Raw genomic sequence first — 238400 nt, 5'->3', positions numbered from 1 at the left:
GTCTTTTTACCAATCTAGTCTTTGTATGAAGGAAATGTACTTTTATGTTTATGACTTTGTCACCTTAAGTGACACAAACAGCCTAATAATCCCATAAAATATATTAAATAGATATTATTGGTGTATGATATATGGCTTTCCTACTTTTCATATGAAGGTAGACCATAAGATGTTTATTCACAGAAATAGTAAAATTATTTTCAAAATAAGTGCTACTTTTCACTATTTTGGGTTTAATATATGAATAAATATTGGTAACCCAAGATCTTAAAATTTCTCAACAGTGAAGTGAGTGAGTAAGAAATGGCTGGATGTGAGGGTTTCCAGGCAGAGTGCTGATTGCTCTACCTGCAGAGTCTTCACCCGGCTGTGCTTCTTCTGAGGAAACTGAGGACCTGAAGGGAGCCCTGTCCTACTCTTCTCTGTCTTTCCTGAACTCTGGAAGCTCACCTCAGAGCCCTGGGAAGCAAACCCCCCAAAAACTGAAGCTACCCAGCAACTCTCCTCAGAGTCTTGGGAAGCGACCCCAAAAATACAGCATTCTGAAGCTGCCAAGCAAGCGAGTGAAAACTACGCCTGTCCAGTGGGGCCCGACTGTGAAAAACTGTGAGTGCTGCCTGTGTGTGTCTCTCTACTATCCTGCTGCATGAACCTCTTGAGAGTGGGCTGAAAAGAGGCTCCAGAAGGCACTTAGCTCCACTTCGCTACGTAGCCGTGCACTCTTTCTAAAAAAATAACACCATCACAAGAAGAAAAAAAAAACACACTAAGAACTGTGTTGGATCACAGAAGCAAGAACTTCTCTCCAGACTGTCTTCTCTGCTGCGTGCTCGGGCCTAAGATTTGATCCTGTGTGAGGCTTCATCCACGGAGGACTCCCCTATCTTGGAGGCTAGCAGGCCCATCCAGAAAGGGCGGAGCCAGAGAAGTGTGCTGCCTGCATCATATAACCAATGAATACCACCACAACACGTAGAAAAACCCACAATACAAGTGTGACAATGTGGAAACAACGCAGGCCAGCATCAGACATAGAGAATGAAGATGACAATTCTGATGACCAGTTAATGACCAACCAACTAATCAACCTCTCAGATAAGGACTTTAGAGTAGCAATATGGAAGATGCTCAAAGACCTCAAAAAAAACCATGGATAGAGTGGAACAGAACACTAATAATAATCAAGAAAATATGAAGACAGAAATCACAAAACTCCAAACTGAAATAACATGTCAACTAACAGGCCTGAAAAAATCAGTAAACGAAGTGAATGACAAAATGGATAAGCTCTGGGACAGGGTATCAGAAGCTGAGAACAGGGGCCGGGAAGGTGGCGCTGGAGATAAGGTGTCTGCCTTGTAAGCGCTACCAAGGAACGGACCGCGGTTCGATCCCCCGGCGTCCCATATGGTCCCCCCAAGCCAGGGGCAATTTCTGAGCACATAGCCAGGAGTAACCCCTGAGCATCAAACGGGTGTGGCCCAAAAACCAAAAAAAAAAAAAAAAAGAAGCTGAGAACAGACTTGGTGCTGTGGAAGATGAGATACATAACAATTCCATACAGCAGGAGAGATTGGAAAAAAAACTTAAAGCAAATGAACAGACAATGGAAAAATTAGTCAAAGAATGGGAACAGATGAAAATAGAAGTCTATGATAAGATCAACAGAAACAACTTAAGAATCATTGGAGTCCCAGAGACCCAGGAAGAAAATTTCCAGGAAGAATCAATGGTCAAGAACATCATTAAAGAGAAACTTCCAGAGCTAAAGAATATATGTGATCAAATCCTGCATGCTCGAAGAGTACCAACCAAAAGAGACCCAAGAAAAACCACCCCAAGACACATCCTAGTCACAATGACAAAACCCACAGATAGAGACAGAATTCTGAAAACAGCAAGATCAAAAGGGGAAATTACATTCAGGCAAGCATCCTTGATATTTACAGCAGACCTCTCACCAGAAACACTCAAGGCCAGAAAGCAGTGGTGGGATATTGTGACAAGACTGAATGAAATGAATGCTTCACCTAGAATACTGTACCCAGCAAAACTCACTTTCCGGTTTGACGGAAGAATACATGGTTTCACAGACAAAAAACAGCTCAGAAACTTTATAGACTCAAAACCAGTCTTAAGAGAAAAACTGAAAGACCTAATTTAAAACAAGACTAACCAAAAGACACACCAAATTTCGATATAAAGATGGCATTAAATCCCAAGACAATTCTTTCTCTCAATGTCAATGGACTAAATGCACCAGTTAAGAGACACAGAGTGGCTAAATGGATCAAAAAACTCAATCCAACCTTCTGCTGCCTACAAGAAATGCACCTGAATAGTCAGAACAAATATAGACTCAAAATAAAAGGCTGGAGAAAAATTATCCAAGCAAACAACACCCATAAAAAAGCTGGAGTAGCCATACTAATATCAGATAATGCAAACTTTATACTCAGGAAGGTTGTAAGGGACAAAGATGGACATTTTATATTAATCAAGGGGTATGTAGAGCAGGAAGAAATAACTCTCCTAAACATATATGCACCAAATGAGGGGCCAGCAAAATATTTAAAACAACTGTTGACAAATCTGAAAAACAATATCAATAACAACACAATAATTGTGGGGGACCTCAACACTGCTTTGTCAACATTGGATAGGTCAACCAGACTGAAACCCAACAAGAATATACTAGACCTGAGGAGAGAAATGGAAGAAAGAGGCCTAGTGGATATATATATAGGACACTCCATCCCCAGAAACCTGGATACACATTCTTCTCCAATGTACATGGGACATTCTCCAGGATAGACTACATGCTGGCACATAAAACATACCTCCATAAGATCAAGAGGATAGAAATTTTGCAGACTACCTTCGCTGACCACAAGGCTCTGAAATTATTTGTGAATTCCAAAGGGACTCAGAAGAAAAACTTTAACACCTGGAAGTTAAACAACCTCATACTCAATAACCAGTGGGTCCGAGATGAAATAAAGGAGGAAATCAAAAGGTTCCTGGAAACAAATGACAATAAAGACACAAACTATCAGAACTTATGGGACACAGCAAAAGCAGTACTGAGAGGAAAATTTATAGCTTTGCAAGCACACATCAGGAAGGAAGAGGGAGCTTACCTGAGTAGCTTAATGACACAGCTAACAGAACTAGAAAGTACTCAACAAAAGGACCAAAAATAGGAAGACAGAAGGAAATAACAAAGCTGAGAGCAGAAATCAACGAAGTGAAAACCCAAAAAACAGTCCAAAAGATCAACGAAAGCAGAAGTTGGTTCTTTGAAAAAATAAACAAGATTGATAGACCACTGGCAAACCTAACAAAGAAAGAGAAAGAGAGAAACTTGATAACTCGTATTAGGAATGAAAAAGGAGAGATCACTACTGATATGACAGAGATTCAAAGGGTAATCAGAAACTACTTTGAAAAACTCTATGCCACTAAAAATGAGAACCTGGAAGAAATGGATAAATTCTTGGACTCTTATAATCTTCCACGGTTGAAAGAAGAGGATGTAGCATATCTAAACACCCCCATCACCATTGATGAAATAAAAATGGTAATCAAAAGTCTGCCCAAAAACAAAAGCCCAGGCCCAGATGGATTCACTAATGAATTCTTTCAAACTTTCCAAGAGGAACTACTACCAATCCTGGCAAGACTCTTTCATGAAATTGAACAAGTGGAAACACTCCCAAATAGCTTTTATGAAGCCAACATCACCTTGATACCTAAACCAGACAGAGATGATACGAAAAAAGAAAATTACAGACCAATATCGCTGATGAATGCAGATGCAAAGATCCTCAACAAAATCCTGGCAAATAGGATTCAATACCTCATTAAGAAGATCATCCACTACGATCAAGTAGGTTTCATCCCAGGAATGCAAGGATAGTTTAACATCCGTAAGTCTATCAACATAATACACAACATCAACAACAAGAAAAATAAAAACCACATGATCATATCAATAGATGCAGGGAAAGCATTTGATAAGGTCCAACACCCATTCTTGATCAAAACTCTAAGCAAGATGGGAATGGAAGGAACCTTTCTCAATATAGTTAAGGCCATCTACCACAAGCCAGTGGCAAATATTATCCTCAATGGAGAAAAAGTAAAAGCCTTCCCTCTAAATTCTGGCACAAGACAAGGCATTCCTCTCTCACCACTCCTATTCAACATAGCACTGGAAGTACTTGCTATAGTGATTAGGCAAGAAAAAGATATCAAGGGAATCCAGATAGGAAAGGAAGAAGTCAAGCTCTCACTGTTTGCAGATGACATGATGCTCTACTTAGAAAGACTCTACCAAAAAGCTTCTAGAAACAATAGACTCATATAGCAAGGTGGCAGGCTACAAAATCAACACACAAAAATTAATGGCCTTTCTATACACCAATAGTAATAAGGAAGAAATGGACATTAAGAAAACAACCCCATTCACAATAGTGCCACACAAACTCAAATATCTTGGAATCAACTTGACTAAAAATGTGAAGGACCTATACAAAGAAAACTATAAAACTCTGCTCCAAGAAATAAGAGAGGACACGCAGAAATGGAAACACATACCCTGCTCATGGATTGGCAGGATTAACATCATCAAAATGGCAATACTCCCCAAGGCATTATACAGATTCAACGCTATCCCTCTAAAGATACCCATGACACTCTTCAAAGAAGTGGATCAGGCACTTTTGAAATTTGTTTGGAACAATAAACACCCTAGAATAGCTAAAGCAGTCATTGGGAAAAAGAATATGGGAGGAATTACTTTCCCCAACTTTAAACTTTACTACAAAGCAATAGTATCAAAACAGCATGGTATTGGAATAAGGACAGACCCTCAGATCAGTGGAATAGGCTTGAATACTCAGAAAATGTTCCCCAGACATACAATCACCTAATTTTTGATAAAGGAGCAGGAAATCCTAAATGGAGCAAAGAAAGCCTCTTCAACAAGTGGTGTTGGCACAACTGGCTAGCCACTTGCAAAAAATTAAACTTAGACCCCCAGCTAACATCATGTACGAAGGTAAAATCCAAATGGATTAAAGACCTCGATATCAGACCCCAAACCATAAGATATATAGAACAACACATAGGCAAAACTCTCCAGGACATTGAGACTACAGGCATCTTCAAGGAGGAAACTGCACTCTCCAAGCAAGTGAAAGCAGAGATTAACAGATGGGAATATATTAAGTTGAGAAGCTTCTGCACCTCAAAGGAAATAGTGCCCAGGATACAAGAGCCACCCACTGAGTGGGAGAAACTATTCACCCAATACCCATCAGATAAGGGGCTAATCTCTAAAATATACAAGGCACTGACAGAAATTTACAAGAAAAAAACATCTAATCCCATCAAAAAATGGGGAGAAGAAATGAACAGACACTTTGACAAAGAAGAAATACAAATGGCCAAAAGACACATGAAGAAATGCTCCACATCACTAATCATCAGGGAGATGCAAATCAAAACAACAATGAGATACCACCTCACACCACAGAGAATGGCACACATCACAAAGAATGAGAACTAACAGTGCTGGCGGGGATGTGGAGAGAAAGGAACCCTTATCCACTGCTGGTGGGAATGCCGTCTAGTTCAACCTTTATGGAAAGCAATATGGAGATTCCTCCAAAAACTGGAAATCGAGCTCCCATACGATCCAGCTATATAACTCCTAGAAATATACCCTAAGAACACAAAAATACAATACAAAAATCCCTTCCTTACACCTATATTCATTGCAGCACTATTTACCATAGCAAGACTCTGGAAACAACCAAGATGCCCTTCAACAGACGAATGGCTAAAGAAACTGTGGTACATATACACAATGGAATATTATGCAGCTGTCAGGAGAGATGAAGTCATGAAATTTTCCTATACATGGATGTACAGAGAATCTATTATGCTGAGTGAAATAAGTCAGAGAGAGAGAGAAAAACACAGAATGGTCTCACTCATCTATGGGTTTTAAGAAAAATGAAAGACATTCTTGCAATAATAAATTTCAGACACAAAAGAGAAAAGAGCTGGAAGTTCCAGCTCACCTCAGGAAGCTCACCACAAAGAGTGATGAGTTTAGTTTGAGAAATAACTGAATTTTGAACTGTCCTAATATTGAGAATGTATGAGGGAAATGCAGAGCCTGTTTAGAGTACAGGCAGGGGTCGGGTGGGGAGGAGGGAGATTTGGGACATGGGTGATGGGAATGTTGCACTGGTGATGGGTGGTGTTCCTTTTATGACTGAAACCCAAACACAATCATGTATCTAATCAAGGTGTTTAAATAAAAAAAAGTGTTCATAAAAAATAAAATACATATATCTCAAATAAAAAAAATTTCTCAACAGTTAAATTATTTAGCATAATAAATAATCAAAAAAATTGCTTCTTTTTTTTGCTTTTATTTTGCGTATATAAAAGGACACTAACTGAGGGCACAGCTGTCTATAAACGTATGTGTGCCTCATATTAACTTGTCAGGTAAACAGATCTATTGATTTTAATAAAGAATTTTTTAGGCCAAATAAGTTACCCCTGCCATCAAGGACTGAAGAAGAATGGGGAATCTGTTTGGCAATGCCTGGAAAGTGTTGACAGAAATCAATGCCTCCAAAAGGACAAATATTATTATATAAAACAAATTTTAACAAAAGAGAGGAAGATATATATAGGTTGTAAATTCTAATAGGTGGAGAGTCCTCATATTCCTCCTATCCAATGAATGCCAGCATGGGCTGTAGAAAACACCACACTGCAACCGTGACAATGCAGAGGAAACGCAGGCCTCCATCTATTTAGACTCTCTGATAAGAACTTTGAAGAAGAAATATGGAGGGTGTTCAGTGAACTTAGAGAAAACATGAAAAGAAATTAAGAAACCACAAATAAAAATCAAGAGATTTCCCGGAGGCCGCGAAGATAGCGGACATCCAGACCGAGCGATCCTACCAGAAGCAGCCGACCATCTTCCAAAATAAAAAGAGGGTCCTGCTTGGAGAAACCGGCAAGGAGAAACTCCCAAGATACTACAAGAACAGCGGTCTCGGATTCAAGACGCCAAAGGAGGCCATTGAGGGCACTTACATTGACAAGAAATTTAGGTACTAAATTGTTCATATTGAAGAGTAGTCTTGTGCATGTAAGGAGTGTGGAAAGGCCTTTGCATCCCCCTCATACCAGAGGAATGATAGCAGAATTCAATCTGGAGAGAAACCTGAGGTACCTTTGTAGTGTGTGAAGATCTTTACTTTCTCCTCAGATCTTTACATACATATGAAAATTACACCTGGTGGAACATAACATAGTTAAATATGGACCAGAGAGATAGCACAGCAGTATCACATTTGCCGTGCATTCAGCTGACCCAAGGTGGACCTGGGTTCAATTCCCAGCATTCCATATCATCCCCCGCGCCTGCCAGGAGTATTTTCCAAGTGCAGAGGCAGGAAAACCCCTGAGTGCTGCTGGGTGTGACTCAACAACCAAAAACAAACATATTAAATAGGTATGGTGTTTGCTTTGCACACCCCTGCACGAGTTCGATCACTGGCATTCTTTAGGTTTCCATCAAGCCTGCCAACCTAAACTAACTATACAGTGCCCCAGAGTGTGGCTCAAACAAAAATAAATTAAACTGAGAGAATCTTTACATATGTTAGGAATAAGGAGGGGCAAGATTTTGTTTATTTCTGCATGTTTTCTCTACAGAAGTGTCTGCATTCTGGAGAAAAATCAGTATGTAGAATGTATATGGGAAGATGTTCGTTGATCTTCAAACTCTGCTTTAAATAGGATGGTTCAAAATGCAGAAAAGCTTTTCAAATGTAAAGAATTTAGAAAAACTAATTGAATCCTCAGTGCTTTATAATACAGAGTCCATGGAATAGTATATTTGCCCTGATTCAGCCAACATGGCTTTGATCCTCAACATCCTGCAGGTTGTCCCATGCTGTACCAAAAGTGATTTCTAAGTGCAGAGCCAGTGTAACTCCTGAGCATTGACAGGTGTGGTCCAAAAATAAATTCCAAAATTAATATGGGACAGAAACCTTAATAAGCATGTAAGGAATGTGGAGAGGCTTTTGCTCAGCATTCAGACTTTAGTAGTCAGGGGAGAATTCACACTGGTGTGAGGCCCCACTCATGTTCTGAATTAGGGAAACCCTTTGTCACTTGCTCAGCACTTGTCCAGAAGGATTTAAAAGCCCTAAGGTGGCATAAGTATGGCAAGCTTTCACTCAGCCTCACAGCTAATTGTATTTTTCATATCAACTTTATTTTCCACATTAGAGATTATACAAAAGCACCCTTGGATCTGGTGCTGGCTCTGTCAAAGTTCCATGTCCTCAGCACCCTGCAGGAAAGGGGCCTTCACCAGGATTGTCCCCTGCTACAATCAGATCTGTCTTAAACTTTTCATTTCCCCTGTGTGCTAATAAGTAGAAGAAGTCTGAGAGGTGAAGCTGGTAGGATGGAGATTGGAAAGCATATAAAGAAGCAGAAACAGAATTTAAAAAGACAGTCCAAGTCATCAGGATCTCCCTCCCAGCCAGATGTCATAGAGTTGTCACTGTCTATGGTCAGAGGAGTCTTAGGGTGCTGTCTCCCATGAGGTCCTGAGGTGGAAAATTTTCTAAGCTGAGAGCAACCCCTGACTGTCCCGAGGCCTGTACTTCATTGGACATTGTCCATGGCCACTGGGAGCCTCTGGGCTGGGCCACTGGGTCCCTCTGGGACCAAAGTTAGGCATGATTGAATTGCCTGGCTCGAAGAACTCAAGGTGAAAATGCAACCATTGGTTGTGGGTTGTAGAGCGGGCACAGGTGGTGGGGGAGAGGTCACAAGTGAGTGGAGAGTTGCCAGGTGGTCTGTACCAAGGGCTGGACTTCGAATCATTCCAATTATAAGAGTCAGCATTTCCCTCCCAGCCAGCCAGTAGTGTTGTCACAGTCTAAGGCCACTAGTGTCTTTGGCCTTGGTGTCCCATGAGGTCCCAGAGTGGAAAGTTTTCTGGGCCCCTGACTGTCTCAAGGCCTGGACTATGCTGGACATTGTCCATGCCACTGGGAGCCTCTGAATAGGGCCACTAGGGCCCTCTGTATTGTATTGTATTGTATTTTGTTGTGTTGTGTTGTGTTTTGTTGTATTGTATTGTATTGTATTGTGTTCTGTTCTGTTGTATTGTATTGTATTGTATTGTATTGTATTGTATTGTATTGTATTGCCTGGCTTGCAGAACTCGAGGGAAAATACAACCATTGGTTGTGGGACAGAGGTCTCATGGGTGCAGGTGGGGGGAAGAGTCCGAAATGGGTGGGGGGGATTTTGATGGAGGGCTGGGCAAGTGGCTGAAGAGAAGGGGGGGTTTGGTGAGGGGGGAGAGCCACAGTGGCAGGTGATCTAGAGGGACATGGTGGTGGTGTCCTAGAGGGGCCCCACAGGTTAGGAGAAAGAAGGTTAGCAGCCTTGGCCTGTGGGTGTGGCTCGGCTGTTTGGAACAAATGGTTAATATTCAGGAACTGTGGGTGGCGACAGCCTCTGGTAGCTGTGGCCTGCTCAAGTCTCTGCAGAGGACACAGAGTACTAGGATGTACAGGAGGGGATTGGGGTCCCAGAAATCCTGCTCCCCTCCCCCTCCCAGCCTCAGGTCCTTAATGTCACAGTACCCCCAAAAGCCCCAGTCCCCCACACCTACACTTTGTCTTCATGGCTCCCCACCCAGTGCAGGACAGGCAGCCCCCTATCCTGAAATGATGCAGAAGAATAGTTGCCCAGGCATGAAGCACCTCCATATGTTCTTCTCCTTTCCTCCTCTGAATAAAATGGTCCTCTCTGCAGGGAGGAAGGGGCACAATGGGGAGCAATAGAACTTCTCCTCAGAAGTCCAGAGTGACCCTGACCAGCTTCGTCTGAACCCTAGTGTCCCCCAATCAACACAATCACCCACAGAAATGCTTCTGGCAAAGGCCTGTCCAACCATCCTCAGGGTTCCCAAACCCACCCAGGAAGTCTCAAGGACACAGTTTCCTCAGTGTACCATCATCCATTCTCAGAGAATGTCGCAAAGTCTGAGGCATAAGTTACCTGTCCCACCCCCATGCGTCACTGAAAGGCACTCCCCACTGCCAGTCCACCTTTCATGGCTAGGGATGGGATAGTGGGACTCCCCAAAGTCTCTCAGGATATCCCTCCCACTGGCCACTCCTTTCCAGGCCCTGGGTTCTCTGCAGGACGATGTCTACAGTGACATCCTCCGAGTTCATGGCTTCAGATTTGATGGCAGGAGAGGAGGTTACCCCTTGGAGGGGCCAGGAAAGCAGCTTTTTATCCCCTCCGTTTGCAACCTCTTCTCCTGGCTTCCCTGAGAAGAAAAGGGAGAGTGAAATGGGGACTCTGGGCTACTCAGAGTGCTACTTCGGAGCAGCACAGGACGACTTCAGTGAACTCAGGGTCAGGTTTCTTCCTTGATTATTTACAGATATAAAACCTTTTGATTTTCTTCAGAGTGAAGCCCAGACTCTTGATACCAGGAGAGCTCTGACAAGGAAACTCCTAGAATAAAGTCCTGATCCATGTACTTCCTCAGGGAGAACCCTGATCCTCTCAGCTGAGAGATTCTCAGACTCATTTCCACTGTCCTAGAAGCTTAACACACCATCACACCACCTGGGTCTGTGACTTGTAATGTACAGACCTGAAACTCCAAAGAAACAGCCAGTTCTCCAACAGCACTGCATGTGGAGATTTTATCTCGGACCCAGCCACAACACCCAAATAGTCTCTACACTTAAGGTGAAATTGGCTCTGCCTTAATTCCTTATCCCTGTCCCTTAGTCTGCGAGAGAAGTAATATTCTACCCTGCTTTCAACTTCCAATCTTTGTGTTTCTCTGATGTCTCTGTCTTAGACACTGGCCTGTTACTAAATCCCTAGGAACTTTCCCTGTGTCCTTACCTGGTATTTAATGGTATTATAAACTAGAAAAAAATAAAATAAAATAAAACAATGCAGGTTATAAGGGTTCACATTATTGTGGTCAATAGGAGTAGGAAAATATTGTCCACATATCATTGGAAAATTCACTAATTTTGCCTAAGGCAAATGAGTCTAGAACCCAAAGGCCCTGTTTATATAGACTCCATGACTTCATTGGTCACAACGTCACAATAGGTCACGGTGGTGAGGGGTAGGGGAACTGAATGGTCATGAAACCATAGGTCCTACCCACCTTACTATTATTACTACTTAGGGGCCTGGGTGGTCTCATTCTGTCTGAGCTCTAATCTCCCTGTGTCATACCTGTCTTCCTATTTTTGCCTTTTCTTCCAGTACCAGGGCTCCAAGCCTTTTTTGTTTGTTTGTTTTTGGCCTTGAAGGTTTCTTGTGACATGTCTGCTTTAAATCTTAAGGATTCTTCTTTGAATGCAATTTCCCTTTTTGTATTCTATTCTATTCCCTTCTGTATTCTATCCCTATCTGTAGGATTCATCATTGTGACTAGGATGTGTCTTGGGGTGCATTTCTTTGGGTCTCTTTTAGCTGGTATTCTTTGGGCATGCAGAATTTTGGTTGCATGCATTTTTAAGCTCTGGGTATTTCTCTGTAATGTTGTTCTGGGGATTTCTTCCTGGGTCTCTGGGACTCCAATGATTCTTATGTTGTTTCTGTTGAGATCATCAAAGATTTCTATTTTCATCTCTTCACATTCTTTGAGGATTTTTTTCCATTGTCTTATCATTTCCTTTACCATTTTTTCTGCTGTATGGAGTTTTTCTGCATCTTCTCGTCTAGCTCACTGATTCTGTCCTCAGCTGCTTCCACTCTGTTGGAGAGGCTTTCTATTGAGGCCTTCAATTCATCTACTGAGCTTTTCAGTCCTGTTACTTCAGCTTGGAGTTTCTGATTTCCATCTTTGTGGTCTGTTGTTACACCCCACTCAGGAAGGGCACACATCAGAAGTGTTTTTTAACCTTCTTAGGTGTAGTGCACTCCTGAAAAAGAATTATTTGCCAAAAAGGCCCGCTTAGAGTAGTCAAATCAGTTGACCCTTTGCGTGGATTGTTTGGCTATAATTCTAAACGTGGCTGTAACAATCTCTCTCTTTATTTTTGACCATTATTAGAAATCAGGCCTCAGTATTTCTAACAAAGAAAATACAGTTGCCAAAAGCCCGCCAAAAGTCTCCTGCCGAGCTCTCTTTGTGATCTCTGTCTCCCCCCACTTCCTTAAAGGTATCTGGTTTCCTTTTACCTGTCTCTTCATATGCTAATTCTAGCTCTGATCTCATTAGTTCATCCCCTTTTCCTTTTTCCCTGGCTACGTCCCAAATATCCGTCTATTTAAGGCCCAATAAAGCCTCTGGCCTCTCTCTGGCCTCACCTCTTGTTTTCACCATGTAATTCTGTGTGGTCTCATTTATTTCATAATTCATATTTCATATTTGCCACTTCGTGCTCCCGCTTGATTCCCAGTGGGAAAAAAGAACCCACTTAGTTTTGCTTAGGCACTTTTTATCACATCAGGATAAAAGGTCCGCAGCAGTCTGTTAAGCTCAATCTTGCTTTCCTTGAGTTCTCTAAACATCCTCCGTATTTCTACTCTAAACTCCCTATCTGAAGGGCTAACCAGGTGGTTGGTATTTTTGGGGTCATCAGAGCTGCCATCTTCATTCTTTATGCATGATGTTTATTCTATAGTCTTAATATGAGTTAAGCCAAGCAGAGATTAATTGTTCAAAAGAAAGAATGAAAGGAATAATAGAGTTCTTCTATAATGTATTTAGAAACTATAGTTCTTAAAACTCTAATTTATATCCAATAGCTGAAAATAAATCTACTTAGTGAGATCTGACCATAATATTAAAATGATAGTCAAAATTTATTTTATTTGTTAGAAAAATAAAAGCTGTGTCATAAATTTTAAAGAAAATATTTGTGGAGGGGGCTGAGAGGTTGGCATCTGCCTTGCAAGAGCTAGCCTAGGATGGACCGTGGTTTGATCCCCCTGGGTCCCAAATGGTCCCCCCAAGCCAGGGGCAATTTCTAAGCACATAGCCAAAAGTAACCCCTGAGTATCAAATGGATGTGGCCTAAAAAAAATCAAACAAAAAAAAAAGATGATATTTTGGTATTGGAGAAATAGTAAGTAGAGCACTTGCATTGTACATGGCCACCCAGCTTCAAGTCCTAGCACCTTGGATCAAATGGCATCCCTGACCACTGCCATAAATAATTTTTGATAATCCTTGAACATTGCCAATTGGCATATTAAAAAAATATTTTTATATATAAATAAATAAAGATAATAATTTAGTAACCAAAAAGTTTGAGAGTCACATGAGATATATGTTCCCTGATTCCCCTAAACAGTGGTCTTTCTTCTATAATGTAATCATCCATCCAAATTGTTCAATTAAAATTAATTTTAAATTATAATTTCATTTCTGTCAGAGAAATTACTTTTGACCTCAAAATTAATTTCATAGAATGTTCTTTAGGTAAATTACACCAGTTGTTCCTGGATACTGGTGATCTGCCCAGATTCCTCAACCAAACATGGACACTCTTTAGTCATTGTTGAGTTACTTATTCTTCTGAGAAACTCTCTATGTCTTTCTGAGCTACTTCCAGGCCACCTTAGGTGTGTCTAAAAATTTATTCCTCTACCTATTTAAGAAGTTGGTCCTGGTCATATTGGGTATATGCAAAAACTATAAAAATTTAGTCATTTTTCGTACTATTTGAACATTATGTGGTACTCTGAGAACCTCTGCTAGCTATCCCATAGCACAGAGCAAGGAGTAGTAACAGAATATCACTGAAATTGGTTCCTCCTCTCACTACAAATTCAGGTTTGTTTTGTTTTGTTTTTCTTAGTGTCCAGTTTTATTGGTAAATCAAAGAGCACCAAATGTACAACAAATTCAGTTTTTAAAAGCTCTTATTTGTATTATTAAAATGACCATATTATCCAAAGCAATCTACAGACAATAACAATTTTTATTAAAATTCTTATGGTTTTTAGGGGTTTTTTTGGTTTTTTTTTTTTTTTTTTTTTTTTTTTTGGTTTTTGGGCCACACCCGGCGGTGCTCAGGGGTTACTCCTGGCTGTCTGCTCAGAAATATCTCCTGGCAGGCACGGGGGACTATATGGAACACCGGGATTCGAACCAACCACCTTTGGTTCTGGATCGGCTGCTTGCAAGGCAAACACCGTTGTGCTATCTCTCCAGGCCCAATTCTTATGTTTTTTATCCAAATAGTGAAACAATCCTAAGATTATTGTGCAGCCACTAGAAAACCCAGATAATTAAATAAATTTTGAGAAAGATGAACATATCTGAACCCAGAGGAACATTGTACTGATTTAGAAAACTTCCATGCAAACCTATGATCAGCAATTTACATTTTCTGTGTCAGACACACACTGAAATTATCTTAGCCACTCTACTGCTTGAAATTAATATATTTCTTAAACTCATTTGTTTTCTTTTTCAGTCAGAACATTCAGGAACTAAGTAAATACAAAGAAAAAGATTATAAATAGCTCTATTGCTAAAGTGCCATAAATATTCATAATATAGAAAATGTAGTGGCAACATTTTTTTTTGGATTTTGCTTTTGGGGTCACACCCAGCAGCACTCAGGGGTTACTCCTGGCTCTATGCTCAGAAATCGCTCCTGGCAGACTCGGGGAACCATATGGGATGCCGGGAATTGAACCACTGTTCTTCTGCATGCAAGACGAATGCCTTACCTCCATGCTATCTCTCCAGTGCCTGGGGCAACATTTATATAATATTTTTCTAATACTTAATAATTGTATTCAGTGGTGGTAAGTATAATATTTAGATAAATAGCAAATAAAGTAAAAACTTCTTAAATTAATCGTGGAACTGGCCACTAATAGTAATTCATAAATTTGAGTGCCGCTCAATTTGCATTGGATAAAACAGGTTTGTTGAGTTATTAATCTGGTGTTTTATGAATGATTTTTTTTTTTAGCTGAATGATGATTTTAAATTGAGGTATTTACTTAGTCCCTAAATATTCTGACCGAAAAAGAAAATAAATGAGTTTAAGAAATAAATTAATTTTAAAGAAAAACTGATTTGTAAACAGATCAAAATTTTTTAAATATTTTTTTATTTTTCTTGCATGCTTTATTAAAAGACTCAATTTATTTTAGAAAATTTTCACAGAAAAGTAATGTGAATAATGCCTTTGGTCCTTCTCAGAAAAATATTGTGCAAACCAAACCATCTGGTGAGATACTTCTGTTACATGTGACCCTCAGAATTTGTTTGTCATGATCTCTTTCAGCACTCTGTTAGATTATAAGACCACAAAACAAGTTCACCTTGATCTTTTACATTAAAGTAGCTCAAGGGCAAATTTAACGTAATCCTAAACCTGTGATGTCCCCACCTAAAAGAGGTAGGAATAAAACAGGGCTCCATTACAACAAATTCTCAGAAGAAGCAGAAACACAAATCTTGATGCTGTCTAATTAGGAAACGATGGCAAACGTTGCTTCTCCTGAACAGAATCAAAACCACTGCTCAGAGGAGGCCAATAGCACCATCCCGCTGACTCAAGGCAGCCTCCCCACTCTGACCTTGTCTGGAAAAATTCGAGTCACCGTAACTTTTTTCCTTTTTCTACTCTCTACAATATTTAACGCTTCTTTCTTGTTGAAACTTCAGAAATGGACTCAGAAGAAAGTGAAAGAGAAAAAGCTCTCAAGAATGAAGGTGCTTTTAAAACACCTGACCTTAGCCAACCTGTTTGAGACTTTAATTGTTATGCCACTGGATGGGATGTGGAATATTACAGTACAATGGTATGCTGGAGAACTCCTTTGCAAAGTCCTCAGTTATCTCAAACTTTTTTCTATGTATGTCCCAGCCTTCATGATGGTAGTGATCAGTCTGGACCGCTCCTTGGCCATCACCAAGCCCTTAGCCACGAAAACCAACAGCAAATTTGTACAGTTCATGATAGGCTTGGCCTGGCTTCTCAGTAGTGTCTTTGCTGGACCACAGGTAAACCAGTATTTTATGAATTGATTTTAGAATTTGGAGATAAAGCTATCTAAATTAAATAAAGGGTCTTGTTAAAATCTGTATTATATTTTGAATTTGAGCTTTGAAAGTCACAAAGTAGAGTTTAATTAATCTCTGTTTTGGCTCTGTAACCTGGAACAATATCTTAAGTTTCCTGGGTTTTGGAATTTTTTATTTAAAAAAATGTTTTAATATTTTGCAAGCATAAGTAGATGAAATGATGAAAGAGTTGAAATGGTGAAGATTTGCCTGAGCACATTTTTAAAGATAACTGAACACAAAAAAAATAAGTTCAAAATTATGGCTGAAAGTGTGATTAATATCTGAAACAAATAAACTTATCTGAAGTGAATGATTGAGAAGATTAGAAAAAGTAAATTTGGTAGTTGTACTCTTTCCTTTAGCCTCATAGTATGCTATTTATTTGTCATAAAATACTTTGATTAAACATTTAACTTTTTTTTTTTTTTGGTTTTTGGGGCCACACCCATTTGATGCTCAGGGGTTACTCCTGGCTAAGCACTCAGAAATTGCCCCTGGCTTGGGGGGAACCATATGGGACGCCAGGAGATCCAACCACGGTCCTTCCTCAGCTAGCGCTTGCAAGGTAGACACTTTACCTCTAGCGCCACCTCACCGGCCCATTTAACTGTATTTAATCAAGTAAACACTCTTACATAGTATACACAGATATTTTCAGATTAATAACCATAGTAACTAAAAAGATATCTATGCAAAAAATAGTCTTTAAATATTATAATACCTTAGTTTCTCTCATGCCAAATACATTAACTTTTATACTAAAAATATTATTTTTAATTTTAGATAGTTGTATGAGTGAATGAGAGATACATTCTATTAATTTATATTATAAAAGACATTAAATTGAGAAAATCAGAAATGAATGAGATGTCTATAATCTTGTGAGTCTTGTGCAAACAGTAAAATGAATTCACATCAAAAACATTTTAAAGATATTTACAATGAATTAAATAAAGTAAAAGACAAAAAAGCATTTGCAGATCATCTGACATTAGGTAATTAAGCTGGTGTCCAAAGGAAAGGACAGTAAAAAGAACATTTCAGACAAAACAAAGCATGACAACAAGTCAGGTTTAGGATGCTAGTAACAGAGCAGAGAAAAAATCTTTTATCAATGGGTTTAGACAAGAGACATTTAAAAAGTTTTAAAAAGTAAAACATTGAAAAAGTTGGAGTGTTTCCCTGTTTGTTTAACAAGGAAAAGGATGGCAAACTATATAAAGAGCCAAAAAGATAAGATAGCAAGCGCATAAGGCTGCCTTGCATGCAGTTGGCCAGGGTTCCATCCCCAGCGTCTCATATAATTCCTCAAACCTGCCAGGGGTAATTCCTGGATTCTCCCAGATGTTACAAAGAAAATAATGATCTTTAAATTATTTTCGACCAAAGGGACCACAGTAACACTAGAAATTTAATATAAATGATCATCTCATTCAGTATAAAAGAGAAAATACAAAATAAAATTTAAATTATTTTGGACTTTTATATACTAGCCTAACACAAACATAATTTGACTTTGGACCACAGAAAGCTTTAATTATTTTTTTTTGGTAAAACGAAAATTCTTCTTTCATCAACATGCTAACCTCAGCACTTTCCTGAAGTTTTCTGAAAAACCTCACATATGTAATCTTACTTTATATTTATATTAACTATATGAGGTATTAATTCTGTTATCCCATTTTGCATATTAAAAAAAAAACAGAAAAAAGAAATTTCTAAAGCAATGGGCATTTAAGCCTTTAGGATAATATTTCAAAAATGAAATAGGTATTACAAGAACATTGTTTCTTTCTTTTAGACACCTATAATTGAGTAAAGGTTTTCATGAGATAAACATTTTGTTATGTCCCATTTCATTTTTTAATGTTGATTGCAACTAACAGATGGCCTAACAGATGGGCTTAAAATATTACTCATTTCCCAATGTCACTTGGTCTATTAGACTCAAGTCTTAATTAAATTCATTTTTTCCTTATATCTCTCCTTTCTCACTGAATTAAAAAAAAATGTTCAAGCTCTTGATTAATGATTCATGTATTTGATAGGAAAACAGAAGCTAGAAAGAGTTTTTCATTTCTAGATTAGTACACAAGTTGAGGCTTCTCTCATGCTTCAGCACACTCTATGGAGACACAAAGGTATAGCCTGTCATAGCTAATTTATACTGAAAATAAGCAAGATAATGTTTGATCCTCACTCTTTAGTGCATGCAATTGTAATGTAATTTTCTATTACTTGAGAAATGTAAGAATGGCTATAAAAATAAAGACTAACAAGCTGGTTGTCACAATGCATGCCAGAAAAATTATATTTTACAGAACTTATGACATTTTACTAGTATGCACAATGACAAAATTTCAAATTGACTACCTTGGTTTTCTATCATCCTAATTATTAGCCTCTGATACTAAACTATTTGTTGGCTTGATATGCTTATCAGAAATTCAGCAAAGTACATAACTTTTAAACATTTTGCTAATAATGAAATTATCAAAAAAAATTTTAAACATCATAGTATGGAACCAGTAAAAGTAGAAACACTAGAAAATAGGAATAAGGGAAGTTCAATTTTCTATGGCATTCACTAATACCAGCCATCATTTCAGAACCTAAGATCTTCCTGAAATAAAAATATAGAGGCAATGAGATAGGAGAAGTAGCATGCGTGTTAAATTGTTTAGTCAGGGGCCCGGAGAGATAGCACAGCAGCGTTTTGCCTTGCAAGCGGCCGATCCAGACCAAAGGTGATTGGTTCGAATCTCGGTGTCCCCACATGGTCCTCCGTGCCTGTCAGGAGCTATTTCTGAGCAAATTGTTTAGTTAGTTTCAAGTATCAGTGCTGTCTCCTATCACTCTGTGATTCTGAATAAATTATTTAATTCAATCTAAAAGGATCATTTCAAATGATAACTTATAAAGAATAAAAAACTTGGATTTAAACATCAGTTAATTTTTTTCTTTTTCTCTTCCTATTTTCATTCATGCCTCATAATATTTCTTTTTTAAGTTAGGAGAGAAAATATAATTAAAATGAATAGCACTTTTATAAAAAATGATCAAAGTTTAGCATTTTAAATTTGTCCAAATAAAACCATTTTGCATTCATTTTTTTACTGGTAAATAAATAGGGAGTACCTATCCTCTATTAATTCTACTCACCCTGAGAGTTACAAATGCCAGAGAACCATAATTTAACTCTAAGAAGCAAATCACTTCTTAAAGTAAAATTAAAAAGGAAGGAGGGAGTAAAGGAAGAAAGGAAGAAGGGAGAAAAGAAGAAAAGGAGTAAGAGTGGGAGGGAAAGAATAAAAAGAAGTAAAAGAAAAGTACAACAAATCCTGAGTGTAGATGTGATTTTTATCTAATTGCAATTAGACTTGAAATGCATGTTGACAAGAAGGCATTTTTTAATTAGGTGTGCCCATATGTAGTTAAAAAAAACCATGTGATATCCATAACAGCAGTGATCCAAAACCGCAAGAATTTCATGGTATCAGATTACTTGCAATGAGTTCATGTTACAGATTTATCTGTGTTAATTTTGAACTCTGCATTGACAGCCTTAAAACTGTATGGTTAACCCAAGCCTTCAGGCAAAATATATGAGACATCCTTCAGTCTTTGGTGTAAAGATGTGTGGTCTAAAGATGTGTGGAGGCTTGTCCTAACACAGAGAATTTTGAAGGACTTCAAATACCTGACAAGCAGCTTAAATTGAGTAAGTACTCATCACATATGCACAAAATGCCAAGAGCAATACAGGAACATAGTAATAACAGAAATGAAAACAATAATGATGTTCATAATCATAATACATATTAATTATTGAAGACTTAAGCATATGTCAGACCTATGCAAAATGCTTTTCTGTGTATTATTTTATAAAGGTCTCCCAACAACCCTATAAACTATATGTTTACTATTTTACTTTATTCAGAAAGAGACTATGATTATGAATTCTATTAATAGTCTGGGAGAGATAGTACAAAAGGTAAAGATACTACAAAAGGTAAATAGCCTCACCTTTGGCTGACCTGGGTTCAGTCCCCAACACCAAATTTGGTCCCCAAACCCTGTTTGGTGTGATCGCTGTAAACCATAAGCACAGTTGGGTGTAACCCCAGAAACAAACAAAAAAATGTTACTAATATGAACAAGATTATGATATTAGACATAGAGATGCCATTACATCATTAACTCCATACCTGGAAATTTGGAGGTGTACATAGTGGTATTGAGGCTATACCTGGTGATGTTTGGAAAGTATTCTTGGCTCTATGCTCAGGGGTAACTCCTAGCAGTGCTCAAAATTTTATGTTTAGTTCCAGGGGTTGAACTGGGGCTGGCCACATTCAAGACAATAACCTTCACCCTCATAGTATCTCTCTGACGATCACACCAAGAACTTTAACTACTACACATTACAATTGATATTGTCTCTTTTTTTCTTGGGTGGTTGGAGATAGAAAATCTTAAGTTTAGATCAAATGGTTAACATAAAGCAAGAAAATTATGGCATAAATTTTGTAAATATATATGGATACATATCTAAAAGTTTTGTACCTCAATTTTATTATATGGTTATAATATAATAATCATTATAATTTATTGTAATAATGGTGATAACTAATAATAGGTAGTTTGCAATATTAATTTTTTGCCCATAATGAAGCTCCTCAAGATAGATACTATCAATATCTCTCTATTTTATAAATAAAGAAACCAGGGCTGTGCATAGTGGTAGGGCATTTGCCTTGCACATGGCCAACCTAAGAATAATGAAGGTTCAAATCCCAGCATCCCATATGGTCCCCTGAGCCTGCCAGGAAGATTTCTGAGCACAGATCCAGGAGTAATCCCTGGCCCAAAAAATAAAGAAATAAAAGAGAAACTGAAGCACATCATCTAATTAACTTTGATGAAGAACAGGTTATGCTGGAATTGAAGTGGTAGGATTAAATTGAAGGATTAAACAATCTCTGAAAGGTCTTAAATGATCTTTATGTTGTTCAAAGTAGATTATTAAAATGGTCTCTTGTTATTTTGTTATTTATTTATTTATTTATCCCCTTAGATCTGTTAGCATTTATTTTTTTAATTTGACACCATGTGTACATATATGTAAATGTATTTATAGTAGTTATAGCCATTTGGTAAATGACTCCATGATTATATAGTGGTATTCTTTCTGAACAAAGCATAAATGAATAAAATAGATCGTAAGAAATAATAAAATAATCTAAAGTAAGGTGGTTAATTTCTGCTAAAGAAGAAAAACAGATTGTGAATGGCAAAATAAAACAAATACAAATGAGAAACAGGACAAGGAATGAGATAGGAGAATCATAAAGGAATTAAATAAATATAATTCAAGGACAAAACATTAAGTAAACTAGAAATTTCAATTTATCAGTCAAATGAACATATATATTTAGAAATAGAGAGCTCTAGTCCCATCTACAAAAGACTTGAAAGTGTCATGACTTTACTTTTGGAAACAGGTGCTATTTTATCCTAGTTTGATGTCACCTTTATTGAAAGTTTTATATTATAACTGAAAAACAGGAAATATTAAAGTGACAATGTGGTCCAGTGCAGAGCAGAAAGCCAAACTCAGGTCCTTAGTTCCAAATTAATTGGGAAGACAGAAAAGTAGCTAGAGATGATTTTTTTATTTTTATTTTTTTTTTGGTTTTTGGGCCACACCCGATAACGCTCAGGGGTTACTCCTGGCTATGCGCTCAGAAGTCACTCCTGGCTTGGGGGACCATATGGGACGCCAGGGGATCGAACCGCGGTCCGTCTAAGGCTAGCGCAGGCAAGGCAGGCACCTTACCTCTAGCACCACCGCCCGGCCCTAGAGATGATTTTAAAGAAATTTTAAGGAAATACATGACTCCCTGTTTATGGGCAACACTAATATTTCAAAAGACTCAATTCGTATTTAGAGTCAAATGCAAAATTAAAATTTAAACTGTGTCTCAAAGAAGTACAGAAACCTAAAAGATTGACTTTGGAATGTAGAAAAGGTAGTTCAGATAAGGATCTGGGTGAACTGGATCAAAGAAAGCAAATTTCTGTATTTAATACTTGTGCGCCCTCTAGTGGACTTATTTTTAAAAATTACCGTATTTTAGCCTTTGCTAAAAAAAGAGGCCTAATAAAACGAATGTTTTAAATATTTTATTTAGTTTCCATGTCCATTCATAGACACAGAATAGTCTCACTCACTTATGTGTTTCTAAAAAACAAACAAACAAAAGATGGGCTGGAGCGGTGGCGCAAGCGGTAAGGCTTGCCCCCGCTAGCCTAGGACAGACCACGGTTCGATCCCCTGGTGTCCCATATGATCCCCCAAGCTAGGGGTGATTTCTGATCGCATAGCCAGGAGGAACCCCTGAGTGTCACCGAGTGTGCCCCCCCAAGACAATATTGTAATAATGCCCATAAATGAGGGCCAGTTAGAGAAATAACTATACTAACAACTACCATGACAATGTTAATGAGTTAAAGAAGTAGAATGCCTGTCTCTAATACAGGCAGGGGATGTGGGAGGAGGGAGATGGGGGGGGGGGGGCATTGGTTGTGGGAATGTTGCACTGATGAAGAAGATTGTTCTTTTTATGACTGAAACCCAACTACAATCATGTTTGTAATCAAGGTGTTTATTATTTTTTAAAATATTTTTTAAAAAACATTACTCTGGAGCCAGAGGTATAGTACAGTGGGTAGTGCCTTACACACAGCCAGCCCAGGTTCTATCCTGGTATTCCATATGATCCTCTTAGCCTGCCAGGAGTAATTTTGAAGCACAGAGCCAGAAGTAACCGAGTGCCATTGGGTGTCCTCCAACAAAAACAAAACAAAACAAAAAGACATTACTCTGTAGTGCAATAAAAGTGATGCGGAATATTCCTTTAAAAAAGTTTTATCTAGTTCTTTAAATATACTAATATGACTAAGTTCTATAGAATATTTAATTATTTTAATTAAATGTTATTGTTCACTTCATTTATATATTTGACTCTACAAGGAGTCTTTCATAGACATATTTCACTCCCACTCCATAATTCCAAACAGAAAAAACAATTCCAGTCATATAAAGTAAATTTAAATGTTTTAATTTTAAAGATAACATATGTTATATATAATAATTCATTTATTTAAAATTCACTGGTAAATTAATGCATTATGAATTTATTTGCTATCATTTTAAGTACTTGGCATAAAAGACTGGCTACAACTCAATGTGACCACACCATGTCAATCTCCTGAGTTCAATATTTCTCTACTGTTGACCATTGGACATCTTCTAGCCTACCACACTCTCACCCCTGGGTTTGTTCTCATTGTTTTATTGATTTTTTTCTATCCCCTTATTTTGATTCCTATATCCCACATATGACTAAGATCATCCAGTAGTTATCTTAATCCTGCTAACTTAGTTTGTTGGCATGATCTTTCTAGATCTATTTATATTGTTGTAAATGTCAGGATTTCACCCACTTCTTTTGTTGTTGTTGTTTTGTTTTGGTTTTGGTTTGGTTTTGGGTCTCACCCAGCAGTGCTCAGGGGTCACTCCTGGCTCGACCGTCAGAAATTGATCCTGGCATGCACAGGGGACCAAATGGGATGCCGGGATTCGACCACCACCGTCCTTCAGCATGAAAGGCAAATGCCTTACCTCCATGCTATCTCTCCAGCCCCAATTTCACTGTTTCTTATACCTGAGTAGTGTTCCATTGTTTCTTTTTTTGATATACTATATTATTTTATTTTCCAATATTTAAAAACATGCATAATAATGTTCACATAATAGACACTTAACATTTGTTAAAAAACAATAAAATAAAAAAGTGAATGGTCAAGGGCATAAAATAATACTTTGCCATTGGACACAGAAAGTAATTGAAGAAAGCACTGAATGTTTATTGTTCCAAGTAAATTCCAAGAGTGTATAATTCGCTTTTTTGAAAAATTTCTTGTGTATTCTCATAGGGATTGCATTAAGTCTATATAATGCTTTGGGAGATATTGCCATTAATGATGTTAGTATTCTGATCCATGAACATGGTGTATGTCTCCATTTCCTTGCATCCTCTTATTTCTTGAAGCAGTGCTTTGTAGTTTACCTTCATCTCTTTATTTAAGTTCACTCTGATGCCATTGATTTTTCTGGGGACACAATTATGAATGGGATTTTTTAATGTCTCTTTCTTCTCATTCATTATTTGTACACAGAAAAGCTATTATTTTTGTGTATTAATTTTGTAGCCTGCCACTTTATTATACTGATCTAGAAGCTTTCTAGAAACTTTTCAATAGTTTTTAGGACTTTTTAAATATAGTATCATGTCATCTACAAACATTGTGCGTTTGAACCCAGGATCAATCCCTAGCATCCCATATAATCCTCTACACCCACCATGAGTAATTTTGAGCACAAATCCAGGAGTAACCCCTGAGCACAACTGGGTGTGGCCAAAAGAAAGGAAAATAAAGAATACACTAGTGAATCCATCTGGGCTTGGACTTTTGTTTTGGGAAAGATTTTTTTTTCCATTTCAGTTTCTATAATAGTGATATGTCTGTTCAGATATTTCAGATCATCTTTGTTCAAATTTGGGAGATTGTGGAAATCCAAGAATTTATTCATTTCTTATAGGTTCTCATGTCTTGTGACATAAAGATTCTCAGAGTAATCTCTGACTACTGTTTGAATATATGTAATATCTGGAGTGACTTCTCCCTTTTCATTTCTGATTCTTTTTTTTAAGTTTACACTTTTTCTTTGTTAGTCTTACTAATAATTGATCAATCTAGTTTATTTTTTCAAAGAACCAACTCTTGTTTTTATTGAACTTTTTGGTTTTATGTACTTAATTATGTAGACCCTTTCTTCCTTCTTCTTTCTTTGCATCTTTGATCTCATAATAAAATAAATAAAATAAAATAAAAATTAAAAAAAAATTGTGGGTTGGCAGTTTAATAAAGTTACGTCATGGGGCTGGGCCATTTCTGGACTGTTGGAGGGATCCCGTAGAAAGAGGAATTTGCCCCTACCTGTTCTGAGAATTCTACAGAGCTATCAGCTGGGACCACACTAGCTGGAAAGTATTAGCCATTTTGTTTTTGGACTTTGATGTAAAAGCTGGGTATGCTTTCTACAGGGAAGATGGTGGTGTATGCAGTGAGTGGTTGTTGAGTTTTTTTAGTGAATGTGAGGGACACTCTGCCCAACCCTATTTCAATCCAATAATCAGAATATTTAGTTGCTCATATTATTTGAGTTCAATTGTGGATCTGGATTATTTCTGTTGGAGGATGTAGGCTGTGGCTCTGAGCTGCTGAGGTTCATGCAAAAATGAGAATTTGACTTCACTAATGCAATTCTTAAGTGGCATTGTTTTCTTAAATTATTTCTCTTCTACATAATGTTTACTTTTCAACAAACTTCTTTCAATTTAATCTCTGAATTACAGAGCTCTTCACAATCGGGTTTTTGGCACATAATGTTGCAACACTAATTCCTTCAACAATGTCCACTTCCCTACACCAATGCCAAGTTTCTCCCCACCTCCAAGTTTGCCTTTGTAACAGGAACTTTTTTTCTGTTTTAGGTACTGTGGCTTACAGTACTGTGATTGGGTTGGGTCTCATGAAATGAAATAATTTTAAATATTAATTTTGTAGCCTCCTACTGTGAGGTTACCCCTCCCTCAATGCCCTATGTTAATATCCCCTGTGTGGTCAGACCCACCCACGCCAGGGAGGGGTCTGCAGTTTGAAATAAAGAATAAATGGTGTTGCCTGGGGGAAGGGAGAAAGAAAAGCAAGGAAGTAAGGAGAGCAGCTAAAAAAGGGAGACAGAGATAGAGAGAGACAAAGTAGCAGAGAAGTGGCTGCTTGGAAAAAAGCTTAGCATAGAAGACATGTGAAGAAATGCACATGGCGATTAGCGCCGTGAAATAAAATTGGCTGACTCCTATGAAACATAAACTGACTGCTGTAGAGCATTTCTCCGCCATTACCCTGCAATCTTCAGCCAAAGGGGCTACAGATCCTTGCTGAGTAAGGCCTCACTCATACTCGTGGACATAGGCTTTATATTTTATATTAAATCAACATCCTACTATTGAGTTGCTGTTTCTAATATTTTCTTGTAGACTTCTTATAAATTGTATGCAATTATTGTGTCATCTGCAAATAGGGATAGTTTTACTTCTTTTTTCATTTGAATGTCCTTCATTTCTTTTTATTGTCAAATTGCTATAGCTGGGATTTCCAGTCTGATATTTGTTGAATAATATTGATGAGAGAATACATCCTTACCTTGTGCCAAGTTATAAAGGAAGTTTTTCACCTTTCTGCATTGAATACCTTAGCCCATGGTGTGACATACGACCTTAGGGATATTCTCTTGTCATGAGTAAGTTTGATTATCTCTTCTTGTGCTTACTCAACACTAAACTAAAACTTGTCAGATCTTTTCAGGACTTTCATGGGGCTTTCTATTTACATATATACTCTAAATGTTTTTAAGAATACATTGTAAATTTCAGATAAAGGAACATTGCCATAGAGAAAATAATGAGCAATATTAGTTGGAAAAGCTTAAGCATTGATGCATTTGAAGTTAATATATGAACAAAGTGATCAGGAAACTGTATAACAGAATGCATGGCTAACATACACCAATACTGTAGGTCCAGTTACCAATACAACACAGTCCTGGAGCATTGCTAATTGAAGCCCTGGAGGCCATCACTCTGCAGAGTTGGCTGGAGGATACCAGAGCAACACCACATCCTCCATGCCCAGCACTAAACTACTATCAGTCCAGTTGACCAAGCATCTCTCATAGGTTGCCTAGTGCACATCAGCATGCTTTGAAAACCTTCAAAATAAAGTAAAATAAAATATGAATAAAGATTAAATCTTTGATGTTTGATCTGCAAAGCTGAAACAATTTCCAAAAAACTGAAAATTTTATAGATTCATTCACATTTACCAATTTATAAATATTTATATATATATATATATAGATATAGATATAGATATATTTGTTGTTATTTTGGTAGTTTTTGGTGTGGAGAGACATCCAGAATTGCTCAGAACTTACTCCTGGCTCTGCACTCAAGTATCACTCCTGACAACAGTTGGGGGATCATATCTGATACTGGATCAAATCTGGGTTTGCTGCATGCAAGGCATATGTCCTAACTAACAATATGTATATATTGCTCTGGCCCTGCCGAATATCAATTTTAAGTTATATGACTTATAACTGCCCATAAAAAATGCTAAAAGAATACTAATAAAAGGCTTGGCAACTATTCTGGACAATAATTTAAATAAAGGGCACAAAATGTAGAAAAGAAAACATACAAATACTGGTTTTAAATGTGTAACAATAACTTTTTAATTTTTTATTTTCCCAAACAGCTTTACATCTTTCGGATGATTCATTTAGCAGATAACTCTGGACTAACAGATGGTTTTTCTCAATGTGTAACACACTGCAGTTTCCCACAATGGTGGCATCAAGCCTTTTATAACTTATTTACCTTCAGCTGCCTCTTCATCATCCCTCTTCTCATCATGGTGATCTGTAATGCAAAAATCATCTTTACCCTGACACAGGTTCTTCATCAGGATCCCCACAGTATGTATTTCTTAGATTCAGTATTAGTTTTTTAAGTTAATGGTTTTGAAACATTAAAATTCAAAGCAACAATGTTTACCTTGTGCCAGATATTAATATTAATATTAATTTAAGAAGGTAGATAACATATGAAGTTTTTACCAATCAAAATCACCCTAATAGGTAGTATTGTATTATTTATTAGTACTTTGTGAATTTACAAATTTTACAAATTTAAAAATTAATTAATTTTAGAAATAAGTTGTCTTCTAAATTTGTGCTATGGAATCAAAGCATAATCCCAATGGTAGCAATAGCAAATTGTACCTGTTGGAATATCATCAAATACCTGATTTCTAGAATATAGTAAAATGCAAGTCATTTATGAGTAACCAAGAATCTGGTTAAATTTAAGCTTTTCCATTTATATTCAAAAATTCCTATATTTACATAACAAAATGATCAACAATTATATGTGTATATGTATCTTTTTTTTTCATATTTTTTTAATTTTAATTATGACAACAAAGATGTAAAGAAGAGGACAGGGTAAAGTTACAGTGGAAGCCCAATCACCCATAAACAGCATTCTTGGTAGTCCCATCGATGATGTCCCAGCCTTGAACTTTCAGCCAAAGAGCATTTAGAAAAACAAAACTGAACCCATGTACAGTACAATTACTTGTCCCTCAGATCCCCAGTTGTAGTACATACTATTTCTTAGCAGCACACAATATAATCTATAGACATTATACTTATGTAGCTCCTTAAACATTGAGGGCAAAGTACATTTCTCTAGTTCCATGTACATACTACCTAGTTTAAGTTAACCTCAAAAGTTTTAGTGGCTTGTTTTTCTTAAGGGTTGGAGTCAAGGGAACATAGTAAAAAATGGTATTCAAGTGGCATTTGTTTGCATAGGCCCACCAAAACATAAGGGACATGGAAAGACAAATTATGGTCTAAATACAAGGAGACCCTAACCCTGAAGTTTCCTGGCACAGGATTGACTCTAGGCTCCAGGCAAATTAGTTTGTTCAATTCAAGTCATCCTCTGTAGTGGCAATACACCTCCATTCCTCACATAGTCTCTGTTGTTGGTATCATGCTTCTGTATTAAAGATCCTGGAGTCTGCATGTCCCATATTGCAGTCAGGATGGTGCATAGCATCCTCTCGTTTCACCTCCCACTCAAGGGGCACTAGAGAGAACCATGTCCTGTAGAGCAGGTCATTGTTGCTATCAAGTCTTCTCGGTGGAAACCGAAGTCTCTTTATAAGAGGTCGATGTCAGACCCTTGGTAGTGTCTTTCCTGGTAGAGGACTGCTTCCCGCTGTTGTTCTAAAAGACCTTGGATGTTTCGTAGATAGCTTGCCTGGTTCCGGCGTGTATGGAGGATGCCCATTCTTCTGAAGCCTGTGCCAGTTCATTATATCAATGTTCAGGGTGTAAGGTACATTGTACTGAGATTTATTAGATAAGAACTTATCTGTATGTATTTTTTTTTCCCATTTTAATGTGTCTATGCAAACAAGGATCAATGCCATGGGGCATTATTGGTGCATCTAAAGGCAATAGGGACAAGACCAGAAATTTCCATGACATAGTTCAATCATAGGCATCAAACTGAGGGACAGTTCCACCAACAATCCTTACTTAACAGCTTACAAAGAAAAGATAAGATGAAAAGTGAATAGAAACATCATGGTAGAAGAATATATACAGAGTTACATCAGTTAAAGAAAATACCCATAAAATATTCAAAAGATATGTGTTCAATTTGTGTCCTTCTAAATAGTTCTGGGATTTGTTAGATATACTGTATGTCTTAGATTAGAGATAAGAACTATGTGTTACTGAAGTTAAAGAAGGGTAAATCGGGGGTACTGAAGGTTGGAAGGAGCAAATGTTTGCAAAATGTAGAAGGTTTGCAAAATGTAGACTGGTATGAGATTACCAGTGACAAACTGATATAGCTGAGCCCCTCTCTGCCACCCACCAGATCCAGCTCCACCCCCTAAGCCCAACCCTAGGCCAGTGTCCGGGTCCGGCCTGGGGGTGGGGAAAAACCCAGAGTGCCCCGTCAGCTCCTCCCAGAAACCCACCTGGAGATCCGGAGGAATGGGGGAGAGGGAGGTCGTGTGACCCAATTGCGGACCCCCCTGACCCTGGGCTGGACTTAAAGGCCGCTGGCCCATGAGGGGTCTGCCAGCTGGCCGTCCACGCCGGCTAAAATCTTCGTGTATATGTATCTTAAAGTAAGGCTTAAAGTTATGACTGCCTAAGAGATTGCATTAGTAAATATGGGCCTATGAAAACTTTGACAACAATAATGTTTCTGAATGGGCAACAATTAAAAATTGATTCAAAATCTGCTGCCTTAGGGCAGAGTAATAAGCACAGCAGGTAGCTGTGATCCATTGGGATTTTATCTCCTGAATTCCATAGGGTCTCCAGAACCTGACAGGAGTGAATTCTGAGCAGGGAGCTAGAAACAATCTCAGAGAAGCACCGGGTGTGGCCCAAAAACAGACAAACAAAAATCTGCTGCCTAATAAAAAGTATTTGGGCAACACTTCTTTATCTTGCATTTCTGGGTATTTCAGGGTCACAAGTGGAAAATGTTCAAGAATTTATTTTTTGTTGTTGTTTTGGGGTTTGTTTGGTTTTTTGTTTTGTTTTGTTTTGTTTTTTGGCTACACCCAAAAGCATTTAGGGGTTATTCCTAGCTCTGTCCTCAGAAATTACTCCTGGCTCAGGGGACCAAATGGGATGCTGGGAATCAAACCTGGGTAAGTGTACTCTACCTGCTGTTATTACTCCATTCTTACATGTTCAAGAATTTAATTACATTTAAGACCTTATTGAGTCAACACATACATGTTTAGTGTATGAAATAATCTTTACTAAATAATTGACTCATCTGAAACATCACAAATCTGATTGTGCCTGTTTAACTTTAATAATCAGATGAAAATACTGAATTTATTTTAAAAATCATGAATATATTGGCATAACATACAAAAGTCAGGTTATCAACAGCAAAGCCCATAAATTATAGTTGGTACAACTTAATAAAAAGATTTCTCACTTTGGGCCAGAGAGATAGCATGGAAGTAGGGCATTTGCCTTGCATGCAGAAGGACAGTGGTTCAAATTCTGGCATCCCATATGGTACCCCAAGCCTGCCAAGAGCAATTTCTGAGCATAGAGCCAGGAGTAACCCCTGAGCACTGCCAGGTGTGACCCAACCCCCCCCCAAAAAAAAGATATCTCATTTATTATGCAGAGTTACTTTCAGCCCATAGCTCTCAATAAAATAAAATTCTTTTGTTGTTGTTTCATGGTTTTGTTTTGTTTTGGGCCACACCCAACTATCTTCAGGTATTTCTCCAAAATCTGTACTTTGGAATTATCTGGCATACTCTGGGAACCATATGGGATGCTAGGTATTGAACCCAGGTAGGCCACATGCAAGGCAAGTGACATACCTACTGTACTATCACTCAGACCCAAAAAAATAAAAAAATTTTGAGACTATTTTGTATTCCAAAATAGCACTTCTAGTGCATTAAATATTTTGAGTTTATTAAAAACTGGAGAGTTCTTTTCCTAAATTTAGTGAGCAACCTGTTCAATTATATTTAATTTAATGGGGTCTTAATTATATGAGTCTTGATATAAAAAATGAAGATGTTTTCAATAAAACAAAAGAAGCAAATAGTTGAGAGTGATCTTTTGGGGCAATATTCTTATTTAACTTCATTTTCTCATTCACTTTATTGTCAGTATATTCAGATAGGAAAGAAGTTGTGTTTAAAGTCAGACTTCATCTTAGTATACCTTCAATCTATTCTCTTAAATGTATATTTTGTGTTTTAATAGTCCATTTCAAAATTCCAGAGACTTAATTTTTTATAATATCTTTATTTAAGCACTATGGTTACAAACATATTTGTAGTTGGATTTCAGTCATAAAAAATATATACCCTTCACCAATGCAACCTTCCTGCCACCAATGCCCCAGATACTTAATTTTAATAGCATTATTTTCTTTAATATTTTCTTATATGACATAGTAAAACTTAGAATATAAACATGTTTTTCCATTAATTATCATTATTAGTGCTGGTAAGATATATTAAAAATCTGGAGATCAGACCTTGCGTGTACAAGATTAATTCTTGGAAATAGGTGGCCCAGTGAAACCTCAGAGTATATTCCTGTTGGCTGACCAGGGCCTACATTAATGAGCAGAGCACTAAACTATCAGACCCAGAAGATAGGGCCAAGTATGATAGGATGTGATCCCAGATCAACCCTGCTTAGAAAGCTCCCCCCAAAAGTAGAATTTGTTCTTTCTATATTAATCTATTTAATTTTCTGATTCTCTTCCTTTTAACTCATTTTCATTATAGTCAAATCAGTGTTTTAACACCTACTCTTTCTCTAATAGAACTATACCTGAACCAATCCAAGAACAACATACCAAGAGCTCGACTGAGGACCTTGAAGATGACAGTTGCATTTGCCACTTCCTTCACTGTCTGCTGGACTCCTTACTATGTCCTAGGAATTTGGTATTGGTTTGATCCTGAAATGGTAAACAAAGTGTCAGACCCAGTAAATCACTTCTTCTTTCTCTTTGCTTTTTTAAATCCATGCTTTGATCCACTTATATATGGTTATTTCTCTCTGTAATTGATAGAATACATAGGAAATTACATAAGGAATTTCCCTGTTGGAAATGATAAACAAAATTTGCTGCACAGTTACATTTACAAGTAAAGTTTAATTTTAATCTTCTTTCTTTTGCAATTTTATTTAATTTTAATTTTATTTTATGGAAACCATTGTATTTTACAAAATCCTTCATAGTTGAGTTGAGTTTTAGACATACAATGAATAAGAGTCAATCCCACCACCAGTTCCCACCTCCTTCCACCAAGGCTCCCTGACCGCATCCTATACCAAACCCTTGCCTCCAGCCTGCCAGTAAACAGGTCCATTTTAAATTTTGATTGTTAAAGTTTGGGTCAAGAGGTCTCAGGTACATTGATGGTGTTAAAAAAAAAAAAGGATAAAACTAATGTTACCTTCTTTAAATATCATTTGCCTCTAGAGACTCAATTATAAGAGGAAAGGAACCAGGAAAAAATAATAAAACATTTCCCCTTATTCTTATGAATTAATTTTACCTTTCTGATTCATATTATATGGGCTTCTAATTACTTTCTCCTTATATAAATGTACAAACATTTAAACAGACTTTGGGGGGCCAAAGAGATAGAACAGCAGTAGAGAGTTTGCCTTGCATGTGGCGGCTGACCCAGGAAGGACCCAGGTTTGATTCCCAGCATCCCATATGGTCCCCCTATCCTACCAGGAGCGATTTCTGAGTGCAGAGCCAGGAGTAACTCCTGAGCACCACCGGGTATGGCCCCTAAATCCCCCAAAATAATAAAATAATTAAAATATAAAAATAAATATATAAATAAAAAGACTTTGGTCTGATACAGAGAAGCCTCAAAGAGCAAGGCTAAGAAACCTTAGTAATATAACCTTTACCTCAAATGCTTTAGAGTTTCATTTTATTTTGTATTTTTGAAAAGGGCTTATCAGCAATTATTATTTTGGGCTACATAATACACAGATTAAACATACAGTATTTTCCTATGTCTATAAAATTTGTTCTTTTCTTTATGGTTAAAAGAATCAATGAATTCATTTTTTCCTTTGCCTTCAAAGCACTGATAATTAGAGTATTTAGCAACTTACCCATCATCCACTGTACCAGCTTTCCAAGACTAATAGTGTTCCTCATCTTATAATTTACTTGTTACAGATTATGAAATGCCTCTATATAAGAGGAGTTGTAAAAGGGTTAGAAAATTTCTCTATATTATACAATTTATAAAATTTGTAGCAATTAACTGTAGTAATGGTATAAACAGTAATTCTGAAAACCAGAGAGGACATAGTTTTTTCCTAAGGAAAATAAGCATTCTGTAAACGTACAATTAGCATATATTTATACTCAAACTATGTGATATATCCATACAATATCATATTAATTCGCCCTAATCTATGAAAAACAAATAAAAGGAAAAATGGATTTAATAATACTTATTGAAGTGGCAAGTGTGATAGTAAAACAGTAAGGTGCTTGTCTTGCATGCAGCTGACAGTTCAATCGTCCGCATATCATATAGTCCCCTGAGTGTGCCAGGAGTGATCTCTGAGTGCAGAGCCCCAGGTAAGCACCGAGCACCACCACCACTGAGCCCCCAAATTAAAAAATAACAATAATATTAAGGATTATAATAATAATAATGTCAAATGAATACAAAATGCACATAGAGGACCAGTGAAAATTCACCATAATTTAACAGCATTTTAAAAATAGGTTAAATACAATTATATTTAAACTGGTGGTGTGGCTTAAAATGATATAAATATGAGGATAGTGAAAGAGAGCATACACATGCAGTTTTCAAAGATTCTGAAAAGTTGTTGTTGTTGTTGTTTTCGTGTGTGGGGGGGGGGGAGTTTGGGGAGGCAACCCCAGCAGTGCTTAAAGGTCTAGTAAACTCAGGGCACTATCAGAGCCATGAGATATCATGGATCAAATTTGGATCTCAAGAATCAAGAAGACTATTCCAGCATTCGAACAATATCTCTGGCCCATATTTGAAGTTTTTTAGTACATTTAGTAGTTTGTGTGATTTTTTTTCTCCCATACCCAACATTGTTTAAAAGTCTTTCTCCACTGGTCCTATTTTTGTCACCATTGAGCTCTTCTCTTCTACTCTCATTTTGTTTTTGTTTTTGTTTTTGGGTCACACCCGGCAGCGCTCAGGGGCTACTCCTGGCTCTATGCTCAGAAATCGCTCCTGGCAGGCTCGGGGGACCATATGGGATGCCGGGATTCGAACCACCGACCTTCTGCATGCAAAGCAAATGCTTTACCTCCATGCTATCTCTCCTGCCCCCCCCTCTCATATTTTTAACTAAATTATATGTATAATCAATTATATCCCAACATTGAAGTTGAAATGGGAAAATTTTATTTTATTTTATTTTATTTTTTTGGGGGGGCCACACCGGTGATGCTCAGGGGTTACTCCTGGCGGTCTGCTCAGAAATAGCTCCTGGCAGGCACGGGGGACCATATGGGACACCAGGATTTGAACCAACCACCTTAGGTCCTGGATTGGCTGCTTGCAAGGCAAACACCGCTGTGCTATCTCTCCGGGCCCGAAATGGGAAAATTTTAAAGTCTTCAATTCTCAAAGTCAATTTTAAAGTATTACACACTAGTACAGATTTGTTAGTTCCCTTAGATCCCACATAGTGGTTGGCAACCTGCGGCTCATGAGCCACATGTGGCTCTTTCCACTTTTAATTTAGCTCTTCCGTGTGCCGGGAGGCCGCTCCAGGAGTTAGAACTCTGCTCCTAGCCTCTGTCAGTGCGCGCCCTGTGTGGCTCTCAAAATAAATTCCAATCGTGGTTTTGGCGAGATTTGGCTCCGTTGAAAAAAAAAGGTTGCCGACCACTGTCAGGAATAAATATATCATAAACAAAAGCTAGTATTTATGTCTCTTAATCATATACTTATTTCTAAAATGTTAACAATTCTTCCTTGCAGTCTTAAAGCAAATGTAACACACTCTTTAGCTCAGTAGGACTTGATATACTGAATAAAAATTATGTAGGTAATTGAGGCCAGAAAGATAGTACAGAAGAGTTCTTACCTTGAATATAGCTGATCTAGGTTTCATTCCTGGCATGCATATGATCCTCTAAGCTCACCAGAAGTGAGCCTTGAGCTAAGAGCCAGAAGTAAGTTCTAAGCATAACCAGGTATAATTAACCCACTACCAGCACCACCGCCAAAAAAGAAGAAAAAAAATCCAGGTTATACCCTCAGGTTATTGTGAGTAATGCACAGTAAGTGTTGGGGTACATACTTGTTTTCAAAGTAGTGTTTAGGTCAAAGATCACTAATTTTGTTCTTGCTTTTCTGTCACACTCAGAAATGTTCAAGAGTCACTCCTGGCTTTACATTCAAGAATTAATCCTAGAAATGCTCAGGGGACCATAAGAAATGCAGGGGATTCAATGGCAAGTTGGCAGCTTGCAAGGCCAGTGCTTTACCTACTATACTATCTCATCAGCACCAAGGCAACTAATTTTTGAGGGTAAAATTGTAAATAATGATTTTTAAAGGTACCTTGAGAAAGACAAGTGGGAACTTCTTGCATACAAAACTTAATTTCTTAAATTTTCAGATGTGCTTCACATATGAGTAGCATTTTCATACTGTAAAACATCTAGTAAAACTCATAAAAACAAGTTTGTTTTGCTCAAATTTTATTTTTTTCAAAAATTGTTTTTATCAGATATGTATAATATCATCTAAGGGCTATATTAAATGTTTCATAAATTTATACCAGCATGGATCAGATACATGTTTATATGTTCAAGCAACTGCTGTGATTATGATCTCAGGATTTTTTGATAAATTAACTAAGGACTATTTAGAATCTTAATGTTAAAATTTTTGGTCAATGAACAAAGCTAAATTTCTATTTCTATGCAGTTGATTTTTTTCTTCTAATTAAAACATAAGAGAGGCTTACAATCCAAACCAGACTACCAAAATATATAGTTAATAAGTCATGATTAATTTTGTATGTTTATAAGGAAGTTTATTATATCAAATACATACTCATCTTGTAAACACATAAAAATGATAATACCGAAATCGGATTGTTGAAATTTACTTCGATGCCTTTTTAATTCAGAAATGTTCTTAAGCCTCAATATGTAATTTAAAAAACTTTTTTCAGAAATAAGAATATATATATGAATGGTCTCACTCATCTATGGGTTTTAAGAAAAATGAAAGACACCCTTGTAATAATAATTTTCAGACACAAAAGAGAAAAGAGCTGGAAGTTCCAGCTCACCTCAGGAAGCTCACCACAAAGAGTGATGAGTTTAGTTAGAGAAATAACTACATTTTGAACTGTCCTAATATTGAGAATGTATGAGGGAAATGTAGAGCCTGTTTAGGGTACAGGCGAGGGTTGGGTGGGGAGGAGGGAGATTTGGGACTTGGGTGATGGGAATGTTGCACTGGTGATGGGTGGTGTTCCTTTTATGACTGAAACCCAAACACAATCATGTATGTAATCAAGGTGTTTAAATAAAAAAAAAATTAAAAAAAAAAAAAAAAAAAAAAGAATATATATATGTACCTCTACACATATAGTGGTCTATAACTTATAATGCAAAAAACATTTAAAGTTGTGAACTTCGTTGGTTATTTAGGCTTTTTTGTTTGTTTTGTGACCACACTTGGTGATGCTCAGGGATTACTCCTGGCTTTGCCCTCAGGAATTACTTCCAGAGACTGGTTTTTTTTGGGGGGGGGGTGGGGGGTGGGGGGGAAGGGTGTCCATATAGGATACCAGGGATCGAACCTGGGTCAGCCACATGCAAGGCAAATAACCTAACTACTGTATTCTCTCTCCAGCCCCCAATTTTTAGAGTTGTTTTTTTTTTTGTAGTGCCAGGCATATAAGGAAAATCTTTCTACTGATGAATTTCATCACTAGAAGGACATATTGGGAGTTCCGCTAAAATTCATAGCAAAAAGAGTAAATGTGGCATTAAATTAAAAGCATGCCATTTAACAGAGTATTAATATTTGATATTATAGTCATTTACAAAATTCCTAATCATAAAGAAGATGAAGACTTTCTATTTAAGAAAGAATAAGAGCTGAAGATTTAATTTAATTTTGTCAAGTAATTCTGTTTTAGTAGTCTCCTTTATTTAATATATGAAACTAGTTATAGTATCAGGAGAAAACTCAATGGACTGAATCACATATATCTACATATGGAGGCCTATTAAATGTCTACCACAAGCTCTTCCAGGTATGGTACTGGTAGCCCTCCTCGTAGATATCAGTACTGATGAGACAAACACCTAATCCGTGTTACCAGGAGTAGTCTTATGGTTCCCACACATCACTGGAAAGAACCCTCTCCCACCAAAAAAGAAAATTGCTTTTACCTGCATAAAAATTGGAATTTTCTCTCAAAATTTAGTTTACTAGATAAGTTACATGAGTAAATGGTATTTTCTTATAGGGTGTATAAACCTGTAAGAAATATACAAGAAATTTTCTAACAGTGATTTTATCTTAAAACTTACTTGGTAATCAGAAACTAATATATTCAGGCACTTAAGATATTTTTAGAATTTCATCTATTTTTCCATTAACCTAATTTCAAATGTAGAGTCAATTCTTTGAACTTCTCTTGCTACTAAATTGTACAGAAGACTAAATAAACAAAAAAGTTCAGGGCCGGAGAGATAGCATGGAGGTAGGGCATTTGCCTTGCATGCAGAAGGATGGTGGTTTGAATCCTGGCATCCCATATGGTCCCCCATGCCTGCCAGGGGTGATTTCTGAGTGCAGTCAAGAGTAACCCCTGAGTAACTAACTGCTGGGTGTGACCCTAAAACCAAAAAAATAAAAATAAAAAAGTTCAGCTTACTCAATATCTAATTATAATCAATAGACTTCAATCTCCAGTTTACAAGGAAATGTTTCCAAAAGCTGGAGTACATGCTTTGCATGCAATAATTCTGGATTCCATCTCCCATCACAGTATGGACACCACGCAATTCTGAGAGTTATCCCTTAGTATCATCGTTTGGTGTAACACTAAACAAACAAATAAATACAAAAACCATGAAATTTAGTCCTTATGGTTTAATTTTTAAAAAATCAAGTTTAAGGGCCCGGAGAGATAGTACAGCGGCGTTTGCCTTGCAAGCAGCCGATCCAGGACCAAAGCTGGTTGGTTCGAATCCCGGTGTCCCATATGGTCCCCCGTGCCTGCCAGGAGCTATTTCTGAGCAGACAGCCAGGAGTTACCCCTGAGCAACGCCGGGTGTGGCCCAAAAATCAAAAAAACAAAACAAAACAAAAAAACAAAAACAAAAAAAAATCAAGTTTAAAATAATTAGTTCAATTTTATAACATTTAAGTGCATTTATATGAACAAATGAATATGTGTAAAAAGCATTGATCATTATTTCTGAGTCATAACTTTCTTGTAGAGTACTATAATTCCAAATTTTCAAAGTTAGCATGTATTGTTTTTGTAAATATAAAAAACAATAAATTTTAAAAGTTGTGTGTGTTTGTTGGACTTATTATATGCATCCTTGTTTCTGTTACAATGTTTTTTGTTGTTAGTAGTAAAAATATAAAATTTTTCATTTCATGTTATGGAAAGCCAGAAGTAAACATCCAGAGCTGGTAAATTCAAGAGCTTTGAGCACTTTTCTCTGCTTCCTCTAGGCTGTACATTCATGACCAGGAAATAGTTGTATTCATTCTAACTATTAAAGAAAGGTAAAAAGGATGGCTTGCATTGTACCTCCTTACAAGAATCTTAAGATCTTCCTCTTAAATTGGCTATATTTGGAATATATGATTTATCCTAATCACAAGAAAAGAGAAAAATATAAGTACACATTCATCCATGCATACATAGGAATGTAAATGAAGTGGAGAAAAGAGGATGGAGAAAAGAGGATGGAGGAAAGTGTCTAGATCAAAATACTAAGCAAAGGACAGCCAAGAAATCATATTAAATATACCACCATTTTTTAGAAAATATACAAAAGCAAGTGAAAAGGAGTAATTTTAGAGTAACTATTACTTCCCCCACTTTTAGTGAGGAACTATAATTCACAACATTGAGAGTTTCATTCATACATCATTCCAACATCATATCTGCCACCCCGGCTTTCTCCAGCAAAGTCCAAAAAACCCCTTCCATCACACTTTTTGCCACCATTTAGGCTCTGTCCTATAGATAAACTCTCCACAATGAATCTGTTTTATCCTTTGATTGTTTTATCCTTTGATAGCTTCTCTTGAATTTGGAACTTTCCCTGAAAAGAGCCAGAAATCTGTTTTCTGGAGTATAATTTTTTAAAATTGAATTTACTTTATTTAAAGAGCATGTATCACATACTTGACATAATTGATTATAAAACATTTGTTTCCAGTAAGTGGAAGCAAAATTAGGAAAAAATAAAAACGAAGAAAAGGGAGAAAAAATAAAAACAGCAGCAAGAAAATTTGTGAAAATTATGGTATCTCTATAATGAGGCCATTAAGTCATTGTCCAATTTACTAAGCTTTATTTGCTAGTTGACCATTGTTATTTCATTTGTTTCTAAACATTATGTGATTTCAGATACACATTGAAGTCTAAATTGGCGTGTTCTACGGGTAAAAGAATTTTAAATAAAAATGGCGTTGTTCCCAGTACTATTGCTGTTACTGCAGTTTTTGTCAGCGTATTTTCAGTTGCAAGATCTTTGGGAAGTAAGGGAAGGTGGGGGAGGGTACCCACACTCATCCCTAAAATAAGTCCTGGTTATATCAGCCCAAACACCTGCATACTTGGGAGTTTGGGGCCAGATTAATATCTTTGCAAAGAGCTTTTGAGGAGCGAGGGATGAAGCAGGGCCATTGGTGAAAATGGCAACAGTGTGTGGTTGCTGCAAGAGGCTTCTGTCTTGCAGCGCCAGTGGGATTTCGGTGAATTCACTTCAGAGTGCGTTGCCTGGGCAGCGTATAGAAAAATATGAAATATGAAATAAATGAAACCACACGCAGAGTATGTGAGGTCAACACGTCTTCTGGCAGGAGTATGACAAGTTTGTTTTCCAAACAGAGGTTTTCATAGGGGGAAGCCAGCCACAGGTGCTGAAAAGGATGCTTACAATAACAAGGCAAGGTTAATTGCAAGAGAAAAGGCAGCTTTTAACAACCAACCGTAATTGCAAAACAAGGGTTAGGAGGAGTTAAGAAATATCTAGAAACTTGATCTTCCTGAGCTGGTCTCCATGTTTTTGGGGTCAAGCACAGGAAGAAACCAAATCTCCTAAAATGTGTTTTCCTATTTTCTGAGCAGAGACAATTTCGCCCTTGTTTACCAGAAACTTCAGCTGCAAGGACATATTTGAAAAACAGTGGCGCTAGAGGTAAGGTATCTTGCCTTGCAAGCGCTAGCCAAGGAAGGACCGCCGTTCGATCCCCAGGCGTCCCATATGGTCCCCCCAAGCCGGGGCAATTTTTGAGCGCTTAGCCAGGAGGAACCCCTGAGCATCAAACGGGTGTGGCCCGAGAAACCAAAAAAAAAGAAAGAAAGAAAGAAAGAAAGAAAGAAAGAAAGAAAGAAAGAAAGAAAGAAAGAAAGAGAGTAAAACATTCTCTGAACTTTTAGGGTTATATATATCCATAAAAGGGGTTCTCTTAGTAATCTTTGGTGCTGTAATTTCTGAGCCAAATTATTTGATAGAGGCCACAATTTTGCCTGAGATAATGCCAAGCATCTCTTTGGAAAGTCCTCAACCATCCACGCAGGGGGAAAAATGGCGTCCATCTCTATTGGGGTCAACAGGCTTTCCCCCTATCTCTACCTACACTAATGGGAATGCACTCTGGGAGGAGGGCAGGCTGTTCTAGCACTGGTTTATATTGGGACAGTCAGTGGAAATTTTTTCTTTTTTTTTCATATTGATATTATTGTGTGCATATATTCTATATATCCATAATATCCATCTTGTATTGGGACCTTGATACTGCCCTACAAAGCTCATTTCTAATATTTTACTGCCTCAGTCCCAACCCTTACTTCCCCCCATCCTCCCATGTAGGTGCAGCTAATGACATGAAGCTCACCACATAGAATGGTAAGTGCAGTTAGAGAAATAACTACATTGAAAACTATCATAACAATGTGAATGAATGAGGGAAAAAGAAAGCCTATCTGGAGTACAGGTGTGGGTGGGGTGGGGAGTGGGTAGATCTGGGAAATTGGTGGTGGGAATCCTGCACTGGTGAAGGGGGGTATTCTTTATATGACTGTAATCATACAAGTACAATTATATTTGTAATCACGGTGTTTAAATAAAGATAATAAAAAAAGAAAAAGAAAAAAAAAGGTGTCCACAGCGGGCCTTTTGAGGAACCCCATGGGGGATATTGCAGTTCTCCCCACCAGGAAAATCTAAGGATACCTCTGGTGGGCTGAATTCCTCTAAAGGTGTATGATGCCTTGGCAGATGATGGGTCCAGCAGGCCTGACTTCAGCAAGGCAAGACCAGCAAGATTTGGACAGCCCTTTCCTCCTGAGATGGCCAGTTTTCAGCCTTGCAGCTGAATGTACCCATAAATTTTCATGGCTTGGTTTATATCTCTTCCAAGAACAGAGTGAGTCTTTGAAGATGGCCAAGTGCAGCCATGGTGACTACATAGTGGGCATGTTTGGACTTCCTGGATATGTTATTCCTTTTGGATCTAGATTTAGTGGACTATGAAATCTGACTCTACTCAGTTCAAGAACATGAATTTAGCACAACATTTGAGAAACAAGGGAAGGAATGCATGCCTCAGGCCTGGGTTCAATTTGCAGCATTACATGGTTTATTGGTGCTGCTGGGGGCAGTCCTGGAGTAACTGCCCTGGAGGCCCCAAGTATCACAAGTGTGCTCCAGGTATCCCCAACACTATAGGACCTAAGCAGTATAATATTCTCTAGCCACTGTGCAGACTCAATGCTCACTGGCTGAGATTCAATACTGTGAAACTGAGCACCTCTTCTGAGACCATCAAAATGAGCAACAACAAAAAAAATTAGGTTTGAGTTCTACAATTAGAAGATAAATAGTAGCCAATCATTGCGGATTATAAAAGCATTCTCGAAAAAATGTCACAAAATATGATTGACTTAATGGATGGCTAGAGAGGAATCTTTTCACACTGCATGCATATATCTAATCACATTTCACACTTTAAAATCTTATTATTTTATTATTTTTATTTTTTATTACCATCATTGCAATAGTGCTAAGTTTCAGGGTTTTGATGAACAGTTACTGCACTTTCACAATCACAAAAGTACCCAAAACCATTACTACTCTCTGTGCCTGCCCTCCTCTACTCCTCTCCTCAAATTGCTTAACCTCAATTTTGCATTCAAAGGTCAAGTAAGTTGTCCTCAGTAGAGTTCTCATTACTCTTTGTTTAAATTAAGCAATAAGGTCATTCCATTTGTCTTCATCCTGTCCTTTTACTTCACATGTCCTAAGCTTCCATTCAAATTGCAACAATTTGCAAGATTTCGTTTTTTATTGCTGCATAGTATTCCACTATATTTATATATCATAACTTCTTTATCCAGTCATCTTTTGGTGGAAATTTGCTTACATATCCTATTGTATTCATCACTACAGTGAACATAGGTTTACCTATCTTCAAATTAATATAGATTCCCAGGTTGAAAATTTTGAGGCTAAAAATGTAACTAGCAGTTCATCCAAGACACAGATATTTGGAGAGACAGGAGAGATGCCTTCCGCTTGCTAATAAAAAATCACTGGTGATTTGGTGACGCCATACCATCATTTTGCTAGCTACGGGGACCCTTTGAGCTTGGCCTAACCCCCCAAAATAACTGAGTCACTAGACAGTCTGGTTACCACTGTATATCACCTGGGCCCAGCTAAACTCTCAAACTAAAACCTGCTCAGCAGCCACCAGAGGCCACACCCACACCGGAAGCCACGACAGCCCGGGGGGTTGATGGGAAACACGGCCTTTAAGGAGCTCCTTAGGGCCCGCCCCTCGAGCGACGTCACCGTCCACCTTTGACCCGCGCCGGGCCACGCCCCTTGCCTAGTTCCCTCGAGCGGGCGGCGACGGCGCACGCGCAGTCTGTGGCTGCGATGGAGGGAGCCGGGCGGGCAACCGCCACTCCGGGGCTGGAGGCGTCTTGCTCTGCTTGGGGCTCCGGCAGGTAAGGAGCGGGAGATGGGGGCGAGGAAGCGAGGAGAAGCTGGTGAGGAGAAGCCCCGGGGCGGGGGGGGGGGGGGAAGGACGTCTTGGAATTGAGCCTTTCGGGCGGGACGCGGGGAGAGCGCGGCAGGCCGCAGGGCCGGGCGGAGCGGCGCGGGGAAGCGCGGGGAGCGCGCGGGGCGGGGTGGTGGGTGTGGCGGTCGCCGGGGCGCGGGGCTCGGGGGAGCCCGAAAGTCGCCCCGGGCCGCGCTCCGAGCTTCCGGCGGGGCTGCCCGGCCCGAGTGGAGGTCGGAGCTGCAGCCCGGCGGAGGGTGGTTCTGTCGCCCAGGCCCGAGGCCACACATCCAGCCGCTTCGTTCTCTCTCCCGCAGGACAGGCTCCTTCCCGGGTCCCTGCGTGTTTCTCTCCACTGACTTACTCTTTGCCAAAGTAGGAGCAGACGGAACTCGGGGACCATGCATCGACTATCAGGACAGGCCCTTCATGCCCATATATATATATATATATTTTTTTTTTCTTTCTTTCTTGGCTTTTGGGGGTCCCGCCCAATCCTGCTCCTGGCTCTACGCTCCTGGCAGGCTTGGGATACTGGGATTCAAACCACTGTCCTGCGTGCAAGGCAAACGCCTACTTCCATGCTGTATCTCTCAGGCCCCTTATCTTTTTTTTTATAAGAAAAAATGCAGGCATACGAATTTTTTATTTTTAGCAAAAAGCAGTTAACTTACTGCTTATCTTCCCCTTGGTATTAAGATTCTGGACGAAAAGATGTTTGCACTTGTGAAAAATGGTGTGCAGAAGCGGGCAGGTGACGCTTTTATCTTTGGAGCAGAGAATTATATATATGTGTGTGTGTACATATATATATATATATATACACACATTTATATATACACATATAGCCAGCTCACAAATAGAATAAATTTTCAATACTTGATGTGATGGATGTGTAATTTTGAGTATGAGTATCCATGTGAAAGTACCTATGAACCAACCTATGATTCCCCCCCCCCTACGGCCCCATTCAGCCCTTTATCCCAGTGTAATAGGTACTGTAGATTTCTTAGACTGAATTAGATACCCATGGTGGTGAATATCTGAATAGACACTCATGCATGCCTTTGCTTAACACCCTCACGTTATCTTGGAGCTAACTGCAAACTGCTGGCCCCTTTAAGGAAAGGTTTTTATTTGTCCTAGATACCTAGCTACAGAAAGGACGGCAGAAACATTAGGAGTAAGCTAGAGTTTTCTGAAAAGTAATAGTAATATAATTAATATTGTTCCTTTTCATGTTCCCCTAAGTACCCTGTCCACTGATGCCCTCCCTCCCGCCAGCAAGAAAGCAAGAAATCGTACTAGGTATAAGAAAACCTACATAAAAATGTTTTACACATTTTGTTACAATAAAACGGGGTACATTTGTATTGTACACTTTACACACTAATCAACCTAACAATCTTAAAAGTTCGGGGGGGGGGCATGTTTTCTTCCATCCTATGTTTTTGATGTAATTGTTTTGGTTGTGGTCTGGCTTCTACTAGAAAAATGTTAGAAAATTTTAAAACTCCCCAGATAATGGCCAGAGAGACGTACAGTGGGCTGTGTGCTTGCCTAACATTCAGCTAATCCAGAATCCATCCCCAGTACCCCATATGGTCTTTAGAGTCCCCCAAGAGTGATCCCTGAGTGCAGCCAAGAGTCAGCCCTGAGCACAAAATTATGTGACCCCAAAAGAAAAAAAAAACACAAAATTCTCCAAATGATTCAAGTTTAAGGACCTTGGACTTAATACAGTTGTCCTCTGATTCTTTTGATTTGCTTTCATAGTTGTAACAAGGATTTTTTTTTTTTTTGGTCTATGCCTATTTAGTGAGAAATACAACATTTAATAATGTGTTTGGTAAAAATAAATGGTAATAATTTTATAACTCGTATTATTCTTTAACTTAGTTAGCCTTAGTAAATTTGGTTCTAAAGCTGAATTTCTTGTAACGATATTATAATTTTTTTAGAGCCATGTAATTGATAATTAGTACTTGTCAGAATCTGGAATGAATCAGCCAAGAGGATACTGAATTTAGCTGACAAGTGGCTCAAGTGTGATTCCCCATGTCCAGCAACCATTTCTTTCTTTTTTTTTTTTTTTTTTTTTGCAACCATTTCTTTATCCACATATTCAACCTGTTAGTTTTCTGTGTTCTGTGCTGTGAAAAAAAAAACATGAATTTCAGTAAGTTACCTGTCAGAAAAAATGTTTTTCTTGCTAGTTTAACTTAATTTTAAAATTTTACTTAATATTTAAATTGTATTTAATATTTTTGAGTATTTTATCCCCTCTACAAAAGGCAGAAGGTTGTGTTGTATTAAGAATGAGGAGCTAGACTGCGGTTATGGCTTGACCACTTACCTACCCTGAACTTAATCTCTTTGACCTCTTCGGCCCCAATCTTTTATTAATGTTCAGTGAAGGTATTAAAATATCCTTTTCTCATAAAGTTGTCAGGATTGAGTTATCCCAACTAAGCACTTAATGTGTCATAAAGTGTTACTTTTTACTGTGTTTATTGCCATAATTTTATTATTAAATGTCAGGTACTATTTTAACAGTTTCGAACAAAGTAGTGAATTCTTTGGGAGAATGAACCCAGGTAACAGTATGCAAGCAAGTACCCTACCTGCAGTATATTATCTTCCTAGAGTAGTGCATTATTTATTTATTTATTTATATATTTATTTATTTTGGTTTTTGGTTTTTGGGCCACACCTGGCTGTGCTCAGGGGTTACTCCTGGCTATCTGCTCAGAAATAGCTCCTGGCACCCACGGGGGACCATATGGGACGTCCGGATTCGAACCAACCACCTAAGGTCCTGGATTGGCTGCTTGCAAGGCAAACATTTCTCCGGCCTGAGTAGTGAATTCTTAATGTATCTTGCATTCTAAATCTAGGGGCAGATATATTAAATATAGCTTGGCAGGGAGTAGGTAATCTCTAAGTAGAAATGAAGGAACCATTTCATATCTAGAGTAAGCATGCTTGCATATGGTTACCTGGGTTTGATCCCCCACATCCCATAAGGTCCCTCAAATACTGCCAGGATCCCCGAGTGCAGAGCCAACAGTCAACTCTGAGCGTTACTAGGCATAGCCCCTCAAACCAAAGAATTCTTAGCACTAGCACATAGCCAGGAGTAACTCCTGAACATCACTGGGTGTGCCCCCAAAACCAAAATAAATAAAATAAGAATGATAAATCAATACCATGATCTCAAATTTCTTTTAATTTTTATTGTCAAAGTGAATTACAAATTTTTCACAGTAATATTTAAGGCACGTAGTGATAATGAATGAGGGGCATTCCCACCACCAGTGTTATCTCTCCCCCCCTGTTCCCAGCATGCATGCCCCTTCTTCCTCCTTCCTTGAACTCAATTTTAAGTCTAAAGTAATAAACAATAGAACATACTTTGAGAAATATTTAATAACTAGTGAACTGATCCTTTGTTTAATTGGGGATTATATAATAGAATGTAAACATGGGAAAACCTTACTTGCCCTTCTAAGTTACGTGTTTGTTTGTTTTTTTAGTACTAATACAAATTTGCCAGTCATGTCAACAGAATCTGTGGAGATTGATGATGCATTATACAGGTAAGAATTTGAAAGAAACAATGATGTAAATATATTCTAAGAATTTATCCAAAATTGGGGTGAGAGGTCTACTTACATCTTTAAATCTTAGTTGCTTTAGGTTTAGGAACTCTGATAATTACTGGTAACCATACAAAGTATACCTGTAATTTTGAAAAAAAAATTTATGGCCATTCATTTAAATTCATTCACTTTAGTTATATAGTAATATTTTATTTTTGGACAAGAATACTATTCTTTTGAAAATATAAGTATCTATTTTTCTTGAATGCTTTAAAATTTGCATGTCATCTTTGCACAGGGGGCATGCTAATCTCTGTATTATTCTAATATCAGTATATGTGCTGCTGAAGCAAGCATGACAATTTAAGTATCTCTTTTGTTTTTTGGGGGTCACACCTCGCAGTACTCGGGTTACTCCTGGCTCTGCTAAGAAATCCCCCCTGGCTGTTTTGGGGAATCATATGGGGTGCCCGGACGGGAATTGAACCACCATCTCCTGGATGTGTGCAAGGAAAATGCCCTACCGCTGCCCATGGTCTCAATGAAAAACCGTTTCACTTCAGTTTTTCAGACATTGGTTTTGTTCCCCTGCATCCCATATGGTCCCCTGAGTCTGCCAAGAGCGATTTCTGAGCAGAGCCAGGAACAACAGCCCCTGAGCATCACCAGTGTAGCCCCAAAACACACAAAAAGCCAATATCTACTTTTAATTTTCTATTTAGATTCTGTGTTTTGATTAAGTCTCATAATGACTAAAATTACTTAGTGAATGACTTAACGTCTTTTGTATTTTAACTTTTTGTTTGATATTTTTATTAACTTTTAAAATAATGTTCAAGTCAGATGGAAACAGACAAATACTATATGATCTACTCAAGTGAGATGTATTAAGACACAAATAGAGGAGAGTTTCCAATGAAAACAAACTCTTCAAGCTGAGCACAGACTTGAAGATACAAAGGAGTGGATGGGAGTGAGTTGAAAAGATCCAATCGTAGTGATGGAGAGATATTGATACTTGATGGAGATGTGTTAATATTGTGACTCGATAGCCACATAAAAAGTCACACATTTTATCTCAGTAAAGATTACATCTTATATAAATGTAAAACATTTACACTTATTTGTAATAATGCAGGGATGTATGCCCATGGTTTTAAATCTTTTTTCTTTTTTTATTTGTTTGTTTTGGGGCTACATCCGGCAGTACTCAGGGGTTACTCCTGGCAGGCTCGGGAACCATATGGGATGCCAGAAATTGAACCCGGGTCTGTCCTGGGTCTGCTGCATGCAAGACAAACGTCTTCTGTGCTCTCTCTCTGGCCCTCAAATCTTGTTTGTTTTTCAAAATATTGAATATGTTTAGAAATTATTTCATAAATTTTAAATGCTATGAAGTAATGTAAAATGAGTTTGTGATCAGGTGCCAGCCATGAAACTAATAGTTTGCAGATAACAGGGTTTTAATTTTGATTTTAAAATAATAATTTTTTTCATGTTTACTTACAGTCGACAGAGGTATGTCCTTGGAGACACAGCAATGCAGAAGATGGCCAAGTCCCGTGTTTTCTTAAGTGGTATGGGTGGCCTTGGTTTGGAAATTGGTAAGCAAAATTTTAATCATAATTTTATATGATACAAGTTGTACATAGTGAGACATTTTACTGTCTTGTTTTGCTTTCTTGTTTTGGATACAAACTCTTCATCAGATTTAGTTTAATTTTTTATCAAGACTAATTCTTCCCTTTTGTGATGGTAATAACCATTGATAATCATTTTGTTGACCAGATAGAGAATGCAGTAAGTAACATGCTTACCTTGGAATGTGGCTGTCCCAGATTCAACCCTAAGAGCACTGTAAGGGGTGATCCCTGACACCAGAGCCAGGATTCAGTGCTAAGTAATGCAAGATGTTGTTCAAAGAAATTAGATAATAATAGTATTTGATGTTCTTTTTATCCATTATTATGATAGAATGTACGTATATTTATAATATTTTGAAAAATATAAAGCAGGAGCCAGAGAGACAGCACAGCGATAGGCATTTGCCTTGCATGCAGCAGACCCAGGACAGACAGTGGTTTGAATCCCATTATGCCATATGGTCCCCAGAGCTTGCCAGGAGTGATTTCTGAGTGCAGAGCCAGGAGTAACCCTGAGCACCACAGGGTATGATCCAAAAACAAAAAAAAGGCAAAATACAAAGCAATTTTAAATATAATTTTCTGAATGTAGTGTGTATAATTAAATTTATTTTTCTATTTTATGTATTTGGTAAGAAATACACTTTTTGAGTTCTGAAAATTTTTCAGAAATGTATCTTAAGTTTTTGGAATATAAATCTAATATGGCTTTCTTAAATTATTTCTTTTTTCGTTATAGCAAAGAATCTTATTCTTGCTGGAATTAAAGTAAGTAATAATTAATAAAAATTAATAAAATTTAATAATAAATTTAAATAGTTTAAAAATAAAATAAAATTTAATTAATAAAAATTGTTAAGACTAATTTTTTATTAGTATATAATATTCATGCTTTGAGCTACTTAATCTTCATCTAGTATCAGAATTATGTCTATGCCTTATTGCTTTATTTTTATATTTTCCTTTTTTTGGTTTTTGGGCCACACCTGACAGCAGGTTACTTCTGACTCTGCCCTCAGAAATCACTCCTGGCAGGCTCGGGACCATATGGGATGCTGGGAATCAAATCCAGGTTTGTCCTGGATCTGCCGCATCCAAGGCGAATACCCTACTGTTCTATCTCTCTGGCCCCTCCATTTAACTTTTTTTAATTTTTATTTTGACCAAAGTGGATTACAAATCTTTCACAGTAATATTTTAGGTATATAATGACATTGAATCGGGCATTCCCACCACCAGTGTTGTCCTCCCTCCACCCCTTTTCCCAGCATGCATCCCCTCTACCCCTTCTTTGCCCCCTGGGCTGCTAGTATAAGTGGTCCCCTCTGTCTCTAGCTTGTTGTAGATTGGGCATTGATTCTGTTGTCATTTGCTTTGGATTTGGTGTTTAAGTCTGATCATTTTATATTTCTATTCAAATGTTCATATGACTGTTTGATCTTGGTACTCTCCATTATTTCCCCCTCAATTTGTGAGATGGAACAAGATGGGTCAAGTTATGTGCTTTTGTTTGAAGGAAACAAAAAATGGGGAAAGGGGGAAAAAGCAAACAGGCAAAAAACGGGAGTTCTTTAGAAGCTATAAATATCGATTAAAGAGAAGAAAGGGAAAAAGGAAGAAAAACATAACAATACAAAAAACATCAAACAAAACAAAAAGCACCACAGCAATAAAGACAACCCAACAATAACCACGGTCCCGAAATAAAAACAGATCAGCGCACAAAAACAATAACAACTAAAAAAAAATAATTTGTGCCTTTCTTTTTTTTTTTTGCATAAATATTGGAAATATTAGAAAGGTAATTCCCTTGGCCTAAGATGCAGGGTTTCTCTGCCCTTGAAGTATGCTGTCATGGGAATAACTCCAGCTCCGTACATGCTCTTTTACTCTCTCCAAGGTCCTTTTGTGCTATCTGGAAACTTTCTGCTCAGTCATAGATGATAAAATCAGGCCTCTGTAACTAGAGATCTTGGTATTTGCACAGTGATAGGATGGAGTCTTTATGTTTCTAGAAGTTCAGTTCCATCACTGTTGTTTTTTGTCTTGTTTTGTTTTTTTTGGGTCACACCCGGCGGTGCTCGGGTTACTCCTGGCTGTCTGCTCAGAAATAGCTACTGGCAGGCACGGGGGACCATATGGAACACCGGGATTCGAACCAACCACCTTTGGTCCTGGATTGGCTGCTTGCAAGGCAAACGCCGCTGTGCTCTCTCTCCAGGCCCCCATCACTGTTGTTTTAATCAGTACACCTGGATTCGAACCAATCACCTTTGGTCCTGGATTGGCTGCTTGCAAGGCAAACGCCGCTGTGCTCTCTCTCCAGGCCCCCATCACTGTTGTTTTAATCAGTACACCTGGATTCGAACCAATCACCTTTGGTCCTGGATTGGCTGCTTGCAAGGCAAACGCCGCTGTGCTCTCTCTCCAGGCCCCCATCACTGTTGTTTTAATCAGTCTTCTATAGTTGGTCTTGGGTTTTGCACCTGTCCTAGGACAAAGCCTAACATAAAGTCATTGTGTTTTCAGAAGTTCTGCTCAGTTGAAGTTGTCTCAGTGAGACCTCTGGAATTAGGGATCTTGTTTGTTGTCCAGATCGTAGGCCGAAGCCTAGACTAGGGTCTTTTTTATTGGTCCCAGGATAAATTCTGCCCAGTCATGGTTGTCATATACTCAGTCCTCTACAGATAGCGATCTTGGCTTTTGCACAGATCAAAGGATGACATGTCTTCTGAATTCATCTTATTGTTAGGTGTTGAGATAAGACAAACCTGCTCTTAAATCAAGTTACTGCCATTTTCTCATTGTCAGGATGTAATATCAAAACTGGCTCATGTTGGTGTCAGAGCAGAATTAAGAATGTCCCAGAGAGAGTTTGGTACCTGGAGATACTGCAGAGAACTGTGTCAGTTTTATGTCTGAGATCTAGGGTTCGGGGTTGGACAGTCGCTGTCTAATCACATGGAGTCTAAGTTGGGAACACATGACATATATTCAAGGTCGGAAGTGCCCTGTATTGTAAAATGTATGAGTTCTTATCCCTAGTAGATAAGAGCTTGTTTCTTCAAGTAAAATTTCCTCCTTTTTAATACGCCTTTGCAAAAAGAAATGGTGATATATTATATTGCTGATGCATTTGGGGGTGATAGTATCAGGTTCCACATCCCTATGCCCTGGTTTTGACCTGAGCTCCATTTAAGTTTTAACAGTTTTTTTTAAAGGAGTGCCATTTATATTTAGACCAACTCACTTCTGGTAGGCCTTATAGACAGTTATGTGCTTTGGCACTGCACTGAGATGCTAGAGGCCATGTAATGGAGCTTGGGCCACACCCCGTTAGACCTGTGTAGAGAGGCACCTGGGATCAAACTAAGGGCCTGAACATTCCAGACAGGTATCCCACCTTTTTGAGCTAAGTCCTTAACCCTTTACTTTCTTTTTCTTTTTTGATTTTTGGGCCAGACCCAGCAGTGTTCACAGAGCTTAATATCTAGCTCTGCTTTCAGGGATCATTTCTGGCAGGCCCAGGAAACCACATGGGGGGGAGCCTTACCTCCCTTACCTCTTTGGGGAGCCTTACCTCCCTTACCTCTTTCCAGCTTGGCAGCTTGGTATTTTATTTTTTTCCTTGTTATTTTTGGGCCACACTTAGAGAGAAGCTCAGGACATAGACCTTGCTCTGAGCTCAGTCCTAGCAGTGCTCAAAGTTGACAGTGATTGAACCTGCTGTACTCCCTCTAAGGATTTTTAAATCCTTAATATATATCCCATTTAGCTTTGGTGGACAATTATGCTATTGTAATATGTGTAATCCTTATTCCTGTTCATCTTTATTAAAGTGTCATTTTTTTAACCTTGCTTTTTATTGTTTAACAACCTATTAAACTGGAGTTCTGAATATTACTGGATTACTCTATAGTGATATATATTCATTTTTCCTATTTTTCAAAAATAACTTTAGGTAAACATTGTATAGAGGAATCATATTTTTATATACATTTTCCCATTGATAAACTTAAGGGTTTTTTTTTTTTTTCAGTCTTTTGCAATTATAATGATACAGTTGAATCTCTTGTCTTAATTTTTCCAAGTGTGCCTTTGGGGTTGATCCTAATACTGGTATAAATGCATGTTTAAAGGTTGCTAAATTACTTTGTGTTGAAGCTGTGATATTTTACATTTTCACCAATAATGTCTCTGAGATTGCTTGATTCATCCCATTTCTCCTGACGGTATAATCGGACTTTTGTATTTTTCCATTCTGACAAATGAAAAAACATATTTCTCAAATGTATTTTTATATAAAATCCATTTCTTCTGCAATATGTACCTTATTTATATATCTTGTCCAAGATATTGATATATTTTGTCCTATTTTCTATATTAAGATTTTCCAATTAGTCAATTATCTATATTTTTTTAAATGTGGAACATATGATAATGTTCATTATGTGAATTTTTGTTTTTGTTTTTTGTTTTTTCCTTTTTGGGCCATACCGGGAAGTGCTCAGGAATTACTCCTGGCTTTGCACTCAGTAATTGCTCCCAGCAGGCTCAGGGGACCATATGGGATGCCGAGGATTGAACCGGAGTTAGTCCGGGTTGGCAACATGTAAGTCAAACATCGTACCTCCGGCCATAATTATGTGAATTCTTATGATACGCTACTTTCCTTTTTTTTGGTAGTTTTGAAAGGATTTCAGATGTTTATAATCATCATCCTCAAATGGTTCTAGCTTTATAGCCTTTAATTCATATGCCTTTAATTCTTTTATATAATTACACAAGATAATATTTCCTATTATGTAACGAGTATGATAGATAATAAATATTATTGTATAATTCCTAACTTGAACAGATACATTCCTTATTTCCTTGTTTGAAGGAACTTACAGTTCACGATACAGGAAATTGCCAACCGTGGGATCTAGGAACCAATTTCTTTATCTGTGAAGATGATGTTGTTAATAAGAGAAACAGGTAATATTTTGATTATCATATTTTATCTTTCATAGTCTTAAAATTGGATTATAGTATCCCAAACACCATTTCTGGTTAAGGTTCCCATCTGTAAAGCTGCCAACCTTGGATCATTCCCAGTACCACACTGATTCCCTATTGCCAGATGCATCCCAGGAGAACCCAAAACAGCAGTTGGGTGATGAGTTTAATCCCTTGTACTATGAGCACAAGAGCTACCACATCCTCACATTGAACTACCAGCACCCACATAGCCAAGTGAACTACCAGCACCCACATAGCCAAGAATAGCCCAAAATAACCCAAGAATATGCCCTGAACACCATTTGAGAGGCTCCATTTTATCCCCCACATCTGTTTAGTCAAAATTGTTTTGTCAATATTTTCTTAATAAAAATAGTATGACATTTTAATTTTGTAAAAATAAGATTTTGAGGGAGGGCATTTGGACTACACCTAGCAGCATTCAGGGGTTACTTCTAGCTCTGCACTCAGATATCACTGTTGGCAGGCTTGGGAGACTATATGGGATATCAGGGATTGAACCTGGTCTGGTCTGTCCCGGGTTGGCCACATGTAAGTCAAATGCCCTGTCCACTGTGTTTATTGCTCCAGCCCCCAAAATAAGTTTTTTTTTTTTTTTAATATGGAACGCTTAACGAATTTGCTTGTCATCCTTGCGCAGGGGCCATGCTAATCTTCTCTGTATCGTTCCAATTTTAGTATATGAGCTGCCAAAGCGAGCACAAAATAAGATTTTTTTTTGGTCAAAATTTTTATATAGTCATTTTGCGAAATAGAAATGAACTTTGTAAGATAAGATAGTTAAGATAGTTAAAGGAGGTCTTTTATTTTTGAATCATGAAATGATATGAGCTAGGAATTTTATATTAGTAAGGATATATCTAGAAATCGGTGGTATTCTACATTTCAAGGATTATATAGTTGGGGCCGGAGTAATAGTGCAGTGGTATGGTATTTGCCTTGCACGTGCCTGACCCATGAAAGATGTCAGAGTCCTCGGTTTGATCCCCGGCATACCATATGGTCCCCAAAACCGGAGCGATTTCTGAGTGCATAGCCAGGACTAACCTTTGAGCATCACTGGGTGTGGCCTAAAAACAAAGAAGAAAGAAAGAGAATAGTTAAAAGATAATTTTTGCCTCTTTTCCTTTCTTACAGTTTAAGTTCCCGCTGAAATTTAGTTCTCTCTGATGTCATTAATCTCATCTGAAAAGCATGAGTGTATTGACAATAACAAAGATCTTTTATTTTTAGGGCAGAAGCTGTACTTCAACAAATTGCAGAACTAAATCCATATGTTCATGTCACATCATCTTCTTTTCCTTTAAATGATTCAACAGATCTCTCCTTCTTACATAAATACCAGGTTAGTACTTCATTTTAGATTTATGTTGACACATTACTGACAAATCATAAGTATAAATATGTGATAACTAATTGAGCCTAGTGTATTGAGCAAAACAAAACAATTCAGGTTAAATGCCTTACATCAGAACAATACCTCTTATTTGTTTATATATATATTTTTGGTTTTTGGGCCACACCCAGTGACGTCCAGGACTTAGTCCTGACTCGCTCCAGGCCTGGGGGACCGAACTATGGTCCTTCCTAGGCTAAAGCGGGCAAGGCAGACTCCTTATCACTTACGCCACCACTTCGGCCTCCAGAATATTCCCTCCTAAATGTTCTGCTCAGCAAGTTGGCCCAAGAACCATTCAATGTGCAATTATTAGTCTGACATTTTTACATTTATAAAAACTACATTCAGGAGCAAAAGCAGAAAAGGTTCTTTTTCTAGTGGTTAGGGTGCATACATTGTATGCTAATTAGTTCCAAGCCTGACCAAGAATGAGCCCTGAGCACACAGCCAGAAGTAAGCCCTTAACACTACTACCAGTTGTACCACCCTTCCCTCACTCAAAAAATACATTCAACCTAGTAATTAGAATAACTTTGTTTCTCATTATCATTAGCTTTTGTACTGTGAACTTGAACTCTGATCTCTGGATTCTCTTCCATGTGCCTTTCTCCTGAGATCAAAAGATAGTTTCATTGCAGTAAAAAGAAATGCAAAGGGGGCAGTTCAATCATTCAAGTACATTTCAAGCCTCTATTCATCTTACTTCCACTTATATCCCAATGGCCAATGAAGTCATTATATTTACCCTTAATCAAGAAAACAGGAAAATGCAGTTTTTCTAAAGCTTTAGATAGAGGGTGATAGTCTGATTACAGGGGAATCAAAAGTATGGGTCAGTAATTTAATCTATCTTAATAGCAAAACATACCCAGACCTTCCTTTAATATTCTAAAAGTGATCAGATTTTTTCCTGTATTGACTCATGAAGTCATTCATTTGGAAGAAAACTAAGAATGTTTCTCTACTCAATATTTCTGGCCCTCTTATGACCATGTGTTTATATGAATTTTCTTTACACAAAGCAGTTTTCCAACCCCAGTTATACTTGACTGGGTTATAATTTAATTCACTTCTATAAATTATTACTCTGTTCAGTTATATCTGCCTAAAAGTAGTATTGGTTTCCACAATTTCAGTTCCAAAGACTTCTTCCCCTTCAGATATCAGTGAAAAGTCTAGCAATCCTGGTAAATGAGTGAAGGGGAGTAGGAAAGACAGATAATATAGAGGCATAGGACAAGGTAATGGGCTCAGAGTTTCCAAACTCTCTACACCAGGGGTCTCAAACTCGTGGCCCGCGGGCCATTTGCTGCCCTCCGTACATTTTGTGGCCTGCGGCCGGCCTTCAAATATCGCAGTATTCGCGAATAATCGCAATAAAAATTGCATTAGAAAAAAATCACATTAAACATTCGCATACCCCTAGCAGTTCCATTCGGGGTATGCAAATGTTTAATGCGATTTTCTGCGGGTTTTTTTTTCGTACTAATGCGATTTATTGCGAATGTTCGGTAAGTGAAATTCCTTATACAGGCCCTGCCTCACCCCAACTTTGCCTCCTGCGGCCCCCAGGTAAATTGAGTTCGAGATCCCTGCTCTACACTCAACTTACACTCATTACCCACCATATGCATAGGCCCAGAAACTCTAAATCCCCTTTCAGGACTTTTTAACCAGTTTCCTTATGCAAGCATGGGTGATTAAATTGTTGTCTATTGATAACTTAAATATCTCCAGCCTCAAAACACCTCTGCACAAAATAAAGGGAAGTTACTGTTTTAATCCAAAATGAAACCAAAAATAAAGTTATCTAAAAGATGATGGTTGTGGTTATTTTCAAGAACAGAGTTTCTTGTTTTAGTGACCAAGTTAAGCAGTGTATTAGTTAATGATTAAATCTTGGAATTAAAGCCCCACTAGTACAGGCAAAAGACATGCATGAAACAGTAATGGAATTCACACACACAGGTATACATGGAACAGTAATAGAATTCACACACACACAGTAATAGAATTCCCTCCCTCCAAGCTGCTTCTGTCTTGCAGCGCCAGTGGAGTGGAGTGGGATTTCGGTGAATTCACTTCAGGGAGAGTGGGTTCCCCGGGTTGGCATCTGGAAAAATATGAAATATTAAATAAAAGAAACCACACAGTATGTGGGGTCAACACATCTTCTGGCAGGAGTGCTACAAGTTTGTTTTCCAAACGGGTTTTTATAGGGGTAAGCCAGTCACAGGTGCGGAGAAGGATATTTACAATAACAAGGCAAGGTTAATTGCAAGAGAAAAGGTAACACTCAGTGCAGCTTTTAACAACCAACCTTAATTGCAAAACAAAGTTAGGAGGAGGTTAAGAAATATCAAGAAACTTGATCTTCCTGAGCTGGGTTCCATTGTGTTTTCCTATTTTCTGAGCAGAGTCAGTTTCACCCTTGTTTACCAGAAACTTCAGCTGCAAGGACAAACTTGAAAAAGAGAAAAATATTGTCTGAACTTTTAAGGTTATATATATTTCTTTGTTTTGTTTTGTTTTGGTTTTTGGGCCACACCTGGAGGTGCTCAGGGGTTACTCCTGGCTGTCTGCTCAGAAATAGCTACTGGCAGGCACAGGGGACCATATGGGACACTGGGATTCGAACCAACTACCCCTGGTCCTGGAATGGCTGCTTGCAAGGCAAACACCGCTGTGCTATCTCTCCGGGCCCAGGTTATATATATTTCTTAGTCATCTTTGGTGCTGTAATTTCTTTTTTTCCTTTTTTTTTTTTTTTTTTTTTTTTTTGTCTTTTTTTAACCACACCCGGCTATGCTCAGGGGCTCTTCCTAGCTTTGCTCAGGACGCCTTCCTGGCATGCACGGGGGGCCATGTGGGATGCCGGTGACCGAACTCAGGTCGAGCGCGTGCAAGGCAAGCGCCCTACCCGCTGTTCTATCGCTCCGGCCCCTGTAATTTCTGAACCAAATTATTTGATAGAGGCCACAATTTTTGCCAGAGATAATGTATCTCTTTGGAAATTCCTCAACCATCCACGCAGAGGAAAAAAGGTGTCCACAGCGGGCCTTTTGAGGAACCCCATGTGGGATATTGCAGTTCTCCCCACCAGGAAAATCTAAGGATACCTCTGGTGGGCTGAATTCCCCTAAAGGTTTATGATGCCGTGGCACACACACCTTTTGTAAAGCTGTGCTCAGAGTAGTACTCTCAAGTGATAGGGTATAGACTTTTTTACCTACTAGATAAAGAAGCTTTTCTGTTTGTTTTTTTTTTCTGCTCTAAATTAACTATTTTCCCTAGGAATCCATAGATATTGGCTTCACGTCAAGAAAATTTTATGGTCTGTTTTATGTACCCCTCTCATTTACTCAGGATCACATAAAAATTTCTCAGGTGAAAAGGAGTCATGAATAGAAAAAGTTAAGCACTGAACTAGACCAAGCTTAGTGTAATTTATATAGCCTTAAAGATAAGGTTGTACAATACAATAACAAGATAAGAGTACTTTATCAAGAATTCGTAAATCTATACTAAATTAGTAAATCTGTAGCCTCCAAAAATCACAAATAATACAGCTATTGCCTAAGATAAAATACAGATATTCAAGATGACTACACAGTATGAAAATAAGACAAATTAAAAATGTCAGGTAGATGTGATAAGGAAGCAAATTTTATGGAAATGGGCTGAAAAATTTAAACATATAAAAGTATTAAATAATGCATAGATATATAAAATGAAAAATAATAATTTATCCCAGATCTGAAAGAGAAGTTGCAGGTGATAGGGTGGGAGGGAATCTGGGTTATTGATGGTGGGAAAAATGCACTAGTGAAGGGGGTGGTATACATTCTGTGACAGAATTTTTTTTTTGGGGGGGCCACACCCATTTGATGCTCAGGGGTTACTCCTGGCTATGCGCTCAAAAGTCGCTCCTGGCTTGGGGGGAACCATACGGGACTCCATGGGATCGAACCGCGGTCTGTCCTACTCTAATGCTTGCAAGGCAGACACCTTACCTCTGGCGCCACCTTCTCGGCCCCTGTGACAGAATTTTTTTTAACAAAGGTACTAAAATAAAATAATTGTAGTAATATGGGGCCGGAGAGATAGCATGGAGGTAAGGCATTTGCCCTTCATGCAGGAGGTCATCGGTTCGAATTCCGGCGCCCCATATGGTCCCCCGTGCCTGCCAGGAGCAATTTCTGAGCCTGGAGCCAGGAATAACCCCTGAGCTGAGCACTGCCGGGTGTGACCCAAAAACCACAAAAAAAATAAAAATTATGCGAGTTCCTGGGATTGACATTCTTTAAAGACACATTAGGAAAAATAATTTATGACTGAAATTTTTCTAGCAATGATGAAGCACAAATAAGGTTCAAGATCTATGATTTGATTTTACCCTGTTCTAAGTTAGCTTGTTACTGTTTCTTCTAAGCTGTCAGAAAACATAAGATCTTTGGTCAGAGTAAGACTTCATTACTCACACCATCGTAAAAAGTGGTGCCTTTTTCATTGCCTTTTTTTTTTTTTATATCAAATACTACTATTGCAACACAAAGGACTCTCTGAATGCATGTGCATATAATGGGCAGAGGAGAGGAACATTGAGTTTAAGAAACTTTTTGGTGGTTTTGTTTTGGGGTCACATCTGACAGTGCTCAAGGGTTACTTCTGGCTCTGCACTCAGAAATCGCTCCTGGCATGATGGCCAGACTGGTGGTGCTAGAGTCTGCCTTGCAAGCGCCAGCCTAGGACAGACCGTGGTTCATTCCCCCCCCCCCCCGCATCCCATATGGTCCCAAGCCAAGAGCGATTTCTGAGCACATAACCAGGAATAACCCCTGAGCATCACTGGGTATGGCCCAAACAAACAAATTGCTCCTTTTAGGCATGGGGGAAACATGGGATTCGAACCACCATCCATAATGCCCCCACTCTTTGCTATCTCTCCAGCCCAAAGTTTCAGAGAGAGACATTACTCATCTTAATGTTTGCACAAGACAAGCATATGAGAAATGACCCCAGTGCCACTTAACATTCATTCCATAAATTATGAGTCATACTTAAAGAATAAATGAAAATACTACAAAAAAGAATGTATACATAGGAAGTGTACTACATTATAACTAAATTAAGAAAAATTAAATCCCACACAGGGATAGTTGTCAAAAACTTTTATTTACCAACTAATAGAGACCAGAAGTAAATTTTGGACTCAAGGTGATCCCAGTACCTCATAGTCCTCTGCTTTTGCTTTCTTGTCTTGATAAACAAATAATTACTGTATTTATCTGTATGAATCTGAGTAACTTAAGATAAAGTCTAATTGTGGAGCCTCTTTTACTTAGATCATGGATGACCATAAAAATTAATAGGACTAGAGAGGTAGCATAGCAGTTGGACATTTGCCTTGCATTCTGCTGATCCAGGACGAACCTTGATTCGATCCCCAGCATCCCATATGGTCCTTCATTATTGCTAGAAAAATTTCAGTCATAAATTATTACTTTTTCCTAATGTTCTGTTTAAGCCAGGAACGATTTCTAAGTGCATAAACAGGAGTAACCCTTGAGCGTCACCTAGTGTGACAAAAAAAAAAAAAAAACTATTACAGGGGTTAATGCATGTGCCTTGTATGCAACCACCTCATTATGAAATCCAGTGGTCATAGCACCACCAACAGTAATACCTGTGCATAAAACCAATAGTAAACCCTGAACTGGAGTGACCCAAAACCTCTCACCTCAAATTAAACAGTGAAAATTATAATTTTTTAAATAGTAATACTGGTTTGTTTCACTAATGCCTACAGAAAGCAGAGATTTGTATTGATAGATCTATTGTAGCCACAGAAAAATATTTGTATATCTTTAAAAATATAACCACTGCTCATTCAAGCTAACATTAAAGTACATACAACCAGTATGGCTTATGCCATGCATGAGACCAATCTGTGTTTAATCCCTAGTACCACTATGGTCCTCTAATTACTGCCAAGAGTGACTTGATTCCAGGTCCAGAAGTAAGCCCTCAACATTGCTGGGTATGATCCAAAAAACAAACCAAAAAAAAAAGTATTTTTTTTTGGTGACTAGTTTAGTATTTCCAATGCAGTGATACATAAAACAATTTTATGATTTGCCTCTAGCAGTGAATCCTCTGCTGACAATTTAATATGTGCAGGATTTTCTGTATATTTAATGTATTTTTTATTTTGCTACTTACACTTCTGAAGATATTATGTTGGAATGGGGTACAACAGGACAGCACTTTTTATAAAAGGAAACTGGATTTTTTTTTTTTTTTTTTTTTTGGTTTTTGGTTTTTGGGCCACACCGGGCAGTGCTCAGAAGGTCACTCCTGGCTGTCTGTTCAGAAATAGCTCCTGGCAGGCACGGGGAACCATATGGGACACCGGGATTCGAACCAACCACCTTTGGTCCTAGATCGGCTGCTTGCAAGGCAAACGCCATCTCTCCGGGCCCGAAACAATGGAATTTTAACACTGAACTGATACCTCTCTGGTTTCAAGTTATATATTATTAAAGTAATTGTAGATTTTATGTTACTAAAAAAAAATTGTGAGTTTTCCTGTCTTTAATTTACTGTATTTTTCTCAACAGTGTGTAGTAGTAACTGAGATTAAACTGCCGTTGCAGAAGAAAATCAATGATTTCTGTCGTTCTCAGCACCCTCCAATTAAGGTGAAGTATCATTTTGTAATGCTTTATAGTTTAACCAAGGAATAGCATTTTATTAGATTTTACAGTTTGAATTTTCTGAAAAACATTTTGTTTTGGGGCTACACCCGGTGACACTCAGGAGTTACTCCTGGCTGTGCACTCAGAAATAGTTCCTGGCTTGGGGGACCATATGGGTCTCTGGGGGATCGAACCACAGTCTGTCCTAGGCAGCCACTTGCAAGGGAAACACCCTACTACGCCACCGCTTCGGCCCCCCCCCAAATTTTTTATATGAAAATTGTTATGATACTTTTTTCTTAAAATTTTTGTTATTTCCTATTTTTAAACTAAGTTGTAAATTGTTTCATATGCACTTCCAAAACTAAGGAAGAATTTAAGAATTAATTTAGGAATTAAGAAATAAGAGGTGGGAAAAATAGCTCAAAGGACTGGAGGACAGAGCTTGGTATTGATCCCAGCACCTCATAGTTCCTGAGTTTGTTATACTGGAAGCAACCTCTCAACACTATCCCAGGAATAACATCCAAAACTGCTAGTCATTCAAAGAGAAAAAATTAGAAAATGAAAGGATAAATAAATACTGAGCTAATAAATAACTAACTATAGAACCTGGTAGAATCAAGAGGTTCTTGATTGTTTCAACAAATACTCAATTCTACTTTGTATATGATAGAAGTTCTAGAAATCCATTAGTGATTAGAACATGAAAGTTTTCTACTCAAGAAAAATCACCTGCTTGTGATGGAGATATATGACAAGTAAATTAAAATATATTTGTGGGGTACAATGGAACTGGTGCTTGCTTTGCACTCAGCCAAACTAGGTTTAATCCCTATCATCCCTTAGGGTCCATAATAAAGTACTGTCAGGAGTGATTCCTGACTGTAGAGCCAGGGGTAACCTTAGGCATCACTTGGTGTGTCCCCAAAACAAAACAAAAAGTATGTTTTATGTTAGTTTCAAATTCTGTGGGGAAATCTAGGATAAGAGTATATAATGGGTCCAATCTGTTTTGTTTCTTCATTGCAAAATAAGATATATGCAGTGTGCATAAGAATTCGTTCATAAGTTTTGTTTTTACTATAGTCAGACCCTCCAATGGTCTGAGGGACAGTGAACTGGCCCCCTGTTTAAAAAGTTTGAGGACCCCTGGCATAGAGGATAGGATGTTTGTTTTGCATGTAGCTGACCCAGGTTTGATCCCCAGCATCCCATATGGTCCCGTGAGCAAAGGTTAGCTGCATTCAGTGCAAGCACTGTACCCTACCCTCTGTACTAGTGCTTTCCTCCCTTTCTATATATATATATATCTATATATATATCTATATATATATATAAAATATAGAAATTTTTGGGCCCAGCGAGGTGGTGCTATAGAGGTAAGGTGTCTGTTTTGCAAGCGCTAGCTAAGGGAGGACAGCGATCCCCCAGCGTCCCATATGGTTCCCCCAAGCCAGGGGCAATTTCTGAGCACTTAGCCAGGAGTAACCCCTGAGCATCAAATAGGTGTGGCCCAAAAATTAAAAAAAAATTTTATGTAAGTAAAATTTAAAAAGTTATATAAATAAATATCTTTCTGTATAGACACAATTTTTTAAAATGAAAGATTTATTAGAAAATAGAAGGCAAAGGAAAATACTAAAGGAGGACTTCTTTTTTTACGGACTAGAGCACAGGCTCTGTATGCAAAAGCCTCAGGTTCAATTAATAAGCAGGACAGTTTCCATTTCCTTATATTTTATTTCCTTAGTTAATAGTGATTTATAGTTTTATTTGCATAAGCTTTTATATCTTTTGTTAAGCTGATTCCCAAATACTTGGTTTTATCAGGCACAATTTGCGAATGGGAGTTTCTAAAAATTTTTCTTCTGTTTCATTGTTGGCATATGAGAGTGCCAAGGATTTCTAATAATTTTGTAACTCGTGTAACTATGCTAATTTATTGGTTTTAGAAATTTATTTAGCTGCATTTATAGGATTTTCTAAGTTAGTACCCTGTAATCTGCAAGTAGTGATAATTTTATCTTGTTTTTTAATCCTCATATTCTTACTATCGTTTACAGTTCATCAGTGCAGATGTATTTGGAATTTGGTCACGGTTGTTTTGTGATTTTGGAGATGAATTTGAAGTTTTAGATACAACAGGAGAAGAACCAAAAGAAATTTTCATTTCAAACATAACACAAGTATGATTATATATGTATATTGTATGTATTTGTTTTTTTAAGTTGATGTGATAGTATTTTTTAAAGGTCATATCAGCATTATACATGTATAATGTGTAGTATCTTTCATTTGTTTTAGAATACTTTATAGTAATTCTTAAGAGAATATTTTGTTAGATTGCATTAATTATACATAAAAAGACCAGAATATCAAAGCATTCTGGATGTCTTTCTAAATCTGAGAGGTTTAGTAATTGATAGATCAATATTTATGTCATAAGTTTAAATTTTTTATCTATGGGGACTGGAGAAATAAAACAGAAGATAAGAATGCCTTGCACACAGCTGACCAATGTTCAGTCCTTGGCATCACATATATCACATACTGCCTGACCTCTGTCAGGAGTGATCTCAGGAGCAAAACGTAAGAGTAAAATCAGAGTAAAAATAAGCCCTGAGCATAGCCAATTGTGGCTGTGACCCCAAAATGAAAAATCAATGTTAATTTATGTTTTGATCTGTTAATCCATTTATTCTTTACTTTGTTCTTTGTCAGATATAGGTGTACAAATTATGTCACAAATCATGTAGCTCACTATTCTTGTCCAGGAAATATACCCTTAAGTCATCAAAGACAAAAAATTTATTTTCTTTTTGGGTTATACCTACTGGTATTCAGAATTTACTCCCATAATATTTTGGGATCACTCATGCAGTGCACAACAGTACTGGGTATTCAACCCAGGATGGCTTTATGCAAAGCAAGTTTACCTTCTGTACTATCTCTCCAGCTTCAGAGAAAAATTTTAATCTGCTTTATTGCAGAAACATTTGGAGGAAAAGGAATGTTTAAGAATTAATTGGCCTCCCAATCTACATAAATTTTTAATCCTATTCTTTTGAATTATGTAAGCTTGATATTTTTTATTCCCTAAAAATGATAGGGAATCATTATGGTTCATTTATGCTGCATTTTGAAAATTGATTTATTCATTTTGAAAATTGATTCATTCATTTCATTTGAATCATATGTATAGATATATTGATATATAGGTACATATATATTAATATATATTATATATCAATCTATACATAACTATATATTGACATATCATTGCATGTTATATATTATATCTAGTGTAGCTACTATACATATATACGTATATGATATATTACTATATTACTATGTATCTATACATATATATGTGTCAGTAACGACTATTATAGTCATTTTACATTTAAACTCAAAAGAAGCCTAATAGGGAATGCAATAAAGGTTAAGAATAGTATTTGTTCATCTGTCTTTTTTGCTTTTTACTTTTGTGGGGAGGGCACACTCGCTAGTGCTCAGGGTTACTCCTGGCTCAGCACTTAGGAATTATCTTGGCTGGTTCCAGGACCATATGGATGCTACAGATTGAACCAAGTTGTCTGCATGCAAGGTGTCACCTTGCCTGCTTGTTAACACTTTAACCCCTATTCATCTTTCTTTTTTGTTAATCTGTCTTTTCACTTGACTTTTAAACCCAAACCTTTGTTTCCCTTTTTTAAGAAATTTTCATTGGGGCTAGAGAGATAGCACAGAGGTAGGCCGTTTGCCTTGCATGTGGTCAACCCAGGACTAACTGGTTCGATTTCCAGCATCCTAGATGGTCCCCCAATCCTGCGAGGAGCATTTTCTGAGTTTAGAGCCAGGAGTAACCCCGAGTGCCAAAACCAAAAAAAAAAAAAAAAAACCAAGAAATTTTCACTGAAAAATAGTTTTTGCTGCATACAGATTGGTTTATTCAGCCTTTCTTAACCTTTCCATATTATTTTGTTTCTTCCCAAAAATACCACACTATCAAAATAAGTTTTAAAGATAGCATGATATTTAATGCATGCTTTTTTTATTAAATAATGAAGGAAATATGGGAATTATTGATAAAAATCAGAAAATAACATTAATATTTTTATTAACTTACCTGAAAGTTATTTCCCCCTGTTAAAGATTTTTTATATGAAATATAAACCTCTATTAATGAAATATAAGCATCTTCTTTAATTTTATTTATATGCTTATAATAATTTCATTATCCTAATCAAGAAAGAATTTAGAGGTTTATATAGATTAAATTAATCACCTTTTCTATATTTTGTATAAATTAAATGTAGTGAGGACATTTCTATATATATATATATATATACTTTTTTTTTTTTTGGTCTTATTTCATCTGTACTCCAGTGATGAGTCTTTTTTTTCCCAGTTTTTTTCTTGATAAGTAGGCAGGACTAGACAGTATGTAACATGTTCAGCAAGCATTAAACTTGAGACTTTCTAGTTTTTATTTTTTAAACTTTATTGATTGATTAATTGGTTGGTTTCTGGGCCATGCCCACCAGCAACTCTTGGCTCAGCATTCAGAAATCTAACTGATCCCTCCCATGTTGGCCACATGCAAGGTAAATGGCCTACCTCTGTGCTCTCTCTCAGGCCCCGAGACTTCCTACTTGCAAATTTCTATCCTCATTCTGACATTTCTTTGATTTCTAGTTGCCTTTTTTTTTTTTGGTTTTTGGTTTTTGGGTCACACCCGGCAGTACTCGGGTTACTCCTGACTATCTGCTTAGAAATAGCTCCTGGCAGGCACGGGGGACCATATGGGACACCAGGATTCGAACTAACCACCTTTGGTCCTGGATCAGCTGCTTGCAAGGCAAACACCGCTGTGCTATCTCTCCGGGCCCTTCTAGTTGCTTTTTTAAAATCTTTATAACATGACTTTAAAAGTTGAATGTGATAACTTTGAATGTTTTATAAGCCACAGGAAAATTACATGTTTTTAGCATAAAAAGTAAATTGATTACGTAAATAAGAAAATATTTTTAAAGACATGCTTTTTTTTACTAAGGAAAGAGAAAAAATTGGAATTTGATTGTTTTGAAAATGACCATGATAGCATGCTAATGTAGGTTTAAGATTTGGGATTTGAATGAAAAGAATTTGTTTGTAGTGGATTATTCTTATTTTTAGGCTAATCCTGGCATTGTCACTTGTCTTGAAAATCATCCTCACAAACTTCAGACAGGACAGTTTCTAACCTTTCGAGAAATTAATGGAATGACAGGCTTAAATGGATCAGTACAACAAATAACTGGTAAATTGATAGTTGTTTTATTAATTCATGTGTACACAGTCATTGTTCATCATATTTATAACTTAGATACAAAGTGTTGAGAATTCAGTCTTGGCCTCAAAACATTTAATCCAAGTAAGATGTTATTGTTAGCAATATTTTATGGAGAATAAAAGTTATTCCTTTTTTTTTTAATTTTTATTTTGATCATAATGACTTACTTATCTTTCACAGTAGTATTTTAGGTACATATCAACATTGAATCGGGAATATCCATCACCAAATTTGTCCTCCCTCCATCCCAGTTCCCCTTCTGCAGCCCATAAACCCCACCATCACCCCCTGACTGCTAGAGTAGGTGGTACCCTCCCCTGTCTCCCCCTCTATTTAAGAAGCGGAGCTAGATAAATTGAGTTATATGGCTTTGTTTGAAGGAAAGAAAAGCAATAGATTGGGGTACAAAATAAGAGGAAAAAAAGTCAAATATGCCGAAAATAGGCAGAGTCTTTCCAGAGGATTTCAACCTCTGAGAGAAGATGTGAAAAAGGCAATTGAAACACCATCACAATACAGAAAGAAATATCAAATTAAATATTCAGTGAGCACCACACAATAGTCTCGGTTCTGAAATCAACTCATGCCGGAGTGCAAAAAGAGAGAGAAGATAAAAATAAAATAATATTGGAGACATCAACTTCAATCTTTACACTAATATAAAGACGTCAAAAAAATCGATCAATCAATAAATAAATATGTGGAAAAATTATTTTTGTGCTTTTTTTTTTTTTTTTCTTTTCCCCCTGCATAGGCATAGTAACTATTGGGGATATTACAGAGGGAATTCCCTTGGCCTAGGAGATACAGGGTTTCTCTCCCCCTGAAGTGTACTGTCATGGGATTAACTATAGACTACTTGCATGATCATTTACTCTCCCCTCGGTGTTTTCGTGGTGTATGGAAGACTTATATTTCATCATGGATGGTAAAATCATGCCTCTGTATCTAGAGATCTTGGTGACTGTGCAGCTTCAAGGAATGGAGCTTATGATGAAGTCTTTCTTTGTGGTTCTAGCAGTTCTGCTTCTTCAGTGTCGTTTTAATCCATCTTCTGTAGTTGGTGGTCTTGGTCATTATGTTGCTCCTAGGATGGTGCCTGGGATAAAGTCTTTCGTTATGTTTCCAGAAGACCCGTTCAGTTGCGGTTGTCTCAGTCAGGCCTCTGGAATTGGAGCTCTTGTTTGTTGAACAGATTGACGTAGACCAAAAGCTAGGGTAGAGCTTTTTGCTGCTGCTGTTGTTGGTCCCTGGATATGTACTCTCCCTTCCCGGTTGTAACATCCAGTCATCTATATATAGCAGTCTTGGCTTTTGCACAGATCAAAGGGTGATGGTGACATGTTTTCTGATTTTGTCTTACCTTTGGCTGATGAGGAAGGACAACTTTTGCTCTTAGATCAAGTTGTTCCCATTTCCTCAGTGTCAGGTTATCAATTTAGCACTGGCACATGTTGATGTCAGAGCAGCATTATACATGCCCTGGAGGGGATTGGGCTCCTGGAGCTGTTGTGGAAGTCTGTCGTTTCTATATCTGGGGTCCAGGAGTCAAGGCTGGATGGTCGGTGTCTAGTTCTCTGGAGTCTAAGTTGTTTCCACATGACATACGTTCAGGGTGGGAGATGTCCCTGTGTTGTAAACAAGTATGAGTTCTTATCCCTAGTAGATAAGAGTTAGTTTTTACACATAAAATTTCCCGTTTGTTTAATATGTCTTTGCAGGAAGAAGTGGTGCTACATTATATTGCTGGTGGATTTGGGGGTGGAGAGAGAAGAAAACAGACACCTGACAAAAACTAGGAATATACATGTTCACACATATCTATAGAAAAAAAGAGTTTCTTTTAAAAAAATTAAATAAAAGATGTAATTAAAGGAGTAAAGTGGGGCCAGGAGAGAGAACATGGAGACAAGGTGTCTGTCCTTCCTGCAGAAGGATGATGGCTCAAATCCCAGCATCCCATATGGTCCCCCGTGCCAACAGGGCCGAGAATAAAAGTTATTCTAAGAACTCATAAATTTATCATGCCGCATTACAAGTTTTAGGATAGTAACAGTGGAGACAAACCTTGATTATGATTTAAGTATTCTTTGGTTTAGGAAGATGGTAAGAATATCTAACGTAAATAGACTTTATGTATAAAGGCAAAACAGTTGATAACGAGATTCATAGAAATTTTGTGCCAAAAATTTGTTGAACTTTAAGTGACTTTAAATTGCATTAGATTTTATGAGATTTTTAAGAATATTAATTGATACTATATTGGTTAATTTTATGTCATTCGAAAAGTATTTTTAAGAGCTAAAACAATATACTTACTTGAGATAGAAACAAGTGCTCCTCTAGATTTGTTCTACTCTGATGTTTTATCTGTTCATCTTTACCTAATTAAAAAGTTTGTTGAGAAAGGATTATTGTTGAATTTTTGAGTAAGCAAATGGTTCACATAAAAATGAAAAAGTTTACTGCCCACCCATAACTTTACTTCAGTTTTTTACCCACTGCCCTTGCATTACTGATTGTTAGTGTTTTCTTAAACTTTATTACATATAGAAAGGAAGTTCATTGTACATAGCCTTGCCCTTTGCCTTTTTATTAAAACAAAATATTAAAGTGATATTTTTCACATCAGTGATTACTGGAAACAATTTTCAGCTATGTGTAAATATGTAATTCTCAAATTTTTGTATATTAAAAATGAAGTAAAGTACTATTTTTAGGAACTTGATATAATATTATTCTACCTATGAAATATACGATGCATATCTAGACAGACACATACACATAAACATTGCAGTTTCAGTTTAGAGAATCCCATAGCTATGAATTTAGAGAATCTCTGGAGAAGCCCATGTTCTCTCTTAAGCACATATCTCTCTAACCCTCATTTCTCCGAATTTCTTTAAAGAACATTATTTTACTTCATGAAGGAAGGAAGGGAAGAAATTTAGTATCTAAAATTTCAGACATACTTTTTCCTTTACTATAACTTCTAATTTTTGCCATGTTCCCATTGATTTGACAAATTTTAAGTGAGTTACCAAAACTATACTCCCTTCTTCCCCACTCTACTCCTGTCTCAGTTATCTTGATAGCTTACTGTTTTAGACTAGGGGTAAAATAGCATTTTGTTGATAAATGTTCTTACCTAAATACCTTTATCAATTTATAATTGTATTTCTTTTTATTTTATAGTGATATCACCATTTTCCTTTAGCATTGGTGATACTACAGAAATGGAGCCTTATTTACATGGAGGCATAGCTATACAAGTTAAGACTCCTAAAATGGTTTACTTTGTAAGTATTTTTTCTGCTTTAAAAATATTTAAGGACCAGAATGGTAGCGCGCGCGCGCACACACACACACACACACAGCAGGATACCACTATAAAATGAAATCTCGTCAATAGCAGCAAAATAAGTGGGTTTGGGAGATGTGGTACTATAACAAGTAAAATAAGTTAGAAAAAAGTCAAGTAGCATGATAGCATTCATATGTGGGATATAAAGAGAGCAAAGTAAGGACAAATAAAACTAATCCAAAGCTAACCTTTGAATCTAGATTGCCAGAGAGCCAGAGTGCATAGAGGCAAATGGGTTAAAGGTTTCTAATAGCACTTTGATGGTGGTTTTAATATAATAGTTTTGTAGAGGTCTGAAAAAGAAGGTACTCCTACAGCTGAATAATGAAACTCAGTATTACCTTGATTGGGGCTTGGGGCGCTAAGCCAAACATTTTATCTTAAAGGCCTGACAGATTTTTACCAAAAATTCATACCTACTTTAAGGATGGTGGTGTCCTTTGAAAAATGCTATCACCAAAAATAGTTTTGATTAGAGTATCAAATGTATAGCCTTTGTGTTGCCTCAAATGAGTTGTACCTTCCTGAGTCATCAGTTAAATTTCTTTTAATTATTTCTTAAGGCCAAAGATAAAGCCAGTCATATATTTTGGACATTTAATAAACAGGCATTGGAAAATGTTTTATTATTTCCTTTCTAAAATAAGATATTTTTATTTATCATAGTTGATTTAAGATTTCTTCATTTTAAGTTGTACATATGGTGGCAAAATGCTGTAAGTTGGTATTAAAAGGAAATAGGTGTTTATGTAGAGAACATTTATCAGGGAACTAAGTAATTTAATACCTTAGACTACTTATTGTATGCTATCTAATACCTCTATGTTTTTCTTGTAAGTTCTCAAGACTTTTTCCCAGAGCTATTATTAAATATAATCCTCTACAACACTGTGTCCAAACCAAAATTATAACAAAATAAAAGGTGAAACACCATAAAGTGTCAGGTTGTTGTGTGTATAACTTCCTTTTGTCATTATGGGTAATTTTGGTCTCTTCTTTTTTTGCTTTTTTTTCTACATATGGTAAATTTTGGATTTTTTAATTGATGCTCAGAATTGAATCCAGGGCCTCACATAAGTAAAACGAGTGCTCCTAACACCAAGTCACATCTCTAGCCCTACATATAAATTTATTTCAGTTCTTGTCAAGTATAACAAATGTTTTGGGTTTGTTTGGTTTTTTTGTTTGTTTGCTTTTGGGCCACACCCAGCAGTGCTCAGGGGTTAATCCTGCATCTGTACTCAGAAATCACTCCTGGCAGAGTTGTGGGAGCATATGGGATGCCAGGGGGGATCAAATCTGGGTCCGTCCTGGGTCAGCAGCATGCAAGACAAACACCCAACTGCTGTACCATGCTCCAGATAAATGTTGATCTTATTTTTTTGTTTTTGGGTCAAACCCAGCAGCACTCGGGGGTTACTCCTGGCTATACGCTCAGAAATCACCCCCAGCAGGCTTGGGGGACCATATGGGATGTCAGGATTCAAACCACTGTCCTTCTGCATGCAAGGCAAATGCCTTACCACTGTGCTATCTCTCCTGCCCCAAGTGTTGATCATTTTGTTTTAGAAAAATATAGTAGCTTGGGGCTGGAGAGATAGCATGGAGGTAAGGCGTTTGCCTTTCATGCAGGAGGTCATCGGTTTGAATCCCAGCGTCCCATATGGTCCCCCGTGCCTGCCAGGAGCAATTTCTGAGCCTGGAGCCAGGAATAACCCCTGAGCACTGCCGGGTGTGACCCAAAAACCACAAAAAAAAAAAAAAAATATATAGTAGCTTTTCTCTTTAAAAAATAGATTTGTAAAAAAAAAAAAAAAGATTTGTGAAGTATACACAGTTTATTTCTTATTTCTAAATTTACTATGTAGACAACTTATCTTCACTTAATGTTAAATTTAACATTAACTAAAGGAAATGTGAGATCAGGATATAATATACATAGGGGTCTGATTGGGTACATGTTTTACTTGATAATAGCCCTATTTGATGCCTGTTACCTGTTTCTCCCCATTCCTCTCCCCCCCCCCCCCCCAGCACCACCATGTGTAGTCCTAGTGCCCTCTCAGCCCTACTAGTGTGTAATCCAAGTAGTTTCTGGGTTCCTGGCATTTAGGGTCCTAACCAGCTCTACATCTCTGGCCACTGGTATTCAGCCATAACAAACTAATGTGTTCAATTATCACCACTAATTGACTCTGAGTTCCCTTAATACTACTTGAGATTCCACAGAGTAGAATGGGATGGGGATATGTGCTATTCAAACAGTGAATGGTATCAGTTTTTATATTTCACTTCAAATATAGTATTTAATTTTATTTCAGACCTTTGGAAGAAAAACTCATTGTTGGGCTTAAGAGATAGTATAAAGGTTCTAGGTGGGATTTTATGTTATAAGAAGCCCAACAGCACACCAGGTGTGACTCCTAGTGGTTCTCAAACTATGGCCCACTTTTTGTTTCTTTACTTCAAAATAAAACATATGCAGTGTGCATGGGAATTTGTTCATAGTTTTTGTTTTTATTATAGTCCGGCCCTCCCAGCAGTCTGAGGAACAGTGAAATGTTTAAAAAGATTGAGAACCACTGCAACCCACCCCATCCCCCAAAAAAGAGATAGCTATTAGTGTTCTGACATCCCTCAGCATGTTTTGTGAAGTAATTATTTGCTCTTTCCCCACCCCTCTATCCTTTTGCTCTCCCCCCCTCTTATCTTTGCTCCCTTTTCTCCCTTTCCATACTCCCCCCCCCCCTTCTTCTATCTTTCTCTCCTCCCTCTCTAGGAATCACTGGAGAAGCAGATCAAAGATCCAAAGTGCCTCATTGCAGATTTCGGAAAACCTGAGGTAAATGAAAGTCCGAAAAGGGAAACAGATTTGAGGATAGTCTTTGATAAATTACAGAGTTAAAATAGATTAATTATATGTACTTTTAGACTAAATTATTTTAATAAAGATGATAATCATACATCTAAAATTGACTCCCTAGGATTACAAACAAGAATTTATATTATAGACAAATAGAAGAAAGTTTTAGTTTTTTATGATTTGCTATTATGGTTATATAGAAATAAAATTATTATAATTTGTACAAATATGAGCTTACTAATAGTTTTTTTTTAGGCCCTTAGAGTACAGGACTCTAGGCGAATTGCTTGTTTTCATCCTCTGGTCCTACATTGAATTAAAAACTTGACGTGAAGCTGCCAGGATCAACCCCCACACCCTCAGAACACTTCTTTGGAGGTCTCCCTTCCTCCTTCCTCCCATTCCCCAGCATGGTTTTTAAAAGATTTATTTTAATCCTATGTAGTTTTATTTAATACAAGCATGCACGCCCCGCAAATTTTACAATGCAAATTGCTGGATACACTTTTGTAACAGTGAAAGTGTTTGTGATAAGGAGAGAATTTATATTACTAGTGTCTAAATTTGTAAATGTTAATAGAACAAAAAGTCTGAATGAACTAAGAGAGAGGTTTTGTTGCTCTTACTCATTTGATTTCATTGTAAGTTCTGATTGGATGCCTAATAAAAATAAATTAGACCACCTGAAATTGTATAACCTCTATGTATTACTAAAACATGGATCATAGTTTTGATATGTTGTCTTGTATCTTCTACAAGTCTTTTATCTCCTTATCTGCTTGAGGCATAACACATTTACTGTAGGGAGGAAGATAATATTTCAAAGCATGAACACTGTGCCTAGATTATATTATATTAACTACTCAGCAAATATTAACAGCATTTTTATTTCTCATAGGCATCTTTGCAGATTCATATGGCTATGATTGCCTTGGACCAGTTTCAGGAGAAATATAATCGCAAGCCAAATATTGGGTAATTGGAAATTATTTTCCCTCATTATAAATACAATATTTTATAGTAAATCTTTTACTATAAATTAAATTTTATAGAAATTACAAATTAAAAATATTAAGTTTTAGTTTGGTTTGTTTTGGTTTGGGGCCACACATGGCACTGCTCGAGGGCCCAAGTTATTTTGAGGTTTTTTAAAACTACAACTTTTTAAAATAAAAAATTATTACGAACATGTTTGTAGTTGGGTTTCAGTTATGAAAAAAGAACATTCCCCCTTCACAAATGTAACATTCCCACCACCAGTGCCCCCCCATCCCACTCCCTGCCTGTATTCGAGACAGGCATTCTATTTCTCACTCATTACCATTGTCATGATAGTTGTTGGTGTAGTTATTTCTCTAACTGCACTCACCACTTTTTATGGTAAGCTCATTTTGTGGCCTTCCAGCCTTCATCTCTATTGTCTCTGGGTATTATTATAATGTCTTTTATTTTTCTTAAACTCCATAGATGAGTGAGATTATTCTGTGTCTCTCTCTCTCCTTCTGACTTAATTTCACTCAGCATAATAGTTTCTGTTTCTCCATGTATAGGAAAATTTCATGACTTTATTAGGAGTTGACAGGACATGGGACTCTTGGCCATACTTGCTCTCCCTAGGCTCAGGCCCTTTCTCTAGTTTCCTTTCAGAGCAGTATATTCACCCCTTCTCTCCAGTAAACCCAGTCCACTGGAAAAAATAAATAATTAAAATACTGAATTTTTATTCTTTGTATGGAATATTTTAATGTTCTGTGAAAGTATTTAATCAGTGATCTTCAAGTCAGTAAAATGCTTTGTACTGCCTCTTGTCAAAATTCCTGTGTTTTCTAAAATATATTCTTATGTTTTAGTTTTGACAATGACCTATGTATAGCTACTGGAAAAACTGAAGTCGGTACTTTGTTTTAATCTTAGATGCCAACAAGATTCAGAAGAACTATTGAAACTAACTGCATCTATAAGTGAAACTTTGGAAGAGAAGGTGAATGTTTAAAGTTAACCACCAAAAATAATTTTGCTTGTTAATATATAAACGAATGTTCTATTTATTAATACTGACTGCCTTGTTCTTCAAAACTCAGCTTTAATACTGACTTTGTAGCACTATAAAGTGATTAGAGTAGTACATGTATATGTAATACAAATAAATTATGACTTATTATTTTACCTAGTATTATCTAAGATTTTGTAATGGCCCCAGAGGCCTTGTTTTCACCAGGGAAAGTGGATTTAGAGCAAGTGTAAGTGTCTCAAACAAAGTTGAGAATGAAATACCTGTGGCTGAGTAGTAGTCTCCTTTATCAAAGTGAGAGAGCTGCCTGCAACTGCAGTTTTTTTTTAAGTACAGTGACTAGAGACTAGGGGTTATGGAAAGAAGGCCTATCCTGAACCAGTCCCACCCTGGTTGCTTGATGACGTGCCAAGTCAGGAAAATCTCTGTTGGGGTAAAAACCATGTTGTAAACAGATACAAAGAAACCAGGGGTGATTTTGGGATGAACCAGGTTATAAGTTGTAAACCAATAGATTTAATTATTGAACTTAATAAACTGTAAAAGTCCTGAGTCTTCTGTTACATATTCAGTTTCTTAATTTCATTTTGTACATTTTTAAATAGAGAATTGTTTTTTCACTTTATAGTACCAGTGCCTGCTAGCCAGCTTCATTTTGACAAATATCAGACTAGCACTGCTTGTTCATTTATTTGAAAGTTTATTTTGTTCTTTATACATAGGGAAAAATTAAAACATTTAATTTTGATAGTAGTAATAATGATAAATATTTTATGCTATTGAAACAGATTTCAAATTTATAGAAAACAGTGAAGCACCATTATTTGTGTAGTAAGGGAAAGTTGTAGAAAGATGGAAATAAAATGCTGTCTGTGGCTAAAATAACAATTGTTATTGAGATGAAACTTAGAAAAAATAAATTAAAACATCACTCCATTCTGGAGATTCACCCAAGTTTTCTACTTGTCAGGCCTTCTGAGCTTAAATCTTACCTTCCCCCTTTATTTTTGATGAAGCAAGATAGTTTTTATTGAAACTGAATTAGGAAATTTGATGCAAGAGAGAAGCAGTTGTTCAGGAGAACACAGCTATGCTTTAGAATTGAAATAAGCAAGCAAAGTAACAAAGGCAAGCAAGATATGTATGTGTGTCTGTGAGAGAGAGAGGCTGTGCTCAGGGCATACTCCTGAGTTCTGTAGTTTGTATGTATAGCTAATACAATCAAGATACAAACATTTTTAAAAATAAAGATACTTCATGCCTCTTTATTTCCTCTCTTCAAACTAACCTTTTGCAATAACTGTAGTTCTACCTTTTTTTAGAACATGAATAAGATCACATGGCATTATATATAGCCTTTTGAGTGATTAAAGTTAACTTAAGTTTTGTTTATAATTTGTTTTTTTTTGGGGGGGGGGGGTTTCGGACACACCCAGCGGTGCTCAGGGGTTACTCCTGGCTGTCTGCTCAGAAATAGCTCCTGGCAGGCACGGGGGACCATATGGGACACCGGGATTCGAACCAACCACCTTTGGTCCTGGATTGGCTGCTTGCAAGGCAAGCGCCGCTGTGCTATCTCTCCGGGCCCTATAATTTGTTTTATTCATGTTGTATATTCCATTTTATTGCCAAGTAATATTCTACTGTATAGATGTATTTGCAGTTTATCCCAGCTTCAGTTGATGAGCATTTGAAATTTACAAATATTTATTTACAAAAACATCAGAACTATCTTAGAATTTAACTAGTTGAAATATTATAATGAGGAGCCGGAGAGATAGCATAGAAGGTAAGCCGTTTGTTTGCCTTGCATGCAGAAGAATGGTGGTTCGAATCCTGGCATCCCATACAGTCCCCAACCCTGGCAGGAGCGATTTCTGAGTGTAATCCTGAACTCTGCCGGGTGTGACCCAAAAACAAACAAACAAAAGAAATATTATAATGATAAGTTACAATTTTATAAATGTTTTCAAAGTATAAGAACTATGTAGTGTAAATTCATCAAGAGGGAATAAAAATCCTTATTTATTACTAATAAATTATTTGTAGAGATTATCAAAGGACAGTTTCATCTCCTTTTGAAACTCTTGTTTTAAATACCTTTTTTACAACTTGAACACTTATAAATAAAACTGACAGGCATGCATACAGAGGTTTTGGTGTCAGCCTGTTATACTTTCTCTTGCATAGGCACCTAGTAGTTTATTACCTTCTTATGGCAGTGTACATTTAATTTTATAGGGAATTGCCATATATTCAGTTCATTAATACTGATGAATTTTAGTATCATTTCTTAAGTTTATTGATATTTAGATATCTTTGATACTTGTAATTAGGTTATTCATTATATTCTGTTAATAGAATTCTTCTTTAGGGGAGCACAGAACACCTTAGCAGTCAGTATTCTGAGGTCGCCTGGGCCACTGCCAACCATACTGTCTATCTGGTTTCTGGTTCAACTCATTGGCAAGAGAATGTGCTGCAGCTCAGACCATGTAGTATAAGTGAAAATGAGAGCCACATTCACAATGCTGGAGGCTTCCAGAGTTGTACCTGATAATGCTTGCTCAGGAAGCATATAGTCTTATCAGTCAGACTCAGGAAATGAATCTTTGCATATACCCTAACCTATCTATTATCTCCCTGTGTCTGATTGAGAGAAGTATTTATATATTTTGTATATTGGTTCTTTTATTTCATAACTATTTTATCAATCAGGTTGTCCTTTCATGTTTTAGTTCTGTTTGGGGGCCACAACCAGAAATAATCAAGGCCTAATCCTGGCTCTGCTCCTGGATCACTCCTGATGGGTTTCTGGGTCCCATATGGAGTGCTGAAGATTGAACCTAAATTGACCCATGCAAGGCAAGCAGCCTGCCCGCTGTACTAGCTTTCTTCTCTGGCCTCCATTATATCTTTTGAAGAACAGATCTTTTGATAAAACATCTTTTTCCTCTTTTGATTTATGCCTTTTTGTTTTAGGAATTTTGTAGTTTAATGAATTTAGTTTGTATTCTGTATAAAGTATACATCTAATTTTCTTTTTTTTTTTTTTTGGTTTTTGGGCCACACCCGTTTGACACTCAGGGGTTACTCCTGGCTATGTGCTCAGAAATCGCCCCTGGCTTGGGGGGACCATATGGGACGCCGGGGGATCGAACCGCGGTCCTTCCTTGGCTAGCGCTTGTAAGGCAGACACCTTACCTCCAGCGCCACCTACCCGGCCCCTCATCTAATTTTCTATTATCACTATTTTTTCTTTAAATTTTTTTATTGAAATTTTGACTTGCACAGCTCTTCATAGTTGAGTTTCATATCGTGAACCAGCCCTTCCAGCCCTCACCTCATCTCTATTGTCTCTGGGTATTATTACAATAATGTATTTTTATAGATGATTGAGACTATTCTGTTTCTGTCTCTCTCCCTTGGACTTACTTTATTCAGCGTAATAGTTTCCATGTATTGACTGATTTTTTTTAATTCTGTATAGTTTCGTACTTTTCTGAGTTCATGTTTTTATGCCTTTACAATATATATCAAGGTAAAAAAAAAAAGTATATGTGAATATTCAGTCTTTTTAACCCATTTCTTGACATAATAATTATAAAATAGGTTGTTCAAGAAGTTAAAGTGATCAAATTATCATTGAAATTTTGAATGTACTTTGTGAATATTATTGATGCTGTCTTTTGGCTTGTGTTTCAGCCAGAAGTAAATGCCAGCATTGTGCAATGGCTCTCTTGGACTGCTCGAGGCTTTCTACCTCCACTTGCTGCAGCAGTAGGAGGTATTGCTAGCCAAGAAGTATTGAAAGCTGTGACAGGGAAATTTTCTCCTTTGAGCCAATGGGTTAGTTTTGTATTTTAATCTTTTTTTTAATGGAATTACCCTTACAGTGAATGCCAGTTACAATTATAAATGTAGTTGTAATTAATGTAAGAACCTCAAATATTTTCTCTCACATAAGAGATGTCATTTGTCAAAAGAACTTCATTACGTAAATGCAACTGACAATTTAAGTTGAAATTACAGACTGTATGTAACCTAAAGTTGCATTCTGAAATTATCTTCTGTGAAAATGAGAGAATTAATTCCTTTTCTTTATACTTAGTCTTTTATACTATTAGTTTATTATTCCTCAGATGTCAATACTCTTGAACTTGTTCCATCGAATCTTAGAACCTTTCCTTTTCTAGTTACAAATCTCTAAATCTTAAGAACTATGTAGTGTACATTCATCAGAAGACACAATAGAAATTCTTATTTTTACTAAGAAGGAATAATTGGCAGAGGTTATCAAAGGACAGTTTTTATCCTTTCTGAAACTTGAAACAATTTGTGTATAGCATTTATCTTTATTAAACAATATAAGTTCAGATGTGAAAATCTAAATTCAACTCTTAATAGGTTGGGAAATATAATTTACAGTATTTGGGGGGAAGAGTTATATCAGAGTGTTCTGGGGCTTACTCTTCTGTTCTCATGGATCACTCCTGGCAGGACTTGGGGAAACACAGGGTGCTGGATCAATTGTGGGTTCATAGCTTGCAAAACAAATGCCTAGCCATCTATACTATTTCTCCAGCTCCTAAATTTTATTCTTAATAAAGGCTTTTGTGTTATTATAGTCAAATAGACAGTTGCTTATATTCATATTAAGCCATATAAATAACTTAAATGATGACAAATGAGATTTGATTTTGTTCTGTTTATTTTTAGAAGTGCTGAAATTGTGACTTTCTATGTCAATTCCTATGCAGTGTACTACTAATAATTGGTATATAAGTAGCTCAAGTTAGAAAATAGACTATTAATTATCAATTGTTCAAGCAAAGCTGAAATTATCAGAGATATGGGTTAATGGTAGATAATTAGCACATTCAATGTTCTAAAGTTAACTCCCAGTGTTTGGCCCTTATTAAAAAACAAGTTTTTAATTAAAAGAGGCAAATTTAGCTGAAATTAAATAGGACTTTTTGATTTTATCTAATTGTATTTTTCATTGGAATTTAATCATTGAATACCTTAATGTAAGTTTAAACTAAGTATAAAACTATGTAGTAAGTTTTATTTTTCTCTTCTACTTCAAGTTATATATTGAAGCCGCAGATGTTGTTAAATCCCTTCGTAGACCTGACCGTGAAGAGTTTTTACCACGGTAAATCAGCTACTTTTTTCTTAGTTATGTGTTTGTTAGAGGAAACTAGATCAATAGATTTTGTCTAAGTACTCACTTGTTTTAGATACTACTTCTCCTAACTTACTTAACTTCTGTAGTAATTTTCTCTATCGAAAGAGACAAAATAACACAATTTCTTTGCCAGTATATAAATAATATAAAGTTTTATTTCAATTATATTATCAGACTATAAGTGCAAACAGTTAAGTGTCCGTTTCAATCATGCTTGTTATTTTCAAATTTATTTGATTTTTTATTTTATTACAGCTTAGTTAAGATGGTCATATTTTAGTACATAAATAAAGGATTTTGTTCAAAGTTACTGTATACTGCCAAACTTCTTAAAACCCTTCCCCACTGTCCCTCTAGATCATCATTCCCTTTCTCTTCTCCAATGCTTGGTAATCAATTTTGTCAGATCAGCAGTGGGAAAATTTTCATCCAGTCTGAAGGATGACTTTATTCTGGTTATCATTTCTTTTGTAGTACAGAAGCATCTTACTTTGCTATAATTCCATTTGTTTACTTTGTTTGACCAGTGGCATTGATTTTGTTGATAAACCTCTAAACTCAGTGTCATGAAGTGTTCTGCCTATTTTTTAATATATTTATTTTTTCAATTATGTCTTTCATATCCTTAAGTGATTCCTATTATTTTATATTTATATTGTATATAGAAATGCAGCACATTTTTCTGTTGATGTATAAGCTATTATTCTACATTGGTTTGTTTTAGAAGACTCCATGATTTTCTATTTATATTATCATGGCAGTTGGATTTAATGATATTTTTATTTATTTTCCAATGTGGCTTGATTAGATTGGAGATGAGACTTTCAATTTTTTCCCCATTCAGTATGATGTTGGCTGTGGGTTTGTTGTTACATTTGAGTTACATCTCTTTTTTTTTTTTTTTTGAGTTACATATCTTAACATCCCTATTTACATCCCATTTTCATTGAGGATTTATTACCGTGAATGAATATTGACTATTCAAAAGCTTACATTCTATTCAGCTGATATGATCATATGATTATTAATAATTCTTTTTGTTCATATAGTGCCTTGCACTAATTAATTTGTGTATATTGAACCACTTCCATCCCTTGAATGAAACTTGATCATGTGTAGTTCTTTTGATAAATACATTATTTGATTAGGTTTGATAAAAAATTTGTTGAGGGGGGAGGGCGGGAGGGCCTTTAGGGATATTGATATGTATTCTCTTTTTTTAGTTATCCTTCTGCTCTTGGTGTTAGGGTAATGTGTTGACTTCATGAAAGCTATTAAGGAAGGAGTATTGTTTTTTAGGGGTGGGGAATTAGGAACTTGTGATGGGCATACTCAGCAGTGCACCGAGCTCAGGGATCCATCCTGGAAGTCTCAGGACATAAGTGTACTATATGGGAAGCCAGGGATTGAACCAGAGTCAGGCCTCTTGCAAGGCAAGTACCCTAACTGGTTATCATCTCTAGCCCAAGGAAGTATTCATGAGGATCTTGTTAAATTTGGAAGAGCTTGAGGAGTTTGCACACTAGGTCTTCTTTGAAGTTTTGTTAGAACTCTCTTGTGAATCCATCTGAACCAGAGTTTTTTTACATCTTGAAAAAATTGTTAATAACTTTTAATTTCCTTGCATATGATTGCCCTATTAGGTTTTCTACTTCCTTTTGATTCAATTTTAGGAGGTTGTATGGTTTTAAGAATATATTCCCTTTTGTTTTGTTTTCAGTTCTCTAACTTGGTGGCATAGTTGTTCATGGTTACCTCTTAGAATCTTTTTGTTTTCTGAGGTTTCTATTATAATTTCTTTCCTTTCATCTCTGATTTACTTATTTTCTGTCCTGTTATTCTTTCAAAAGGCCAGCTCCTGGTTACATTGGCCCTTTGTAATGCTATATTGATTTCTATATCATTGATTTCTGTTATAATCATTATTTCTGCATGATTTATTATTTCCTTCTTTCAGCTTTAGGATTCATTTGTGGATTTGTTTCTAGCTTCCTAAGCTGTGGGGTTAACATTTGTATTGCCTGATGGAAACCTGTATTACTTCTTTCTTCACTCTTTTAGGTTCAAATCTCTGAGAATGGTTTTATTGTCAACTTAATTTATTGACTTCCAAAGTTTTGGAAATAGTGTCTTTCTACTTAAAGTCACCTTCACTTAAGACTTTTGGACATAATACATTAAATGGAAAAAAATGTTGATTTTCTTATTTCTTTTTTCCTTTCAAATAAGATAGTTTGTTTTAGTTTGGGGAAAACTCTTAACACTGTATTCTAAGTACAGCATTAAATCAGTTTGAACAGTAATTAAACTAATCTTGCTTATTTAATCCTTTTGTTTACTTATTTTTTAGTGGAGATAGATATGATTCCTTACGAGCTTGTATTGGAGACACTTTGTGTCGGAAGCTGCAGAATTTGAATATCTTCTTAGTAAGTATTAATTTTGCTGGAGTTGAATAGTATAATTCAAAACCTTTGTATAACATTGAGTTAAACAAGATTTTGTAGTCTGTGATCCACAGACGAAATCCATCCTGGTAGCTTTTTGAATTTTCTTAATTCTTTCAAGCTAAAATGGTAGAATTAAGTACTTGTAATAGTGACATATCCCTAAGCTAAAATATTTACTGTTTTTTAGTTTACCAACCCTGACTCTAAAGAAATAGTGCATTAAAATTGATTATGGAATGCTATTCTTTTTTTTATGGGTTTTGTTTTTGTTTTATAATCAAATACAATTTATTAGTGGGGGTTTTGTTTTGTTGTTCTGTTTGGATCATTTTTGTCTTTGTCCCAGATTTCTCTCCTATTGGATCCTACCCTTTGAATTTTTTTTTTAATTTTTTGTTTCCGTTTTTGGGCCACACCCAGTGACGCTCAGGGTTACTCCTGGCTATGTGCTCAGAAATTGCCCTGAATTGGGGAGACCACATGGGATGCCAAGGTCCTTTCTAGGTCAGTCGTGTGCAAGGCGAATGCCCTCCCGCTGTGCTATTGCTCTGGCCTCACCATTTGATTTTTTTTTTATTATGATGAGTCCTGAAAATACTGCTTATGTGTAGTAATTAATCATTTTCTCAAATGTGGTGAAAACCAGCTATTACCAAGTTTTGCCATTCATATGAAACCTACTTTAATTATCTTTTACATGAAACTGGTAATAGGAAAGTAAGATCTATTCAAAAAATGAATTTTGCAAATGATCTTTAAGAAATTTTTTTATTTTAAGAGCTATAATGTTTTATATTACTTGTTTATACCATAGATTAAAAAAAAGAATTTCAAAACTGAGAATATGATTTAAGCTTAAATGGTAGAACACACGTCTAGCATTTGTGAGGAACTGATATATACCCCAATAGGGACTGTTGCCACCCCAGGAGTGGAATCTACTAAAAAGTAACATAAATTTGGGGCCAGATACAGAATACAATGGGTAGGTCATTTGCCTTGCATGTGGGTGACTTGGGTTTGAGCCCCCAGCTCACCATATGGTGTCTTGAGCCTTCCAGGAGTAATTTCTGAGTGCAGAACCAGGAGTAATCCCTGAGCACCACCAGGTGTGACCCAAAAACCAAAAAAATTTAAAAAGTAACCTGGGACTGGAGAGATAGCATGGAGGTAAGGTGTTTGCCTTGCAAGCAGAAGGACGGTGGTTTGAATCCCGACGTCCCATATGGTTCCCTGAGCCTGCCAGGAGTGATTTCTGAGTATAGAGCCAGGAGTAACCCCTGAGGCTGCCGGGTGTGACCAAAAATCCAAAAAGTTAAAAAGTAACATAAGTTCAGTTTCTGCCTTTTTGACATTATAAAATGTCTCTGCTTAGGGGCATAATATTAAATATTAAATTAGATTAACAATATTAAGTGAATATGTGGTAAATGTTATACTTTCTGTGTAAAGTTTTGAGGCATTAATTAATGCAATTGTACCACTTAAATTCTTTTAGTAAAAGAAATTACAAATGATAAATATTTTTAACAAAAAAAATTTTTTTCTGGACCATATACTGCTGTGTTCAGGATTTACTCTTGGCTCTGTGACTCACTTCTTTTTTTTCTTTCTTTTTTTTTTTTTTTCCACCCCTCCCCTGTGACTCACTTTCACTTCTTGGGTGTGAGACCGGGCAATATGTGGTTTTAGGGGTCAAACCTGGCTTGTCTGTATGTAAGGCAAGCACCTACCATCTGTACTACTATTATGCTTTCCTTTAATTTTTAGCATTTGAACCAAATTAGGAAGAAATGCTCTTTAGGAAAAACTTCTGATTTTATTTAGTCTGATCTTAATCAATTTTCTTCCCATAGGTAGGGTGTGGAGCCATAGGCTGTGAAATGTTAAAAAATTTTGCCTTACTTGGTGTTGGCACGGGCAAAGAGAAAGGAATGGTAAGACATTAAAATACTGTATTTCTTAAATTATTATGTTTCTATTTCTATAATTTGTAAACTATACTTGACTTCATAGATCCTCAGCATTGGTTTTTGAAATAGAGCATTAAACTAGAAATTGGAGGATTCTCTCTATGGTATTCTAACCACTTTTCAAAAGTTAGAGGAGTTTTTAACAACTTAATTTAATTCTCTACTCCTCACTTTCCCTAACACTATAAAATATATCTTTAATACTAACCTCATAATATTATCAGTTAGGATCCACTGTGGAAGTATTAAACCATAAAGCACATTGATTCTGTTATTGTTATCTCATATTATAATTATATATTAATCTACTTCGAAGAAGCTAACTGAAAGCTGAACAATATTCAGATAGTGTCAATTGGTGATTATGAAAAGATAATGTAAATGTATACACTAAATTCTTAAGAGTATAAATACGAGTTAATTGATAAACCATATTATATTTAAATGTATTTTTTGTTTACTTTTGTGCTATTAAATGCTCTAAACTCGCTTCTCATAGATTTATCATGGTGACTGAGTAATTAAATGGCTAAAATATATAGCTCACATTTATAGCTTGTTAAACTGCAATAGTGATATTTTCACTTTTGTTTTATTAATAATATTTAGAAAAGTTTCAAACGGGGCCAGGGTGATAACACATTGGTAGGGCGCATTGTGTTTTTAATAGAAATATCCAACTTGAATAGACAGTTCCTATTTCATCCTCAATACATTTAGTAGTGTTTTATTCTGTTTCAAATTTAAATTATCTATTGTATAATATGAAAATTGTTCACTTTTTGTAAATACATAATGGTGCTTAGCCAATTGAAATACAGTATATTTTAATTTGCTAAAATTTCTCAAATTATCACAATGGGGATGAAATAAGTGGAGAATATTTTTTGTTTTTATGAATTGAGTTTTGTATTAATTTTAACTATAAAAATCTGAATTGTAAACCTTGCAAGCAGCTGACCCAGGGCAGACTGGTTCAATCCCCAGCCTCCCAGATGGTCCCCCAAAACAGGAGCAATTTCTGAGTGCATAGCCAGGAGTAACCCCTAAGCATCACTGGGTGTGGCCCATAAACCACAAAAAAAAAAAAGTTTCACACAGGAATTACGGTTTTAGTCGGTTTGTGCCTATGCAAATCATATTTAAATACCAACATAAAAAGAGTTAGTAGGGGCTGGCAAGGTGGCGCTAGAGGTAAGTGCTAGCCAAGGAAGGACTGCGGTTCGATCCCCCATATGGTCCCCCAAGCCAGGGGCAATTTCTGAGCGCTTAGCCAGGAGTAACCCCTGAGCATCAAACGGGTGTGGCCCAAAAAACCAAAAAAAAAAATAAAAGTTTGTAGAGGCCCAAACATGGTGGCTCAGTCAGTAAGTGGTAGGGTGTCTTGTTAGCATGTTGAAGACAGTGGTTGTTCCATGACACAATCCCAAAGTATAGCAAGTGTGATCCCTGTTTCTGCCATTGTGATTCTCAGTGCTACAACAAAGTACGTAACCTCCATGCCCAAACCAAGGTTGTTTACTACTTTATGCCAAACTGCCACACATGTACCATCCATCCCCCCAGCATGATAACAAATAATAATAGTAAAGGAAGAAGGGGAAGGGAAAGGAAGGTAGAATGGATAACCTTAGAAATTGTTACTGGGGCCGGGCGGTGGCGCTAAAGGTAAGGTGCCTGCCTTGCCTGCGCTAGCCTTGGACGGACCGCGGTTCTATCCCCCGGTGTCCCATATGGTCCCCCAAGCCAGGAGCAACTTCTGAGCGCATAGCCAGGAGTAACCCCTGAGTGTTACCGGGTGTGGCCCCCAAAAAAAAAAACCAAAAAAAAAAAAAAGAAATTGTTACTGTGAGCTTTACTGACCAAAATCATCTAGAAAAATTTAAACTTAAAGAATTTTTCTGAGAAAAGTAAAAATGTTCTAAATGATTTGTTAACATAATATTTTTTCCTTGCTACTAGATCACAATTACAGATCCTGACTTAATAGAAAAATCCAACTTGAATAGACAGTTCCTATTTCGTCCTCAACACATTCAGGTGTGTTTTATTCTGTTTCAAATTTAAATTATTTATAACATGAAAATGGTTCACTTTTTGTAAATACACAGTGGTACTTAGCCAACTGAAATACAGTATATTCTTTTAAATTGCTAAAATTTCTTAAATTATTACAACGGGGATGAAATAAGGGGAGAATTTTTTGTCTTTTATGAACTGAACTTTGCATTACTTTTAGCTATAAAAATCTGAATTGTAAAACATAGTTAGTTGTTTGTTTTGATATATGTGTGTTAGAATGTGTGATTAAGGTATGTCTACCTATTTAATCTTGAAGCAAAGGATATGACACTGCTTAAATTTCCTAATGAAGTTCTAACAAATTAGTCTATGCCAGAGTTGCTAAATTTTAGTATTTAGACATTTTGCTCTTAATTTTGTTTGACCACTTAAACTTTTATCATAAAATAATAGTCTTTGTTCAGCTTTTTTTTTAATAGAGTTCAAAATCTTTGTCAAGAAAAATAAGGGGCGGTCTGGTGAGGTGGCGCTATAGGTAAGATGTCTGCCTTGCATGCACTAGCCAAGGAAGGACCGCAGTTTGATCCCCTGGCGTCCCATATGGTCCCCCCAAGCCAGGGGCGATTTTTGAGCACTTAGCCAGGAGTAACCCCTGAGCATCAAATGGGTGTGCCTCCCCTCCCCCCCAAAAAAAGAAAAGTAAGGGCTTAGTTAGGTAAATTTGCTTTTACTTTAGAAATGTTTTTCACTTTATTGTTGCACAATTCATTAATAATTTAGTAAATTAAGTATAGGAATTTTATGAGAAGAAAAAAGTTAAAGCAGCTGGTATGATTAACCTAATTGCCTCACATGTTCAAATATAAAAAACTGAATTAAAGTTTGTTTAGAGGTTTAGTTTACTTAAGCTACAACATACCACAAAATTAAGTCACTTAACTTTTCACATTTTAATTGATAAAAGAATTTAAAGGTCTATTCATTTGTAGTTTATTAAAATCTAACAAATTATATATACTTTGGATGTATTTAGTAGTATTGAGAAATAAAAACATGTTAGCTTAATAGTGTGGAAAGAGAAATGTCATTAAAATGAAGGGTTGGAGAAATAGTACAGTAGATAAAACATTTGACTAGTTCATGACAGACCTGGGTTCAATCACTTAACTCCCTATATGGTTTCCCAAGCCTGTCAGGCACATAGCCAGGAGTAAGGCCTAAGCACAACACTTAGCCTGGAGTAAGGCCTGAACACTGCCATGAATGGCCCAAATACCAAAACAAAAACAATAAATACATAAATAATAATAAGCCTAGAGTCTGGGAGCTAGAGAGAGTACATTGGGTAAAAATGTACTTTTACTGGTTTCAGTGCGTTGGTGGGGAAATAAATAAGGACAGAATTAAATATCCAAGTCAAAGTCAACAATAATAAAATTAAGGGACCTAAATTTTGTTTGTTTGTTTGTTTGTTTTGGATTTTGGCCACACCCGGCGGTGCTCCTGGGGTTACTCCTGGCTGTCTGCTCAGAAATAGCTCCTGGCAGGCACGGGGGACCATATGGAACACCAGGATTTGAACCAACCACCTTTGGTCCTGGATCGGCTGCTTGCAAGGCAAACACCTCTGTGCTATCTCTCCGGGCCCAGGGACCTAAATTTTTAACAATCTAAACTCAAAACGGGCAGGCCAGGGACGAAAGGTTGTGGTATAGATGCACTTTGGGTCCATTGGTGGAGGGAGGTTAACACTGTAAAGAGGAGGGCCCTGACTTATTATGCATCTGAAATTCAACTATGAAGGATTTCTTAAATCACAGTTTTTCAATAAAATAGAATTTTAAAAAAATGTACTTTACTTGGATTTTAGTACTTTAAGAATACTTGGAGAGTACAGTGAATAGTGTACTTCGGCCAACAAAGTTTAATTTTCAGTATACCCCAACCACTACTAGGAGTAATTCCTGAGTATCAGATGTAACTCAAAAACAAAAGAAAATAACACTGAAACACTTAACTGTAATTAAAGGTCGTTAGATTTTTAATCAAAATGTACAAATTTCAGGACTAAATAGCATTATTAAATATATAAATTATTCATGTTTTATTAATATTTTGTAATAACTAGATTATTGTGTTAATTAGATTGATTATATTATTTTGATTGTTAAAATAGATATTAAATTCAATTGTTACTAATGTTTTGTTGATTATCAGACTATACTTTCAACAATTAAAATGGAAATCATATTATTTACATTTCATATATATTCCTGATTGATATAAATATATAGGTTCAATTATAGCCTTTCTATGTAACGTGTTTTTTTCAGTTTCCATTATTATTATTATTTTTTTTTTTTTTTTTCAGAAACCTAAGAGCTATACTGCTGCTGATGCCACCCTTAAAATAAATCCTCAGATAAAAATAGAGGCACACTTGAACAAAGTCTGTCCAGCCACTGAGGCAGTTTACAATGATGATTTCTATAATAAACAAGATATAATTATTACAGCATTAGATAATGTGGAAGCCAGGAGATATGTAGACAGGTATGTTCTGAAATTGTTCATAAAGATTTATCTTTGTTTTCACTTCTTTTTCATGAAAGCCTGACTGAGAAGTTTCAAATTCTTTAAAAGTATTCTTTATGTTCCTATTATAGTTCTTCTCAAATCTAGCTTTAACAATTTTTTGTTACTCCTTAAGCCTAACATAACATTTTAAGTTCTTAATATGATGTAAATGTTTTTCATGGAATATATGAAATGCCTTATGTCTACCATCCCATTTAAAATCTGCCTATTTTACCCTAGCTCCATTTTTCCACTATTCATTCCTTCTTTCAGTTTTTCCAGTGCTTTCAAGTTTTTTCTCCAGGATTTGCACAAACTCTTCTTCAGACTGAGGAAAGAGTTAATATAAATCTCCTATGACTATATTTATATAAATACATATAAATATATTATATATATTTGGTTTGAGGTCACATTCAGCAGCACTTAGGAGTACCTAGCTCTGTGCTCAGCTCCTGGCAGGCTCAGGGGACCATATGGGATTCTAGAAGTTGAACCCAGGTCTGTCCTGGGTCAGCTGTGTGCAAGGCAAATGCCCTACCACTGTGCTCTCACTCCAGCCCCAAAACTCAATTTTGGGGGGCCACAGCCATTGGCGCTTATGGACTCTGAGCACCACTGCACTCAGAAATCATTCCTGGCAGGCTTGGAGGACCATATAGGATGCCTGAAATCAAACCTGGGTCCATCCCAGGTCATCCATGTGCAAGGCAAACGCCCTACTGATGTTCTATCACTTCGGTTTCTTTATACATATTCTTGACTGTATATATTCTTCATGGGTTTGGGATTATTTTTATTTTTCTTCATGGGCTATTGTTTCTTTACTTATCTTTTTAGCTTTGAATTTAATGTCTTTTCTACATTTTTCTTAAGTGCCCAAAATCTTAATTCAGATTTTTATAACGATCTTTTTAACAATCAGTTTTCTTCATTGCATTTATTTTTGTTTATACAGATGAATTTTATATTTGTTTCCTCAGTAAAGGACATACTTAGGGACATTTTTTTTCCATGCCACACTTGAAGCCCAATTAGGAAGTTGTGTGTTTAGGGAGAGTGGAGAAAGGATAGGAAATAGAGAAATAATAGATTGATAACAAAATTGTATGAGAAAGTTACGGATACGTGTTTGGTAGTAATGTGCCTGTCTCCCAAAAATATTATATTTAAGAAGTAATGTGTGAATGGTCAGTTGAAAGTAGTTAAATGTCCTTTGATTAATATTATTATTGCTTTATATTTGATATCTATCTTTTCTGATAGTCGCTGCTTAGCCAATCTACGACCCCTCCTAGATTCTGGAACAATGGGAACTAAGGGACATACTGAAGTTATTGTACCTCACTTGACTGAATCCTATAACAGTCATGTAAGTGCAACAAGTTTTAAAAGCCAATAACTTTTATTTCTTATAACTTTTTTTCTCGATTAATAATTTGTTTTATTTTTCCTCATCTTTTGGTTTTTGATATGTAATGATCCCTACACATGTGTACATGCATTTTTATTTTTTAAAAACCAATTAATTTTTGTCTTTCAGGATTCTTAATCTTACATTACTCAGAGTTACTTGTGTAGTGTTTTTTAACAACCTTTAAATGTGCTCCCTACTCAGGAGCTTACTATAGAACCAATTTTTCATAAGATTGACCAAAATGTCTGCATACATATGGTTTATATAAATAGCATTATCATTTGAAAATAATAATAGGCTTTATGATACTCAAAAGATCCACCACCCAATTTGTAAAGTTGAGAGCATGATAAAATTTGTTTTTTGATTTATTGTTATATATTACCAGGGACCAAACTCAGCATGCTTGCATTACCACTCTACAAGCTTTCATCCTGACCCCTGAATTTTACGTATTTTATTTACGGAAGGCTTTCCAAGTTGTATTCAGCATCAAGGGGCTACTCTGAACAGGATTGTTCCAGGCTGGATCCAGCAACTCCATTTAAGGAGAGCTGATGGCACAAGAACCATACCCAGCAGTGCTTAGTGGCTGTATCTGTATAGTGCCAGGGATAGGATTTGGGTCTTTGCATATGCAAAGTATGTGCCCCTGATCCTATCACTGAGCTATCTTTCCCAGCCACCTAAATTTTATTTTTTTTTACCTTTTAAACTACTCAGGTTCAGTCAGTCAAGTTTCATTGCCTTTTCTTAATTCTCTATTATGTTTTCTAAATTAGCGGGATCCCCCAGAAGAGGAAATACCATTCTGTACTCTAAAATCCTTTCCAGCTGCTATTGAACATACTATACAATGGGCAAGAGATAAGGTAATAAAAGTCTTTTTTCAAGTTATAGAAAAGAAAATGTATTTTAAACTTTAAATCAACTTCTGGTAAACATATTTTCTTTTTTCCCTATAGTTTGAAAGTTCATTTTCTCACAAGCCATCACTATTTAATAAATTTTGGCAAACCTATTCATCTGCAGAAGAAGTGTTACAGGTAAAAAAAAAATTAGTATAATTTAATGCAGACACTATCAGTATAATTTTATTTTCAAGTGACCCACAAATAGTTTATTTTACATCTTTTTTGTTTGTTTGTTTGTTTTGGGGGGTCACACCTGGTTACTCTTGGCTATGCGTTCAGAAATTGCTCCTGGTTTGGAGGACCATATGGGATGCTGGGGGATCAAACCGCGGTCCATGATAGGTCAGTCGTATGCAAGGAAAATGCCCCACCGCTCTGGCCCCTATTTAACATCTTTAAAAGAAAATAAGTTATTCTATGTTTTAAGTATAAAAATGCTCTTAAAATACAGGCCGTAAATTTATTTTTCAGTAAAACTGAAAAATTAATTTTCAATATTTTACCAGATTTGTCCCACCAAATACCATATGATTTAAGCTAACAAATAGAAGTTCCTAACAATACAACTACAGCACATCAAACAGTTTAAACTCTTTGAAGGCAGCTTTACCGTTGTTTTGTTTTGTTTTTAACTGACTTAATGTTAGTTTATAAAGACTACCTTTTATTTTTTTGCTTGGGGGCTAAACCTGGTAGAGTTCAGGAGTCACTACTGGCAGGCTCAGGGGACAACATGTGATGCTGGGATTGAACCTGGTTGGCTGTGCAAGTCAAGCACCCTACCCACTATACCAATCACTCTGGATCCACAAAACTGTTAAAGATGCAGTTTCCTGCTTTTCAGAATTTATTCCTATTTCTCACTCATCCCCAAAATAGAAATATTTCTCCACCCCAATCCTTTAGACCCTTTACTTAACTCTTACAATTCTCTGTCCTGTTCCTTTATTGACTTTAGTTCTACCATCTTGACTCTAAGAATTTGTTTTCTTTTTGAGCTTGTTCCATGTTTGACTTCACAAATCCTGTGTGAAAAAAGACATTCTATACTGATTTTTCTTCTTCTGACTTGTTTCACTTTGCATACCCTCTCCCATGAAGATAGCACGATTTCATCTTCTTATGCAGCAATCACAATCTATTCCTTTGTGTTTATATATCATTTTATTACTCATTTTGGTTGAGCACTTGCGTTATTTCCATGTCTTACCTTTTGTAAATAGTGCTGTAGTAAACTTAGGTGTGTTTATATCTATCCAAATTAGTGCTCTTGTGTTCTGTGGGTGGAGATTTAGGTGTTGACTTACTAGATCATGGATTAAGTCTATTTTTAATATACTAGAAGTCTTCACACTATCTTCCATAGAAACAAATAGTTCACATTCTCATTTCAGAGCGTATAAAGGGCAGATTTTGGGGGGGGGGCACACCCAGTGACACTCGGGTTACTCCTGGCTATGCGCTAAGAAATCTTCCTGGCTTGGTGGACCATATGGGACGGCAGGGAATCAAACCTTGGTCTATACTGGGTCAGCCGTGTGCAAAGCAAACGCCCTACCACTGCACCATCACTCCAGGCTTTTTAATAAAAGTTATTTATAGAAGTCTTTATAGTTTGTATTTTATAGGATTAACAACAGCTCATAAGACATAAGAATAACTTGTAAAATAAGGAACTTTAGGGTTAAAAATTGTATGTGCTCTTTTCCTTATCCAAACAAATGAAAGAAGGAGAAAGGCAGGGAAAAGGAGCAAGAAGTGAAAAAATGAAAATCAAAAATACATGTACTTGTATTTTGGTTTAGTTCCATTTGTGTATGTGTATATATATTTTATCGGAATTGTGTCTATTATGGGTTTTTTCTTTCATTCTAGAAAATACAAACCGGACACAGTTTAGAAGGCTGTTTTCAAGTTACTAAGTTATTAAGCAGAAGACCTAGAAATTGGCCCCAGTGTGTAGAATTGGCAAGATTAAAATTTGAAAAATATTTTAACCATAAGGTAAGTTTGCATTCTAAAACACTAATAAAAAAACACTATGTGGGTCTAGAGATATAGTAAAGTGACATATTGACACAGTGCTTACCACTGGTGGTTCACAAGTAGATGTGGTTTAATGCAATTTACTGTGCAGTTGAAGTTTAATGCATAATTGCATTAATGAATACAATTACATTTTAGCTAAATGCTTATCAGTTAGTTACACCCTTATGTAATCCTTACCTTTCTTTATACAAAACTGGGCTTTAAATAGGAATTTAGGGGCTGGAACAATAGTACAGAGGGCAGGTGCTTGTCTTATATGCAAGCGACTTGGGTATGATTTCTAGCATCCCATATGATCTCCCGAGCCTACTAGGAGTGCACAGCCAGGAGTTATCCCTGAGCCAAAAAAGCCAAGCGCGAACCAAAAAAACTAAAAAGGCAAGGGTTGTATTCCTTTGTAAAGAAACTATATTACATATAAACAATGGAATATTACTTGGCTTTAAGAAAAAAACAAACTCATGTAAATTACTGCTATTTGAATGACTTCTCTAGACTCTAGAAAGTATCATGTTGAATGGAATTAGGAGACTATATAGAATGATCTCCCTCATGTGTGGCATATAAAGAAACAGCAAGAAGGCAATAAATGTCCAAAGACAAAAGATTCTGAGAATTGGGTTTTAGAAGAAAACATCACTCACTGTGTGGGGGTCAACGTACACTGGACCTAAAAATTCTGATGGCGGTATGATGTTGGAATGTTTTGTGCAAATCATTTTCTTATCAATATTGTAAATCATGGTACCTAAATTTTTTGTTTGAAGATAAGGAGACTAAGGGCTGTCATGCATCATGACTGACCATTTAGTCAAAGAATACTGTGCATTAAAAGATGATCTCAGGGGCCCGGAGAGAGAGCACAGCGGTGTTTGCCTTGCAAGCAGCCGATCCAGGACCTAAGGTGGTTGGTTCGAATCCCGGTGTCCCATATGGTCCCCCGTGCCTGCTAGGAGCTATTTCTGAGCAGATAACCAGGAGTAACCCCTGAGCACTGCCGGGTGTGGCCAAAAAAAAAAACCAAAAAAAAAGATGATCTCAGTTGGAAATGTGGAGTAGACCTTCCAGGTTTGTGTAATTACACCCAGCAGTGGAATCATCTAACAACACATTTCTCAGAACATACCTCTTATTAGATAACACATGAACAGATTTGGTAACACCAGCTGATTAAAGCTAAGATCCCTAAATAATGAGGGACTACCATTTTATTAGTAATCTAAAGAAATTCCACTAGTCTAAAGACTACTAAAGTAGTCTACAGAAAAGGCCCAGTGCTCAGGACTATGAGCTGTGCTGTCACTGAACTGGGGTCAGTCACTTACAAAATGAACATACACTCTTAATTCTTTCTCTGGCCCTGAGTTCATCTTTTCCTCTTTTTTTTTTTCCTCTTGTCTCTTAAAGTTTTGTTGTTGTTGATTTTTGTTTTGGGGCCAGGGCTTACTCCTGGGTCTGTTCAGGTATCACACTTCTTTAGGACCCATTTAAGATGTCCAGGAATAAACCAGTGTTGATCGCTTACAAGAAAAATGCCTTACCTACTGCTGCCCCCTCTATTTTATTTTTAATTATACTTATCTCTACTTTTTTCACTTACTTCTTGGTTATGCTTTTTAGAAAAGTGGTCTCTACCCTCTGCTTCCTCACTTGGTAAATGCATATCTTCTTTCCCCATTACCATTCAGATTAGTTTTACATGATTATTGTCAATTTTTGGTTTCAACTTTAATGTGAAAATTCAACAGTTTATAGATAAAATGCTGTAATGAACCTAATGTCATTCTCATCTATTGCTTATCATTCTGGTTCAACAATTAATTCAGTCTTGTTTCATCTGTAGCTCCATCCATTATACTTTCCTCCTAAGTATCAAGCATCCACTATCAAGCAACATAGCATTTCTGAGCACTAAATTGGAATTTTTGTTCAAAGAATTTGGTTTTAGGGATTAGTTCTTTGAAAGGAGTTGAATGCTCTATAAAAATGTCATCATATTGGTCCCGAGAAATAGTATAGTGGGTAGATTTCAAACTCAGGTTTGATCCTCAGCACCGCCAGAAGAATCCTGAGAATCACCAGTGTAGCTCAAAACTAAAAATGCCACTATTTTATATACTCTATGGAGAGCAGTGAAGGAGAAAGAATATACAAGAATGTCTATTAAAGTTTATTTCTTTTCTGTTCAATTTTTTACCTCATATAAAGTAGGGATTTTTTTGTTTTGTTAATTCTCTAGGCTCTGCAGCTTCTTCACTGTTTTCCTTTGGACACACGATTAAAAGATGGCAGTAAGTATAATCAGGTTTTAAGGAAAGAATTCAGTGCCTTTTTTATTTTATTGCCAGTTAATAGTTGTATCTTTCATTAGGTTTGTTTTGGCAATCACCGAAAAGGCCCCCCTCTCCAATAAAATTTGATATAAATGAGCCTTTGTAAGTATATCTATTTTCATTTATATATGTGCCTTATTGTAAATATCTTAGCTATGCATAGGTTTACATTGCAGGGTAAAAACCTTTAGTTAATATTAAAGTACTGCATTCATGTTGATAAAGTTAAAACAGTCTTACTAACAAAGCCTGCTACTGCAGTTTTGGTACATGGTAAATAACATTGTTCTTATTTTCTCCAAGTGAAAGCTAAGTAACCTCTTTGATTTTATTCAGAAAAGATCAATGGGGGCTGGAGTATTAGCACAGGGGTAGGGTGTTAAATGTAGCCAACCCAGGTTCGATGCCCAGTATCCCATATGGTTCCACAAGCACTGTCAGGAATGACTCCTGAGCACTGCTGGGTTGTGCCTACCCCTCTCAAAAAAAAAGAGATCAATATAACATGTTATTTAATGAAACCAGTACTTAAAAAAAAAGTATGCAAGGGGAGGAAATAATCTTTTATTTCTACTGAGTACCTCCCTGTGTAATCTCAAGTTTTTAGAATTGCTCTTTTGTGTGTACTTATATATGCTGTGTAGGATTAACATTGTGTGTATGATAATACAAATATTAACAATATATATATAGTATATATATACATTTTATTTGATCACTTAGTTTATGAATCTTCCTTTCAACTGATAAGTTTGTTTAATTTTCTTAGCTATTCCAGGAGTCTTCAAACTACAGCCCGCGGGCCACATATTTATTCCCATTTTGTTTCTTCACTTCTAAATAAGATATATGCAGTGTGCATAAAAATTTGTTCATAATTTTTGTTTTTACTATAATCTGGCCCTCCAACAATCTGAAGGACAGTGAACTAACTGGCCTGGCCCCCTGTTTAAAAAGTTTGAGGACCCCTGAAAGCTATTGGTTACTTTATATGTTCAACACCCTACCTAGATTACCCCTTTTCTCTTGCTAGCTAGCCTAAAGGTCTTAAGCATACTTTGCATAGAAAAATTCATGTTCGGGGGCCGGAGAGATAGCATGGAGGTAAGGCGTTTGCCTTTCATGCAGGAGGTCATCGGTTCGAATCCCGGCGTCCCATATGGTCCCCCGTGCCTGCCAGGAGCAATTTCTGAGCCTGGAGCCAGGAATAACCCCTGAGCACTGCCGGGTGTGACCAAAAAAAAAAAAAAAAAAGAAAAATTCATGTTTGAGGCCAGAGCAATGGGGCAGCAATAGGGCATTTGCCTTGCACATGGCTAACTCAAGACGGACCTTGTTTCCATCCCCCGCATCTTATGTAGTCCTCCAAGCCTGAGCGTCACCGGATGTGGCCCAAAATAAAAAAAAGAAAAGAAAAGAAAAATCCATTTTCAAGTCTTGGCATCTCTAAGGCAAAGCATTAATCTGGAGTAGACCCTGAGCATTGTGGAGCATGGCACAAAAATGAAATAATAATCCTGTTTTGTTGCTCAAATAAAACTTACTTTGTTTTTTTCTGATACATGTTCTATAAAACATTGTGATATTTTCTTAAGAATTTAACTTAGTTTCTTTTCTATAATCTATGTTCTGGCCATTTCTGTTCTTGCTGTCACTATCATAATGACGAATTAGACATTTTGAAATTGAGCTCACAGTGTTCCTGTTTTTATTTAAAAAGGCACTTCAGTTTCCTTCAGAATGCTGCAAAATTATACGCTGCAGTCTATTGCATTTCATTTACAGCAAAGGTAAGATATTCTCTCACCGGGTGGCCCAAAAACAAAAAAAAAAACCCTTTTTGATTGTTAGAATTATTATATAGTAAAGTGAATGTGTTACTTAAAATAGTGGCATTTGGTCTGTTAAATCCTTTTGAGAAAGGGCTAATTTTGTGATCACTGGTAAAAGACTAGAAACAACTTGCCTGCACTCAGATATGAGTTCCTTAATTGCTTCTTAATAATTAGATTTGCTGCTAGCATTAGCCTTAGATCTAAGTTTATCTCAAACCATTTAATAGGCTCTTACCTCACAGGTATTAATTTCAGTAGTTTATTTAATGAATATTTATTGAGTATAGCTTTTGGTTAGTAGAATTTAATAAAGAAATAATCCCTAATCTCAAACATTTTAACATTCACAATCAGTCTTTTAATTTTTTTTAATTTGTAAGAATAAAGCTTAACATTTTCGGTTTTGTTTTTGTTTTTTTTCCTGCTAAGTATTTCACATACCACCTTCACCCCAGCTTTTATGAAGGACATCTTTATTTCTGTTAGAATAAAAATAAATGCTATAAACAGATATTGTCTGAATATTAAGGTGTTGGGGATTCAAGTCTTAATATAATAAAAGAAGCTTATCTTAGCAAGGTATGTTTAGCTTTAAAATTCAGAATTAAAAGATTTTAATGAAATTAACTTTTTTAAAAACAGGATTTATCAGCAGATGCCCTCTTGAATATTCTTTCCAAAATAAAAATTAAGGAATTCAAACCTTCCAACAAGGTATGTTTATAAATTTAGCAAATGGTTTATTTAACAAATTTAGCAAATGGTTTATTTAACAAATTTGTTTATTATCAAGAAGTATATGAACTGTTTTTTTAGTTGTTTTGGTTTGATTTGTTCAGAAACCACACACAGCAGTGTTTAAGGTTTATTTCTGGCTCTGTACTCAACAATCATTCCTGGCAATGTTCAGGGGACCATATTGATTGTTAAATAAGATCAGTTAGCCACATGTAAGGCAAATTCCTTACCTCTGTTATATTATCACACTGATCCTAGTTATGAGCTTTTTTTTGTTGTTGTTGTTGGCTTTTTGGGCCACACCCGGCAGTGCTCGGGTTACTCCTGGCTGTCTGCTCAGATATAGCTCCTGGCAGGCATGAGGAACCATATGGGACACCGGGATTCGAACCAACCACCTTAGGTCTTGGATTGGCTGCTTGCAAAGCAAACACCGCTGTGCTGTCTCTCTGGGCCCAGTTATGAGCTTCTGTATCAAGATTAATTCTAATTTTGGAGACTGCTTGAATGAATATGTCTGGCTCTTAATGAAGTGTGTGTGTGTATTGGGTTTTGAGCTACACCTGGTAACGCTCGGGTTACTCCTGGCTCTGCATTTAGAAATCGCTCCTGGCTTGGGGTATCATATGGGAGGCCAGGAGAATTAAACCACAGTCCATCCTTGACTAGCGCCACCAAGGCAGATGCCTTACTGCTTGCACCACTGCTCCAGCCCCTGAATTATGTTTTAATGGCTTGGGGCATTAAAAATGGACAATAATATGCTATTGTAATATGAGCAAGAAGGAAATACTGATTGAGGAGGTGTGGTATTTCATATGGAAGGAAATGGAAAAAATCTGTCTTGGTATAGCAATATTTGATCAGAATCCTAAAGGAAATGAGGTATAATAATCTTTTCTATTACTTGGTGAAGAAAAAAATGTAGAGAATAAGGACAACAATGAAAGACTTTAGAATAATTTAAATTTTAAAAGTGGATATTTTTCTGGAGGGCATGCAAAGAGAGTAACAGATTTATTACTGAGGTTGTTGGATTAAAGCTATGGATTTTATATATGTGTGTGTGTATATATATATATATACATATACATACAGAGTATATATAATGATGAAATACACCAGTAGAAGATTTTAAGTAGTTGGATGGCTCTGACTGTTAGGATAATAGTGATTTTCTTAGTTAAAATAAGAACCAAAGAGGCCGGAGAGATAACACAGCAGTAGGGCATTTGCCTTGCATGCAACTGGCCCAGTAAGGACCTGGTTTGATTCCCAGCATCCCATATGGTCCCCCTGCCTACCAGTGGTGATTTCTGAATGCAGAGCCAGGAGTAACCCATGAGTGCCAGTAGTTATGGCCCAGAAACCAATCAATCAGTTGTAAATAAATAAGTAAATAAAGTTAATAAAAAAAAAAAGAAGAAATAAGAACCAAAGGGCCAGAGCGGTAGCACAGCAGGAGGGGCATTTGCCTTGCATATAGTCAGCCTGGATTTGATCCCTGGCATCCCATGTGGTCTCCTGAACCTACCAGGAATCATTTCTGTGTGCAGAGCCAAGAGCAACCTCAGAGCACTACCAGGTCCACACTCCCCCCCCCCCCCCAAAAAAAGAAGAATTAAGCTTAATTGCTTAAAGAAAAATGAAGAAAATTGTTTGCACAACTTAAATATGCTCTGAGGAAGTCACCTAACTAGAAGATAAAGTATAATTGTCATGTAGAGATCTATTTCATATTATTTTAACATATTCTACTAAATGTAGCTAGAGGAAATAGGGTACTATTGTAGAAAAGATGAATGGGATTTTTCAAAATAGGCATCTTGGAGGAAGAAAAAGCATGCTAATAAAGATGGTGTGCAATTTGATACCAAGCTTTACATTGTACCCTAAAGAAAGCATGTACAGTCTTTATTTAGAGAAAAAATCTTGAATAGCAATTTATTGTAAAAGTGAGTTTTCTAAATTAAATATTAATGATTTATAATTCAAGGAAAAATAAAATTCTTACTCAGAAGTTACTTCTTCCTATTTCTAATACACAAAACTACTAGAATTAAATGAAAGAAATTTGTCTCCACTTGTCAGTAGTGTTCTTTAATATGTCTTTGAATTCAGTGAATTCTATTCTGTATTTTTCTAAAATAATATTTTTATTGAAGCACCATGAGTACAGACATGGTTGTAGTTGGGTTTTAATCATAAAAAAAATACCCCCTTCACCAGGGCAACATTCCCACTACCAATGCCCCCATTTTTATTCTTCCTGAATTCTATTCTGGAGTTGCCTTTATCTTAACTCAAGATGTATGATTTTCTTTCCTTAATCAGACTCCCTCTCTCCTATCTCCTTGTATTTCTTAAATTGCGTTCTTCCTAGAAAAGTATATATTCTGACCGTGCTTAGTTCTGTATCAAAGATGTAGGGTGAGTAAATAAGTGCTTCTGGCCCTGTTTTTTCTGTATCAGAATCTGGGGATAAGAAATAGTCCTGTATGATTTATTGTGTGTGTGTGTGTTTCATCCCTTTGGTCTTGGTTCTGTATCAGAGTTTTGGATTAATAAATTCTGTATAAGTTAGCTCGTTTTTATAGTAGTTAAAAACTTTCCACAACTTTAAACCAGTGCATACCTAATTTCTCAGGTTCTAGTACTTCCAGTAATATATGCCAAAGTCTGAAATAACAGGTAGATGTCCTGGCAAATGACATGTTTTGTTTTCTTAATGCCATAGTGTTTCTTAAATACATACCATATTTAATTTGTAAGAACATAAATTTTACTTTTAATACGAAATAACATTGTTTAGAGATGATGTTGCAAGTGTCTTAAAGAATACTAAATTGAGGATGCCGATCAAGTCATTTCTTTTACTGGTTAATCTGAATTTATTGTCAACATAGGTTGTTTTTTTGTTTGTTTGTTTGTTTATGTAGTTGCTGGTTGAGGTTTTTTTTTCTAATATAAATCTTTAAGCACCATGATTACAAGCCTGTTTGTAATTGGGTTTTAGTCATAAACAGAATACCCCCTCTTCACCATTGCAACATTCCCACTATCAAAGCCCCCTCTCCTCCCCCACCTCTGCCTGTATTTGCAACAGGCATTCTACTTCTCTCATTCTTTAACATTGTAATGTTAGTTGTTTGTGTAGTTATTTGCCTAAAATTTGAGTTCACCACTCTTTGTGGTGAGCTTCAAATTGTGAGCCAGTCCTTCTGACCCTTCTAGTCCTTAACTCAATTGTCTCTGGGCCTTATTACAGTAATACCTTTAATTTTTCTTAAAACCCATAGATGAGTGACACTATTCTGTGTCTGTCTCTCACCCTCTAACTTATGTCACTCAACATTATGTTAGATTTCATGACTTCATCTCTCCTGACAGCTGCATAATGTTCCATTGTGTATATGTACCATAGTTTCTTTAGCCATTCATCTGTTGAAGGGCATCTTGGTTGTTTCCAGAGTCTGGCTATTGTAAATAGTGCTGCAATGAATATTTATTCATTTTGTGAGGAAGAGATTTTTGAGCTGTATTTTTGTGTTCCTAGGGTATATCCCTAGGAGTGGAATAGCTGGATCATATGGGAGTTCAATTTCCAGTTTTTTGAGTAATCTCCATATTGTTTTCCATAAAGGCTGGACTAGACGGCATTCCCATGTCATTTCTAAAGGATAAATTAACTTACTTATTACTCTCTTAAATACACATTTATATGAAGATGTATTCTGAAGAATTTTTATGGGACCAGTATGTAAAGTGTGCTCTTACTTTACATTTATTGTATTTCTTCAGTTTCTAGAAAGGTAATAGATGTATGTAAGGTGGTTTGGAATAGGTTTTTCTGAATCACAAACTATTGATGATAATTTCGTAAAAGGTATAAAATATATCAGTCCATGTGCTTAATAATCTAGTTTAGTAGAGAAGGTAGTATCTTTGGTGGCTTACTTGGTAAACCAGTATAGCATCCAAGCTTAGGTGTTGGTTATGATAACATTAATAAATGTCTACGTATGTTATGTTTAAAGGTTGTTCAAACAGATGAAGCTGCAAGGAAACCAGACCAAGTTCCTGTTAGCAGTGAAGATGAAAGGAATGCTGCTTTTCTATTAGAAAAGGCTATTTCATCTAATAAAGCTACAGCAAGTAAGAGGAAATGTAAAAATATTGTGGTGAAGGGCTAGAACCATAGAACTGCTGGAAGAATGCTTGCCATGCATGCGGCCAACCTTGTTCAATTCCTAGCACACCATATTTTCTCCCAAGCCCTCAAGGATAACTCCTGATTGCAGAACAAGTAACTCCTGAGCACCATGGGTGTGGCCCAAAAAAGGTTTATTTTAAACTAAAACATTCAAAAAACCTTATGGAGTTGTAAAATTACCACAATAATATGACAGTAATGAGGGGCTGAGATATATCTCTGCTATAGCTCAAACATAGCATTATTTTGCATGTGTGAATATCTTGGTTTTTTTTGGGGGGTGGCCACACCTGGAGGTGCTCAGGGGTTACTCCTGGCTGTCTGCTCAGAAATAGCTCCTGGCAGGCCCGGGGGACCATATGGGACACCGGGATTTGAACCAACCACCTTTGGTCCTGGATCGGCTGCTTGCAAGGCAAACACCGCTGTGCTATCTCTCCGGGCCCATGTGTGAACATCTTAACTCCAGCACTAGATATGTAGATAGATATCATGTATATATGCAGGGGCATATAAGTTGATTTTATGATAATAAAGGTCATTGTCCTATTTTAACTGAATTCAAACTTTATCCAATTACCTTAACACTACAGAGTGAAATTTATATTTACTTTGTTGTTATTCTGATAGCTTTAGTACTTAACTATCTCTATTGTTGTTCCTTTATAAATTATGGGTGTTATAGTAAGCAAATATACTGAGTTCCTATAGAGATTGTTAGGTCCAGTTAAGACAGTTTAAGGTAAAGAATTAGATTTATTTTGCCTTCTTACTCTATAATTACAGACTACAAATTGACCTACAAACACCCTTGAAAACTCATCTTAAACACACGAGACAGGACTTTTTAACTCCATAAAAAATATATTAAGCCTAGACCTGCCTCTTCCTTATGAACTAAATGAATGGTTTCCAAACTTTTATGGTTATGTCAGTAAAATTTAGGACAAACAGCCTAATTAACAAACTACTTGTCTGTAAAAGTTAACCTTGATTTTAATTATTCTATTTTTTATTTCATCAGCCATATTGGAAAAAATTTTTCAAAAAGAAATATAACTTAATTGATTAGTTGACAAAACATTACAGTGTACTATTAGTGAATCAATTTGTCAGCAAGATTCAATATTAACCCTTAACTACTTAACAGATGTAGTACATGACTTTTTTCACTTACATATATTTTAGAGAAAAAATGTGATATAAAAATTACCTAATTTAGTGGTACTAAAGCCATCATTTTTATGTCCTTCGGTAACATCAGTTCCCTGAATTTTTTTTTGTATTTTTAAAAGTAATCTGAATTTATTTTTATCTTTTAAGACCTTCGCTACTTACTAAGATGATTTGTTTTTCTGGTTATTATTTCAGATGATCTTCAGATGGCAGTACTTTCATTTGAGAAAGATGATGATAGTAATGGACATATAGATTTTATCACAGCTGCATCAAATCTTCGTGCTAAAATGTATAGCATTGAACCAGCTGATCGCTTTAAAACAAAGCGCATAGCTGGTAAAATTATACCCGCCATAGCAACATCTACTGCTGCAGTTTCTGGCCTGGTGAGTTTATTTTACTCAAAATTAAAATACTACTTATAGAGCACTTCCAACATATAACTGAGATTTCTCAGAAAGAAGGATACCTGTTGATCTTACTTTTCAGTTCTGAAGATATCTGAAACTACAGTAATCTTGATTTACTTTATGCAAAGTAAAAGTAAAAATCTTTAAAAATCAATAATAAAATTTTTTTTTTTTTTTTTTTTTTTGTCCCCCAATTCACAATACATACCCGGCAAGGGGCCTGTGTTGAGGTGTATATGGGGTGCCTTTACTGTACCTCCTCTTTCTATATAAGTAAAATTATATATAAGAGCTTGGGCCAAATGGATATTACCGAGAGTGATGCTATTCACTTGCATGTGGCAGTTGCCAGCAGCGCCACCAAGAATGATGATGCCTAAGCACAGAGCCAGAAGTATGCTCTGAACACAGACAAGTATAGTTTAAAAACAAAAATAAGCTCGTTTTTTTTTCATATAGGCAATAATCTTTTTAATTATAACTTTAGTCTTAAGAAGATTTTAGGAGTGTTTAATATATGCCATTAAAGTTAAAGTTTTAGACTTAATGTAATCAGGCTTTCTTCTTTGATACAGGTTGCATTGGAGATGATCAAAGTAGCTGGAGGCTATCCATTTGAAGCTTACAAAAATTGTTTCCTTAATTTAGCCATTCCAGTTATGGTATTTACAGAGACATCTGAAGTAAAAAAAATTGAAATCAGGTATAAATAGATCTATTTCTTTTGCTTAATGAGAATGAAATAAGAGTTAAAGTTTTAAAGAAAAAATTACTAGCTTTTCTTCTTTTTTTAATATAAACACTGTCATCATTTCAGAACCAGATTAAAACCCAGACTTCATATAACATTTGACTAAAGTAGTCAAAAATTGCACAGACCTATTTACTATCTTTTTCACATTTTGCTGCCTTATAATTTCTCCCACATTTACTTTACTCAGAAAAATTAGAAATCATAAGATTTCCAATCTAGTTCAAAATAATTGTAACAAAGCAAAGTAATTTTATTTCTTTAATCTTCACTTTTCAAATTTTCAGCTTGGCTATTTGTGAGAATGTATTCATACATTACTGTTTCTAGTATTAAATAGTATAGCTGGAGATATAGACAGCGAGTAAAACCTTTCCTTATATAGCTGACCCAGATTCAATCTCCAGCATCACATATGGTCCCTAAGCCTGAAAGGAGTGTTCCCTGAGTACAGAATTAGGAGTAAGCCCTGAACATCACTGATCTGGCCTCCCAAAAAAATAAAATAGTTAAACTTTAATAAGGAAAAATATGGTGCTATTGCTTTGCAAATATACTTGTACTCATCTCAATTGATCAATATAAATCAATTTAACTTGGTCATAGCCAAAGAGTGGGACAGCCAAAGTATTTAGTAATAAATTTAACATCCACTTAGTAAAATCTTCACATACATCTGTTAAGTAGAAAGCCAAGGATATGGATCAAGTGTTCATGTACATTGTCTGTTCAAAACTCTGTTTTTCATTTAATGAAAGTGGAATGAAAGTGCTCCATAGCCCCAAAGCACCATCCCACATTTACTGCCACAAAATTTAGTTAATTTATTAAAAATAGACATCATGAGTCAGAGATAGTATAGGAAGTAATATACTTGCACACAACTGTCTCTGGCTCAATCTCAGTATTGCATATGTTTCTCTGAGAGCTAGGAATAAGCCCTGATACTGTGGGTTCACACACACACACACACACACACACACACACACACACACACACACACACACACACACACAAAGAGAGATTTGAAGACATTCTAATTTGTGATGGAATAATGAGGCAGCAATAGGATCAGCAGATGCTTGTAGAAGTGTTTACCCATGTGGTATGGTGGGAAAATAGGATTATGGACTATTTTAGAAGTATGTTTTCCTCTTTTTCTTTAAAAATTGTCTTTTCCTTTTTCCTTCAAAAGTAATCTAGAAATAATCTGCCTTTGGGGTATCATAGCAAAAGAGGAAAAAAAACATCAGCTGGGAAGATTTCTCTTAAGTCCTAGAATTCATAAATTGCATGTGGTAGACTTGAGTTCATCCCTGGTTCTATATGATCCCCCCCCAGCATTGTTGAGAATGGTCCTCTGAATAATGCTTTGAGAGTAGTCCCTAAATAATACCAGGTGTGACCCAACAACAAAGAAGTTAAAATAGAGAAGAAAATTAAGATATTTGTTGGTTTTGTTTTGTTTTTTTGTTTTTTTTTGCATATTTTTCTACAACAGAAGGGGACTATCATTTACAATTTGGGACAGATGGTCTATACATGGAAAAGAAGACTTCACCCTCTTGGATTTCATAAATGCAGTCAAAGTGAGACATTTATTTAACTTGGTTCTTTATCATTTTTCTCTCCTATTATACATTTACTTAACTGGAGGTTTTTATAAAAGTCAACTATTGTTTCATATTTGGGTGGCACATTGATAATTTTTCTTTTGGATTATAGGAGAAGTATGGAGTTGAGCCAACAATGGTGGTGCAGGGAGTCAAAATGCTTTATGTTCCTATAATGCCTGGACATGCAAAAAGATTGAAATTAACGTGAGTAATAAACATAAGCTATAGCTAAACATAAACCCATGAAACTCAACATCAAGGTTACAAATAATGCTTAATCCACACTTGCCTAGTGGCATTACTGTAATGGATCTTCCATCATCAACAAATTAAATCACAAACATGTATAGCATTATAATACTTTTGTGAATTTATCATAGTTCAGTTAACTTGCAGCAAAATGTTTATACCCTCGTGGTTAATACCCCACATAAAGTAATTTTATCTCTTCTAGAAACACATGATAGAACTTCTGAGACAGAAGTTTAAAAAAATTACCAAATCGTTACATTTTTAGTTTATTAAACAAATTTTCCCTAAAATATATCTGCTTTACTCTGGATACATTTTTGTTTGGGGGCTACTTCTGCCAGTACTCGGCTTATTCCTGGCTCTGTCCTTAGGGATCACTCCTGATGTTGCTCAGGGTGAACCCGGGTTGGCAGTATGCAATGCAAGAACTGTACTATTATCTCTCTGGTCCTAATGAGGGAACTTTTGTAAGATGTAGAAATAAAGTATTGGGGCCGGTAAGGTGGCGCTAGAGGTAAGGTGTCTACCTTGTAAGCGCTAGCATAGGACGGACCACGGTTCGATCCCCAGTGTCCCACATGGTCCCCCCAAGCCAGGGGCGATTTCTGAGCACATAGCCAGGAGTAACCCCTGAGCGTCAAATGGGTGTGGCCCAAAAACCAAAAAAAAAATAAAATAAAATAAAATATTGAAGAAACTTGACCTACTTAAATATTTTTATAACAGACAGCTATGTCCATTGAAGAAAACAAAGTGTAAGTGGTGTTAATACTGATTATACTGAGTAGTCTAGGTAATGGTATAAAAGACTTCATGGTAGTATATAGGTCGTTGATCCAATTTTCAGTTCCGTTCCTTTGTTCATGGTACTTCAGCTTCCTCACTTTTTTTGAAAGCTCTAGTAATGCTTCATCATGGAATTTTGCTGTATTTGTTCACTCCACTTGTTAATCTTTCTGCAAAGGAATGTTGGCTAGCTTACATGTGATAGTAACACATTCAAGAATCATTCTTGAACCCTAAGAAATACTAGCAAATTGCCCAGTGCTCCAGCTTACATGTTCAGTCCCTTTTGCTCCTTTAATCCTCTAATGTTCACTGTTTTACAGCTATTTGTCTTATTTACAGTCTTGTTTATATAGCTGTTTATCATTTCTTTCCTATCATTAAAACCTAAGCTTCATAAGGGCAAAACTTTTTGTTAAATCTGGGGCCAGAATGATAGTACACTAGGGCGGGCATTTGACTGGTTGGAGTTCAAACCCCAAAATGACATATGGTCCCTTGAGCACTGTCAGTTGTGATTCTTTAGCCAGGAGTAAACCTCTGTGAACCCTGTGTGTATTCTACTCACTGACATATTTATCTCAAAAGCTGAATCAGCATCAAGATTATTTGTTGTAGAACTGGAGAGATTGTATAGGGGTTAAGGTGCTTGCTTTACATATGGCCAATAACTTTGATACCTTGCGTAATAATAAGTAGTTACTTCAACTTTTCTTGTTTGTTTTTTGTTTGGGGGCCACATACCCGATAGCGCTCAGGGGTTACTCCTGGCTCTTCACTCAGAAATTGCTACTGGCAGGCTCTGGGGACCATATGGGATGCCAGGAATTATTCGCCTGCATGCAAGTCAAATGCCTTGCCACTGTGTTACCACTCCTACCCCAGTTACTTCAACTTTTTTTTTTTGGGGGGGGGGGGTTGGTCATACCACCAGTGCTCAGGGCTCTGCACTCAGAAATCGCTCCTGTCAGGCATTGGACCATATGGGATGCCAGGATTTGAACCATCGTCTGTCAGTCAATGCCCTACTACTGTGCTATCTCTCAGGCCCCAGTTCCTTCAACTTTTAAGTGAACTTTGAATATTATCAATGGGTCAATTGCTTTTTAATTATAATCTCTTCGTGATACTTTGAAGGATAAAATACCTATTTTACTTTGGTTATTAAATACCATTTGAATAAATTAGGATTATTGTTTAAAATACTTTAATATATTTCTCTTAGACAAGAGTACAGTGTGAGATCCTGAAATGTGCCAGTTAGAGGAAATTTATTTTGTTTTTGTTTTGGGACACACCTGGAAGTGCTCAGGGGTTATTCCTGACTCTGCACTCAAATATTACTCCTGACCTCAGGGACTTCTATGTAAGATGGAGGGATCAAACCCTGATCTTCTGTGTGCACAGCAAACGCCCTACCCACTGTGATATCTCTCTGGCTCCAAGTGGGAATTTATTTTAAATGATGCAATAGTTCACAAAAAATGTTTTCTAAAAGTTGGTCAAATTTTAAACTTCCAACATGATATATTTTGTGGATGAAGTTCTCTTTTCTTCTATATTCACTTAGTAGATATTTATTGGAGCTCTTTCCCAAAATTCTGGACAAGCTTGGCTTCAGATAGACATGTATTTGCAAGTAGATCAGCTATTTTTCTTGTTAAATTGATAGCTTACTGAACATTTTTGAAACATTTTTATTCACAAGTTAAAGTGATTCTGCTCTTAACTTTTGAGTACTGAAATAGTAATTAGGACAAGCCATATTATAGTAGTAATACTCTTACGAATATTTTGCTAGTATATATTTGTGTCATATAACTTTCACATTCAAGGAATCCACAGTCTTATTAAAAGAGTAAAATGGGGGGCCAGAGCGGTGGTGCTAGAGGTAAGGCTTCTTTCTGCCTTGCAAGCGCTAGCCTAGGACAGACCACGATTCAATCCCCCAGCATCCCATATGGTCCCCCAAGCCAAGAGCATTTTATGAGTGCACAAAGGAGTAAGTGCGCCCCCCAAAAAAAACCAAAGAAGTAACATGGTATTTAATAAATTTTAAAAGTAATAGAATAAATAAAAGATTTGTAGAGTTAGGAGTACTAACTCAAATTGAGTCAGTGTGAAACAGTAGCTTTATAATATTGAAAGATTATTATTGAGGATTAAATTACATAATTCAGATCTGATATGACGTAAGATCAAGTTATGTGACAGATAACGTGATTAGGCAGAGTAGCACATTTACATTGTAAGATAATTTTGGAAAAAATCTCTTAAGTAGATTTTGGTTGGAGAAAAACTGACAGATGACTAGAGATGAGGTCTGGAAGGACCAGCCCACCGTAGGAAGCTTAATCACAAAGAGTAGTGAGTGCAGTTAGATAAATATCTAGACTAACAAAACTATCATGACAGTGGTTGTGAGGGATAGTAATAGAATGTTTGTCTCTTATACAGGCAGAGGATGGGGGAGAAGTGAAGTGGGGAGGCACTGGTAGTGGGAAGGTTACATTGATGACAGAGGATGTTCTTTTCTATAAATGAAACCCAACTACAAACATGTTTGTAATCATGATGCTTATATATATATTTATATATATATAATTTTAAAGTTTAAATCTATTTTTATTTGTGGGGGTGGAGAAATGCTCAGGAGTTTGATAACAATAAGCTTTTTGGTTAAGTATAGGAAATTGATTTTTAAAAAAAGCATTGCTTTTAGGAGTTTGGGGTTTTCATTTGAGGGTTTGAGTTCTGTTTTTTTAACTATGTGTGTCTTTTAATGTTCTGTATTTATATATTACCAACAGTGGTTTGTATTGATTTACTATTAAGTAAATGATTGTCTTGTTTAGATCTTTGATTTAAGAAAAATAAAAGCATATAAAAGCAGATGGATTATTAGATTCTTATAAAAAGTTAGTATTGGATATAAATTCATATTCTCTGGATAGCGTTTTACAAAATTTATTAAAATTCTGTCATTTAAACTTTATTCTCCTTGCCTATTTTTTTTAGAATGCATAAACTTGTGAAACCTTCTATAGAGAAGAAATATGTAGATCTTACTGTATCATTTGCCCCAGACATTGATGGAGATGAAGATTTGCCTGGACCTCCAGTAAGATACTACTTTAGTTATGACACTGATTAACAGAAATTGTCTTCAAGTTTCTTCAAGACTTTGATTTTGGAAAAAGATTGCTTAATTTAACAAAGCTAAAGAAGATCAACTCTAAACACCATGGATTTCTCTTTGATGAAGCCTTAATTTAAGAGAAGTTTTCATCGAAGACTACAGGGAAGAGTTATAAAACATTTCAAGCAGAGTTGTAACATTTTGGAGCATACTATACCCTTATATGGTGCATCATATAAGATACGGCCTCATGTAGAATGTCATTTAATAAAGCTTACCATAAATTTATGTATTAAGCTCTCTGAATGTAAAGAAGGAAAGAGAAGTCCCTGAACAGAAATTTTAAAGAAACAAGAAGTTGAAAATCACAAAAGAAAATTTTAAATAGTTGAATTCTATTTTATAAATTTCATCTTTATTTAACATTTGAAGCCCATTTTTTTACACAAATACTGCTTGGCAGTCTGTTCTGTCATGATTAGACTTTGAATTTTATACCAGCTGAAAAAGAAGGTTGGTAGCAGTAAACGAGTAGATTTCTTAAATTCTACAGTAATAGTTACCTCTTTAAGCTTTAAACAGTTTGTTATATCACTATTCCCCAAAATCAGAGTTTTTATTGATAACATAAGTGTTATAAGCTATGTGCAGTAAGTCGGATGGCACATGTTAACTTGGACTAAACGTTAACAGTATTATATGGACTCTGACAAACTTTTTAGATAAGCCATCAATGTGAACATGTAAATGTGGCTAATCATTTGATCTTTCTGTCTGCCTTCTGATCTGACTTGTTTATTTGGAAATCTAAACCCGATTGTCATAGCATATAAGACTAAGTGGTCTTATAAAGGGAATAATATCCTTAGAATTGATGAAACTAGAGATTAAAAAAACCACTAGTTGAGTCTTGTTTTCCAGCAACCTAGTAAATAGAAAAAATATATTTTTTAGTATTTTATTTTAAAGGGAATTATTTTCAATTCTACATTCCCAGAAAGTGACAAAAATTAAAATTTATTTTTTTTAGGTCTTTATTGATAGAAACCCTCTGTTTCTAGATAAGAACTGTTGCAGATATTCATGCAGATGTTTCACTTGATAACTGGAAAGTGTTCTCAGCATTGCAGACTCAGTGAATACAGCAAAAGCAAATGACATTTTCTAAAACAGGAAATCATTTCCTTAGAGCTGCTTTACTGCTTTCCTGTTCAGACTATAAATAGAAACTGAAAAATTGAAAACCTCAGTATTAATCCATATTTTTGTCTTTTTATACTCAACTGAATATTTCTTTAATTCATTTAAAATATTTTAGATTACTTTTATCAACCAGCTAGCTATGTTAATTCATCATTTTGTGTCGGAATATTCATAGAAGTAGAGGATTAATTTGTATGATTAAAGGATAGTTTGTGTTAGAAGGTTAGAAGTAGACAGGATAAATCTACAGTAAATGACATTTTTGTTCATATCTTCTGTTGTATATGCAAATTAAATATTCAAATTAATATAAGTGAATGTAGGAATATCAATGCTCTGGAAACTTTAGGAGTTAAAATAATAAAAGGACTTTTTACAAGTCTTTTTCCTAATTTCTCTTTGTTTTGAGCTATGCAACCTATTCTCAACTCAACTTTGTTCTGATAGCGTTTCTATGTGACTTAAATTACCTTGTCTGCAGAAGAAAATTTAGAACCTTGTTATCCAACCTTATTTGTAGAGATCAGTGCATTACCAAATATAAACAAAAGAACAATTTTTATTCATTTTGTTACTAAACTTGAAACCATTTTTTTTGCTTTATTTTCTGTAAACAGTATTGCCTTTTTTTTTTTTTTTTGGTTTGGTTTTGCTAAGCCAGAAGCCAGGATTAAGTTAATGGTTCTTTTTCAATATCTGTTTTTTTTTGTTTATTACTGTACCATCATGAGATCTCTGTTGGTGATTGAAATACAGGTGCAAAAACTAATTTTGTACAGAACTGCTAAATAATTTTTTACTTAATTGAAAATAAAGAAATTTAACAATATCCTTTTTCATATTTGAGTCCAGAGATTCTGATTTAACTATTAATTTCAGGTGATTGATTTATACTACCCAATTTTGATAATTCGCAAATTTGGAAGATACAGTAGCTACCATGTGTGTAGATTACATTAAGATGCTTTGACTTAAGGGGAAAAAAAAGATGCTTTGATTTTGGGAATTCTGTTGAAATAATGGGAGAAAATGATGTGATCCCAAAAAGCCTAGATGATCTATTGAATCTTGATGATTGTTAGGGATTTCTAAAGTCCATTTCTTTTTAGAATTCAAAATAGTCATATTCTGTAAGTTTGTCTAAATTGTGTCAGTAGAACATAGATGTATATCCTTTCTTTTATGTTTTGTTTATTATAGCATTCCTAAATGTATCAGTGAGCAAGTATGAAGCAAATAATCTCTACCTCATGATAGATTTGGGTCTCTTGTCCTAGAAATTCTCCTAAATTCTTTGTAGAAATACTTCTTAATTCTTTGTGGAGGGAGGAGCCTCACACCCAGCAGTGCTCAAGATTCCGGGCCTGGTAGAGTGTGGGGAATCTAAACAGGAATCTAATCTAATCGCAACCCAATGTTAGGCATACATCTTAACCTTTACATTATCTCTCCACTCCTAACTTATGACTTCTATCTGAAAAACAAATAGAAAGTTGAGATCTTGAGCAAAATAAGTAGTGGATAATTTATGCTCTTTCATGTCCTTACATTTTTAATTGAGAAATATTAAGATCTTTGAATTTATATAAGTGAAATCATACTGTATACTTTATATATATATAATCTTTATTTAAATACCTTGATTACAAACATGATTGGTTGGGTTTCAGTCATGTAAAGAACACCCACATTCCCATCTCCCTCCTCTCCACCCCACCTCGCCTGTACTCTAGACAGGCTTTCTACTTCCCTCATTCATTCACATTGTTATGGTTCTCGATGTAGTTACATCTCTAATATACTGTATACTTTTTATCCTTATTGCTTGAACCTATATTTTATTCTTTATGATAGTTGTATAGTTTACTTTAACATAAATATACTGCAATTTATTTCATTGACCACGGGCAATTTATTTGGTAGTATCAAATTTTTTGTTTTCAGGTTATAATTTTTTTGTGACTGGAGTTTTTTTAATGCTCCAGGCATGAAGATAGATTATACTTTCTGAGAGCTTTAATCTTGCCTTTCATGCTGAAGGTTTTTTGTTTTTTGCTTTTTGGGCCATACCTGGTGATGCTCGGGCCACTCTTGGCCATGTGCTAAAAAACCACCCCTGGCTTGGGGGACCACATGGGATGCTAGGGGGGATTGAACCAAAGTCTGACCTAGACCAGCGCATACAAGGCAAGTGCCCTACTGCTTGTGCCACTGCTCCAGATCCTCGTGCTGAAGTTTTTTATTTGTGAAATATTTCGTATATGTGGGGAATGACCTCACTCTCATGAAGTGTTTTCCTGAAGACTTCATAAGCATATTTTATTTCTCCTGAGTTTATAATTTCTGTCTATTCCTGTGCTAGTATTGTATCTTCATTACTATAACTGATAGGCTTTATTTGGTAGTTCTATCAACTTTTGTTCTGATTACTCTTAGCCCTTTGTATTCTTAGTTCTCAAATTTTTACTAGAAATATAAAAATCTGCTACTCTTGACGTTTCCAATTGTTTTACTGAAATACACTAACTTTTATCTACCTGGACAGGAGAAGCATTGTATTATAATCTCCAGGCATGATAATCTTTTTTTATGTTAGCTACTCCGCATATGTATCATATCTTTGTGTATCCAGTTATCTTTAAGTCTATCATTTTTCCAACAAAAAAATGTAATACCCAACTTGGTATTTTCATCCTCCACTGATACTTTTTCATGTGCTCTGCCAGTTATTGGAGCTATTAGTAGGGTAGTATTGTTTTGATTCAATTTGAGAGACAAATTACATGAATTACATTAAGTAATTATAGATTATTGTCTGATAAGGGACTTAGCTTCAAAATATTTATAGCATGTCAAAACAATATAAGAAAAAAACAATTAAAATACGGGTAGAAGATTTCAGCAGATACTTAAAATCAGAATTTGTGAAACAGTATTAAAAATAAATGCATAAAATGCATATTAAAACCACATAGAAAACAAGGGTGATCACTGAAGTGATGAAGCAGATGATATGCACATAGGAGGCCCTGAATTGGATTCTTCACATAACTCCTATACATGAGTATAGCTCTACTGAGTAATCCTGGTCCCTTAAATACCACAGGCTGAAGCCCCCTATAAAAATTAACACTACACTATTTTGGTTTGAGGGCCACACCTAGCAGTGTTCATGACTGACTTCTGGCTCTGTGCTCAGGTATCACTATCAAGTTGGCCATTATCAGGTATCAGGGACTGAAACAATGTCAGCTGTTCATAAGGCAAATGCCCTTTCTGTTGTACTATTATCTCAACCCCACACTGTATACTTAATTTTAAACTGTTTTTTAGAAACCAGTAAAGTGCATGTTAAGACTAGATTGCTCAATCATGAATGGTAGAGATTCATAATGGTAGAATCACTTTAGAAATATTTGACTGTTAGAAACTTAGACATAGCTCTTTAATATGACCCAGTAATCTATTTTAATTACCTTACTCAAGGGAAGACTTATTTAAGCACAAAAACGTTAATGAATATAGAGCCTAATGATTTCCAAATTCAAATTCACTTCAAGTTGAATAAAAACTAGTACCTTCTAATGGTAAAATATTAATAAAAAAAATAGCTAGTAGGGCCCGGAGAGATAGCACAGCGGTGTTTGCCTTGCAAGCAGCCGATCCAGGACCAAAGGTGGTTCAAATCCCGGTGTTCCATATGGTCCCCCGTGCCTGCCAGGAGCTATTTCTGAGCAGACAGCCGGCCCAAAAACAAAACAAACAAAAAAAATAGTAATATAATCATGCTTATGTCAGTCTAGACACTATGATAAGTGAAAGAAAATCATTTTCAGAGATTTCATACTCTGGTTTTATTTATTAAAAATCTGAAATACTGGGGACTAGAATGATAATAGAGCGGTAGGGCATGTTTGCCTTGCACGCGGCCGACCCAGGACAGACCCTGGTTCAATCCCCAGACCTCCAAACTTGCCAGGAACGATTTCTGAGTGCAGAGCCAGGAGTAATCCCTGAATGTCACCTCTATATTATGGCCGGGGGAAAAAATAATTGAAGTATTCAGAAAGAGCAAAAGTGTAAAAATGGTAAGAGGATAATGGATGGCCAGGGAGTGCTGATGAAAATATTGCCTACAAAAGAGGAAAATAATACATGTTCTGAGGTAATGGAATCTTCTGTATCTTGTCTGGTTGTCAAACCTGAGAATTATACATATATCAAATATATATACATATATATCAAAAAATTTGTATGAAAATTTTACAATGAACTTTAAGAGAGATACTATCTACACTGAGTTATTCTTAAAGTGATGATTTTATCTCATTAAACATTACAAATTCTCACCCAATAATATATAGCAATCTTTCCTATACTTCTGAGATTGGAGACCAGAAGAAGAGATTTATTCCATTACACAGTGATTCATAAAAATAACCAGCACCAGATGTGTGAAAGAGACCATCTTAGACCATCCAGCCCCAGGCAAGCCACAGCTGGTTGTCATGTAAATGACACTAAGGACTACCAAATCAAATCAAATCCAGGTTGCTTATATAAATCTGTTTAAATAAAATGGTTATTAACTACCGTATTTTGGAGATGACTTGTTACCTGGTAGTATATAATTGGCAATACTCATAGTTCCGAAATCAACTAATACTCAGTTCCCACCCCTTTAATTTTTTGTCTGAAGATGTTCCAGAAAACTTTGGTCTCTGAAAGAAAAAAGGGGGAGAGCATATTAAGAGCCTATTTCTTTCTGTTACATGGTATCTTTTTCCAAATTAAAATACCAAGTGGTGTATTTGATTTTTTTCCCCAGTTTATTACTTTTCTTCGAACAAAACCACATAATTTGAACTATAATTGAACCTCCCAATTAGAGGGGGAAATAAGGGAGGTACCAAGACCAAACAGGTGTAAGACCACTAAGTAGTAAGCTAGGCACAGAGGGGACCACTTATTCTAGCGGCCCCGGGGATGAGGGAGTAGGATATGGGAGGTAGGATGGGAACGGAGGTGGAGGGAGGACAATTCGGTGATGGGAATTCCCCGATTTTATGTTAATATGTACTTAAAATATTGTCAATGGTATGTAAGACACTATGATTAAAATAAAAATTATATTAAAAAATGCCAAGTGGGGCCAGTGTGATATAGCACAATGAGTTAAGCCCTGCATGCACACAGTTAACCCATGGTTTCCTGAGGACTGCCAGAAGTGGTTCCTGAGCACAGAGCCAGGAATAACTCTTGACCAGAGTTGGGTGTGGCACAAAAAGTCCAACTAATATTGTGATGGCCAGCATAATACTGAATTCATTCCTTGTAATAATTTAAGAGGGCTGTTTAGAAATTAGTATACAGAGGTCAAAAATGAGATGAAAGGACTAAAAATGCTTTAAGACAGGGCAGGAGAAAAGAAAGAAGACATAGCTACTGAATGAACTGTATGATTTCAAAGTCAGAAATTGGATTAACATGCAGAAATTAAAGAGACGGAATATTTCAGACTGTACTATGGAAGAAATCCCTAATGTGAAAAAGTAAACAGTGTTGCCTCAAATTACTAGGTTGATAATTATTTAAAAGGGGAAGCACTACACCTGGTTGTGCTCAGAGGTTACTCCTGGCTCTGCTCAGGAATCATAGTTGGTAGTACTGGGTGACCTGAGATGCTGAGGGGTCGAACCCAGGTTGGCTCTGTGCAAGGCAAGTACCTACACCTGCTTTTATATCTCATTAGTCCAGTTATTCAAAAAAAATTTTAACAAGCTGAATCATCTCAGAGATGTTTTCTGTACTGTGTCTGCAGGTGATTTCTATACAGAATGAGACCAGATTTTCATAAAGTGCCTTCAGACAGATTGGGCTGGAGAGATAGTACAGGTTTGTGACCAGCCTAGGTTTGATCCCCAGCACCCCTTATAGTCCAACAAGAACCATAAGGAGTGATCCCTAAGCATAGAGTCAGAAATAAGCCTTGAGCACAGCTGGATCAGCAGCCCACCTCCCCAAGAAAAAAGTTCCTTTAAATTGATTTTTTTGTTATTTGTCATTACAAGTTCTCAGTACTTTAAAGTGTTATCAAGTGAGATATATATAAAATTATAAAGTGAGACTAGTGAGAAAGTGAGACTTTCTGCATTTTCCCTGATGGATGCATGCAGATAGCCAGAGCCAGAGTTGTTTTTCTTCTAAGTTTCTAGGACTTTTTAAAATTCAAATAAATTCGAGAATTGGTTTTTGGGTTTGTTTTGGTTTTGTTTGTTTTTGTTTTGGGGGCCACATCCAGTGGTGTTCAGGGGTTACTCTGGGTTCTGTGCTCGAAAATTGCTCCTGGCAGGCTGAGGGACTATATGGGATGCCAGGGATCAAGCCGAGTCCATCCCAGGATGGCCCGTGCAAGGCACATGCCCTAGCTATGCTATCCTCTAGCCTCGAGAATTGATTTTAAAGAATTTGAGTCACACCTAGCTGTCTTAGGGGTCTGGGCCTGACTCTATGCTTGGTTATTCCAGTGATGCTTAGGCAGCCCTGTGGTACTACCCATTTACAAGACAAGTGTATTATCCTTTTACTAAGGCCAAGTTGGAGATTATTTCTTCTTCTAGTTTGTCCAGTGGTCATATGTATCAGAATTGTTTAAAGGGATAGAGAAAAGCACATCCAGACTACCCTTCCCAAAACTGGACTACAGACAGACCCAATATTTAATAGTCATGAGGAATGTATAGTCACACTGGATACCAGGCTTGGTTTGAAAGTTAACTCTCACTGTTTTGAATTTCTTAATAATCTATAAACAAAACACACTACAAATCTTGCAGCAAGTCAAATTACAGCCATTAGTTTCTCAGCAACCATGTTTTTGTACACCTGCCTTTACACTGGTATAAAACCTCAGTTCATTTAATGCACTTTGGTCATGGTGTACCCAACTATAAGATTTTTTTTTAATGTTGAATCCAGGGACACACATGCAAGACATGTATTCTACCACTGAATGTATTTCTGTGTATATATATTCAGTATATATATACATACACATACATATTATGTGTCTACTACTTTTACACATAGTATAAATCCATTTTATTTTCTTTTTCATTTGGAAGCTTCATCTCACAGTTCTTAGAAGTTATTCTAGGCTTTGTGTTCAGAGGAACATGTAGTACTAGCAACCAAACACAGACCTTTGGCATGTAACACAAGTCCTCAGCCTATTGCCCCATCTCTCACCCACCGCATGCATTTGGTCTGTCTATAGTATCTAATATTGTTGATCGACCATACCATTAAGGTATGTTTGGTTTGGCTTCCATAATTTTGTCATAGGCTTTTCTTTGTATCTCTGAACTCATTTGATAAAACCAAGGTAATGAGGCTAATAGTCACATAAATGCTTCAAGGTTTTTATTCTCTAGAATAGATCCATTAGCTATCCACCAAGATATTGGTGTTCTCATGTTCACATATGCTTTTTCAAAGGAGTGAATATAAAAACTAAGCTAGAGTTCCATATATATGGTATTACAAGTATGGTATAATAAGGATTGTTATTTTCTCTTCCAATAACACAATAACAATATAAGGAACATACCAAGGACTTAATTGGTTGAATATATAAATGGTCGTAAATTTCCTCGGGTCTCCTTCACAAAATAATCAATGACGCTGAAAAGGCTGGGGAGTGTTACCTATGTGAAGAGAGAGAGTGAGTTCAGTGATATCAGTGTAAAGATAAAGTAAGAGAAAGCGGAACTGAAAATTTAATGGAAATAATTGCATGTTCCCTGATCTTCAGAAATTGTAATATCTTAATTATATAGCTTACTGAGTAGTAAAAATTGTATCTCCCCATGAATTTTATTTTGTCTTTATAACCAATATCAGTTTCCCTGTAGAAGAATTAGTACCTCTTTTCTACTGGATACATTTTGGTGGACAGTATCTCCCCCAATGTTCCATAGAAATATGACTCAAGTTAAGCCAAAATTCCCGTCCTGAAATTTAACCCTGAGTAGAGGATCATAGAGTTTCAAGGAAGAAAGCAATATCCTAATTAGATGTTTCTTATAACAAGTACAGGGACTGCATTTTAAAACTATGTACTACTTCACTTGCTTTTCATAAGAGATCTAGGATAGTCTGATTTTGCTAAGCAAAAGAAATCCAAAGAGGATTTTGGCTTTGATTCACAAGGCTCTCCTATCAGTGAGTGGCATCTCTAATATCTGTCCCCAGGAACTACTTAATGCATGTGTGTACTTACCATATCTTTTTCTGCTTTTACTATATGCTAATAGTATTTTAGATTTTATGTGTTCATTGATATTTTTTTTTAGCCACTCCAGTGTTGAGAGTTTATTCCTGTCTCTGCACTCAGGGATCATTCGTGGTGATGTTTGGGAGACCATATGGGACACTGGGGATTGAACCCTTATTGGTCACGTGCAAGACAAATGCCCGACACACTGTACTATAACCTTCATCCTTCTATGATTTAATAGGTTATTTAGGAAAGGGGGGTCTGAGAACACTTAAGTCTATGTAAATTAATAACCAGTGTTTCTTTGCTTTTTGTCATTTTATCTTATAAGGTTTCTTAGGAACACTTTGCTTTATAGATATAGATGAAATCTATAACTATTCAAATACATAAAAGTTTTGTAGCCTTTTAGCCATTCTATATACACCTTATAATAAATACACCTTAAAATAAATCCATTTTTCCTTAACTTGGCCATAGATTATTCTACTTGAAGTCACAGGACATTAGAGCCAATGAATTCAGCATTTTAACATCTCATTATAGCAGAATAATTTTACTAGATTTAATTAATAGTAACTGAAATTTTATACCCCTTAACCCTTTTAATACAAGTGAATAAGTTTAAACTCGATAAATCCAATTAAACTTGAAAATAAGTTGATTCAAACATATCCTGGTTGAGGTATAGGGTTGTGATACATAGTGAAAAAATAGTCTTTATACTGTGAACTTTTCAGACCAAGGCCAAATAAATGAAGAGATGTTTCTTTCCATGTTTCTTTTTTTTTTTTTTTTTTTTTTTTTTGGTTTTTGGGCCACACCCTGTGACGCTCAGGGGTTACTCCTGGCTATGCGCTCAGAAGTTGCTCCTGGCTTCTTGGGGGACCATATGGGATGCCGGGGGATCGAACCAAGGTCCGTCCTAGGCTAGCGCAGGCAAGGCAGGCACCTTACCTCCAGCGCCACCGCCCGGCCCCCCCCATGTTTCTTTTTTTTTTTTTTTTTTTGGTTTTTGGGCCACACCCGGTAACGCTCAGAGGTTACTCCTGGCTATGTGCTCAGAAGTTGCTCCTGGCTTGGGGGACCATATGGGACACTGGGGGATCGAACCGCGGTCCGTCCAAGGCTAGCGCAGGCAAGGCAGGCACCTTACCTTTAGCGCCACCGCCTGGCCCCCTTTCCATGTTTCTGTTAATCTTTCCATGTCTTATATACTTAGACATTTGACACTCTAATCCTCTCCTCTCCTCTTAGATGTTTTGATTAATTCGTTGCTACATTAAATCATTTTAATGTAAATTGTTAATTATATAGTTAACCGGTTGTACAATGTTCCTACATCACTTCCACCACCAGTGTCAACTGCCCTCCACAGATATCCTGGCATTCCCTCCCCCTCCAGTCATCCTCCTTGACAAGCACATTTTGAAGTTTTGTTGTAGATTGTCTCTTGTGCTTATAGTATTGTTGGTTTTGTAATGTGTGCATATGTAGAACTTTATAGATATATAGAGATATTTCTATATATAGGTATAGATATATACAGCTATAGAACAAGATAGTATATATCTATATAGATATAGAGTTCTCTAGAGATATATAGAGAGGACTCTATATATACACATATTTATTATATATATAGATCTACATATAACAAACACAAACATATATAGATCACCTCTATACCACCAATATGCTTGAAGTCCCTAACCCTTAATCCTGTTACCTTCCATTCATTTTTTCTTACTCACTGTCACCCTCCCCCCATGCCTCTACTTTCCCCTTGTTCTCATTTCTATAATCTAGGGTCAAAGATAAACTTTTATCTCCTGGGGATTTTATTTTAATCAATTTCTATGAATCAAAGTTCTTTTAAAAGAAAGGAAGTTACACACATGAGAACAGAACAGTTCTGAAAGACACTTACAGCCAATGTTTAAATGGACCATAGAATCAGTAGCTGCCTTGCTCCCGACAAAAGTTTCTATTGCACACTCAAGGTTATAATCCAAGAAAAGAAATGCAACCAGATGATCTTATATGGTCATTTATAGTCTATTTGAACTGCATACTAAGATTGAAGAAACAAAGAATCTATAAGTTCAACTTTAGCGAAAACAAATAATAAAATTCCTTTTTCCAGCATCTTGTGAGCATAGGTCATGTTGAATATATGCTCATCTGAAACTAGTATAAACAGTAATTTCCCATCTGTATAATAGGCATTACCTTTTTATGACACAGATGAAATTAGATGGCATATGTAATGTAATTAGATGGCAGAGTTCTGTGCCTCACTCAATGTCTAGTAGCAACATCAGTAATGCCATGATAAGTCAGTGAAATAGAAGTTATAGGCCAGAATGAAAATCTCTTTTGTCACTATTATATTATTAAGAGTGAGATTTATGAACTTGTACTTGACACATATTAGAGAAACAAGTATTCCGTTTTTCTCCACCTGTTATTTCCAAATAGAAATACTCAGTTGGAGTATGTGAAATAAATATTTAACAAAAATACTCCTCCTCCTTCAAGCAACTATTATCCACAAAATTTTGCAGAGAAAAAAAGTAGAAATAATTTTAAACAGATAATACTTTACTTTATCTGACTCCTCTTGTATCTCATTTCTTTTTTTTTTTTTTTTTTTTTTTTTTTTTTTTTTTTGGTTTTTGGGCCACACCCAGTAACGCTCAGGGGTTACTCCTGGCTATGTGCTCAGAAGTTGCTCCTGGCTTGGGGGACCATATGGGACACCGGGGGATCGAACCGCGGTCCGTCCAAGGTTAGCGCAGGCAAGGCAGGCACCTTACCTTTAGCGCCACCGCCCGGCCCCATATCTCATTTCTTACCCTATTTTCTGCCACTATGGAGCACCTTGAATGATAGTTTTTAATTGGCACTAGGTTCCTAGGCAAGATGCCTACTTTCTCACCTTGTCTATGTATTCTATAAGTATGGAAAGAAGCAAGAAAAATTAATTGACAGAAAGCAAGTAGCTACTCACAGGCTTTTCCAGTTCGATGGTATAGTTATTCCCTACACTCATCACTTTGTAGTGCTTGATTCTTGGCACACTAAAAATTAAAAAACAAAAGTACATATAATCTTCATTTTATTATACTGTTGGTTAAAATCAAATTAGGGCACATATAAAACATCACCTGAATAGTAAACTTGTGTTCCCATAATTTTAGATTCAGAGAGAGAGAGAGAGAGAGAGAGATTAGTTGTTTTCATTTTTCTGTTTGCCTGGTTTTCTGTCCCTTGGAAGTAGGGGGTTTATATATTTAGGGTTATAGAAACTCTAGGTAATTAAGTGGGTGAATGTAAAGAAATAATAGAAAAAATAAATCAAGAACTGAAAACTTCCCAAGCAGAAATTAATTTCATTTTTTTTTTTTTTTTTTTTTAGTTTTTGGGTCACACTCGGCGGTGCTCAGGGGTTACTCCAGATTGTCTGATCAGAAATAGCTCCTGGCAGGCACGGGGAACCATATGGGACACCAGGATTAGAACCAACCACCTTTGGTCCTGGATCGGCTGCTTGCAAGGCAAACGCCGCTGTGCTATCTCTCCGGGCCCTAATCTCATTTTTTTAAAGACAGCAATTTACAAAGTTGACAACATAAATTTTAGATGGGCTTTACAAATCCAAAATATATTCTCTGAAATAAATGAGAGAAAATTATACTCCAACTTATAACTGTTTAAATCATTAAACTTTCAATAGCTGATCTTTCTGATAGCTCACATACCACAACTTAGGAATATGCCAATTTAGATATGTATAAAATAGTAAGTAAAGTAGATGGATGTACTATTTTTCTCTTCTATAATGTTATAACACTGAATTAGTACCACATTAAACACATAGTTATTTGTCTATAAGTTGCTTAAGTACAAGAAATAAATCTTGTGCGACTTTTATTTAAGAACTAGACATAATAAATATTTATAAAACTGAAACTTCAAAATAATAGTTGATCCCATAGTTCTATTTGCTAAAGTTTAAATAGCTTTTTTGTCATTATTGTTGTTACTACTTTGGGCCAACTCCCAGTGGTGTTCAGGGATTATTTCTGGCTCTGTACTCAAGGATCCCTCCTGGAAGGGTTCTAGGTACCATAGAGGTACTAGAATCAGATTGGCCAGTTGCAAAACAAGGGCATTACCCGCTGGACTCCAGCTCCTACAATGGAAACAATTTTTTACTGATAACAGAAGTCAATGCCTGTGCACTTAGTTTTGAACATTAGAATTTTCTTGAATTCCCTTGATTTATATGGCCAGAATGTTTAAAGATTCAGTGTTGAAAAGTTAACAGTACTTTACTGCCATTTTTGTTGAAAACTAATTTGATGTGTTCAGTTTACAATAGCCATCTCAAGCAATCTTCGTCTATCAGTTAAACTGCAAAAGGGCCTTTTAAAGTCTCTCTATTTCCAAGTCACATTTCCCTAGGACTAAACCATACTTCTATTCAAAGGGCTTTCTGCTCTTCTACCATCATATCCAAATTTTCTCTATATTAGATGGCATGGTATCCAGTTTCGCAGTAGCTGGAAAATGGTTAATAAATTAGTTCTAATGGTTTGCTTTAGAATTTTTCTTTAAAATACAAGATGATGGGGCCAGAGCCGAAGTGCAGCGATCAGGCACTTGCCTTGCACGCGGCTGATCAGGACGGACCTCGGTTTGATCCCCAGCGTCTTATAAGGTCCCCCAAGCCAGGAGCGATTTCTAAGTGCATAACCAAGGGGTAAACCCTGAGCGTCACCGAGTGTGGCCCAAATACAAAACAAAATACAAGAGGAAACAACACATGGCAGCAGTTCCTTCCCAGGTAAGTCTGGTCTATATTATCCCTCTGTGTCATTCTTTGAATGGCGAAGGCAGATTCTCCTTTCTTCATGAACCACAGCAGCCCAGCACCAATCCATATACCCTCTGACAGAAGCAGCCCAGCTCTATGACTGAAATTAAATATGAACAAATGAAGTTTCACAGGTGGGTCCAGACTATGGAGCTGAGAACTCTGGGACTGTTTTTAGAATGGAGTTAGGGCAAGTCCCTGCTCCTATACCCATTCCACCACCAGAAAACCCAGCAGCCTCTATTCACACCATTACCATCTTCTTGGCAGAAAAATAGCCCAGGTCCTCTACTAAGCTCCAAAAGAATAAAATATCCAGTGGTCCTTCCCAGGTAGTCTGGTCCTAGCTGACACCTCTATGACATTCTCAGAAGGTTTGGGGGGGGGGGGCGGGAGGGAGGGAAGGAAGCTTTCCCTTGCTTCATGAACCCAGCCCAGCGCCAGCTCCTAAACCCTCACATAAATAGTGAGTTCTGTGATTTTATCAAACTGCCAAATCACCACATTTCTATAAAATCTATAAATTCTGTACTATGTAGCTACAAGTAACACCTCAAAAATTGATAGTAGTGTCAGCAGTAGTGTCATGGGAAATCTGATGGGAAAGTTGCATAGTAATCTACCAAACTCAGTGAACCTCAACAATGTCACAGAAGGTTCAACTAGCACCAACCATAACCCAGTCAATCCTTAGTTTAGAATCCTTAGATATTTAGTAACATCCTGGGAGAAATAAACATTCATTTTATTTATTTTTATTTTTTTCTCACAACATTCATTTTAAATTGGCCCTTGTTGATCTAAGTTTTGATAATTTTATTAGACTGTGTATTGTCATAAATAATTTGAAGTAAATCTTTTGTGCTTGCAAGAAGGCGGGCTATGGTGGTATGTGGGAAATTAGGTCACTGATTAAAGGAAGTTGACACTAGTGATGGGATTGGTGTTTGAACATTTATGCCTAGAATAGTTGTATTATGAACAACTTGAACAACAACAAATATGAACTTTATTATCACAGCGTTATAATTTTAAAAAATGGGGGTTAGATTATACCCAGCAGTTCTCAGAGGTTACTCCTTGTTCTGAACTCAGGGGTCACCCCTGGCAATGCTCAGGGGACTATATGGGATGCTGGGAATCAAACCTGGGTGGCCATGTGTAAGGCAAATGCCAAATCCACTGTGCTATCATTCCAGCCCCTTATTATTAAAAAATTTTTAATAAAGGATAAAATTTAAGCAATCTTAGTGCCACAGAGATAGTACAGCAGGGAGGATGTGGCTGACCAGCTTTAATTCTCTGGAGCCCAGAGCCTGTCAGGAGTGATTCCTGAGTGAAGTGCCAGGAAGTAACCTTGGAGCACTAATTCCATTCTGAAAACAGTCCCAGAGTTCTCAGCTCCATAGTCTGGACCCACCTGTGAAAATTCATTTGCTCATATTTTAGTTCAGTCATTGAGCTGGGCTGTTTCTGTCAGAGGGTATATGGATTGGTGCTGGGTTGCTGTGGTTCATGAAGAAAGGAGAAAAGAAAAAAGAAAAGAAGAAAAAGGTAAAGAAAGAAAGAAAAGAGAAAGAAGAAGAAAGAAAGAAAGAAGAAAGAAGAAGAAAGAAAGAAAGAAAGAAAGAAAGAAAGAAAGAAAGAAAGAAAGAAAGAAAGAAAGAAAGAAAGAAAGAAAGAAAGAAAGAAAGAAAGAAAGAAAGAAAGAAAGAAGTAAAAAAGAAAGGGGGAAGGAAGGAAGGAAGGAAGGAAGGAAGGAAGGAAGGAAGGAAGGAAGGAAGGAAGGAAGGAAGGAAGGAAGGAAGGAAGGAAGGAAGGAAGGAAGGAAGGAAGGAAGGGAAAATTTTTTTTTTTTGGTTTTTCGGGCCGCACCATTTGATGCTCAGGGGTTACTCCTGGCTAAGCGCTCAGAAATTGCCCCTGGCTTGGGGGGACCATATGGGACGCCGGGGGATCGAACCGTGGTCCTGATCCTTGGCTAGTGCTTGCAAGGCAGACACCTTACCTCTAGCGCCACCTCGCCGGCCCCAGGAAGAGAAATTTAATACTGAATTTTCAGAAACCTATTGACTAGTAAAGGAAACTTTTTTTAGACTGGCGGTTTCACACACAAACTTCTTGAATAACCGGCTGTTTTTATCTTTTACTATGCCATAAAAAGATCATACAAATATTCACTTATGTTTTAATACTCCCACTCATTCTAATTAAATACCCAGTAATACAATGAAATAAGTACTGGAAGCCTGAAGAAATCTTGAAGGGCATGACTTTTATAGCTAGAAGGAGCTATATTTAAATTCTTTATCAGATGACGATCACAATGCCTCTCTTCAGGAAACCAACCTAAGTTAATATTTGAAAAGTTTTTATAGTTTCCGGCATATTTAATCTAACAATAAATCATAATTATTTTTCACTAATATATGCCTGAACTTGGTACTTTCTATGACTCTTAGCTTCTTCATTTGCAAATGAGGCCAGAGCTCAACAAATGCATACTCTGCATGCAGGAGGCCAAGATTTGACTCTAGCACCAAATGGTCCTCCCTGCTCCCACCCCTGCCTATCAGGCTGGGAACAACCCTCAAATACAAAACTAGAAGCAGCTCTAACATTTCCAGGTGTGATCACCAAACAAAAACAATAAAAAAAAAACATGAAAAAATGCTGTCTCTATATTGTTCCTATCAACAGAGCACCCAGACATTGTCTTAATAATAACAACTGTCAAATAATATAAAAAATAATAACATTGTCTTAATAATAATCATTGTGAAATAATAACTGATTGTTATTAGTTATATTACATTTAGTTATATCATCATCATATTATCATTATCAATATTCATGGTAAAGGTGGAGTAGGAAGAGTTAGCAAACATAACAATGTCTGCAGGAACTTTTGACTAATGATCAACATTCTGAAGCAAAAAGATCGAAAAAGACTACTACTACATGGCTTTGCTCCCATGTTTCTTTGTATTTTTTTTCATATTTTGAAAGAAAATATGAACAGCTTTTATATTTTTTAATTTTTCTTTCATTTATTTTTCTTTCATATTTTGTTGTTTTTCCAAAGGAATAAAGAGGAGGAAAAAGACTGATAAAAATATTCTTTTGAGGTTTCCTGATTGTGACCTCAAAAAAGAAATAAACTATTTTTTGGGTGGGAGGAGAGTGTGACAACAAGTAAAGTGGTTGTAAGTATTTTACTAGCTTCTGACCCCACTTTTTACAAAAGAGTGTTTTGGGAGGTCCATCGTTTCTACAGCTTCTTTGGCTAGTGACTGTATTTTTGTAAGTAGTTTCTACAGCTTCTTTGACTAGTATTTGTATTTTGTACTAGCCTGACATGTAGTCATAACAGTTTCGAGAAAACCAAAGCAAGGTATGAAATCACACATCATTGGGCTGGGTGAAGGTGGATGATTCTTTACTTTAAGAGGAGTCACTTGATAATTTTGGCACTGAATGAACTTTTGTTTCTTTTGGGAACTTCCCTCCCACAGCTGATTGTTTAACAGGTGGAGAACATTTCACTTTGAAACCCTGCTTTGTAAACAATCTTGTCTTTGTGAGCTACTGTTTTTACCAGACACAGTCATCATCTAACTTGCATAGCTGAACTTTTATCTTACAACCTGTATGAGAGTGTATTGATATTTCTGGGTAAAGCAGGTGTTTTCTGTCTACACTTACGGCAGTCTTACACTAAGTTCTATAAACTCATATTCTACAAGCTAAAATTTAAATACTCTCTACAATTGACCCTTTTAAATTAAGTGGTGTAGGGACATGAGTGAGAGTAGTACAGTGGGGTGATTATTTGCCTTGTATATGGCCAATTCAGGTCCTATCCCTGGCACCCATATTGTCCCCTGAACCCTGCCAGGCTCTTGAGTACAGTCAGAAGCCTTGAACTCCTGCTGGGTGTATCTCCACCCCCACCCCCCAAATAAAAGAAAAGGAGAAAGCTAGGTCTCTTAAGCAAAGGTTACTAAATTCACATACTATAGAATATTTGTTTTGAGGCATTAATAAACATAATAGAAAAGGTACATAAAAATTGTGGAATATAACAGTTAAACTTTTCTTAGTCACTTCCAGGCATAAACTATTCTTCAAAGCCTACTGTGCTAACTCAGACTGTTCTAGTGGGGTACCTCCTTCTTTTCTAAATATAACCTTTGGGGGGCTGTAAATGGTGATTAGATTTTCAATTGCATACCATTAAAACTCAGTATCTTGTTTACATCATGGGGAAGAATAGGATTCACATGCAAGAGAGTCAAATATTCACTCCAACCAAGAAAGCCAAATTAATATGAAGGAAAAAAACTAATCACACTCTCTCCGTGATCTAATTTTCTTTCACGCAGTTAGATTCAGTGTCACTAAAACATAGGTTGTTAAATTTTCATATTTTTAGTACTATCATTTTAAAAATGAAACTAAACAGTTAAAAATATTTTCTCGGGCCCGGAGAGATAGCACAGCAGCGTTTGCCTTGCAAGCAGCAGATCCAGGACCAAAGGTGGTTGGTTCGAATCCCGGTGTCCCATATGGTCCCCCATGCCTGCCAGGAGCTATTTCTGAGCAGACAGCAGGAGTAACCCCTGAGCAACGCCAGGTGTGGCCCAAAAACCAAAAAAAAGAAAAAATAAATTTCTCTTTTATTTTGTGCGATACTTAGGTTCCTATTCCCTGAAAAGAGACAAGATCCTTGAACAATATACACTAAACAGAAAAATCCATCATTTCTCTTTCAAAAGTTCTAAGAAGCATAACTTTTATTTTACTTGGATTTGTTTTGAAGTAGTCCATTAAATTTTTAATTAAATAAATTATAATAATCTATAATATTCTGCCATATGCATTGAAAATTCATGAATTAAATTTAACAGAAAAAAATTTAATGAAACTACAAGAAGTTTATAATGACTTTAGAGAGATCATTTCTCTCCTCTGGAATCTCATTTTCTATTACTGTCGCTTTTTTCTATCACTTTTCATTTGGCAATCCTAGTGCCCTCTATTTTTCATGAACAAACCAAAACTTCTTCCTATGGATTTAGGTATCTGCTAGCTGGAATGTCCTGGTTTAGACACTGAAAAGGTCTGTTCCTTTGGGTCTTTCAGGTTTCTACTTAACTGTCCATCAATAAAGTATATCTTCTCTGACTATACTATACTATAATTACTATGGCTCTTTTGTAAAAGTAACTTTAATCCCCTTATGAGAATTTCCATCTCCAGTTATCCTGTTAACTTCCATCAATCTTATTACTAAATAAGTCCTTTTTATGTGTATGTATAGTCTGTTGTTCTCTTTTTTTTTTGGTTTTTGGGCCACACCCATTTGACGCTCAGGGGTTACTCCTGGCTATGTGCTCAGAAATCGCCCCTGGCTTGGGGGGACCATATGGGACGCCGGGGATCGAACCGCGGTCCTTCCTTGGCTAGCGCTTGCAAGGCAGACACTTTACCTCCAGCGCCACCTACCCGGCCCCTAGTCTGTTGTTCTTAAAAGAAATGTAGACTTATATCAAGGATATTTTGTTCACATCTATGTCTGCAATAATTTGAATAATACTTGATCAATAGTAATTGCTCAATAAATAGTTGTTGAAATGAACAAATGAACAATAAAACTATATGCAGAGCTAAATTTCTTATGATTATTCCTTGCTTACAAATATTAGCATTGAATCAATCTTTAACATTTTTCTTTGTTCATATTTTAGCCCAATAAATTTACATAACATAATTTTAATTAAACATACTCTATCTCTTGTCGGATAGTAATGGAGTAGTTTTTACTGTCACTACCAGGCCTCAGAATCATATTTCCCAAAGAAGGATTCTTCTCAAGCATTTCAGTTGCTTCTTTTCGGGATACCGAATAAAAACATCTACAAAAGTAAGAAAAAATTATTTTTAACTGTTGAATTTCATTACTTGATAAAATTTAACTAAAATAACTTAAAATAGTTCATGATTTTCCTAAAATGTCCAGTTTTATTAGGTCAGAGATTTAGTACAGAGTTGGGGGTCCATCAAACTCATTTCATCCTAGACACCACATAGTCTCCTAAGCCTTTCCTAGTGCAGCCCTGGCTTCCCTGAGCATCATCAGACCTCTACGCTTTTAGAACTAGAAGACACAACATCCTTGGATTCTTGCATTGAACATATCTGTCCAGTTGTCCAAGTATCCAGAGTTTCCCTGAGCACTATTAGGGAAGTACCCATGCCTTGGTTATCCAGCTGTATTATTTCAATGTATTATTTTAATACAGTGATCTAATTACTATGATCACTGTTATTATTATTACAAATCTCTGCTGTATGTAAGTATGCCTATAGGCCCTTGTTTTTTTCATCCCTTCACTGCCTCTTTAAGAAAAAGAAATCAGAAAAAAAGTCTGTTGTAACTTGAAAATACAAATAATACTTGTTGGTTATTTATGGGGCAGGGGAGTCATCATACCTGGGAGCCTCTCCTATTGCTTCTTGACCAACCATATTGGCAGCTCTATGCTAGGGCCTAAGGATGTATAGCGATCCTAGGAGGATGCTGTTTAGGCAGTGCTAGAGACCACGACTACATGGGATCAAAATTGTGCTGATCATATGCAAAGCCTTTAATTATCATACTATCTCTCAGGTCCTTAATTGTGCTTCCATTCAGGGATACAACAAATTTCTATATAAGTTTTTCTTATATGATTCATGTTTTAAACAATTGTATGTGATTCCTTTTGGAATAATATGGTATTCTGGATGGCACTGTTAATTATTTTATATGAAAATTTGTAATACAGCCCCTCATATTTTTCATAGTATTATAATAGTAATAAACTAATTAGTCAAAATAGGTAACAGGATATTCTATTTACCAAAATATTAACGGCCAATATCTCTAAGTTTATATAAGATATAATTTCAATCTTTCTATTTGTCTGTGGTAAATATATATTATTTGTTCTGTTGAGAAAAAAACAAGCACTCTATTTGACTTTTCATTTTTTTAATTTAATTAAAGAATCATGGCTTACAAAGTTATTGATAGTTAAGTTTTAGAAATATAATATTTAAATAGCAGTCCCTCCATCAATGTCAACTTCATCATTGATGCTCCCATACTTCAAAGTCATTGACCCTAACTCCCACCTCATCCCTGCCCATCACCTTGACAGTCACTGAGGATCACATTGGCAGAAACAGGGATCACACTTGCTATACTTTGGGATTGTGTCACGGATCAACCACTCTGTCTTCAACATGCTAAGAAGACACCCTACCACTTACTGACTGAGCCACCATGTCTGGACCTCTACAAACTCTTTTTTTTTTTTTGGGGGGGGGGTCGGCCCACACCCGTTTGATGCTCAGGGGTTACTCCTGGCTAAGCGCTCAGAAATTGCCCCTGGCTTGGGGGACCATATGGGACATCTGGGATCGAACCTAGCGCTTGCAAGGCAGACACCTTCCCTCTAGCGCCACCTCGCCGGCCCCACTATATGTGACTTTTAAAATATCACTTCAGGGAGCTGGAGTGATAACACAGTGGGTGGGGCATTTGCCTTGCATGCACCAGACCAGAGATCAACCCTTGGCATCCCATATGGTTCTCAAGCCTGCCAGGAACTTCCTTAAGACAGGGGCTTCTCAAAACTGAAAGGCTATGCACTGATAGACCAGGAAATTGGAGAAATCATGCAAATAATTAAACTTTTTTCATAAATTTAAATAAAATAAATTAAAATAAAAAGGCAGTAAATCATATGGTTGAATGATTAAAAAACACAAGCATTTTTTTCTTTCCTCCACAGCAGTTTTCATTTAGTTTGAGTTTTGGAAAGAATAGTTATTTGGTCAAAAGGTGTGGGTGGATGGGATTTCCTGTGTGGTAGGAAAGTTGGCTCAAATCTGCATTTCACATTTTGTTGATCATGATATGGGAGAGAAAATGTGTGGCATTCATTTTGAAATATGCTGTTCTGTCCACATGACAGTCTTTCATTCCTGGTTTTATAAGGTTAGGGAACAGCCCCTCAAGAGTTATTTATAATTTATTGTTATTAATATTTGCAATCAAACTAGAACTACTTACAATGGCATGGGATTCAGTACATCCACATAATCTTCAATTGATTCCTTCTCATTTTTCAGAGATGTACTTGGCCACTCTGTCTCAATCCTCCTTTTCTTCTCTCTCTCTAGAACTTCATGAAGTCTAATTACTTGTCCAGGAAGGAGAGACACATCTTGAGGAACTGACAACTGAAACCAATTAAGATTGAAGGCAAAGAAAAAAAGACAGCAAAAAAGAACAGATTTTAGCATTTAATTTTAAATACGTAAATAAGTCTCTTCTTGTTCTATAGTGCTTTGTTTTCCTGAGAAAAATGGATGAGTTGAATGCCAACTAGAGAATTAGGTGAAGGGTTGGTGTCTTAAAACTACTTCAAATGCCTGAGTACAGTAGGAAAGGGCATCTGCCTTGCATGTGGTTAACCAGTGTTTGATCCAAGGCATCCCTTATGGTTCCTGTGCACTGAACGCAGAGCACAGAAATAACCCCCTCACTGCCAGATGTAGTTCCAAATTAAAAAAAAAACTGCTTTAAAATTAGCAATGAAATACTACACAAATTAAAGAAAATGATAAAATGTTACAGTTCACAGCAACTTGAAAGGAAGTGGAGGATATCATGATAAGCAAAATAAGTCAGGGAGAAGATAACTCCTCTATAATATGTAGAGAAATGAAACAAGGGAACAGACAGTATAAAATAATAATGAACCATTTGCCCTCAGTTATAAAACTGAGAAGACCAAACTGGAGGGAGTCAGTGTAGAGAATGAATGGGATAGAAGTAACATAAAGACATTAGTGGGAGGCTTTGAACATTGTGGTAGTAATAAAGAGTAGTAACTGTACATATAAGTAATAAAGATCAATAATATTAAAAACATCTTACTTAAACTATTGTATTATTATTTTATTACAAATATAATGTGAAAAAACAAATATAATGTGAATATAAAATGTTGATATTTATGAATATATAAGTTTAATAAAACTATTATTTAATAATAATGAAAAAGTAAGGGGCAGAGAGATAGTATAGGGTTAGGGTGTTTGCTTTGCATGAAGCCCATCCCCATTCAATCCTCTGCATAACTTGGATCCCTGAGCAGTGCTTTGAGTGGCTTCTGATCACAGAATCAGAAGTAGCCCCTGAACATTGCCTGACGTGGCCCCAAAACAAAACAAAAAATGATTCTGAATTTTAAAAAAAACCTAAGCAAAACAAGTACTATGTGCCCAAACTCCAAAGAAATGGTCCCACAACCAGTATACCCATCTTGCAATACAAGAGAATTCATGAAACAACACATTTGTAATTCCGAGATCACTAGTTCTTACTGCTAGAAAGTCCCCAGAGCACCTGCAAGAGAGTGAGTTCTTGTAAATAGATAATCTAGAAAAACATCTATCCAACCTTATGGTAACATAAAATTGGGATGAATTATTCATCAAAGAATCAGCAGAGATCTGAATTTTGTAGATATGTGGTTATTTCAAACACATATACACAATATGATTATGATATTTTTCTCTGCCTATTAGGGTAATTTTTAAACTTTTCTAAATTTTTTGTGGGGTCATATCCAGCAGCGCTTAGGGGTTACTCCTGGCTCTATGTTCAGAAATCACTCCTGGCAGGCTCGGGGGACCATACGGTATGCCGGGATTCGAACCAATGACCTTCTGCATACAAATACCTTACCTCCATGGTATCTCTCCAGCCCATTTTCTAAATATTTTTAAGTTGAGTGACTTCACATTCGGATTTATATGTAAGTACCTGATTTAGGCCAATGTAACTTTCAGTATGCTGATAAAATGTTAAGGTAAACAACTGTTTTTTACGTAACCATATCTAGACTATGTTTTGAGATATATGGTTATGATGTCCAGGAGAAAGTAAGAGAAATTAAAAAGAACTTAGAGTGAGGGAAGAATAAATAGAACTTTGTTATCTATTTACCTTTATTTTAAAGTGCTTTACCTTTGCAATATGTGTATATTGAAATTTAAACATTTACTAATAAGGGTGCATTTTGAAAATAATGAAGACTACTTTCTTATATACCATTTCAGACCAAAAAAAAAAAAAAGAATGAGGAAAAACTAATGAAAATAGCAACTTATTATTACTCCTTATTACTTCTTTATTGCCTATTATGACCAAAGCATTATGTTATTGCTAAACCTTACAGCAATGTTAAAGATTATCCTTACTCTGAAAAATAAATTTAATGGGCCCAGAAAAATTAAATAACTAGTTTAATGTCACACCCCTAGTAAATTGTAGAATCAACATCCAAACCCTAAATTATTTAATTTACAACCCTAATTTATTTAATTCTTTCACTTGAGTTTAGTGCCTCAATTTTATTTTGACCGTCTGTGCCCAGGATAATTCCTGGTAGTGCTTAGGGATATGCAATGCAAACATCTTGCCCTTGCTGTACTATCTTTCCAGTCCCTAGAGTGGTTTTACTTCAAATAGCAATTCTGTTGCTACAACAGTTAACTAAAAGCTGTAGCTCTTATATTTGCATCAGATAATTGACAGAAAGTTGCATACTTTGGTCTTAAAACCCAGTAAACAAATGTGTAAAGGTGACTTTTAATTTTGATGTTCTCACAGAGTGGAAAAAGCTAGTACAGCAGGTAAGATGCTTCCCTTAAATGTGGCTGACCACTGTTTAAGCTGTGAATATGGTCTCCCAACACCACCAGGAGTGACTCCTTAACATAGAGCCAGAAGTAAGCACTGAGCACTGCTGATGTGACCTAATCTAAGCACTCCCCAAATAATAATAATTATGGATGGTTTCTCCTATTATAATGTCTATTTTATTCAAAAATCCAACTTATTTAATTTTTATACATATATAATAAATGACTGATAAAGTAATGTAAAGTTCTTTAATAGAATTTACAAAAGATAACCATAGTGATAAAACTAAAATGTGGTCTTTCTGGACACCTTACTATTCTATAGCTAGCACATTACATTGTATTTTTTCTTACAAATAATTATCACACGTTTTTGTTTGTTTTATTTTGGGCCACACCTGGTGGCTCTCAGGATTTATTTCTGGCTTTGTGCTCAGAAATCACTCCTGGCAGGTTCAAGGGATCATATGGAATGCCAGGGATCAAACTCGTGTCGGTCCAGGTCATCTTTGTGCATAGCAAACATCCTACCGTCTTTGCTATTATGCTATTATCTGGCCACTAAAGTCACAATATTAAATTATCCTGTTTGACTACTTATTTGCTTTCTTCCTTTTCATCATCCTGATAAAAATAGAAACGTCTGAGTAAATTTAAGGATTTATATGTGTCTTCTTCAGTTGCTATATCTTCAACCCCTTTATTCTGCATGGTTCATAGTAAGTATTCAGTAAATATTTGTCAAGTTAATGAATCCAATCAAAATAATATCCTACCTCTGTTACTGTGAGAATAAAGCCTCTCCATTCTTCCCCACTTTCTGTGTTCTCCGTCTAAATAAGAAGACAAAGAACAAATGAATACAAAGAAGACAACAAAATTTATGAATACTAATAATTTTATTATCTTCAAATAATTTTAGAATTTCATACAATTGCTTTATAAAATTTAAAATATGCAAAACAGGGGCCAGAGCAGTAGCAGACCAGGAGGTGTGCTTGCCTTGTACTCCGATGCCCTGGGTTCGATCCTTGGTATCCCATAGAGACCCCCAAGCCACCAGGAGTGATTCCTGATGCAGTGCCAGGAGTAACTCCTGAGCACTTCAGGTGTGACTCCCTCAAAAATAAATAAATAAAAATATGCAAAGCATCAAAAGCAAGCAAGAGTGACAAAACAATTCCTCTAATAAGCACATTATTTAAAATAATTAAAGGGGTGGTTGATAATATATGGAAATTAACACTCTTGCTTTGCATATTGCTGTCCTGGATTCAATCTGTCACACTGCAATGGTACCACCAGGAGCAATTCTTGAGTCTAGCAGGGGTCCTCAAACTTTTTAAACAGGGGGCCAGTTCACTGTCCTTCAGACTGTTGGAGGGCCAGATTATAGTAAAAACAAAAATTATGAACAAATTTCTATGCAGACTGCATATATCTTATTTAGAAGTGAAGAAACAAAATGGGAATAAATACAATATGTGGCCCGAGGGCCGTAGTTTGAGGACCATTGGTCTAGAGCCAGCAGAAAGTCCTGGGTACTACTAGGTGTGACCCACAACCAAAAATGAAGTAATATTTTTTCAAAAATAAAGTAATATTAAAAGCTTAAAAATATTGTATGCTGGGAACAGGGGTGGAGGGAGGACAATATTGGTGGTGGGAACACCCCTGATTCAATATCAGTATGTACCTAAAATATTACTGTGAAAGATTTGTAATACACTTTGATCAAACTAAAAAAATAAATTAAAAATATTGTAATTCGGGGCCAGAGATATAGCTTGGAGGTAAGGGGTTTGCCTCTCATGCAGAATGTCAGTGGTTCGAATCCCGGCGTCCCATATGGTCCCCTGAACCTGAAAGGAGCGATTTCTGAGCGTAGAGCCAGCAGTAACCCCTGAGCACTGCTGGGTGTGACCCAAAAACAAACAAACAAACAAAATACTGTAATTCCTAAAATCAATTAAAATCAGCTCAAAGGAATAAACAGTTCATGTTTGAATGCTATTTATTTATCAGAGGACAAAAAATAGGTAGCTTTAACCTGTATGTGTACAATTATAATTGCACAAACATATTTAAGCTTCTACCCCAAATTAAAAGTTAACACACTTATTTTTGTAATATGTTATCTAATGGCTACTCCTACAATTGACTTTTAATATTGATTATTTTTAATCTGGGGGCAATTGGGGACCAAAGAAATAGCACAAAGGGCAGGGTATTTGCCTTGCACTCCACTGACCTAGGTTCAATCCAAACAAATAAAAAAATAAGTAAACAAAAATCTGGGACAATTTGGTAGGATTAATGTTGTTAATCCTTAGAAACATACAATTCTTTTAAATTCACTAAAACAACCAAAATTTATTTATTTATGTATTAATTATTTAGTTATTTGCTGCCACAATCAGATGTGCTCAGGTCCTATTTCTAGCTTCATTCTCAGAATTCATTCTGGCAGGTTCCCAGGACTATATGGAATACAGTGGATAGAACTTGACTTGGTATATGCAAGGCAATCACCATACCTGCTGTACTATTGCTCGAACACAACAACCAACAAGTAATAAGTGTTTTTAAGTATTAGTAGATATATAAGCTTTTACCTGTATTAACTAGACTAATCGTCCTCATATGGTAACTTAATTGGTACTCTATTTTAATTTTACATATTTCTTCAAGTATTTAGCAAAGATTGAGTGCCTCTAAGTGTTAGGTATTAGTCGATGTATCTAGACATTAATTTGTATCAAACCATGAATTAAAACTACTTGTTCTCATGAAATTTAGCATCTAGTAAGGGATAATAGAAACCATAATATTTAGTAATTTTACAGTATCAGAAAGAAATAAATGAGAAAATAAAACTGCACATGGTAAGAGAGATTGAAGAATGTTATTGGGGTTAAGGTAGGACACTACCATTTTAATCACATTATTCAGATGAGTCTCAATAGGAGATTGAATCTAAGCAACAATTTGCTTTTTCAATGAAAAAGCTAAGGCACAAAGAGGTTAGGTGATTTTTCTATGATGACATAGCAAATAAATCTGCCAGAATCAAACCTGGATATTGATCTAATTTAGTGCTCTTACCCAGTATCAAATTCATAGAGGGACCCCGAAAAGGAATGTGTATTTGACAGTGCAATTTAAGATACAAGACCTAGATTCTAAATAAAATGACTCTTGCCACATCCAAGTTTTATATAATGTTTGCATTATAAAAGCAATGTTTGCTTTCAAGGTCAATTCAACAATATCTCTTTTAATAGGGGAGACATCCAATGGTGTTTAAAAGTTACTCCTGGTTCTGCACTTAGGAATCACTCCTAGTGGGCTTAGGGGACCATCTGAAGTGGGTCCTCATAAATCTGTTATCTTCATGTAAAGGAAACATCTGATCCCTTTACTACTGTTGTTCATTAACTTTAATTGACTCTCCTTGAATACCAATTCAAGACTTATTATCAGTGTATGTGTGTAGATGACTATATGCATATGTGCTAGCTGTACAGCAATGAGCTGAACAAATATATGCTTATGAATTTCAATTTAGATTAATATATTTTACAAATTATGTAAATCCAATCTACAATTCTCTTTCAAATTTTTCTAATAGCCTCTATAATGTTCTTGATTAGTTTCTACCACTCCATCCCACATTTTGTGGTCTAAGTCAGGATCCCAAATTGCATTTTGTTGTCATGATCCTATAGTCTCCATAAATGGGAGCAGGGATATAATGTGTCTTTGACTTCTGTACTCAGCAATTTTTAAGATTGTAGATCATTGCCTTGTAGAATATTTTTCAATTCATAAAATGTGTATTTGTCTAACTCAAGGTTATAAGCATACATCTTATTACAAGGTCTCTGAATCTCCTGAGATCTTGGTGAAATGCCAATTCCAAAACAACATTTTTTACAAAACACCAGGTGGGATTTCTGACTTTGTCAAAGGACAGATGTCAAAGCATCTAATTTTAGCATGCTAGATTGTATACTAAACAAATAAAACTTCCCTTTAAAATTCCTAATTAGAAAACAGATAAGAGTCACTAAGGATTAAAATGTAAGACTTGACACTTCTCTTATAATTCCTTTTTATTCAGTTACTGGACTGTAAAAGGTGAATGTTATTTATAGTCATAACCCATTTCAGACAAGTTGTTTCTCATCACTCACCTTCAGTTGTACTTCCTCTTTTGGCAAAACCAGGGTAAATTTTGCACAATTCTTTTCAGTTGAATTATGATCAGTAAGGCATGTGAGGTCTATAATGTCTAATTTGTCCACATACTGCAAAAACAAAAGATCTCATGAAACTATTTCATGCAAAAATATTAATTTTATCAGGAACGTAAAAAAATGCCTTTGTTTCATTCCATTTATATTTTTACAAAATGGTTTTCAACTGGCTATGGCACCACTCCTCTTCCCAAAGTGCAGTTAGAAAATGTGATGGAGTGCTCAGCATTTATTTATATAAATTTGCAAAAGTGAAACTTGTTAAATATTCAAAACATTTTCAAATTGTTGTTAAAAATTAAAAATAGCTTTTGCTGGGGCCAGAGAGATAGCTTGGAGGTAAGGCATGCCTTGCATGCAGAAGGTCAGTGGTTCAAATCCCGGCATCCCATATGGTGCCCCAAACCTGCCAGGAGCAATTTCTGAGCGTGGAGCCAGGAGTAATCCCTGAGCACTGACAGGTGTGACCCAGAAACTAAAAAAATAAAAATAAAAATAGCCTTTGCTAAAAATTAAATTACATAGGTATTCAAGTAAAGGAATTATATTTTAAAAGGTAATTAAAACTCAAAAATTTACTTCCTAAATATTTTGTCTCAATGTATCTCTGATACATTTTAAGTTATTTATGACTTTATGTTTGATAGAACTCCTCTAGAATATAGTCACTATGTCTTTCTTCCTAGCTCCATGCTCAGTGAGCTGGCTGGATTGAAATTGGCCACCATGGAAATACCTCTACCATGAAAACTAGAAAATCTTACAGAGTAGAGGTTGATATTTTTAATTATTTCACTGTCCCTGAAAAGTTTTTTTATAATAATTTAATTACAGCAGTCTTATAAATCTCCTTTGATTTTTCTAAATAAAATGGAAAATAAACTGTAAACAAAAATTTTCCAGATTTATTCCTATATTGGAAAGTTTTAGCTGAACAAAATATTGTTTGAGTAAGTTTTGCTTGAACAAATCTTTGTTCTTGGTGAACAAAGAGCAACTGAAAACGGAAGGAGAGCAAGGTGATGTGGTTGAGCAGTGAGTGCAGGCCTTGCAAACTGAGTCCTGGGCACCACAAAAAAATTAAATAAATAGAGAAAAAAACTGAAAGAATTATGAAAGAAGGAAGGTAGACTTTTAAATTACATAAGACTCTTTCTCTGGTAGATTATCTAGATAAAATCTTGGCCAATATTTTCTGAGACAAAGAAGAAATCTGCAAAAGAAGAAGTTGCTCAATTGGTGAGCCTGTAAACTGATCTTATTGATTAGAAGAAAGGAAGTAATTTCTTATTTTTTTTCATTTTTTTGAGGTAACATGATTTACAATAGTATTAATATTTATGATTTAAACATGCAATGTCACTGCTCCACACATACTACAAAGTGCCATATGCTCCCCCGTAGGTCCCTTTACATCTGCTCTAGCCACCTCCCCTTCGATTCCTCATCTTTTGATAAAAGAAAAGTACTTTTTTTTTCTTTTATTTTTTTGTTTGTCTGGGTATCTTGTTTTGGGAAAACACCTCTTAGCACTATGAGACTAACTCCTAAGTGACTATATGCAATTTGAATTAATCTCAGTTATATGCAAGATAACTACTTTAACACCTTCACAATTTCCCTGGCCAAAAATGTTTACTTTTTGTACTGTGTTATTATTTACAGTAAATATGCATAAAGTAGTTGTTATTAAAATGTAATGTCAAATCCTTGGCCTTTGATTACAAAACTGAAATTACCTAACAGTGAGGGGAGGCATGGAATGAAATGGAATGAAGAGGTAGATTAAAGGTGACATAAGACAGGGGTAGAGGACTGGTCTTGAGCAATTTGGTGGTTTTGACATGGAGTAACTTTGTACAACAAATTGACTCTTGTAATCATGTTACCTAAACTATCATTCAAAATATATTTAAAACAATAATAAATAAAACATTGTCCCAGCAATGCACTTTTATGCACTCTTCATATAAATTAGTCAAACGTTTTCTTATATATGTTAAATCAAATGATGATAATTAGTTTGTCTATTTAGGTGCTGTTCATAAATAGAAATGGATAGCATGGCTATTTCCATGTTTCCTATATAAGAAATCCATCTGTGACCCATATAATGGCAGTTTATTGATGCTTTTCAATAAATACTACCAAAAAAGAGACAATAAAGCCTGGAATATAGTTTAAAGGATGGTATTTATGCCTTCCAGGTACAGGTTTTGAATACAAACCTGGCATAGTATGATCCCCCTGAGAAACAACCAGATGATCCTGATAGTCTACAGCAATCATAGATCCAAGTTTCACTGCATTTCTTGGCCCTAGAATAGAATCTTCAGACCTGTGCTGCTGGGCCAAGGATCACCAGGACTGGTGTTTGGATACTGAGTAAACTGGGAAAAGCTTCCCATAAAAATAGAATGAGGTGATAAAAATCTGGAGATGTTTTAATCTGTTTCAAATTTTCAAATATTACAGAAAATGCATAAGTATACAAGTAGACATAGGCACAAAGAGATTAACCTATTTCAAGATCTAGAACTAGAACTCAATGTTCATATCAGTGGAATCACATAACATACTAATTTTATCCAAATTATAGTAAAATGTAGTGAAATTTTATATTCTTTTGTATATAAATTTAATATATTTTTATCATCCTCATTAAGCAAAATTGATAGTGGGTGATTCTGCAGCATTTTATTATAAGTCTCTGAGTTACACAGTTTAGGAATGTTGATTTGTTGGGTGCTGAGAGGTAATACAGTGAACAAGGTGCTTGCCTTGTATACTGGAGATCTGGGTTCAATCCCAGGCCCTCAGATGGCCCCTGAACACTGACAGAAATGATCACCTATGTTGTACCTTTTTGGGTTCTTTTCTGTTTTTCTTTCTGTGTCTTTTCCTCTTCCTTTTCATCTTTTTTTTTAATACTGAGAATTCAGTCCAGATCCCAATGCATCCACACTTGAGCTTTATCACTGAGCCACATCTCTAGCTCTTAAACCCACTGTTAGTATAATTTATTAATCCTTAAATGGAACTATTCTCATCTGTAGAGATTAAAGTATCCTCTCTTCAGTGATGTGGAAATTAAATGATATAATGCACTTGATTATTTCAAATGCTTTAAATACGTGCTATATACCAGCTTCTTATAAAACCTTCATTTATTCTTTAATCCTTTTGATAACCTCTAGTCTAATTTTTTTTGTCTTGTTGTTTTGGGGCCACACCAGGCAATGCTCAGCAGTTACTCCTGACAGTCCACAGGAGACAGAATGGGAGTGGGAGATTGAATCCAGGTTGGCTGTCTGCAGGGAAAGCACTTTATTCTCTGTATTATTTCTCCAGCCCATAACTTCTATCCTGATTTTATATATTTAAAATATAATAAGGAGAACTTTTATTTGCTATTATAGTAAATTTTTTCTTTTTTTTATTGTTTGGGGACCAAACCTAGCAATGCTCAGCAGTTACTCCTGGTAATTAGAAATCACTCGTGGTAGGTTCAGGGACCATATGGGATGCAGGAATTGAACCCAGGTTGGCCAAGTGAAAGGTACACATCCTATCCATTTCACTATACTATCATTTTGGCCCCTGTTTTTTCTTTGTTTAAAAAAGGACTCATGATCAGCTTAACACTAAAACACTTGAAGTGTAATAATTACATGACAGTGCCTCTTTTTCTATTACTTTCATTAGATTTGAATATTTTAAATAGACCTAAAAGTGTGAGCTACTGGTCTATTTATAATTAAACAAGTTATAGGTTCATACACAGTCTTTATAATTAAACAAATTATAGTTTCACAAATACTCATAGATTTCCAGCATAGGTAAATACCAAAATCTTATTTTAAAACAAATGAATCTACAATATATTTTTTTTTTTTTTTTTTTTGGTTTTTGGGCCACACCCGGTGACGCTCAAGGGTTACTCCTGGCTATGCGCTCAGAAGTCGCTCCTGGCTTGGGGGACCATATGGGATGCCGGGGGATCGAACCGTGGTCCGTCTCCTAGGCTAGCGCAGGTAAGGCAGGCACCTTACCTCGAGCGCCACCGCCCGGCCCCTCTACAATATATTTTTATTTTTTGGTATGGAAAATTAAAATACTCATTAATTACTTAAAATTCATATTAATAAATACACTTTACAATCTATTATTATCATGTTTTAGTTCTACAAGTCATGTTTTGTGGTATAATTTTTATTCTCTTAAAATATTTTATTGTGGGGGCCGAAGAGGTGGCGCTAGAGGTAAGGTGTCTGCCTTGCAAGCACTAGCCAAGGAAGGACCACGGTTCAATCCCCCAGTGTCCCATATGGTCCCCCAAGCCAGGGGCAATTTCTGAGTGTTTAGCCAGGAGTAACTCCTGAGCATCAAATGGGTGTGGCCCAAAAAACCAAAAAAATAAAAAATAAAAAGATATTTTATTGTGACATATTGTAGGTTTTGAAGCTCTCGTGGTTTTCTATTATTCTTTCAGAATACAATTGCAGTCTACAGAAAAATATGAATTTAAGACTATCACTGAGAATTACATAATTTGTATCTAGACATGAAGCTAGTGTATACTTTTTCATCTATATTTTATATCAAAATCAGAAAGAATGGGGCCGGAGCAGTGGCACAAGTGGTAAGGCGTCTGCCTTACACACACTAGACTATGATGGACCGTGGTTTGATTCCTCGAGGTCCCATATGATCCCCCAAGCCAGGAAGATTTCTGAGCACATAGCTAGGAGTAACCCCTGAGTCTCACTGGGTGTGGCCCAAAAAACAAAAACAAAAAAGAAAAGAGTGCAATTAAAATCATTACATCATATCCATTATGTTAGCCAGGAAATTTTATTTATTTATTTATTTATTTATTTATTTATTTATTTATTTATTTTTGAATTTGGGGTCACACCCAGCAGCGTTCAGGGGTTACTCCTGGCTCTACACTCAGAAATTGCTCCTGGCAAAGGCTCGGGGGACCATAGGGAATGCCGGGATTCGAACCACCGTCCTTCTGCATGCAAGGCAAATGCTCTACCTCTATGCTATCTCTCCAGCCCCTAGCCAGGAAATTTTAACCTGGTTTTCTCTTAATTGATAACTATCAAATAAAAATTCTGTTTAATTACTTTTAATAGAATATATTCATTGTTGGAAAACACGATTCCAAGTGAATAACAAACTAAAAAACAAGTATGTACTGGTAAACAATTGAATCAATAAATATATTTAATTACTTACTGTTGTACTTTTTTTGTCTGTGTAAAAGAAAAGTGTAGTTCCTCTTAGTTCTGTCCAGTAACATTTATATTCCTATAGAAAGAAATTGTGTTGCTTTATGAGTATATTCAACCATTTCTATATTTGTAACTTTTTTGTAACTATCTTAACAGCTTGTCCCTTGTAAGGTTCTCCTTTATTCTGAAATAATTCACCTCATTATTATGGTTTAGCTACATGTAATCTCTGATTAAATACATCACTAAATTTTTCAGTATGAGGTATAAGACAAAGATTATTTTGATATCTATTTAAATATATTATTTTCAAAACATTTCCTACAGGTTTAGGACACTTATTTTTTATGTAGTGGAAGTGGATACCTGTACATATATGATGCAACATTTAAGGGGCAAAAATGGAACCATCAGTAACAAATAGTACAGCTATAACCAAAAAATTTTCACTGACAAAAACTGAAAAAAATTGTTTACTTTGAAACAGAACTTAAAAGTTCTGGGTCAAAATGGGGAAGAAAATAGCATAGCAATATGGTGCTTTCCTTGCAAGTGGGTGTCCCAGGTTCTTTCTCTGCCTGATATTAAATATGGTCCCCCAGAACCACCAGGATTGATCTCTGAACATAGAGCCAGGAAGGAAGCCTGTAGTCCCACCAGGTGTAGTTCCCAAACTAAAACAAAACAAATAAGAAAGACAGTTATTGAATATCTATCTGTCAGGACATCTGAAAGTACTTAATGAATTAAAGCATGTAAACTATTTGGCATAAATATATTCATAATTTGAATATATAAATAATATAGGGATGGTGAGAATGTTGCTGAAACATTTTATGTCAAACTCAACTTATGAATAACTTTGAAAATCACAATGCTTTAAATAAAAATTAATAAAATAAAAAAGCAGGGGGAATGGGAATAGCTGCTATTGAATTTATTAGGATGGTGAAAATATCTTATAACCAGAGAGTGATTGCATTTGTATATCCACCATTAAGTCATTAGAGTTATTTACTTCTAAAATTAATTATTTTATTCTTACTTAATTCCAAAAATTGCTGATGATAATTATGCCTCCGGTATGAAAGTTCTCTTAAGGGACTTATAATAGTATGGAGTCAAGAGAGTGAGAGAGAGAGAGAGAGAGAGAGAGAGAGAGAGAGAGAGAGAGAGAGAGAGAGAGAGAGAGAGAGTACAGTGGGTAAGTCTTTGCATACCTCCAGCCACATTCTATCCCCAGTACCACATATGGTTCCTCAATCCCACGAAGAGTTATTCCTGGGCACAGTGTCAGAAATAAGTCTTCCTAAGGGTGTCTCCCAAACAAAAAGAAGTTGAAGGAGGTGGTGAAGAGTGAGGTGAAAAGGAAGAAAAAAGGAGATGGAGGAGGAGAAGATGAAAGAGGAGAAAACCATTCTTCTGCATTGTCTCATAGAATTGATAGAGATAAATATATAATAATTGCAAAACACAATACTTTATGTATAGTGTTTCATAAATGTTAACCACTAAAAGAAAAATTAAAAAGCATGGCCTTCATTGTTTAATGTTAATAAATAATATCATTTAACAGGTACTTCACATTATTTAATAGTTACTTCACATTTTTTCTTTTTTTTTGGGGGGAGAGGTCACACCTGGCAGTGCTTAGGGGTTACTCCTGGCTCAGAAATCGCTCCTGGCAGAGCTCAGTGAACCATATGAGATGCTGGGATTTGAACCGATGACCTTCTGCATGAAAGGCAAATGCCTTACCTCCATGCTGTCTCTCCGGCCCCACATTTTTTTCTTTTCTTTCCTTTTTTTTTTTTTTTTTTGGTGTTTGGGCCACATCCCTTGCCATTTAAGGGTTACTCCTGGTTCTGTACTCAGGAATTACTCTTGTCAGTACTCAACACACCATATGGGATGCTGAGGATTAAATCCAGGTTTGCTTAGTGCAATGCAAATACTCTACCTGCTGTGCTAATTACTTCAGCCTCAGTATTTCATATTTTGAGCTATACATAAAATCAATTTTTAGTATGATAATAAACCTCTCAAATAGATATTGCAATGTAATTATGTAAGAGGAAAGGATATTTTGAAAACCAGAATAATGGAATCCATTGACATTCTGATATAAAATTTACTTTTTCAAATGGCCATAAAATGAGAGAAAAGTACTTTGAGAAATTTAACTGTATAAGCAGACAGTTCTTTAAAATCTATGAGTGTTGGGGACTAGAAATATAGTGCCACAGATAGAATGCTTGCTTTGCACATGGCTGGCCAAGGTTTGATCTCAGGAATTCTAAATGGTCCCCTAAGCCTGCCAGGAGTGATTCCTGAGTGCAGAGTCAGGAGTAACCCCTGAGCACCATAGGTTGTGGCCTGCAAACAAAAAATAAACATAATTTTTGAATGTTTAGTTAATGTTAAATAAAAAACATTCAATTTGATTTTGCGATTATGTTATAGCAAACTCAAATTTCTCTTGTGAGGTATTTTTCCCTTTATCATATCTCTCTTTAAAGCTTTAATAACTTTATCTAGTGGTTACGTCTATGCAAAGGGTAGAAAGAGTCAATGATACACTGTGTTGTTGGTTTGTTTTTGTTTTAAGGTCACACTCAGCTGTACTCAAAGATTACACCTGGCTTTGCACTCAGGAATCAACCCTAGAAGCTCAGGAATGCAGGGACAAACCTGAGTTAGCCATGTGCAAGGCATGCTACCTTACTTGCTGTGCTATCTCTTAGGTCTAGAGACACTGGTTTCTGTTTGATTAATTGGTTAATTATTGTTGTTGTTGTTGTTTAATTTTGTTTTGTTGGTTCTGGAAGCTACTTCTCAGCTCATTATTAGAGGTCACTCTCACTGGCGACTCAGGACTGTGTAATTTAAGAAGTCAAACCTGGGCATTATGTATACAAAATCTGTGCTGTCTCCTGAGCCTATACAATGCCCATAGCAAAATAACCTCTATTTCTGAACCAGAAAAGGGATGCCAGACAAGATTAGAATATATGCATGTATTAGGAAACTATCATGGTTTGTGTTATTTCACTAAAGTTTGGCATATAAAAAAAAACCAATAAAGGCTCAAGATTCCATGGTTCTTGGTAGAAAAGAAAGCAAAAGAAAAACTATGAAATGAACCTCATTTTTATTGACCGTTTTTAAGAGATAAAGAAAATAAATCACTAATATTTATTAACTTTCATTGTATATACAGGCTAACATTCATCTGTGCTCCTAAAACAAATTAGAGATGTTCAATTATGAGAAAATTATCTGAACTGGATAAAGCTAATCACAAAAAAGGAAAGTTTTACTGGAAAGCATACATATTTGTCAATAAGCTAAGAAGGATGACCTGCTCTACAGGACATGGTTCTCTCTATTGCCCCATAAGTGTGAGGTGAAATGAGAGGATGCTCCACACCATCCTGACTACAATATGGGATATGCAGACTCCAGGATCTTTAACACAGAAGCATGATACCAACAACAACAGAGACTAAGTGAGGAATGGAGGTGTATTGCCACTACAGAGGATGACTTGAATTGGACAAACTAGTGTGCCTGGAGCCTAGAGTCAGTCCTGTGCCAGGAAACTTCAGGGGTAGGGTCTCCTTGTATTTAGACCATAATTTGCCTTTCCATATCCCTTATGTTTTGGTGGGCCTATGCAAACAAATGCCACTTTAATACCGTTTTTTACTATGTTCCCTTGACTCCAATCCTTAAGAAAAACAACCCACTAAAACTTTTGAGGCTAACTTAAACTAGTAAGCATGTGCATGGAACTAGAGAAATGTACTTTGCCCTCAATGTTTAAGGAGTTATATAAATCTAATGTCTTTAGATTATATTTTGTGCTGCTAAGTATGTACTACAACTGGGGATTTGAGGGACAAAGTAATTGTATTGTACATGGGTTCAGTTTTGTTTTTCTTAATGTTCTTTGGCTGAAAGTTCAAGGCTGGGATATCATCAATGGGACTACCGAGAATTCTGTTTATGGGTGATTGGGCTTCCACTGTAACTTTACCCTGTCCTCTTTCTTTGCATCTTTGTTGTCATAATTAAAATAAAAAAAAAATAAAATAAAAAAAAAAAGAAGAGGAAGAAGAGTAAAAAACAGGGGAAATAAAAAACAATGGCACTCAGCTGAAAGTAAAGGCAACTTTGAGAAAAAGTAAGATTAGAAATAGCAATAGAATGTGTGAAGTATAGCTGCAGCCACAGGTCCTAAAAACAGGTGAAAATTATATTTGGTATGCAGACATCTGTGGGTCAGAGGTTCTTGGTTTAGTTTATTATGAGCTTTCATGAGTATTATTATAATTAGTCACCTATAAATATCAGCCTAAAAAGTTGACATCCATTTATATGTATTGAGACATGGAAACAATTTAAAGATTAATTTTGACAGACTCATTTTAAGATGAAGTACATTTAGTAGAATGTTTATTTTTTAAACATTTTTTGAATTGCAAAGGTAAGAAAAGAGCAGAGAGATCATGGTTGTCTTGTAAACTGCCAATCTGGGTTCAATCCCCAGCACTACATATGAGGCCCTGAGCCTTGTCAGGAGTGACTCCTAGGCAAAGAGCCAGGAGTATCCCTGATCACCACTGGGTGTGTTCTCCTTCCTTCTGCCCAAAGAAAGATCATAGTGAAAAGGGACTTTTAAATTTATCTCTAGTTTCACAATCAATTGATGATTTGTGTTCAAACTTTAACCTTGTTTTCATTTAATTAAGTAAATGTTTTTAAATTTTTGTTGTTGAATTAATGACATAAAATATGCAGTAACCAGATAATGTCAATGTTTGGAAACCTATAATCAAGTGGAACTACTTTAAGAGATAGCATGATCCAAGATGGGATCTTTAATGGACCAACATCTTGGAAAAGGAAAGAAAAACCTCAAGGTGAAATGATAGTACGGTGTGTAGGGCATTTGCTTTGCATGCGGTTGTGCAGGGTTTCATCTCCAGCATCTCATATGGTCCCTGGAGCACCACCAGGAGTAATTCCTGAGTGCAGAACCAGAAGTAATCCCTGAGCACTATCAGTTGTGACCCAAGCAACAAAAATAAGACAAAAACAAACAAGCAAAAAAATAAAACAAAACCTCTGAGTGCAACAACTTAATCCTCTGTGAAGTGGGTAAAATAATTTCTACCAAAGAGTTACTGTAAAGATAAAAAAAAAAACAAATAATACATTAAGAGTCTTGCATAATAACTGACATAAGTAAAAAACTCAAGAAAAATATTATCCTTTTATCTTTCAGTTTAGGTACCATGAGTTAAAATAGTGTTAATTAATATTTATCTTTCAAGAATACAATGACACAACACTAATCTGGGCCATCATTCCTCTATATTGTCTGTAGGTTCCCTCTTAGCCTCACCGCTACTTAGTAAACTCAATTCTATAGGCAGAATCTCAGAGTATACTTATTATTATATAGTTCCTTTGATCATAACAGCAACCATTGTTCTGCTAAGGAGTAATTTACATGTATTTTATTTTTATTTTTTGGTTTTTGGGTCACACCAGGCAGCGCTCAGAGGTTACTCCTGGCTCTATGCTCAGACATCGCTCCTGGCAGGCTCGGGGGACCATATGGGATGCCGGGATTTGAACCTCCGTCCTTCTGCATGCTATCCATGCTATCTCTCCGGTCCCAGTAATTTACATTTTATCCTAAGAGAGATTTTCAGAGTTCAGTCCACAGTTGAACTGGTATTTGTGCCAGATGGCTCCTGAATAATAAACTTCTTTATCACCTATCCCAGTATTGTGGGCCATATGCATTCTGGAGGATGAGGAAGGTTTGGACCATACCTAGCAGTGTTCAGCAGACTTCGTAGTGCCAGGGGTCAAAACCACAAAATTGGTGTGCAAAAGACTCACTTAGACTTGGAATCATTTCTAACAATCTTCAAACATGTTTATCTTCTCATGAATACCTTTAAGAAGGAACGTCATATAGTGCTCTTCAAAGTAAAACATTAAATCCTAGAGCTGTTTAAAATTATTTAAGTGGGGAAAAAAGCTTAAAAAATATCAAATTGTGGGGCCGGAGAGATGGCATGGAAGTAAGGCATTTGTCTTGCATGCAGAAGGACAATGATTCAAATCCCGGCATCCCATATGGTCCCCCGAGCCTGCCAGGAGTGATTTCTGAACATAGAGCCAGGAGTAACCCCTGAGCGCTGCTGGGTTGCAAACAAAACAAAATAAAATCAAATTGTAAGATTGTATTTCATTGATTTCATCTTTCTTAATTCCTTTTCTTTATATATTTAATAATTTGCTTTGAGCAGTAAATAGGAACATATATAATTTCTAAATAAATTTGTATTTTTTAGTTTTGGTTCCACACCCGGTGACGCTCAGATGTTACTCCTGGCTAGGAGCTCAGAAATCACCCCTGGCTTGGGGATCATATGGGACGCCGGCAGATGGTACCCCAGTCTGTCCTAGGCTAGCGCTCAAGGCAGATGCCCTGTGCCACCGCTATGACCCCAATACATTGGTATTTTATAATAAAGATCTGCGCTTAAAATTTTTTCTTGAATGCTTGCCATAGAGGGAAGGGAAGGAGGAAAATGGGACATTGGTGATGGGAAATGTGTACTGATGAAGGGTGTTTTACACTATATGACTGAAAACCAACCATGAACAACATTGTAACTATGGGGGGGGGGGGAAACAATTGACTTATGAACAACCTTGTAAGCCATGGTGTTTAAATAAAGTGATTTAAAAACTGCTTTTTTGAGCAAATAAAAAAAATTTTTTAGTGATTTGTTTTTGTTTTTGTTTGTTTGTTTGTTTGTTTTTTGGGCCACACCCGGCGTTGCTCAGGGGTTACTCCTGGCTGTCTGCTCAGAAATAGCTCCTGACAGGCACGGGGGACCATATGGGACACCGGGATTCAAACCAACCACCTTTGGTCCTAGATCGGCTGCTTGCAAGGCAAACACCGCTGTGCTATCTCTCCGGGCCCAACAAATCAATTTTTTAAAAATTTTGGTATTATTGGTATAAGATCACTATTTGAAAGCACAATTGAAATAGCTTTAATTTTTTGTGAAAAATTTAGTGGCAGTTACATACCAGTCATAGAAATAGAATTTTAAACAATTTTTTTTTTCTAGTTTTTGGGTCATATGAGACAATGCTCAGCGATCACTATTCCTGGCTCTGCACTCAGATGGACCACCTGGGTACTGGGATTGAACCCAGGTCTGATGTGTGCAAGGCAAATGCTTACCTGCTGCACTATTTCTCCAGCCCCAGATATACAATTTTGATATTATGATAATCACATATTTATATTTATGTTAATAATGACATAGTACACATATTGTTTTCTCTTTTATTTTGCTGTGTTAGAGACCCCAAATCCAAGGTCTCATCATATGCAAGACATGTGCTTACTTATCTACATCCTTAACTTTTGTTTTAAATTCTAACATATCACAAACAGAAAAAGTGATTTATTGCCTCCCCTAAAACTGTTATTTTTAAACAATTTTAGAAAAAAATGAATTTCAGAAAACAAGTTCCCTTTATTGTTTTTTATTTGGGGGCCACACATAGCAGTTCTCAGGACTTACTCCTGGCTCTGTACTCAGGGATCTCGCCTGCACTCCTCTCTCCATCCCCAGAATTTCCCTTTTCTCTGAGAACTGTGATGTCTCTGATATTCTTTTGTAAATAATAGCTTTTACTATCAGATAAATTTTCCGAATCATTTCAGAATTCTAATGTGGTGGTTTAAGATATTCTTCCCCAATTTATTTTTTCGTAAAGATTATGTACTATCAAGATAATGATTTATTGACCTAGTATATACAGATCTGCTGGAAGTGTAGTTAAAATGATATATGTTGACACCTTTTCCTAATGGTAAAGTTTCTTTGAATTCTTTAAAGAATCCACCACAGGGGCCCGGAGAGATAGCACAGTGGCGTTTGCCTTGCAAGCAGCCGATCCAGGACCAAAGGTGGTTGGTTCGAATCCCGGTATCCATATGGTCCCCCGTGCCTGCCAGGAGCTATTTCTGAGCAGACAGCCAGGAGTAATTCCTTTAGCAATGCCGGGTGTGCCCCCCTCCCAAAAAAAAAAAAGAATCCACCACAAAAATAGCTTAGAAATCACTCTCAATGTATAATCTCCTTAGATTATGTAGTTCTGGTTACTTCCCAGTTACATTTCTCTAGTTTAGATGTTTTAAAGTCTCTCATCAAGAGCCCCATTTTACCCTTCTATAATTTTCCAACTTCCTCGATCTAATTATCTCCAAAGATAAGCTGTGTCTTTTTTTTAGCCTTTATTTCACAAGTTACCATAATACTTTGTTTTTTAAACCATTTACCCTTCTATAATTTTCCAATTTCCTTGATCTAACTTGCTCCAAAGATAACCTGTGCTCCTTTTATTAGACTTTATTTCACAAGTTACCTTAATACTTTGCTTTTTAAACCTTGCCTAGAAATCTCACTACTTTCCATAGCTTTCTCTCAGACTTCTATTTTTATCACTCTAATCACCACTGTGGTTAAGATTCATTTAATCTCCTTTGACTCATAAGTACTTGTAGTCTCAAACTGATTTTAGTATATTAATAAGACTATTAATAAGACTAGAATCCATACTAAGATGGAAAGAGAATGAGTTTAACTTTTAAGAGTGTGGGGCCGGAGAGATAGCATGGAGCTAAGGTGTTTGCCTTGCATATAGAAGGTCGGTGGTTCGAATCCTGGCATCCCATATGCTCCCTCAAGCCTGCCGGGTGCAATTTCTGAGTGTAGAGCCAGGAGTAACCCCTGAGCACTGCCGGGTGTGACCCAAAAACCATTAAAAAAATTTAAAAAAGTGTGAGCTACATATTTTACACATGCTGCATGTTTAATGCTTTGAATCCATCTTATAGTAGTCATTATTGTCATCTTCTTGCATTCTTCTTGCTGGCATCCAAGCAGAAAATAATTTACTTTGATTAAAGTGGTAATGAAATTAATTTTATCAGAGATATATATTATTTTGCTCATAGTTTTTTTTTTATTTATACTATGCTTTCTAAGAAAAAAGTAGAGTAGTTAGCAGGTGTCAATTAAGTAGTTATAACTTTTCACACTCCTGACTGTGGCCCCAAAACAAAACCAAAAAAATCTTTCAATGAATAACAAAATTAAAACTATAAAATAGACAACAGTTTCCCCTACATTTACTTTTAAAAATATCGGATAAATTTAATTTTAAAATATCAGATAAAAAAACACCCCAGTGTAGGTGCTTGCTTTGTGTGCTGCCAAACTGGGTTAGGTCACTGGCCATGATCACTCATGATCCCTTAGCACCACCATGAATGATCTCTAAACAGAGTCAGGAGTAAATCTTTAGCAAAGCTTGGTGTGGCATCCTATCCTCTACTCAAACAAAAATACACACACACACACACACACACACACACACACACACACACACAGTCTGTAAATGCCCCCAAACACCTAGTCAGAATACAAATACCATGTCCTTTCTTTTAAATGGTTTGATTACATATGCAAGAATTAAATGTTTTTTAAATATTTTTTACATACACACCATCATACTAGCAGATTCTTTAAAATTATTATTATTATTATTAAATATTTCTTTTGGAATTGGAATAAGTAAATATACTTATTTTTTCTATAGCTAATATTTAAATTTCAATAAATTTGACCTAAGTTAATGCTGTATTTTCTATTAGCAGATTCTTTAATACTTATATTTTATTTACTTGGAATTATCCACAGTTAATATTTTGAAGAGTTCACTTTTTTGAAGGATGTGTTTATGTAGCATAGCATGACTAATAACCATAAATACCATAAGTATCATATTTCAAAGTTAATCTCTTGAACAGTGTTTATGCATTGTATATAATGTTAATGGTATTGAATTTATTTGCAAAATACTTTTCAAAAGTTTACCATTTAAAATTAATGTAACCATAACTTTAAAATTCAAACAAGTAAGAACAGAAGCTTACAATCTAATTTCAACTACCAATTTTTATCTTAATGCTATACATCACTACAGGAGAGAAAGCACAGGCAACATTTATGTTTTAAACTAACTATGATACTTAATTGAATTATTTGGGATATTAGCTTATTGAGCTATTTTATATTACTGACTTAATTTTAGAACCAGGTTTTCTGTTTATAATACATATATCTTATTTGTAATACATGTGATATATAAAACATTCTGCTTATATTGCACTAAGTTCAAGGAAAAGAATGTGACCCCAACAGAAACAAGGAGTTTTTGTCATATCTCATCATCCTCATCATCAATTTCAAATAGAGAGCAGCTTTTCATTTAACATTCTAATCTGTAAACTTACCTGGTATTCTGAACGCTTGACTAATAAGAATCCTTCAAAGTATAAGGGAAGAGCAGTAATTGTTAATCGTTCTTGGAAGATTCTGCGAGGTGCTGGTTTGGGGGGCTTCTTAGCCATCATACCCTTTCCTTGGTATGTGGTTTTGGTTTCAATTATACCAGTCTCAAGCAAAATGAGATCTTCCTTGTATGAGAGGAAAATGTAACTGTTCAAAGAGGAAGTCCCAACTCTATTTTAACCACTATAACCAACAACATGCACACACACACACACACACACACACACACACACACACACACACACACACTTTTTTTCTTTACTTTTGTGAGTAAGAAAGAACAGGCTTAGACCAAATTAAAAGGGGCCTTCTCTGAGTAAACTACATGAACAGAGTAGAAAAATAAATATAAGATTAATATCAGATGAAATATAAGATTAATATCAGATGATGAAAGGAATACATGTGGAAATTAGGAATTTTAAGAAACTCAAGTTCAATGATATGAACTTCATATCATTAAAATTACTTCATTTGATAATTTTACTATTAAAAATTCTGTTGTAAATACTTAAGATCCAAACTTTATTAAATGTTTAGAAAACAGAACTCCTTATCTCATGCTCTCATTTCCCACTAAATAGAAACCACTTTGATGTGATTTTCACATTTTTTGTCTGAAAGTGTTTTGAGGCCATATCAAATCTCTGGATGTAGAAAAGTTAAATTTCCAGGGAAGAAGGTAAATTCCAAATGTAGAAAATGAAAGGGATGTATGATGTCTTTGGGGGACTGTTGGATAATTGCCCACATTGGGAACTAATCTTGGTCTTTATCTCTGTCAATCTTCCCTAAGATTTGGAGGGAGCACTAAATCTCCCATATACTCCTTTATACCTAGCAGCAGTACAAATTTTAATGAAAACTGGAAAATCCAAATAGGGGTATAATGTGTGGAATAGAAAAGACATAATTCATAATTTGAAATTTAGTCACCTAAAACTCACAATGTGATGTCTACATGTTTCTTCCTCTTCATTTTGTCGAATACCTGTTCTTTAGGGGACAAGGCACCTCATATTCATTTCAACCCTTTCTATTGTACTCTTTATCGCAGCAGTGGAAAAACTAAAAACGAAACTTCCCAGACAACTTTGCAGCTGGAGTTGAGATCCACTTAGAATTAGCAAAACTTAACTAAAAGCTGTCTTTGATTTTTCTAGAAGCAAGTAAGATTTGTAGGCTTCAGAATTTTCTGTTTCTGTTATTAGACTAAGACTCATCATTAGTAGTTTCTTGGACATTGATAGCCAAAGCATAGGGTGTCAATTTCATAATTCCTATCACAGAGATTTTGTGTGTTTCTGAAGCCTACTCAAAAAAACTTTCATTTGAAGTGTTCACACAAAACACTATTGTATTGTAATTGCATTGTATTGTAATTGCATTCATTTTCTGATTTTCTGATTTTAGATGTATCAGCATTAGTATTAACTTCCCAATTTCTCATTTTTGTATTTTCACTATATATTCAGCAACTGGTTCTTGCTGACTCAATTTTATAGTATGTCTTTGGAAATTATTCCTGAAAATCTAATATTATTTCTCCATCTAATTCAATGTATATGTAAAGTAAAAATGCCTACTATTATATCCTTTTTGGCTTAAATGAATTATAAATTCTGTTCTATGTAACTGACCCCCGATTAATATAATTATTACATATTTAATATAATTACTGTCCATAGAAATCACAAAGTGACTCTACCATATTCCATGAGAGGTGTTTGAAAAATATGGGGCAGGAAAGCAGTATATATATATATATATATATATATATATATATATATATATATATCCATGTTTGCAATTGTGGGATGCTTCTGTTTGTGAGTTTAAGGAAGGTAAATTTCCAGGGGTGTTTAAGAACTTAATTTTATGTCTGAAAAGGTGTTGCAGGCCAAATAAGTGTGGGAAAATAGTCTACAGAAATAAATGACATTTAAGGTATTCCATTATATAACTCGATTTTACAAACATCAACACTTCATAACATTTGGCTAATTATTTTCCAATAGCACATCATTTCTACTTGTCTTTGCTTGCAGTTTGTCACTATCCCCTTTAACTCATATATCACATATTATTAGATATTTGCTTACAAACAAGAGTTTGGGCATTTTGTTCTGCATATAGCTAAACTCATAGATCCAACATAACAGAAAGGATGGGACCCAAACGACAATAATTAAGCTTAAAATATGTATCTGTAAAGGAGTCAGTCAGGGAGTGGGTGGATTGCATAAGGCTGCCAGGTAGTGGCATTAGAGATAAGAACATTGTGTATCTGAAAGTCTATTGTAAAGTCACTTTTTGGTGTCTAAATAAAATGTAAAACTCTTAAAATTAACATAGTTTGGGTACAGGAGCAATAGTACAGTGGTGTAGGGTATTTACTTTTCATTCAGTTTTCCTGAGGTTGATTGGTGCCCCATATGACCCCTTGAGCCCACCAAGGAGTGACCCAAAGCTTAGAGTCAGGAGTAAGAAGGAATAACTTCTGATAATGGCAGTGTGACCTTCTCCAAAAAAAGTTTTGCTTATATTGTGATTTTAATTTTGATTTTCCTGATAGCTAATGTTTTATAAAAAAGCAATTTTATAGCATTGAAATTCCAAGCTTCAACATTTTTGTTAAGGTAGTTAGACTAACTTTGCATTTGTATTAGCATTCAATTTGTTTTGCCTTAGAGAAGTTTTTGAATATGGCTATCTTATGAAATCATATTCATCTTTTATAAGAATTCTAGTTTAATTTTGCTATTAACATATCACTTCAAAAAAACTTTGACAAATAATCAGGGCTAGACTGACCTTAAATGTAAAGGATGATGCTATGTTAAATTATGGAGTGGGGTTAAATATAGGTTAAGTTTTAAATGGTGAGTACTATTATAAATGTTTTTGTTCCATTACTTCCATTTCTAAATGCAACCTTAAATCTAAATAAATATCCTGAAACTGTTTACTCATATTATATTTATTTAAGGGAAAAGGAGAATCACACATAACAGGAAACGTACATGTCAGTCAAGTCACTAATTTAAAATTAAGGACTCAATGAAACTTTAAGGATCTATTGTAAAGTAAAATGGTTCTTGTGAGCTTTGCTGCCCCCTATGTGCATACTGTAATCATACTTTATAACTTAAACATTTCAGCGTATTTATTTTATTTTTTTCATCACCTTTGTGATGCTTATACACCACACCTCATTGTGTTCCAGGCTCAGAAAGCTCTCAGCTCAGAGAACACTCCTCACAGTGCTCAGGGGACCATATGGGGATTGAACCCAGGCACTATCCACTGCACTATCCTCAGGCCCTGTTTATTTTATTCTATCTGTTCCTTACTCCATTCCTTCTTCCTTTTGTTGTTACAATATCCAGGGGTTACATACATACTTGGCTATGGAACTTATTTTTTAAGTTGCACTTACTTCACTGTGCTTTTCATTGCGGTTAGTGCTCTATTAGTTGATGTACACATGTTTGCCAGGACTTTCTCTTAGAAAACACACACGTTTTGGTTGTATTCAATAAGGGTCCCTGTAGGGTACTACACATGCTTGCCAGAGACTACCTCCAGCTACTGAATTCATAAATCATTTCAGTACTGACTAGGGATTGTCCCTGGCATGGTACTCACACATACTTGGCTCTAGTATGACTACAAATCCCTTGTGTTGCAAAGGGTTACATAGCTGCCAAGCTTAGAAAGCAAATTTTCTTTTCTTTTCTTTTTTTTTAGAAAGCAAATTTTCAAAGATTGTGCTTGGAGCTTTTGGGAACCAAGGATTTGTAGGGGGGAGGGGGGTCATCATATTTTGGAAAGGTACACATTTTAAGCCTCTGTTATTTTCCTCAGTCCAAATTCACCATCATGTCTGAGGTCAAATTTAAAAAAAAAAAGAGCTACGTAGAGTGGATATACTTCATAGATGGGTCAATTTGCATTAACAGAGATAAAATTATAAACTTAAAAGTAAAACTCAAAGTTCCAAAGGTAGACTTTCCTTTAGCAAATTTTATGTTATATTAGTAACTTAAGTTCTAAGGCAGATTATTTTCAGAATATAATTAAAACAACTTTTTAGTGAAGCAAGATGGTTTTTATTGGATGAATTTTTATTGAGTAAATGTATTAAGAAATTTTATTAAGTATCTTAATACTTACTAAGATGTGAGAAGTGAGAATGAAGATTACATGTTTTCCTTTTGGTTTTGGGCCACAGCCGGTGGCGCTCAGGGGTAACTCCTGGCAGAAATTATTTCTAGCAGTCTCAGGGACCTTGTGGGATGCTAGGGATCAAACCCACCCAGGTAGGCAGCTTGAAGTCAAATGTCCTTCCCGCTGTGCTATCGCTCTGGCCCCAGAAGAATAAATGTTAAAGCGAGAACATGGGTGTCTCCTGAGTGGAAAAAGCAAGCAAGCAAAAATACCTGTTCAAAGGAGAACATGGGTTTGAGAGGGCAAGCCTTTGTTTCCCAAATGTCAGTAGTGGATTGATATACCATTTTATTATATGTTTATTTATTTATTTATAACAATAATTACTTTAAGCACATGTTTACAAAAATTTTCATGGTAGAGTTTCAGTCATACAAGTATACCACCCTTCATCAGTGCACATTTTCTCCCCACCAATGTCCCCAGTTTCCCTTCTACTGTCCCCCTTGCCTGCCTCTTGGTAGACATTTTACTTTCTCTCTCTCTCTCTCTCTCTCTCTCTCTCTCTCTCTCTCTCTCATTCCTTTTTTTGACGTGGTTCATACTACTAATAATGAAGGGGTATATATATCATGCATATCTCTTTATCCTCTTTTAGCATCTCATATTTGTACAGTGATCTGTTCCAGCTTACTAACCCACTGTACTTACTCCGGTCCCCTACAACAGCTTTACTAACAATTTTTTTTTTATACATCAGTAACTATAAGTGTTTATTTTCTTTTAAGTTACATTTCTGGATATTTTAATATATATTTACCTTATGAGGAAAGTGTTATAGCTGTGATGAAAAATCTATAAGAATAAGTCAATTGTCATATATGATCTTGGTGCATTATTTGTGGGGAGGGGGTCTGTAATGACATATTTAGGTTTTATGAACATTACTTAACCAGTAATATTTTAGGCTGCTAAATACATGGTGGCATTATTTAATACAAGAATGGCTGCAGGGGCCGGAGAGATAGCATGGAGGTAAAGCGTTTACCTTTCATGCAGAAGGTCATCAGTTCGAATCCCGGCGTCCCATATGGTCCCCCATGCCTGCCAGGAGCAATTTCTGAGCATGGAGCCAGGAAAAAACCCCTGAGCACTGCCGGGTGTGACCCAAAAAACCACAAAAAAAAAAAAAAAAATGGCTGCAGTTCGAACTGAAAGTTTGAGAACTGTGGAATCTGTACAACCTTTGTTTATTTTAGTAAGAACTTTTGAATAATCTACATCATTTTTTCTCTAGAACACATTAATTCTCCCAAACATTTTCTGTGTCCTGTGTTTCACTCGAGTATGTTATAGCATTTCAAGTCTATGAAAATAAATTTAAGAGCTGCTATTTCCAATAGAGATAAGAGAATATACATTTACTTCTGAATGATATAAATGTATTGATTAAGTGCTTATTTATAGTCAGAATATCTGAGTTTATTTCCTGTTCTAACATAAGTCAGCTAGGTGATCATGGATAAGTGACAGCACTTAAACTAAGTTTTATTGTCTATAAAATGGCATCATTGTTCTTTCTTCACAGATATTTTCTAAGAATGAAATATAGTCATGCATGGAGAGTAGTCAGATGTAGTAGTACTATGTACAGTAGTACTATGTGTCAGATACATAGTATGCACTCAATAAATATTAATAAAAATAATTAATAATAAATATTATAATACAATAATAAATGAAAATAGCTTTTACTATTTTTCTTTTCTATTTTACTATTTTCTTTTCCAAATGTGTTAAACCAAATATTAATATACTTCAATAGGCAAGAGTTTCACTAGGTTTAGTATAAAATTTACATCATAATACGAATAGCACTAATTATTGGATTCTTGTTATGATCTTGGTATTTCACTTAGACTTTAAAATTTTATTATCATCCCAGATTACTGATAAAAGTTTAAATTGCCTATAATAGAAGACTTAGTGGGATGTAGTAAAATTTAAGTTTATTTGATTTCCGGAGTTTGACCATACAAACCTTTTTCCGTGCTGAAAAGAAGAGAGAAAATAAAAAAAAGGGAAGGGGGGATCCACAATGATAACAGAAGAAAGGGTGCTTGTTTTGTAGGTGGGTGATGCAGATTTGGTCCTTTGTTCTCTGTATAATCCCCGGAATTCTCCAGGAGAGATAACTCAGTGCAGAGCCAGGAATAAACCCATAACTACCCTGTATGTGGCCCCAAACCACATACAAAAATGAAAATACAAAATTACAAATTAAAATACAAAAATTAAAAAAATTTTTTTAAATGGCCTTGACGGTGATATTGTTTAAAACGTTTAAAAATCAATACTAAGATATTGTAAATATTAAAATACCAATAACCTTTACATATTTGTAAGCCCCATTCCTGAATAATTTAATATGCATTTCTAATTAAATTCCTTTTGTATATTTTTGGTGGGGGGGGCCACACTTGATGCTCAGTGTTGGCTTTGCATTCAGGAATCACTCCTGGCTGTGCTCAGAGGACTTCCACAGGATGCCAGGAATCGAACCTGTCTGGCTGTGTGCAAGGCAAGCGCTACCAGCTGTACTAACTCTCCAACCCCATCACTCATATATTCGGGAAAAAAAAAAGAATCATTCATCATCATTACTACTTAAAAATATGCAGCGCTGAAGGGCTGAAAAGTTGCTTATAGCAACTTTGCGCAGGGTAATGAATCACTTCATAAGACTTCCGTCATTCCTATTTTTTATTTAATTTTTGTTTTTTTTTTTTGGCCACACCCGTTGACACTCAGGGTCACTGAGTGTCCTGGCTACGTGCCCAGAAATCGCTCCAGACTTGGGGGGACCATCTGGGACGCCATATGGATCGAACCGCGGTCGGTCCTAGGCCAGCGAGCGCAAGGCAGATAAATGCTTTACCCCTGGCGCCTACAAAGAGTCCTACTTCTTTGATAGCGGAAGTCCTCACGCAAAAAAGGCGGTCCCGAAGTCCACGTCCGCCAATGAAAAAAGACGCAGCTCCACGTCCCGCCCCTAGAGGACTCTCATTGGAGGAAGTAACCGGAAAAGAAAGTGCGGTCTCCAAGAAAGGAGACCAGGGCGGCGCTACCGGAAGAAGGTCCCGTAACGGCTCCCTATTGGCTCGCACATGGGCAGCATATTTCAAACTGCGCAGCGGGACCCGCGCGCGAGCCTGCGTGTGGCGGGGGTGTGGCGTTCGTTCGGGGCTAATGCCGCGCCTTCTCAGCTCCGCGGCTCGGTGCCTCGGTGCCCCCTTATTTTATTTCATTTTATTTTTTTAGCTCTTGACCTGTAGGCTTGGACGATCGTTGAGCTTCCTTCTGCTCTTCGGACCCGGAGAACTGGGGAGACCGGAACCGAATATGGCCGCGCCGGGTCTGGTAGGTTGCAGGTCCCGGGAGCCTGACAGCGAGGCCGCCGCGACCTGGGAAACGTTCTAGGCTGGTGCCTTGGCTGGCACATTGCAGCGTGGGCATGTTGAGCATCCGAGGGCATCGTGGCCTGTCACGCCTTGGAAGTGTGTCTTGGCTTTAGGTCTCTGGAGAGGTCGATTGATGATTCCTGGAGCAGGGCCTGCTGATGACATTTTGGGGGGGATGCCCTTTTAGGCTGTGAAGGGGTGGGTGAGTGGGTGGGGATCCTCTCTGGAGTTTACAATTTTAAATTCAGACTTTGTTTTAGGGTGCAGGCCTTTTTATACACAGCTCTAAATCAGTCTCCAGTGCTGATTTTTTTTTGATTCTCTACTTTATTACTAATTTAATGAAGCTCTGTTGCTCTGATGAACTTTTATGTAGGGCGTATGGGGATTTTGTCTGTGTGAATAAACTATGAGCACCTGCATTGTGTACATTATGTCTACCAAACAACAAACCAGGCAGTTCTTCCCCATTGGAGAAAAGGGAAGGGATAGGTGCCCCCCTCCTCCAGGACATTTAATACTCATAGGTGTCTAGGTAGCAGTTTTAGGTTCTAAACAAAGTAAAAGGAAGACACAAATAAACTATGAGTACCTGCACTGTGTACATTATGTCTACCAAACAACAACAGACCAGGCAGTTCTTCCCCATTGGAGAAAGGGGAAGGGAGAGGTGCCCCCCTCCTCCAGGACATTTAATACTCATAGGTGTCTAGGTAGCAGTTTTAGGTTCTAAACAAAGTAAAAGGAAGACACAAATAAACTATGAGTACCTGCAGTGTGTACATTATGTCTACCAAACAACAACAAACCAGGCAGTCCTGCCCCACTGGAGAAAGGGGAAGGGTTAGGTGCGTCCCTCCCCCCCCCCCCCGACATTTAATATTCTTAGGTGTCTAGGCAGCAGTTTTAGATTCAGAACAAAGTAAAAGGAAGACACAAGTATCCCATGTACCTTTGACCCTCACAGGTTCTTAGCCACAGATTTTGTTAAATCTCCCATCAAAGCGATGATGCTTTTGTATAATTGTTGAGTCTACTTGGTTACATCATAATCCAAGGAGCATTGTGTACAACTAAGTTCATTTTTTGGCATTGTGTCTTTTATTGGGTTGGACAGGATGATACGCATCCAGTCACCAGAATGATAACACTTGTGTAAAAAGTTCTGGGAACTTTAGCAGTTTATCCCGCTCCCTCTCATCTCCTGCATAGGCAACGGATGTTTTCATTGTTTCCACAGCTGTGTCTTATCCAGAATGTACTCTAGTTGCAGTCATGCAGTAAGAAGCATTCGCAGGTGGACTTCTTTCATTTAGCATTAGCTCTGGAAACATTTTTTTCATAGCTTGTTTTTTTGGTCAGTGGTGAGTGCTAAATAACTTGTTTGTGTGGACTGAAGCTCTTCTATCATTTGGTGACTAACAAGTTGGTTGCTTCTCAGTCTTGACAATTAAGAGTAAAGTTGCATTAGTTTTCAGTGTGGGTGGACATCAGTTGTCAAGTCCTTTGGTAAATACCAAATACTGGAGATCAGATCTTTAGTTGTATGTTTAAGTTTATAAAAAAAAAATACCCAACTACCAAAATCTTTCAAAGGTAGCAATACACCATTTTTCATTTTAGAATGAGAGTTTCTGTTGTTAGACATCCTCAGCAGCATTTAGTCAGTGTCCTATATTTTGACCATTCCAATAGGTGTGTGGCAATCACTTAATTCTGATTTGTATATGCCTGATGATAGAGTACATGAAATAGTCATTTTGAAAACAGGGATCATACTTAGCAGTGCTGATCTTATTAGATCTTGGACCACTTACTAGTGATGCAGTACTTGAAGCAGGGCTGCGGAGCACCAGTTGCCAGTCAGTGTTGTTGGAGGATTGGGTGTGTAGGACCAAACTTGCTACACATGAGCTCTAACACTTGAGCCTATCTTGAGCTCTAGTGCATCTTTGCCTGTGCTTATTTATGGTTTATATATCATTGGTGAGGTGCCTGTCAAGGTTTTTGGCCATATATATTTTAAACTTGGATTGTTTATGATTTTCTTTTTGTTGAATTTTAAAAGTTCATTGTCTATTTCAGATATTTTAGATAATAATTCTTATTGTGTCTTTTGCCAAACTTTTTCTCCAAATTTGTGTTTTGCTTTTATTCTTTTGACCACCCTTCATTTTTAAAATGCTCTAAAAACCTTAGAACTGACTTAAACCTTTTAATTCTGATGTCTGCTTTTGTATATCTATTTAAAAGATATGGGGAGTGAGGAGTGGAGAGATTATTCTTAAGAATAAGGAATACTTATTAAGGAATACACTATTCCTGTATTTTCTTTTTTGTTTTGTTTTGGGGTCACACCCGGCAGCACTCAGGGGTTACTCCTGGCTTTATGCTCAGAAATCGCTTCTGGCACACTGGGGGGACCATATGGGATGCCGGAATTCGAACCAGCATCCTTCTGCATGCAAGGCAAACACCCTACCTTCATGCCATTTCTCTGGCATTTTAGTGGTTCTTAACTGGTGGTGGAGAGGAGATGATTTTGCCTCCTATGGAACAATTGTTGATGTCTGAAAAATATAATTCTGGTTATTTGGATAGGACTGTGCTACTTAGTATGTGAACACCAAAATTCTAATATCCTGTATTGCATATGACATGTCTTTATACAAGTCTTAATTGTAGTAGTACAGGGGCTGAGAAGTCCTGCTATAATGTGTGATTATATTACTTATTCACAAGGAAGATTGAAGTAATAATTACTAAAATTGACTGAAAAAGAAGCTGAAATTGACGAATTTTTAGTGTATTTAGAAAAAGTATGTTCTTTAGATTTAAAAGACCCCATTTATCTATTACCAGTTGTTTTCTAGTATTTTCTCAATAGCCCTTGGCCCTCTATTGGGTTCTCAATTAATATATATTGAACAAATGAATTATCAAATTTTTCAGTGTAAAAAGTAGAATACTTTCTAGATTTCATTTAACGTTCAAAATGATTCAGTTTGCGAATTTTGTAAATCCCTGTTGTGTGGGATTAGAAGACTTAGTTTTCAGATAGGCCTTGATATAACATTCTCAAGGGTTTGCTTCAATGGTTCAAAATTCTGAATATTGAATTGAGAGATCTAAGTGCTTTAGTTTTCTAACCAATGATTTGTAATGAACTGAAGTCTAGTTTAGTGTTTAGCTTGCCACTTACAAAATGGATTTCACTTTTTGCTTTCTAGGTACTTTGTGGGTAACAGACTGAAACCTCTCATCCTCTTTACAGACATTTATCTTAAAAGTTTTTAGGATTTTAGTTATTTTGCTTGTAAAATATTTCAAAAATGTTATTTTTTTGAATATTGGCATTCTGTGAAAATTTATATATAAAAATTGAGACAAGTTTCTGTGTTTTAAGTTTATTATAGCCTCAGAGAACCCATACTTTTCATGAATATTCAATACAGAAGCCATTAGATCGGACCACTAGAGTACCCCATGATAGCTGGGAAATGATAGCTGCCCAGAAAAATATGTAGAAGAACATAGGTGGACTAAAGATAGTGCCACCTCAGGATGTGGGAGAATGGGTTGGGTAAAGGGAGGAGTGTTCCTTTTGGACTGAGGTCATTTATATCCCGTTGAGCCAAGTAAGAATGAGTCTATTACTAAAATTGTGCTGTTCTCTTTTTATTTCCCAATTTGCAGTTACAGAGTCTAACTTGGACCTATAATATACATACTATATTAACGGTATTCTGACTTCCAATATTACCCATATTCATCATTTTATTTTATTTTATTTTTTGTTGTCATTGACTAGGGCTGTTTCTTTGTAAAGGCAAACCCCCTACTACCATGCTATCTCTCCGCCCCTCTGGGGCTGTTCCTGATTTGTTACTCAATAGATCTCTTACAATGCTCCAGAGACCATAGGTATTAAGAATTAGTCCTGGGCCTTCTGCATACAATTAGTGTGCTCTAATCTGATAAACTCCCTCCAGTCTGTTTTCCACATTTTGGAGGTGGCAGGGCACACCCAGTCATGTTTCCTTTTTCTGGAAGTATTAAACATTCTTTGATTCTCAAGTATGAGAATTCATTTTCTATACTTAGGATGGATTTTTTTTTTCTGGTTTTTGGGTCACACCCGGCAGTGCTCAGGGGTTACTTCTGGCTCTACGCTCAGAAATCGCTCCTGGCAGGCTCGGGGGACCATATGAGATGCCAGGATTCTCACCACTGACCTTCTGCATGAAAGGCAAACGCCTTACCTCCATGCTATCTCTCCAGCGCCCCCTTTTTTTCTTAATAAATCTTTATTTAAGTACCATGATTTCCCATTTTTCCATTTTTTTTATTATCTTTGTCTTTTGTTGTTTTTCCTCCAGAAATAACCCCAGCTTTCTCTTATTACATTAATTTTTTTTTAGGTAGTCTTTTTTGGGGAGCACACCTGGTGGGACCCAGGGCTTACTGCTGGCTCTGTGCTCAGTGATCATTCCTGTTGGTACTAGGGGTCACATAGGGTGCTATGGATTGAATCCAGGTCAGCATTGTTAAAGGCAACTGCCTTAAGATCCCAAGTAGTCACGTTTTTTATACTAAGAGTGTCTTGTTCTAGTGTTTTTGTGGTGTTCTTTTTTATTTTGAGTCCCATATTATGTCAGACTTTAAGTTCTACATAAATTAAAGATATTTTTGATACTTTCTTGGGCTTTTTTCTTTTCCATCTAAAATTTTTATACTCTTTTTCCATTTGGAGGGGCGGCACACATCAGAGATACTCGGGTTACTCCTGGTGGTACTCGGGGGATGATGCTGAGAATCAAATCTGGGTTTGCTGCGTACAAGGCAAGTGGCCTTCTGCTCATTTTCTTATTTTTATTCCTCAGCAACTACAAATGTCTGCTGATTTAATAAATGCTGGCCTTATTTAAGACTGAGTTGACAGGATTTTGTTTTTGAACTCTATAGGGGAATGGATGTACATGTGTGATTTTCTTTTAGTAGTTTTCTCTTAATTGCTGTTTTTATTATTTTTTTTCCTCCCTCATACCTCTAGTTTTTTAACTCGACATAATTATTCACTCCTCATTAGCACAAGTATACTCTGTACTTACTTTATAGTTCCTGCTTTTATTCCTTTTTCATTAGTTATCATGTTTTATTTTCTATTACCCAAGAATTTGTCAGTGTACAGTCCTTTCTCCTCTCTCTCTGTCCCGATTTCTCCTGTCTCTTAATGTATCTTTCTCTGTCTTTTCTTTGGCCATTTTTATAGTTTATTATTTTAGTGGGATTCTCTAAAAGGAAAATAAAATAAGTAGATAAATGCTAGGCAACCAGTTTGAATTTTGAGATGTTCAGATAACTGGGATTTTGATGATGTAAAACAAAATAGGGCAGGATGGAGTAAAATGTGGAAAGAAATTTACTCCTACTTTCCATGTTAAAAACAAAGTATATTAGCAAAGTTGAGAACCGTAGGTAGGAGGTAAGCTTTTTTTCCTTTGATCAAACTGAAGAATTCTTTATAATATGCTAGGCAGTTTAATACTTGCTGAATACGGCAAAACAGGCTTTCTGGCATATTTGGGATGAAACCTTTGATTATATTTGAAAATATTGTAATTAATTAAATTGATGTTTTACTTTTTTTTCAGGATCGTTTAAAAAATGACTATAGAAGAAGATTCTGCCGACCTTCCAGGTGATTTTTACACTAAAGCTTTTAAGAAAAATTTTAATTTCCATCTTTAGAAAACTTGACTTTTAAATGCAGGAAAGGAAATACTATTATTACTGGTCCAAACAATGGTTCTGTGCCCCCACTGATAAAGAATAGTGATCTTGTTAGTATGTATTAACAGGGAAGTATTAATGCAAGTGTGACCACAGGAAAAGAAATTCATTTAATAAACAGTGGGTTAGGAAGAGATTGTTTCAGTCTAAGTGCCTACTATAGGCAAAATGATCTATAGACTGGATTGAACTGGTAATATTAAAAATGTCACTTATTTGGTGGAAATGAAAGAATGTGGGTGAGGTTATAAAAGAGCAATGAAGAATTTTTGTGGTTATGGAACTGTTCAGTCTCTTGATGTGATGACATTTGAACCTACATATGTTTATTGAATTCAATATATATACAAAGAAAAATATAGGAATGAGTATATGTAAAACTGGAGAAACCTGACTAACATTGGTAGGTTATATTAATACCAGGATACTAGTTGTGATAGTATACTGTGGTTTTGGAAACGAGGAAACTAGATAAAGCGTATAGAAAATTTATTATTACAGCTACATGTGGACCTATAATTATCTTTAGTTTTTAATTAAATTTTTTTTTGTATCTGTTTTTTGGGTCATGCCCATTGGTGCTGAGGTGTTACTACTGGTTCTGTGCTCAGAAATTACTCCCAGTGGACATGGGGCTCATATAGGATCTCGGTGATTGAAATCTAGTCAGCTACATGCAAGACAAATACATGCTCTACCCCTGTGCTATTGCTTCGGCTTTTTAGTTAAATTTGATAGTAGTTCATAACCCACTGTTAACATTAAATAAAAAATGCATTTGAAGACAATACTTGTTTAGATCTGTTCAAAGTATGTGACCATAGAGTGGTAAAGAAGCATTTTAGGACTTGGTCGGTTTATTTTAAAAAAGTTAATATTGCTGTAGTCTGTAGTAGCTTTAGACATGGCTGTTTAGTTAAGTAAGAATTGCCGAGGGACAAAACTAATGTTTCACACTCTTCTGGGAACTTGAACTTCCAAGTACATTTTTGGTCCTCACATGTAAAAAATAGGGTTTTTGTCTTAATTAGTAAATGAAACCTTTGTCATTTTGCGTATTTAGACATTAGTAACAAATGTAAAAACAATCAATAGTAACAAATGTTTCTCAAAGAAATATTAACATTTTCCTTTCTTTTGTTAGGGTACTTGACATTAATAAGAAGCAAGGACAGAATATAATGGATATCCTACAAGACTGTTTTGAAGAAAATAGTAAGGCTTTATTTCTGGATACTTTTGAGGGTTGGGCTGGACGGAAAATGATATATACATATCATATATATTTATTAACGTGTGGTGTAGACATTCTAGCTTTTTGGTTTATTTTTGAGGGGCAAGTGGGGTCACACCCGGCAGGGCTCAGGGGCTATTCCTGCCTTTGTACTCAGCTGGCAGGCTTGACATTCTAGCTTTTCAAGATATGGATAGTCTGAGAAAATTTAAGTAATTTATAGACTAATGTATAGTTTCTAGTACTCAGGATAATACTGGAAAAAATGTTATTTTTTAAAACTCTTTATTGAAGTGCCAGGATTTAAAATACTGTTAATTATATTTTTTATGCATGTCATTACAACATTACATTACATTATCATCTATCACAAGAGTATTTGCTTTGCTCCACCAGTATCCTATGTGTCCCTCCAAGACTCCTCCTCCTTGGGGCCCTCCACCCATTGTAAGCTCAGTTTTTTTTTTTTTTGTTTTTGTTTTTGTTTTTGTTTTTTGGGCCACACCTGGCATGCTCAGGGGTTACTCCTGGCTGTCTGCTCAGAAATAGCTCCTGGCAGGCACGGGGGACCATATGGGACACCGGGATTCGAACCAACCACCTTTGGTCCTGGATCGGCTGCTTGCAAGGCAAACACCGCTGTGCTATCTCTCCGGGCCCAATAAGCTCAGTTTTATACACAAAAATTCTAGTTCTGATGACTTTGGCCATTTGTTCTTCCCTTCCTTTGATTGTTTATGTCCCATATATGAAAAATGCATGATTACCATTTCAATTTCTTCGATTATGATAGGCCTGTTCAGGTATTCCAAATCATCTTGGTTCAGCCTTGTGTATTTATAGCTGTCCAAGAACTTTATCCATTAGATGCTTTTGTTTTGTGGCATAAAGATTCTCAAAGTAATTCCTTATTATCCTTTGTATTTCTGCATGCAAGGCAAATGAGTTATCTCTATGCTATCTCTTTGGCCCCTAACCTAATTTCTAATCTAAGTTTTCTCTCTCCCCTCTGGACTTGATGCTTTAGTGCTTATACTCATTAGTTCTGGGAAATTCCCAACTGTGATTCCTTTAATTAGTGCTTCTTCCATAAGTTTATTTTGCCTGGTTTTCAGGGACTCTGATGATTCTTATATTGTAATTCTTGAACTCATTCCATTGATCTCATTTCCTTTCAAGCTTTTTTCCATCTTCTTTTTTTTTCCCCAGGGACTTCCTGCATCTCACCTTAGAATTCCTTTATCTTTCCTCAGCTGCTGTTGTTTTGCTCAGATCCTCCTCTCTTGTTTTGTCTTTTATTTTATTTTATTTTTTTGCAGGAGAGGACATGTCACAACCCAGTGATGCTCAGGGTTACTCTTGGCTTTGTACTTAGGTATTATTCATAGAGATTCTTGGGGGACCACATCGGGTTGGCCACATGAAAGGAAAGTACCCTCCCCTCTGTATTATATCTCTTCAGCTGGCAGCTGGGGTTTTTGTATTGTTTTTAATTTCTTTCACCTCTGAATGTTTTATTCTAATTTATACTCTTATAAATTCATGTGCTTTGCGAAATACCTGTTATCATTTCTTTGAGCTCTTTAAACATCTTTAACATGGTGTTAGTAAAGACATACTCAGATAATTTACAGAAGTATTTGATACTAATACTTTCACTCATTGAACTTGGTGGGGTTCTGCTTTTCTTCCCTACTGAGCTTTGTGAGTTCCAACTCTGCTCAGGGTGATTATGGTAGTTAGTTTACCCTCTTTTCTCAACCCCCAAGGCACTAAGGAATTAGGCTATGTGTTGCTTTTGTTCTTCTTTTCCTGTCTTAACTCTGGGACTGGTTAGCTATGTAAGGTGTGATGAGTATAGCTTTCAGGACCTGAGGGAGGAGTGGGTGGCTGTGGAGGCTAGCATGACTCAGTTGGAAGGAAAGGAATCTGCTTCTGCATTGATAAAGACCCTGAGATATTAGCTCGGGGTTAGCCTTACCTGTAATGTTAGAAAAAGCAGAGGAAGAACAAGGAGATGAAGTGGTTTGCTGTATCATTTTCTTTACTTAGATTCTTATAGTTTGGTTGTCTATAAATATATAAAATAAAAAATAGCTCTTTCTATTTTTTTATTTTAGTTTGTACCCAGTGGTGTTCAGGGGTTATTCTGGCACTGCACTTAGAAATTACTCCTGGTTGACCCAGGGAACCATATGTTTGCTAGAGATTGAAACTGGGTCAGCTGCATGCAAAGCAAATGCTCTTCCTGCTGTACTAACGTTTTTTTGTTGTTGTTGTTATTTGGTTTTTGGAGCATACCCAGCGGTGCTCAGGAATTACTCCTGGCAGGCTTCGGGGACCATGTGGGATGCTGGGGATCAAATCCCAGTAAGCCATATAAAAGGCAAAAGCCCTACCCACTGTGCTATCACTTTGGCCCCCTGTACTCATATTTTTTGTTTTTGGGCCACACACATTGATGCTCAGGGGTTACTCCTGGCTATGTGCTCAGAAATTGCTCCTGGCTTGGGGGACCATATGGGATGCCGGTGGATCGAACTGTGGCCCATCCTAGGCTAGCTATTGCAAGGCAAATGCCTTACAGCTTGCGCCACTGCTCCGGCCCCAGTACTCATATTTCTTAAAATTAAAGTAAGTGGAGGAGAATTATTAGGATCATAGAAACTATGATATAATGTTTATAATTTAGTTCGTATACTCTAGAAAAATAGCAAACTATGGCAAAAATGTTTGAAGTGCCAGTCAGTATTAAAATGTACTGAGAAGAAAGAACAGGTTAAACAAAGAAGTAAACATGTAAATGGTACAAAAGTATTTCTTACATACTTATTTCTTAATCTAGAAGAACAGGCACTTCTTTTTTCAGGAATCTTGTTTACTTTTTGTAGTTCTAATTTAGTTTTCTTGGAATTGTATGCAGGACTTCTAGTTTTAATTAAAGGTTTTATATAATATATATTAATTTCTTATTTTTCAGGCATTGCTAATGATTTTAGCACACATTGTACAATATCAGTGCTTCAATCAACACCTCGGATGGAAAATAGTTGTATTCTGTCACCATCTACAAAGGTAAGTCAGAGAGGAAAGTTGACACAAATTTAACATTTGGCATGTGAAATAGTACATTTAGTGATATGATGAAAATTTTGTTCATGTTTCCTGTATATTTTGTAAAAATTTATAGAAAGTTCAAGTCACATTTGAAGTGAAATGAAATGTTACCAATTTTCTAAAAACCGATACAGCTGTTTTCTTGAACAACGTGCAGTGTATACTGTATCTCTTTTCTAGATTCAAAATATAGTATATTTCAGATTTATAAAAGGAAATATTTCAAAATGTATTCCTTGTAAAGTAGTATAATTATGTAAGTGAACACCCACATACATACCCATCTTTCAGTTGTTATTTACCTTAGAAATGATTATCTTCAGGATCGAAGTGATAGCACAGCGGTTGGGGCATTTACTTTGTATGCAACTGACCTAGGACGGAGCTGGATTCGATCCTTGCCATCATATATGGTATTGAGCCAGGAGTGATTTCTGAGTGCATAACCAGGAGTAGCCCCTGAGCATCACTGGGTGTGCCCCCCCCAAAAAAAAAGAGATTATCTTCAAAGCACCTGTGATTCATTAAACCTTCTTTTGCCTATTTTTTCCTACAAAAATGTTGCTTTGAGTTTTGTGTTTATCTTTCACATACATTAGTATTAGTATTTTACCACTTGTGAGTATAATCTTAACTGTGACAGAACTACTCTTCCACCTGTTAGGTGCTTTGCTAGGAAGAATCATGAAACTCAGAGCAGTTGTACTTGTGACTGAGATTTATTATTTCTATATAGACAGAACATATTATTGTTTGTTTGGATTTGGTTTGTGGCCATGCCCCCAGGTACCTAAGGCTTGCTTCTGGTTTTATGCTAAGTAATCAATAATTCATAGTTGTGCACAGGGATCACTATGGGATGTTGGAGATTGAACCCAGGTTGGCAGTGTGCAGGCAAGTTCCCTACCTGCTGTACTATCATTCTGACCTCATTATAGATAGCAAAGAAAAAGACATACAAGGCAAAGTCTGGAGGAATTCTTCCTGTGCTTCACAGAGGTGTTGTTTAGAGTATATTGTTGCTCTGACAGAAATATAGGAAATGTGTGTATGAAGTTTTTTGTGGCTTTTTATTGTGTCCTGTTGCATAGACACTTTGCACTACAAATTTTCTATTCCTGAAGGAAAAAAAAAAACGTTTTTATAGTTAACATAAAACATCACATCATATAATACTAACACTTTGGACAGACTAGCATAGTATGTACACCTTTACCAATTATTAAAGGAAGGAGCATGCTTAAAGCCAAATTCTAGGTGCCAGTCAAGAGTCATTTCTTTTATGTAAAATCTTTTAAATGTTATTTAACTCTTCTTATTTAACTTTTAAATGTTATTTAACTCACAGAAAATAATCTCTAAATGTAATCATATACTTATGTACCTTTATTTAATTTTGGTTAACATTTATGGTGTTATTCTTTTTTTTTTTTTTTGGTTTTTGGGTCACACTCGGCAGCGCTCAGGGGTTACTCCTGGCTCTATGCTCAGAAATCGCTCCTGGCAGGCTCTGGGGACCATATGGGATGCTGGGATTTGAGCCACGGTCCTTCTGCATGCAAGGCAAATGCCCTATCTTCATGCTATCTCTCCAGCCCCATATAGCTTAGTCTTATAATATTATGTAATTATTATTACATCTGTTGGTAATAAGATATTATTATATTGATTCAATTTTTGTTGTGCATGTGATGAAACTTAATTTATTCAGTCTTTTGTGAGAATAAGTTGTTATCAGAACAGTATTTCTTTGATATAAAACTTCGACTTGGTGATTTCAAATTGCTATTATTTTTATAATTATTTTTATTTTTATAATTATTAAATTATTACTGTTATTGAAAGGTGCCCAGGACTTACTTATTCCTGCCTCTTCATTCGGGGATCACTCCTGGTAGGACTCAGGAGGACCATATGTGGTGCTGGAGATCAAATCCAGATTGTTTGTATACAAGGCAAGCACCATACTCAATGCACTTTTATTTTTTAAATATTTTTTGCTTTACTGGAGTTTGAATGCCACATTCATGGTATGTGCTTTATCTCTGGGCCATAAAGTTGGCCTTTGCCAAATTGTCTTTTTTTTGTTTTGTTTTGGCCACACCCGGTGACACTCAGGGGTTACATACATATTGAGTGTATGTGTTCAGAAATCGTTCCTGGCTTGGGGAACCATATGGGATGCTGGGATATCAAACTACAGTTCGTCCTAGGCTAATGCGGCAAGGCAGACACCTTACCACTCTGTGCCACTGCTCTGGCCCTGCTAAATTGTTTTTTAAGGCCATTACAACTTTGCCAGCTAATTTTAAAAAAAAGCTTTATTTTTCCATTTTTAAAAGAGCCGTGCTTTATAAAATTAAAAGTTTTGTGTCTCTGTTTTATCTTTTTTAAAATCAGGGTCAAAAGTCATCCGTAAAATCAGTTTCAGTTTCTGCAAATCACAAAGAAGCCTCCTTGCATTTAATTGAAGAACCCAGGAATGCTGATAAGAGATCAGGTTGGTAACATCCCAAGGTATTATTTGCAGTGGGGGAAAATGTAAGAGGGGGGGAGGGGGGAGGGGGAGAGTGGGACGGAGAGAGGGGGGAAGGGGAGGGGAGGGAGGAAGAGGAGAGGAGAGGAGAGGAGGGGAGAGGGTGTGTGTGTCTGTGTGTGTGTGTGAACATTTTCCTCAAGTATATGTGCTGGTTACTTTAAAAACCTTAATTTGCATTTTAAAAGAATTCTTATAGCTAGAGAGTTAGTAAGACATTTAGGTCTTGCCTTGCATACGGCTGACTCTGGTTCAATTTCTGGTACCACATACTGTCCCCTGAACATCACTGGGCCTGACACCTAAGCACAGAGGCAGGAGTAAGCTACAACCACCACAAAGTGGTGTGGGCCCTAAAACCTAAATAAATAATAAAATAAAACAACATCATCTTAAATAGATTCCTCACATTTTCATTTGTGTAAGTTTCTGCTACTGAGATGGCACAGGTTGCAGTTTCTGGTTTTTTTTTTTGTTTTTTTTTTTTGAAACATACTATAACTGATTGCTCAGAATTTTCAAGTAGCTCTGCCCTCATGAATTACTCTTGCAAGGCAAACATCCTGCTCACTGTACCATTTCTCTGGCCCTGGCACAGATTGAACTTTTAACTGCCATTTTTCTTTTTCTTTTATGTCTTTTTTGTGGTTCTGGTAGTTGAAGGACCTCACATATGAAAGGCAAGTGACATCCTTATGTCTTATTTGCTTTTCATATACTATGAGAACTTCATTTGGAGATAAGAGTAAAAAATTTAAATGTTAAAGCTAACAAACATTATTCTTATTATGTTGCTGAGGTAACCTTTTAATCTCATTGCATATTTACGGTGTTCTGAGAGAGAGAAAAAAGAGACAGTCAGACAGAGGAGAAAGGTGGAGAAGAGAGGAGGGAAGAGAGAAAGAAGTGAGAGGGAAAAGAGAAGGGGGAAGGGGGAGAGTGAGAGTGTCTAGGAAAAGAGAGAGAAGGGAAGGAGGAGGGAAGAGAAAAAGAAGGGGAAGAGGGAGGGAGAGAGAGAAGAAAGGAAGGAGGAGGAGGAGGGAGAAGGGAGTGAGAAATGTGAGTTTACAGATGAGACTTGTAAAATTTTCTTTTATACCATCAATGTAAGGGGCCAGAGCAGGTAGGGAGCTTTTCCTTGCAAGTGGCTAACCTGGGTTTGATCTTACGCATTCCATGTGGTCTTTTGAGTCTGCTAGGAGTAATCCCTGAGTCCACCCAAATAAGGCCCAAAAACCAAAGCCATATAAAAAAATTGCACCACCATCAATGTAAGAAAAGTATTTGGATTCATATTTTAATACTAATATATTTTCTGTTTCGAATTTAATTGTTGGTTATAATTTCCTTTTTTCTTTGTTTTTGTTTTTGTTTTTGTTTTTGGGTCACACCCGGCACTGCTGAGGGATTACTCCTGGCTCTACACTCAGAAATCTATCCTGGAAGGCCTAGGGCCTTATGGGATTAGAACCACTGTCCTGCATGCAAGGCAAATGTCCTACCTCCATGCTATCTCTCCAGCCCCACCTTTTTCTTTTCTTGATTTGGCTTCATTTTGCTTTTTTTTTCTAGTTCAGAGGTATAGTAACTTTATTTTATACTTTGGTTTATAACTTAATAAAATCTTATTAATTTTATTAAATTGTTCCATCTTTGGGTGTTTTATTGTTTTATTATTTGGATGCTTTTACATATCCCATTCTTCTTTTGTTTGTTTTTTGGACCTGAACCAGCAGTGATGAAGAAGAATGGAATTAAAAGCCAAGATATGAGTCGTGGGCATTTTGTCAATTCTGGGTGGTGCTTTTAGTCCCATCTCAACTGACAGGTTAATAATAATGTGTGTATTTGGGACGGACCTGGTTCGATCCCCGGCATCCCATATGGTCCCCCTAGCCAGGAACGATTTCTGAGCACATAGCCAGAAGTAACCCTGAGTGTCACTGGGTGTGGGCACCCCCCCCAAAAAAAATAATACTGTGTGTATATTAGTTGGTGTGTGTATATATATATCTATATATACATATATGCATATATGTAAATTCACATTTTATTATTATTATTATATTTGGTTTTTGGGCCATACCCAGCAGTGCTCAGGGGTTACTCCTAGCTCTCCACTCAGAAATCGCTCCTGGCAGGCATGGGGACCATATGGGATGCTGGGATCCGAACCACTGTTGGTCCTGGGTCGGTCGCTTGCAAGGCAAATGCCCTACTGCTGTGCTGTCTCTCTGGCCTATAAATTCACATTTTAATTATGGGTCTCGGGATCACAAATTTAATTGCTTTTGAGTTATTTGCAACACATTGTTATTAAATTATTGTTGAATTTAAAAACACATTTGGTTCTTGTTTTAATTAAAAACTTACCTTTATTGTTTTTTCTAGTTCAGACCCATGATTGTGAGAACATTTTGGCAACTAATGTTGATTCTAAAAATAAACGTGACTCAAGAAGAATGTCAAGTAAAGACAGAAAAAATCGTCAAGATGAAAACAAAGATTTATTTGTTGTGTCACCACCTATTTTTTTGGATACAAAACCATCTATGTTAGAAAATTCTCATGTAACTACTGACCAGAAAAGAAAGGCCTACACATTTGAAAATTCAATACATACGTTGCCTTCAAGTACAAAGATTTCTCTTAAGACCAAAAAGAGGTGATTATTCAAGTATTTGTTCAATTTTTATCATAATATTTAAAAGTGGTTACAGTATTAAGATGTTTTACTGTGATAACATCACATTTTTATGATACGTTTACATATATAAAGGTAAGTTTATACTTATTAAAAAGGACCTTAAAGTGTACTTCACAGAAATTGAGGAAACCATTTTTATTTTTTTGTTTTTTGGGGCTACACTTGGTAATGTTCAGGGTTACTCCTGTTTCTACACTCAGGAATTACACCTGGTGTTCCCTGAGGCCCACAGTAAATTGCACCCTGGTAGGCCTCATACAAGTGCTCAATTTACTGTCAATTTACATCTTTATATTCAGGGTGAGGAGGGTGGTAGATGCACACTTTTCTAAAGGTCTATGTGGGGGGGACCACCCATTTTTTTTTTCTAGTAATAAAATTTTGTTGTTACTTTCTAAGAAAAACATTTTGTATTTTATTTTATTTTTATTTATTTTTTTTTGTGGTTTTTGGGTCACACCCGGCAGTGCTCAGGGGTTATTCCTGGCTCCAGGCTCAGAAATTGCTCCTGGCAGTCATGGGGGACCATATGGGACACCGGGATTCGAACTGATGACCTCCTGCATGAAAGGCAAACGCCTTACCTCCATGCTATCTCTCCGGCCCCATGTATTTTATTTTTATTACAAGGGTAACAATATATCATACTATTCTAGGGTAGAGAAGATAAGGATCAGTAAGGATGATATAGTTAAAACTGGGCCCATTTTCTGACCTATCCCATTGGTCTTTAGGAGGCAAAGTTAGGAGGCAAAGTCGACATGGAAAGGTAACATAACAAGTGAGCACATACTTTATATGCAAGAGGCCCCAGCATCTCATGGTCCTCTAAGCACCTGCCTCTGAGGAAAAACAATATGGGAACTATAATGAATATTTCTGTCTAGGGTCTTTTTTGTTTTGGAGCCATTATGCAAATGCTAGGATCTTTCTTTACAAAGTGTAGTAAGTGGTTTAAGAATAAGCAGTAGCATCATTTGGAAATTGCTTAGAAATAAAGTAATTTCATTTCTTTTTTTTTTTTTTTTTTTTGGTTTTTGGGCCACACCCAGTAACGCTCAGGGGTTACTCCTGGCTATGTGCTCAGAAGTTGCTCCTGGCTTGGGGGACCATATGGGACACCGGGGGATCGAACCGCGGTCCGTTTCTTATCATCAGACATCCCTATATGCATAGTTGTTATTTCTGGCTCTCTGTTCAGAAATCACTCCAGGTGGTGCTCAGGGAACCAAATAGAGTATTGTGGAGCCAACACAGGACAGCTGCATGCAGGGCAAGTCCCTTACCTACTGTACTATCTATCTGATCAGAATCAATGTATATTAAGTTTTTCCAGTTGGTTCAAATTCATATTAAATGTTTGTAAATTAGTCTTTAAAATGACTTTGTAAATCATATTTTTGTTATATAGTTTTTTTTTTTTTTTTTTGGTCTTTGGGCCACACCCAGCGGTGCTCAGGGGTTACTCCTGGCTGTCTGCTCAGAAATAGCTCCTGGCAGGCACGGGGGACCATATGGGACACCGGGATTCGAACCAACCACCTTTGGTCCTGGATCGGCTGCTTGCAAGGCAAACGCCGCTGTGCTATCTCTCCGGGCCCGTTATATAGTTGTTTTTAAAATTTTTTTTCATTTAAAGCATTGTGATATACAAAGTTACTCATAGTTGAGTTTTAATCACACTATGGCTTTGCACCAATCCCACCACCAGTGCCAGGCTCTCTCCACCAGTGTTCCCAGAGTTCATTCCACACCAATACTCCCCAATCTGTCATCATAACCAGCATCTTTTTAAGTTGTTAAAGTTTGGGTCTCATGGTTTTAGTGTTGTTGACTTTGTGGTTTGGAGTTAATTCTGTCCTTAACTCCACCCATGTAGCTGAACCTCTTAACCTTTGTCTCCCATTATTTCACATCTATCTTTCTATTTCTTTTTTCTTTATGCACATGGGCCAAGACTGTTCTAGGAAAAAAACGTCATTTAAACCAATGCATCCCCTCATGCAGTTATTTTAAGTATCACATATAAGTGATATCCTATATTTATTCTTCTGGTTTACTTCACTCAACAAGGTATCTTCTGTTTAATATATCTCCCAATTCTCTCCACTCTGCAGTGAATTCCATCATTTCTTATAGCTATGTAGTTTTTTATTGCATAATATCACATCTTCATGATCCACTCATCTGTTGTTGGACATCTAGGTTGAATCCAACACTAAGGTGTTGCAATGAATAGCAGTGTGCATACATATCTCTATGAGTTTCTCCTTACTGCTTTTGCTGTGTCCCATATATTTTAGTAACTATTTTGTTCATTATCATTAGTGTCAAAGAATCTTTTTTATATTTTTCTTGATTCTTCTTTCATTTAACTGTTATTACACAGCATGTTGTTGAGTTTCCAGGTGTTAAGATTTTCTCCATTATCTTTTTATAATCAAATTTTTTTTTTTTTGGTTTTTGGGCCACACCCGTTTGACGCTCAGGGGTTACTCCTGGCTATGTGCTCAGAAATCGCCCCTGGCTTGGGGGGACCATATGGGACGCTGGGGGATCGAACTGCGGTCCGTTCCTTGGCTAGCGCTTGTAAGGCAGACACCTTACCTCTAGCGCCACCTTCCCGGCCCCTTTATAATCAATTTTTACCTCTATGACATTGTGGTCTTAAAGGATGCTTGGTATTATTGTTATATTTGTGAAGTTATGTAAGATAGACTTCTGTCTTAAAATATCATTTATCTCAAAGAATATTCCATGTATATGAGAAAAGAAAGTATCCAGCTTTTTGAAAAAGGAAGGCCCCATTAAATCATCAGTCCCAGCTCTTCAAATTTCTCACTTAGGGCTCATCTCCTTATTGATATTCTTTCTAGTGGGTCTATCTACTGGTGAGAGTGGTGTGTTGAAACTTCTACTATTATCACGTTTCAGTCCATGTATTTAGGTTTGTGAGCAAAAACCTACAAATTTTGCTGACCCAACAGTTTGTGTGTATACGTTGATTAGAGTTACTACTTTTTGGTCTATTGTTCCCTTGATTAATAGAGTATCTATTTTTGTCTCTAATTACTTTCTTTATGTTTCATGCAATTTGATTTGAAGAAAGTATAGCTGTCCAGATATTTTTTTTTTATTTCTGGTTTTCCAGTGGCTTATTTAATTGATTTTTATCCTTGTACTCTGAGCCTATATCTATCGTGAGGTTTTTGAAGTGTTTTCTGTAAGCAGCAAATGGATGAGTTTTTCTTACGTGTTCTATCCCACCACTCTGTGCCTTTGAATATTATTACATTCAAAGATACTATTGACATAAAGAGCTATTGTACCATTTTAGGGTATAAGGTTGTTGCTTCTAAAGTTGGTAATTTAGTTTATGTAATTTATGTTATTTGGTTCAGTAGTTCATTTAGAGCTAGTTTATTGTCAGCTCTTTTTTGTCTGAGAATGTTTTTTTTTTTTTTTTTTTTTTGGTTTTTGGGCCACACCCGGCGGTGCTCAGGGGTTACTCCTGGCTGTCTGCTCAGAAATAGCTCTTGGCAGGCACGGGGGGACCATATGGGACACCGGGATTCGAACCAACCACCTTTGGTCCTGGATCGGCTGCTTGCAAGGCAAACACCGCTGTGTTATCTCTCCGGGCCTTGTCTGAGAATGTTTTTATTCCTTCCGTCTAAATTTGAGGTTTGCTGGATAGTGAATTCTATGTTGAAAGCTTTTTTCAGTCAGTAATTTCATTATGTTGTTCTATTCTTTTCTTGCCTGGATTGTGGGGGATTATGTTGTGATTTTTTGTTTTTAATTTTTATGTTGTTATTTTTTTCCTTTATATTTAACGGTTTATTTCCTTACTGCTTTAAGAAGTCTTTTTTTGTTTTTGCCATTTTTATTACTCTATGTTCTGATGGTATTCTGTTTGAGTCTATGTTGTTTTGGTATTCTCTTGGCTACTTGAGTTTGTGCAACAGCCTCCTTCCAGAGAGTGCGGTAGTTCTCTAAAATTATCTTTCCCACTACTTGTTCTTCCCCTTTCCCTTTTTCACCTTCTGGTATTTCTTTTTTATTTTTAAATAAAACATTATGATTTGCAAAGTTATTCAGTTGAGTTTTAGACATAAAATATTTCAGTACCAATGCCACTACCAGTGTCAATCTATCTCCACCCATCTTAAAGGGCATTATTTTTTTTTTTTTTTTGTTTTTGGGCCACACCCGTTTGACGCTCAGGGGTTACTCCTGGCTATGTGCTCAGAAATCGCCCCTGGCTTGGGGGGACCATATGGGACGCCGGGGGATCGAACCGCGGTCCGTTCCTTGGTAGCGCTTACAAGGCAGACACCTTATCTCCAGCGCCATCTTCCCGGCCCCAGGGCATTATTTTTAATTATTTTTAATTTTTTTATTGAAGCCATTGTGAATTACAAGTCTTTCACAGTTGTATTTCAGGTGTTTAGTGATAGCAAATTAGGGCCATTCCCACTAGTGTTGACCTCCCTGTATGCATCCCAAATCTCCACTTCTAGCTCCCTGGACTGGTCATGTAACAGGTCCATTTTGTGTTTAGCTTATTATAGTTTGGGTCTCTTTTTTGGGGGGGTCACACCCTGTGACACTCAGGGGTTACTCCTGGCTCTGCGCTCAGAAATTGCTCCTGGCTTGGGGGACCACAGGGGATGCTGGGGAATCAAACTGCAGTCCGTTCTAGGTTAGGGTGTGCAAGACAAATGCCCTACCACTTGTGCCACTGCTCTGACCCCTAGTTTGGGTCTCTTGATTTTGTTGTTGTTGACTTTGGCTTGGGTATTTATTTTTTTCTCTTTTTTGAAGGGAGGAAGGGAGGAAGATCGGCTTAGGTATTTAGGACTGACTTTTTTCCCCCCACTTAATGTTCCTGAGACCACTTGGCCACTGAGTCCAATCTACTTTTTTTTTTTTCCTTTCCTCAATTTGTAAAAAAGATAGAAATATGAGAAAGGACAAAGTGATACAAGTTCTGTGGTTCTATGGAAAAGTGAGAGCCCCTATCTAGAATATAAGTAATATAAGTAAAAATTAAAAGGAGAAAAGGAGAAAAAAGGGGTGGGTGGAGGGGCAGGTGTGGCTTTTTTTTAGGGGACTAATGGAAAAGCATTTTATTTATATTTTTTTAAATATAAATCTTTAAATACCATGATTACAAGCATGTTTGTAGTTGGGTTCCAGTTATAAACAAAACATCTCCCATCACCAGTACAACATTCCCACTACCATTGCCTCCCCTTCTCCCTCCAACCTCTGCCTGTATCTGTGACAGGCATTCTACTCCTCTAATTCTTTAGCGTTGCTATATTAGTTATTAGTGTAGTTCTTTCCCTAACAGAGTTCACCACTGTTTGTGGTGAGCTTCAAATTTTGAGCTGGTCCTTCCAGCTCTTCCAATCCTTAACTCTATTGTCTCTGGGCCTTATTACAGTAATAATGTCTTTAATTTTTCTTAAAACCCATAGATGAGTGGACTATTGTGTCTGTCTCTCTCCCTCTGACTTATTTCACTCAGCATAATAGATTCCATGAACATCCACGTATAGGAAAATTTCATGACTTCATCTCTCCTGACGGCTGCATAATATTCCATTGTGTAAATGTACCACAGTTTCTTTAGCCATTCATCTTTTGAAAGGTATCTTGGTTGTTTCCAGATTCTGGCTATTGTAAATAGCGCTGCAATGAATATTGATATGAGAAGGGGTTTTTGAATTGTATTTTTGTGTTCCTAGGGTTTATCCCTAGGAGTGGAATAGCTGGATTATATGGGAGTTCAATTTTCAGGTTTTTGAGGAAGCTCCATGTTATTTTCTATAAAGGCTGGACTAGATGGCTTTTTTTTTTTTTTTTTTTTTGCATAGGCACATCAAACGTTGGGGAATTTAGAAAGAAAATTCCATTGACCTAAGAGATACAGGGTATCTCCATCCAGGAAGCATACTATCAAAAGACCAACTACAGGCTCCGGACATACTGGTTTTCCAGCCCCAATGTCTTTGTGGTCCCAGAAAAAATTTCTGCTCAGTTGCAGTTGACAATCTTCTGTAGTTAGAGATCTTGGTTTTTGTATAGGTCCTAGGATGAAGCCTAGGGTAGTCTTTCTTTGTGGTCCCAGGAAAAGTTCTTAGTCGGCGGTTGTTTAGACAGATTTTTGTAACTAGAGATACTGGTTCTTGCACACATCCTAAGGCAGAGCATCTTCTGATTTCATCTCTTGCTGAGGTAGGGCAACCTGCCCTTAGATCAAGTTGTTGCTGCTTCCTCATCGTCAAGGTGTCTTATGGGCTTACCCTGGAGCATCACCTTCTGGTATTTCTATAATTCAGAGATTACTCCTCATCTCTTTATCAAATACCTTACATTTTCTTCCATTCTTTTGTTTATTTCAACTTTCTTATCAGTGCTGGCCTGTAATTTGTCGTCAAGTTCATCTGTATTGTTCTTTGCCTGTGAGATTCTATTTTGTTTTTTTTTTGGGGCCACACCTGGTGGTGCTCAGAGGTTATTCCAGTCTCTTCATTCAGAAATCACTCTTGGCACATTCACGGAACCATATGGTATGCAGGGAATTGAATCCGTGTGCAAGGCAAATGCCCTACCGCTGTGCTATCAATTTGGCCTCATGCGTGTGAGATTCCTCTATTACGACTTGCTAGCATGCTCTTTAGCTCCTTTTGTTCCATTGTATGGATTCTCTCATTTTCTGAGAAAGTTCTTCCAGTTGATTGAATGTCTCGTCTATTGATTGCTTAATTTTGCTGGCTAGTTCTTCTCATCAACCAGGCTCAGGCATTTTGGTGGGCTTGCAGATTTGCCTAGGTCTCTCTATGACTAAGGGAGTTGAGCTCCTTTGTTTTCATATTATTTTTTGCATTTTGTGGGCATTATTGTTGGATTTTAAGATTCCCTGTTACTTGAGAAGCTATCTGTTGAAATATTTCTATCAAATGGCAACTAATAATACATCTGCTTTCAGATTAATTTCCTTGATATTTACAGAGTTGATTTATTCTTACCGGGCTGAAAATTGTCAACTAGTCACTTCCTAAGAAATGTCCTATACTATGTCCCATCTGTTTGCCAATAGGAGATTATATATATATATATTTAGGAATGTACTTGTGATTTGTGCATATATGTTAGTATTGCATAGTTTTGGAGTTTAGAGATTAGAAAGGCATCAGATATGGTGATTCTCTGGCCAAGAGATTTGGGTGGGGCCAATGGGAAAAAGAAGCCACAGGTTCCAAATTGATTCACTGGAGTGTGCTGTTTTAGCTCCAAGAAGGCAGGTTCTCTCTTGGTGTGTAGTTTTATTTTTAATTTTAAACCTTATTTATTTATTGATTGATTGATTGGTTTTTGGGTCACACCTAGTGGCACTCGATTACTCCTGACTCTGCACTCAGAAATTGCCCATGGCAGGTTGGGGGGATCATATAGGATGCTGGGAATCAAACCGGGTCCTTCCCAGGTCAGCTGCATGCAAGACAAAAGCTCTACCACTGTGCTATCACTCCAGCCCCTGGAGTGTAGTTTTTTACCATTCTTTTGTGTCTCATTCATTCATTTATTTTTTTCTCATTTTTAAATTGAGAAATGTAAACTTAATTTTTCTTAGCAATTTATCCTATATATTTTGTGTGAGAAATGATCATTCACCATTTATAAATTGAAAATAAAGGCCCTAGGAAATTTTTTTAATGTAATCTCTATTATAATTGAAAGGAAGTTTAGAAATATATTATTAAACAAACTGGGGGAATTTATTCAGTTTGTCTTTTAATTTTAGGTTAAACTTTGAAGAGAAAGATGTTTTGAAGGAAATAGAATTGGAGAATATAGTATCAGAAAGGCCACAAATTTTTAAGGAAACAGAATTGGAGAATATAGTATCAAAAAGGCCACAAAAGAGGCCACTGTCAGGAACATCTCAGAAAACAACTCAAGATTCAGAATATGAAATTCCGCCACAAACTAAAAAAAGTTTTTCAGCATTGTTTTTAGAAACTGTTAAAAACGGTGAATCCAGGTGAGTTAAGAGAGTACTTTATGAAACTTTTTTCACAGTCTATTAATCTTAAGGTTCCTTATTATTATTTAACTTATTTGAGTTTTACAAGTTTTATTTGAAGTTATGTTTTACCCATGAGCATGTTTCTTCTTACCAATATAAAACCCTCAAACCATCAACTAATAATAGAAACTAATTTAGATGTAAAAGAGTATGTTTATTTAGCTTTTATTCATTAGCTCTTTTTAATAAATGTAATATTGGTACAATTTCTAATGAATACTTCTAATGTATATAATATTGATGCTATAGAATATAGGTACTAGTTAGCAATAGAATTATATTAAGGTTCCTATGCTTCCTTATTTAGAATTTTAGTTGTTTATTTTTTGTCCTATATTCTGCCTTGTTTGGGGCTTACTTTGACCATATGTTCAGGATTCACTCTTGGCAGTGCTCTGAGTACAATAATGTGGCTGAGGATTAAACTTGTATCAGATGCATGCAACTCAAGTGCCTTACCCCTGTGTGGTCTTTTGAAATATTCATCTCTCTCTCTCTATTTCTATTTCTATATCAATAAAAGGATATTGCTAAAACATAGTTTAATCTATTTTTAAAAAATGTCCACTGCCCACACAAAATTTCTTAAACTGTGGCTGCATAGTAGAATTATTGTGCACTCTTATTTGTTCTGTTGCCCTGTTCAGTAAATAAAAGTACTGAGCTCCTCCTGGAAATTTACCTTTTTTAATAGACTATAAACAAAAAGTGGACACTCTTCCCTACAGTTGACTACAACCACACACCCCATCATTTTAGTACAATGCCCACTTCTCAATAGTATACCTCACTTTGTGACAAGTTTAAATTAATATTGTAAAGTAAATTTCAAGTTTGTTAACTGATATTTAAAGGCCTTCAACTCTTTAGTGAACTGTTTGGCCAACTTGGTTATACATTTTTGCCTTTGTCCCTGATTTGGCATGCCCCTTTTCCTTGTTATATCCCAATCTACATTTGGAAGGAAGAGTGACTCCAAAGTGGTGCTCAGAAGGCCCAGGAGCTCCTCCTGGCAATTTTTAGCCAATTGGATTGATGGTACAATCAGAGTGTGGCCTGAAGTTGTAGTGCTTGCTTGGTCCATGATGGTGTTGCCTAGGAGTCTTTATGCCTGCATCAAGTGATATTCAGAGGACATTATGATACTAAGGATTGAACTGGGATTGAATATTCTGCAAGACAAACACTTAAATCTTCGTATTATCAATCCAGTTCATAAATTTGTTTTTTTATTGAATTTTAAAGTTTCTTACTTACATGTTAATAAAGAAACTATTGGAATATTTTTATAGCATATATATTTATATTTTATTCACTAGGGATTAGAGAAGTAGAAAAGGTATTTCCTAATCATAATTATTTTACATATCAGTACAAAAAAGGCTAGCCTAATTTTTCTATTTTAATTTTTCTATTTTACTTTACTTCTACTGTGCCTAAAATTAGATAAGCATAGTTAACTCAGAAAAAACCGCAGGAACAAAAGTTTACTCAGTAGCTTTATCTAAAATTTTGTTCTTTATACCTACTTTAATCTGTAGTTTTGTTACAGATTAAGGTAGAAAGAACATAGCTGCTTTCATTAAGAGAAAGAAAAATCAGGGAGGTAGGATAGAAAATCAGGGACTAGAATATAGTTACTGTTGGTAGGATGCAGACCAGAGGGTTTGATTACCCTACTCCACATATGGATGCTGAGGGACCAACTAAACAAACAAAAATACTAACATAGGAAGATGTCTTTAAATTATTTAAACTTAGGAATTGTTTTTACATTATACTTTACTAATACTTTCTTTTTCCTTTTGTTTTTGGGCCACGCACAATAGTGCTCAGGGCTTGTTCCTGAAAGGGGTAGGGGACTGAATGGAATGTCAGGGATCAACAAATGCCCTATTCACTGTACTGTCACTCTGGTCCCAATAGTGTTTTTTTTTTTTTAATTTTTTTATTTAAACTTTATTAGATACATATTGTGTTTGGGTTTCAGTCATGTAAAGAACACCACCCATCACCAGTGCAACATTCCCATCACCAATGTCCCAAATCTCCCTCCTCCCCACCCCAACCCCCGCCTGTACTCCAGACAGGCTTTTTATTTCCCTCGTACATTCTCATTATTAGGATAGTTCAAAACGTAGTTATTTCTCTAACTAAACTCAGCCCTGTTTGTGGTGAGCTTCATGAGATGAGCTGTAACTTCCAGCTCTTTTCTCTTTTGTGCCAATAGTGTTTTCTTAAAATTGTAGATTTGAGGATATCTCAGAAATAATCTTATTTTATCTATTTTTTTTGATGTGAAGAAATTTAGGTCCTGTCATCTATTATGAAGACTAATACATATAAAATAATGACATGCAGTTTTTGTCAATTTATTATATTTAATTACTACTGGATTTCATTTTTTCTTTCATTTTTTGGGGAGAGAGGGTACACATCTGACAGGACTCAGTGCTTACTCCTGGCTGTGCCCTCGGAGATTCTCCTGGCAGGTTTGGGGACCATGTGGAGTTATAGGAATAAACTCAGGTTGGCTGCATGCAGGTAAATGCCCTACCCATTGTGCTATTGCTTTAGATTCTTGGGTTTTATCTTTTTTTTTTTTTTTTTGGTTTTTGGGCCACACCCTGTGCCGCTCAGGGGTTGCTCCTGGCTTCTTGGGGGACCATATGGGACACTGGGGGATCGAACCGCGGTCCGTCCTAGGCTAGCGCAGGCAAGGCAGGCACCTTACCTCCAGCGCCACCGCCCGGCCCCTGGTTTTATCTTTTTTTAAATATAAATAGTGATGGAGTCTCAGATTAGTTCATGTCTTTACTTCCTTCTAGTTTTAGATTTCTGTTAATTCTAATAGTATTTAATATGATCAGGTATAAAAATATAAAAGGGGAAGGATACATATAGGTAAGGAAAAGTTATGTGAACTGTTTTTTCATTATGTGCAGATTTTATTTCCTAGGTAAACTTATTATTTTTTCACTAAAAGTAAAAAGCTTTACTTTTGTAAACTATCTTATATTATAACTTATTATAACTTCTGTTTTAGTCCTGTTGTTAAGCATATAGTGACTGAACCACCTCATTCATCTCCTGTAAATGATTTGAAGCTGTTAGAGGATGAATTTGTAATTGATGAATCAGATAAAAGTATGTTGCCAGTCTTTCATGGATTACTATACCAAGAAAGTCTGGGCCTCTGAAACAGTGCACTATGTCCCGTCTGCTAAGAGCAATACGACTATTACTTCAAAGTAAGACACTAAGAGAAAAACATCCCAGAAAATCTGTGACTCTTGACAAATGACATTTCTTCTCCTAATACTTACCCAGAGAGAATCTCAGCCCTGCGGCTGAACAAAAAAACTTTGGGTAGCGGACCATGCTGTGGACAGATGAAATGGAAAATAATTCGTAGATCTGCAAAATCTAAAATGCCTCTCTGTAAATATGAGGAAATCTTCTAGAAGCCATAAAGGACCATGAAAGAAAACCAGAAAAGCAATTCTAAAGTCAATATAGTTGAAGAACAAGTTGATGTTGGAACAGCCTAAAGATACAAAGACTAAAGATAGGTCAAATATCACTCAAGACAAGTTACAAAGAAATTCAGACGTACATGGGGAAGAGTTTGAAGAGATGAGAAGTGATCATATTTCTCCAAAACAGCTGCAGCCTCTGTGGGTAAGTGTTTATAAAAAAAATGTAACACTGCTTGTTTGTGTAATATTTTTCTGTAGTTTTGGGAAAGTAGGCAAAGAAAACAAGTGTGCAGCACTTATGCACTCTTGTAAATTCTAAGCTTTATGCATAATACTTCCAAGCTCACTTAAGATCTGTGTAGATATTTTAATTATCACAGCATTATATACTAGGGAGGAATAAAAGGCGGGAGTCCTAATAAACCCAGTTTAAGATAATATATATACACTCATGTATTCTATCATTCATTCATTTCTTCTTAACACATAAAGTGTTAAAGATACTAATTTACAAAAATTATGAAGATAGAATTTTCTATTAAAAAAAACATTCACGGGCCAGAGCTAGTAGTGGCATAGCGGTAGAGCATTTGCCTTGCATGTGATGACTGAAGGGATGGACCTTGCGTTCGATCTCCCAGCATCTCTTATGGTCCCCCCAAGCCAGGAGTGATTTCTGAGCGCATAGCCAGGAGTAACCCCTTAGCGTCGCAGGATGTGGCTCAAAAGCAAAAAAAAATGTTACATGACATTGAATTTTCATTAGTCCATTTTCTTTTTTTTTTTTTTTTTTGTGGTTTTTGGGTCACACCCGGCAGTGCTCAGGGGTTACTCCTGGCTCCATGCTCAGAAATTGCTCCTGGCAGGCACGGGGGACCATATGGGATGCTGGGATTCGAACCGAAGACCTCCTGCATGAAAGGCAAACGCCTTACCTCCATGCTATCTCTCCAGCCCCCATTAGTCCATTTTCATAGGGGACTGTGATGTTGAACCTTAATCACAAAGTCTCCTGCCATGTAAGTAATGTTTTTCGTTTTTGTTGATTAGAGTGAGTATATTTTATTATGAAAAAATTTTAAGCTTAATTTTTTAATTAAATATTTTTAAATATTTTTAAAGAATACATTTTACACAGTTATTTGTAGTTGAATTTTATGCAGATAATATTTCAACACCAATCCCACCATCAGTGTCAACTCGCATCACCAGTATTTCCCTACCTACCCCTAAACCTCCACTCCTAGCATCATCCCCTGATACGTGTTTTTGTGGTTGCAGCTTAGATAGTTCTCATGTTTCTAGTGTTGTTGAGTCTGTGCTTTGGATTTATAGCTACATCACTCTCCCACATCAACAATATAATGGAACCCTTGTTACCCCATAACTTCCCTTTCTCATCTTTTTTCCTTCATTGATTTCTTTGGCCTTGATTTCTTTACATCACCGACATTATCCTCCTTAAGCTTTAGGGTCAAGGTTGATTTGTGCATGCTACCTTTTACTACATTATATTTCATCATACATTCTATATACTACAGGTAAGTGAGATTATCCTTTGTTTTTCTTTTGGCTTACTAGAATGAATACATTTAGAAGGTCATTATTCTGTCAGTCTTTAACCTTTGGGGGAACTTGTGGAGTTAATCAATACTTAAGACATTGTGCTTGCCTTCCCTCCTTCTACTGTTACGCATTAATAACCTACCAATGATTTACAAATCTTCTTAATTATAGATTTTGATTTGTTTGTTGAGCTTCTGTAATATCTCTTTCTGATTACTTCAAAGTATTACTGATACTATTGATACAGTGTTTTTAAGGTAGATTCTTTTGCCTCCTGTTTTAAACATGAGGTAAGTTCTCTTTATCTCAATTATGTTTTGTGCCAATATTATAATACATTATTAAAAGAATCAACATGATGGTACTATCAGGTATCTATGTAGTTTTGCCCATTTAATCTTCTCCCCCCTTACTTCCCAATCAGGTTTAATATGGAGAATGACTGAATGGAGTGCTTTTTACTTCTATGCATATTTCAGTTCCTTATGGTTCTTGCTAAAGTACTGATTTTGTAAAACTGACTTTGTAAATCTATTTTTTTGTGTTTTTTTTTCTGAGGGGGAGGTCTTGAGGTGATAGCATACCTGAAGGTGCTCAGGACTTTCTCTTAGTTTCTGCTTAGGCCTCAGGGGATCACATGGGATACTAGGGGTTGAACCCAGGTCTGTGTATGCAAGACAAGCATCCTACTCACTATACTCTCATTGCCACCCTGACTGAAATGTGACTGAAACGTGACTCAGGATTTTGTAATTCCAAATAATCTTTTAGATGATTGATAGCGCAGCTGATCTATAAGCTCTGCTTTCAGAAAGCTCAAAAAGTTGTAATTAACTTTTTTTCTTTTTTTCTTGGGCTTTGGTAAGTAGTGAGAAGTTTTTCCTTTTTATAGCATACTTATTATTTAAAGTTTTTTTAAGGAACATTTACTATCAGCAGTGTGAACATTTGCATTAACTGAATCAATTTAATGATTATTGGGAACATAAACTTTTTAGAAAACAGAAATAAATAGAAGTCTACATATAGGATAAAACTAAGAAATTTCTATAATTGAGCTTTTAATTTTGTTATGATTTTGTAAAACCTGGTTGGCTTACCAAATTGTGAATAGGTTTTCTGGCTTTCTTCTTTAGGAAGCAAAAAAAACAAGACCAGTGTTTCTTATACAAAGAATAAGAAAGAGAGAGTATCCAAAAATAAGAATTTTTCTAATAGTTCCAGTAAGAACAAATTTGCATCTGAAGAAGAAACTTCGACGATCACACGAAGTCGAAGACTTTCCATGCCTCCTTCTGATTGGTGGGTGGTAAAATCACAGCAAAGTAAGTATTTGGGGGGATGGATAGGGAAGGGGACAGGTAGGGACAAACCATAGCTGCTTAGTGATGCTTAGGAGACCCTGTGATGAGTGCTTAGGACCAAAGATGCAGAGTTCCCTCTGGTCCTGGTGGTACTTAGGGAGACTTTGAAGATCATTCCTGACTGTTCCAGTTATGGGAGTGTCTGCTGGTGCCAGTTTGGTGTAATCCCTGAGCACTGCAGCAGGGTGTGACTCAAAAACCAAAAAGAGAAAAAAAAAAAGGCTGATAGTTGAGTTTCAGTCATAAAGTGTTCCAACACTCATCCTTTCACTAGTATTTGTTTCCAATCACCAATTTCCATCCTAGCCTGCCTCTATGACAGTTCTCTCTCTTTCTCTCTCTCCTCTCTTTCCTCTCTCTCATTCCCTACCTTTCCCTGTCTCACCTTTTCCCCATATATTTTCTTTATCAATTCCTAGTTCTTGTTGACAGTGATTGCTTTAATTATTTTTCTATTTTATTGAAACTTATGAGTGATCATTTTTAACTATTACTGTCATAATGATCCCTTTTGTGTCAAAAATGAATAAAATTTGTTTTTATCAGATTACCTTTTGAACCAAAATTTACTGAGCCTTTGCCTTGGAATTTCTGATTTAATGTTTTATATGGGGCCAGAGTGATAGTACAGTGGATAGACTGTTTGCCTTGCATGTGGGTTTAATTCCATATGCTCTCTGAGCCAATCAGGAATGATTCCTGAATACAGAGCAGGAGTAACCCTGAGTACTGCTGGATGTGGCCCCAAACCAGTAAGCAAACAAACATAAGCTTGTTGATGTTCATGGAAGCCAAATTCCTATGTGATATTGGATGTATTTGCTTAATTAAGGACGACTTTTTGAGAACCAGTCTTTATACATCATACAAATAATATATTTCTGGCTTAGTCTGGTTTGTTTGGGAGTTGCTGAAGTTTCTGGTTGTCAATCACTTTGGATGTAGAAATAAAATAGCTTTGAAAACATATGGGCTTAATTATTAAACTTTAGAAATCACTAAAATAGGGCTGGAGAAATAGTAGGTAAGATACTTGTCTTGGCATGTGGCCATGGCATCCTCTGAGCACCTTCAGGAGTGATCCCTGAGCACCACTGATGTGGCCCTTCTTTCCCCAAAGAAAAAAAAATCACTAAAACACAGAAGGGTTATATAGAGGAAGGAAGATGTGATGGTACAGCTTTAAGAATGCAATGGAGAGAGGATAAAGTACCTGATATTGACAGACCTCTCAAAGAAGCAAGTCTAAGAGACATTAGAAAGAGAATTGAAAGGGCCAGAGAGATGACATGGAGGTAAGGCATTTGCCTTGCATGCAGAAGGTTGGTGGTTTGAATCCTGGCATCCCATGTGGTCCCCTGAGCCTGCTAGGAGTGATTTCTGAGTGTAGAGCCAGGAGTAACCCCTGAGCATTGCCAGGTATGACCCAAAAACCAAAAAAAAAAAAAAAAAAAGAGAGAGAATTGAATAGCATATAGTGATTGATGTGTATCAGATTTTGAGTCTTAGATAACTACTATTTCTGATGTAGGTATCTGGGTAGGTTGTTATACTTTACATTAAGATAGGAAAATTAAAAATGTATATTTGGAAGAGAATAGTAGGTAAGAATTATAGATAGCAGCTTACATATACTAACTAAAGTCATGGGTGAAATGAGTTCCTCCTGAAAGCCACAATGGATTCAAAACTGAAGCTGGAACCTTGGGGAATACCTCGGTCTCATGGATGATTGGAAGTAACTGACAAAACCAGAGACAGTTCATTTGGAACTTTGTGATAAATTGAGAGAATTGGTACATTGAGGAACTGCCCAGCTTAGTGTATATTTTATGAATGTAATTATATCAAATGAAGTTAATAAAACTAGTGTAGGATATTGGTATATATTTGTATGCTTATTTGTAAATAATTTTTTTTTTTTTGTTTTGAGCTAGATAAACTGGATTAGAGTTATGCTGACTTGAAATTCTCATTTAATTTTTTAGGTACTGTTTCTGGCAATCCTTCTCCAGTAGTAATTGAATTGCCTTTGTATCACAACAGAAGAAAAAAATCTGCTAATAAAGTAAATAACTCATCCAAGCATATTCAAAAAAAGGCTGTTCCACTCAAACAACAGAAGAAAAACTCACAACGTAGTTCAAGAGCACAGAAAGTTTTAAATGCTAACAATTCCGGACAAATTACTCATCATGATACAATTTCCACTTGTCACCAGAAGTCTTTGGAAAGCAAAGAAGAGCTGGCTGAGCAGAAGTTTAATAATTCTGGGTAATGTCTGTTATGTGTACAGTTATTTTTACTTTTGTGATTTAGTGTTTGATGGTTTGATTTTGTTTTTTATTCATTGTTAGAGAAGAGACACTATGAACTGCCTTTTGCGCTGCAATATAATTTACTACCATATCTGATAGATATGGTAATAAATTTAATCTAGAATATTACATAGCACATGGGTTGTGAATGGTAAATTCAACTAAGTATAATTATGTGACAGAAAACTTAGTATCTTAGTTGATGTTATTTGTGTTTTTTTTTTTTGGTTTTTGGGCCACACCCGGTGACGCTCAGGGGTTACTCCTGGCTATGCGCTCAGAAGTTGCTCCTGGCTTGGGGGACCATATGGGACACCGGGGGATCGAACCGCGGTCCGTCCAAGGCTAGCGCAGGGAAGGCAGGCACCTTACCTTTAGCGCCACCGCCCGGCCCCGTTATTTGTGTTTGTGTCTATATGTATGTTGGTAGCGGTCACGACTGGTGATGCTTAGGATTTATTTTTGGCTCTGTGCTTAGGAATTACTTCTGGAAAGCTTGGGGATCATATGGGAACCAGGGATTGAAATTGGGTCATTTGGCCCTATTTTAGTCATTTTATTTATTTATTTATTTATTTTTTTGGTTTTTGGGTCACACCCGGCGGTGCTCAGGTGTTACTCCTGGCTGTCTGCTCAGAAATAGCTCCTGGCAGGCACTGGGGACCATATGGGACACCGGGATTTGAACCAACCACCTTCGGTCCTGGATCGGCTGCTTGCAAGGCAAACGCCGCTGTGCTATCTCTCCGGGCCCTATTTTAGTCATTTTAAAGTGTGTGTGCAGTTCAAGTAGGTTCTTTTAGTGGAAGATCATGTGGTTTTCAATCATTAGAAGTACAGTTTAATTTTTATTAAAAAACAGTAATTGTACATTTTGAATGCCAGATATTATGTGCCGAGTTTTTACTAGCTTCTTTCAGTGAATTTTTATTAGTTCTAATAACTAATATGGTGAGTATTGTTTATATAAATTTTGTTTTTTAATAATTTATTTTGGCTTGGGGTCACACCTGGCAGTGTTCAGGGTTGACTCTTGGCTCTGTTGTTCAGGGTTCATTCCTGGGTGTTGGGGGTCAAATCCAGGTCAGCCTACATAAAAGACAATGTCCCATTGTCTCCAGCTCTAGAGATTTTGTTTCTTAAATTATCATTGTTTGGTTGGAGAAATCATAAATCAGTGCTCTTGCTTTATATTTATCTGACCTTAGTTCTGTTCCAGCACCATATAAATGATTAGGATATAAATTATCATCACTAAGAGTGATCTCTGAGTATGGTCAGGAGCAAGCACCAAATACTGTTAGATGTTGGCCAAGCTATCCTTCCTGCCCCCAAATAGTTGTTGGGGTTGCAGAGAGATCTTTTCTTTTTCATTTTCCTATTTTAAATATTAATTATTAAGAGCATTATATATTTAGGCTTCTGATTCAATTATTTTTAATATAGTTGCTTTACTTAAGCACCAATGGTTGCAAAATGGGTTTCAGTCATAGAATATAAACCACCCTTCACCAATGCACCTTTCCTGCCACCAGTGTTTGAATTAATTAAATTTGAACTAATGCCCCCTTAATAAACCTTTTTTGTGTATTTAAAAGTTATTAGTCTTCAAGAATTACTCCCAAAGTTGATTCCTAAGAAAGCCTATTTGTAATTTGGAGAGAGGAAATCTTTTACACTGTTGTTAGGGATGGAAATTGTTGCAACCATTATGGAAAGTAAAATAAAAAAAATAAATAAAAATAAAAAACAGCCACCAATTTAAAGAGGTCTGAGCATGCCTATGTTCACTGTAGCATTACTTTTGTTTTGTTTTGTTTTGTTTTTGTTTTTTTGGCCACACCCGGCGGTGCTCAGGGGTTACTCCTGGCTGTCTGCTCAGAAATAGCTCCTGGCAGGCAAGGGGGACCATATGGGACACTGGGATTCGAACCAACCACCTTTGGTCCTGGATCGGCTGCTTGCAAGGCAAACGCCGCTGTGTTATCTCTCAGGGCCCCTCTGCAGCATTACTTTTAATGACAGAATTGGAAATAACCTAAGTGCCATCAATTGATAAATGGATAGAGCTAATACACACACACACACACACACACACACACACACACACACACACACACACACACACACACACACACAGGAAATAACCTAAGTGCCATCAATTGATAAATGGATAGAGCTAATACACACACACACACACACACACGCGCGCGTGCACACACACACACACATACACAAATGGAAAACAATTGAGCTACAAGAAAAATAAAATCCTGTTATTTGTAACAATATGGAAAGGCATACGGGGTATTAGTACAAAGTAAAATAAGCCTGATGGAGGAAAGACAGTATAGAGAAATAATATACTTTCCCTCTTATGCTATCTAGAGACAATAAAAAAATCAACTAGATAGAATAATACCAAATATTTGCTAGAGCCAGTATTATATCTTTCTACCTGCAGGTTGATGTGTAAATAAGATTATGTAGAGAGACCAGAGAGATAGTACTGGGGTTATGGCACTTGGTTTGTATACAACTGACGTTTGGTTCTATGTGGTTTCTTGAGCACACTGCCAAGAGTAATCTTGAGTACTGTTGAGTGTGACCCAGAAACAAGCAAAACAAGTAAACAATTTTTTGTTGTTTGTTTTGGGTCACACCCGGGTGCTCAGGGGTTTCTTCTGGCTCTGCACTCAAAAATCACTCTTGGCAGGCTAGGGGGACATATCGGATGCCAAGAATCAAACCCAGGTTGCTGAGTATAAGGCTAATGCACTACATGCCGTACTATCACTCTGGCCCCTAAACAATTACTCTTAATTTTCATAGAGGAAAAGTAAGCTCAAAGGATCAAGATAGTATTGCTACAAAAAATGTTCATCTAAAGTCTCAAACCAGTGGATACACATGCATGACATCAGCAGAATCTAAGTCAGATTCTGAAGAATTTATGACTCCAGTTTTTGAAAAAAGGTATGAATCTATATTAAAGGAAGTAAGTTGGTTACCCGTTTCTATGTGTCAGATTTCAAGTTTTATTTTAATTTTTCCAATACCTTGCAGACATTTATTGTTTAATTGTTAAGATGAATTGGATTTAGGAGAAGTGAACTTAAGACATTCTCCAAAGGTGTAGCCATAGAAATAACTGATTTACATGTTTCTGAAGACTCAAGTGGAACTATGAGATATCCTTAGATGATAACTTGTCCACATGTCCGTTCGATTAGAGGTCCCACTTTTTCCCTGTTGCTTTCTCTGTAGGGCCTTTGAATATAACAGATGACTTCCTGCACCAATTGATCTAATTGAAATGGAAGTTAGAGCCTTTCAGTGACCTATTCTCAGAGGTTGATGCTGTCATTTCTGCTTAATTTTGCTCATTTGAAATGTTACTTGTTCACTAAAACAGTGTTATACACCTTATTGTTTAGTTTTTCTCAATCACTTCCCTGTTTTCTTCACTTCTCATTTTTTTCTGAACTCCCTAGTCCCACATTGTGACCACCTCCACTTATGCGATTTCACTTGTGGCTCTTTTGGTATCTGAGATCTACAAGCACATTTGATAAACAAATCCAAAACAACTTTTTTCCTTTAAGGTTTTGGGCTATGCCAAAAACTTATGCTAGGGCTTATTCCTGGCAGTGCTTACTGGCCAGGGTCTGAATAGAGCTTGTTGTCTGTGTACAAGATGTGCACCATACTCAACATAATCTCTCTGGGCCCAACTTTTATTTTTAATAGTATCTGAAATATATTATTATTTTTAAATAAAAGAGTGGTGACTTATCAGTTTGTCAGATTTTGGGGGAACGACAACATTTTGTTACTGTTGTCAGTAATGTCTGGACTACATTTTCAATTTGCATTTGTTTTTATTTTAATTTTTTTTTAGTTTTTGAGCCACACTGACTGTATACTGTGCTTAGTTATACTCCTGGTGGAGCTAAGAGAATCCTATTGGGGCTGGGACTGAATCCAGGTTAGCTTCTTCCAAGGCAAGAACACTATTATACCATCACTACAGGCCTTAACATTTTTTTAAGATACACTATTTATGTGTAATTTTATTGTAGTTTAATTTGTCCCAGAAAATATCGAGCTGGCTTAAACTCTATCTATACTGATCCAAAAGTTACTTAACTTCTTTTTTTTTTTGGATCACTTATAGTGGTAATTCTTGGGCTGCTCTGCAATGCTATGGAGCAAGCCTGGGAATCCTTCCTGTAAAGCATATGACACAGAACAAAGGTTATAAAATTTTAGTATCACTTTGACAGTTAGCTATGTGATAATTATATATATATATATATATATATATATATATATATACTTTATGCAGCAGGTATATTCTTTTGTTTGTTTTTGGACCACACCCGGCAGTGCTCCGGGTTACTCTTGGCTCTGCACTTGGATATCATTCCAAATTCCCCAAATAGTTTGGGGGACCATATGAGATGCTGGGGATGCTGGGATTGAACCCAGCTTGGTGCCCCTGTAAGGCAGATGCCCCTACCCACTGTGCTATTGCTCATGCCCCCCCCAGTAGGTTATATTCTTCCTAACATTTCAGTGTATGCTTGAAGACTTTGGTTAAACAGAAAATAATTTTGTTTTATAAAAGGAAGATTTTGGCAGTTTCATTAGAAAACTACGATAGATACATTTTTATAAGTGCAAATATATACATAAATATATATGTGTATATACACATTTACATATATAGGCACTAATTTTGCCTTTTTTTACTTTTAAAGTGGACCTTCTAGGAACAGTAAAATTTTAAGGTCTGCAAAGTATAATTACCTGCATGTGGATGATAATGAAGTTTTGGAAAATTCTGGTATGTTATCATTTTTTTAAATTTCTTTTTTATTTCATTATGTATAATTAACTGTGCTGGCTTCAGTTAAATTCTGACAAATTACTAAAGTGTATGAAGTAGCTATTCCTTCTCTTTTTAAAACCCAACTATATGTTAGAGATTTCTAAGTATGCCATAAGTAAAAGAGGAAGGGAAAAGATAACAGTCAAGAGAATGAATTATAGTCTTTACTTTGAAAGAGGTATAATAAAATAATTGGCACATAAGATACTTGGTACCTCCAATATTTTAAATTATTAAAGTAAGCTGATGTGAATATAAATAAAACAAGAGAAACCCATTGTGTTTATGATTATTGATATTAGATGGTAGGAAGATTTGAGAGTATTTGAAATGTTCAAATAAAATTTTTAAATCTACCTTAAGAATTCTTTATTTTATTTTATTATTATATTTTTGTTTTGTTTTGTTTTGTTTCTGGGGCCATACTTGGTGATGCTCAGGGGTCACTCCCTGGCTATGCACTCAGAAATTGCTCCTGGCTTAGAGGAACCATATGGGAAGCTGGGGATTGAACCCCAGGTTCGTCCTGGGTCAGCACCATACCAGGCAAACCCCTACCACTGTGCTATTGCCCTCCCAGCCCCCTAAAGAATCTTTTAGAAAAGAGTTCTGTATTCTCAGATATGGGTGTACTTGTATTATAATTTTATTATACTACCTCCACTATACTAAATTCAGCATTCTCTTTATATTCTTTTTCGCCTCTCTAAGTTTTATCTTAACTTTTTTTTCCTCCTCAAAATATAATACTTTAGAGGCAGAGAGAGACAGCACCATGGTAAGGCATTTGCCTTGCATGCAGCCAACCTGGGACAGACCTAGATTCGATCCCTAGCATCCCATATGGTCCCCAAGCCTGCCAGGAGCAATTTCTGAGTGCAGAGTCAGGAGTATGCCCTGACCGCCACCAGGTGTGGCCTTAAAACCAAAAAATAAAATAATGCTTTATGTTTTTTTACTTTTTATTTGATGAGAGAGTAAGAATTTTTATTTTATTTTTTTTTTGAGAGTAAGAATTTTCTTTGATATAGTTTTAGCTTAATTTCATAGTAGGGTATGGTGTTGGTGTCCATGTATCTGCTTACCATATTTAAGGAAAAATTTGGCCTTGTGCAATACAAGCACCTTAACCCCTGTACTATCTCTCTGGCCCCTGTAACAATTTTTTTTTTTTTTTGGAAAGGGGTATTTGGGCTGTACCTGTTGGTGCTCAGGAATTTGGTTCACTTCTGGTTTTATGCTCAAGAATCACTCCTGATGTCCTCAGGGACCCTCTTGGGTGTTGGGATCAATCCAGATTCACACTGTGCAAGGCAAGTGCCCTACTTGCTATACTATTTTTTAGGTCCCTGTAGCAAATGGAAGTGCTCCTCAGCAGTGAAAAACAAAAGGAGTAAAAAAAAAAATATTCTTAAGGTAGTTTTTAATTAAAATATTTATATTGAAGTGGTTCCCAAGTATCACACTTGAATTCAAACATATTGATGAAGTTTTTTCTTAAATTTGACAGATGACTCAAAGGTAAAGAAATTTGAAGACACTTCAGAAGGCAAAACACATCAGAAATTAAGTAAGATTTTTCTCATATTTTTATATTATAAAACCTGTTTTTAAATATGCATTTTCCTTAAGCAGGGAGAACAATAACTTGGATTAGTAAACAAATAAAACTACTGTAGCTTTCATGATTTACACCATAAATCATCATTGACTGAGCTTCTTCATTATTCACTTATAAATCTATTAATCCTTTGGCTCTTCCCCACAGAGTAAGGGGGTATATACAAGCAAAACTTAAATACATATATGAAAAATGAAAACATATAGTACAAGATAGAATACATTTCTTTTTCTTTTCTTTTTTTGCGGGGGGTGGGGGGACACATACAGATGTTCAGGGTCTACTCCTTGTGCACTCAGGAAGTACACCTACTGGTGATTGTGAACTCTATAGGATAGAACTCAGATCTGCTTTGGGCAAGGCAAGTTTCTTATCCACTGTACACTCGATTCCCTAGATAGATGACTTCTTTTTTTTTTTTTTGACTTTATTTAAACATTGTGGCTTCAAGATTGTGCATAATGCTATTGAGTTTTTTTCCCCACAGTTAAAAAAAATTGCTCATGATTGAGTTTCAGTCATACAATGGACATCCTTCACAAGTGCACATTTCCTACCACCAATGTCCCAGTTTTACTTCTGCCCTCCCTCTTGCCTGCCTCTGGGCAAATATTTTCTCTTTCTCTCTCTTTTTATTTTTATTTTCCTTTTAGACACTGTGGTTTTACTGTTATTACTTAAGTGGTTCCATACATATCACTTTTATTTCCTTTTGGCAACCATTTCTTTTGTCCAGAGTGATCATTTCCAACTATCATTGTCATAATGGTCCCTTCTCTGCCCTAATTTCACTCTACCACTATTTGTGGCAAATTTTCTTCCATGGATTGGTCTCCTGGCCCTCATCTCTGTAGTTTCTAGTATTATTACTATACTTTTATTTTATACCACACAAAAGTATATGATTATTTTATGTATATCCCCCTCTCTTGAATCATTTCGCTTAGCATAATACTCTCCATATCCATCCATAAATAAACAAATTTCATGACTGCATTTTTCCTAATAGCTGTGTAATATTCCATTATGTAAATGTACCACCGTTTATTCATTCATCTGTTCTCAGGCACTTGGGTTGTTTCCAGATTTTGGCTATTTCTAGGAATGGTATTGCTGGACCATAGGGAAGCTTAATTTCTAGTTTTTTGAGGAATATTTATATTGCTTTCCAAAAATGCTGAACCATTCAAAATTTCCACCAGCACTGATTGTTCTTGAGTTCTTTGTGATGTGTGTCAGTGGTGTGAGATGGGAAAAATAAATGAATAGAACTTCTCAAAGGAGAAATATAGATGGCCAGTGGGCACATGAAAAAAATGCTCCATATCATAAGGGAGATGCAAAACAGAACAACATTGAGATATAATACCACTAATAGATACTGTCACAAATCAAGAAAACAAAAACAGCCAGTGGTAAGGAGGATGTACAGCTGGTGAGAATGTATCTATACAGTGGAATACTACTGTTAGGAAAAATCAAGTTATTAAATGTGCCCAATACCTGGATGGATATGGATAGTATTATGCTGAGTGAGATGAATCAGAGAGAGGAATAGATATAGAATGATTGCACTCATTTGTGTGATATATTAAAAAAGGATAGTATGATAATACTACTCAAAGACAGTAGAGACGAGGACCAGAAGAATTAGTCCAAAATAGGAAGCTTGCCACAGATAGAGGGGGAGTGCAGTTAAGGTAGAGAAGACAACAGTATAACAATGGTAGTTGGAATTGACCATTCTGTACAAGAACTGGGTACTGAAAGGAAGTAAAGTGATATGCTTGATAGTTCTAAAGTAACAGCATTGTGACCCACAGTGCCTGAAAAGAATAAAAGGAAAAAAAAATGTCTGTCATAGGGCTGGAGCAATAGAATAGCACTAAGGCATTTGCCTTGCATGTAGATGACCCACAACAGACCTGGGTTCATTTCCTGGCATCCCATATGGCCCCCTAAACCTGCCTGGAGTGATTTTTCTGCGCAGATCCAGGAGTAACCCCTGAGCACTGCCGGTGTGACCCAAAACAACAACAACAAAAAAAACAAACAAAAATGGTTGCCATAGTAGCAGTCTAGGGGATACAGGGTAGGTGAGAAACTGAGGACATCAGTGGATGGGTGTTGATATTTTGCCATGCTCAGTGCTACTCACAGCTTACTACTACTCAAGGTTCACTCCTGAACTCCAGAGTTCAGCTGTGGTGTCAGGAATCAGAACGAGGTCAAGCATATATAGGCAAGTGCTTACCCCTTAGTTGTATTTTTCTGATCACAAAGCAGTATTAATACTGAATAGGAACATTTAAAGATTTAATTAAGGTATAGAAGACATTATAGTACTAAAAACGCACTATTTCATTCTAGTAAGTCAATAGATTAAATGTGAAGATAAGTATGCTGAGAACAAAATATAGTTGCTACTATTAACATGAAAGAAATCCTTAAAGCAGGGCTAGAAGAAGATGGAAATAATGAAAAAGATTATTAATAGAAATAACATGGATACAGTAGATAAAACGTGCAAATAAATCTCTAAAAACATGGGGCCGGAGAGATAGCATGGAGGTAAGATATTTGCCTTGCATGCAGAAGGATGGTGGTTCGAGTCCCAGCATCCCATATGGTCCCCCAAACCTGCCAGGCGTGATTTCTGAGCATGGAAACAGGATTAACCCCTGAGCACTGCCAGGTGTAAACCAAAAAAAAAAAAAAAAAAAGATCTAAAAACAAAATTACAAAAAACACCAGAAAAATTAAGTAGTTTAAAAAAACTTGCCTGGATTTTACATTGTTTTTAAAAAGGTATAAATTTGTAGTTTAAATGACTTTGCCAGTTGCCAGTCGTTGCCAGTGAAAAAGAGACAATCATTCTAGATAAGTATGAGTACATTTTCTACTAAATTTCAAACATAGCTCTTTTCTGATCATAAAGAGAAAGCTGCATATTTAGGATAATAATGAGTAGAACTGTTTCTCCTTGTACTATTAGAAAATAATGAGTTTATCTATTTACAGTATTTCCCTCCAACAGTCCAAATGTTCGCAGGACAAAGAGAATACGATTGAAACCTTTGGAATACTGGCGAGGAGAGCGGGTAGATTATCAAGTAAGGCAATCAGGTAAAATCAGTTTATCTAATGCCTGGCGATAAAAGTGAGGATTGTTATGGTTTATTTGAATATAATATGTACCAAACAGTGTTTTGCATATTTATATACATTGATTATCTATCAAATGAATTAGTATGCATTTGTATCTGATTAAGTTGGAGATACTGATTTTCTCCTCCCCAACTCTGTAGCAATTTGAGATTAGCATATTGCTTTAAATCATAATGGTCTCTCTATTTTCTTTCCTAAATGAATATATCTAAGTCAGAAGACTAAAATTACATGGGAATTACTTGCATACTTCAGGGTTGGCTACTGTGGTTTTTTTGGTTTGATTTTTAGATGGTTACTGATGACAGTTGATCTAAAATAACAGAATTATTGGTTTAAAACAAAGATTGGCCTTTTCCCTTTGTAAAAACTCTTGTTTTCTCTGGAACTTAGATCTCCCTTTCTCTGCCCTCAGATTTTTGAATTGGCACCAGAGTTTGATAGTACAACAAGTAGGGTGCTTACCTTGCCTCAACTGACTCAGACTCAGTCCATCTTACCTCCTGTGGTCCCTTAAGTCCCACCAGGAGTGATCCCTGAGTACAGAGCCAGGAGTAAGCCCTGAGGACCACTGAATGTGGCCCAAATATAAAAAAAATTAAAAAAAAATCACCAATTAAATTTCATCGGTGCATCTTGATTTAGGATAATAGGTATTCAAATGAAACTGGTTAATAGTAATTGCTTCAGTAGCACAATGTTAAAGTGTTCATTATTTTTTTGCTTTGAAAGAAGAGTTTTAAAGTTTTTGTTTCAAGCTTTTTACTTTCCCAGATATAATACTTTACCATTTTTGTTAAATTTCAGGAGGATTTGTGATCAGTGGAATATTATCTCCAGATAAAGCACCATCCAAAAGGAAGGCAAAAGAAAACGTGGTAAAAGTCAACAAAAAAGATAATAGGAAAAGGATCTGTCTTGATAACGACGAAAGAAGTATGAACTTATTCCTGAAAGTAACTTCTACATTTTGTTTTAAATAGCAGCACTTTGAGAAGTAACTTTGCAAATTTTAAATTTACCACTAAAAACTTCAAAAAATATCACTAGAGGGTAAATTCACTATTTAGCATATATTAATTTCTTCTCCAGGTTTTGAATGTCAATCAATAATACTCTTTATAAAAAATTAGTAACCACCTTACAGAAAATATTTTCTCATGAGCAAATCACAAAGTAAACTTAGGTTTTTCAAGCCCTAACGATGTTTAAAATGGACATAATGCAAATTCATTAAATTATATTTATAAATTCTCTAATAGAAAATGAACAATATTATTTGTTTTCGATGAGTCAGTTCAGTTGTAATGTTAAAATAAATGTTTTTGTTTCTAGATTTAAATTTTGAGTTTTGTATTTTAGTTTATCAGTGATCATTTTTAAGTAAGAAAATATTCTGCCTTTAATATTTACCATAATTTATTCATAATTGTATTTCATACTGGATTTTTAAAAAAATGATATCTTTATTTAAACATCATGACTTCAAACATGTTTGTAGTTGAGTTTCAGTCATAAAAAGAACACCCTCTCTTCACAGTGCAACATTCCACCACCAGTGCCTCCCTCTTCCTCCTCCCTTACCTCCTGCCAGTATTTGAGACAGGCATTCTACTTCTCTCACTCATTAACATCGTCATGCTAGTTGTTGGTGAATCTATTTCTCTAACAAAACTTACCACTCTTTGTGGTGAGCTTCACTTCACGATATGTGAGTTGGTCCTTCCAGTCCTGATCTCTATTGTCTCTGGGCATTATTACAATAATGTCTTTCATTTTTCTTAAAACCCAGATGAGTGAGACTGTTCTGTGTCTATCTCTCTCCCTCTGACTTATTTCACTTAGCATAATAGATTCCATGTCCATCCATGAATAGGAAAATTTCTTGACTTCATCTCTCCTGATGGCTGCATAATATTCCATTGTGCAATTGTAACAGTTTCTTTAACCATTCATCTGTTGAAGGGCCATACTGGCTTTTTAAAATTTTAAATAATTTTAAGGAAGTTGTATTTCAATGGCATTTCTTTTTCAGAGAAAAAATGTAATCATTCTTTTTGCAGAGAAAAATTTAATTGAAAATTTGAAGATAGAGCTAGGAGATCCTTTGCAGCCAACGATGGTAAAAGACCCAGAAACTAGAGAGATTATCCTCTTAGGTAAGACCCGTGTAAGGACAAACTGCTTGCTTAATTTTTTTTCTTTGTCCTTTAACTTCTTTCAGAGGCAGTATCCAGGATAGGGTTTATTGCAGTAAGCGTTTTTTTTTTCTATGTAAACTCTGAGATAACCAAGATGGCAAATGACCTCCAAGAGACAGAGCTCTATGCATTTGTTTTGGGGATTAAAGTCAGGAATATTGTCTGATTCTTTAGACTTTAGATTCTTTCATCAGGAAGTCACCTGGCAACAGAGACTGCTTTTGGGGCAATTGCTTTGGGGTAATTAGTGAACAACCTGCAGAATGTACTCTTATTGTGGCACCAGGCAGGAATCACCGGTAAGACTTAACCAATCTTCTGGGTGAGGCGTGTCAATAATGATACCTAGGATATGAAAACTTTGGGAATGATTATCCAGATCACCAGTAGCCAAACAAATACTTGGCTTGACCAACATCTTTATACCTTCCTTAAAGACGCCTGCTATCTTTATATTTATCCTGCATTAAATCTCTGGGAAGCCATTTCAAGTTCTGATGGATACATGATAAAAGTCATGGGGGTGAGGAGAAGCCACTTAGTTGTTTACCAACCAGACATTATTTTCATACCAGAAATACTTAAATGTTTTAACTACTCTTAAGATAGGTGAGCTTTAAGGGCTAATTTTCCTAAGTCAGATGATAGAGGCAATGATCACATTGCCATTTAAATTTTCATTGTGAAGTAACTATGAGAAAACTTTAAGTAGCTAAGTTATTTCCAAATTTAGATTAGTTGGCAGCAGCGGAATAGAATTTTATTTTGTTTGATATTTTAACTTAAAAGACTGCTGCACTGTACTGGGTTAGAAAACTTGTGAAGTTTTTTTTGGTTTTTCGGGCCACACCTGTTTGATGCTCAGGGGTTACTCCTGGTTAAGCGCTAAGAAATTGCCCCTGGCTTGTGGGGACCATATGGGACACGGGGGATCAAACAGCGGTCTTTCCTTGGCTAGCACTTGTAAGGCAGACAGACACCTTACCTCTAGCGCCACCTCGCCAGCCCTGAGGTTTTTTTTTGGGGGGGGGTTTGGTTTTTGTTTTTTGGGTCACACCGGCAGCGCTCAGGGGTTCCTCCTGGCTCTACGCTCAGAAATCTCTCCTGGCAGGCTCAGGGGACCATATGGGATGCCGGGATTTGAATCACCGTCCTTCTGCCTGAAAGGCAAATGCCCTACCTCCATGCTATCTCTCCGGCCCCAAAACTTGTGAGTTTTATCAGGAGTTTATCACTATTTCTTGAGACTTTTTTTTGTGTTACTATAATGAATGAATTGTAACATTTTTAAATTCCAGTGAAGTAGGCAGTATGGATCTGGAATTACTTATAAGTAAAATGAAAATTCAGATATAAGGTGTTAATTTGTGAGCAACAGTTAGAAATTGGTTACACTAAGAGCCTTTTTCTGGTGTATAAAAATGTTTTTATTTAATAAGACAGACACAAAAGAATTTGTTGGCCTGATAACATTTGTATTGTGGGCTATGTTAAATTACTTAAATATAGACTTCTTGGACCAGAGCAATAGTACAGTGGGTAGGGCATTTGCCTTATATGCGGCTGACCAAGGTTTAATACCTGGTGTCCTCTGGTCCCTTGAGCCTACCAGGAGTAATTCCTGAGTGTAGAGCCAGAGGTTACCTCTGAGCATCACTAGGTATGTGCCCTCCCAACAAATGATAGAATTCTTTGTTCTCTTTCAGCTAAGTATTTTTTCCCTGGGTTATAATAAGAAATAATGATGTTGTATTATTGTTTATAATAACACTTATTTAATGATATTGATAGACTTTATAGTCATTTAATAATGATTTCACATGCATTTGAATCACCTGTAGTCACAACTCAACATATGTCAACATTATTTTTTAGTCAATTGATGGAATGGCTAAGCTGCCAATGATTGATCAAATTGTATATGACATCAGACTGGTAAATACTGACAAAGAGCACAGAGACAAAAGTTTATTTCTACAAAGACACAAAAGATTATGTGAGTTTATAGGACTACTTGACCTCTAAGAAAGGGGGAAGCAGGTTTATACACATACAGGACTTTGTAGATTAGTTCATGCAAAGTTATTTGCAAAGTTAGGTGCATTTGTGATCTCTAATGGTTGACTTTTCTAGATACCTTATTCCCAAATGATTCTGTACAAGACCTTTTAAATCTAGCCCACAAAGACACTGTGTACATGGAATTTAACCCTTAATACTCCAGCCTGAATCAGTTTTCTTAATTACTTCTGTCTTTCCAAGTAGGCTCTGTATTTCCTAGAAATAGCTGTTACATATGCATGTACATATATCATTGAGCAACAGCATTGCTTTTGTTTTTTCTTTTTCCATAGATCTTGTGAGGCCACGAGATACCTATCAATTTTTAGTTGAGCATGGTGAGTTGACAGTATTTAAAACATTGGATACACCTTATTTTTCTACTGGAAAGTTGGTATTAGGACCACATCAAGAAAAGGGAAAGCAACATGTTGGCTCAGATATATTGGTAAGCTTATTTCTTCATACACTTATCTTTTACAATTATGCAAATTTGATGTATTGGACTTGACAAGGCATTAAAATATTACCTTTTGTGCAATGGTATCTTATTACTGTAGTATAAAGAATTTTGTTATTGATGACACTACCTGTTACACAGTGTAAACTTGATATTTTGATGCATAAGGAATGGGCTTAAAAGAGTATTTAGAGATTTAGGGGCTAGAATGATAGTTGAAAGACCAGAGCTCTTCTTTGCACTGTAGGAATCTGGGGAAAGTAAATATCCTGAAGTAGTTCCTCCCAGTACCACTCAATAGTGCTGGATGTGGCCCAAAAGTAAAAGATCATTTTTGCAAGTTAGAGATTCAAAAATAGAGGGGATTATAGATTAAGTCTAAACCTCATTTTTCCAGTTGCGAAATTTAGCAATAGTTAAATGTAAGATCATGTGACTAGTAAGCAGTCTGAGGGCAGGAGCTTGTTACTTTTGTTAATAGGTATTAAATTATATGTGCATATGTATATATATATGTATACATAGAGAATGCTATATATATTACACTGTATGATATAATTTGTCTACACATAATTTTAAAATTAGAATTGTTTCCCCCCTATAGGATTAGGGCTAAAGTATGCCTCTTCTTCTTAAAAGAACAATAGAGACCAGAGCTACAGGCATTTGCCTTGCATGCTGCTCATCTGGGTCAATCTTAGGTATCTTATATGGTCCCCCAAACGTGCCAAGAGTGACTTTGAGTGCATAGCCTGGAGGAACCCTGAGAGCCACCATGTGTGCCCCCCAATAATAAATAAATTAAGAGTCTAGAGTAAAGCGGGTAAGGCGTTTGCTTTACATGAGGCCATCCTGGGTTCAATCCTCGACTTCCCACATATTCCTATGAGCCTTATCAGCAGTAATGTCTGTTTGTTTGTTTTTGGGCCATACCCAAAGATGCTCAGGGCTTACTATGCGCTTAGAAATCGTTCCTGGCTCGGGGGACCATATGGAATGTTGGGGATCTAATCGAGGTCCACCCTGGGTCAGCCACATGCAAGGCAAATGCCCTACTGCTGTGCTAGCGCTCCGGCCCCGCCATAGGCAGTAATTTTTGAGTGCAGAGCCAGAATTAACCTCTGAACACTGACAGGTGTGCCCCCATAAATAAATAAATAAATAAATAAATAAATAAATAAATAAATAAATAAATAAATAAATAAAGAGTTTTTAAAAGTAAAGAAAAAATGCTCTTACGTTACATAAACTCCCACAGTTAAACACAACAGATTGAATTTTATCTATGAATTGCACCTAGAAAATATCTGGGTATCTAAATTAACAAGGTAAACCCTGATCCTATAGTGTAGAGTTAGAGGTTCAATTCTAAGCTTAGTTGTGCCTGGGGGTATCTGTACCTAGTGGTGCTGGGGAAAGGATGATGTGGGATGTTCATATCGTTCTAGGGGATTGGAGTCAGTACCTTGCATGTGCTATGATATGGTGCTTTTATCACTGGAATTACCTCTAGCATATATTTAATTTTTTTTTCTTACCTTTGGGTTTATTTGAGTTATTGGCAGAATTCAGTTTTCATATTTTTATAGAGAACTGAGATTTGGTCCGGAGTGGTAGCACAGTAGGGCGTTTGCCTTACAAATGGCTGACCCAGGATGGACTCAGAATGGATGCGGGTTCGATCCCCTTGCATCCCACATGTCCCCTAAGCCAGGAGTGATTTCTGAGCACAGAGTCAGAGTAACCCCTTAGTGCCACCTGGTATAACTAAAACAAACAAACAAACAAACAAACAAGAACTGAGATTTTGTGGCTGGAGAGATAATATAAAAGGGTGAGGGTGAGAAGCCACTTGCTTTACATATGGCCAACTGGCATTGATCTCCATCATCCCTTATCATCCCCTGATCAATGCCTGGAGTGATCCCTGACCACAGAACCTAGGGTAATCCTTGAATACTGCCAGATGTGACCCCTCTTCCTCCCTCCAAAAAAATCCCAAACCCCCAAAAACCGAGGTTCTAATTTCATCAATAGCTTTAAGAGATAGTCCCGTTTCCTTGGTTTTTACTCCTCTGCAGCACAGCAACTGAAAGCCTTTGTACTATCGAGTTTCTCTTTTCTCTTTATTATTTCTACTTTTAACAGTAGAAATTCTTCATTTTTAAAGTACATGTGATAAGATCCCTTTCCTAGCATGAAATGTAACAAGGTCTGGAGAATAAAGCCTACACATTTCTAGAGGAACCATCTACATTTCCTTTATGGTACTTTGTAGTGTTGTTATGATGTTTTGATTTTAAGTGAGATTTTAATTTTTAACTTCACAGGTTTTTTATGTTAAGTGTGGTGATCTTTTATGTACCTTACATGAAACACCTTATGTAATGACAACTGGGGATTCATTTTATGTTCCTTCAGGTAAGAATAATTAAAAATTTTTTTTTCACAGACTTGTATATAGTTTTGTACTGCTCGTGTGTATTATAAAAATAAACCATACCACTGTGGTCCAGAAAACATGTGACCAGCCAAAAAGTTCTGGTAAATGTTTTAAAATTTTTAATTATTGAAAATATATTAATATTAACACATGAACATGAGAAATAATTGCTTATCAGTGTACAAATGGAAAATAGGGGGTAGGAGAGATAATACGGTCCTTACGGTACTTAATTTCCTGGCTATTGTTGAATAGTTGTGATTCAGGATCCCCACTCCCCAAACACATTACCCCAAAATTGAAGATATGTTGTATATAGGGTAGAAAGAGAAGTATTTACCTTGTTATCTCTAAGACATGGATGTTAGCCAAGTTTTAGTAGGTTAACTTAAATGTACAGAAGACAGCACTGCATTGAGGAGACAGTCTTGGAAATAAGAAATTTTAAGTTGTTAATTTATTCATGTATTTACTGAAAAATTTGACTGAGAGTCTACCAAATATTGCACCTGTAGTGAGAAATATATATATATATATATATATATATATATATATATATATATTAAAAGGGAATTAGATTCTTTTGTGCCTGTATTTTTTTCTTTTTATGTTTAAGTTCAACCTTTATTATAGAGTTACAGTTCATAAACCATACGTTTCACTATTAATAAAGTGTAGTTAGGTGGAGTTTTCTCAAGTATTTTTAAAAAATCTATAGATAAAAATTTTAGTTAAATCACTGAAATACACAGTTATAAAGGTGTTCACAGTTGACTTTCGTCATACAATGACCAATGATATTAAAGAATATTACACCATCCTTTAATGAGTACACATTTCCCATCACCAGAATCCCCATTCATATCACTTTATCTCCTTTCAGCAACCTATTCTTGTCCAGAGTGATCATTCCCAACTGTCATTGTCATATTGGTCTTTTCTCTGTCCTAACTACACTGTTCCACTAGTTGGGGCAAGCTTCCTACCATGGACTGGTCCTACTGATTCTTGTCTCTATTGTCTTTGGATTCTATTAACATGCTATCATTTTTTTATATCCCATAAATGAGTGCAACCATTCTATGTCTATCCCTCTCCCTCTGACTTATTTTACTCAGCATAATACTCTCCATATTCACCCACTTAAAAATAAATTCATTACTTCATTTCTTCTAACAGTTACATAATATTCCATTGTGTAGAAATTTCTTTATCTACTCATCTGTTGTTGGGCACTTGGGTTGTTTCCAGATTCTGGCTATTGTGAATAGTGTTGCCATCAACTTTTTTTTTTTTTTTTTTTTTTTTTGGTTTTTGGTTTTTCGGTCACACCTGGCAGCACTAAGGGTTACTCCTGGCTCTGTGCTCAGAAGTCGCTTCTGCCATGTGCAGCTGGGATTCGAACCACTGTCTGTTCAAATCATCTGCATGCAAGGCAAATGCCCTACCACTGTGCTATCTCTCTGGGCCCTGCATTGTGTTTTTTGAGTGACTAAGCTATATTCCTAGGAGGAGTATTCCTGGAACATATGGAAGCTTAATTTCTAGTTTTTTAAGGAAATCCATATTGCTTTCCCAAAGGCTGAACCAGTTGACATTTCCATTAGCAGTGAATGAGAGTCCTTTACAAAATCAAATTCTCAGTCTCAAAAAGGTTACATTCAAATGAAGAGACAACATTGGGGCCAGAGAGATAGCATTGGGGCCAGATAGATAGGTAGGGTGTTTGCCCTACATGCAGAAGGACAGTGGTTCGAATCCCGGCATCCCATATGGTCCCCTGAGCGTAGAGCCAGGAGTAACCCCTGAGTGCTGCCGGGTGTGATCCAAAAACCCAATCCCCCCTCCCAAAAAAAGAAAATAAAAGAGACAACATTAATGTATATACCAGCTTTTCTGGAAATACTACAACTAATACAGCTAATCTTCAGTATATATCCATTTTATTTGTATTTTTTATTTTGGGGTCATACCTGTCTTTTTTGCCTGGTTCTGAGGGCCTCTGGACCGTAAGGGATGCTAGGGAGCTAACCCAGGTTTGCAATGTGTAAGGCATGCATCCTGTGTACTGTACTATGTTTCTGACCCTCTGTCTTTTTTTAATAAATCAGAAAGGAAAGAAAAAATGCTCATTTTGTGGCTGCCCACTTATATCTTACATTTTTTTTTGTTACTGGTAATGTATATAATAATAGGACTTGCATGCCAGAGATATAGCTTAATGGACTGAGTAATGCTTTGCAGGTAGAATGACTGGAATGGATTTCTGGTGGCATTGTATGGTCTGAACACCACTAGGAGTAACCCTGCATCCTAATCCCTAATACAGCTGGATTGGCCCTAATCCAAGCCAAAAGGTGAAAAAAAAGTAGCATTTCCCTTTTTTTAAAGCTTTGATATTACTTAATATTTAAACTTTTATTACTCACCTATATATTCATATGTCCAGCTTAGGGAAGTCCTTAGAGGTTCCAAAAATGACTAGGTTTGAGAGGCTTTTTTTTTCATCCAACACCCTTTTCTAAATTATGTTTACTTTTATTATCAGAATGAGGTGAAGTTTATATTCTTGAAAGTCTTACCTGGGTCACAGAGTTAACTCTTAGAATTTTTCAGAATATTTAGTTCATGTAACTAAAAAAATTACATTGGGTTGAATACTAAAAAGGAAATATTTGTATGGAAATAATTTTACTTTTTCTATCACTTTACTTCTAGGTAATTATTATAACATCAAAAATCTTCTGAATGAGGAAAGTGTTCTTCTTTTTACCCAAATAAAAAGTTGAAGCAAAGTTCAGAAGCACATATGTATGTCTGTGTGTAGATATGATACATTTGTGAGTATCTGATACATAAGAACGCAACATTTGTACAGTGGGATATTTTCCTTTGTAATTATTTTTGAAGTTCTAAAATAAAACTTTTATTTGCCTTTGTATGTACTGTCATATGTCTCACAATTAGCTCTCACATATAGCTTCAAATTTTTCAACAAATAAACAATAGCCTCCAATAGTATCCACATTCATTATATTTTAGGAACATAAAAAAAAGCAAAATCATTGCTCCTATAAAACATTTCTTTGTCAGAAGAGATCTGATTAATATGCCCATTCACTAATCACTAGGTAATCAAATAATGAGAACTGTGGTAAATGAAATGATACACAAGTCTTAATTCCCTTGGGCTGCATAGCAAAAGAGTAGAACTGAGTGACTTGAAGCAAACCAAAATCTGATTGTCTCGTTTGACCTACAAGCCTGAAATTCAAGTATTCAAAAAGCTACACTATGAAATCTATGGAAAGACTTCTTCCTTTTCTTAAATTAGGATGCTTTTTGACTGTCTTCGATAAAAATTTTCCTCTGCAGTTCTATTACTTGGATATTTTCCTTCTTAGTCTAATGATGTTTGTACCACCTGAGTTTCTTTTTTTTCCTTACATGATACCTATAAAAATATTGTAACAATTTCATTTTTGTCATTTTTTTGTGCTTAATTGTTAGAGATTGTGAGTTTTTTTGGGGGGTGGGGTGGGGTGGGGTGGGGTAGGGTGGGGAGGGCTAGTTAGGAAGCCTCCCAACTGTTGCTCAGGGACCCAAGGTTTTTCTGGTGATATTTGATTGGTTTAGTTCTAGGCCCTGATAATGCATATTGGAGTTTATTTGACAACTTCTAAGGCAACGGTGTCAATGTTTAGGGACTTCCAGAGCTATATCCAATGATTCTTTGGAGGCCATGAGATATTGGAGATTGTGATTAAGCCCAGGTTGTAATATAACCTGCACCTTGCATGCATCCTAGCCCCTGTACTTTATCCTCTTCTGGAAGCCGGTTTTTTTTTTTTTTTTTTTTTTAATTTATTTTTTTTTGGTTTTTGGGCCACACCCGGTGACGCTCAGGGGTTACTCCTGGCTATGCACTCAGAAGTCGCTCCTGGCTTGGGAGACCATATGGGACACCAGGGGATCGAACCGCGGTTCGTCCTAGGCTAGTGCAGGCAAGGCAGGCACCTTACCTCTAGCGCCACCGCCCGGCCCCTGGAAGCCGTTCTTAACCATTGTTTTCTTTGTTCCTGGTTTCTCTGACACACACCCACAGAACCATATATATATATATATATTTTGGTTTTGGGGTCACACCTGGCAGTACTCAGGGGTTACTCCTGGCTCTTGTGCTCAGAAAACACTCCTGCCAGGCACGGAGGACCATATGGGATGCCGGGATTCAAACCACTGTCCATCCTGAATCGGCTATAAGCAAATCAAACACCCTACCTCTGTGCTATATCTCTGGCCCATATATTTTTTTATTTTTTATTTTTTAGCCATACCAGGCAGTGCTCAGGACTTACTCCTGGCTTATTGTTCAGGAGTTACTCTTGGTGGGCTCCAGTGGACCATAAAGTGCATAGGATGGATCCTGGGTTCACTGCATAGAGAGCAAACCTCCTACCACTGTACTACCACTCTGTGCTCCTTTAATATTAAGTACATTGCCTCAATATAATACATTCATGTTATTAATAAATTTAATAGATTAATCAATGAACCTACCAGTGGATTAATGAAATCATGTAAATGAAATGTCCCAGTGAACAGCTGAGTTTTATTACTATTTTACAATACTATTAATGGCTAATACAACAGTTAAGAGTTCTTTAGGCTTTTTCTGAGTCCATGTTCTCCTAAACCAGGGGTCCTCAAACTTTTTAAACCAGGGGGCCAGTTCACTGTCCTCAGACCATTGGAGGGTCTGACTATAGTAAAAACAAAATTTATGAACGAATTCTTATGCACACTGCATGTATCTTATATTGCAATAAAGAAACAAAACAGATACAAATACAATATGTGGCCCACGGGCCATAGTTTGAGGACCACTGTCCTAAACATATACTCCTCACTTCTCCAAGTAAATGTCTTTCAATAAAAACTATTTTGTGGGGCTGTAGAGATAGTACTTTCTGTCATGCCAGACCTGGTTTTGATCCTTGGTATCCTGTATTGTACTCTAAGCTTTGTAGGGAGTAATACTTTTTTTTTTTTTTTTTTTGGTTTTTTGGTTTTTGGGTCACACCTGGTGGTGCTCAGGAGTTACTCCTGGCTCTGTGCTCAAATCGCTCCTGGCAGGCACAGGGCACCAGATGGGATGCCAGAGTTCGAACCACCATCTGTCCTAGATGGACTGCGTACAAGGCAAACACCCTACTGCTGGCTATCTCTCCAGTCCTGTAGGGAGTAATCCTTGAGTGCAAAGCCAAAAGTAAGCCCTGAGCACCACTGGGTGTGGCCACAAAAGAAATTGTTTTGTTTCATCCTTAAACATGTCCTAATGTATACTTTAAATTTTTATCGTAGGGCTAACATGATTGTATAGTGGATAGGGCTATTGCTTTGCATGTGGCTAACTGAATTTGACCCCTGGCACCTTATAAGGTCTCCTGAGCCCCAACAGGAATGATTTTTTTTTTCCAAGAATGATTCTTGAGTGCAGTACTAGAAGTAAGCCCTGAGTACCACTGATGGGGTCCAAATATATATATATATATATTTATATATATAAATATATATATATATATATTTATATATATAAATATATATATATATATTTTTTTTTTTAGTTGCTTTTCTTTGGTGAATTTATAGGTCAACCCATTTTTAGGTATGTATTTTTAAGTTATCAGCGTTTTGATTTTAATTACCCTGATGATAGTGACAAAGAACATTTTTTTATACTGTGTTACCCTCCTATATATTTGAGGAAGTGACTTGCCCCCATTTTTGGATTATTTAGTTTTGCAATGTCTTGCATGTATCATGGATATTAATCATATGGTGTGAAAACATTTTCCTCAGTCTGTGGGCTGTATTTTATTTAGATTTTATTTTGGTCACTTTTGAAGTGCAGAAGCTTCTTAATTTGATGTTATGCCATTTGTTTATCTTTGCTTCTGTTTGCTTGCTTGACCAATGAATGCCATTAAGTTATTGAAGATGTCTCTAGTTTGAATCTAATGATGGGTTCTGTCTATATTTGTCCTATAATTTATGGATTCAGGTCTGATATGGAGATTTTAATCCATTTTGAATTTACTTTTGTGCAGATATGAGTTTGTTTTTTCCTGTTTATGTGACTGACAGATTTTCCCAGCACCATTTGTTTATGCTTTTCTTGCTAATTTTTATACTCATCACTACTTTGGTGATGTTTAATAGTTCATATTCTGAGAATCTATCTCTGGACTCAGTACTTTTCTGTTTGTCTTAGAGTTTGTCTTTGTACCACACTGCTTTTATTTCTATAGCTTTATCGTATCTATAAGGAAAGAGTAGCTCCCAATTTATTTCCTAGTATTTTGACAATTCAGTGGGTTTTCTTAGCTTATATACAGTAAGTGTTGGCATGGATATATGGGGTAAATGGAATCCTCATCCACTCGTGGTAGAAATGTTGATGAGTTCTACCTCTTCAGAAACAATATGACACTTCTCAAAAATCTAAAAATTGAGCATCTGTATAATTTAGCAATTTGATATTACCCCAAAGGTTCAAAAGCTCAATATTGAAAAAACATTTTTGTCTTGGGTTCATTCCAGCTTTATTCACAACAGCCAAAATTTGGAAGCAAGTGTCCAAGAATAGGTGACTGGATAAAGGAATTATGGAATATATATATCAATATCTAAATAATTTACTGATCTACACATATGCACACAATTGAATACTAAGCTGTAAAATGAAATCTTGCAATTTGCTACTATTGGGTTTGGGGAGTATCATACTGAATAATGAATGGTAAGCAGGAGTATAGCAAATCACCTTAAGCACATACCCTGTTTTAAAAACCAAAGCACACACCCTGCTTTCTCTAATCCCTTCACCCTGTCATCCCTAAACATAGAAGTACACACCCTATTTTAATCCAATCTCACTACCTGTTTGGCTGACACAGAGTCCACACCCTACTCTTCCCTAATATAAATATTCCTTTCTCACCTTAAATAAACTGAATTACTCTCACAAAGTAGCTTGTGGATGCTTCTTTGTGAGTACTCTAATTGCCTGGGATCCCACTTAACTAGTGCTTCTTCACCCAGTGACTCAGTTCACCAGCAACTTCCACATCTTGGGATCTGACCTCACCAGTGTCATTTACAGAGGAAGGATACAGAATGATATATCTCAGATGTGATATAAAGAAAGGTAAAAAGGGAACAAATGGCTAAAGGCAACTAAGCCTGAGAATTCGCCTATAGACCCGAGCTTCCTATTGTGGAGGGGATGAAGGGTTGAAGAAGGGAACACCAAGACAATGGTGGAGGGAAGCAGACACTTGTGGATGGTGTGGAGTTCAAATGTATGCATGAGACCCTATTGTTAGGAGTATCATAAATTACTGCCCAAAAGAAAAATAATTAAGTTAAATACATACATTCAAAGTACTTTGGAAACCCTGAGAGATAGTACAAGAGTTAAAGTGCTTGCCTTACACACAGATAACTAACTTTGGGATGATCCCTGGAACCTCATATGATCTCTTGAGCACAGCTAGTAGTGATATCTGAACACTGCTGGATGTAGCCCCAAAGCCTTCAAGAGGGAAAATACTACTTTGGATTGGAATTGAGGAGGAAGGCAGGAGGAAAATACTCTTCTATAAGTTGTTTCTTATTTTTGCCTGTCATACAAACAAGTCATGTCTCTTAAGGTGATGAGTTTGTTAGGTTTTCTTTGGTATGATTGCTAGTCATATGTCTTTTTTTTTTTAATTTTTTATTTTTAATTATGAGAACAAGGGTGCAAAGAAAGAGGACAAGGTAAAGTTACAGTGGAAGGACAATCACCCATAACATAATTCTCAGAAGTCCCCTTGCTGATATCTTAACTTTGAAATTTCAGCCAAAGAACATTAAGATAAATAAGACAGAATCCATGTACAATTACCTTGTCCCTCAAGTCCCCAGATTGTAACACATTATAATATTTCTTAACAGTACACAAGACAATCTAAAGCCATAAAACTTACGTAACTCCTTAAACATTACAGGCATAGTATTTTCTTACATTTCCATATACATACATATTAGCTTAAGTTAACCTCAAATTTTAAGTGAGTTCTTTTTAAGGATTAGAGTCAAAGGAGCACAGTAAAAATGGTGTTAGAGTGGCAATTGTTGTTTGCATAGGCCCACCAAAATATGAGGGACATGGAAAGAAATAACCTTGGCCTAAGTACAAAGAGACCCGACCCCTGAAGTTTCCTGGCACAAGACCAAGTCTAGGCTCCAGGCAAGCTAGATTGTCCAATTCAATACATTGTCTGTAGTGCCAACACACTTTTATTTTTCACACAGTCTCTGTTGTTGGTATCATGTTTCTATATTAAAGATCCTGGAATCTGCATATCTTACATTGAAGTCAGGATGTGGAGCATCCTCTCCTTTCACCTCACAATCAAAGGGCAATGCAGGGAGCCCTGTACTGTAAGCAGGTCGTTGTTGTTGTTAAGTCTTCTCAGTGTTAAGGGAAGTCTCTTTTGAGCAGGTCGAAGTCTGAGCAGTGTAGGTCTTCCGTGGTAAAGGATTGCTTCCAGGTGATGTTATAGACCAGCCTGGATGTTTCGTGAATGGCTTCCCTGCTAGTCATATGTCTTAATAGTCTATATTATGTTACCATTTTATGACTAAAATTTTGTATTATCTTAGATCTCGGATTTGTTTTTTTACTAAACTACTTCCATTTTTTTTTTAACTGAACAGTACTTCCATTACTGGTTTCTCATTTACAACAATGGACAATGGTGCTACTGCTACATTACAAGAATTTCTGTAAAAACTCTGTGCCCCATTAACTGAAACCTTATTTCCATTTGTCAAAATGATAGATTCAATAACTTCCATTAATTTTTTCATTAATTTAACAAATTCAACAAATATTCAACAACATGCATTAAAATTAGTTTTTAAAGGAATGCTTTCTACTTAAAACTTGCTAGGACATTGCTGCTCGTTATGTTTCAGAGTCTCTGAGTTCTAGAGGTTTTTTGTGAAATGTTTTATTGACATAACATATAATCAGATCATAGATGTTAGTGCAGTTCAATGAATTTTGATGAGTATATTTTATAACTTATCTACAAAATTTAGTCACTTCACAAAGCTGCTTTTTCTATTCAATTTTTCACTTATGGGGCCACAATATATTTTCAATATTGCTAGTTTTATTTATTTCTGGAAATTTACATAGACTAAGAAACTATACTTTCTTTTTTGAGGGGGTTGCTCTCAAGCATGCTTGATGGGTCCTGTGACTACATTTGGTAGTAAATACTTGGTCAACTAGACTGAATAGTTTAGTAGATGATGTGGTAATTTGGGACCCAGTGGTGCCAGAGATTTAATTCAGGGTCTTGTGCATGCAAGGCATGTATTCCAACACTTTGAAATCTGTTCCCAACCTTTACAACCAACTTGCCTTCAGCTCAGTGTTTGAAATTTATTCAGTATTTTTTTGAAATAAAAGTTTTCTATAGAGAAATACGAATTGTGATTAGAGATATAGGGACGTGTTTAAGATAGAACATGGAATTCTCCAGAGTGGAGAGAGTTGAATGAACTTATCAGTTGAGATGCCAGGGATTTCCAAAATAGAAAATGCTCACTGTCTTAAGTGGTATGTATATCATTTTTGATTTGTTTTTATTTCTGAATGGTGTTCCATATGAATATGTCACTTAATTTTTTTCTTGATGAGCAGTTGTCTGTCTTTATGAATAAATGGAATGTTCTTGTCAACTTTTTTATGAACATATGTTCTCAGAATGAGTGCTTGGTTTAAATTGTGAGAACCCGCCAACTATATTTTCAAAGTGATTGTATAATTTTACACTACAGCTAGAAAATTAATGCAAATTGCTCCATTTTTTTAAATGTTTGCCAGCATTGGTAGTTATTACTATTTTAATTTTAGCATTGCCAGTGGGTTTGAAGAGCTACCTTTTTATGAGGATACAAATTGTTTTGGGGCCATACTGGGTGATGCTCAGGGGTTACTTCTGGCTATGCACTCAGAAATTGCCCCTGCTGGGGGATTGAACTGCAGTCTCTCCTAGGTTAGCGCATGCAAGGCAAACGCTCTACCATGTGCGCCACCATTCTGGCCCCTGATGCAAATTTTTAAATACATACCATTTTTAGTATAAAATCTTTCCTAGCTCCCCAGTCAGAAAAATATAATTTTTTAATTCTCGAAGTTACGGCTTTAGCTTTTATTTTTATACCTTTTTATTTAATATTGATTATAAGCAGAACACTCCCCCAATTAATGATTTTATCAGAAATGTCATTAAATCTGGGTTTTAATAGCTATATTCAAGAGTAATGTTTCTGGTAGTGTGTTGATTTCATGTTTCATGTTTCATGTTGATTTCATGGCATGAAAGTTAAAAACAACTAGAGCTGGAGTAACCTGATTTCTGAAGAAGTACAGTCTTAAATCTCTAGAGCATGGACCTCAGAAGTAGCTTTAGTGATTTAATTTCACTGATTAGTAAAAATGATAAATTAGACTACATCAAACTAAAAAAATTGTGAAACAAAAGAAACAGGCTAAAATAACATTTCTCACTTCATTTTTGGTGAGAAATTATTTGCACAACACACACCTGATTTAGGGCTAATATTATATATATATATATATATATATATATATATATATATATATATATATATATAACATACACAGAAGTTAGCAGCAAATAAATAAGGAGAGGATGGTGTTAAAGTGGTAATAGTACAGTGGGTTAGGGCTCTTGCCTTGCATGTGACTGACCCAAATTCATTTCTGGCATCTTACATGGTTCCCCAGTCCTCATCAAGAGTTATTCCTGAGCATTCCAGGTGTAGTCCCCAAACAAACAAAAAACCAAACCATCAAAAATGGGTAGAAGAGGTCAATAGAAACATGACCCATCTAGAAGGCATATGGAAAGGTATTCATTGTCGCTAGGAAAATACAAATAAATAATGAGACGTCATGGGGTTGTGGTGAAAAGGAATCTAGTTTAGCTTCTGGAAAGCAGTATGGCAGTCAAGAAAAATAGAGCTTCTATATCACCCAGTGATACCACTTCTTGAATCTACTGTGTTCATTATATTTACATTAAGTTCAATATTCAGGATCTGAAAATAACATCAATACTGGTAGATGAAGGATAAATAAGTTGTGCTACATATATCTGAATATATGTAATATATATATGTAATATATATATATATAACACATACTATCCAGTTTTTTTTAAAAAGATAGAACCTAATAGTTTGCTGTTTTAGGCAGTCTTATCCATTAGTCATATATAGAGAAATACTGGGAATAGAATAATCACATATTCTTTTTTTTGTTTTTGTTTTTTTGTTTTTGCTTTTGGGCCACACCCAGCGATGCTCAGGGGTTACTCCTGGCTGTCTGCTCAGAAATAGCTCCTGGCAGGCACGGGGGACCATATGGGACACTGGGATTCGAACCAACCACCTTTGGTCCTGGATCGGTGCTTGCAAGGCAAACGCTGCTGTGCTATCTCTCCAGGCCCTAATCACATATTCTTAATTTTGGATTACAAAACTAAGATTATCAAACTGGAGAGGAGGTGGAGAGTAAGGACAAGGTAGACTAGAAGTGGAGTAAGAATAGTGATAAAAGGTCTTTTGACGCTCAGGTCAGTGTTGAAGGTATACTACCCTTGTACATCAAAACCACAAATATTTTCAGTGTTTTAACCATATTATGCAAGCAGCAGCATCATTTTTAAGTATTTTCTGGACCTGCTAAATACTAGGCAGGAAGAAGTTGAAAAACTAATCAGCAAATTGAGAAATAGAGATAAATCAGATAAGAATGTTTAGGAGAAAAGTGAATGGATATGGTAGATGCAGTCTACCAGCATTCACAGGAATTCCATATAGAATGATAGAGTGGTAAAAAGAATAGTAAGAGTGGAAGGAATTTGTTTTTCTTTTTTTGGGTCACACCCAGCAGCGCTCAGGGGTTACTCCTGGCTCCATGTTCAGAAATCACTCCTGGAAAACTCAGGGGACCATATGTGATGCCGGGATTTGAACCACCGACCTTCTGCATGCAAGTCAAATGGCTTACCTCTATGCTATCTCTCCGGCCCCGGAAGGAATTTTCTTGACTAAAGAAAAAAAAAAAAGGCTTTGTATTGATAAGCTTTTAAGAACCAAGAAAAAAATTCCAAAAAGTAACTTAGAAACATTTCCATAATAACTTCTGAACTTATAGATCTAAAAAGAGAATTAAAAAAATACTATTTCAGAAGGAAATAGAACAAGATCCACACTGTAAGAATCAACAATTTACCAACAATTCTGGGCAGTATAAAAGAAAACAGTATATTTCAAGTCAAGGATGCTTTCACACTAGAATCTATACTCAGTCATCAAATCAGATAAAGGTAAGTTATCAAAGTACAAAGATTACAAATGTTTATTTTCAATGAAAAATATCTGGGGAAAATTGACATTGTATTTTGAGGTGAAAGACAAGTATTTGCAGAGTTTCTATTCAAAGATATTACCAATAGGAAGGATCAGTGTGTCAGCTGACACCCTTTTTTGGATGTTGCTTGATATTACAATGAAAATAGTAATAATAAAATTATATTTTATAAAGGCTATTTGTTTAATTTTAAAATATTTTCAGCAGGCTCAGATTTATAATTTTGTTGTAGATTGCAAAGTATCATAAACTTAAGGCAAAAATATTAGTAAAATTGCAACTTATTATCTCTGAATTTATTAGACTTTGATTCTGTGTAGGTGTCCCCTGGGGACTTTCTAAGACAGCAAACAAATGTCATCCATCCAGATTGCTTCAAACATTATCTAGAAAAGTTTTATGTCTGTATATTGACCTCTTATTTTATTCTTGGAGTTTAAATTGTATTTCAGATTGCCAATTGGATAGTTTGTTTGAATCTATTACATCTGTTTAAGTGCCTTAGAAGCTTTATTTAATGACGATCTTAACTTTAATGAAATTACCAATATTACTTAAATGTGTAATCTTAGTTTTTCTATATATTTCCTTTTTTATCTTTATGTAGTTATGAAATTATATATTCTGACTTTTTGTCATATATTTTACATACAAAGAGTTTTGTTTAGGTTACTTGATTTATTAAATTTAAATTTCACTAAAGACTGTGGTTTACAAAGTTAATGATAGTTGAGTGTTAGGGTATATAATATTTCAACACCAATCCCATCACCAATGTCAGTTGCCATCATCAGTGCTCCCATACTCCATCATCCCCCAACCCCAACCATTGGCTAATTTAAAGAATTTGTTGTTCCTTGCTCCTCTATCATGAGATCCTCAAACTCTCATGGGATGAGGGTCTACTCTTTGCTATTTGATTTTTACAAATCATTAAATTGCTTTTAATTAATATTTTTATTAATGCCCATGATTACATACATGAATGTAGTTGGGTTTCAGTCATAAAAAGAACACCTCCCTTCACCAGTGCAACCTTCCCACCATCAATGGCCCCTCATCTCCCTCCACCCTCCCCCCTGCCTGCATTTGAGACAGGCATTCTACTTCTGTCACTCATTAACATTGTCATGATAGTTATAGTCATCTGTCTTACTATACTCACCACTCTGTGTGGTGAGCTTCACATCGAGAGCCAGTCCTTTGAGCCCTCATCTCTTTTGTCTGGGCATTATTACAATAATGTCCTGTTTTTCTTAAAACCCATCAATAGGTCAAACTATTCTGTGTCTATCTCCTGACTTATTTCACTCAGCATAATAGATTCCATGTACATCCATGTATAGGAAATGTTTATGACTTCATCTCTCCTGATGGCTACATAATATTCCATTGTGTATATATACTGCAGTTTCTTTAGCCATTCATCTGTTGGAAGGCATCAAAGATATTTATATCCACCCTTATTCCAAAATTTATTTTCTTTTGGTTTTGGGTCACACCCAGGGGTGCTCAGACATTTCTCCTGCTCTACGCTCAGAAATCATTCTTGGCAGGCTTGGGGACTATATGGGATGCTGAAGATCAAATCAGGTAGTGCAAATGCCCTTCCCAGTTGTAGTATTGCTCTGACCCCTCTTGGTTGTTGTTTTGGGTCACACTTGACTGTCCTCAAAGCTTACTCCTGATTCTGCATTCAGAGATCACTCCTGATGGGCTCTGGATGCCAGAGAGAATTCAGATAAGTTGTGTACAGGCAAGTGCCCTACCTGCCTCACTCTCAGTCTCCAAGACTTTACTATTGGGGTTGGGAGAGGGTGCATGATACCTGGATATATTCAGGAGTTGCTCCTGGCACAGTCAGGAATCACTCTTAGTGCTCAGGGACCACAGGGGATATTGAGAATTGAACCTGGGTTTGCTGTGTACAAGGCAACTGTACTATTGTTCGTATTCCTGACTTTACTATTTCTTTAAAATCTTTTTTTTAATTTAAAGATCCATTATTTACAAAATTACTCATAGTAGAGTTTTAGACATAATATTTCAATACCAATTTCACCACGGTCTCAATTCCCACCACCTGTGTTTTCAGAGTCCATCAGTCCATATCCATACACACCATAGGATGTATTACAACATTCGATGGTTGCAGCTTAAATCTCATGTTTTCAATATTGTTGAGTTTGTGCTTTGGATTTATAGCTACACCACTCTCCCATATCACCAATATAACCACAGCCTCAGCCCCTGCTCCTCAATAACCTTTTCTTCCTTTCCACTTTCCTTTCCTGTCCTCCTCCCTAAACTCTGGGGTTAGAGTGATATAGACAATCCCTTTAGTACATAATGTTTCCTCATCCAGTTATTTTATATACGATAGATCATGAGATTATCCAATGTTTGTCTTTCTTCTGATTTACGCCAGTAAGCCTATCTTCCAGTCCCAACCAGGTTGCAATAAATTACAGGATTTCATCATTCCTTACATCTGTATGCTGTTTCTTTGTGCCAATATACTTCATCTTCATAAAATACATTCACCTGTCATTGGGCATCTAAGTTGATTCCTATCTTAGTAATGAATAATTGTGTTCATATATCCTTTTGAATGAATGTTTTAATGTCTTGGGGTTAGATAACCTAAAAGTGAAATTGCTGAGTACTTTCCATTTTTCACAGGAATTGACCCAGAGAATATTTCTATTTGTAGTGGATGAGAGTTCTTTTTTCACCACAAGCATAGACTGTTCTTACTATTTTTCATATGTGCCATTCTCACTGATGTGAGTTAATTGTTGTCTTGATTTGAACTTCCCTAATAAGTGAGGGTGATTACTTTTTCATGTGCCGGTAGGCAGTTGCTTGGCTTTCTCTGTGAAGTGTCTGTTCATTTCCTCTCCTCATTTTTTGATAGGTAAAAAAAAACTGTTGATATTGTATTTTGTATACCTTGTATATCAAGCCTTTATCTGACATGTTAATGGAAATGTTTTTTCTCTATTCAGTTAGCTGTCTCTTATTTTTATACCATGTTTCTTTTGCCATGCAGAAGCGCTTTAATATGATTGTAGTCCCATTTATTTATTTTTTATTTTGATGCCTTTGCCAGTGGTATCAGATCATTGATGATGACATTGAGATCCAAATCTTGGAGTGTTCTGCCTATATTTCCTCAATATGCTGTATAGTTTTTTGGTTGGACATCAATGTATTTGCTTTACTTTGAATTGACTTTTGTGTAAAGAGTGAGTTATGGACTAAGCTTAATTTCTTACATATAGTTTTCCAATTTCTCCAGCACCATTTGTTGAAAAGTCTGTCTTTACTAAACTTCATGTTTCAGCTTCTTTATCAAAAACTAACTGTCTTGGGGTTGGAATGGTGGTGCAAGTGGTAGGATATCTGCCTTGTGCGCTAGCCTAGGACGGACCGCAGTTCAATCCCCAGCATCCTATATGGTTCCCAAGCCAGGAGCAATTTCTGAGCACATAGCCAGAAGTAACCCTTAAGTGTAACTAGGTGTGGCCCAGAAACCAAAAACCAAACCAAACCAAACCAACAAACCCTTAACTGTCCTACATATAGAACCTTGTCATTCTTGATTCTGTCTGACCCATTGATCACAGAGTCTATCTTTATTTCAGTGGTGCTCAGGGGTTACTCCTGGCTGTCTGCTCAGAAATAGCTCCTGACAGGCATGGGGGACCATATGGGATTTGAACCAACCACCTTAAGTTCTGGATCGACTGCTTGCAAGGCACACACCGCTGTGCTACCTCTCCGGGCCCATAACCACTTATTTTTATAATACAGTTCCAAATTAGGGAGTGAGATACCTGTGCATTTCTTATATTTCAATATGACTTTATAGTGCCTTCTATTTTTTTTTTTTTTTTTTTTTTTTTGGTTTTTGGGTCACACCCAGCAGCACTTAGGGGTTACTTCTGGCTCTACATTCAGAAATTGCTCCTGGCAGGCTCGAGAGACCATATGGGATGTCAGGATTTGAACCACCATCCTTCTGTATGCAAGGCAAATGCCTTACCTTCATGCTTTCTCTCCAGCTCCATGTAGTGCCTTCTTATTTGATACAAACTTTATTATTGATTTCTCTAGTTCCTTGAAGAATGTCATCTGAATTTCAATGCGATTGCAATGATTTTATAATAGCTTAGGTAGTATAGTTATTTTAATAATGTGATTCTTCAAATCCATTAACAGGGCATATTTTTTCATTTCCTAAGGCCTTTTTTGTAAGCAATTAAAAGTTATTATGGTATAGGGCTTTCATTTCTTTTGGTAAATTGATTACTAGATACTTGATATATTTTGGATTCTATTTTAAATATAATATTCTCCTTCTTTTGATCTTTTTGATCTTGATCTTTGTATATAACATAGCAACCAATATGTGTATATTGACTTTATAGCTGCTACTTTTCTATATTGGTTTATTGTTTCGAGGGGCTTTTTTTTTCTTGTTAGTGTCTTTACATATATTGTCATGTCATCTGCAAAAAGTGATAATTTGACTTCTTTTACAATTTTGATCCCTTTGATTTGTTTTTCTTGCCTGAACGCTATAGCCAGTATTTCTAATATTATATTGAATAAAAGAGGAGACACTGGACATCCTTGCCTTGTGTCTGATCTCAGAGAAAATGGTTTCAGGTTTTCACCATTGAGAATGATACTTTGGGGCCGGAGAGATAGCACAGCGGTGTTTGCCTTGCAAGCAGCCGACCTAGGACTTTAGGTGGTTGGTTCGAATCTCGGCGTCCCATATGGTCCCCCGTGCCTGCCAGGAGTAACCCCTGAGCGCCGCCGGGTGTGGGCCCCCTCCCCCCAAAAAAGAATGATATTGACGGGGCTGAAGTGATAGTATAGCATGTAGGGCATTTTCCTTGTACATGACCAGCCCGGCTTCCATCCCTATCATCCCAAATATTCTCCTGAGCCTATCAGAAGTAATTCCTGAGTGTAGAGCCAGAACTAACTCCTGGGTACACCAGATGTGACCTCCCCAAATGAATGATACTAGCAGTGGGTTTGTTATAGATGCCTATTATTATTTTGAGAAAAGTTCCATTCACCCTACTTTGTTGAGGTTTTTTTTTGGGGGGGGGCACACTTGATGACACTCAGGGGTTACTCTTCGCTATCCACTCAGAAATCACTCCTGACTTAAGGGACTTATATAGGACACTGGGGATTGAACCGCGGTCCACCCTGGGTTAGCCATGTGCAAGGCAAACACTCTACCACTGTGCTGTCACTCTGGCCCCTTGTTGAGGATTTTTGTGTTGTTTTGGGGCCACACCCCGTGATACTCAGGGGTTACCCCTGGCTATACACTCAGAAGTCTCTCCTGGCTTAGGGGACCATATAGGAAGCCAGGGATTGAACCCAGGTTAGTCCTGGGTCAGCCACGTGCAAGGTTAATGCCCTACCACTGTACTATCGCTCTGGCCCCTTGTTTTGATTTGGTTTTGGGTTTTTTTTTTTTTGTTTGTTTGTTTTTGGGTCACACCTGGCAGCGCTCAGGGGTTACTCCTGGCTCTATGCTCAGAAATCTCTCCTGGCAGGCTTGGGGTACCATATGGGATGCTGGGATTCGAACCACCATCCTTCTGTGTGCAAGGCAAACGCCCTATCTCCATGCTATCTCTCTGGCCCCTTGTTGATGATATTTTTTAAATATAATTTTTATTTTGATTATAGTGGCTTACATATTGTTGACAATAATATTTTAGGTACATATCAACATAAAACCAGGGGGATTCCCATTACCGATTTGTCTTCCCTACACCTTCGTTCCGTCCTACCTCCCATATCCTCCTCCCTCACCCCTGGTGCTGCTAAAATACGTGGTCCCCTCTGTTGCCTAGCTTACTACTTAGTGGTCTTACACCTGTTTGGTCTTGGTACCTCCGTTATTTCCCCCTCTAACTGGGAGGCGGGACTAGATAGTTCAAGTTATGTGGTTTTGTTTGAAGAAGAGAAAAGTAATGAACTGGAGTAAAAATCAAATACACCGAAAATGAGTGGAGTCCTTCTAGAGGCTCTCATCATTGGTTTGAGAGACGAAAGGAAAAAAGAAGTGAAACATCCCAACAGTACAAAAAGAAGTGTCAAATAAAATATCTAATGAGCACTCCAACAATAAAGATAAGCACTACATAAAAGCCATTGTCTTGAGATAAAAAACATGGCAGAGCACATAAAGAAAAGAAGAAAATAAATAAATAAATAAATATAAATGGAGACAACAACTTCAATAACCTCACCAAAACAAAGAAATTGACAAAAGCTAGATAGATAAATAAAAAATTGTTTTGTGCTTTTGTGCCTTTTTTTTCCCCCTCCTGCACAGGCACAGTAAATATTGGGGTCATTCGAAAAGGAATTCCCTTGGCTTAAGAGATACATGAGTGAATGTTGAATCTTTTAAAAAGCTTTTACTGTATCGATTGATATGACCTTATTGTAGCATGTTTTGTATCTTTCCTTATATTAGTGTGGTTATTATGTTAATTGACTTGCATATTTTGAACCATCTTTGCATTCCTGGATGAATCTCACTTGATCTTTGGAATATGTATTTTCTGATATGTTGTTGGATTTGGTTATGTAATATTTTGTTAAGCATATTATGTTGAATGAAGTAAGTCAGAGGAATAGGGATAGACATAGAATGATCACACTCATTTGTGAAATATAAAAAAAAATATGTAATGGCTACCTGGCAATTTGATGTACAACATTGAGAAACCACCAAAAGTTTTCCTCAACAGATACACTCTCCTTAAAAATTTCCTCACCATCAACACATACTCCAATCTGGTTGTATTCTCAGCAACCCTTGCCTTTTTGTTTTAATAATTACTGCCATACAAGTGGGTATAGAATGGTATCTCACTGTCATTTTCCTAGTTGTGTTTTTGCATGAAAACAATAGATTTCTGTAGGACCGTAAAGTTAGAGCAACTTCATGGGTAACCAATATGCTTTGCTGATTAGGTATGATGTGTAAAATGTAACCTATTTGATTCAAATATTGGTTTCTGTGTTTGAGTCCAACCTATTCACTCTGTTATATGTCTTCCCCATAACACTCCAGCAACTTTAATGCTGACACATTTCTCATTCTTTGAGGTACTCCAATAATAAAACAACATGAAAATATACTGGCACTTTTACTTTTTGGTGACTACCACACAACTGAAGTAGACTAAGAAACAACTAATCTATTGGGGTTCCTTTGGGGAAGGATAGGTTTTTTTTTTTTTGGTGGTTTTTGTTTGTTTATTTGTTTGTTTGTTTTTTGTTTTTTTTGTGTCACACCCGTCAGCGCTCAGGGGTTACTCCTGGTTCTACACTCAGAAATCGCTCCTGGCAGGCTCGGGGAACCACATGGGATGCTGGGATTCGAACCATCATCTTTCTGCATGCAAGGCAAATGCTTTACCTCCATGCTATCTCTCCGGCCCCAAAACATTATTTTTAATTTTTTTGGGGGATTATACCTGGCAGTGCTCAGGGCTTACTCCTCCTGGCTCTATGCTCAGAAATTGCCCCTGGCAGTCTCAGGGGATCATATGGGATGCCAGGATTCCAACCGCCGTCCTTTGCATGAAAGGTAAAGGGAAGGATATTGCAGAAGTTTACAAGAAGGAAATCTGCAGGAACAGACTCAGGAGAACTCAAAATTTAACTTTGGCATTACTTTTTTTTTTTGGGGGGGGGAGCACACACTGTGACACTCAGGGGTTACTCCTGGCTCTGTGCTCAGAAATCGCTCCTGGCTTGGGGGACCATATGGGACGTCAGGGGATCGAACTGTGGTCTGTCCTAGGCTAGCGCAAGCAAATCAGACACCTTACCGCTTGGCCCCATTTTTTTTTTTTAACTTAACTCTGGCATACTTCACATTTCCCTCCCTCAGTCACTTATCCAGAATGCTGTTGGGAATCCTGCCTTATTTTGTCATGTAATCTAACTGCCAAGCAAGTTTCCTCACTATAAGTCTCAGCACATTAAATTCTTCCATTTACATTGTAAGTACTCTTAGCCTAATTGGATTGAGTCTATTCTGCATATTGATCTTTAGAATTTTTTTTTCTGGATGGGATGTTGAGTAGGATGTTGAGAGTTGATGAAAGATGGTAGTTAAGGACAGTGAACTCAATGTCCTTTACAGGCAATTTTCTTCTTTTTAAAGATCCAACAGAACTTCTATAAAAAGAAATAACACCAGCTCTGCAAATATAAAGTTCATTTTAAAAAATCACTATTAAGTAAGCAGTTTAACTGGAAATGGACACATTTCTATTTCTCAGTCAGTATTCTTATTTTATTAAGTTATTGTTTATAAGAATATTTCAGGAAATCTATTTGCCTTCTTTCTCTCAATTTTTTCCTTATTTCTCATTTTTTTAATTAGTTTTTAGATAACTAGACAGTACTTCGGTTTAATTATGGAAACCACTTAGGAGTCATAGGCAGAACCACAAAGCATTTTTTTTTACTGGTTTTGTATCCACTGCTTTTTTCACTCTTTCTCCACTATGTTTTTTCCATGCTGTTTTTCTGTGAAATTATGTAATATGGTGCAGCTCTTCGATTGAAATAGTGCTCAGGTGAAGCAGAGCAGCTCTGCTCCTTCTGGTCTCATGCCCACAACTTACAGGCAGCTGCAGATGGGCTCACACACCTTAATTCAATTTAAACTGGTGCGTTTTCACTCCTCAGTTCAATTCAAACTGGTTCGCTTTTTTTTTTTTTTTTACAATAAAATGCTGGCAACTGCGTACAGCTGCTCCTGATGGTCTCACACACTTTAGCTTGATATTTTTCATTTTCTTTTCAGATATTTTGGGCCACAATCTGGGGTTACTCATGGCTCTATGCTCAGAAATCACTCCAGATAAACTCGGGGAACCATATTGGTTAGGGCACTGGTATCAAAACCAACTCAGCTGCATATCAAACCCAAGTTACCTGCTCTGTTATCACCCTGGTCCCATGGCACTCCATTTTTATGAGTGATGGTGTAATGGCTGCCCTTAACTGCAAAGCTTCTTTTTTCTAGTGGTGGCAGTTCAGAGACCTTCCTGGGCCATAATGGGTAGAAACTCCTTAAAGTCTACTGATACTGGATAACTCTGGTTCTTCTTACTATCCAATTTGTCATTTTTCATGCACCTTATTATAGTTTATATCCTTGAGACACCTGAGCCAGCACTTTATTATTGTTTATAATCCCACATTATTGCAAGCTTCACTTTGGGACTACTGGCCTGAGTGGGAGTTGGAGAGGGAGGAAGGGCCCCATCAGCTCCTACTTGTGTAGTACGCTAAGATTTCCTTTAAACTCATATTTTGATGATAAATCTTTATAGGAAGGGGATATCAAAGAGAAAGGAGTATCCTCTTATTTGAGTAGATTTGAGAGAAAATCATGTTCTTAATTTTGACTTCTCTATTAAGTTATTTTGGAACCAGGCAAAACTGGGGAGTATAAGAAAAGAGAAGAGATGAAAAGAGGGTTGGGTTTTATATAATAAAGGTATTCTTCCTTTTTGTTTTTTAATTTAAAGACCATGATCACAAAGTTGTTCATGATTGTGTTTCAGTCTTATAATGTACAATGTACACTGCTCTTCACCCATGAGTGTTTCCTAGCACCACTGTACCAAGCTTCCCTCCTATACCACCCTCCTTGCCTTCTCTCTCTCCCCTCTTTTTTTCTTTTTTAGACATTGTAGTTTGCATTATTGTTAATGAAGGGATACCATGCATATAACTTTATCTCTATCCAATACCCAGTACTGACCCAAGTAATAAGTCCCAATTATTATTGTCATAGTGGTCTTTTCTCTCCCATAACTACACTGCTCTACCATGTTAGCAAGCTTCCTAACATGGACTGGTCTTCATGGTCCTCATATCTATTGTCATTGGATTTTATTACTATACTACCTTTTCTTTTTCTTTTTTTTTTTTTTAATGGCTAGTGCCCATCTTTTTTTTTAAATACTATTTTTTATTTAAACACCTTGGTTACAAACATGATTGTGGTTGGGCTTCAGTCTTATAAAAGGACACCTCCCATCACCCTTGCAACATTCCCAACACCAATGTCCCAAATATCCCTCCTCCCCATTCCACCTCCACCTGTACTCTAGACAGGCTTTCTATTTCCCTCATTCTCATTGTTAGGATAGTTTGCAATGTAGTTATTTTTCTAACTAAACTCATCACTCTTCGTGGTGAAGTTCATGAATTGGGCTGTAACTTCTAGCCCTCCTCTCTTTTGTCTCTGAAAATTATTGCAAGAATTTCTTTCAATTTTTTAAAACCCATAAATGAGTGAGACCATTCTGCATCTTTCTTTCTCTCTCTGACTTATTTCACTCAGCATAACAGATTCCATGTACATCCTTGTATAGGAAAATTTCATGACTTCATCTCTCCTGATGGCTGCATAATATTCCATTGCGTATATGTACCACAGTTTCTTTAGCCATTCATCTGTTGAAGGGCATCTTGGTTGTTTTCAGAGTCTTGCTATGGTAATGAATATAGGTGTAAGGAAGGAATTTTTGTATTGTATATTTGTGTACCTAGGGTATATTCCTAGGAGTGGTATAGCTGGATAGTATAGGAGCTCAATTTCCAGTTTTTGGAGGAATCTCCATGTCACTTTCCAGAAAGGTTGAACTAGATGGAATTCCCACCAGCAGTGGATAAGAGTTCCTTTCTCTCCACATCCCCACCAACACTGCTTGTTCTCATTCTTTGTGATGTGTGCCAATTTCTGTGGTGTGAGGTGGTACCTCATAGTTGTTTTGATTTGCATCTCCCTGATGATTAGTGATGTGGAGCATTTTTTCATGTGCCTTTTGGCCATTTGTATTTCTTCTTTATCAGTGTCTGGCCATTTCTTCTCCCCATTTTTTGATGGGATTAGATGTTTCTTTTTTTGTAAAGTTCTGTCAGTGCCTTGTATATTTTGGATATTGGCCCCTTATCTGATGAGTATTGGGTGAATTATTTCTCCCACTCAGTGGGTGGCTCTTGTGTCCTGGGCACTATTTCCTTCGAGGTGCAGAAGCTTCTCAGCTTAATATATTGCCATCTGTTAATCTCTGCTTTCACTTGTTTGGAGAGTGCAGTTTCCTCTTTGAAGATGCCTTTAGTCTCAATGTCATGGAGCATTTTTTCTACGTGGTATTTTATATACCTTATGATATCGGGTCCGATATCGAGGTATCGAGGTCTTTAATCCATTTGGATTTTACCTTCATACATCATGTTACCTGGGGGTCTAAATTTGCTTTTTTTGCAAGTGGCTAGCTGGTTGTGCCAACACCACTTGTTGAAGAGGCTTTTTTTTTTTTTTTGCTCCATTTAGGATTTCTTGCTCCTTTATCAAAGATTAGGTGATTGTATGTCTGGGGAACATTCTCTGAGTATTCAAGTCTATTCCACTGTTCTGAGGGCCTGTCTTTATTCCAATACCATGCTGTTTTGATAACTATTGCTTTGTAGTACAGTTTAAAGTTGGGGAAAGTAATGCCTCCCATATTATTTTTCCCAAGGAGTGCTTTGGTTATTCGAGGGCGCTTATTGTTCCAAATGAATTTCAAAAGTGCTTGATCCACTTCTTTGAAGAATGTCATGGATATCTTTAGAGAAATCACATTAAATCTGTACAATGCTTTGGGGAGTATTTCCATTTTAATGATGTTAATCCTGCCAATCCATGAGCAGGGTATGTGTTTCCATTTCTGCGTGTCCTCTCTTATTTCTTGGAGCCGAGTTTTATAGTTTTCTTTGTATAGGTCCTTCACATCTTCAGTCAAGTTGACTCCAAGATATTTGAGTTTATGTGGCACTAATGTGAATGGGGTTGTTTTCTTCATGTCCATTTTCCCCTATTATTGTTGGTGTATAAAAAGGCCACTGATTTTTGTGTGTTAATTTTGTAGCCTGCCACCTTCCTATATGAGTCTATTGTTTCTAGAAGCTTTTTGGTAGTCTTTAGGGTTTTCTAAGTAGAGTATTATGTCATTTGCAAACAGTGAGAGCTTGACTTCTTCCTTTTCTATCTGGGTTTCCTTGATATCTTTTTTGCCTAATTGCTATAGCAGATACTTCCAGCACTATGTTGAATAGGAGTGGTGAAAGAGGACAACCTTGCCTTGTGCCAGAATTAAGAGGGAAGGATTTTAGTTTTTCCCCATTGAGGATAATATTTGCCACTGGCTTGTGGTAGATGGCTTCAACTAGATTGAGAAAGGTTCCTTTAATTCCCATCTTTCTGAGAGTTTTTTTTTTTCAAGAATGGGTGTTGAACCTTATCAAATGCTTTCTCTGGGGAGGGATCTGGTTCAATTCTCGGCATCTCATATGGTCTCCCAGACTCCAGGGGAGATTTCTGAGTGCAGAACCAGGAGTAACCAGGAGTAATCCTTGACCACCACTGGGTGTGGCCCCAAACCAATCAATCAATAAAGTTAAAAAATTATTATTATTATTT

The 238400-nt window shown here is 36.5% G+C and overlaps 4 protein-coding genes, 1 non-coding gene and 2 pseudogenes across 5 annotated transcripts; 3 read left to right on the top strand and 4 right to left on the bottom strand.

Annotated features, from left to right (window-relative positions):
* The first annotated feature begins 15562 nt into the window (after positions 1 to 15562).
* Positions 15563 to 32498, top strand: GNRHR (gonadotropin releasing hormone receptor). The gene is made up of 3 exons (XM_049790024.1): positions 15563 to 16087; positions 27599 to 27818; positions 32254 to 32498. Exons 1-3 carry the CDS (start codon positions 15563 to 15565, stop codon positions 32496 to 32498), a joined length of 990 nt encoding a protein of 329 aa, XP_049645981.1.
* An 11131-nt stretch (positions 32499 to 43629) lies between these two features.
* On the top strand, positions 43630 to 111880 carry UBA6 (ubiquitin like modifier activating enzyme 6). Its single transcript, XM_049790008.1, has 33 exons — positions 43630 to 43700; positions 47290 to 47352; positions 48865 to 48959; positions 49738 to 49766; positions 53884 to 53978; positions 55257 to 55368; positions 62043 to 62123; positions 64187 to 64309; positions 67302 to 67425; positions 70654 to 70757; positions 73602 to 73664; positions 74584 to 74660; positions 75600 to 75666; positions 79402 to 79545; positions 80787 to 80854; positions 83238 to 83316; positions 85194 to 85274; positions 87273 to 87350; positions 89704 to 89885; positions 91176 to 91281; positions 92109 to 92198; positions 92292 to 92372; positions 94116 to 94244; positions 96529 to 96580; positions 96661 to 96724; positions 98343 to 98412; positions 99100 to 99171; positions 103233 to 103350; positions 104780 to 104973; positions 105573 to 105700; positions 107250 to 107337; positions 107474 to 107568; positions 111421 to 111880. Exons 1-33 carry the CDS (start codon positions 43630 to 43632, stop codon positions 111554 to 111556), a joined length of 3159 nt encoding a protein of 1052 aa, XP_049645965.1. The 3' UTR covers positions 111557 to 111880.
* LOC126033210 (uncharacterized) lies at positions 47609 to 47708 on the bottom strand (annotated as a pseudogene).
* LOC126033037 (U6 spliceosomal RNA) lies at positions 54619 to 54725 on the bottom strand. Its single transcript, XR_007504194.1, has one exon. It is a non-coding gene; the product is annotated as a U6 spliceosomal RNA (small nuclear RNA).
* On the bottom strand, positions 105179 to 105292 carry LOC126032759 (uncharacterized; annotated as a pseudogene).
* Positions 111881 to 120360: 8480 nt separating the features above from the next.
* On the bottom strand, positions 120361 to 156698 carry STAP1 (signal transducing adaptor family member 1). Its single transcript, XM_049790029.1, has 8 exons — positions 156579 to 156698; positions 146175 to 146246; positions 140865 to 140978; positions 137445 to 137501; positions 134027 to 134196; positions 131694 to 131822; positions 124036 to 124105; positions 120361 to 120450 (listed from the first exon to the last, which is right to left on the bottom strand). The coding sequence occupies exons 1-8, from the start codon at positions 156696 to 156698 to the stop codon at positions 120361 to 120363; spliced, it is 822 nt and encodes a 273-aa protein (XP_049645986.1).
* A 7622-nt stretch (positions 156699 to 164320) lies between these two features.
* Positions 164321 to 216271, top strand: CENPC (centromere protein C). The gene is given in 24 exon segments (XM_049789848.1): positions 164321 to 164363; positions 166069 to 166151; positions 169922 to 169968; positions 171205 to 171275; positions 174275 to 174369; positions 176812 to 176911; positions 179339 to 179612; positions 187471 to 187710; positions 190802 to 190907; positions 190910 to 191006; positions 191171 to 191226; positions 191229 to 191294; positions 191296 to 191436; positions 193915 to 194125; positions 196153 to 196438; positions 199309 to 199458; positions 201246 to 201331; positions 202887 to 202946; positions 206019 to 206123; positions 206973 to 207101; positions 208229 to 208324; positions 210721 to 210875; positions 213218 to 213308; positions 216049 to 216271. Coding segments are annotated over 24 exon segments (2859 nt in total). The 3' UTR covers positions 216120 to 216271.
* Positions 216272 to 238400: the final 22129 nt, after the last annotated feature.

Source organism: Suncus etruscus, chromosome 16 (assembly GCF_024139225.1).
Source record: "Suncus etruscus isolate mSunEtr1 chromosome 16, mSunEtr1.pri.cur, whole genome shotgun sequence".
Taxonomy (NCBI): Eukaryota; Metazoa; Chordata; class Mammalia; order Eulipotyphla; family Soricidae; genus Suncus; species Suncus etruscus.
This window is presented reverse-complemented; position numbering and strand designations above follow the sequence as displayed.

Bases quoted from the DNA above. Each gene is read 5' to 3' on its own strand.
- GNRHR (XM_049790024.1), top strand. From the start codon at position 15,563: ATGGCAAACGTTGCTTCTCCTGAACAGAATCAAAACCACTGCTCAGAG. The intron at 16,088-27,598 runs GTAAACCAGTAT...TTTCCCAAACAG, and splicing joins GTGTCTTTGCTGGACCACAG to CTTTACATCTTTCGGATGAT. The intron at 27,819-32,253 runs GTATGTATTTCT...TTTCTCTAATAG, and splicing joins TCTTCATCAGGATCCCCACA to AACTATACCTGAACCAATCC.
- UBA6 (XM_049790008.1), top strand. From the start codon at position 43,630: ATGGAGGGAGCCGGGCGGGCAACCGCCACTCCGGGGCTGGAGGCGTCT. The intron at 43,701-47,289 runs GTAAGGAGCGGG...TTGTTTTTTTAG, and splicing joins TCTGCTTGGGGCTCCGGCAG to TACTAATACAAATTTGCCAG. The intron at 47,353-48,864 runs GTAAGAATTTGA...GTTTACTTACAG, and splicing joins ATTGATGATGCATTATACAG to TCGACAGAGGTATGTCCTTG.
- STAP1 (XM_049790029.1), bottom strand. From the start codon at position 156,698: ATGATGGCTAAGAAGCCCCCCAAACCAGCACCTCGCAGAATCTTCCAA. The intron at 131,823-134,026 runs GTAAGTAGTTCT...TTACTTTTGTAG, and splicing joins GTACTGAATCCCATGCCATT to ATGTTTTTATTCGGTATCCC. The intron at 120,451-124,035 runs GTGAGTAGCTAC...CTCTTCACATAG, and splicing joins CCATCGAACTGGAAAAGCCT to GTAACACTCCCCAGCCTTTT.